General features: G+C 40.7%; 17 protein-coding genes across 26 annotated transcripts; 10 read left to right on the forward strand and 7 right to left on the reverse strand.

Moving 5' to 3' along the window:
* Positions 1–13,202: 13,202 nt before the first annotated feature.
* Positions 13,203–15,542, reverse strand: LOC114568910 (zinc-binding protein A33). The gene is made up of 6 exons (XM_028598568.1): positions 14,928–15,542; positions 14,572–14,667; positions 14,257–14,487; positions 14,149–14,171; positions 13,946–14,064; positions 13,203–13,836 (listed from the first exon to the last, which is right to left on the reverse strand). Exons 1-6 carry the CDS (start codon positions 15,312–15,314, stop codon positions 13,295–13,297), a joined length of 1,398 nt encoding a protein of 465 aa, XP_028454369.1. The 5' UTR covers positions 15,315–15,542; the 3' UTR covers positions 13,203–13,294.
* Positions 15,543–17,185: 1,643 nt separating this feature from the next.
* tubb4bl (tubulin, beta 4B class IVb-like) lies at positions 17,186–20,219 on the forward strand. Its single transcript, XM_028598569.1, has 4 exons — positions 17,186–17,399; positions 18,267–18,375; positions 18,570–18,680; positions 18,820–20,219. Exons 1-4 carry the CDS (start codon positions 17,343–17,345, stop codon positions 19,875–19,877), a joined length of 1,335 nt encoding a protein of 444 aa, XP_028454370.1. The 5' UTR covers positions 17,186–17,342; the 3' UTR covers positions 19,878–20,219.
* Positions 20,220–21,114: 895 nt separating this feature from the next.
* Positions 21,115–24,433, reverse strand: crb3a (crumbs homolog 3a). 3 transcript variants are annotated; one of them, XM_028598613.1, is made up of 5 exons: positions 24,270–24,433; positions 23,788–23,864; positions 23,291–23,535; positions 22,361–22,407; positions 21,115–22,272 (listed from the first exon to the last, which is right to left on the reverse strand). In XM_028598613.1, the coding sequence occupies exons 3-5, from the start codon at positions 23,460–23,462 to the stop codon at positions 22,063–22,065; spliced, it is 429 nt and encodes a 142-aa protein (XP_028454414.1). In that variant the 5' UTR covers positions 23,463–23,535; positions 23,788–23,864; positions 24,270–24,433; the 3' UTR covers positions 21,115–22,062. The 3 variants fall into 3 exon arrangements, with proteins under 3 accessions (XP_028454414.1, XP_028454413.1, XP_028454412.1); XM_028598612.1 differs by having other exon boundaries at positions 23,291–23,486; positions 24,078–24,433; XM_028598611.1 differs by having other exon boundaries at positions 24,078–24,433.
* Positions 24,434–26,096: 1,663 nt separating this feature from the next.
* On the forward strand, positions 26,097–33,087 carry asf1ba (anti-silencing function 1Ba histone chaperone). Its single transcript, XM_028598609.1, has 4 exons — positions 26,097–26,542; positions 27,889–28,004; positions 31,340–31,516; positions 32,523–33,087. The coding sequence occupies exons 1-4, from the start codon at positions 26,434–26,436 to the stop codon at positions 32,712–32,714; spliced, it is 594 nt and encodes a 197-aa protein (XP_028454410.1). The 5' UTR covers positions 26,097–26,433; the 3' UTR covers positions 32,715–33,087.
* Positions 33,088–33,936: 849 nt separating this feature from the next.
* Positions 33,937–52,371, forward strand: prkacaa (protein kinase, cAMP-dependent, catalytic, alpha, genome duplicate a). 2 transcript variants are annotated; one of them, XR_003694360.1, is made up of 11 exons: positions 33,937–34,743; positions 42,326–42,387; positions 42,892–43,020; positions 45,924–46,022; positions 46,115–46,197; positions 46,281–46,407; positions 46,520–46,615; positions 46,806–46,928; positions 48,558–48,722; positions 51,206–51,481; positions 51,589–52,371. XR_003694360.1 is itself a non-coding variant. In XM_028598594.1 (10 exons), exons 1-10 carry the CDS (start codon positions 34,698–34,700, stop codon positions 51,329–51,331), a joined length of 1,056 nt encoding a protein of 351 aa, XP_028454395.1. In that variant the 5' UTR covers positions 33,937–34,697; the 3' UTR covers positions 51,332–52,371. The 2 variants fall into 2 exon arrangements, 1 of the variants encoding a protein (XP_028454395.1); XM_028598594.1 differs by having other exon boundaries at positions 51,206–52,371.
* A 3,233-nt stretch (positions 52,372–55,604) lies between these two features.
* On the forward strand, positions 55,605–64,568 carry samd1a (sterile alpha motif domain containing 1a). Of its 3 annotated transcripts, none has more exons than XM_028598573.1 (7): positions 55,605–56,220; positions 58,752–59,094; positions 59,488–59,651; positions 59,765–59,825; positions 61,590–61,671; positions 61,938–62,052; positions 63,244–64,568. In XM_028598573.1, the coding sequence occupies exons 1-7, from the start codon at positions 55,858–55,860 to the stop codon at positions 63,388–63,390; spliced, it is 1,275 nt and encodes a 424-aa protein (XP_028454374.1). In that variant the 5' UTR covers positions 55,605–55,857; the 3' UTR covers positions 63,391–64,568. The 3 variants fall into 3 exon arrangements, with proteins under 3 accessions (XP_028454374.1, XP_028454375.1, XP_028454376.1); XM_028598574.1 differs by having other exon boundaries at positions 59,491–59,651; XM_028598575.1 differs by having other exon boundaries at positions 59,494–59,651.
* A 16-nt stretch (positions 64,569–64,584) lies between these two features.
* tecra (trans-2,3-enoyl-CoA reductase a) lies at positions 64,585–71,424 on the reverse strand. Its single transcript, XM_028598596.1, has 11 exons — positions 70,415–71,424; positions 69,588–69,639; positions 69,436–69,480; positions 69,199–69,302; positions 67,732–67,847; positions 67,413–67,518; positions 67,192–67,264; positions 67,055–67,098; positions 66,877–66,934; positions 66,698–66,786; positions 64,585–65,929 (listed from the first exon to the last, which is right to left on the reverse strand). Exons 1-11 carry the CDS (start codon positions 70,580–70,582, stop codon positions 65,756–65,758), a joined length of 1,029 nt encoding a protein of 342 aa, XP_028454397.1. The 5' UTR covers positions 70,583–71,424; the 3' UTR covers positions 64,585–65,755.
* Positions 71,425–73,069: 1,645 nt separating this feature from the next.
* dnajb1a (DnaJ heat shock protein family (Hsp40) member B1a) lies at positions 73,070–76,837 on the forward strand. Its single transcript, XM_028598595.1, has 3 exons — positions 73,070–73,709; positions 75,133–75,722; positions 75,857–76,837. The coding sequence occupies exons 1-3, from the start codon at positions 73,499–73,501 to the stop codon at positions 76,085–76,087; spliced, it is 1,032 nt and encodes a 343-aa protein (XP_028454396.1). The 5' UTR covers positions 73,070–73,498; the 3' UTR covers positions 76,088–76,837.
* A 2,794-nt stretch (positions 76,838–79,631) lies between these two features.
* gipc1 (GIPC PDZ domain containing family, member 1) lies at positions 79,632–83,746 on the forward strand. The gene is made up of 7 exons (XM_028598598.1): positions 79,632–79,896; positions 80,411–80,972; positions 81,054–81,239; positions 81,432–81,612; positions 82,278–82,390; positions 82,501–82,582; positions 82,684–83,746. The coding sequence occupies exons 2-7, from the start codon at positions 80,673–80,675 to the stop codon at positions 82,833–82,835; spliced, it is 1,014 nt and encodes a 337-aa protein (XP_028454399.1). The 5' UTR covers positions 79,632–79,896; positions 80,411–80,672; the 3' UTR covers positions 82,836–83,746.
* Positions 83,747–85,514: 1,768 nt separating this feature from the next.
* trim35-12 (tripartite motif containing 35-12) lies at positions 85,515–88,858 on the forward strand. The gene is made up of 6 exons (XM_028598565.1): positions 85,515–86,348; positions 86,568–86,663; positions 87,262–87,492; positions 87,577–87,599; positions 87,707–87,825; positions 88,152–88,858. The coding sequence occupies exons 1-6, from the start codon at positions 85,812–85,814 to the stop codon at positions 88,709–88,711; spliced, it is 1,566 nt and encodes a 521-aa protein (XP_028454366.1). The 5' UTR covers positions 85,515–85,811; the 3' UTR covers positions 88,712–88,858.
* LOC114568928 (C-factor) lies at positions 88,831–92,929 on the reverse strand. Its single transcript, XM_028598602.1, has 6 exons — positions 92,452–92,929; positions 92,226–92,280; positions 91,035–91,222; positions 90,782–90,943; positions 90,553–90,663; positions 88,831–89,022 (listed from the first exon to the last, which is right to left on the reverse strand). The coding sequence occupies exons 1-6, from the start codon at positions 92,638–92,640 to the stop codon at positions 88,909–88,911; spliced, it is 819 nt and encodes a 272-aa protein (XP_028454403.1). The 5' UTR covers positions 92,641–92,929; the 3' UTR covers positions 88,831–88,908.
* Positions 92,930–94,594: 1,665 nt separating this feature from the next.
* Positions 94,595–135,585, reverse strand: kcnt2b (potassium sodium-activated channel subfamily T member 2b). Its single transcript, XM_028598541.1, has 28 exons — positions 135,497–135,585; positions 122,838–122,917; positions 121,428–121,530; positions 120,011–120,059; positions 119,439–119,498; positions 118,562–118,636; positions 118,283–118,366; positions 117,746–117,840; positions 116,895–117,075; positions 114,321–114,485; positions 113,525–113,661; positions 112,767–112,830; positions 111,973–112,081; positions 103,805–103,913; positions 102,581–102,733; positions 102,242–102,495; positions 101,484–101,808; positions 101,296–101,401; positions 101,034–101,206; positions 100,404–100,475; positions 100,087–100,221; positions 99,862–99,973; positions 98,981–99,082; positions 98,801–98,884; positions 98,591–98,719; positions 96,421–96,766; positions 95,759–95,843; positions 94,595–95,648 (listed from the first exon to the last, which is right to left on the reverse strand). Exons 1-28 carry the CDS (start codon positions 135,583–135,585, stop codon positions 95,531–95,533), a joined length of 3,594 nt encoding a protein of 1,197 aa, XP_028454342.1. The 3' UTR covers positions 94,595–95,530.
* Positions 135,586–137,085: 1,500 nt separating this feature from the next.
* qtrt1 (queuine tRNA-ribosyltransferase 1) lies at positions 137,086–143,226 on the reverse strand. The gene is made up of 9 exons (XM_028598576.1): positions 142,896–143,226; positions 142,718–142,786; positions 142,461–142,599; positions 142,154–142,348; positions 140,700–140,838; positions 140,525–140,600; positions 140,314–140,423; positions 138,242–138,326; positions 137,086–137,753 (listed from the first exon to the last, which is right to left on the reverse strand). The coding sequence occupies exons 1-9, from the start codon at positions 143,178–143,180 to the stop codon at positions 137,601–137,603; spliced, it is 1,251 nt and encodes a 416-aa protein (XP_028454377.1). The 5' UTR covers positions 143,181–143,226; the 3' UTR covers positions 137,086–137,600.
* A 145-nt stretch (positions 143,227–143,371) lies between these two features.
* On the forward strand, positions 143,372–177,197 carry dnm2a (dynamin 2a). Of its 5 annotated transcripts, none has more exons than XM_028598547.1 (21): positions 143,372–143,874; positions 154,603–154,676; positions 154,911–155,060; positions 156,366–156,569; positions 157,302–157,400; positions 157,480–157,640; positions 157,728–157,870; positions 158,280–158,415; positions 158,522–158,589; positions 159,251–159,389; positions 161,870–161,956; positions 163,912–163,982; positions 165,210–165,261; positions 167,257–167,268; positions 169,510–169,620; positions 171,204–171,313; positions 171,447–171,558; positions 171,764–171,928; positions 173,571–173,794; positions 174,112–174,375; positions 174,693–177,197. In XM_028598547.1, the coding sequence occupies exons 1-21, from the start codon at positions 143,714–143,716 to the stop codon at positions 174,763–174,765; spliced, it is 2,616 nt and encodes an 871-aa protein (XP_028454348.1). In that variant the 5' UTR covers positions 143,372–143,713; the 3' UTR covers positions 174,766–177,197. The 5 variants fall into 5 exon arrangements, with proteins under 5 accessions (XP_028454348.1, XP_028454351.1, XP_028454349.1 ...); XM_028598550.1 differs by lacking the exon at positions 159,251–159,389 and adding an exon at positions 160,060–160,198; XM_028598548.1 differs by lacking the exon at positions 167,257–167,268.
* A 2,104-nt stretch (positions 177,198–179,301) lies between these two features.
* On the reverse strand, positions 179,302–181,196 carry tmed1a (transmembrane p24 trafficking protein 1a). The gene is made up of 4 exons (XM_028599261.1): positions 181,002–181,196; positions 180,149–180,246; positions 179,669–179,855; positions 179,302–179,520 (listed from the first exon to the last, which is right to left on the reverse strand). Exons 1-4 carry the CDS (start codon positions 181,194–181,196, stop codon positions 179,302–179,304), a joined length of 699 nt encoding a protein of 232 aa, XP_028455062.1.
* Positions 181,197–186,140: 4,944 nt separating this feature from the next.
* On the forward strand, positions 186,141–189,675 carry tnfsf14 (TNF superfamily member 14). The gene is made up of 5 exons (XM_028598607.1): positions 186,141–186,298; positions 186,451–186,731; positions 188,304–188,337; positions 188,426–188,497; positions 188,697–189,675. Exons 2-5 carry the CDS (start codon positions 186,537–186,539, stop codon positions 189,119–189,121), a joined length of 726 nt encoding a protein of 241 aa, XP_028454408.1. The 5' UTR covers positions 186,141–186,298; positions 186,451–186,536; the 3' UTR covers positions 189,122–189,675.
* An 11,497-nt stretch (positions 189,676–201,172) lies between these two features.
* ppap2d (phosphatidic acid phosphatase type 2D) lies at positions 201,173–217,072 on the forward strand. Its single transcript, XM_028598599.1, has 6 exons — positions 201,173–201,747; positions 212,978–213,135; positions 213,304–213,590; positions 213,723–213,780; positions 215,377–215,553; positions 215,779–217,072. Exons 1-6 carry the CDS (start codon positions 201,540–201,542, stop codon positions 215,881–215,883), a joined length of 993 nt encoding a protein of 330 aa, XP_028454400.1. The 5' UTR covers positions 201,173–201,539; the 3' UTR covers positions 215,884–217,072.
* Positions 217,073–219,715: the final 2,643 nt, after the last annotated feature.

The following is a 219,715-nucleotide window of genomic DNA, read 5'->3' on the forward strand; positions in this document are numbered from 1 at the left end:
TGCACTTATACATCATGTAGTTGTCCATGTGCACATCAGTAACATAATACTTTAAAGGAGAATTCCGGTTGATTTCAACACGTAGCTCTGTTGTTTGTAACCAAAATATGTATTAATTTAATAATTAAATAAGGTAGTGTCTCCAAACTTACCTCAATTATAACTTGTCTCCTGCTCATTGCACTACAGAACTTACTTTAAAAAAATAAGCATAAGCCTTTTTCTGAAAATATTTTTGTATCTCTTTTCGGTGTTGTAGACAGTCCCGAGGCACTCGTCTTGCCGTCTCAACACCGGAACTAAACAGAGCTGAATTAGCACAACTTTTATGCATTTCTTTCACATCTACTGCAGTCAGATTCACTGTGTTCACTCGGAAGGAATCACCTCACATGGGTGGGCACTTGTAATGACAAAATCAAACATGTTAAGAGACTAAAAGCACATTTAAAACTTGCCCTGTTTCAGCCGCCTAGGTGCAAACTGTAGCAGGAGGATAACTCGGTGTAGGCAGCACCAATTGTTTTCATTTTTCTCGCTACTGACAGCACTCCAAATTTACAAACAACAGAGTTACGTGTTGAAATCGACCGGAAATTCTCCTTTAACCCCTTAACACAGGAGGAGGTAAAATGGTTAAATCCCAACCCAGTCTCACATCAGTTCGTGATGGCATTACGAAATTAAATCTATTAGAACGTGATACCATTACGTTATTGTGAAGATTTACGTGTTGGGGTCACGTTTTTTAAACTAATGTATTTCAATGAGAAGCATCTTACGTAATCACATCACGAAACTTTCTGCCACTCGGCTGCAACAGAGAAGCTGGATACAGCTTTGATATTATTGGTATTTTTAGCCCAATAATCGCTGTTTTAATCAACATTTATTCACCAGATCTTATCACAGTTTATATGTATTTCTTTTAATGTTATTATTTCGGTCTATTTCGGCCAGGGAAGCTGGATTGCTTTGTTGTTTATTGCTATTTTTAAAACTATAACGCTACATCTTTCAACATGTATTTAGCTGTTATTATGGTATGCATTTCTTTATTTTAATAATATTATTTCGGTCTTATTACCGGTGAAATATTACAGTAAATAAGACAGTAAGCTACGATATGAGCCGAGCTGGGCGCATTCAAAGCCGATGTCCCACGATGCAATGCGGGCATTCATTCACAGAATCAGACAGCGACCAGCGTGTCTATAACGGCAGTATCGCTTCAATGTACGTAAGGGATCATTTAGAGCGTTGTTATAGCGACCACAACAACGACGGGGTGATCACATAGACAGTATATGGTGATCAGGACCCCGACGCCAATGTTCTTCTAGCGGATTTATTGATAGCTCTCCACCAGAGGGAACAGAACTGCGTCCATGGCAACGCTCTGCTATGCATGGCAACGGTGTGTTATATGTCAATGGTTATACTTAGCAACGGTCTGTTATCAAGAAAATAACAGACCGCATTCTACATTAGAATATCAGCAAGCCATGTAATAAATATATATATATATATATATATATATATATATATATATATATATATATATATATATATATATCATATCATATATATATCAGTAGTTTTGTCCCCAGCAACAACACGTTGCTCAGTTTTGTTCCAGTAAGTTATGCATCGTAATAACGTTTAAAAAAAATCAGCTGAAGACTCCGGAAGTGACGTCGTTTTAACGCTCGGCGGATAGAAAAGATACAAATACATAATATTCGTAATATTGATGTTGATATTGATGATGACGCCCAGCTCGGCTCATATCGTAGCTTACTGTTCTGTCTTATTTACTGTAATATTTCACCGGTAATAAGATAATATTATTAAAATAAAGAAATGCATACCATGATAACAGCTAAATACATGTTGAAAGATGTAGCGTTATAGTTTTAAAAATATCAATAAACAACAAAACAATCCAGCTTCCCTGGCCGAAATAGACCGAAATAATAACATTAAAAGAAATATATATAAACCGTGATAAGATCTGGTGAATAAATGTTGATTAAAACAGCGATTATTGGGCTAAAAATACTAATAATATCAAAGCTGTATCCAGCTTCTCTGCTGCAGCCGAGTGGCAGAAAGTTTCGTGATGTGATTACGTAAGATGCTTCTCATTGAAATACATTAGTCTAAAAAACGTGACCCCAACACGTAAATCTTCACAATAACGTAATGGTATCACGTTCTAATAGATTTAATTTCGTAATGCCACCACGAACTAACGTGAGACTGGGCTGTAAAATCCACATCAATAAACATTTTTAAAAGACCTCAAATGTTCTTACACCTACATTATAGTGTGTAATTCTATAATTAAAACATCAATAACAGGAAAAGGTTTTGTCTACGGTTCTTGGTAGCATTGTTGTCATGCGCTGACCATAACAACAAGAGGACACAGGGACCTCAGAAGACACTGCTTTGGTGTCTGTTGGGACTAACATAAGCTTCAGGCAAGTTTAAAGCCCCTTAAAACTTGGATTTAAACCCTACATTATCCTCTATAACATTAAATATTCATGACTAAATAAGCAACAATCAAAGAATTGAAATCTGCCATGTAGAAAAAACAAAACTGTTCCAACTTTGGCAAAAAAAAATTGTGTTCATGTAGGGCCGCATCGCTCACATCGGGGCCTTTAAAGTTCAATATAACCCACTTATCAGTGAAAAAATGTCACCTTTCCATTTCCATTTTAAGTTTACGTTGCATTGCAGGGCATCTTTGTGGAAATAGACTACATTTATTCATGGACACTAGAAGTTTGGTTTCTTTTCTGGATGACAGGGCAGCTCAAACAGTGTGTATAATTATTCTGAGAACAGCGACAGGTGTTTATTCCTGTAGACTATAGGAGATACAATAGAGCCCAGCAGCTCGTGTCACAGAGTTGGACCACGTCCCTGAGTGTAAAAATAGCCATTTGGCGCATGGCGTTATCTTATCTTTTACTCCCCCTTGTCTCTCCTTTGTGTTGTAAACTTAAAGCCATGCCAACTCTGTCTCTCTGACTTCCAGCATTGTTCACTTAACAGAAGAAGTCACAACTCTCATAAAAGACTTGAATTGTGGTTAAGTGGTTTATTAGTCTTCATTAAATATACAAACCAGACAAAAAAGCAGCCCAGCAGGATTTTCCCTCTGAAATTCATCCAAAAAGCTCTTCCTGCAGTCAGCTCCCATGATAAATTTTTTCAGTCTTACCAAAACGTCTCACAGTCCATTGCAGACAAGCTGCAAAGGAAGTATATATGCTAACAAATGATTTAGCAAAACATAAGTTAGGTTATGTAGTTTTGGAGAAACATTAACAGCCGCATAAAACTGCTGTATTCATGACTGGTTTGTGTTATAGTTGTATCTTAACTGAAGCTTTTGTATTCTGTTCAGAAGATCTCTGAGGTCCAAGCTCAAACCTTCAGTGGATCTGTTGCAGTGGGATAATGGAGACTAAAACAAATAATGTATGCATTTAAGTATAAAGTAAGCGAACCATACACAATATTTTAAAATAAACAATAACCCTATTGTTTCTTATTTCCAATCATTTATTCAGCAGTGTTTTCCACACAGCTCCAGCTGATGCAGTTACAAGATTCATCTAAAATATCTTAAAAACACATCAAGAGCCAAGGTCTTGTTACTCCTAAATGCTGACGTATTTGTGTAAATTCAACAGTGATAGAGAGTTGCACTGGTTGAACCTAGCCAAACAGCATAATTTTTCAAAAAGTATACACCTCTCATCTCAGCATTTTAAACATTGTTGACCCATTTGAATTAGTACAGAGATAAGCACATTTTCTTTCATTAAAGGTAATAATTCCTACCATGCTGTGCTGCTTAAACAATTCTGCCAACAGTTGCAAACAGCTGTTGTATACCCGTCATCACAGCAAAATGTACAACAATCAGATCCTCAATTAACGGTGGAAATTCTCTGTCAGCATGATTTGATTTTCTCCAACAGTTACAGTAAAAACAGCATTCAAAATGATTCAATAACTGCTGTATTGACTCAAATCATGAACATAGGCTCTGTTATTCTACACAAAGCTGTAAATCATCTTGAAATGGGTCTAGTGTTTTTTTCTATCTTGAAAATGTGCTTTTTTAAAACTGCTTGTCTGTATTCCTTTGACATGACTCAACAAACTGGATTAAGTTTTAATATTAACCCGTTATTATGACACAGTGGGTCAAATTTACAGTAGAAGCATATACTGTCGATTTGCTCTTAAAAGTGCTTAATCACATCTTGTTGTTTGATTCCATAATTAACTCCATTAAGAAGTGATTGCGAAATTAAACTGGGTTGTTTGTTTGTTTTTTGGTAAGCTGCCTCAAAACTAAAGGGCCATAACTATGGCGATTACGGCATATTTAGTGCCATAATTGTAATAATGGGTGGAAAGCTGGTGGGATGCCCATTCTTCCTATTTTGGCTACAGGCCATTCAGTTAGTTCCGCTGTATGTTCACGTCCAAATCCCATTAAGGAGTCAGCTCAATAGCTGCTCTCCCAACACAAACGTCTATTCATCCTCTGGAGCTCCGCAGCACATGCAGTAAATGCTGACATTCATATCAGCAAGAAAAAAAAAGAAAAGACAATCTTGAAAAAAAAAATTTAGACAATCTGTTGTAAATATGATGATGCAACATAAACTAAAACGTTAATGCTTTAATTGCTGCCCTGTGAACAATTGCTGTACATTAACATATATTATTTTAAAATAAATGTTTTCCTTTGTTTCTCTCTGTCGCTGTCTTTCTTTGCTTCTGCTTTCGACTTTCACGCAATTTTTGATTGATGACAGTTTCTCCAGGATGTGTGCTTTTACAAAAAACCTTCAGTCCTGTTTCTAATTCCAGCTCTCTTTCTCCCAGCTGCCATGACGTACATCGGTTTCTGTTATAACAAATTTCATCTCTCACAACCATTACAGAGAAGGGCAGAAAGGGAATAAAGAAACACAGAGGAGTTGTGTAACCATGTTTCATGTCTATATCCATATGAGATCATTTATCTCTCACATTTCTGTTGTTCTGTCTTTGGATTCCTTTTCACTTTCTGACATGTGATTTGATTAAACACTAGACAACAGATTTTTACCACCATGGGTGAGCCAAAGCTTCAGACTGTATTCACTGTCACTGATTTCGACCAAAGAAAAAGCCATGGTTGTGAATGTCATAAACACAACAATGATGTCATATGTAATGAGTATGCATAGGTGCATTACACCTGTGTGATGTTTACGATGTTTTCCCTCTTAGTTTAGCATGTTAGCATGCTAGAATTTGCGTACTATAGCGCCAAACATCGAGTTCAGCTGTTGTTGGGAATGTCATTTTTGCAGGTATTTGGTCATAAACCAAAGAAAAAGAAATACAATTTTGACCTGTAAAAAGTAAAGGGATCACCAGGTGATTACAGTTCATCCTTTAGTATATAGTTGCCAAGAAAATTCATTCAGAACCACAAATTTCAACGTCATGGTGGCACTAGAGGAAAAGTCTGGGGAACACATAAGTCAGTAGCATTCAGTAGGAACCATGTCTGTACGCACATTCATGGAAATGGATTTTAACTTGTAATCAGAGTGCCTCAGATGCTTTTTTTAGACTGTCAACCCACACCTTGGACTTCCCATAATGAGCTGGACAGTCAAATATTTTTATTCTTACTCGATGAAGTACTAATACTACTTTAGTTTGAAACATTGTCCAACGCAACATATGAAGCAATTTGCAAACATTTTTACAAATATTGTTGTGACATTTTAATTGCATTACAATATATGGTATTATTTCATGATATTCTTTTCGATGTTCGAACTAAAGATTTCATTATGTGGTGACCCAGTGTGTGCGGGTTGTCTCTGCATAGTGTCAACTACGACGCATATTATAATTTTGGTTTTGGCATCTTCTCCGCCCACAGGGGAATATATGCAAATGCAAGACCCTGACTGATACCACTGCCTGCTGCAGCAGTGCCCCTTTGCTAACATTAATATTTTGAAATAGGGAATAAGAGAAAGAGGGAGAGGGAGAAGCTTGCTAACAGCATGATTTTAGAATGTGTTTATGTAAGATGTGACTCAACTCTGTTACAATTACATGAACTGCTGGAGCAGGCCAGAATACACCCTGTGTGCCAGTGCCTTTCTACATAAATAGATTGTTCTTGATTAATTCCTAAAAAATGTCAAATTGAAGTAGATTAATGTTGTCTTGTTTATTTGATTCAAAACATATTCTACACTGGATATGTAATTATTTGATTTCAGACTGTGTTAGTTTTTGTATGTTCCCACCGTCTGTGATACTACATGAAGATTATGTTGAGTTATTTTAAATTAAAAGAGGCAGAGGTACCAACACACTAAGCAGAGGGAATATACATACATACATACAGGAGCATTTTAGGGAAATGTGCTAAATACAAAACAGAACCTAAAATAAGAGAGCAGAAAAGAGTGTAGTATACACAAAACTGCAGCTGGTAGCAGAGACCCACATGATATATCTGGTTGGCATTACTTAATATACTAAGTGTTTACTGACTGGGAGAAAGTAGACCTGACAGATCTCAAACTGTCCTGGGGAACTTAATATAATGTGAATATCATGTCATGTCTGCAAAAGCTTTAAGCTTTCTTAGTGAAACCCTGCTGTCCTCATCACGTAGTTATGGATGAAGTGCAGACCACTACTGCCCCCCAGGACCAAAAAAAGGTAAAGCAACCACATGAAACGATCCTCTTCTTTCAGTCTCTCTTTCTATCTGGTTGGATTCTGACATCAATTACACAGTGGATAAATGTGGGGTTTGTCTTTGTGTTCTCAAGGGAACAAAACAGCTTTTCAGGTATCAAACAAAAATCACTAACTAACAAAAATCATTAAATCACAAAAAATAAAGTGTCATCTCAAAGGTAAAACTTAAAATTTGCAAACAAAATAGCCTATTTGTGTAGTCATAAATTAAAGGGCTTTTATTTGTTTGATATGTCATTTTGTTTACAGTTCTCTCTGTTTCTTTCTCACTGATCAGTCATTTGCTCTATTTATCACGTTTGTAGTTACGCTCCCAGCTTTCTTGTTTGCAATTCCAGACTTATTTGCATTTCAGGCAAAAACCTCTCACGTGGGCGTGTCTTTTCAGGGGTCCTTGTGTCCCCATTGGCTAATAGGTAACACAGTCTGGAAGCGCAAACGAGAAAGCTGGGAGCTCAACTGCAAAAGAAAACAGTCCCTGTCTGTATTTTAGCTTACTTTATGTACAGTTAGGTAATTTAGCCGAGTGGTTCCCAACCAAAGGTTTGGGCCCCCTCCAGTAGGTCAGGGAAATAAATTCTAGGTTTATGAAATGAGTAATGGGGTAGGAAATAGGGAAACAACAACTTTGCTACACAAATTTGTATTCATTTTATTTAGGTCACTTTTCTCTAATCATTGGCCTTGGATCGGTTAAAGTATTAAAATGTAGTAGGCTATATTTTGCCCTTTTAAATGTAGTACAAGTATAAACTAGCAGAAATGGAATACTCAATTAAAGTACAAGAGCCTCAATATTTGACTACTAGATCTTAAGACATGCCCCCTTTGTTGTCAATATGGTTGCTGAGAACACTGAAATCAAGAACTCCAGGAGATCCTCCCCTCCGGGTCAACGTCAAAGTCACAACATTTCAGCAAACTAATAAATGAACAACTTAAACACACACAGATGTTTGACACACACTGCGTCATACTACAGCACAGAAGAATATTCTACGCTGGTGAGTAATAACAATACCATTTGAACTTCTAAAAAGCTCCATATGTCAATTAGATTCTGGAAAGTGGTTTTGTTTAATCAAATAATTTAAATCAATATATGGCCTTAAAAGAGGGATAGGACTGCCTAATTGTTGAATTTCAGTTGCATCAGTTTGCTATTATTTACTGAGATTAATACATACATATATCATATTAAGATTAATGTCAACCTAGAGAAATGGTTACCTCCATTTTGCAAATAATTGTGGATAAAACAATGTGGATGAATTGAGTTAACGGGTTTCCTCTCACCTCACGCTAGTGGCAACTTCAACATCAGGGATGGGGAATCGTTATACTCTCACTGATGAACAAACATCTTTATGCATGGAATAATTATACTCAATAGCAAATTAGAGTATGTAATGTGTCTTCAGCTGTTAAAGTGTTTTCCATTTTAAATCTTGAGTAAGAATATCTCTCTATCAAATCTGCAAATGTAGTTACACTGAATTTATCCTCATTGTTACTCAAACTGCAAATGCAAGAAACACAAAAACTGAAGAAAAAAACAGATAATAAAATAGTTATAAATCTTTTACTATAATTAATCAGTGTTAACTATTTCAAACGGTAACAATAAATGAAGAGAAAAAAAGTTTTAACAAAACAAGTCACATTTTCCAAATATAAACTGAAATATGGAATGAATACATTATACCATAGGGTATTTAATTTGGTTTTTAATAGATGTGTGCCTGAAGAAAAACACACTTGATTAAGTCTGCCATCTCCAGGGACCATCATCATCTTGACAAAGAGCGTCACTCCCCTGTCAGTGGGATTAGCCCCACAGGAGTGTGTGTGTGGCCTGAGGGGGAGCCAGCAGCAGAGAGAGGTGCACTGAGGGAGCAAGGGCAAGAAAGGTCCACATTAAACGAGAATAGGCCCCTTGATGGCTGTACAAGGAACGATCACAGCCTCTGGCTCCAATAGTCCATTCAGTGGGGGGGAGCTCAGGTGTACTGCATGTGAAGACTCATGTAAATCAGCCTTTCTCAGACCTTCTGTAAATAGTCCCGGAGTACAGAACAAAACTGGACATTTAGGGCATGTATTTAAAAAAAAGTCCTCCTGTAGGAGCCAAAGACAGAAACACTGAGCTCAAGGCCAAGGACACCTCTAATGGTTTCCTTCATGTCTGACTTCAGTTATTATTCCATCAATCCAGCCATTATTACATCTGTTTTCCAGGTTATCATATTCTGCTCAGAAATTAGCTTTAGGAATAGCTAAATGTCAGAAACAGGCTTTTAAGAGCTACAGGAAATTACCAAATTGCCGGTGCCCTTACTAACAACAGTCTTGAGCAATTGTTTACGTGCAGAATATGAACCTTGCCATTTTAATTTGGGAATAGCTGCCCTTTTATTCTGCTCTGAAAGGGTGGGGCTTTTAGTATGAGTCCCTTAAGTGAGTTAGATGTCCCTGTGTACGGAGGGTCACGCTTCCCAGAGGAAGATCCACACAGACACAATAACAAAAAAACAACCTGAGGAGAAGCCCTGACGCTGTTTGTAACGTGTTTTTGTTGCTGTCTCAGTTTCACTCTGCAGCTTATTTAACTCTACTGAGAATACAATTCTCAGCAGATTAGAAACAAGGATTCTAATGAATAACAGTATGTTTGACATGACACCGGCTGTATAATTTTTACTGAGCTAGAAAACAAGATGAAGTATGAGTCTCCTAGATAAACACCTGACTTTGATGGGCAATTGTATTGTGAGTGAGTGAGGGCTGTCTAGAAGATGGTAATCATGTTGAAAACCTCACCACGATCCTTATTTTTCTCCCACCAGAGTCCTTTTGCAGTTACAGAATCATGGAGAGAAATGTATCTTCACCACTGAACTTGACCTCTCTCCCGACTCAACTCCCTCTAAACACCACCACTGACATCAACGCCACAGCAAAACCCTTCAGTGTGTTTGACAACTGCGATCATCAGGTAGAAGGCATTCTCTTTGACCTGACCCTGCAGTGCATCAACGTAGTCGTGGGAATCCCGGCCAACATACTTGTCATTGCCATACTCATTCACAATCGTAAAGAACCCACCACTTCTGACATATTCTTGGGCTCCCTGGCTTTCATGGATGTCTACTTTAGTGCCATGACCCCTTTAATCTTCCTTAACTTATACTACTGGCAGAGCAAACAGATGTGGTCCGCCTTCAAGTTTTCCTACGGTGTGAAAGACACGAGCGGGCCATTGTTTCTCTCCTGTGTCTGCCTAGATCGCTTTGTGGCTGTGCTTTTTCCAGTTACGTTTGGGGAGTTTAAACACATTAAGTACAGGTTAAGCCTCTCAGTGCTGGTATTCTGCCTCACCTTTGCCTACTCTGCAGCCAAGGTTGTGGGAGGCATCCACGACTTTGAGAAGGTGTTCACCAGTGAGATCTTGGCAGCATTTACATGGATGGTCTTGAGTAATGTGTGCATCCTGTGGGCCCTGAAGAAGTCCCGCGGTGCAGGGAAAGATGAGATGCACCCCATGAAGAAGAAGGCCTTCAAGACGGTGCTGTCTATCCTTTGTATCATTGTGTTCAACTACCTGCCACCTGTGGCCCTGTTTCCTTTCGAAAACCACTACTCCCCTGATGTGTTTCGCTGCTACGTGCAGCCTGTGGGCTTCGGTTTCCTCAACATCAGCAGCACCATCCAGCCACTGGTCTATCTATCCCGTCTGGAGAAGGTGCCTTTCTTCTCAGACACCTGCGTTAAGAGGTGCTGCACCTGTGTCTCTGCAGAGAACAACAAACCCCCACCTGCTAATACACATGTTCAACCTCATGGATGCTCAGTTTAACATCTGTCTCTTAAGAAGAGCTGTGAACTGTGAGGGTGGTTTTGTAACTTGTCTTTAATTTGATTATTTTCTAAATATGTGTTTAACTGAATATATTTGAAGGGAAAGCAAACCCGAATATGCATCAGTGATGAAGTGGAAAATCTAAATTTTAATTTAATGTTTAATAAACTGATAATGTTGAGGAATATTCATCTCTAAAACCAGCACAAGGTTTTTGTTCGAAGTCTCCACTGTAATGAAATCCTCCAAAGTATTTGTTTGACTTTGGCGCCATCATGTGTACAAAAGAGACCAATAAACTGAATGTACAGTCTGACCCCTGTGTGTGAGTGTGTACCTGTTTTACTCTATTCGTGGGGTCCAAAAACCGGGGACTACAGTATCCTTGTGGGGTCTGCACAGCCTCGTGGGGACCAAAATGCTGGTCCCCACAACTTTAAAGGGCTGTTTGAGGGTTTAGACTTGGTTTTAGGATTAGGGTTAGAATTAGGTTATGGTTAGGGTGGGGGTAAGGGTTAAGGTTAGGCATTTAGTTGTGATGGTTAAGGTTAAGGTAAGGGGCTAGGGAATGCATTATGTCAATGACAAGTCCCCACAAAGATAGTGATACAGACACAGTGTGTGTGTGTGTGTGTGTGTGTGTGTGTGTGTGTGTGTGTGTGTGTGTGTGTGTGTGTGTGTGTGTTTCTTTGTGTCTGTGTGCATGCGTGTGTGGTGTGTATTTCTTAAAGTGCATGTTGCTGAATTAGAAACATCTTCCTTATCTGAGTGAAACATAATACAGTTATCATCAATAGAAGAATCATAGAACACCTGCACAGCAGCCTCATTCATTCGGGTGTAAGTCACGGGCAATTCAAAAGAACACTTTTGCCACACACCAAACCCAAGTTTACTAACATAAAACTTCTTTATATTTAATTAAACATTTTCATCAAATGCAAATTTCCTTCACCCTGTTCCACCACCAGTGTTGGGAAGGATACTTTCAAAAAGTATTTTGTTACAGAATACAGAATACATGCCCACAAATGTAATTTGTAACGTATTCCGTTACGTTACTCAATCTGAGTAACGTATTCTGAATACTTGGATTACTTCAGGATTACTTCCACATTGAATTGCGTTTTATAAGTGTAGGAATGCGGCTATCACATCCAGCTTACTGAACAGGCCTATAATGGTGTGTTCTTTTTATTCCAACTAGCTGAATGTGTACCTGAACAAGCAGATAGATTATGGTATTGGTAGTCCCGAACTGCATACTACAAAAATCTAACCGCGGTCTAAGCTACCACAAGCTAATTTTAGCTAAAGGTTGGTTAGCATGTCAAACGGTTCTAGTCAGTCTTTAAACGGCTCTGGAGCTAGTAAATCAGCACGTATACGTATAGGAGAATGTAAAGTCGCACGTCAATGTTAAAATAGCAAGGTGACCAGTAAAACTACAGCAGACGACTACCCTTTGCTAATTAAAAAAATAACTTACTTTAAGATGCTCCTTAAAGCTGCTGGCTGGTTGCTGGCAAGCAGAGGCTGCACGGCACAGTTAGCTGTATTTCATTCTCCCTGTTCGTTCTTTAATGCTGTTTGAATTTCCAAGATAGAAACTTATTGCTGCCCTGGCTCTGTCGTGCCCGTTCCGACTCTATTGTGACTGAACACGCAAATAGCTATTTTTTTCTATTTCATATCGGGGCTTCTGGAAAATGCATTAAGTTGCCTTAATTTATTCAGAGTGAATAAACTCGTGAAACAGAGAAGTATCGTCATGTAATCCATTGATTTTAACAATGTAACTGTATTCTAAATACCAACTATTTAAATTGTAACTGTAACGGAATACAGTTACTCATAATTTGTATTCTGAATACGTAACGCCGTTACATGTATTCCATTACTCCCCAACACTGTCCACCACAGTGAGCAATGTATATTTAGTCACGTTTATTAGCATTTTTCTTCAGTTAAAGGAATTTTCTTATTTGTTTTATATTAGATGTCAAGGCAATTCAATTAAAATTCACATATAAATTCACACTTGCCTCAAGGGGCTTCACAGTCTGTACAGGATACAAGACCATTGATGAGAACATTAATGCCATGTCAGTAAATATGTAGTTAGAGGCAGCAGCTGGTGAGCTTAACTTAGCACAAAGTGTGAAGACAAGGGGAAACCACTAGACTGGCTGTGTCTGAAGGTGTGACACCTACGCTTTGTATAGTTTAAACACACAATTAGTGAGTTTTGGAGGTGCTGGAAGAGCCAGACTAGCTTAGCTCACCGGCTATTGGCGGCAGCTTCATATTTGTCATACAGACATGTGAGTGGTATCAATCTTCTTATCTAGCTCTCAGCAAAAAGAGAGAATAAGGGTAGGCCTATTTCCCAAAATGTTGGACTATTCCTTTAAGGAGGAATAAGTAACAACAAAGGTGACAATGTGTTTTTGAAGCGGTGAAATTACTTAGATAAAGAGATACTTTGCATGCATTCATAAAGAGAAAATAACATTACAGCCAGTCAATCCACCAATCACATTTAATTATTTTATATTGATCTCATCCATCAAAACAGGTCTGGGATCATATTATCTTACAAAATTTATAAATCCTTCATCCTCGACGCAGCATTGTCACAAGTACTTTCTCTGGCATTATTCTCAATGGATGACTGCTCTGTGTATAAAAATATGGAAGTAAAGTTTCTGTGAACGTGTGTGTGAATACATAAATGAGTGTGTCATCAGCAGGGTCAAAGAAAGACATTGTCCCTTTGTTGTAATCCAGTTTTACTTTGACTTGTTTGGGCACTCTTGTAACTGTCAGTGGGGTGGGTGGTGAGGTCATTGCCCTGAACTCTCCATTCCTGAAACACAAAGTCCAGAAGCCGTTCTCAGGCCGAGCGGAGATCTCAGAGTTCCTAGGTACAGACAAAGAGGCCACGCCGAGGAGCCAGTCCTGATTACTTCCTGTTTCCACGACCCAGTGGTGGCTTCCTGAGCCCAGTGCGTCCATGCCTACCACTTCAGCGCTGATGTGGAAGCGCTCTGGGTTGTCAGGGCAACAGCTGTGGGTCTTTGAGTAGTGGAGGGAAGTGAGGTCGTCAGACAGGATGAGACAGGGGTGTGCTGTGTTTGGGTCCAAAGTCACAGGAGCTAAAAGACAGGATATTAGCAGAGAGATTGATATGTTAAACAGGGTTTGGGTTGTGCAATTCTACTCTTTTGGCCTCTGAACCTGAAGATAACAATAGCGTATACTCACTATAGTCAATATGGTCCAGTATTTTCTCCAAGACTTTATACTTGAGGTTGCAGAGATGCTTGGTCACATCAATCAATAACCCAGACATGTTGTCTGAATCAAGCGCTATGTTTTTTTCTCTGTGATAAAAAAATATATATACAGTATATCTTATATGTCATAGTCAACACAAAGAGTGTAAATCCATAAATTTGTTCACCTACCTGTCCTGAGTGGCTTTGAAATTCTGGAAAATAGAAACGTTAACAGTCAAGGTGGGAAGTTTTTGGGAACAATGATTTAAAAGTTGATGTATTATTGACTGTACGGACCTTCAACAACACCATATCATCTTCTTTCAGCTGCTCTTGTATGACTGAGATTGTCTCTGTGAGCAACAACACTTCTGCTGAAAGCTCTTTAAACTTATCCTTCATTCCTGCAATCTTGTCTTCTTCTTCTTTTTTCACAGCCGCTATTCTGGCCAACTCATCTTGGTAGAGGGCTTGATGTAGCTGCTCGAACTGTCTCTTGATCAATCTTTGTGTTTCTAGCGACTGACTCTGCAGGAGATTATTGGAAATTTTTGTTTATTTGACCAGATGTTTTTAGTCCAAATCAAATATCTGTCATCTAATCAAAGTTACCTTGATGTACTCAATCATGTCTGGAGAGGTCATGTGATTTCTTTTGAGGCGGTCAGCTTTATCTTGCAAATTCTTGAGGGATGAAGCAAGTTCATCCTGAAAATCAAGTAAACCTCAGTCAACAGATATCAGATATCTTAATACTATTTCAGTATTTTGAGTGCTTTTGGATATTTTAGGCCTGGAATATAAGATATATAAGAAAAGATAACAGCACGGCTCACAACAGGACAGACTTGTGGGGCTGCATTTTACCTTTAGGTGAGGCATTGAATACTTCAGGTTAACAAAAACAACAGTCTGTTTAGCAGGTTGCTTTTACAATGTAGTCGGGAAACAGTGATATATTCCCTTACCTTGCAGTCTAGTACTGCCTCTTCTATAGGTGAGCAGTTGTGACTCTTGTGCAGTTTGGAAGACTGGCACACCACACAGATGGGCTGTTTGTCAACCAGACAGAAGAGTTTTAACTTTTCCCCGTGCAGATTACAGTTCATCTTCTCCACCAGCACTGAACTCCTCCTAGCCTTCAAAAGAGCTTCACAGACATTTCTCAGTGCCAAATTGGTGGCAGGACTAGCCTTGGAGGCTCTTTTTCTGCATACTGGACACTCACGTAACCCTGTTTCCCAGTAGCACTTCAGACAGCTCCTGCAGAAGCTGTGGCTACATGACAGCAAAACAGGGTCCGTAAAGATGTCACAGCATATTGGGCATGTGAGATCCTCCTCTGGGAGTGACATGATTTTCAGCTTGTCATGTACAATACAGCAAATCCACAGTTCAAAACAGCATAAGTCCTCCGGTGTAAGTCCTTAACGATTCCTCTGTCAACAATAATAATTCTGCGTGCCGAGTTAAACTTGTCTCCTGAGAGCCTCAGAGCGCACTAACAGCCTATTGTTCTTGACATGAAGGAGCAAATGCTCTTGGTTTTCCTGTGCATGACTTATGTGGGAGTAACTCAAATCACGCAGCACTGTGAAACAACACTGTATGTAGCCAAGCTGGGAAACAGGAAACATAGCTCTACTGGCCAGTTGTTGGAAAATGGGTTGGTAACTGCATGTTTGGAATGTCACCATTCAGGATATGAATGTGAATGTTTCAGGGTTGACATCCATGTTATTAGCCCAAGGCGTCACAGCCAACATTTAAACCTAGTTATTAGTCTAACGTGTAGTTCGTTATTGACAATTTAAACTGGGAATGGTCAGGTAAAAACAATATACTGCAACTAATTTCATACCCAGACTGGCTTAACATGCTCAGAAAGAAACAGTCATTTACTTATTGTTATTAATGTACTGTATTCTAGTTTAGACAAGTTATTGATAATATTGGTTGTGATAGTTTTATGTCACTATATCTGCCTTATATGCATACTTGGTGTTTGTCTTGATGATTGCAATAACACAACATTTCTTCTGCAGACAATAGGGACCAGAGATTTTTGCTCCTCTTTCTACTGAATACAAGTAAGGCAGAATGTGTAATAGGTGGCAGCTAAAAATAGATTAAACAACATAGTGAATATCTTACCTGAAAACCTACTTTTACTGAAGAGGAGTAGTATTGCATTGACACATGTGGGTGCAGGTTGTTATTGAAAGTGACAGGTTTTTTAACATAAATTAAAAAAGATTTGGTGTCCTTGATTTTGAATGTAAAGACCTAACAATGTCTGCATTTTAGGCCTAACGAATATTCAGTGTCCACAAACAGTGTTGGTATTCCTGTCAGTTTGCTGTGATAACTTAGAAATAATACAAACTAAACTTCTTTAACTTTAAAAACTGACTGAACGACTTAAAGGATAAGTAAACAAGTATTGAAGTGTCTTCCTTGTTGAGCTGCAGTGTGTGTGTGTGTGTGTGTGTGTGTGTGTGTGTGTGTGTGTGTGTGTGTGTGTGTGTGTGTGTGTGTGTGTGTGTGTGTGTGTGTGTGTGTGTGTGTGTGTGTGTGTGTGTGTGTGTGTGTGTGTGTGTGTGTGTGTGTGTGTGTGTGTGTTTGGGAACAATGTTAGATTCAGACGAACTTTTGAAAACATTTTTGCACAAAAAAAGTAGTTTTAAAAGAAGTAGAGCACACATTTGATCAGGCCTTACATGGCTGCACATCCAGGGTATTTTTTTAATCATTTTACCTTGTTTGAACATGCAGACCTCATGGCACCAGAACATTCAGAATACTGTGGGATAATATCAAGTTGGTACTTTTCAGAAGTAGGCTATCAAGAAGTCCTCATAGGCTACTCCAGTTGATCATTGTATATGTTGCTGTCCTTGTCCTTTCATCCATGGCTGTTTGACGTCAAAATAATGAACTTGTGGTGATTTTGTCTATGGCTACACTGTTAAAACTGCACATCAACGGCCTTGATGACCTATCAAAGTGTGTATTAAACCTTCATCTGTATTTCTGTTGTGTGCGTGTCATAGTATAAAACTAGTGGGTGTGTATGTTTGGATGGGGTCTGAGTGCACTGAGTTCGTCAGAATAATAATAGGAATCTTATTGATGATGACTGATGCAGCTTCTCGCACCCTATCCGCGATTTACGGGTCTTTGTTCCCTCCCTCTCTCCTCCGGTCTTTGGTTACCATGGCGATGACGTCAAGTTGCACCACCAATTCAACCCAGTAGTAGGTCTTTATAGGCGGTACCAAAGACTCCCGGACGATCGACTGCAGGAATCACCATCCTGTGAATCTCTGCTGCTCTGATTCCTATCTCCTACTCGACCACCCTCGTATCCATCTGTTACAAAAATGCGCGAAATTGTGCATTTGCAAGCCGGTCAGTGCGGAAACCAGATCGGAGCCAAGGTATTCCTCTGATTTCCTTTTCTCTGTTTGGTTTGTCATTCATTAGACTAGTGCAGGCGAGAGGAGGCGTCTAATCCATCCTCCAAGAATTCTCTAGAATAAACCCAACGTGTCCTCTCTTGATTGAAGCGTCGTGCAATTAATACAAATTATAATACTAGACGTTTGGTCATTGATAGGCTATTCTCTGCAGGGTTTACATTGGGCTCAAGATTCGGCACGCGCTTATTTGCGTGGTTTAATAGTGTCTTCGATGCTAAAAGAACACACTGTACGATTGAAGGCCAACAAGCTTAACACTAGGCTACTAAATGTTAAAATGACAAAAATAACATCATGTAGGCCTAGGATATTGGTGCAAAATCAGACATTTTTCAACTAGAATTGGCTTGAAAAGAATTTGGTAAAAATAGGTCATGAAGGTGGAGGGGGAGGGGAGGCTGCTACTACAGTGACATGATTACATTACTACTACCAAATACTTCATATAAATTGCTTGCATGACTCGACAAAAAGGTACAGTCAAATGCTAATTTTGCATGCAATTATTAAAGCGAATTTGTTTGTCTTAATTATAGGATTATTGCCATCTGCTTGATTACTGTTGAGACACTGCAGCTCAACAGACTGCTCTTCTGAGCTGCATTCAGTTAGAGAATTAAAACAGTCATTGCAGCATTGCATGTTTAAATATAGGTTCCTATAAAGTAGCTTTATGCTATTTCAGGGAAATTATAGCCTACTGTTACCCATTTCAGTACATTAAATTAATTGTAGGTCTATTTATTTTTTATTTTATTTTTACCTTGGCCTATAATATCAACATCTGTCTCTTCCTCCTCTACTTCCATGTCTATTTTTTTTCAGTTCTGGGAGGTGATCAGTGATGAGCATGGCATTGATCCCACTGGTGCCTACCACGGAGACAGTGATCTGCAGCTAGACAGAATCAGCGTCTATTACAATGAGGCCACAGGTAAGCTACAGACTTAGCTATAATACAAAAGAGAGCAAATTCAACCATCTTTTTTCTTCCCTCACCTACCCAGCTCTCCAACTATGCAAAATGATTTGCATACACATTTGTGTTTTACATTAAACTCACCATGCTTCACAAGCTTGTAAGATTTACCAGGAATGACCTTGTCGATCTATTCGACCACATTTCAGGTGGAAAGTATGTGCCCCGAGCCATCCTGGTGGATCTGGAGCCTGGTACGATGGACTCAGTCAGGTCCGGTCCCTTTGGGCAGATCTTTAGACCCGACAACTTTGTCTTTGGTAAGCTGTGTGAATTTAGTGAAGATGCACTTACCTGTTGTCACATCCAAATTTGGTATGTTGACTTTTGCTATGGTCTCCAATAAGAACAGCTTCCTGTGTTTCCTACATAAATGAACTGTGGTACTCTTGACTACAGGTCAGAGTGGAGCTGGAAACAACTGGGCCAAGGGCCACTACACTGAGGGAGCCGAGCTGGTCGACTCTGTCCTGGATGTCGTGAGGAAAGAAGCCGAGAGCTGCGATTGCCTCCAGGGCTTCCAGCTTACTCACTCCCTAGGTGGCGGTACCGGCTCTGGCATGGGCACTCTTCTCATCAGCAAGATCCGCGAGGAGTACCCTGACCGCATCATGAACACCTTCAGCGTGGTGCCTTCTCCCAAGGTGTCGGACACTGTGGTGGAGCCCTACAACGCCACTCTCTCTGTCCACCAGCTGGTAGAGAACACAGATGAGACCTACTGCATTGACAATGAAGCTCTCTATGATATCTGCTTCCGCACACTTAAACTCACCACCCCCACCTATGGAGATCTAAACCATTTGGTGTCCGCCACCATGAGCGGGGTGACCACATGTCTTCGTTTCCCCGGCCAGCTCAACGCTGATCTCCGTAAACTGGCTGTGAACATGGTGCCCTTCCCCCGTCTGCACTTCTTCATGCCAGGCTTTGCCCCCCTGACCAGCAGGGGCAGCCAGCAGTATCGCGCCCTGTCTGTGCCCGAGCTCACCCAGCAGATGTTCGACGCCAAGAACATGATGGCTGCCTGCGACCCACGGCACGGCCGCTACCTCACCGTGGCTGCGGTGTTCAGGGGCCGCATGTCCATGAAGGAGGTGGATGAGCAGATGTTGAATGTGCAGAACAAGAACAGCAGCTACTTCGTTGAATGGATCCCGAACAATGTGAAGACCGCCGTCTGTGACATCCCACCCCGTGGCCTCAAAATGGCTGCCACTTTTATCGGCAACAGCACAGCAATACAGGAGCTGTTCAAGCGCATCTCCGAGCAGTTCACCGCCATGTTCCGCCGTAAGGCTTTCCTCCACTGGTACACTGGTGAGGGCATGGATGAGATGGAGTTCACAGAGGCAGAAAGCAACATGAATGACCTGGTGTCCGAGTATCAGCAGTACCAGGATGCCACCGCTGAGGAGGGCGAGTTTGAGGAAGAGGGAGAGGAGGAAGTTGCCTAAAACCTCAGCCTACCCAGCTGCCAAATCTCATTTTATCTCGCCCATCCCCCAATTCCATCCCTTTCATCCCTCTTCATCATAATTTGAATTGTCTGCCACACTCTGAAAAACTGTCAACATCTAGATGACTGTTGCTCTAATGTTAGACATTGATGTGTACTTATACTGGTGACGTTTTTGGTTCATTTGTTTCTTTTTATGTTGTGAATGCACTGAATTATTGGCATCCTTACATATGTCCTGTCACTGCCTTGTGGAAATTTAAAAGCAAGTGATTTTAACTGTAAAGCCTTGAATTTGTAGGATGAATAAAATGTGATTAAAAAGGCCACTTTTACTGTCTCTGAGTTTTTATTGATTCACTTAATGTGTGATGATCTGACATTATTACTGCACTTCAGTGTCTGTTCGGCAATGTGCCGACAAGGGAAGTAGTTCTGACCTTGAGGGTCAGGCCACAACGTGATTCATGGGGTCTGTAAGAACATGTTTTAGCTTTTCAAATGATTATTTTATTTAATACTTAATAGTTAGTAGCATGTTTGTAGTCAGTAAGATGCCAAGGGTACTAATCTACTGAATATCAAAATGGTCTAGCCATCTTTTCAGTCTCAATCCAGAACTCAAGTAAATCTGTATTCAATCCAGTATTATCAGTGTGGATAGGACAAAAAACAACTTTCATTTTCATATGTATACTTTTTTAGATGATGCCTTGATGTGTTGTCTAGTTTAAGAAAAAGGTAATTTCATAACTTCTGATCTTAAAATCAACTGGCATGAGGAATGCCTGGGGACCTTCCCATACTTCATTACCATTCCAAACCTAGTTAGACATCAGTGCTATTTAACATCCATCATAATGCTAATGACCCTACATGACTGTTCTGGAATCATTGAGAATACCAAAGTGTACTGTATATGTGTATAGTAAGTCAATGTAAAATTATATTGGCGACATTTCCTGAAGTTTCCAAATATTTTTGATTTAGAAAAGTATCTGTATATAAAAGGTTAGACTCTCTCTACAATTTTTTCATTACATTATAGATAACCTTTTTGTTCCAGAGAGACAAACAATGGCTTCAGTGTTTCAGAGACTTTCTTCGGTACAGTCTGACAGGTTGTTGCAGGAGCTGAACTTTTCACTCTCTGACTATCAGGACTTCTTATCTGCTCAGCTGTTTTTAAAGACTAAGCATACAAAGCTATGGACTCACATTTTCCCCAATGCATAGATTTTTTATGTCGTACATATACTGTACATTTTTATTAAATGTTTCCCTGCTTATGTTATTTTGACTAGGATTTGAATACTGCAGATATAATCATACCTTTAGAGTAACATCATGTATTTTTAAGGCAAATCATTAATTAGAACAGGATGTCCTCAGAGATGCTTTAAATGGTTTATATGCTTTGCAAAGTTTTCAACTATTCAACTATTTTACAAACATATATTTGAAAACATCATTAATAAAATGTAACATTGTAAAACATCTGCTTGATTATGATGCATTATGCACTGTATGGTTGATCTGATGAAATTAACTTTAAATAATGTGAATTCAAATTAGTTTAAAAAAATACTTGAATTGTAAACAATTGCTTGCTTTTACTCAATATATTTTCTCAGTATAACCTAATTTTTAACATACAGCTTCCTTTATAAAATCAATAGTTTTTGCATGTTTAATTACACTCATTATTGACTAAAAAACATCGGTCTTGATGCAATGGACTCAGCAAGACAAATAATTAGTTTGAGGTAAAAGATTGCTATAGATTTTTGCCAGTGACAGTATTTCATAATAGACTGAATCAAATCAAATACATGGTAAATGGCAACTAAAACAAGAAAAAACTTCTCTAACCAAAAATGATTAATGATGATAAAATACTGAAACTCTCGTGTAATTTGTGTGGAGGAATTGTTCAAAACCTCCTTGAAATGTCCAATTGTTCTTGAAATCAGCTAGATCCATCCAGGGGCATTTCTTCATAGTGCCATGCAGGAACCATTCAGTGCTTGTTGAAATGAAAGCTCAAACTTTGCAATATGTGCTCTCTTAAACCTGGAGAGATTTTTCTTTCATTAATCAGCTCAAAAGAGAGATCCTCGACACACAGGAACGCTGCTATGCAAATGTTTGCAGGACTTTGTAGAAACATAAAGCACAAAATGTCAAATGAGTCTTTCCTCTTTTGGTAACTTTAGTGCATCTGGTACTGCCACACCATGTGCACCAGACTGTTCCTCAGAACTGGGTCTATACGTCCCTTCAGTCTGTCTCTTCTTTTTCACCACGCAGAGGAGCCAGCCGAGAACAGCCAAGACTATGGCCAGAACACCCAGGGTGACCGTAGGGGCCACGATAGCTGCAATGTTGGGTCCCTGAAAATGGCAGGACAGTGATCAATCTAGTGACACTGGATACTTTCTAAAGTCAATTAGTGGTCATGATAAAGATTTTTTTACTCACAGCAGTGTTATTAGAACGTGTGGCACTTTCAACCATAGTATTATTCCCTGTGAAAAGAGATGAAACATAAGCATATTTCTCAAAATGTAAAATTTCATGCCCATAAGACAAACCTTTTTAGTTAAGAAACTAACAGGAGGCAGATCTAAACCTACTTTAAAGTAAAACCTCTATTTTACACAAGTAGAAAAAGAGGAAGCAACAGCAGAAGTTGCTTTTAGCCTTATGCACACTTTGAAGGTAACAACACAACACAAGACGCAGCATACCAGTCATCCCGCCAGCCATGTGATTACTCAGTGACATCGCAAAACTACTTAGTAACTACTTGACCAGGAGAGTGTATGAGGAGGAGGAGAAGCACAGGAATGCAGTGTAGTGCAGCTATAGTCTGATACTAAGTCAAACGACGCAGTTGTTTGAAATATGGAGAAAAAACATAAATCTATTTGTTTTGTTTGTTCGTTTTGAGTGTAACAGAGGTACTGAACACCATTTTATTAAGAATGTTTTGTTTTGGAAACTTAAAACCCCACCCTTACAATTTTCTGAGTCAATCATTCACTATTGCAAATAGTAAACTTTGCAGGGACACGAGTACAACTTGATAACAAGAAGAAGGGGTTACAAAAGGGAGCTATGTATTGTGAAATTGAATTCTTTTGATAAGATACAAGTGGATGTAAATATAGCTCTTTCTCATATGACAGTGTGTTTCTTTTTTCTTATTCTTTTCTTAATCCAATGTTCTTATAACATGCTGACAAGCCCGTGCATGTTTCAGATTTGCTCTGGAATGTCCCCTTTCTTTTTGTTTTTATGTATCATTGCAGGATATAATGGTGTGTATGTGGGTGTGTGTAGGCGTGGTGAGAAATATGTTTTATTTTTGTGGGAGTGTTGATGATGAAGGGATGGTTACTGACTCACCCCACACAGGCTTACTGCTCAGTGCAAGAAGAAGAACACTCCTGACCACAACTCCAGGCATGGCCAGCACATCCGGACACACTGCCATCTCTACCCGTGACCAGCAGGGCAAAGGGAGGGCAGACTGGGACTTTGGGGCATTAGCTCGGGTCCATTTCATTAGGGCCAACATTCACAGTGTGGATTTATCGCCCATCTTGAACAGCCAAAGACACTTTATTTCCAGTGATGTAAAGACAAATGCCCTTTTTTTTGACACAGAGACACCATACAAATACTGAGTCACACATTCAGCCTGCTGTTGAATCACCATAAACCTGCTCAGACCACAGGAAAATAATAGGCTAGACTATTAATAGCATATGTATTAATAACTGAATACAGCTTTAATGTTCAACCCCTTCTCATTTGCAGCAATATTATTATATTTACTACTTATAAAGAAGACAATGTGTTGTGTAAAGTTAATTTCCCATAAACTCTGTAGGAAAACATACCATTGATCCGGCTGTTTTCAGGTGATCGCAGTAAAACGGGAAACATCGAACAGGTTGATTCCTCGCTTCCGGCTCACCTTGTCAAAAATGAAACCGCAACAAAGGGTTTAGTCCAATGAAAATAAAAGTTAGGCTAACGTCTCAAGACAAAAACCGTGCTTCTGAAATACTTCTGAATGGGTCCAATACTGGACTACCTCGACTACCAGTCGGTGTTTTATGTAAAGCAGTTTTTTCGTCTACTCTTCAAATCGCCATTGGTCACATGGTTGAGTTTCGTGTTACATTACCTGAGCGCAGCTATCCACCTGCAGCAGAGGACAGATACTCCTTTGTATAAGGTCGGAGAAAAAAAACGCAGTTTACTGAAGCAGAGCAGACCCGATCTCCTCTGTTGCCATATAAAAACCTCCTCAAAATACACAACTAGGCTATATAAAGGATTACTTTAATCACATTCGTGTCACAGTATGCCTATTTACCTCCTGATACTTGAATTAAGATGAACTTCTCTTGTATGATGCCAGGTTGCTGTCACTTGCTCCAACCTGCTGGAGTGGCAATGTTTAACTGTGTCCTACCCTCCCCTCCCCGCACAGCTCCTACCTAGAACAACCTGGCTGATGGTGGTGACATGAAACAGCGCCTCCGTCAGGTCTTATGTTACCCAACATGAAAAAGCATATCAACATTCCTGAGATATTTTAAGGATGAATTCGGCGGCCAGCTGGTCCAATGGGCTCTAATCCTCACCTAATCTCCCATTCTCAGACTCAGAGGGGCAAAGAAAATGTAGGCTGCTTCAGGCCTAATCTGTGGTGGTCAAACTTTTGATTTGGACAGTGTGTGAGAGCAGTGAGGCGTTTTTGAAAAGCAGAGAACTGCTGTGGAAAATTACTCTTATATTACAGCAGTGAGTCAGTCTGAGAAAATGCCATACCATTTTTGTGTTGTTTTTTTTAGCCTACTGTTTTGTACAGTTGACCGGACCGGCCTATTTATTATTTTATTCACTAATTACAATTTTCTTTATTATTAACATTATTCTATTTATGAGAGTAGGTTATGAGTCATGCAGAAAAAGTCACCTAATTACATAACCTTTGTGTTGAAAAAGTGATGGTGTAACCTACACTATATTAATGCATGCGAAATGTGGTGGTGAGTGGTGGTAATATTGAGACTTGAAAATGCAGCCTGCTGAATTACATGAGTTAGGCTGTATTCAAATCATAGAATATCTGGTCATCGAATTCAATGACAATTCATTCAATTAAAACATGGAAATACTATTTAATTGCAAATAAGGCATGCCAACCCATGATCAATATTCTTTAATGTAGAAAAGCTATGAACAAGTTGTAGGCCTCTATCTTGTCATATTTTCTTTTTACATATTTATTTGTATGAACCAGTTTCCATGTAAAACCAATACATTTTTAGTCGTATGTTTGTCTTTCTTCTTCCTGGTATAGGCCTACATGATTGTCCTCTCATTTACACTAGAAAAAGCCTGTATCAGTCAGTTGTCCCATATACTGCAGGCATATGGTTTACAAAAGGTGTGGAAACATCACATGTAATAGTCTTTGCATTTTTTTTTTTGGTTCATTAAAGATATGTTTCAAGGATAATTTCCAAGGATGTATTGTGACATTGTTATATTTGATTGCATTAGGATATTGTTTATGTTACTTTTCCTCCCAACCCAAGGTAATTATGTTTAACTGTTCGTAACCAAAACAGTAGCAACATACTTGCAACATATGGACTGACTGGAGACAGATCAAAGGTTTATGCCAATACAATACACCTTCCAACCCGATTTAGTACTTTGGCCAGTCAGGAAAGGAATTATCTGTTTATTATCTGGTTACAAATAATGTCAATAAAAAATGTAAGCAATGTGCAATTAGATTTTGTAAGCTCACGTTTTGTTGCACGTTATACATAGCCTACTGTGAACTTTTGCAGATCCCCTGATAAATATTTCTGCACACCGTGCACTAAACCCTACAGCCTTCATTCTTTCCCTTTCTAAAACAGTTGCATTGTACAAATTTGTTTTAGTTATAGTGTATTTTTATTGCAATATATCTATTTTGTATATATGGTCTTGACTTTAGCAGTCATTTGCTTTATTGTATCCTTTTTTTTATATATTTTTATTGTATGTACCGGGGCAAATTCCTTGCAAGTGCAAACTTACTTTAATAAATCTGATGTTGATTCTGATGTACCCGTGCTACTAGCATGGATGTATTAAGAGACCACTAGGGGGCGATTGAGGCTCTTTGCCTTTCCTTTGATGGAAGCGGCTCCTCTTTCGCGCACGTACCGCTTGCCGTAGGCGCGGTGGAGGACAGTGGAAGCGGCGGGAGAGCGTTATTAGCATATCTCTCCTCAAATGTAATAACCGCTAACGTTAACGTTAGTTAAACATTGATTAAGTTAGCAGTGCGCATTTAGTCGTATCATTAGGGCTTAAGTTTGGTAAAACCAAAGGTGTTTGGCAGATAAGTATAATACTGGCGACCCTGTTACCGCTTCTGTCGTTGTAGCGTTGTTTTTTAAGCATTCCCCGGGAATCTGGTTTTGAACGTTTGTTTTTGGTTAGCTAGCCCGTTTAGCGCTGCACCAACAACAATGGCGAAGGTACAGGTGTTAAATGTGGCTGTCCTAGATAACCCGAGTCCCTTCGGAAACCCTTTTCAGTTTGAAATAACGTTTGAATGTATGGAGGACCTTCCCGAAGGTAGGTGCCATTGCAAAAAGCTGTCATATTGTGTGTCCGAAGCCAAAGCTTGAGCCTGTTGCTAACGTTAGGTTTATTCTGTCAGTAACGTTACTAGAGTTTGCTAACAGCTAACGCTAGGTTAGCTACAGTAGCTAACTTAAGTCAGAAAGATAAATATGTGAAAGGTAACATGACGTTACAAGGAAATAGCAAAGTAACGTTTCAAAGCTTGACTGAATAAGTTCCCTGTGGTGGACAGATTTCTCGCTATTTGTCTTGCATAGGTCAGATCCGTGAAACTTTATTTTATTTTTCGTTATCTTTTCGTAGGAATATTGAGTTTGCATTCCTCAAAACAATATAAACATATGCAAAACAGCAAGCCTATATTGACATTGCATGCAAATGCATACGTAAATTAAAATAGTAACGTTACATAATAAAAGTAAATATAATGTTACTTGAGGCAGGGCATTATCACCTTCCAGCAGTCAATATAACTGTGCTCATTTAGGTTTCTGCACACAACCAAATATATCACACATCATTTGTATTTTGAGACCCTATCAGTAAATCAGTAATTCTGTCCTAATCAAAACACCAAAATTGAGACAGAATGACATTTTTATATATATATATATATATATATATATATATATATATATATATATATATATATAAAAAAAGTGACATTTTTATAGTTACACTAACTATAAAAATGTCACTAATGATCTTGGGAGGATTGTAAATATGGACACAGCAGAGTTAAGTGTCTACTTTAGGGCTACAGCCACACTACTTTTTTCAAAGTCTACTTCTGCAGCGCGTAGTCCAAACGTTACAGTATAAAGTTAATGTATATATTGTTATTGGTATACCAACAACTTTGCTGCATTCTTTATTTTCTTATTGTAGTATGTGGATTATTATTCACGCATGGAATGGCTAATTTCTATTTGTATGTTACACAACAGTTTTGCACAGTAATACATTCCCTTACATTTTGATCTGTCTCTGTAAATGTGACTATTTGGACACATTTCTGAATATCAAGCTCTTGCTATGGAAAGTGAATGCAAAATCACATGAACTATGACTTTCAACAATGTGAAAATCAGAAAAGCATGTACTTAGTGGTTGTATTTGATAAGCTTTGTGGCGTTTAGTAATTTTACTAGATGAGGGAGAAATATAACAAAATAAGTTAGCAATAATAATAATAATGATGATTATAATTGGCATTTTCTGTTCAACATCTAATTGGTTAATGGAATAATTGTTTCAGTTCATTCACTACACACTACTATAACTTTGTGTTTTATTGTGAAAGATATCTTTATTTACTTTGTTTTGTTTTTTAATAGATCTGGAATGGAAGATCATCTATGTTGGCTCAGCAGAAAGTGAAGAGTATGACCAAGTCCTTGACTCCGTCTTGGTTGGCCCAGTACCTGCTGGGAGACATATGTTTGTGTTTCAGGTGTGTTTGGTTGGGGCAACCTACGGTAACTGAAAAAGTGCTTTGTGTTGCTTAGCCATATAGCATGCTGGGAACAGTCATTTCTAACTTGTTATATTACACCTTTCAAAATTGGCAAGTGCATCCTCCTCCTTGCATCATGCTTCCTTGCCTTTAACATTTTGAGCATGGGTAGGTGACCAAAATGTAGCCCCCCAATTGGTGTATATTAGGGGTGTGACGAGACACTTACTCCACGAGACGAGACACATCACGAGATTGGGTTCACGAGAACGAGACGAGACGAGATTTTAAAAATAAATTTGAAGAAATCCTCAATGATGAAATATATGAATGGAAAATGGTTTTTTTATTCAACTGACCTTGGCTTCTTTGTAGAGGTTTGGGACTACAGTGCGAGTTAAATGCGCGCGTGATGGGATGACGTACCTCGTTTCCAGTGTGTGGAGGAGTCGCCGAAATCCAACATTTTCCACCACAGAAAATGGCCTCATATCAGCTGCAATGAAAACGCCTATGTCCCTCGTTATTGCCGTGGCTCTTGCACTTACCGGTGGCAGAGATGCAAAGGCTTTTAGAGTTGTTTGCCCTTTTAATGTTTTCGTCATGGGTGCAGTAGTTAGTAGAGAGCTGTGGTGGTGCTGTAAGTGTTTTTGCATAGTGCTCGTGTTAGCCGCGGTATACGGCATTTTTTTTTCTTACAATGTTTACATATTGCGTTCGTCTTGTCTGTCACTCTTTCGCCGTTTATTATTTCCGCAGGAAAACCAAAATGTTGCCACACAAATGATTTAAAAGTGGCAGGGGGATCTTCAATAGTAATTTCACGCTCCATCACGCTGACATAACATCGCCTCACGAGACAACTTTTCACCTCGACGAGAAATCTCGTCACGTTTTAATCTCGCGAGATCTCGTAAAACGAGATCTCGTCACACCCTTAGTGTATATCATGTCACACTGTAGGTAGTTGTTTTTGATATAGGGAGTGCTTTGTTGTTGCACAAAACATTCAACTATTACACAAACTCCCGGGCAGTTCAGTGCTTGCGTTTCGGCTGACAAGTCTGAACTCCGGTTACATGATTGTCCACCGCAGCATGATGTCGGCAAAATGCACTGCCCCCATTCAAAACGAATGGAAATACCTGAATTTTCACAGACCGTCTGTCAGCCAACGCAGGCAATGTGAATGAGGCCTAATACTGGATGGGATGCTTTATGTGAAGAAAGTGGCTACTAGAGATCAATCGATAAATCAGCCGATTTTTTTTCCCAGCTATAGTATAATGTCCTGCCCAGTACATGTCTTGGTCGTAGTTGTTAAAAAAATCCACTGTAACCTATTGACATTTTTTTTATATATGTTATGGGTTGTCTAACGAAAATGGACAATGGCCGATATACCATTATTTTAAACTCTCAAAGATCAATATCAGAATTGGCTTCAATAAATCTTTATCAGTCCTGCTAAAGTAGCTACTCAACATCTTATTATAATAAGCTGACTAACAATGTGGACATTAAAACCTCAGCAAATAAGATTTCTTCAAAAGCCGTTTCAGTTCAGCAAAAAGTACTCATAATTCTCTTTGTTCGTAGCATACTAACAGAGGCCGGCTTCAGCAGTCTCTTGTTCTACATGCTCAGCAGGATCATCTCAAGTCTGTTTGGGGCTAAACATGCTCATAAACTAGAAACCTTTTATTGTGGAGCATCAGTTAGACATTATAAAAGGGTCTTAAATGTGACGTAAATGCATTTGCCTCAACTATATTTATAATTGTTAGTAAATATCAGCAAATATCAATTCCAAGTGGTGTGCATTCATTTAAAAAAAATCTACTGCAATGTAAAACTTTATTTCAACTATATGGCATTTTAACTTGGTACTGACTTAAGGTGAAACCAAGTTTATGCACTTGTCATACACATATCACATTTACATCTATCTTTAAGTAATCAGCATACTGAACCTTTATTTGCATTATGTTCTACTTGTTTCACTGCATTATCTGTAACTATTGATTCATCTGTAACAGTCCTTCCAAAAATCCATTTTTTTATGATGAGGGCAAAAATCCTTGATTATGCAGCACGTTTTCTTAAAAAATATTCATGCAATTTTATGTGATAAAATTGTGGGAACTTGCAAAAATTGCGGGAACTTGCAAAAACTGGTGATTCCCCCCAACACCCTGCTTTTCGATGATGTTCACGTCACGTAATTACTTCACTTCATATCGTTCCCATGGCAACGGGGAAATGGCTGCTCTTGTGTCAAGTAAACGCAACATTTTTCAACTTTCTGCTAAGATATGTGACTTTTTTGCAACGAAAATGCGGGGATTACAAACTCATGCAAGCCCCGCATATTTTGCGTGGAAATCGGCAACTTATGCGGTGAAAGTGCTGCGTATTTGAAAAAATGCTGCCCCCGCATAAATATAAAAAAAATAAAAAATAAATATGCGGCTGATTAATCGCGTTTTTCTGGAGGGACTGCTATAAGCGATATATAGCAGTACTATAAGGCCTTTTAAATAAACCATGTTATAATCCATTAATAGTCAAACTGACTGAATTTTTACAAGCCTGTATCTTTCATACAAACAGATTTTGATTAATCCCGTTATAGTCTCGCTTGACAGCACTGCAGAGTCAGGTCTGGCCCCTCCACACATACACTCCTGGATAGAAGATAAAAAATGGTCTGGGTTGTTTGCATTTCTTTAAACCAATCACAATCGGGTGACACTAAGCTCCGGTCGCAGCAACGGTAGATCTGCAAATTGGTCTCAGAAGGGAAAAATAGCACATACAATACTAAATGACGTTAACTGTTCACACAACACAGTAACCTGAGCTTGATAAATTAGCTGGATAGATGGTTAAACGTAATTTGTTCCTATCAGTGTGTATTTTTTTTACATAGCAAATCCCCGCCAACCGGTCCCAGTTAGATAGAAAATGTCATAAACATATTCTTTGTACATTATTACAGTCATTCCCCCAAAAGAACCAAGCAGGCCTTCTTTGTTGGACAATCCAAATAATCTTCAAAACTTGCTATTGTTAGCATGTAGCTTGCTAGCTCGGAAGTTTTTTGTTTTCTGAAACTACCGGAGTTTTGCAATGCGAGGGACATCCGGCGAAAGATCGGTTGCGCTGGATGTTCCAGCAATTATCAGCTAAATGTTGTAGATCCTGACTAATCTTATCCCAACATTGGTGCAATAATCCCCATTTGACCAGATACAGTTAAAATTCTGGAAATGTATCCAAAAAGTTGCTTTATATGTCCGCACATCTAAGTGTCGTGTTTCTTTTAACAGGCTGATGCCCCAAACACTGGATTGATTCCTGAAAGTGATGCTGTTGGTGTGACTGTAGTGCTGATTACCTGCACATACCGTGGCCAGGAGTTCATTCGCATTGGTTACTATGTGAACAATGAATACACAGAACCCGAGCTTCGTGAAAATCCACCGATCAAGCCAGACTACACCCAGGTCAGGCTAAAAGTTGATTTCTAGATAATCTGAGTTCTGATTATTTTTAAATTATGTTTTTAAATAAAACTTTGGATAATGATATTTCATGAACTTTAATGTATATTGTTCTGTCTGGTTGAAGATGAGTTTTTAAGGAATTTGTCAATAAAAATACACCATACAGACATTAGGTGAAATACATACACTACACAACCCTAAGAACATGCTTTTTGTTGTATTAACCGTTAAAATAGCAAAATCAATCAAGCTAAAGGTTTTCATCAAACAGCATGGTGTACTAGGCTAATACTTGCAGAATTGAAGCTTTTCTTTCTGTTGAGCCTGCACTTTGAAACAGATTATGTGATCCTTCAAAAATTACTAGTAATCCTATCAAATTCCCTTGGTTATATAACTAGTTCAGCAGAAATGTTACTTCTCTGTGAACAGTGTTTCAGATAGTAACTTCGGTAATAAGCCATTGTGAGTTTTGCTGTAATGAAAAAGGATTTTGTTTGTAACTTTTCACTCACATTAGCCACGTTGTAGTTTAATTTAGCTTATTATATAGTTGTTTATTTGATTATTAATTGTTGAATCAATGCCATTTGGCACCTTTTGTAACATTCTTATCTACAGGGTTCACATTTTCTTGCCCTAAACATAGCTGCCAATTGGAGTGGGATGTATTGCTTACTAGATAGTAGCAATATGCATATTAGCAAAAATCAGCTGCAATGGAAAATGAACCAGTCTTCTGGAGAAAGGTTTTCAAACATGTTCAGAGTGTTTCCATTTAGGTTGTAAAATATGTACACACTATGCAGACATTTCATGTTTATCTTAGTCACACCAGTAATGTGTAATTACTTTACTGTTGCTGGTGACCAAGTTTAGGCCAAGTTAAATTGTCTAAAATCTCATCAGATTTGTGTCAGTTACACTGAAAAGCCACATTAATATTCTGAAGTAATGGAAATATATGTACAAAGTATTTATATATATTCCTGCCTTCCTTTTTCAGCTACAGAGAAATATTCTGGCATCAAACCCACGTGTGACCAGATTCCATATAAACTGGGAAGGCAGCGCAGAGCGAATGGAGGACTGTGAAAATGTGGATCCCACGTCAAACTCCAAGCTCCCTCCATCCTGTCTCCCAGGAAAGGCCCCACCCTTAGGGATACTTCCAGATAACTCTATGGACTGCTTATAGAGACCACTCGAGCAACAAAGGTGATGGAGAATGCCTGTGGACATTATAGTGGATGTACAGACATCTTTGCCTTACAGCTGCCCTTATTTACCTGAAGATTGTCAAAAATGAACTCTCATCTTGGGCTTCAGATGACTGTTTGTTTCAAGGAAGATTATGAACATCTCACTGGTATAATCATTACTTACAGATGGGGATTTCCTTACCATGATGTTGAAAGCAATATTGAAGTAGTTTAACTCATGGGAGGGGGGAAAGGTAACTGAAATAATGCAGCTGAACTGAAACAGCACAGAAAGATGATTCACCTTCCTTCCTTTTGTTGGTGCAGAACTAATTTGTACCCATTTAAGAGGATTTCAGCACTGTAGCAATAGGCAACTAAATTGAAATATGTTGCTGTACAGACATTTGATAATCTGCCATTATATTTGTGTTGAAATGTATTTAGCACTTAAACCTTTTTCCCACCTAGATTGTTGAGTTTCGGATGAACTACATCACTTAATTCATGTTATTTTGTTTGCAACTTTTTGTTCCGAATAAAAAAAAAAAAAAAAAAACATTGTATTTGTTAAGATCGGTGTATGAAAGTTTCTGTGATAGTGAAAACTATGTTCCTTCTTATCACTAATCTTATATTCTTTACTTTTTGCAATTTTGATTACAGAAGCAGGAAAGCAAAATATAAACCACGTTTAATGCATCTTTGCTGAAAACATCTTTTCACACTTGTTCTTGTTAAAAATGTACAAACGGGTATTTTTCATTATAAGGTTAAACACAACAGAGTGCCAACTCTGTAACACAAATACCACTGTATGTATTTTCACATTTTACTAAAAATAGCCTGTGTTAACGTCATACCCAATCACAGATCAGTCGTTAAAGGGGTGGCTAGGCTACAGAACTGATACTGATCTGCAAATAGGATTATGCGACAGCGTTTGATTTGTGTCCTGCACTAAACTCAGTCTGATAAATACAAGCAGCTGATATTTTAAAGCAAAATGCTAAAATATACAGTTACAAATGTACAGTTACAGTTATGGGCGTATTGGCTACTAGAGAGTCCGGGAGGCGGGACTAAATAATTTGACAGACGAATCGCATCAACGCAATGATTGGATGAATTGATTCTTATCCAATCAGCACTTGAAATGCGACTTCTGTCACGTTTAGTATCTCTGTATGTAGCCAATCAGAGCGAGCCAGAGGCGGGACCCGGTGGATGGATGACTGGAGTTTCCCTTGCGGTCTGAAGATTAATGGAAGGGGTCTGTTGATCTTAGGAATCGACTGTCAGATGGTCGGTCCCAGGAAACCATTGCACTTGATGCCTGGTTTAGAAACGAATGGAGAGAGATCGATTTGAAATAACCATCAGCGGCAAAAACGAATAACCTGGACATCACTTTTGTTATCCAGGTCTCAACTGAAAAGGCCTGCCTACACAGATAGCACCTGGTTAGTTCAGGCCAGGATACGACTGCGAGGGACGCTAAAAGCTAACGCTAGCTTGCTCGTTAGATAGACGGAAAAACAGCTTTCGACGACCTGTCTAATGCTCTGGACTGGATTTTGGATAAAACAAATCGTCTCTGGAAATACAGGACAACCGAGTTCCATCTTGATTTGCCGGTGCTCGCTTGGAAAATTGACGAGCTAACATTACAAAGCTAACATCTACTGGTCATCTCTGCAAGAGTTAGCTAGCGTGCTAGCCTAGCTAACCAAAGCGTTAGTGTTAGCTGCAGACTTGGATATACACGCTTGGTTGGAGTTATCCGAACTCCCTAAGGAGAGGTGTTGGAGGAAACATATTAAACGTTACACACGGTAGTCAATAATGATAGCTGCTAGCTAGTAGCTAGCTGTCAGCGTCATTGAGACCAGCGACTGCGTTAGCGGTGTAGCATCATTCAACGACTTGTAAAGGAAAACTCAGTCCGAGCCCAGGTACTCCACCATCAGCCTGCCATCATGGGCAACACGCCCACCGCAAAGAAAGGCAATGAGATGGAAAGCGGTGAGTAACCTTAGCTAGCTAACGCTTATATCAAGCCGTCTATCGTTGCTGTTTTGCTATTTCCTGTTTCCCATAATAGCACTGAAATCAAAACTACAACTTATCACCTGTATAATTCATCAAGGCCCGGAGACTCTACAGTGTAGAGTCTACACACTGACACCATATTGCTTTCGACACCCTGTTATAATATGTAGAAGTGATGGAGCAGTATGCTAAACTCTCCTGGCTTGTCAACTTAAAATGAAAGATACCTGTGGCCATTCACATCTACATGTAAACTTCAAACAAGGTGTTATACTGTGGCACCATGTTGATCTCAACTCAACAGCAGAGGATGTTATTCATTCTCTCCGCTGATTCTTTGGGAAAGCTCGTGATTAAAAGCCCCAGGTTATATTCAAAGGAACCAGTGATGATGATGATGATGACCACAGCTAGCCTTATACAACAGTCATAGGTTTCTCTGTGGTTCACGTGTTTCAGATGGTTTCATTCCCTCTTCTCAAAAGGTTATGAAAGGCTGCAATAACATTGCAAACATAAGCCCTGGTGAGAAGTGTTCTGGTGCACTTTTAATAACGTAATTATATAACTACAAAGTATTCCTCTGTGTATACATACAATGATATGTTTTAAGAAACGCAGAGATCTGAAGCAAGAGTGGAGATGCACATATTTCGTGATGTTTATGTAAGTGATGGGTTGAATCTTAACGCAACGTCTTATCTAATGTGGACCTGAGCATTGAGTCCCAAAGCTCAATGCTCAATGCATTTGACAGTAAGCGAGTAGAGGGGAGTTAGTTGTTATCTGGGAAGGAAAAAGCCACCAGGACGAAGTCATATGATGCATGAAGGCGATCCTCTCCAGGCAGAAACTTTGGAGTTGAGGAGTCTCTTGAACATCATGTGATGAGCAGCATTTAAGAACAAGGACACTTGTACGTGTGTATGTGTGCATGCAAGACGGAGAGCAAAAGATGCTGTGCTTATGCCAGTTGTGTGGCCTGTTGCTCCCCATAACTTTTTATTTTTTTATTTTGGTAATGAGCTTCTGGAACATCAGATCAGTTTTTATTACTGTAACATTAAAGGGACTTTTGTAAAAGCTACCAAAATAAATGACACAGTATACAGTATGATCCTCAGAGTTTAACTACTAAATGAGGGAAACTAATTAAATTTCTTAATAAAACGCTTTATTCAAAGCATTTTGATTGAATTTTTTCCAGTTAGGATTACAAGACTTAGAAAAGGCCTGGGAGGACACCGCTTTATGTTTTTATCCCCAACACCATAAATAACGCTTAAGTGTGCAAAGTCTGAACAGGCATCTACAAAATGAGTGTCAGCTCCTTGTTGCTGGTAGAGACTATGTGTGAAGAATGGCCTCCGGTCCCTCTGTAACCCATCACTGGTAACCCCTGTAACATGGCCCAAGCCTTTCAGGTGTTATAGCAGTGTAATAGATTTATTTTTAATGCTCAATAAGTAATGTAAATAGGGGGATTCATAGGTTAGATGACAGAGGAAGCACTGCTGGTGGTAAATTTCATGTTCACATATCATGCTTCACATCCTTATCAACCTGATTACTGCGGGTCCACCCTGATCTCCAGAGACCGGTGCCAACCAAGGGTCCAGAGCCCACACCCAGGAGTGTAATTTTCCACAGAGCAGCTAGAAACGAAAGACAACGTGGCAGCCTATTATGGTTTCTGCAGAAAATAGTGTTGTGAGCTTGTTCTGGTGCGCAGGGTCTCTTTTCACTGACATTTCCAGGCTGGAGAAGACGAGCGCAGAGCCAATGCACTAGTGTACAAAGCTCATTTCTGGCCCCAAGGAGGAAGCAGGGCAGATAGACCCTGTGTGAACTGCAGCAGGAAGTGAAGGAGCAAGGAAAGTCCAGCCCAGGCGTTTCACAGTTGGTCACCGCCTCTACTGCTCTTTAAACTAAACACAGCTAGCCATGATAGCTTGGAAATTTTGGCCTGTAAGACGACATTGGTATCACATATTCTGGATTTCCCGTTAGAACTGCCGGACATACTGGAGTTTTGAGACTCTGCACTGGTTATCAGCTGGCTTCCTCCTGCCTTGTATGATGTCTGTTATTCACAGGCTGGCAGGAAGGCTGTTTCACCGAGCCGGGCCTGGTCCAGGGGACACAGGCAGTGGAGAAGGCAGACATGACCAACCACAGGAGGAGCTAGAGGCTTGCTGCTGGAGTGAGTTCATTCTGTAGCTTGACAGGAGCATAGGTTATGGATGGTGCTGTAGTCCATCCTATGTCCCACTAGCTTAGTCGGTCCCAGGCTAAGCTAAAACTTGTACATTTAACAGAGATAATCAAGCTGTTTTTTTTCTTGATAATGTTTGATACTAAATTCATATCATGACCTGGTGAGTTGAGCGACTATTGGCATTGGTGGAGTGGTCGTGTATACAAATAGACACACAGAGGAGCCTGTTGTTTGTCTGTGCTCTGTTGCCTATTGTTTCCAGTTACAGTTCAAAGGAAGGCATTTCTCGGTTACTGTGGAAGTGTCTGTCAGGCACCATTCTGCACAGCTTAACACTATCAGCCTTAAAGTGTTACGCAGTGTAACAGTGAACCTATTAAACACACATGTACTTTATTTTTTGTTATAAAGCTCTTCTTGTGTCATTATCCTCACTGGTAGGGCTCTCGTAAATCTGCCTGATTGAATGAGTGTTTGTTTGATAGCTTGGAGCTACTTTCCTCACCTTAAACCTCATGTTATGACATAAGGGATTGTTGTACTGAGTCTTTTGCATTTTAAATTGAACCTCATATAATGAGGTGGCACCCTGTCAAAGTGCAACTCCCTCTATATATAAATGTCTGTCAAAGTGCAACTCCCTCTATATATAAATGTCTGTGTGGTTCATGTCCTGCGCCAGCTTTGCACAGCTGGTTTGTGTAACGGGCAGGTTGGTGTTCGGATCACTCATCACTTCCTGTCTCCAGTTAAAGGGGCTTTGTTATAAGCCTGCACTGATTACCAGTGGACCTTACTGTTGAAATGCCAATCAGTCACCTCAGATAAGCTTTCAGCACTGAGTTGGCAAGTTGACATGCTGCCACTGAACAATCCTAAAATGCAAAATCCAGCAGCAAGCAAATCAAAATGCTGGATGGAGTTCAGTGATCTGAAAAGGAACCGCAGTTTTCCTTTTGGATTTTTCTCACAACACCACACAGGCATAGTGGTAATCCTTGTTGGTCTTGTAAAGCTGCATTTACATTTACAGGCAGTAATACTGAAAATACCACATAGCCTCTATACTGTATACATGTAGCTTATTAGCTTTTAGCTTCCCACCATTGAAATCTATTGGCAGGAAGTTTAAAAATAACCAACTAGATTTTGTAAAGCTAAAATAACAATGTAATAATAGGCTGTACGCTAAATACTAAACCTACTCAAGTTTAGTTTGGTACAACCATATACTGTAGCTTCACTTTTTTGTGTAATATAGGCTACCTACTATAAGTATAAAATACACTGTAACCTATACAGAAAAACCGTGTGACTCTGTTTGATTTTTCAGCCAAGGGGTCATGGTAATACTGCACAGCAACAACAAGTACACAATGAGACAGATGCACATGAATGGAGGTGAATGGAACATGAATGTGTGATGTGACCATTGATTCAGTTTGTCTGCTCCTGAATTGGTCAATAATTTAATGAGTGAATTCAATTCTTACAGTAGGATGTAAAGTAAATTCCCATTGGTGGTTTTGCTTTTGTTCCTCACCATTACACACATGAAAACACACTCCTAGTTTACATGCAGCCCTGTTAGCCCTCTCTCTGATTTATTTTGCACCACATGAACAAGGCCTGGTGTAGCCTGGGACCCAATTTGGCGCGCTTCACAGTTAAATGTCGGTCAGCTCGCACTAATATAACCCCTCTGTTCCTGCGTCAGAGTAGGCCAGTAAGGCCCCGGGGAGAGATGTAGGATTGATTTTTGGAGGATCAATTCAGCACTGGCACTACATACAGTGGACTATCTGGTGCATTTGGGCAGGGAGAAAAAGTTTCACTGTTTTCACGTTTCTGATTTGCTAGTGTCTCCTTGAGAGAGCCACTTTTATGTTTTTGAAAACATCCAGTTTTACTGCAGATGTGCCATCTGATTGGTTCTGCTAATTAGAGAAAGTTTCAAGACTCTAGATGTGTCTAGTTCATCTCAAGGGTCTTCACTTAGGCCTAGTTTTCCATAGGACTACCTCTCTAGGTTGGATAAATATACCAACTAGTGTTTTATGCCCCTCCCCCTGATGATTATGCCCCGGTTGTGTGTGTGTGTGGGGGGGGGGGAATGGCAAAGAGTACTTTGCGTACAGAATAAATATTGATACAAACCAAAGCAAGGGTCCAATTGATCTGTGTGAGCGTAACAGGAGCAACTGGTCTCCATGCTATGTTTAACGACACACTGGATGTGGCTGCTACTTTCTGATCTTGGTACCCGGCAAAGTGACAGTCACGGGAGGGACTGAAGACATCCTACTGGCAAGAATACTTGAATGGTTTCTGTGGATCTGACCACAGTGCTCTTAGAGGGGGAGGATAGGTCATGAATTAGTGACTGTGAGGAAGAGGCCAAGGAAGCAGAACAGGGGAGACTTTGCAGGGCTAATGTGTGACAGGAAGAGCTCCAGAAGGCATGCAGGAAAGAGGGAGTCATCATCACGCTCAAGTGAATCAGGGTCGCGCTCGGCAGATGCTGCAGCACCAGAGGTATCCATAGTCATCCCAGATGGTAAGGAATTTGGGGTTACAGGAGAGTTGAGGTGTTGAACCTTACTTTATCACCTGTAATTACCATGATGGTTATGGCAGCCAGGCCTCCGAACAGAAAGAGAATTCCTCACAGACAGCTGTTGATTTGGATATTTAGCTCCCAGCTACTTGTGCAGCAGCTGCGCCCACGTCTTTTCCCTGAGCAGCTCCCAAGTAATGACCGTAATATCCCTATTTATGGCTCTTTCTGGTTGGGAGTTGAGCAACTTTCACGGGAAATGTATTCTCCCTGTTGACCAGTCTGCCTCCAGTGCTCTCAACATGTTTATACGAACTTTGGTCTTTGCCGTTCTTGCTGGCTTTCTCCCATCCTTTGTTGGAGCTGTTGGTCTTTGGAGAATTTGCAGGAAATCACATTTGTGTGTGTGTGTGTGTGTGTGTGTGTGTGTGTGTGTGTGTGTTTTTTTCTTTGTAGATAGTTGCTATTTGTAACCTTTTCATAATATTTTCATATCAGTTTTATACTTTAAACCTATGTAAAAGTCCATTACTTTAACTATTAATTTCCAGAAGTTGGTGATTACATAATTTACTATGCACTTTCACTATTGACAGCTGACTGGCTTTATTTAAACTGTGACCTTGGCTTTTGTTTTTGCATCAATTAGGCTACCTAGGCAGATAGACATTCCACATTATCCTGAATAGCTTTTTAGTATTGATGTAATTATCCATTATATTTACTTTCATCTCAGTCCTATATTTATGAAATCTTGTGTCCAAAATGTTGAGCATAAAATGTAAAGCGTGCTTTTTTTTTTATGCTTTTGATTTATATTCCTTGACGTAAATAAAGACAAAATTAAAACTATTGTCTTTTTGTCGACAGATGTGCAATTACAACCTCAACCATCGTGTGTCCCAGGCTAACAGTAGAAAAAGCTGTCCTCCCTTACCTGCTAGGGCAGCTAGTGTCCTCAAAACTAGTACACGGATAGTAAGGAGGAATGAGGAAGGACTGGTTATCTACATGTTCCCACAGAGCACTGTGATTAGCCCCATAAAGATAACGGCAAGAAAAATGTATGGCTGCATATTACATTGTGTGCCAAGCTGTCAAACTCTTTCCACAGCGCTAAGTCTGTTGGTGTATAATAGTGGCATGTATGTGCGTATATGCACAGTGTTGCACATGTATTTTTTTAATTGCATGTCATAAACTGTTCACAATAACCAGATGTAGGGACTTCTAAAGGCATTGTAGCCTCATGTTAGACTGCACTCTTGGCATAGGATCAATTTATTATTCCAGATCAATTTATTTTTCCACCACAGTGGCATATTGGAGAACCCCTGACTTAAGTCTAAGGATCCACTTCTGAAGAAAAAGATTAAAAAAAAATCGTGATATCTGATTTTCTCCCTATTGCCTAGCCCTAACGTCCGCTATTGCTGTTTTCAACAAACCGTTGTGGCCGTCGCACACCTAAATCGGGCGCAGCTGCCTGTAGCCCCTTATCAGATGCTGATTGGTGCGGAAAGCTGGTAGTTCAGACAAAAACGCATCAGGTTGGAGCCTGACAAGATGGATTTTCGAGTGATACGTGATGCAGAGATTCTCGCGTGAACTTGTGATAACGCCAGAATCCAGCTGCTGCGCAAGGTAAATGGGCACCATGATTGATCAGCAAAGTCCTGTCTCAAACTCTAGATAGGATTAAGGTTTTGACTGTGGCTCAGCCACTTTTAGTCATTCTTGTGTCACTTTTGCGACACAATATTGGCTTGTTTGGGGTTGGTGTTTTGCTGCATTTATTTAACCATGTATTTTCACAATCCTTCCTGGTCCTGCTGCAGAGAAGCATCTCCACATCTAATGCTGGCAACACCATGAATCATATTGGGGATGATGAGGTGATGTCCAGTGTTTGGCTCACTGAACATAGCATTTAGTGTGATTGTTAGAAAGGCCAAATGTACTTTAAAATGACCATAGAACCTTTTTTCCACTTTCCCAGAGTCTCCCACATGCCTTCTGGCAAACACTATCTTGAGATATCACGCGTGTGGCTTTCTCTTCGCCACTCTCCCTTGTTGTACTCTGAGGGTGCCTTGGAGTTTTTTTTTTTTGTACCTTTCCCCTGGTTGGTACTTTAAAGTGAGCTTGTCATGAGTTGGTTTGGAATGTCCTTTTGTCTCCATTCATCATGGTTTTTACAAGGAAAATGACTCAACAGCAGTCCCAGGTGTATTTAACCTTTACTTGTCACACCTTGAAGGTGATCTCTAATCATCTTTTTATTGTGGCTTCCAAAAGCGTTTACTTGCACATGTTATGATTTAGGTGTGATATAATAACACCTAAATGCGAACCAATACTTTTTTGGACTATAAATACATTTGTAGTGAAGTGTTCTAATCTATGGGTAAAGTGGTGCATTATTAGCTTGAGCAGTATCCCTTTTAGATTATCATAAATGTTAGCATTAATTTAATTCTCAAATTCCTCCAAAATTACTTACTATTTATCTTGTGCACTTTCATGATTGGGGTAGAAGCAATTGTTTGGGACCCAATATCAAAGAAAGTAGCGAGTCTCAGCTGAGCAGACTGTCATGAGCTGGTCACGCAGACAGTATTTGTGTTAGTACACATAACCTGTATCATGCAGTATTGTGCTCTTCTCTGGGTCTTGGTAATTAGGTGTGATGACCTATTATACAAAATCCTGTAAGTCTGGACTCATGAAAACCGAGGAACTCTCTCTCTAATGAATATGCACTTTGTTCCTAATTACAGTGAAGGAGTTTCTTGCCAAAGCCAAAGAAGATTTCCTGAAAAAATGGGAGAATCCAGCACAGGTGAGAGAGTGAAAGAGAATGACTTGTCTCTCGGCTTAATCATCATTCGTTGCTGCTATGATTTTCTCATTCTTATTATTTTTGCAGTGTCATGGTACCTTTTGCTAATATTGTCTTTAGTTTTGTGTTAGACACCTTAGTTTTTTTTAACATACTTGTTCACTCTCAGGCAGACTCATGGAAATAGTCCTGCCTATTAACAAATTTAGTCCTATTTATTTGAGAGGAGTAGTGCACCCTCTGCTGGGCTAATGTTAAATACATAACTTTTTTTTCAGAATGAGAGCACCTCTAATGTAGACTCAATAAATAAAATCCAACATATCTTATTCACATCAAAACAATATAAATTATTTTATACAAATAAATACTGGTTATTGATGCACTTTCTTAAAGGTATTATTCAGGGAAAAACTGTGAACTAAATTAGGGCTTTTTATGGTATATTGCTGGCAAGTTGTTATTCACCCTTTCCTCTTACTGACAACCTCTTCTCCCCCTCAGCAAACTGCAGCATTGGACCACTTTGAGCGTTTGAAGACCTTAGGCACTGGTTCGTTTGGTCGAGTCATGCTGGTTAAACACAAAGATTCGGGCCAGCATTTTGCCATGAAAATACTTGACAAACAGAAGGTACAGTACTTAAAGACATGACTTTCAAGAGAAATACTACTTGGTAAATAAATGTGAATGCTTGACTTGGATGCTCCAGCTTGTATTTCTGAGATGATGATAATGTCTCTTTTTTTTTTTTTTTTTTTTTTTTTTGTAGAAATTGTATTTGTAAGTATGCCAAGACTTGGACCGTCTTAATGAGTGTTCATATGAGCATTTTCCTATTCAAACTTTAAACCAGAGAGCCAGGAATAATCCATACCTACTAACAAGTATACAGCCTGGAGTTGAACACAACTGTAGTCAGAAGTTTGTAGGAGAAGAGTATATTTATTTAACCTTCTGATCTTACAAATTGTAGTTCATCACCAGTGTTTGGCAAGTTACTTTCAAAATGTAATACATTAGAGATTTCTAGTTACTGTCATTAGTTGTATTGCAATATTACTGTCTCTGAATTGTAATGCTTTACACTACTTTTGAGGTATTTTCTCCAAAGTAACCACAGAAGTATGACTTGGCAGGTAGCTTGTGAATTTCACCACAGGATCAATAAAGTCTCATCTTCATCCAATTTAATACATCATAATTTATTTAGTCATAAAATGTTGTATTATTAATCTGAATCTGCAAAGTAACTAAAGTTATATAATAAATAGTGAAGTAAAAAATACAATACTTGTCTCTGAATTGTAGTGTAGTAGAAGTATATAGTAGGAGTAAATGGAGATACTCCATTAAAAGTACTATGGCTGGGACGATATGCGTTTTGTCCCGATTCGATTCTTTCACGATACGTGGGTGCTCATTCGATTTTGTATTGCAATTTTCATTTATTGCGATTCGATAGTATTGAGTATTGCGATTTTCTTTTCCTCCTTTTAACAAAAACAAAAGTAGAATAATACACTTCTAGAGACAATATATCATGAGACATTTCTAAAAACTAATTGTTTTCTAAGAAGAATGCACATCACATGTCAGTCAGTCAGTCAGTCTGACATGTATTTCATTTGTAACATAACGTGGATTTTCTGCCTTCTCTCTGTTTTTCTGGAAAATAATATGATGTAGTCGCTGTCAGTGGTACCATATAAACAGAAAATATTTAGGTGAATCATTGGTTAAATAAATAAATGAAAAATATTGATTCTAGGGAAAGAATTCATTTTAGAAAAAAAAGGTTGCAAAAAAATCACTATACATAGGATTTTTCGATTTATTTTTTTCCCCACTCCTACAAAGTACATTACAAATGTGGTGAAGTACAGTATAGTTACTTTCCACTGCTGATAAAATGTAATATTATCTAATATTTATGTGTAGCAAGCCTAAACGTTAAATCCCGACATATCTGTCAGTTGCTCGGACACACGGCCGTCTGCGCCGACGTTGGGAGACAGATGTTGTCTGTACATTTCTGGTTCTGGCTCTGACCACGGGAACAGCGACGGGACGGCACCTTGTTTCAGCGCAACGTTATAACTCCTGAAAATCATGGGAGTATGTCTCGCAAATGTAGAATCAGTCTCTGTAGTCATCTCAACCATCAAATTCCATCAACAGGAAATCACCTTGCTCTTTTACTCCGATTTTAAAAGATTTTTCCTCTGGTGCCGAAATGTTTCACTGTGTTGGTGAATAATTAAAAAAACAAAACGCCACTTAATTTGGGGTTAAAATGCGTTGTAACTCGCTTTACTGAGATTGTAACGGGTATAATGTTACCGAAATGTTATTAGTAATGTCTTATATTACTGCGTTACAGCAAAAAGTAATACATTACTGTAATTGCATTACTTTTGTAACTGGTCATCCCCAGTGTCATTTCACAGTTATCTCTGTGTATGAAGCCTCGCTGCTTAGCAGCTCCATGGAGAAAAGAGAAGCAACTGTTAGAAACTTTTTTGTAGCACTACAAGTGCATCTTCTGATCTTTATTGGCATAGAGATCACTGTTGTAAAAGTTCAAATGTCTTACAGTGCCATTAACCTACTCGTAAATGAGATACTACATCTCAAAGGCTATGCTTTCAAAAATTCTCTTTAGTGTATTGTCACTAGAAATACGCAGATCAGCTGATCATCAGCTGATGAAGATGCACTTGTAGTGCTACAAAAAAGTAGCTTCTCTTTTCTCCATGGAGCTGCTAAGCAGCGAGGCTTCATACACAGAGATAACTGTGAAATGACACTGGGGATGACCAGTTACAAAAGTAACGCAATTACAGTAATGTATTGCTTTTTGCCGTAACGCAGTAATATAAGATATTACTAATAACATTTCGGTAACATTATACCCGTTACAATCTCAGTAAAGCGAGTTACAACGCATTTTAACCCCAAATTAAGTGGCGTTTTTTTTAATTTTTAATTATTCACCAACACAGTGAAACATTTCTGCACCAGACGTCATCTAAATCCAATTTAGAGACCCGCACCCGCATGGGCCCTCCACCTCCACCAGTCCCTTTGGGATATATGTAGTCTGCTAATTTGTGCTTGATGAAAAATAAAGCTTAAAGTATGTTCACATTTTAGGGAATGTGATTCATATTTTTTCTCATTGATTATCCCACCCACTCTCAACCTATCCACTATTAATCAGAAATGTTCATTTGTATGACCAGGCACCGCGTGCGAACTGGTATAGCTGCAATCTGCACATCACTAATTATCACTGAAAGAGTTCCTGGCTTCACAACATGTTGATGTTACAGATTATGTCTGACTTAAAACTTGTGTGGAGATGGGAGGAATTCATGGTAATACTAAGAATAACATAAAAGACTATTTGCACAAGTAGTGAGCCTCTTTGTTTTTGTTTTTTTATTTTATTTTTGTCTATAATGATGATGTATGATGAGCCATTTTGGCACCCTATTTTGCCTGAAATAAGCCTCCATCCTGATCCCTTCTAGGTAGTGAAGCTGAAGCAGATAGAACACACACTGAACGAGAAACGTATCCTGCAAGCTGTGAGCTTTCCTTTTCTGGTGCGACTGGAGCACTCTTTTAAGGTGTGCATTAAATACTTCCTCTCTAAGCATGTTCACCTAATTTTTGTATGCGTTTTGCTTGTCAAAGTAAGACTTTGCTCATCGCTCTACAGGACTACAGTAATCTCTATATGATAATGGAGTATGTACCTGGCGGCGAAATGTTCTCACACTTAAGGAGAATCGGTAGATTCAGGTGAGTTGACTTTTAGGTAACTCGTAAATATTTCCGTGCACCACTGGGTTGACTGTAAATATTGTGCCTGATCTGTTTTGCAGTGAACCACACGCCCGCTTCTACGCAGCCCAGATTGTACTGACCTTTGAATACCTTCACTCGCTGGATCTCATCTACCGAGATCTTAAGCCAGAGAATCTGCTCATTGACCAGCAAGGTTACATCCAGGCAAGGATTGCATGTTTGTTTCATTAGACATCAACAATAATTAGGTTTCATTGGTCTCTATGCTCTTGCAAGTGTGTGGTCTGTTCTCAGAGCTGTACTCTTTGTTCCCCAGGTAACAGATTTTGGATTTGCGAAAAGGGTGAAGGGCCGAACCTGGACGCTTTGCGGGACCCCAGAGTACCTGGCGCCAGAGATCATCCTCAGTAAGGTAAGTGCTCAGCTGGGCCATTCATTCATTCATTAAACATGGGAATTAATTTAGGAAACCATTTCATTGTCGCCAAACATCAACTTCTGGACTGCAGTACAATTTACTGTCTATCGTTAACACTCTAATTAGGGGGAGTTTTTGTTTGAGGACATATCTGACCACCCTTTATTTCCTGTGGGTTTTCCAGGGTTACAATAAAGCAGTGGACTGGTGGGCTCTGGGAGTGCTGATATATGAGATGGCTGCTGGTTACCCCCCCTTCTTTGCTGACCAGCCTATTCAGATTTACGAGAAGATTGTATCAGGGAAGGTGAGTTTAGAGAAGCCTACCTATATAATCCATTTTTTATTGTTATAAGTAGTTTGATTGGCCCAGCACAACACAGTGCACTGTCCCTTAACAGAGGAAGTATAATTATATAAAGAGGATTGTGGTGGTTGTGTAGAACATTTGCAGCCAAAGTGCAAAAGTTAAAGGTTAATTGTCCAACAAAGAAACCTTTGCTTCCTGTATTCTCCCTAAGAAAGTACATATTTATTTTATTGTAAATAACATTCTCAAATACCTTTTTTTTTTTTTTTTTTTTTTTTTTTTTTTTTTTTTTAACCTTCAAATCACTCAATTTATAGACTAGTGAGTTGTCTTATTTTATTATGGAGCAATTCAGTTCGATTCAATGTTGAAACGATTCGGTGCGATTTGATCAGATACGATTCAATCAGAAAAATCCACTTAATATTTGTTTAATGTTAAAGCAAAGCTTCAGACCCCCGATTCGTAACATTAGAACGGGGCCATCGGTCGAATCTCGTGTATCGATGTAATCGTATCTGGGATAATACAACCGGATACCGATTCGTATCGCTGACTCTTTACACCCTTAAAAATGATATTCATGCACATTTCCAGAAATAAAGCAGATGATATAGGATTGTATTTTGAGATTGTAACAGTATGAAAAAGCAAAATGAACAAATTTCCAAATGAAGTAAATAAATGGTTAAATTACAATTGACAAAAATAAAATAAATGTGTTTTATACTAAATAAAAGCGACAAAATAAATCTCAATCTAAGAATAGGAACATAGCTCAGATAACGCAGTCTCGTAACATTGGTTTCCTACCTTTTATCTTCCCCCTTAGAAAGAGAAATTTGACTTTTGGCTTGTTTGTTGTAAATATGTTTTATTTTTAGAAGATAGAAATTCCATTAAGGATACAAAACATGGTACCATTAAGTTCTATGCATTTCTAATAAAGTACCTGGGTGTTTGTCTTGGGGGACATTGACCTAGAAATAACTGCAAACATGTAGCATGTGTCCTGGTGAACTGACAGCACATGTACAGCAGCACAGAGTCACGGATTTGTTTCACAGTTTATTAGGTACATACAGCAACACCCTTTCAGATTTTACATTCCAGCGAGTCATTTGTCATACAATGAATGGTATGAATAAGCCAGATAGCATTCCTCGCATCAGTTAGTGTTCATCAGAGCATTGGAGCTAACAAGTGTCCTCGGTGACGTTGAAAATGGTATCATAGTTAATGCTAGGTAGGCCCTTTTTAGCATCTCCCAATTGGCTGTCATCTCTGGCTTTTGTGCGTGGTCGTAACTCAACAGTGGTGAGAAAAGCAAAAGCTACTAGTGGTAAGCAACCCTGTGGACAAAAAGGGCTAACGCATCAGAGGGGTCAAAGGAAAGTGGAGCAGTGCAAAGAAGCAGACATGCCACAACCGGCTAAACCAGATCCAAATTCAACAAGAAAGGGTACAATGTCATTTTAGACCACTCCTAGCACAACGCACCACTCATAGGCTTGCACTTAAATTCAGGTGTTGGCCAGAGTCCTGCAGTGTATTTAAAAACAATAGCGTGATGTATAACACGCTGGGCTTGAGAACCCACTCTGACACTGCTTTTACTGCTTGCAGGTTCGCTTTCCCTCCCACTTCAGCTCAGACCTGAAGGATTTGTTGAGAAATTTGCTGCAGGTGGACCTGACCAAGCGCTTTGGCAACCTCAGGAATGGAGTCAACGATATCAAGGGCCACAAGTGGTTTGCCACCACTGATTGGATCGCCATCTACCAGAGGAAGGTGAGAGGGCCAGCCTTTGTACAGTAGTAATGTGTACAAACGGAGCCCACCTCCCATTTTGAAATCGGAAGAGCAGAAGAAAAGTGGTGCTGACAAAGGAAGATGGCTTTAATGAGCATTTGGTCAGTGGAAGTGTCTTTAGTCTACATATGCAGCTACGGGTAATTTCACACCATCTGTGCTTCCTCTGCACAGGCAATATTACATCGGAGACTAATGGGAAAATGTCTGAAACACACAAAACAAGCATTCCAGTTTTTTTTTTTTTTTTTTTTTAACAAAAAAAGCTGGTGGATTCAGTAGGATTACAGCAGCACAGCAGCATACCAGAAGTGGAACCAAGTCCTTCTCCATTTGACATTATAATGGCTATGTTCAGACTGCAGGCAAAAGTGGCCTTTTTTGGGGTCGAGTGACCAGGTCAGACTTCTTCAGAAGTAGTGTGAACACTCAAATCTAGCCCAGATCCGATTTTTTTTTTTTTTTTTTTAAATCAGATTCAGGCCACTTCCAAATGTGGTGCTGAATCAGACCCAGATCCGATTTTTTTTTTTTCCAATGCGGCTGCAGTGTGAACAACCAAGGCAGATTTAATGCGACTTTTACATTAATAACCCTCGCTGCGCCCTCTCTCTCCATGCGGAGGGGCTGGACGGGCCCCCTGCTCCCGGGGCGGACTATCCCCAACCGTGTTGCGTCGCCAGGGCGGGAACTGGCTCACGTAAAAGGTGTCAGGGGTCTGCGGCGATGTCGGCAACCCACCCGACCCATCTTGAAACACGGACCAAGGAGTCTAACGCACGCGCGTCACAGGAAAAGTGAGGGCCGGCGTGCGCCGGCTGAGGGGAAATCCCGGTCGGGCGCACCACCGGCCCGTCTCGCCCGCACCGTTGGGGAGGTGGAGCATGAGCGCGTGCGATAGGACCCGAAAGCTGGTGAACTATGCCTGGGCAGGGCAGACCTGTGTAGTAAATTTGCAGCTATAACCCCGCAAAAGGCCAAAATAGCCAATTTGTCTCTCTTTCTCTTCATTCTTCTCCTCCTCAGCACCTGCTCATTAATGTTTTGGCTGCCATTACACAAACATTTTGAAATAAAAGCGAAAATGCTTACTTCCTCCATAACGTCCCTAACTTTAGTGCAACAGCGTGCTGCGTCTGATGTCTTGTTATTGTTCTTTCGCGCATGCGAGTCAGTTCAAAACCGCAAACAGTTCACACTGGAATCTGATATAGGCCACATTGTAAAAGGTAATGTGAACAGCCCAAAAAAAAAAAATCTGATCTGAGCAAAAGATCCAAATTAGGCATTAAGACTTGTAGTAAATATGTATACAAACAGAACCACATTTTTTTTTTGGTCCACATAAACTTAGGTTTATTTGTATGAAGTCTCAATCACAGTTTTCAAAGGGCTTCACAAATTGAACATACTAAAAAAGGAACATGTTGAAATGCCCCCTTACTGACCTTGGACTCAGCAGGAAAAGCTGGGAAAATGCTGCACAGAGAGGGATCCCCCTGTCAGGGCAGTCAGGCATGTAATGAGTGCTGACAGTGTGCAAACATTAAATGTTGATAACACTACAGACTATTATCAATACACAGAATAAACACTATGAGAACATGCGATTAAAAACATTTCTTCTTTTTTTTTATTTTAGCAGGAAAAAAAATCCTTAAATATTACTTTCTCTGCCTGCACATAATACAAATAAATCCAGCAAGTTCATTCGTTTTCATACATTTTGAAATTCATTCTGGGAAATCTAGGAAACTACCAGCTGACTTAGGGAATGACAACACATGATGGGTGGAAATCACCAGAGGCCCCACAATACAATTTTATCAGAATACTTATGCCACAGTACAATATTATTGCCATTTTAAACACATTGCGATATCCTGCAATATATTGAAATGTATTACCTTTTTTCCAATTTCAAATCATGTCCCTACACAAAAACTTTGTCATTTGTTTTCATCTTGTTTCATCATCTGTTTTATCTAAAAAGATACGTTTCTCACTAGAAAAAGAAACTCAACTGCACCATCTAGTGGACTGAAAAAGCAATTGATTTTATTATTTTAGTACTGAAAATGTGAATTCTCATGTGCAATTTATATAATAAAAAAATCAATACCTGGAGTCTGGGTATCGTTGCAGTATTGCCATGGAAAATATTGTGATATTATGTTGTATCGATTTTCCCCCCAGCCCAACAACATGACAAAATGAGTCCTGAAATGTGTCTTCTAAGCATGCTTTCTTGATTGCATAATGCATTTTACTCCCGTTGTAATCAGTTTTTATGTTGCTGTGTGCAACTATAAATGAATATAAATCTGTTTTTAATTGTTTCACTATCTCCTGAGACCTATTCCAATGTCATCCAGTAGTTTATTGTCCCTGCTATGGCTGTGGTTCTCTCTATTAGACAACACTGCAACATTCTGATGATTTGATTCTCCTGTGTGTTCCAGGTGGAAGCTCCCTTTATTCCTAAGTGCAAAGGCCCTGGTGACACAAGCAACTTTGATGACTACGAGGAAGAGGAAATCAGAGTCTCCTTCACAGAGAAGTGTGCAAAGGAGTTTTCTGAGTTCTAGATTCCAACCATGAGAAGCAGAGAGAGAGAGAGAGAGAGAGACAGGGATTTAGAAAGTAAAAGGGGGTCGGGAGGAAGGAAGCGCTAGGGTGGACTGCTAACTTGCTTATTTGTTATGACGACAACAATGTAAAACCCCTCCAATGGAAAGGTAGGCAAAGTGAAGAAAGATCCAACAGAACCAGCAGTGTTGCCTTTTCTGATTGTTTCTCAACTGTTATCTATTCATTTTATTTATCCCTCTTGTGTTTGTGACAGGGGCTCGAGGAGATCAGGCATAGGTTGTGGCTGTCCAGCTATACTTGTATCTTTCTAATGGTGTAATGACATGTTTTTAGTCTGCAGGTTGAGGCATTGATTTTCTGTTAAGGTACTGAATCTGCTAGGCTCCCTTTTTGAATGGGCCCTCTCTACAAGCTTCTCAAAGAGTGATTGTTGTATCTTGTCACCCTGGTTCCCCCTCCATCTCTCCACCCTGAATCTGTCCAAGCAATACCAAGTCCAACAGATGTGCCTATCATAATGCCAACTGGTTGGAAAACTGTGTCGAAAGCATTGGTGCAGAGCTTTGGCTATGGTGGCATCAACCTTTTGTGTCCGTTTGGTTTAAAGCTTGAAAACTCTGCACCTACCTTTGTCTGCTAAATGTGGCATGATTATTGGGTAGTTGATGCACTCACTGTTTGCAGCTGAAAAGTGGTGACCTCTTTGATCAGAGTCAAAATGATTTCTCACAGTAAACTTCATCTAGGTCTTACTCCTTTTGGGGACCTGTGAGAAATGGTAATCATGGGGTTTGCATTTAAGTCTGTCTTTCTCTTAGCTGAATTTATTAGAGCATTTTAAGAATCCTATTGGTGATCATGTTGTCCTTTTTATGTCAATCTCTGTGCTTGTGTGTTATTTAGTGCTCAAGGGTGGGTTAAAAAGCTGTGGTTTCTCAGCAACTAACATTGTGGTCACACTCCTGACTATTGTTTATTTAATTCATAGTACATTTATACATGTATATCGAGATAGGAGATATATATATATATATATATATATATATATATATATATATATATATATATATATATATATATATATATATATATATATATATATATATATATATATATATATATAAAAAAAACCTGAAATATCCATCTTTTTCAACATTGTCTAATAGCTGTGAAAGTGAAATTAAGATTTCATAAATAAACAAATATAAATTCTGCCAAATTTGCAAATTGAGAACATTGCAAAGTTTTCTGTATGTAACTGATGGTGGTGGATTTTAATACGCAAAAAAGTAGCATAACGTTTCAACAAAATGTGCATGTTATTTTTGTACAATATCACTTTTAAAGAAAGATGGCAGAGCATTATGCTTTATTTGTGCTGAGGTACATGAGATTGTGGATAACATGCTTAACTATTAAAATGGACTCTCGGCTTCTCTATTTTGAAGATGGAACAAGACTCAGTTCAATGTGTCCAAAAGTTCTTCTGGGCTTTGTTCATTATTCAGTTATAGGGCAAAAGTTTGCTGATAATTGTCACTGATGCTTCTCCTTGATAATTTTTTTTTCTTCCTTCCCCATTTCTCTTGTGTATATACAGTACATGTAACACCTTCAGATAGATTTGCAGTCCAACTAAATTTTTGGGACTGTTGAGATTGGAGTGTTTTCTTTCCATTTTTCAGCTTTCTATGTAACAAATTAAACTAAGGAAGCTATCCTAAAGCTGTCCCCTTTTGCAAAGTTTATTTCTGTGGATGCAAGACAATCGCAGACCAAATCTTACTGCTGGTTTGTTGACTGAACACTTGGTTTGTTGAAGGATGTTCACCCCCCCCCCCATAGGCCCTAGGTGCTAGACTTTGTCCATCTCACTGAAAAGCTTCTGTGAATTGTTAGATGTGCATCAATTTGTCATAAAGTCTTGTAACATGACATTTTTGAGAATGTTTTTCAACTCTAAAGGATTTCTGTAGGCTTGAGTAATTATTTCCGCAGTCTCTTAATGTAATTGAGATCAAACAGGATACCTTTTTGAATGTCTTGAATTGTCTGATGGAGATGGTTCAATACTGTTTGGAAACGTGTGTATTTTTTAATAATACATGTGTCTCTGGTGAGCTTGGTTTTTCTTGCATGTGGTAAATCAACCCAACGTCAGGACATCTCCTGGACCTGAAACTTGTTGAGAAGTCATTGTTTCCACAGCCGACAGTCTTCTACGCTGTTTAACCTTTTGATTTGTTTAAGCATCACATTGAACAATGCAGTGGATCACCAACCAACTTGTCCAGTCTTTTGCAAATACTGAAGCACATGCTACGTCCTTTCAGATCTCCTATTTAATTGATTTGTGCTAATTATTTGAAAGACATTATGTAATCCTTTGAAGAGAGCACATGTAATATCTTTGGTATTTATGTTCTGACAAGTGACTAAATCAGAGTTGGTGGGTGGAAGGCAAGGCCATTTGATCCACTTCAGACACTGAGGCCATCACAATGCTTTAAAAGAATGTTTGTCTCCCATACAAAACTTCTTGTCAATTGTCTTTAATTATCTTCTATCAGCTAAACACTATCAACTGCTCTGTGCTAATTTTGAGTTTTTCTCCTGTTTGCCTTCTATTTTCATCAAGTTTCCACACACTTCATTCAAACATAACACTTTTTACATCTGAGATGTTTTGCGTTCATATTTTCTAGTTGTATTTTCAAAAAAAAGAAGCAAAAAAAAAAAAAAAAAAACAGATCATTAATCCTTTCCTCATGACCTGGGTACAGTGATTGTGTAGTCTATTGTACCTTTTGGGAAACAATACTGTATATCCTTGCCTTTGACAGTCTTAACTATCTTACCCTCTGGAGAACTTGACAGATACCCTTAGAACACAATGAGTATGTTAAAAAAATATACATAAAGTAATATTTTGCAAAATGTATCATTCCAATAAACTTTTACTTGTTAAGACTAATATGTCTGGGTTATGTGTAAGCTCTCTTCATCATGCACAATGTCACACTGAATTAGGCTATCACATTTAAAAAATAAAAAAAACCATTTACATGCAAATCTCTAGGAAGGTATTCACAGCTTCATGCTGCTCGTGGCTGGATCAGAGGAGCATACTTGTTGGTAGGTGAGAGGACAAATTATTTATAATTGTCCTGTCAGTTATTGTGAATGTTTTAAGAGGCTGGCAGGTGTGATTGAATAATGCAGTGTTGTGTTCATCCTGTCACAGTAACAGGATCAGTTACCTGCCAGCTTTCAGCAACCCTCTCTAAATGTATTCCCACCCTCAGTGCACTCTGTAGTATTATCTATTGCATCAGTTATATGTGAAGGGGCCCAGAGAGCCTTCCAACTGATTAGTAAGCCATTAAGATGCCGCAAATGACCTCATAATTTGCCAATTCGTCAAAGAATGGAAAGTTATGAAAGTTATTGATATTTGGACAATAATGACACATTGAATGGGCTACAAATGAGTAAGTCAATCCATGATAAATGTAATGAAATCTAGATCTACATAATTAAAATGCAACAATTAGGACAAATACTTAAAAAACAGTAATTTTTACCCTACATAAATTACAGGTATGTTTACAAACACAATTGAAAGGTGCAGATTTATCATTTTGTGAATTTCTTATCCAATCATTATTGATATTTGTTCATTTAACACTTAGAATGGGCAGTCATCAACTGTCCCAGAGTTAGATAGATAGCTAAATTCCATCAGTAAATTTCAGTAGAGACCTACAGTATTTACTGTGTTTACAAATAGTAAGGTAATAAAACCATTAACAGCATCATAAACTAATTTTCATACAGAATAGTAGTAATAGTGTCCATGTAGCCTGGGAGACAGACTGTTCCAATGTAGGGTTTTGGATTACCTTTTAACTATGGGGAAGGGGTGATTGTGTTTTCAATTACAATTTTGAAAAAGTTTAAATCAATCACTTTTTATTGGATTCAATAAAGCAGTATTTTGCATACTGATTTGTTAAAGTGTTAGATTTTATTATCACATCTCTTTTTTTTGTCTACTTAATTCTGCCATAGTTTGATCTCAAAATAGGGCAAAACATGAAACCCCAAAACTTCCTAGCTACGCCTCTGGTGTTTTCAATTGATCTTGTGAAGTTAAGTGAAACATGGACCACATGTAGCTTCAGTTACTACATCAGACGCTGTATCACACTTGACAACTCTTGAAATAAATGGCCACCGTTTGCATGCATTATGGCGCACATGGGCCCGAGTGCGTGCGCTCGTCCCTGTCCAGGTCTGCAAATTCCACCTTAAAACTCCTCTCGAGTGAAACTTTTCGCTGCAACTCCGTCGGTCCACCTTAAGCGCACACGCAAACGCAGGAGGCGTACAGTGAGGTTTCCGCTTCTCAGTTGGGCTCGGACCGCGGCTCACGAAAAACACCGTGTGTAACGTACAAGGTTGACGCACTAAGGTAGAAAAAAAGGCAAGAAAAAAAAAGCGAATCAACCGAGCAAAAAAGATGTCTGAATCTAAGTACCGCGAGTGGATCCTGGACACTATCGACTCGCTGCGGTCGCGAAAAGCCCGGCCGGACTTGGAGAGAATTTGCCGAATGGTCCGGAGACGACACGGGTCCGAGCCCGACCGAACCTGCGCAGAACTGGAGAAACTGATTCAAGAACAAACCGTGCTGAAAGTTAACTACAAGGGCTCTATTTCATACCGAAACGCCGCCAAGGTTCAGCGGAGAAGCAGAAAAAAAGACGATGTAACGTTAACGACGGCTGCGAGAAGGAGCGCGGTGGAAGAAGCTAGTCATTCTGACTTGAGCAACGGGGACAGCGCTTTCGGTCCTGTTGACCAGGACGAGGAGGATTTGGAGGTATGTTGAGGTTAATGCGAGGAGGCATGTTTAACGAGCTCCCATCTCATTGTCATATCACATCTTACCCAATTAACAGGTGGAGGTAAAAGCTAGGCACGGATAATGTGTGGTTTGCAGAAAAACACGTATTTGTTGTCTCTACACGGGGAGTGGTGAGGGGAGTGATTTGCAAGTGCACCCAACACTGCCGCAGACGGGGAGCGGCAGTTGGACCTCACTCGAGCGCTGCCGAGGTGGAGACGAAAAAAAAAAAAAAATCAGAAGGTGCGTGTAGCTAGTGAGACTGTGAGAGTGTGGCATATTTTACACAACGCCGGTTGAAAAGCACTTTTAACGGGTTATTCAAACGCACAAATGGAAGACATGAAAAGTTGCACCGTCCTGCCCGTCCTCAACAACCCGAGCCACCATTATCGGCAGCAGAAAGCGCTTTTCGAGCCCCAAACTCAGCGTTGAGCGAAGGGGAGGAGGACTCTGCCAAGCTAGCAAGAGATGAGCAGACGTATCCCGGAACTTGAACAAATGCCCTTTCACAATAATAGCGACAAATTACTCGCTTGCTAGTTAGGGTTTTATTTTGAAAGCACGGGCTGGAAATATATGTTTTCATTCTCATTGGCTTGTATGTGGGAGTGGGTGAAGGAAAAAAAAGTCTCAAACACCGCGGATGTAGGAGCCTGATGGGGGACGTGACACATTGTTGGGTTGTTGACGAGGACAGCCATCCCAGGCAAAACACCAAATATCACCAGAGCCCAGTCCTGATACGTATTATGTCTGCCCATGACGACGTCACCCCTTTCGTCTGGACTTTAAGATATGCCCATCATCACTATGTGTTGTCCCGTTAAACAGCTACCAAATCCATTACTATCGGTGCCAAAATACTCCAAATAGGGTTATATTCAGTTAGTTTATGCAAACTGCGTCTGTTTTTCGAGTGATGGACGATTGTCGACGCAGTGCATAAAGTCGAACCCCTAGATCCATTGTCGGACACGCAGCCAATCCCAGTCACGTCTGTGTTGTCTGTTGATATGGCCTTTCACGTCCCGTACAGCAGTGGCATCACTTCTCCGTGTCTGTCAACTATTTGTTGAGAGTATTTTAAGATGAGACACATCACTGCAGAGTAATGAAATATGAAGGAGCCGGTATGTGAGACCTGAACTAACGTGAACCGGCTGCAAACTGTTCCTCCGGCGCTAGCTGGCGCGGATGCCCTATCTATCCGATTTGGGTTAAGCTGAGATCAAATTTACTCTGTTCTCTGAAAGACGTGTGTGTTGCTAGAAAAACGAATACGTGTTTTTACTTTGAACAGGCTGCGTCGCAGGGCTGTTATCCAGGTTTCGCTTGAATACGAGGGTCAGATGAAGCCAGTAGACCGTGTCCGACAGCGGACTCATTTGCGTTACTCTTTTCTTTTTTGTTCGGTACTGTAAATCTTGACCCGCGGTGCAAAGTCAAAGTAGACTGGTAAACGAGGCGACTGATGCTCGCTGTGATCGAAGTGCTGCGTTGATCTGCCCGTCGAGTTAAAGCTCGTTTTTTTTATTTTAATCTCTGGTCTGCTTTGCCGTGGCTCGGCCCCGGGAAGCGCTCCGTAATGATCACAGACACAATGGCGAGGTCTTTACCGCGGCTCCCAACTCCATGCGCACTTTGGGGGAAATTTGAGGAAAGCCTGAAACGCCTCCCATCGGCCCTTTCTGTACTCCCGTGTGTTAGTGTTATCAATCAAGAAGGCCTCTAAAGATCGGGACGCACCGAGGACATCGGCTGAGCCGAGATGAAAATCGTGCTGGATTGATCCTCGCGGGCATGGTGTTTTTGTGACCGTGCCTCGGCGAAAGTTATGTGAAATGCAGCGCGATGGGTGAATGCCATACAAGCGGCTCTTTTTTCAGGAGCGGGGCGGGCTTTTTTAGTGCGCTCTTGTGCTCGACTACTGGGTCTTGGACACGCAGTCGCACAAAAGGTAATTTTTTACTCAGGGCGCCGTCGACAAAAAAAAAAAAAAAAAAAAAAAAACCAACGAAAGGAATGAGTGCGTTATGTTAAAACTAATTACAAGTATGCAGTCACATAAGATTACATTCAAGTGTTTAATTGCGTGGAAACACGTTTGTGGTTGAAGGGCTTACTGTCTGCGGAGTGAACACTGCGGAAAGGGACGAAAGCATTCATAGGCAATAATTTACCACCACAGCGGTCACATTGCGACATCTGTATGAGCGTGTTTTCATGTGACACGCTCAGCCTACATAACAGCAATCCCTTGTAGCATTGCAGCCTTACCAGCTTTTTAAGTTGTTGTTAAATAATTAACTTAATTGTTGATAATGGCTTTTCTTCTACTGAGTTAAATGTTTCTAATCCCCTCAGTCTGATTGTCCCCATTTGTTCAATTCTGCACTCACCCTAGATTGTATAAATATTATATAATGCAGTCATCTTTTGGGATCACAGTTATAAAATACAATGACATGGAAATTATATAGTGCACCTATGCTTCTGTTTTGTAGGCTGACACATCTCTGGCAATGGACACAGACAGTAATGCAGATGAGGAGGGGGCTGATGAGAGCCGGGATGGGCAGGACAGACCCTCTCCTGGCCGCACATATAAAGATGCCGCCGTGCACTGTGCCTCTGTGCGAGCCGCCTCTGCCCCCTGCTCCCCCTCTGGCACTCGCCCTGGCCCCGGCCCTGCCTCCGGTCTGGACTGTGCCTCTTTCCAGAAGGCTGGTGAGAGGCCCAGCTCCTTGCCCCCCTCCAGCCCCAGGGCCCTCACACACAATGACTGGGCCTATCATTCTGCTGTCTGCCCAGCAGAGCGCCAGCACCCAGGAATGCAGAGAGACAAAGGTATTCACACTGCTCGACACAGTTTAATATGCACACCCGACATTATGGAGCACTCAAATATTGTTTCATGTGCAATATTTATGCTTAGTTATGCATTGGACATGAAATAGGTGTGGGAGCTGGATGGGTGACATGGTTGTTGACAGTATCAGTGCCTCAGTTAATGTAAACTAGATTGCAGGAGAAAATAATACATTTTCATGGTGTAGCAATTTCTTCCTGCATTAAGAATTGCAGTCATCCATCGGCTTGTTTGTACCAGTTATTCAGGTTTAATGAAGAGAAATTTTGAGCTGCATTAGTTTTTGATTAGCACTGGAATTTGCCAAGAATAAAGTCAGGTGGGATTGTATGGATTATATCAGCATGTAATGTAAATGGTTCACTCTCTGTTAGCAGCAGCAGCAGCAGCAGCAGCAGCCATGAAGCCAGCAATCCACTCTGCAACTACCAGCCCCTGCGCTTTAAAGAACAACGTGAAGAAGGAAGATGAAGGCAAGGCGGTGGATAGTGGCCTTTCGTCTGACCAGTTAGTACCGGACTATGCAGCAGGGCTGGTAATTGTAACCCTTTTGTGACAAAGAACAACACCTGAAGGTCTCCTGCTTCTTTGATCTCTCTGCTTCACACCTGACATTTTCATGTTTCATTTCTATTGTTTGGCCAACAGGATGAGACCAGGAATGTATCTGATGGAAGACCACAGGCACTTTCTTTGCCATCTGACAACTGTGAGTAACATAGTGTCTCATTTGTGTGTTTGTTTTTGTAGCGGCTGTGTAACCTGCATCTGTTTTGCTGAGAACAAATTGATCACTTGTCCACTCTCTCATTTTGGGAAATGGTTTCTAACAAAACACACCTGTTAAAGGAATTAGGTAATGACATCTTACAGTATTTTTCTGGCTGTTTGGCCATTTGACCTTTTTAAAGATTATTTTTTTGGGCTTTCTGCCTTTATTTGATAGGACAGCTAGGTGAGAAAGGGGAGAGAGAGGGGGAAGACATGCAGGAAATCGTCACAGGTCACACTGACCTTTTTGACTAGTGCTTGCCTTAAGGCTTGTTCAAGATTTTTTGAATGCTTCACAAACTTGTCCCGCTAACTTCCAATCCAGGTGGTGCTCCCTTTGAATGTTAAAGGTTTTTGCTCAGAACCTGCTGCCCTTCTGCAATTCTGCACTATTAACAACTTGGCTTGTCGAGGTTGAAATCTGTTAACAGTTGTGATATTGATGCATGATAATTTTCAGTCAAGAAAAATCACCACATGACTATGTAAAAAGCATACAGCTGCAGAAGGTTTCTAAAAGCTGTCTAAATATGGCTTTAAATAGCTGTTTGGTAGATAACGTGTGCTTACAGATGGCTCTTAATAATTCCGAATAGATTCATATTTTATGGTATATATGTGTTTGTCAATAAGCAAGGAAACATAAAAAATATTTTCGTATGGAAAAGATACTAGGGCAGAGTTCCCATCCGCCACCTCAGAAACACACACAGTTTGATTCCCGGTAGAGGCTCCTTCATCTTGCTTGTGTATACCAACAAGCACAATTTGTTGTGTTTGCAGTGGTATGCCCAGAGTTGTTATTTTTTGAATATCTGAATTGGGACTTTCTGGCTTTGAATGCAAGAGAAGTGGTTATAGATTTTCCCTCCTTAGACATTAACTAACATGGCATAACAGAAATAAACACTAAAATGTTTTTTTTACCACTGCATAAGTACCATACCACAGTATACTGTACTTGGATATGATTTGGCTAGAAGGAGAAGTACTCACCTAAAAATGAGGGCATCGTCCCTGTCATGCATCACATGCATGAAGACAGTCCTGCCAGCATCTTGTGACAGTGGGCTGGTACTGTATAGTAACGGTGCTTTATCAACACTTTTTCATTGTACCCTAACCATACTGAACAGTGCACAAACTCTAATGGAAACACTGTGTCGTGACAGTAGAGGCTTCAGTGTGGCATACTAGTACCATTCATCAAAACTCTGCTGCTGTTGGGTCAACAGTTCACACCACTGAAAGATGTAAACCTGCAATTTTCAAACAAAGACAAATTATCATTTTTAACTACATTTTATTGACATTTTATTTTACACATTGTTTGCAGAATTGAAAAAAGGTTAGAACGATGGTTCTTATATGAACCCTTTTCTTTGCTCCCACAGTGAGTCATATGAATTGAGCTCCGCTTTAATTGGCCATTTCCCATTGCTGTGCATTGCATATTGCACGTCAACATAGCAAGAAATAAGAGGCCTGATGGCTTTTGATGTAAAATGAACATGCACAGATTATTTTGACTCAAAGAAAATGTTATTAATGTTGGTTGGCAAATCAACTCTGCATTGTGTTGTAGTGATCATTAAAGAAACATGCAGTCAAGGCTTCTCCCAGAGCATGTCATGATATCCATTACATCTGCGTTTCATTGTGGTAATATTTTGGAATAATACTGCTTTCATTTTGTTCACAGGTACATTAAAGAACAAGATAGATATACCCTCCATCACAGCAGCTGAAGACAGTCTTCTGAATGGTGGTAAAGGGGATGAAGTGTGAGTATCCTGTTAGTAAGCAAGTCATTGCATTCTCCACAAGAAATGCATTTTAGCATCCCCTCTCTTTCTAAAATGGTTTTATACACTTTACTTTGTCAGCTATTGTTTTGAATAACTAATGTACGTACGTATGTCTGTGGCAAAAACTCATGTGAATAATTACTGACCACACAGAAGTTTGGCTAAAGGCTTGAAAAAACAACAACAACAAAGTGAGACATTACCTGCTGAAAAAAGGTGAAATGTTATGTCTCTCCCTCCAGCTTTGTGAAGAAGGAGACGATGAGCCAGAACTTAATGCAGTGGACTGTGGCAGATGTGGCCAGTTACTTCTCAGCGGCGGGCTTTCCAGATCAGGCTGTGGCGTTTCGAACACAGGTCAGTACACCACCGCAAAACTGCCACAGAGGGCACTATATGTACACTGAAAACCACACATATTCCATCACCCAGTGCACTTTTAGAGTCAGTTAATATTAAAGGATAACTACCATTTTTTTTTCAAGCAGGACCCTATTTTCCTATGTTTTTGTGTCTAAGTCACCGATGGGAACAACAATCTTTGAAATTGGTCCAGTATTAAGCAAGAACGCTGCAGTCAGCGGCAAAACAAGCTACAATGTAATGTGACTGTTAATAGGGTAATTGTCCAGCTTGTATTTACCTTCACAAAAGTGCTCGTTTTCCCACTGACCGGCTCAGATTAATATTCTAAGTGTCTGGCAACATTATGGAAAGGACTTCTAAGGAGGTCCACCTTTCTGTTAAAGAGTAAGATCCTTTTTTTAAACATGAAAATATCCGCGAAATCGCGTTCGCTAAACCCACCAGACTCCATGTAAATAAACAGTCATTTTAGCATCGTTAAATACACCATTCAAAGTTGACAGAAACAAAATAAAACTATGAAAAGCCGTTTTGAGTCGTCTTTCCACTTTTCCAACCATCATAACTCTAGTTTTGGTTGAAATACACAAATTGTTTACCGATTTACATGTGAAAATATGTTGGCTCTATACACGCTAAAAGCATTGCTTTTTTAAATGGAGTCTGGTGGTTTTAACAATAGTGACTTCAGAGCTGTTTCTGGTTAAACAGAAAGGTCAGTGGCAAAAGGAGCACTTTTGTGAAGGTAAATACAAGCTGGACAATTGCCCTATAAATGACTGCAGCGATCTTGCTACATACTGGACCAATGTCAAAGATTGTTGTTCCCATCAGTCACTTAGACACAAAAACATAGGAAAATAGGTTGAAAAAAACCAGTAGTTACCCTTTAAGTGTGTTGAGCAGTCCAAAAGTAGTTGATGCTGTGATGACCAGTATCACTTTATTTGTGTACACCAAGCTGTATTGTAAAGGCTTTTAGTAAAGACAACTGGCTGTCTTGAGGTGTCTAGGAAAAAATCCCATAATTTTAGGTTTTCAATATCTAATTGAACTTAATACACAATGCATCCTGGTGGCCATTTAAAAATGACATTACATGAGTTACATTAAAAGATGTTAAGCATTCAGAAAATACCTTCAGAACCCTATGGGTGATGCTAACTTAGCTCTCCCCCACAGGAGATTGACGGGAAGTCCCTTCTTCTAATGCAGCGCAGTGACGTCTTGACTGGTTTGTCTATCAGACTCGGCCCTGCACTCAAAATCTACGAGCGCCATGTAAAGGTGCTGCAGAGGACCCACTTCTTGGAATATGAAGACCTCTGAAGTGGTGCTTCACATGACAGACAGACAATTCTGCATTGACCCAAACGTGAATGCAGTGCCCTCTCCCATCTAGGTCCTGCCACCCACCTTCATATACACAATATGTAGAGGGTGAGTGGGGGGAAAGGCTGCGGTGGAATTAACTTTCACTGTGAGAATGACCAGAAACTGAAAGACAGTCATCCTACCTCTCATTATGATCTTTGGTTTTCAAATTGTTTTCGATTTACCCATGTGACCGTTCAATTGCATTGTCAAGGGAATAGACTGGTACGTTCAGTATGTTTGAAAGTGGAGTTGCAATGACCTTGCTGCAAGAGTAAAAGATGGATAAGCAGCCATTGAAGGGGACTGAGCCTTGCACCAAGTGGACTACCTATGGGTTAATTTACCCACAGAGACATGTTGCACTGCATAGTGCTGCGAGCAAAGCGTTGTCACAGTTTTGGGTCCACAAGAGAATGTTGGTTTGGCAGTGGCTCTAAAATTTCAACCTGCATCCTCGCTCGATCTGTTATGGTACCTTTTGTTACTCCAGAAAGTCTTTGTAAGTCACACAGATAAACATAAAGCTTTCCTTTTGATTCCGTTAAATGAAATGTAATCAAAGTGCTGGGGAAGTCAGATGCCTGACCCATCATGCCACCAATAGCTGCTGATGTTGGATTATGTCTTCAGTGTCTCTGTAACACAGAGATATAACCAATATGATATACTACAACTTGCTGGTAAGGCAATATGTTTTGTGTGTGTGTGTGTGTTTTTTTCTTTTTCTATCTTATCTAGATCTGACTGTGGTCCAATTTAATACAGTTGCATTTTGGGGAACAATTGCAGATAGATGTAACCAGGAAATGTGCAAACCAATGGGATTTGTTTTCATACATAAGCAAAATAAAGTAATAAACTAGGAAATGTTATTGAAATACTGACTATTGTTTTAAATTTAATACAGCTGGTCAGTGCCTGTTTACAGAGCAACTATCGTGATCAAATGCAATATTTTGTTATCCATTTATAATTTGTCCAGTGTCTCTGTGTTTTAATGTAAGCCAACCTTTTGAATTGTAACATTCCATATGATGTAGTCTACATCTCTAATGTATCTCCTACCCTTTTTATCTGTAATATTGACACTTCTTCCAGAGTCACAAATAAAGCTTGTGTCCATCTCTTCAGTTACTTATTTTCTGATTTTTTTTTTTTTACCCATTACCCTATTACACTCGTTTATAGTTTGCCTAAAAACAATTGATTCAGTGGGTCAGCGTTGCCTTAAGAGGGTATGAAGGCCCCTCTACAGTCTCAATCAAATATTGCAAACAAACATTCCACTTTAGATAAAAGTCCTGCTCAACACTGAATGGTCTCTTCACGCAGAAGTTCCTCATCTCATTTAAAAGGTTCAGTCGATGCAGCATTCTGTGAAATGCACATTCAGTGAAAATGGAATAGCAAAGAATAAACTATTTTGCAAGTTTTTCCCACATCCTTATCCAATCCTGGAAAGCACCACCAGATAAAGTCTCAGTCTGTGTTTGTAGCTGCACAACTCTTCAGAATAGTACAAAAATAAAAGATCGCCACAGCGCCGACAATGCAGAGCAACATAATACTAAATGTTATAAATATGTGCATATAATACTATGACAATGGTTTGATGACTAAAATCTTTTTTTTTTTACTTCTTCAATTGAACACTTTCTGCACTATAATCATGTGTAAGTAAGGTATATTTTAAAGGATGTGCGTGTTAATGCTGTCAGCAGTGTTTTTCTCTCCATTATTTTAGATATACAAGAAAAACACTTTCCCACCCATTCAATTTCTAACCCAGATAGCACTAGCACTATCATGGTGTAAATGTCACTTCAGTAGAACACTGCAGGAGGCCACAAAGTTCTCAGCTCCAGGCTGCACTCTAATTGGACACTGCAGATTAGCCTCTTGGTGGGAAACGTCACTGATCAGGTTGCCAAAATCTATGAAAACAATGTGATTTTTAAAAAAACTAAACAGCACTCTCACTCAAACATGTTACAACTTACCAAAGTAGCAAAATATTTTTTTCATCCTCTTGCTCTTCAATAGCACATACAACTTTAAATTAAGACTTTGCTGCATTTACCTCTGATGGCTTCCTTTGCCTCTAACAGTCCTGCATTCACCGGTCCAACACTCAGAGTAACCGTAATAGCTAATCCTTCTTATGGATTGACATGTAAGAAAATGTTACATGGAGTCCATATGACCAAAATCCATCCATGCTGTTGACCTCAGCACACACTTTCTGACATCCAGTGGATGGAGAGGCCCTTAAAAAGAACCGGCTGTGTGTAGTGACCGTTGTTTTCTGTGCCCAGCTCTACAGGATGAAGGGGAGTATGGAGGAGCGCAGGGTCGGATAATCTCTGAACTCCTTTAAGTAGCCGCAGTGTTTGCCTTTGGCCCACACAGTCATCTGAATGAAGGCCACGAGAGTGAAGAAAGCCACAGGCACACACTGGGTCATCACTGTGAAGCCAATCCAGGTGCCCATCTGTGAGCAACACACACACACGCACACACACACACACACACACACACACACACACACACACACACACACACACACACACACACACACACACACACACACACACACACACACACACACACACACACACACACAGTGTATCGAGATTTATGATGCATGTGTAGGACATAACCAGTAGATGGCAGCAAGAGTGCATTTTATGTTGCAAGAATGAAATACAAGTACTGGATACTATTGCTACTGGGTTGCATAGACATGCATACAACAGTTGTCTTCAGTATTTCCATGTTGAAATGTGGAACGTTACTTGCTGCAAAACACAACTAATAACCAAACTAAAATGAGACAAAAAATCCCTTGAATGACATATTGTTACTAAACAGATTCTTGGTCACGAAGAAGTAGAAAAACAAAACCAAAAAACATGATTTAACATTAAAGGATAAGTTCCCAATTTGTCTAGTCTATCTTAAGACAATAGTCTATGGCCCAGGTTTAGCTTGCTTTAATCATTCCTCCTGTTTATACTGGTGTGTAAAATATCCTTTCCTAATGCACTTCCAACACAAGAGATAGGGGGGCAAAATTCACAGGCCTCATTCTGTGCAAATATTTGTTTATCTAAAGCTACTGTGAGACTTCAGCAGTCTGAGCTTGTCAAATTAAGTGGATATCTATCAAAGTTATAGTCTTTTTAGTATACCGTTTCCTTTTTGTGTTTTCCAGACAGTATTTTCTTGTCCTGTTTCTGGTAAGAGTGGACTTAATTACCTCATATGTGTAGTTCGGACAAGAGACCAGCCAAAACATCCATGTGAAGGGATTTTTCGTTGGGTAAGGAATCTTCTTAATTTTTGAACCTGAGATGGGTAAAAACAAATAAAACATTGTATTGCTCCATACTGTTGGCTGCTTTAAAAACACTATGTGCCTCGTTAGAGAATGCTCACCTGGTGGTTTGAGGTTACGAAGAGCAACATGGATGGAAAAATTCCCTACTTGACAGAACTGTGGGAATAAAGACATCCAAAGATGACAATCTACAAAATAGTTTTTTTTCCCATTTAATGTCTGGGAGATTCCTTTACTGAGCTGTGAATATACAACTTAAAGAGATCTCAAACTTACCAAGAAAATATAAAGTCCTGTATTCACCTGCTGCTGCCCGTAATCTGTCGATGTGTCACAGAAAAATGGATTACGATCAAAGTCAACTTTGACTGATGAGTTAACGTGAGAAGAGAATTACAGTGGTCTGCACTTACAGGGTGTGGTGTAGAGAGGGTGGTTAATGTAGTACGCCATCCAAGCTGCAGTGCACCAGTAATAGCCACAGTTCTGGAATACAGGAAGAGACTATAATAAGTCATACTGTCAAGATAAGGCTCCACATACATTTTGGTTCAGATTTCTGAGAATAACACAGCACAACATAATAATATACTGTATATCACATTCAAAAGTCAAAATTATGCAGCTCACTTACCTTAAATATGTTTCTGAGAGGCATGGTCCCATGGGAGATACGGTGGACAAACAGTGTCTCCAGGATCCTCTTGATGTAGTGGAAGGAGTGACACATGCAGGCCAAGCTGCAACAGGACACACACACTTACATATTTAGCTGTGATTAATATGTGGCCTCACTGCAGTCCACCATTACACTTGGCCCTGACTCAGTGTCACCATATGCTTCACTAGTGTTTGTCGTGTTAAGGTGGCATCTGTGCAAAGCCTGGGATTGTGTGATACACAGCAGCAACATTGCAACAGATCCCCGAAAACATGAGAAAGTTGACACTCACTGTACGACCCAGTGCTTGCTGCTGGTGAAGTCATATTTCGGAGAGTAGATAAAGGGAAGGTGGAAGTAGAACATTAAGTATATGACCAGTGGACCAACACACTCTGCTAGGAACACCTGAAGTGATCAAAGAAAAGACAGTTATGCTTTCATTTTGGTTTTTCTTGGTTTGCGACCAGATGAGAAGAAGTGCAGAAATATGCAAAACAGCACAAAACAAAGAAGCAATGAATGAATACATGAACAGCACTGCAATTAACAGCTCTAACGATTAACTTCTCTAATATAATAGAGAATACACTAACCAGTGAAATTAAAATATTTTCTCCCTGTTAGATCAGCCCAGTCTAAACCATCTGCCAAATCGTGCAACTGACACCAGTATGGCTCTGGCTTCTCTAACAACCCACTTGTCTAATCCATTTTTAAACAAAAACCATCCATCTACTTCTATAACCATTCAGTGTAGCAATAATAGTATTCATTATGCCCATGGAGCAAATAAGACACTAAGGCAGCTTGTAATACCAGCTTTCCACAAATGATATGATCAAGCGCAACAGCACAGCTGGCAGTGAATTTGACCCACTGAATCAGCACCTTGAGCAGAGCCCTGGCTAAGAGTGCCTGACCAATAGCTACTGGTAATCTCTGCTGGGGCAGTTCATTCTCCTTCCCCGCCCACAGTGGCACCAGTCTGCAGCCTGGCAGGGTGCTGGGAGGTTATGTCAGGGTGGGTTAGGACAGGAAATGTAGAGACTGGGTGGGCAAGGGTGAGTCAAGAGGCGCAGTGAAAGGCAAGTGAGAGGTCAGGGAGATAAACACCTTTGGAAAAAATGGGGCCGTGAGATTATATGTCCTAGGACAGAGAACAGGCGGTGCAGGAGGTGAGAGAAAAATGAACCACAGCAAATCACCTCTATCTGTCTCTGTGGGTTGATATTTATATTCAAGAGTTACTGAGTGGGTGAGAGAGTGTCTGTATATATTTAAAGTACAAGAATCCTAAAAGGCCATACCAGTGGTTTTGCATGTTTCAGCCTATTAAGTACAAATGGTGTATACTTTGCAAAGCCTCTTTCCCTGATGGCCAGCTGATGAAAAACGTTGCATTCATGCAGCCACACACACAAACAATCATATCCAGAAGTGAAGCATACAAGACCGTAAAAGGACCATGTGAATGTAATCATTTCTTGCATTTAAAAGGTTGCTGTTCAGAGGATCATATCTTGAATGCTTGAGCATCCTTGAAATCAGCCACAGGCAGATTTTTTTCAAAACATACTCAAAACTGAACCCTCAAATCTTGGCAAGTTGAATTTCACCAAAGGAAGGTGGAAATCAATCTAAACACATGTTATAAAGTGTACTTTAGGAAATAGCTTACAGTAATGTAAAACATGCATAACATGCAGCACCTCTGTATGGTCCTATGTAGTGTGTGTCTGTGCACGTGTGGACTCACAGTTCCCCATGTGAGCTGAGGTCCTAGGTCACTGAAGTAAAAGCTGGCTGTGGTTCCCACAGGAAGTGTCTGCAGAATTTCCTCATCCCTGAGACATCTGGCCTCTGAAAAACATGACAGCCGAGATAAGACCAGACAGCATCCCAATAACATTCAACTTCAACACCCATCCATCAACTGAGTTGTATAAATGCAGAATTTTTTGTAAAAAACAAACAAAAACAAAAGCAGACGCACTTGGATCCAAACGAAGGGACTGTCTGGCTGGATACCACTTTGGATCTGTTGAAATGGAGAGGAACTTAACTTTTGGCATGCTCGAGAGATTAGGCCTATCTATGTAAAAATGAAGATAGGGATAAATAGAAAATGCATTTTCTTAAACTTACATGATTTTTGAAACAAAGCTTTGATGTCGAAAACAGTGGCAGTTGGTTCCACCTGCAATTGAAATGTAAAAATGAACCATATTTAAGATTATCAGCAACATTAGTGTGCAGACTGCCATGTTAACATTTACAAATCAATTTACAAGACATGGAGTACAAACAATATAAAAGTATCTGTATTACTGTCTTTTGGAATTTGTCACGCTTGCATTTTTTTTACATTTTCAATGCAATGTGATCCCTCACGTTTTCTGACAAGGCTCATTTATGCAAGCACATTTATACAAGCTGCTAATCATGTGTGCGTGCCTGCCTGCTGGCCCAGTTCAGTAACGGCATGTGCTGTAGCTGCAACAGAAATTTCCTGTCAGATGAAGAGGGAATTCTCACCTCCTAACTGCAACCCTTGCTCAATTGAAACGTAACTGATAATGGCTGCAACTTGACCGGGCCGCCTATGAAGTAGATGATTATCTGTAAAATTAGCAGTCTACTCACAATGCTGACCCTGCAGTTCTTGAGCTAAAACAAACATGTTTTCCTCGGACTTCCCTGCAAAGTGATCACAGTTTCTGCGTGTGCTACTTTTAGAACAGACATGTTCATGTTTCAATCATGAAACTTTAAAAGGATTGCACTGGGAGGTGATAAACTGTAGTAATTTACCATACAATCTATGGCAATCAAGTCTATGGCAATCTATGGCAAGTTCTCAAGCACTCTTTGCGCCTTTTGTATAGGATTTAAACATCTGTTATTAAGCACCAGTTAAAGCAAGTATAAGTAAATCATTATGCTCAATATAAAAGGTGAGTGTAATCAGAAACCTTGTCCAGCAGCAGCAGTTTCTCTTTAGTCTTGGAGTCCACGATCTCCACCTCAAAGTAAACAATCCTTTTGGCCTTTTTAGGAGGTTTCGGTTTTGGCCTTGATGAAGACTTCTTTTCAGCATCTGCTCCATTTACACTCTTTGCCTCTAAAGCGAGTACATCCATGATACTGTTTAATCCCAAATCTCAGTAGCCTGTTGATGAAATAATCTGTGATATGTCCAATCACACTTGTTGTCCTCTCCTGGTATGGGAAGCAACTCCCTGCTCACCCCTCAACGCAACTGTCAGTCCAACTCAAGCGTGTCTTCTTTGGTGCCTTTTGGACGCTCTGAATAGCCCCCCACCTCCAGAAGAAGTATGTGAGACCATAAACACTTTGATACGAGTGTATAGATGAGAGAGTGGAGGGAAAGTGAGCAGGGAAGAAAGGGAGAAGAAGTGGAAGAAGAGCTGGTCTAAGAATATGAAGTGAACCTGCTCCTCACCTGAATAACAGCCTCTTCATGATCCACAGCCCCCCTTCATGCTACAAAACGCACTGAAGACGAAACTGGAGAGCCCCAAGACATAATCCATAGCGCGCCATTTGCAAGGCTAAATATAAGTTGCCTGATTTGCTCTACACCAGCTTGGTAACCTTGGGCAGCCACATACAGCCCAACCCAGTGACACATGCCAATGTGCTCTCATTAGACCTATCTTATAGGCTATAAGACACATCTCCTGTCTGTTCTGCTCCTCGCTTGTTACACAGTGACGAGCCCCATTAAAAGCCTGATCCATGGGATGTCAGACCTCCACATGCCTTCCCCTCCCCCTGACCACCTGTGTGGCTGGTATTCTTTTCTCTCCATGGCAAAGACAGACAGGTTTATTTCAGGGCCTGTGTGGCGCAAGCTTTGTGTGTTGAATAAACAACATGGTTTCTAAAATCCACTTCAAGGAGATTCGTGGTGGGAGGACGGCGTAGAAAATGCTGATTGGGAGAAGATCAAAAGATGCTTTTCGTCGCACACGGTCAACTGATCGTCGCACATAGCCAACTGCATATCTATATTCTGTGGTCTATTTATAACCAGCAGGAGCAGTGCAAGCAAGCAGCGGTATCACTGTTTGCATTCCAAGATCAATTTTAAGTCTTGTATCAGAAAAATCTCTGTGCTAAACATAATCCTTTTTTTACACTCATGATCAGAAAGACACCAATGTATGGAAAAACAATCATTTCAAATATATGCTGAACTAGACCTACTTGTTTTTCAAAGGTGGTAACATTTAGATCTGACGTAATAGGAATGCTGTGACATGGGACTCCATGAGTTCACTTATCCAGAGTGTCAGTCATTTTTATTCTCTTGTAGATACACTGTCACATTCACATTATTCAAAATACCCCCTTATCCCTAATGTGATTGAAGATTTGACATTAAAAGAAGAGATAAGTGTAATGTAAGAGCTTTTAAATGGATGTTTTAAATGTTGTAAATGTATTAGGCTATCCTCGGATTCTAATCTCCCCTAATTTGCTTTGGGAATTCTTTTTTTTGCCTGGCAAATACTGTAACTTCATTAATTTCACTGAGATTTCCCTTCTGTGAACTGCAGCTGGTGGACAAAGAAACAGCAACGCTTGTTCAATATAAACACAATGGTCCTACAAAAGATATTACCTCTGTAAAGCTTTTTGTTGAAACTCTGTCAGGAAGCTTTTGATTTTACCATATGCAAATTTGAGGAGTCTGTAGTTCTGATTAAAGAGAAGATAATTGATGCAAGCCTACACCTCCTGAGTCAGGACCTGCTGGGAAACTGGGTAAGTCATTGCTGAACGCTCACACTCTGTACATAACTTATTTCAACATGCCCCCTCTGGTGGGTACTACACAGAGCACTTTACAACCAGTAATACCACAAACCAACACACACACACACACACACACACACACACACACACACACAACAAACAGTTAATTTAGCCACCTTAGGTCTCAGAGCAATCCTGTGCACTTGTGTCAACATACAAACATTTGTCAGAGGTGTTGTATGTAATATTGTGTCCAGGGGAGACTATAATAACAATACAACCTTCATGAAGGTAGGATTTATTGCAGAGCTGTTGTGTTGGAATGCAATAATTTTAGCTAGGTGTACCTAATAAACTGGCATATTATTATTATTATTATTATTATTATTATTATTATTATTATTATTATTATTATTATTATATTCATTTATTCTCATCATACCTACAGTATATACTTATTTCCAGTATGCCAAAAGTAAAAAGACTTAATATGCAGTATGGCAAATTTCAGAAGCGTATATATTATAATACTGGATTTTAGTGATGCATTATTGTGTACATGTATGTTGCAGCTGGTAAAGATAGGGCTAATTGTAAACACAGTATCTATAATAATATATAATTATCAATAGGCGAATCTGCAAAGTAAGCTGTCAAAGAGCGAGAAAGAACGGAAGAACCTGCGCATGCGTACTGGATTTAAAATATTATTAAAAGGGGCAATGGCTGATGGATAAAGCAATTAATTTACTCCAGACACCCAAACAAGACCAGTTTTATTCTGAAGAGCTGCTAATACGTAGCTATATCGTTTTCAGGGTTTTAATTTAAAGACAGATATGGACACTTCTTAAATGTGGTTTAAACGAAACCGGAAGTTGTTGGCAGTAAATCCTCTCGGCTCGGTAGTGATGACACACATCAGCAGCATCAGCTTCTTCCAGAAGTTTCCTCGCACTGTTTTTCAGCTCGGCGACAACACACGGACAGTCCTGTATGACCACATTGTTTTATTTTGTGCGGTTTAAGTTAACTGACATTCTTTCTCCTCGTCTCAGTTGTCTACGGACTGTGATAAGTGAGGGAAGCTAACCTTGACCGTTAGCTAACCAGCTACTGTCCGCAGCAGTGACAGCTGAGGCGGCGGCGGCGGTGGTGGTGGAGCCAGCTAACCCGGCCCACAAACGGGACATCCTGATGCACTCAACAGAAACTGAAGCATCTGTGCTGAAAATGTCTTTATGAAGTCGAAGAAGAAGTGATCGGTTATTGACATGGGTAAAGATTACTACAAAGTGCTAGGAATAGCCAAAGGTGCCTCTGAAGATGAGATTAAAAAGGCGTACAGAAAACAGGCCCTGCGCTATCATCCCGATAAAAACAAGTCTCCCGGATCAGAAGATAAATTCAAGGAGATTGCTGAAGCCTACGATGTCCTCAGTGATGCCAAGAAAAAGGACATTTATGATCGCTTTGGAGAAGAAGGTAACTGAACACTTCTCCCCACAACTTGCATGTGGTGTAGTTTGTACCACCAACGTTACTTTACTTCTCTTCACTTTAGCCTTTAACTAGCTATGACTTTCCCATACAGGCCTGGATCTCCTTTATTGCACCTTGCTTTGCGCTTATGCACTGCTGCACTTCTTTTATCATGTCGTATTTTACTAGATTTTATGCATTCTATGTATTCTATTTTTTTTTAACTTTATTTATATTATTATCGTTCAGTGGGTTTTAATTGTCATCTTATTTTCCATTAATTATGTCTGTCTATTTTCATGTAAGGCACTCATGTAATGTTGATTGTAATTTATTTATTGTAAAGCACTTTTAATATACATTTCTTGTATGAAAGGTGCTATACAAATACAGTTACATTATTACATTTTCATACAACTTGTGATGTTAATCTTCAGCAAACTTCAGTAACCTGCTTGTTCCATTAATGCATCCTCCTAATCGGTTATTGCTGTTTCTGGCATCTTTCTACACCAGTAACCACACTGTGTGTGTGTGTGTGTGTGTGTGTGTGTGTGTGTGTGTGTGTGTGTGTGTGTGTGTGTGTGTGTGTGTGTGTGTGTGTGTGTGTGTGTGTGTGTGTGTGTGTGTGTGTGTGTGTGTGTGTGTGTGTGTGTGTGTGTGTGTGTGTGTGTGTGTGTGTGTGTGTGTGTGTGTGTGTGTGTGTGTGTGTGTGTGTGTGTGTGTGTGTGTGTGTGTGTGTGTGTGTGTGTGTGTGTACACAATAGGTGTAACTGGAGAACCTACTGGAAACAACTAGTTCTTGCCTGTCAGTCTGTCACTGTAATAATAATTCTGATTCAACCAGCTCAAAAGTGCACTGATTTGTGTCTTTTGGCAGGGTTACTGTCTATATTCTTATGTGCAGGAATAGAGACCGCGATTAAAAAGTAACTTTCATTGCTAGCATCATGATTATTAGTATTCTTGCAACTAATTTATATTTTCTTCATCGGTTTATACATTGGATTTTTGTTGGGATTAAAAATTTACTGGTTAAAATTGAAAACATGCTCATAATTAGCATTTGTTAAATTCTAACTTAAATCCAGCAATATCTTGTATTTTTTACTAGATTGCTGACAACATAGTACAGTTTCATTGGTTTATTCACAAAAGCTTTAGCAATTAGGATAATTCCATTTCTGCAGATACTTTCCTACTAGAGCCTGACCAATACTGGGTTTATTGAAGCAAATTCACATTTTAAAAGTTTAAAAAGTCTTATAACTTTATGCCATCCGATAATACTTTTTAAACATAAGCACAATCAAACACACACACACTTCTAACATGCAATTTATTGTTACCTATTAGCTGACATTAGCTGAATATATTTGCCATTCTTGTATAGCGTGTAAGCTCTATTTCCTTCTGTTTGCCTCAGGATTAAAGGGTTCTGCTGGCGGTGGAGGTGGAGGTGGAGGACACAGTGGTCAAAGCTACAACTACACCTTCCACGGAGACCCCCATGCAATGTTTACTGAGTTCTTCGGTGGCCGCAGCCCTTTCGATCATTTCTTCGCACAAAATGGGGAGGATGACATGGACATCAACAATCCCTTTGCACCGTTTGGCATGGGAAGAATGCGTGGCATGGACGGGTTTCAAAGATCCTTTAAATCCCACCCAGGAGGCCTTCGCAGACCGCACGAGAAGAAGAAGGACCCGTCTGTGATGCACGAGCTGAAGGTGAGCCTGGAGGAGGTCTTCTCGGGCTGCACCAAAAAAATGAAGATTTCCCGCAAGAGACTCAACCCAGACGGCTGCACAGTGCGCAACGAAGACAAGATCTTAACGGTCGACATCAAGCGCGGCTGGAAGGAGGGGACGAAAATCACCTTTCCCAAGGAGGGCGATGAAACTCCCAGCAACATTCCTTCAGACGTGGTGTTTGTAGTTAAAGATAAACCCCACCCGGTGTTCAGAAGAGAGGGCTCGGATATAATCTATCCTGCAAAAATATCACTCCGAGAAGTAAGTGAAAACCCGTGTCCGTAAATATCACTCAGACATTCATTTTTCGTTTGATGTACACAAAAAATATAGCTTGTTTCAATAATATTTTGCCTAAAGATGTTTATTATCCTTCTCTCTTGGTCTTACTCCAGGCGTTGTGCGGATGCACAGTCAACGCCCCGACACTAGACGGCCGGACCATCACTGTGACCTCCAGAGATGTTGTCAAACCTGGAATGAAAAAGCGAATCGCTGGAGAAGGGCTCCCTCTATCCAAGTGCCCCGAGAAGAGGGGCGACATGATCCTGGACTTTACAGTGACATTTCCCGACAAACTGGGCCAAAGCACACGAGATGCACTCAAGCAGATCCTTCCACCATGACATGAAATGATAGAAGTTTGCCCCAAAAATCCAGCAACACAGTCCCCTCTGCAGTTTAGTTTGGACGATTGAGGCTCAGGGCAGATTTGGTATTCAGCTGTTTAATTTTACCGTCTGAATACCAAATCCGTTTTCTTACCCAGCATCCAGTCAGTTTATTGAGTGTCTTAAGACTCGGAAACTTGACAGAGCAGCTTACTTTACGTTTTGTGTGTGTGTGTTTAGCGGAGTAACCGTGTTAAGTAATAGCCTGCTACAATGTCAGATTCAGGCATGAAAAGTATATAGTGTGTATACAGATATTGATACGAGTTGTCATGTTATAGGTGATGGTTTGGCTGCAAGGAGTCAAGTGTATTTTAAGTTCACTTGGGAATGTAATAAACTAACTGAGGATTTGTTTTCACAGCAGCAGATTTTGGGAGTGCTTAAAGGGAGCATGCAGCCAGCTAATTAACAATCCTCAGGTAGTTTGAACTACATTACTCAACAGGACAGTATTTTTAGTTGCTTTTAGATAACGTTAAGGCAGTGTGGATCCTAAAGGCCTTTCTATGGTTGTGCGTAGAATCGACAGTGTACCCCTGCAGACCCCTATGCGTCTACGCCGGACCCTACGCCGTAGCCTGACGTGCACCTTTCGAAAAATTTTACTACACGTCGCAGCGCACGTCACTCGGCCGTGGCTTGGTAGCGTTGCATTTCCCCCCGACTCATTTCCTGGTTCTCCTTCTCCATAAACAACATGAAATCAAGGAGAGGGTTAACTTTTCCTGCTACAGATTTCCCACCTTGGTCAGAAAATCGCCGTCACTCTCTCACTTCTCCCTTGCTCTATCACCCACTCCCCACACACAGACACATGCCGGCTCGACACACACACACACACCAGCGCACAAGTATAAACATCAGGCCACTTACGTAGGCTACGGCGAAAGCTCTGCGCGGAGCCTCCGCACAACTGTAAAACAGGTTTAAGAGGTAATCTGATCCTTTGTATTGGCATCAATACTGACTTTCTGAAGAGGAGCAGTATCAGCCAGATGTGACCGATCAACGTTAAATATACTTTTCTTGTCAACTCAGTGTTTCAGTCATCTACACTCAGTCACAGCTGGCTGCCAGTTTTCAGAGCCACAATCTCATAAACTGACTAGAAGAATATCATTTCAATATGCACAAGCCTAAAAATAATGACAATGTATTAATAGATGTCTCCAGTTATAATTAAGAACAGATATTAACTTACATTTATGTAACCTTACGTACGATAATTCATACGAGTTACAGATTTTAAATTTAGGAAAGAAAGCACTGATGAGATATGCATCATCAGATTTCTGAGTTTAGGTATCAAATTGCTATTGGGAGAGTGGTAAGACTTTTTGTGCCAAATAAGTGTGTGTGTGTGTGTGTGTGTGTGTGTGTGTGTGTGTGTGTGTGTGTGTGTGTGTGTGTGTGTGTGTGTGTGTGTGTGTGTGTGTGTGTGTGTGTGTGTGTGTGTGTGTGTGTGTGTGTGTGTGTGTGTGTGTGTGTGTGTGTGTGTGTGTGTGTGTGTGTGTGTGTCAAACTACCAAAAGCTATTTACTGCATCTGTACCCTTTGCATACAGTATGTACCATGTTTCTGCCAGTGAGTTTATTTCTTCTTCTTTTTGACCCAACATGGCATCAGTCTGATCCCTGCTAAATATTGCAGAGACTGAGATATGAAAATAAGTTTAAATGCCTGCAGAATATATTTTTGTTGAATTATTTTGTCTTATATGCTCTCGTACCTGAGAGCATCCGCTCCAAGATGTACAGAATCTGGAAATATCGAATTTAAAAGTTCATTAGGAATCTTAAGAAAATATATTGAACTCAGTGGCATATTTAGCCCTGTGCACCTTGACTGTAGTGATGATGGATGTTAGTAAATCAGTTGGTTTATTTTCGCATTTTTAAGTATTTTTAAGTTTGACTGCCCCTGCTGGAGTTTTAAGTTTCTAACGTGGTTTAACATGAATGTAGAGATGTGTAATCTCTGTAATGTGTACGTTTTTCTTGCAAACATTTTCCTTTTTTAAGGGAAAAAGGTGTACTCATCTTGTTTTATCTCTGGTTTATGTAGTTTTGAAATGTCTCAGGTTGGCATTCAAGATATTTTGATTTTTAACAACCAAGCTTTTACGAATTGATAGCGGGGTGGACATCTTTAACAGACCCTCCCTATGCTGTGATGATTTGCATTTCCACATTAAAAGAGACCGGCAAATATCTAATCAATTATGGCCTACGTGTTTGAGTTATTGAGGACATTTTAGCGATTAAAGCATTGAAAGCTAATTTCATGGTAGTCAACATATTACTGTTTAATATCTTGTGAACAGATTTATTTATTTATTTATTTATTTATTTATGAACCTTTATTAGAGGATCAACCCCATGAGATGCAGCATCTCGTTTTCATGGGGGTCTTCAGGATCACGTCCAAACAACAGAATAGCAGAACAACAGAGTATATACAATCAAATAAAAAATAAATAAAAAAAGAATCATAACAATAATAAAAAACACACATGCCCGCATGTACACACACAAGCTCTCACTATCCCTACCCCCATCCCCATCACATGTAAAATGTTTGAGATTTGACACTTAAAGATTCAAGAAAAGTTTTCCTTTCCAATGTATGCAGTGCTTTTTATTTATTTAATACAAAAATTTTAATTGCACAAAAAGGTGAGATTCAAAGTTAATGTCTGTGTTGTATGCAACATGGTCTTGTAAAAAACAACATTCTTCTAGTTACTGTAGTGTACTGTACGCTCAGCATCTATTATTATTATCATTATTTTACTTTACCAAATAAATCTTAAAATTGATATGTGAGCTTCACAAGCCTAGTTGGTTTTGATTAAAACAGTCATGTGTATACAGTGGGGGAAATAAGTATTTGACCCCTTGCTGATTTTGCAGGTTTGCCCACTTACAAAGAATGCAAAAATCTACAATTTTAATCATATGTACATTCTAACAGTGAAAGACAGAATCCCAAAGAAAATTCCAGAAAATCACATCATATGAATTTATTAAAATTGATAACCATCTGATGAGGAAAAACAAGTATTTGAACCCCTGGACAAACAGCATGTTAATATTTTGTAGAAAAGCCATTATTGGCCAGCACAGATGTCAAACAGTTTTTATAGTTGGTGACAAGGTTTGTGCACATTTCGGCAGGGATGTTGGCCCACTCCTCCCTGCAGACAGCCTCCAAATCATTCATATTTTTGCTTTTCCGTTTTTGGTTTGAAACCAAAAACGAAACATCGACCCGTTATTTTGTTTTTTTTATTTTTGGTTTAAAACGAAAAAAAAAGAAATGAACCCAACATAAGTGTATAAGTGTGGGGAAGTGAACAAGGCTGATCAGGAAGATGCTTGATCAGCTTCCCAACAGGTCTGAGTAAACTAACTCCAGAAGATGGCAGTAGTGCTACATTAAGGATCCAAGCTGCCGTTAAATCTCAAAGAAGAAGAAGAAGAAGAAGAAACACTGGAAAGTGAAATGGGGTTTAGGGGTTTACGAGGAAACCTGAACGCATCAGTGTTTCACCCCTGCTGGGCATAAATCAACAGCAGACAGAGACGGGATTTACCTACAATCTGCCCAGGCCAAGTCGACCTGTCAGGAGCAGCAAAACATATTGGACTTTCGCTGCAAGCGCATATTTTTTGGCAACTCACAGCAGCACCGTTAGCAGGCTAAGCTAGCAGGAAGAGCTGCCGGTAGTTGGCTAAAACTTAACGTTAACGTTACTCCGGGTAAGAATAACTGGCCTTCCATACTCCCTTCTGTTCACATTTAGCGACCATAGTTGAGCTAACGTCAGCTAGCTAACTAACCTCAGCTGTTCAAGGCTCTTGAAATAGTCACTCTTATAATTTCGGGATTAACAGTCACTGATTTAACTATCTTCCGTTTGTAGAAGGTACATGCTTAGCTAGGTGTCAGTGTTTGTGTTGCTAGAAGAAGTGAAAGATGTGTGGAAAATGTGCTTCACAGCTAGCTAGCAGCTAACATGAGCTCTAACGTTATCTGATGTCCTGACTCCACGCTAAGGTTTTGTTTGTTTGTTTGTATGTTTGTTTTATACTCCACGCTAAGGTATAGTTAATGTATCGTTCAAGAAGAGCTAATCAGGCAGTGCTAATGGAAACCAACATGATGTACTATTTCGAGGAGACGTAATGATAAAGCATGTTTAAACTGCTGGTATAACCGAGATGTCACTGCTTTGGTAAATGTATGACAAAGGGTTTGTGTCTCTATTTACAGCTGGAGACCACCCACTGCAGGCTGCTGGACTTGACAGATCCAGCTATGTAAGCTGCTCTGATGTGTGGATTTCACATCCATTCAGCGCCTGGTTGAGACAGCTTTCAAACTGGTCTGGAGGACCACACTATAACTCTGACATAAACATCCAACAGACCTGCAGCTCATTTTGCTGAACAGGTGTATGTTGGACTGGATTGTAGCATAACTCCCCAGAGCAGCCTCCTCCCTCCCTTCCCTTTGCTCTCCCTCTAGCACTACTATGCCTCTGGGTTTGGGAAGAAGGAAGAAGGCGTCCCCGTTAGTGGAGAACGAGGAAGCGGAGCCTATCCGAGCAGGTCTCAATGTGCCAGGTATGGATGGCCTAGATGGAGGTGTTGTCGGGCTGGGAGAAAGTGCCACCTCTGAAGGTCTGCCGCCTCCACCCAGCAGCATGCGACCTCGCCTCATCTTCCACACTCAGCTTGCTCATGGCAGCCCCACAGGCCGCATAGAGGGCTTCAGTAATGTGCGGGAGCTCTATGCCAAAATTGGTGAGGCTTTTGGAATACCGCCATCTGAGGTGAGGCACTCTACTGATTGTGTACAGTGTGAATAGAAAGTATACTGGTAAATCTTAATGGTTTGTTGTCTCCCTCCACAGGTTATGTTTTGCACACTGAACACTCACAAGGTGGACATGGATAAGCTGTTGGGAGGCCAGATTGGGCTAGAGGACTTTATTTTTGCCCACATTAAAGGACAGCGAAAGGAAATAGAGGTGTTCAAAGGAGAGGATGCACTGGGTTTGACGATCACTGATAATGGAGCTGGCTATGCTTTCATCAAGGTGAGAATTGTTGTAATAGAGTAGAACATTGATTTCTTTTGACTCAAAGATCCACAGGGGAAGGCGGGACCCTGGACTATATTAGGAAATAATTTCTGCACTGAATATTAAATGTGAATAGATTGCACGTGACTGGGAGAGAGCGATGAACTGGATAGTGGTTTATATATTTTGAGTTTTGCTGTTTTTTAGAGAATCCGCGAGGGGAGCGTCATCCACCAGATCCAGGTCATCAACGTGGGTGATATGATCGAGTCGATCAACGGCCATCGCCTGATTGGGTGTCGACACTATGAGGTGGCCAAGATGCTAAAGGAGCTGCCTAAAGGGAAGGAGTTCACGATCAAGCTGGTGGAGCCTCTCAAGGCCTTTGGTAGGTCTGGGAGGAGGAGTCATCTGAGACAGGCTTAATCGTGATATTAGTTTTTTCCGCTCCACAATCTCCAGCGTGATATGACAGCACAACATGCTCCTCAACTTCTGTCATCTGCTCTCTCTGGACAATCTCTCAGCACACTCTGTGCATGTGGCTATGAAAGCAGTATTTAAGTCTAGATCTCATTGTGTTTTAGTCGCCATGCTACATGTTCTTTACACCTACTTTTGATTTTTTTAGTTCTGCTCCCTGATTTATAATTGGTGAAATTTTATTGCGTAAAACTAATGGAATAAGTGCCCTTGAGGCACATATAAATTACATGTCATTTAGCGAACACTTTTATCCAAAGCGAAATACAATTACTATATATGTGAGAGGCCTCTGGAACTCTTTCTCAGGGACACATTGGCTGATGTATTGCAGTGGGAATCGAACCCAAGCCTCCCACACCGTAGGCATGTGTCGTATCCACTGTACCACCCCCATACACAACATACATAGACAACACAGTATGGCATTAAGTAATGTAGGGATTGAGTTTAAAGAGGTTTGGGGGGCATGATGTGCAGCACTACGAAAGCTGGAGAATAACCGGAGGAAATCAGATTTGTACGACTGTACAAAGTGTTTAGGGATCTTTGTTTGACCATTGTACGTAGATATGATCGGCCAGCGGTCTGGAGGCTCCAGGTCAGCATCAGGGGTTCAGCTGGGGACCGGCAGAGGAACTCTACGGCTGCGCTCTAAAGGTCCTGCTACTGTGGAGGAGCTGGTGAGTGTTTTTACAACATCTGTGGACTAATAACGGGCCTCTCTATTGTTTAGAAAACATAATGTTGTTGCGTTGCCTGAGTCTGTGCGTTGGATTTTTTTTCACTCCAGCCCTCTGCATTTGAGGAAAAGGCCATTGAGAAGGTGGACGACCTGCTTGAGAGCTACATGGGAATCCGAGACAGCGAGCTAGGTAAGTGCATGTTTGTTGGCTCTACAGGTGTCAGAATTGGTTGGTACAACTAGCTGTTTCGTGTTGACTAAATATTCTCTACTCTCTCTTCGTCTCCTCAGCGGCTACCATGGTGGAGCTGGGAAAGGACAAAAAGAACCCTGATGAGTTTGCCGAGGCTTTAGATGAAACCCTCGGGGACTTTGCCTTCCCAGACGAATTTGTTTTTGACGTCTGGGGTGCCATCGGCGATGCTAAGGTTGGCCGAGTGTAACCACAAAAAGTAACCGCGCAGACCAACTGTTTGCGTGACCCCCCACAACATTCAGCACTACTAGGAAACACAACACTACCGTCATGAGTTTGTTTTAATTCCAGTGTATACTGCTATTATTTTTAATTTAGAGTGTACCCTTTTGGGAGACTGCGTAGGCAAAGAGAATAATGGCAGTTAGTGGAAGAAGAAGGTGACTCTGATGACTTCCCAAGTGCTTTTATTTATCTTCCAGCTTTTTTTTTTTCTTCCCAGAAACTACAAGCACGCTGATGAGCATTCCCTTTGACCTGCATGTCATTGTTGTAATTGCTGGCAGTGGAACAAATACAGCACAAGTCTCTAATATGGGAGAAAAGAAAGACAACTGCTAACACAAAGTAAATCTTTGATACTTAGCAAACAAAATGTGATATTTCTTTTTTTTTTTTTTTTTTTTCCACATTGCACTGTGTTGCACTGCGCTGTAAACCAACAACAGACGTGAACAGAGATTGCGCTGTACCTCACCCGGTGAGCGGCACAGTGATTGCACAGTACAAGGCATCGGCCTCCCTGAGTTACAGTCTTGTCCTGAACCACTCGCTGTTACAGTTATGGATCCGTTTAACAAGCATGTGCTGTTCTATTCTTTATCTGCTTAATGATTTCTGCTGTTTTTTTTTTTTAGTCTTTGTTATTTTGGGTGAAAGAAACAATTGTAGTTGCTAAAGGGTCATAGTAACATGTAGCTTGCTGACTAAACGATCATTGGTGTTCGTTCACCTTTTAACACACTCCATACTGTAATGAAGTTACCGGCAGCACATTCCATTCTTACTTTCGTACATTTGAAAGTGTTTCAGAGAATTGGTGACAATTGACCTTTTTTCATTGAAGGTGGGGATGAGAAGCAGATGGGGTTGTGGGTTGTGTTGTCTTTTTTATATATATATATATATATATATATATATATATATATATATATATATATATATATATATATATATATATATATATATATATATATATTTTTTTTTTTTTTTTATATCACTAGTGTTTTTATATAAAGTGATGTCTATTTTAAAACAGGGTTTGTGTAATGGATGATTTTGATCTTGTGTTGCAACTACTTTATTTTGAAGAATTACAGAAGACAGTATTAAACAAGAGAAAGTCATGAGATGGAGTAGTTGTGTAAAAAGGAAAAGGAATCTGTTGAGAACAAAATGCCTTCATTTCTTCTCATTTCATGCATTTTATACATTTTTGTTAGAAGTATGCATTCTGGTGCTGAAAAATCAAGTATCCTGTCATTGGCGCAAATACCAAACTACTTCCTTCACGTATCACAGTGACTTGTGTTCATAGAGAGAAAACGGGCAATGCTGCACCAACTACTCTGCTGAGGTAAACGCGTCTTAAAAAAAAATGTTTTGGTGTTAACCTTTTCAGTATATCCAAATGTATGAAGCTATTTTGTAGTTTTGTTTCATTCTTCAGAGTTAATGAATATCTAAATGTAATGAAACTGATGCTAGAACACTGTAACACTGAGAAGAACACATTATTTTGATGGCTTTGTATTACACTGTTGTCAATGTCCTATTATATTGCAATAATAACATTGACATGGCAGTCCTTCCTGTTTGGTCTTTCCTAACACAACACAATTCTCTGCAGTTTTAAAGGTCCCATGTCACTTTATGAGTTTTTTTTAACATTAATATGAGTTCCCCCAGCCTGCCTATGGTCTCCCAGTGGCTAGAAATGGCGATAGGTGTAAACCGAGCCCTGGGTATCCTGCTCTGCCTTTGAGAAAATGAAAGCTCAGATGGGCCGATCTGGAATCTTCTCCTTATGAGGTCATAAGGAGCAAGGTTACCTCCCCTTCCTCCTCCACCCATGAGAGATGGACATCATGGCTTTCAAATGAGCAAAGTGGCGGTTGGTCAAGGACACACCCCCACTCTCCACCTTGCCCCCCCCCCCCTCTCTCTCCTCCTCAATAGCTACAGATACAGAAATGACACATACTAAGGAAATCTCATGGCTCTAGTGGCTGTAATTCTGCACCAAGGCTGAATTTCGGGAAAGAGACTTCAGATACAGTATTAGAGGACCACTAAGGCCTTTATAAAAGCATCCAAAGAGCACCATGTCATGGGACCTTTTAAGATGGGATTACATTCAAACATAACACTGGTTTGGTGTGTCAAAATATGTATTTAGATCAGATGATTTAACACTTGTTAGCTGCTTTGTGTGTGTGTTTAAAAAGGGAGAGACAATGTTGTGATCCGCTGGAGTGTTTTCCAACATTCACAGAAACCACACCTGACTGTTTGTGTTTCTTCTCACGCCTGTGTCCTGAAATATATATGACATTTAATGAGAAATCACTTTGACTGTCAGCAGGCCATCAAGAGGTAATGTAAATAATAGATACACCTCAGTAAACTTGATAGTGCTAGTCAAGCTCAGCGGGGTCACCTCCAGGCCTTTGTCCCAGTTCAACACTGAATTCCTTTTGCAGTAGGTTTAGGTTACGAATGTCGCCAGGAAGTCTTTGCAGCTGTTTTTGAGTTCTGTTTACCTTCTTCCATCACCTGTGTCTTACAACCGTACTTCATATGTTTGTTCTTTTCACTCAAAAATAGGCCAAAAACTGCCAGAGCACTTTCAGCAACATTCTTGTTTTGTATTATAAAGAAGAAAAACGTTGCCTTTTTGGCTCCGCTGGAGTCTTCCCTGTTTCACAGAGCCTTATTGTGGCTGACAGATGAGGGGTAATGACATGTCCTTTATTTACTTCAAGTGAGGTAAACCTGTTCTTCAAGTCCCTGTTGATGTATAACCCTGGTTGCTTATTAAGTGTCCAGATTACTCTGTGGACTCACTGCAGTCAGACAGGAGCACCTTTTCCAAACCGTGTACTTTCTGCAACAAACAACCACAGCTATAAAAGCAGACCCCCTGCCAACACAGGAACCAGCCATGGCGTCGCGCCCACGTGCTTCCTCTCAGCCGGGAAAACCTTGCTTCCTTCTTCCCAAGGTGGCTTCAGGCTCTCGACCGCGGGCTGTTTCCTCACGCTCTGGCTCCATGCTGGAAGAGGAACTGTCTTGTTCTGTATGCTGTGAGATCTTCAAGGACCCCGTGGTGCTTAAGTGCAGCCACAGCTTCTGCCGAGCCTGTCTGCAGCAGTTCTGGAACAAGAAGAAGGCCAGACGCGAGTGTCCCATCTGCAGGAGAAAGTGTTCCCTGACAGAGCCCACGGTCAGCCTGGCACTGAAGAACGTGGCCGACACCTTCCTGAGGGAGCAGGATCTCAGGGCGGCGGGAAAAGGGGAGGGAGCCCACAGGCCAGGGGAGCAGGGAGGTATAGTGGAGGTGAAGTGCATCACACACGGGGAAGTTCTCAAGCTCTTATGTCTGGATGACTTTGAACCCCTCTGCTGTGTGTGTCACACTTCCAAGAAGCACCAGGGACACCGAGTGTGCCCCTTGGAAGAGGGAGCGCAGGACCTCAAGGTAATGTATTCTTGTTTAGCTGCAGTTTAAACCGACTACATGTTTTCAATCATTGGTGGAAATGCAACGAAGTGTTTTAGCACCACTGCAGTGAAATTAAGAAAAATGGTTATTCCTGACATCAGAAACATATCCCATTTTAGGCTTTCTGTCAAAATTGTTTTCATCTCCTAAATGTGATTGTACCCTGCATGTTTTGGCACTTTTCCCCCCCATTAGGCAGAGCTGAAAACAGATCTGATTCCTCTGAAGAAAAACCTGCGTAGCCTGTATGAAGCCAAACAGGAGTGTGATGACACAACTGTGCACATCAAGGTATCAATAAACACAGAGCTCCACGAAAGACACGAGGACCAGCGTGACCGCTGACGTGACCATGGCTTAGGTTGAGCCACGCACTGTTAGTGTGTAAACATGTCAGCCAAATTATTTAAATAATCCACAGAGTTTGCTTTTAGGGTGCAAGTTCTCAGAATGGTTTTTATTTCTATAGCTACAGTATTTGTTTGCCTAAAAAACAAGAACACAAGGTTACCGATTTTGTTGGTTTTTGAATCAGGATTGCTTGCTGAACTCAGAATTAGAGCAGCCCTTTCGTTATATAGTATAATGTATATTTTATAGGATTACTGTGACAAAACTAGGAAAAAGATTCTCATGCTATTGCTGATGCTGTGTCATAATAGGGTTTTATGGTGGTTTTCTTTTTGTTTTACGGCCAGGGAAATAACTTAATGTACAAAATATTAAGGACTTACTTTTCAAGATGTACATAGATGAGTTAAATCAAAGTAATTTATTTTGTAGATATGTAGCTAAACAGAGACCAGCATAGATTGGTAGACCATGACTCAGTATCGGTCACATTATTGTACTGTATTTCTGTGTTGAGCCTTATTTCCATGTGTGCCAGGACCAGACTGAGGCCACAGAAAAGCAGATGAAAAAGGAGTTTGAGCAGCTGCGGGAGTTCCTGAAGAAGGAAGAGGCCGCTCGACTGGCTGCCCTGCAGCAGGAGGCCGAGGAGAAGAAAGAGCTGGTGAAGAGAAAGTCAGAGAGCATCACCAGAAGTATCCTCATCTTCTCTCACGCTGTCATTGCCATTGAGAATGAGATTGCCTCCAGTGACGCTCTCTTTGTTAAGGTAAGCGCTTGTAAATTCTTTCTCTCTGAATTCATCAGACCATGCAAACGGTTTGTAATATGGTCTTTTTCCTCTTGATTTCAGAATTACAGCAACACAAAGAAAAGGTAACAGTTTTATTCTCTTCTGCATCTGTTCTGTATTCCAGATCCAGCTTACTAGTTGTTCAGTATTAATAGGTTCCTGCGTTTGATTTTTGTTTTCTTCCTCACAGAGCACAGATCCCACCGAATGATCCAGAAAAAGTGTCAGGTGCTCTTATAAATGTGGCCAAGCATGTCAGTTCCCTCAAGTACCATGTGTGGGAGAAGATGGCGGAGCTGGTTCAGTACAGTAAGCACTCACTTGAGTCTGTGTGTGATGTTTGTCAACTTTGCAAAGTGGAATTTTGTGAACTAAATCAGTATAGTGGTTTTGGAGTAGGTGTTAATCAATAGTTTGACCTTGAGGAAGACCAGGATGCAGTCAATATGAGCTGGCCTTTTTTTTTTAACCAATGTGGGCTCGTCAGTGAAGGCTTTTGAAAATGTTTTGTATTCAAACAAAGCAGTGCGCCTTGAATTTAGAGAGGAATTAATTCCCTGTTTGTTCTTTTAAAAATAAATTAAAAAAAAAAAAAAAAAAAAAAAAAAAAGTCTGTTTTTGTCTTTCCCTTTCAGCACCCATCACCCTGGACCCCAACACTGCCTACCCCTGGTTGTCCCTGTCCCCAGACCTCACCAGTGTCACCAACAGTGGATGCCTCCAGAAGCTCCCGGACAATCCTGAACGTTTCGGCCACTTTGTGTTCCTGCTGGGCTCGGAAGGCTTCACTTCGGGCCGCCACGCCTGGGAGGTGGACGTGGGAGACAAGGCAGACTGGATGCTCGGGGTGGTCAAGGAGTCCATCGACAGGAAAGGCCACATCTCGGGCTGTCCCGAGGGCGGTTTTTGGATGATCTCGCACTGCGATGGCGACTATTTGGCAATGACGAGGCCCAGCAACCCGCTGCATCTGCAGGGAGAGCTGACCCGAGTCAGGGTGCAGTTGGACTACGACTCCGGAGAGGTGACCTTCTCCAACCCTATCAGCATGCTGCCCATCTACACCTTCACCGACTTCTTCACTGAGAAGATATACCCCTTCTTCTGCCCTGGAGCAAACATCAATGGGAATAATCCCAAACCGCTTAAGATCTGCCCCGCCAATGTGGCTGTGTGGAACAGTGCCACGTGGTGATTTTAAGAAAAACAAAAAGAAGACATAAGTGCATTTCAAATTTAATAAAAACAATCCAATTGTGTATCAAATCATTTAAGTGTGTGTTTATGTGTAAAATAAGAAGGGTACAAGCAAAGTCATTAAAACAAGTATTGGTTTATTTCACTTGGGTTCATTTACTGAATGACTGCAGTTTTTGGAGTGGTTGTTTGAAGCTACCAGGGGATGGATTGGCCCTTATAATCCAGGAAGGCTCCGTTTTGCTTCTCAGTCAGGGAGGCCATCACGCTAAGCATCCCCTGCACGCTCTCCCGAGCATCAATGTCCGCCTGGTGGTTGGAAACGCACAGGTAACACGAAGGCTCGCACAGGAGGTTAATTCTTAAGAATCTAATGTTTTAACCCACAAACCAAGTATAGACTCTACAGCTACATTCACACTGAAAGCGATATAAGTGGTTCATATCACCCATATCAGTTGTTTGTAATAATCAGCTTAAGTATGCAGTGCACAGATCAGGTCTGGGCAGTGAGACACTGTTGCATATACACAGTATGAGAAGTAAAAACCTTTCCTGGGTGGAACTTACCATGCAGTTCAAAACATTGGAAAATGTCAATGTTGAATGTGTATTGTTATTCTTCCGGTTTTATTTATGAGCAGATGTATTGAATGCATTGCAAGACAGGCTGTCATAAAGGAAAATAAACAATTTTTATATGAAAGAATTAAGTCTAATAGCGATTAGTTGCCTAATGTTTTATATTTTTTGTTTCTTTGCATGCATGCTTATTTTAGACAACATGACTCCAGAAAAAAAAAAATTGTTTACTAATGATTTTTAGTATGGACTACTAATGTAAACTTGATTTGTATTTAGCACCAACTTACTGCTCTGTGTTAATACAACTTAACCTGTTGAGTTTTACCTTGTGTAAAAACTGACGGTTTAAGGCAACGGGTTTCCATGCAAATTTCTAGTAAAGTCAACTAATTCGGGATAACAGTGTAAACAATAAATAAAAAAATAAATAAAAAATCTTCCATTTTCAGTCCTGACCTGCACTTTCATAATTCTGTAGTTCAGTCTATATCGGATTTGTGGCAATATGACTGCAGTCGCAGTCTCAACAGTCTCTTCAGAAATGTGATATGTCACTCTATGTTGGCAAGTGAAGGCATGGTAGGACAGCTGCAATCATGGGGGTTCACATGCATCAATACAAAGCTATGGCTATGGCTATGCAGGGTCACAGGAAAATTGTGATTGCAAAGCATTTGCAACACTTAAAGGCTTAAAACTAACTTTAAAGATATGATATGCCTGAATAAAACAAGCCAATGCTGCGTTACATGTCCATTGTTAGAGGGATCAATATTCTAATGCAGTTATCCATCCTATGAAACAAATGTAATCAAAGCGGCCTACCTTCATGTGTATACTTCTGCATAAGCACACCTCAATGTTACTTCATAAAGCAGCATAAGCAAGTTAGAAGATACTGCTTGTTCAGACTGGTATCAGATATTTGACACATTGGACGTTTACACATTTTAAAAATCAGTTCTGAGTAACAAAATCCTGCAATATGAATGAAGCATAGTTTGTAAAACAATCTGTCACCATGAGAGTTGCTTAGCTTTCTTAGTTTGATTTGTATTGTATTGATTCACCAAAAAAAAAAAAAAAAAAATAACTACTGTAGTAGAAACAGCACAATGCACAACACAACAGCACAACATTCAAACTCAAAAATGTGTGTGAAATATGAAATCATACATCATGGTGTTAATATTGTGCTTCTCAATCAACTAAACTATAATTCAGAGCTGACGGTTATGAAAACTGCTGACTCACCTCCTCTCCACCCATGTCAGTGCGCACCCAGCCAGGGTGCAGCAGAGAGAAGAGGATATCATCCTTCTTCAGCTCCTCTGCAGCACACACTGTCAGCATGTTCAAACCTGCCTGAGGAGAGAGGAGCGGGTAGACAGAAATTTAGGTGATAGGTGAACAGCTCTACTTTAAAAAAAGTAACACAAAGCCTTTGAGTAGCTGGTCACAGGGTTAGCAGGTTGTCACTCACCTTGCTGATGCGGTAGGATACGACTGGGCAGAAGGCATACGACTGCTTCAAAGCTTCCATTGAACCCAAAAGTGAGGAGATGTTGACGACGGCTGCTTTGCTGATGGACATCCCAGGCATTCCACTGGCCTTCACTGCGTCACGCAGGTGAGGCAGGAACTCCTAGAGATGACCGCCAGGAAGAAAGTCAGCAAGAGGAAACCTTCAATGTACAGTGTTGAAGTTCTGTGTTTCAGATCTTCCTGTCCCTTACTTTAATCATGTTCATAGGGCCCATGACATTGGTGTTGAAGGTATGTTGCATGTCCTCAGGACTGGCTTCCTGCACAGTGCCTTTGGCCATGACGCCTGCGTTGTTAATCAGCAGGTTGAGACCTCCCGTCCCCACCACAGAGCCCACCTGCTGGGCGCACAGTTTTATGCTACAAAGGTCAGTGGCGTCTGACAGACAGAGAGAGAGAGAAAAAAAAATTGGAGCCTTAACAGTGGTCAATAGGAGACAGTTAAATAAATATCAGAGCCCTGGGCTATTTATTTATAGATTGGAGGCCAGTGCCTGGCCATGGAAGCAGGACAGAGTTTACAGTTTCTTTCCCCCAGTTGCTAACACACTAAAATGACATGCTTAGCACATTTTTTTAAACTGACACACAGAGAGCAAAACCTCTTTTCAAGGCTCCAAAAGTCTAAACACATTTTCTGCTTTACACACATTTTGCAATTCAAAGTGGCACTTTTTAAATGCACTGAACATGGTTCTCTGAATAAGACACAACAATCTGACATAAAGTCACATGTTTGCCATTTAAACACTGCCATTCAATCATCACCTCAGTGGTTAATTGTTACCACTTCAATCAGTAAGTAAGCACTATGAAAAGACCACAGCTGAGCACTTTTTTTTTTCTTGCCTCTTTTTTTTTTCTATAGAATTTTTTCTATATTTTATTTACTGTATTTTTCTGCAATTTTCTTTTTCAGTTTACTGTTATTGTGAGCATATTTTTGTTCAATGTAAATATATCTGCTGTGCATATGTTGCACAGACTAAAAAAATAAATGTTTCAACAGCATGTGTGTGTATCTGCAAATATGCATGTGCATGTGAACACTGAAGAATTTGAACTATTTTAGTATTATGGCAAGACATACTAAAGATGAAAGTGCTTTTCATTATGTCCAACAGTGTGTTGTTGGTTGGACAAAAATCTGGTAATATGAATGAAGTGTGTGCCATTTTCTGCAAAAATTTGATTTTGATAATGCTATATGTAGTTGGTTGCAGTGCTTCATTTTGCAGGATATATGTGGTATTTTGTAGTTTGGGTGTGTGGTTTTGTGAATTGTGTTAAGTATTTTGATAAAACCAGCCTAGTTTGCAAAATTGTGTTTAGCTATTGGAAAAAAAAACTGTAACAGAATATAAGAGAGAGAGAGCTCGTACCCAGACGGACAACAGAAATGATGTTAGGATTCTTCTTTGCCAGTGTTTGCAAGGCCTGTAAATACACAGAGAGAAACGTTTGTAATTCAGCAAAGATTCACACACACACACCGTTGATCTCTTGTACTCACTTTTATCGAGCTGTGTAAACTACAGTAAGTACATTGACTCAAGAGTTATAAGTTAAGCTACCCAACAGAGTGACAAGAGAAGGTAATAGTCTTACCTCAACTCTGGGTCCATCTGGGTCCCTGCAACAGGCGAATAGCTTTGTCACTGGACGGGGGCCCTCCACCATTTGCTTAACCATCTCCAGGCCCAGGCCTCTGTTGGCTCCTGTGATAAGCACGCTGACTGGTTGAGCTGCCATTTCCTCTGTCTCTGTTAGCACAATTCTCTGTCTGAGCTCTTGCATAAAGCCCTTGCTGAATGTTTCATGTTTGGCCTTAAGCTTGGCCACACCCACATTCTCATATCACAGTGTGTGTGTGTTTATCCAATCCTACAGCCCCATTTAAAAAGTGGGCAGGTCACAGTGATAAATCAGGCCTGTACAGCTCACATACTGAGAGGTTGTAGCCTTGCCATAAATTAAAGAAAATAAACCAGCTGGCAATAACATATTCAAAGAAAGAAGCAAATATGGTGATGGTGCTAATGTTAAAAAGTGCTAGATGACGCAAAGGAGTGTAGTTCACGTTGGCTTTTCAAAGTTCAGAGAACAATAGTGCAAGGCAACACAAACAGCAAAGGACTTCCTGATGACAAACATAAAGGAAAAGTCCAGTGAGCTGGTCCAAAGAGCTGGTGGTGGACTACCAGAGGATCAGGAGGCTCACTGTCCTGGTTATCATCCAGGGAGAGGAAGTGGAGAGGGTGGACTCATACAAGTACCTTGGGGTCCAAATCTATTAAAAGAAAACTGGATACACTGACACCCTCTTCAGGAAGGGACAGCGCACACTCTCCCTGAGGAGACTTGGATCCTCCTGCAGATCTTTTACCAGTCTGTAGTAGCCAGTACACTGGTCTTTGCTGTGGTGGTGGTGGCATCAAGGCTGGTGAGTCCGGCAGACTTAAGAGGCTGGTTAGGAAGGCCAGCTCTGTGGTCGGCGCGAACTGGACAGTCTTGAGGTAGTGGCGGAGAGGATGAAGGACAAGATCAAAGCCATCCTGGATAACCCCTCTGGCCCTCTTTACGATGAGCTGTTGCAGATGGGCGGGTCATTCAGCCACTGGATCATCCCACCCAGATGCAAAGCAGAGCACTTCAGGGCTCATTTGTGCCCACTGCCATCAGACTGCACAATTAGCAGCAGAGACCACAGCCTATGTTCCACACTTGTATAGTTTTTATTTTTTACCTGTATTCTTATTTTTGGTTTTATATACCTCTTATTATTTTGAATGTGTTTGTTTGTTTTTCTTTATTTTATTTCTAACCTCGTGCTGCTGCAACAACCCCTCTGAGGATCAATTAAGGCTTATCTTATGTTGCAGTATTGTGTGGTCTTTGTTGAGCTTGGGGACATTACAGTGTAAATTAAAGCCATTCAGTGCGAGTCATAAACAGTGTTGATGTATCGAAGCAAAAATAGCTCAGAAATGTGAGCTTGGCAAACCACAGAAAAGACATACTGTGTCAGACAATCAAGTGATTCATTTAGAAATAAAAATAGTGTGACTACTTTGATGTTAAAGCTGCACAAATTGACACCAGAACAGCAATAAAGCAATGGCAAGCTATAATGACTGACTTTAATATATACATATTTTCATCTGTAATAATGGCACTAAAGCTACAGCAGTGGTGTTGGCAGGGATGCAGTTTAGCATTCCCACCACATGGCTGCACTGTTTCTGTGTGAAACAGCACATTTGGAATATCTGACAAAAGATTTACAGAGGCTTGAAAATCCTTAGTAAACAAACGGCATACAGTACATGTCCACCCTAACAAGTAATGTACTTTAATATAACAAATTCAAACCTCAGGTTTCTGAAAACAACTGAAAATCTATGAAAAAAAGGTAAACTAGGCTGATAAACAAGCAGAATAATCTTACTCTACTGGCACATTTTTCACTTGAAATTCAATTCGTTTTCTTTCTGAAAACCAAATTATATTATATATTTTGATTCTTAATTAGCAAACAAATTACTTGTTAAAGTGGATATTTATCATGCAATAAATACAGCAACTATGAATTGTAAAGCTTATAAATCGGCTTTAAAACCGACAGCTGAATCAACACCTCTCTGACAGGTCTCTAAACTGTTGCATTATGAGCTTCACAAAGGTAGTTTTCATTGCAGGGCTGTTGCACTGGATGGCATTATGTTATGGTATATGGTCCTGTTATTTTGTCAATCCCCTGCATACTGCATCTAACATGCATGTCAGAAAAAACAAGTTGGTGGCAGGACGGCTCACACTGACTGACAGAAGCAGAGAGGGCGGGACTTTAAGAAACAACAGGCAAACCATAAAATCAGGAACAGATTTGTTCTAGGAGGACTCACATAGCTGAAGACAATAACATACTTCAGACAGCAATGTGACTGAATGCCCTGCAATGACGATGCATGCTGTCTGTCAATTATTGAGACCGATGCTCTTTGGATTCCTCCGCTGCTGGTGAGCGTAAAACAAATGTGTGCGTTTGACTGTTTAAGCAACAGGTAAAAAGTTTCAAAAAGACTTTATGAAGACCAAAAAGAAATGGGTGTGCACTGTAGTGTCACTTTCAAATACTTCAAACATTAAGTCTGACAAAACACACCTACGACACAAAAATACATCCCTTCCCTTTCATTTGGCAGCAGATTCCTTTTGCTGTCCTGATCAAATTGGCAGTGTCTTACTCTTGTTTCTATTCACACACGCGCACACCCATGCACGCGCGCGCGCACACACACACACACACACACACACACACACACACACACACACACACACACACAAACAAACACACACACACAGTAGTGTGCAGTACTTAACATGCACAGATATGATAAATACATACGTTTTTCATTAAATGCACTTCTGTGTCCACAGCTTTCCACTTTGAAAATAGAAAGGTGCATAAATAAAACATTCCCATCGTTATAGAAAAGGTCCATGCAAGAACGGCACCTATCAGTTCCCCGAGACTGAATGTGGAGAAAATACTGTATGAGGGAGACGTGCCTTCTAGCTGCATCCATTTGCAGCCCACCATTTCTTGATTTCTGTTGTTGTTGTTGTTGTTTCTGTTGCTGTGTCTCCTCTCTCTGGCAGTGTTCTGACAGTATATTTGTCCCTCTCACAGATGGGTGCTGTCCTGCGTATCAAACCTGTGACTCTCTGAGATCCCGGCGCTGCACTTCCTGCTGTTACCCTGATTGGGTACCAGAGAGAGGGGGTCTGGTCTGATCAGGTATCTGTAGATGTGGCACAGATAAGACAGGAGTGGCAAATAGAATCATGTGATAGTTTTCATGCTGTGTTCATTTTACAGTGCTATCAATTACATTTGGCATTGTGTACTCACACAACATCGTGCAGCTCCAGTCTGGTGTCTGGAGAAGGGTTGATGAGGATATAAGACAGTCTGTTCCCTTGGTCTGTCATCCCATCTGACACAGGAAGAATAGAGGTGAGTGATGCAGGAAATAAAATAGGCACAGGATATACAGCAGGCTGTGCAACATCCGTACACACAGAATAGAGGCTTTGTTACTGTGAGACAGGAAGAAAAATTTAGATGAAAATGGACACAAACAACAACAACAACTGAGGTGGAACAAGTACTCAGATCATTTCCTTAAGTAAAAGTACCAATACAGTAATGTAAAATTAATTTATTACAGAAAAAAGTCATAAATTCAAATTATTTTTAATGGAAAGTACAGTACAGCACAGTAAAATGACAGTAGAGCAACTATTATCGGCAAAGTGTATTTCATTTTATATACATCATTTGTTGTCAAGTTACTATTATAGCTGTCAAATAAATGTAGTGGAGTAAAAATCACATTTACTTCTAAAATGTAGAATTATAAAGTAGTATAAACTGGAAATACTTAAATAAAAACGTGGAAATCAACCTCAAAGATGTACTGAAGTACAGCATTTGAGTAAATATACTTAGTTACATTCCCCCACTAGTAAACTTGAGATCAGGAGCACAATACAAACTACATACAGACTTACTAAATCCAGTTGAAGAAAGGCCCAGATGTTTCATCCTCGTTTTCACCAGGGCGTTGAGTTCCTGCCTCTCCGAGCGCCTGAACAGGGTCAGTCTCTGCTGGTTGATCCTCTCTGCCGCGCTGCCTGCACCCCCCTTAGCCCCACTGGAGCCCCGACCTCCCTTCCTGCTCAGCCGCCGGGCCCACTGCATGCTTTTTCTCCTGAGCAGTGGGTGGTCTGAGGAGTGGGAGGAGGTGGAGACGGGCTCCGAGGAGGTGGAGTTACGGTGAGCACCGCTCCGGGACAAAAGGGGCTCTCTGGGTTCTCTGGTGTCCTCGTAGTCCTCCACTGTGATGGATACCTTGGACTGTCACAAGAAGAGGGATTAATACGTTATCATTCTATAAGTAAATGATGAACAAGATGCACTCTGTTGCATGTAATGAATACTACACATTAAGCATCTTTGGTGTAACGAAAAAATCTGTTGCTGCCCTAATTTCTCTTTAAAAAATGAATAACAGTTCCCACATTGGCAAAAATGTTAATTGTCACGGCATCATGTCGAATATGTAGATTTCATTCTGACTATGCAAAGTGGGTTTTTGTTACTTTTATATGTCCGTCTCACGTGACGGATACACATGTCAAAACTAAGATCTGACTGTCTCCATATCGGAATGTGTCTCCATAACTCTGCATCTACTGTACTTGTTGACAAAACATATACACATTGAATTACTGTAGCATTTGGATAGATTTGTTTAAATAACTCTTAAAGGGAAATGCTTCACCAAGTGCATGCTCTTGGGGGATATTGTTGGGTCTCTGTTAGTCTATATCCACGACGTTCCACTTCCGTGATTGTTCAGGTGCCACCGGAAATTTTGCCGGATGTTCTTCTTTTTAGGCCGGATGTCTCACACCTTCTGCTTTCTTTGTGTTGGCATTTTAAAATCCGGTTGATTTATGACGACTCTGGTTAACTGCTCCCCAGATATCTGCAGGGTAAATCCAGACAGCTAACTAGACTATCTGTTAAATCTGAGTTTTCTGTTGCACGACTAAAACAACTTTTGAATGATCATGTTCCACCAAAACAAGTTCCCTCCCGAGGCTATTTTGCAGAGGCACTGTCATTGTGTCCGGGGCTTAGCGCCGCTCAAGACAATTATGATTGGTTTTAAAGAAATTCCAATAAACCACTAGCCAGACCCTCCCCTTCGCAGCGCTGTGGAGGAAGGTCTGGCAATGCGAGATTAGGTCACTGTAAACTATGTGTGGTCTTGACTTAATCTATCTGTAAAGTGTCCTGAGCTAACTTCTGTTATTATTTGACACTAGAATAACATTTTATTTAAAGGGTGAGTTTTTACAGTCGAGAAAATCTTTAGAAAGTTTGTACTTTAAAAAAGCCAGCTTTATGTATAGTATCTCATTATCCATGAGATTTTGTATGGGGAATTGAATGAATCTTGTGACAGCTCCTCTCTTTGTAGTCTTAGCCCTGCTACAGGTTTTGTTTGTTCCTCCAACTCTTTGTATTGTGGGGATTAAAGGTCCCATGGCATGAAAATTTCACTTTATGAGTTTTTTTTTAACATTAATATGCGTTCCCCCAGCCTGCCTATGGTCCCCCAGTGACTAGAAATGGCAACAGGTGTAAACCGAGCCCTGGGTATCCTGCTCTGCCTTTGAGAAAATGAAAGCTCAGATGGGCCGATCCTATTTCTCTGCTTTAACCCATGGACGTATTAAGGGAATTTGGACCGCCCATGAGAAAGAGAGAGACATCATGGCTTGCAAATGAGCAAAGTGGCAGTTGGTCAAGGCCACACACCCCCCTCTCCTCCTCAATAGCTACAGACACAGAAATGGCACATACTAAGGAAAGCTCATTGTGGGACTGGCTCTAGTGGCTGTAATTCTGCACCAAGGCTGAATTTCGGGTAACAGATTTCAGATACAGTGTTAGGGGACCACTAAGGTCTATATAAAAGCATTCAAAGAGCACAATGTCATTAGCCTGGTGCGTCTAGATTTCTAGGCTACCATGTCATGGGACCTTTAATGAACATAACGGCCTGTAGAGGGTGCTAGCTCTGCTAGCGAGTTAAGGCTTGCTCAATTGTCCCAGCCAGTCCAGTGACTTTAACCAGTGGCCACAAAACTAGTAACAGCAGCAGCTAACCTCAGAGACTGGAAGCTTTTGTGCTTCTGTCCGGTAGATGCCGATGGGAATGTCTCCAGTGGAGCAGCACAGTTTCTGGTAGAGCCTGCCGTAGGTGCGGATCCACAGGTCATCCTCTGTGATTTTCATCTTGAAAACAAACAATAAATCAGCCTCAGAGCTGCTTCACAGTCTAAACAGACTGGATTGAAGCCAAGGCCGGGTACTTACAGCACAAAGGAAACCTGAGCCAGGCATGGAGTCTAAACCCAGCAGCAGCCTGGTGATGGAGATCATGTAGTCCTTCACAAATGACTGGCAGGAAAACATGGCATATGAGTCAACAGAAATAGATCATATTTGGCAACATTTTGTTTTTCAGTCAGAGTGAAGAGATTTTGTTTGAGATACCTGGTAGAGGAGAGTGTCTAGCATGCTGACACTGAACACCTTCCCTGCAGAGAAGGGCAGGCGGAACATAAACACCAGGTTGGACCCCTTCTCCCTTTCCTTCTACAGATCAAACACACACACACACACACACACACACACACACACACACACACACACACACACACACACACACACACACACACACACACACACACACACACACACACACACACACACACACACACATTTTTTCCACGATTACACTAGTCTTGGAAGACATGAGATGATGTGATGGAAGTTTCTCAAATCCAAATGTAAACATCACTGTAAGACCTGCACCCATGAAACCTTTTTTCTTCTTCTTTTTCTTATCTTTGTTATTTCTTTGACTGAGTCAAGCAGGCAATGCAACACTCAGGGCTAACGTTTTCTACTTGCAGAAAGAAAACACACACAAATATGCATTGCCCAAACAAAGAAAAACCTGAAAAGCCACTAGAGCTCCTTCCAGCTGAGAGGCAACACTGCTAGAAATTTCAAAAGCAATTATCTCATAATAATGTTATGAAATTCATTTTAATATGTGACGTCAAGCAGTGACTACCGGGAATTTACTTATTTGTTGATACATGTTATTGAGGCCCAAGGGGGGAATTCATTAACTTAACATTACAGTAACAACGACAGGAATTAAAAAAGGCTATTATCAGTTATAAATGTTCACGGCAGAACTTTACAGTGGATGCATTTCTAAAATCACAAAGAATACTAAATAAAAGATGCAAAACATTCTGCCCTGTTTGTTCTTATTTTCATTATGACCTCTGAAGGTGGAGGAAAGATTAAGAAAAGGTTGAAAGAGAAAGAAAGTAGGGGATTTGAGGGAATGAAGCTTTTACCTTTTCCAGTTTGGACAGAGCCAGAGAGTAGTGGTCTTTGACCTTAAACTGCATAAAGCGCATGTTGGCTGGGTGGGTGAGCTCTGTGATGATACTTAGAGCTGGGAACAGTCTGGGAGGAAGAAGCAAAGAGAAAGAGAGAATAAGGGGTAAACAATAATAAGAAAAAATGACTCACTTTAAGATAGTGTGTGAGATTGCAGAGCAAGTTTGGGCAAAGCAGACCTGAAGAGAGTCTGCACATTGACGATGGTCTTTGCGTCGGCCATGTAGTCCTCCTCTGCAATCATGGAGCTCTCTTTGTCAACCACCACCATGGTGTCGGCAAAAGTGACTCCACATCGCAGCAAACTGTCTAGACTGTGGAGAGCGTGAGAAAGAAGGGCGAGTGGGGAATGATAAAGAAGAATAAGTGTTGAAGGGCAGCATGAAAAAATCAAAGAGTAATTTAAGTCAATTGAGAGGTGCAGAAGCACATGCATTAATTAGGAAATTAAATTAGGATACATGAAGAAATCAGCATGGTATTTGGTCTGTCTTACTTGTCGATGGAGCCCACTGTGTAGAACACCATGGGGAACCAACAGATTGCCTCCAGGAAGTCTGCTTCAGGTCTGAACCAATCAAAACACAAATAGACTTAAGATTTCCTACCAGAAGAGATTTGTATGTGCCATGATAAAGAGCGAACGTCCCCTCAGAGACAAACTCCCGTCACTCAGCCTGAGAAATACAACACAGCCAAAACTGCCTGCAGAGAAAGCTGAAAATACCAGCACTACCCTGGAGTGACTCAGCATTTTATTGCCTTTTTATTGGATTCCACTCTCATTTGGCTGACTGCGTTTGTGTACCGGCCACAATACACGACACAGGATTGTGCAGCGCATTGTCCTGAAAGCATTCCACAAATCATGTTTACGGTGATCTTGAATAGCTCCGTTTTTATCCTCCACTGACTATTAAAGGAGGAACCCTTTTGACCATCCTGCATAACCTAGATTTGTAGCATAGCTGTTGAGCTCACAGCAACAATTTTGGGCAACACTAGTGTGGAGATAGGTCTGGCTAGGGGGGCTAGGGCAACACTAACATGGAATCTATTCCAGTTTGAAGCTGTGTTTTCAAGCATGGCCAGCACATTTCATCAAATAACGTAGATGTATCCTTACACACTCTCCAGCAGCAGCACGATGGGGTTGAGTTCTTTTCTGGGTCTGTAGTAGGCCCGTAGAGGCACAATGAAGTTGTACAGACCGTTTCCTGCACTCTCCGCGGACACAATGATCAATTTGTTTTTGAAGCCGTAGGAGCGGGCATCCTCAAAAGAGGTGTGGTGACAAGCCTAGGAGAGAAATAGAGTGGTCACTGAGGATGACTATGACAATGTGAACTTGTAAAATGATAAGATAGGGAGCCATTTAAATTCCATACCTTGTCCATACGTAGGCAGCAAAAAGGCATCTTTTCTTGAAGAAGGTGGCACAGCGCAGGCGAGCTGCCGATGTATGGAGAGTTCAGCGGGTATCCCTTCACCCACCTGTAGCACAAGCCAACAGGTACCTCTGTATAAGTTCACATTTCAATTTAACAAAAATTTAAACGGCGTCTTTATGACTTACTCGCAGTGTCGACCCCACCAGTGGGCACTCTCATCTCTGTCACTGTCCTCTTTGCCCTCTTCTCCTCCCTCGTCCTCCGATTGGTCTCCGAGCAGGTCAAAGGCGGGGTTGTTGACACCGTCTACCAGCTCCAGGACAGGGGCGATGCTGTGCCGCCTCTCCTCTGCAGACTCTCCCATGGCAGGCAGGGCCAAAGTGTTAGTGCCACTCATCTCTGTCCGGGAGCTGCTCCTGCTTTCTCTTCTGCTGCCCAGCACGGTGCTCCCTGGGTCCTGGCCTTCTGGGCTGCTGTCACTGGAGTCCTGCAGGTCAATGGCCACTGTGCCTGTAACATCCACACACAGCCACAGTGATCAAGCTAAAGGTTTAAACACTATATGTGATGTGTTTGCACGGATCCCACATAACATACAATAGTGAGAGCATTGAAAAATAGTGAGCTGTACATTCACTGTTGACCACCAGGTGGTGGTGTTTGTAAAACATTCATATCCAACATTTCAGTTCATTTGGCAGTTGCTCTTATCAAACTGGACTTATAATCAGATTCATGTTAATTCCTTGAAAAAGCTTTGCATATTTTTAAACCACCCAGATAGTTTTCAAATGTGAGAACTGCATAGTTCTGACAGCTGTGACTGTGCTGCTGTCTAAGACAGTTTAATGAGATTGCCAACACAGAAACAACACAGACACTGCAAAAAGAAGGTCAGTGTGTAAATGTCACACAGTCATTGTGCCGTGCACATCTGACTGACCCATGCTTGCGATGATACTGTGGACTGGCAGGCGGGTGAGTCCATGGTAGATGGTTTGGTGCACTCCCCTGGTATTTCCTCCCGTGCCGCCCCATGATGGCTCGCTGTGGCCCCTGACAAATGCCGAGTTCTCCTCTTTGGAGATGTTGATGTAATAGCATGTGTCAGAGGCCCCCATGATGTGGCAGGGACCAGGGTTCAGTAGGATGTTGGTGGTGTCCAATCTGCGTATTCCAATCAAACATACTCCATACCTGCAGCCGCAAAGACAAGGTCAGCTCTGAACAGTGCAGTTTGGTGTGTGTTCTCATTTCTTGGCTTTTTCACATTATGACATACTTTTTGTGAGCATGAAAGGAGGCAAAGGTGAAACTCTTGCCCTGGTATTCCCCGAAGAATTTACTTTCTTCTAGCCGGATGTGATGCACCTCATTGGCTGAGCAGCGGCGGTAGGTTCGGTGCCACTGGTCTGCTGAACATGCACCACCCTCCCTGAGACAGAAAAGGAGGGATTGATCGGCCATGTGGGGAAAGATCTTTAAAACACGTAACATAAAGCATCCAGCTCAGCAACAGGGCCACACCAGAAGATTTTCCACTCAAGGTTTCAGAGGTAACATCCTACAGCTCCTTTCAGAGCTGCTGATCAATACTTCAATCAGCACAAAGATGTGCACAAAGACACTCAGTCTGTCTTAAAAATACATAGGTCCCAGATGTAAACATTCACACAGTTAAGTGGACAACATTTTTCTCTGGGGGATATGGCTTTAAACGCAGAGGCTAAAGAGGTGATAGCATGAAGCAAGGGTGTGGGGGCAGTTTGAAAGTGGGTGGCCTGCGACAAAGACTGCATTATAGAAACAGGTGTTATAGCGAATTTTGCAGTTTACAGGAACAAAGTGTAAGACTGGAGAGGAGGAGGACAAATCCTAGTCATGTAACATCGTCACAGCCAATAAACTAAATGGCATCATGTCCAGATATAGAAGCATACTTGTGAAACACACTGCTTTGGAATGCTGAACTCATCAGACACAAGCTATAGCGTACATCAATTAGCAGTTCTTTAACATATAAACACATGTATATTCAAACTCAATTAAAGAGTTTGTCACATTCTCGCCTATTTATAATTTTGTGTAGATACGCTATTGTTTATGTTGGGATCACAAATTGGGGCTTTAAGATGAGAGTTCCAATTTCAAGATGTGATCCAAAGAAAAGTTACAGGAAAAAAATAAGTATTGGTTTTGGAGGACTCTACTGTCAACTTTTTAACCGCAACAACAAAAATCCTATTTAAATTTATTCCATTTTAATCACTGGTATAGTTCTGCTATCATGCCATGATGATAAAAATGATCCTACCTGTTTAGAGCTTGAAATGCTCCTACACGCTGCTTGAAGGCCTCTTGGGGTGCCATTCTGTGAAAAAAAAAAGTGAAAGTTAGGTGATAAAAAGAAACTCACTATTTACTTTATCTACTGTATATTTGACTGTCAAGACCGTACTGTGAACAATCAAATAGAAAGAGGCATAAACAAAGGAAGTGAACTCACTGTCCTCTGGAGGAGTGGATCAATAGAGTGATGAGTGTCGAGGTACCAGGGCACACACAGTTTAAAGCCAGCATGGCATACTTAAACTCTTCTTCACAAACCACATGATCTGCACACACAGGAAAACAAGAAGGGCAAAGTGACCAAGATCAACACAAACACTCACATTCTACTCCATAAAAGTTTCAACTCTGAGCACAACAACACCGCAGTGAATACAAATGTGCTCCTGGAAAAGACTCTCCTGGCCATCGTCAGTGTGTATGAGTGAGAGAGAAAGGTGGTTTCATCCCCCAAATCCAGGTGTAACATAAATGGGTCACAAATGATCTAACCTAATCCCTGGTGGAGGCCATGCTGATTGCAGTTTTATCTGCTAAGGTTTGGAGATAGACATTTCTGAAGGTTATGCTTCCACACAAGAGAGTGAATACAATTGTATTAATGGTGCTTACAGAAGGGCTAATCTATTATTTAAAAAAATAATAAGGGCTAATCTATTATTTAAAAAGATAATAAGGGCTAATCTATTATTTAAAAAAATAATAATGATTTGGTCAATTAAATGTGAAACTTTCCCATCACGTTTCAAGCACCCAAGGTGATATCTCCAAAATGCTTGTTTTGTTCGTACATTTTTTGTTTATTTATTTATACTGATATAAAACAAACACATTTGAGAAGCAACATAAACACCAGCAACATTTGAGAAGCTGGAACCAGCGAGTGGTTAAACTGTAATTATTTAAATTGTTATTGGTTCATTTTCATTACCTCAAAGAACTAAAATACAACACTTTAAAGCTATGGTGCGTAGTTTCTGTCTCCCCCATGAGGAATTCTAAATAATGACAACACCACTGTCGGCGCGTCCACATGATACAGCCTTCCGTGATCGCGCCCGAGCCCCCACCCCTCCTCGATGCAGTTGCTAGTAACCAAGGAGGACGCGGAGAATTAAAAAAAAAACATGATGGACTCTTCAGAAGAGGTAATTATCTTCACTTGAATTTCTGCGAGGGAAAATCACCGAATGACACATTCTTCTGAACATAGCATCTTGCCACTAAAAGTGTACATACACACATACTCAAATATGTCACTATTTTATGCTGGAAAATATGTAACTTGATGTTTGTCTACCAGAAATGAGTCAAGCAGACTGCCGTGTCGTTGAAGACTTAGCAACGAGCTAGTGATTCAGTGTCAGCCTTTTTAAACTGCCTTTCAGTCACATCACCAGAGACTTAACAAAGCCCCACCTGTGAGCCAACCAAACCGAACTGAACAATAGAGCTATTAATGTTTATAGTAAGCCAATCAGTGAATCCGGCCCTGGGAGAATCCTTTTTCCCTGCTGTGTAATTCTAGATTGCATTATCTTCAGAGGTGAGCACACAGGCATAACAGGGCTGTCTTGTTTATCAACAATGTTGAGCTTGGTCCTAAAAGCACAATATGTGCAGGAAATAATTGGTGATTACCGTCAGAGCCTGACATGAAGCATCAGACTCAATCAGCTGCCAGTCTGAGTAACAGGAGATTCAGCTGAGATGTAAATGCACTTTTTAATAAATTAGTCAGGTCTGTGTGTGTGTGCCTGAAGCTGCTGGTGGGAGGCACAACAATTAAAACGCTAATTGTGGATTTTCTGTTGAAGTAACAATGTTCTTTTAGCTCAGAACAGTACATCATAATGCAGCGCACACACAAACACAAAGAGTAGCCTCTTGCTATTCAGCCTATGAATCTGCTTCAAAGTAGAAGCTTTTACAGAGCAAGGGTCATCTGAAAGTCTGCAGAGTAAAAGACAAAAACATTGATGTTGCATCTGTGGAGCAACAGCAATCATACACACACTCTCATTCTCTCTGTCTGTGTCGTACACACCAGCACACACAAATCTCTAACTCCCAAAGCACAGACACAATAGTCACACACCAAGTCGACACCAAGTTTTTTTTTCCAATTTCCAACATCCTTCTTGCACTTGTTTTTACTACTGTAATCCCTTCACTTCCCATCGTCTTATCTGCTTACTGTTCACCATAGCCCTCCATCCTGCAGGTGCCTGGACCCAGACCAGGAGGGAAACCAATTACAGACCATGACACTCTGTGCATACACAGACAATCTCTCGCTCTCTTTCTCTCTATCACAGACTGGTATTAAAGATCTGTGCGGATATGTGTGTGTATGTGTGCGCAAATGTGGTTATCTGCACCCTCTGCAGGAGTGCAATTACAACTTAACCACAGGTCCACTGGTTAAGCTAATTAAATCAGTAGGCTGTTATTGTTTGTGTGAGTGAACTGCACACCATGCAGCTAGAATGAGCCAAACTCAGGAGGGCGACTGGCTTTTGTCATTCAAAACATAAACTGTGGAGATAATCAATTGACACTCTGAACCCAGTTCTGTGTGGTTACTCAAAAGCCTCAGGGTGTCCTGCCTTGCCGCAGCATCATACCGACAGATCCTTTCTAATGAACGATGAACTGTTTTTAAGCTATTCCTGTGGATCAAATTAAATCCTGTATCTCTTGCTCATTAATGCCTCCCACACTAGCACTTAGTGGGCATATTCCAAGTGGTTCCAAAACATGACATCTGCACTTACAGTAATGTCCTTGTGCCTGCATACTGATTTGTTCCCTGAGTCTGGTGAAATACATATATATATATATATATATATATATAATATATATGTTCTTCAAGGGTACTTTACTTCTCACTATAGTCCTGCAGGAAATGTATTATTCTGTAACGAAAGGCTGTCGTGTCAACAAGGGCATGACTACTGTCTATTCCATAAGAAACAATATTATTTTTTTTTTTATTGAATGAGGTTCTATTTCCTATAGGCTTTGCCCTCTAAGAGCTGTTTCTATTGGGTTTATCCCTCACGCATGCAGCGTCGTGAAGATTTCTTGTGTGCCCTTGTGCCCTGCACGGGCTTCTCTTAAGTCCGCAGATACTGTATATTACAGCTGCAAGACCAGAGATCTGCTCCCTATTTTTCTTCAGTGACAAGCAGTTTGAAGACTTCAAAGAACAGAGGTGTCCGCCTGTGGATGCTGAGTAGGCTTTCTCCGGACCGGGGAGACTGACGGCACCAGTGTCCCACTATGCACCGTTCAACAGGGTCCAAGGCGACAAGGAAACAGGGTTATCCCAGCAGTCTTGCCACTGTGGCAGAGCCTGGCCTCCATCCTGCTTCCGAAGGCCACTTTCTTTGTCCGAAGGAAGCCTACACCGCCGTCTCCACGGGACCAGGTCCATTCCCGCCTCACCGACTGCGCGCACCTGTTTGCTGCTTAGGTGACCGTGGCACGGAACAACATTGCTCTGCTGTCTCCGCCATGACCGCTAAAGGTGATTTGCCAATGCACCCTGTTGCGGCATGGATTAAAATATAGTATGTGTCCATTGTCAGTGTCATTTCCCCACTTCCCATTCATTTCTATGGAAGCAGCCGTGCAATGCATCATGGGCATAAGCCCCTGCAGGCAGCATCCACCTGGTCCAATCCACCCCTGAGCCGCTTCGCTAACAACGTTGTCAGTGGCAGTGACGGGCCATGGGGAACGCATGTCTCACTCCAGCTGAGAGTCGGAAACACAACTGCCCTATTAAGGGACACAGAGTTCCCCTTAAAGAGGAGTTTCCTCTCAGTCAGCCCGCTTTTGTTCCTGCTGAGCATCTTGCGGCCACTGAGACACACGTTCCCCTCAAACACACAGACAGGCTCGCCGCCACGCTCACATGCACAAGAACTAAGAAAAAAGATCATATTTCTCCTGTACTAGCTTCTCTGCATTGGCTTCCTGTAAAATCCTTCTCCTGACCTACAAAGCTCTAACTGGTCAAGCACCATCATATCTAGAAGAGCTCTTAGTACCTTATTGTCCCACTAGAGCACTGTGCTCCCAGAATGTAGAGCTACTTGTGGTTCCTAGAGTCTCTAAAAGTAGAATGGGAGCCGGAGCCTTCAGCTACCAGACTCCTCTCCTGTGGAACCAGCTCCCAATCTGGGTTCGGGGGTCAGACACCATCACCACATTTAAGAATAAACTGAAAACACTCCTCTTTGATAAAGCTTATACAGTGGTGTGAAAAAGTGTTTGCCCCCTTCCTCATTTCCTGTTCCTTTGCATGTGTGTCACACTTAAGTGTTTCGGAACATCAAACCAATTTAAACAAAAGTCAAGGACAACACAAGTAAACACAAAATGCAATTTGTAAATGAAGGTGTTTATTATTAAAGGAGAAAAAAAATCCAAACCATCATGGCCCTGTGTGAAAAAGTGATTGCCCCCCTTGTTAAAACATACTATAACTGTGGTTGTCCACACCTGAGTTCAATTTCTCTAGCCACACCCAGGCCTGATTATTGCCACACCTGTTCACAATCAAGGCATCACTTAAATAGGAGCTGCTTGACACAGTAAGGTCCACCAGAAGATCCTTAAAAGCTACACATCATGCCGAGACCCAAAGAAATTCAGGAACAATTGAGAAAGAAAGTAATTGAGATCTATCAGTCTGGAAAGGGTTATAAAGCCATTTCCAAAGCTTTGGGAATCCAGCGAACCACAGTGAGAGCCATTATCCACAAATGGCGAAGACATGGAACAGTGGTGAACCTTCCCAGGAGTGGCCGGCCGCCCAAAATTACCCCAAGAGCGCAGCGACGACTCATCAAGAGGTCACAAAAGACCCCACAACAACGTCCAAAGAACTGCAGGCCTCACTTGCCTCAGTTAAGGTCAGCGTTCATGCCTCCACCATCAGGAAAAGACTGGGCAAAAATGGCCTGCATGGCAGAGTTCCAAGGAGAAAACCACTGCTGAGCAAAAAGAACATCAAAGCTCGTCTCAATTTCTCCAGAACACATCTTGATGATCCCCAAGACTTTTGGGACAACATTCTGTGGACCGATGAGACAAAAGTGGAACTCTTTGGAAGGTGTGTGTCCAAGTATATCTGGCGTAGAAGGAACACTGCATTTCATAAAAAGAACATTATACCAACTGTAAAATATGGTGGTGGCAGTGTGATGGTCTGGGGCTGTTTTGCTGCTTCAGGACCTGGAAGACTTGCCGTGATAAAAGGAACTATGAATTCTGCTGTCTACCAAGAGATCCTGAAGGAGAATGTCCGACCATCTGTTCGTGTACTCAAGCTGAAACGAACTTGGGTTCTGCAGCAGGACAATGATCCTAAACACACCAGCAAGTCCACCACCGAATGGCTGAAGAAAAACAAAATGAAGACTTTGGAGTGGCCTAGCCAAAGTCCTGACCTGAATCCTATTGAGATGTTGTGGTATGACCTTAAAAAGGCCGTTCATGCTCGAAAACCCTCTAATGTAACTGAATTAGGACAATTCTGCAAAGATGAGTGGGCCAAAATTCCTCCAGGACGCTGTAAAAGCCTCATTGCACGTTATCGCAAACGCTTGGTTGCAGTTGTTGCTGCTAAGGGTGGCCCAACCAGTTATTAGGTTTAGGGGGCAATCACTTTTTCACACAGGGCCATGATGGTTTGGATTTTTTTTCTCCTTTAATGATAAACACCTTCATTTACAAATTGCATTTTGTGTTTACTTGTGTTGTCCTTGACTATTGTTTAAATTGGTTTGATGTTCCGAAACACTTAAGTGTGACAAACATGCAAAGGAACAGGAAATGAGGAAGGGGGCAAACACTTTTTCACACCACTGTAGTTAAGGAGTGAGGAGTTGCAGCGTACGCCTAGACTGGCGGGGCAGGGTGTATAGCTACAGACACAGCACCCCTGTTTATCTCTGCTGCTCTTCATAGTCATAAGATTAATCTATCATATAATTAATAATATATTGAGAATAGAGGGAGGCAGGCCAGTACAGCCCGATCCGGTTGGGGAGAGTTCTTTCCCGACCAGGCTCCTCTCCTTAACCTGCCTCTCTTAGTTATGCTGTTATAATTCTAGACTGCCGGGGAAATTCCTTCCTTCCTGTGACACACTGAGCTGCTCTCTCCTCTTTCTTTTCATTGTTTACTTTAGTGTGCATCCTTGTCCCAGAAATGCTTGTTACTAACCTAGCTCTGGGGAGTTTACTCCCTGGAGTCCATTTGTTTCTTTTTCGCCCAGAATATTTCCATGGCACCAAGATCTGGGTCCTGGATGCAGCTGTTGCTGTGGTCCTGCTACACCCTGCTACGCGCTGCGATGCCCTGCTGTGCTATGTTCATCACACCCCCAAACGGCCCCGTCAGACACCGCCTACCAAGAGTCTGGGTCTGCCGAGGTTTCTTCCTAAAAGGGAGTTTTTCCTCGTCACTGTTGCAACAGCCACTGCTAATGCTTGCTCTTGATGGAATTACTGGAATTGTTGGGGCTTTGTAAATTATAGATATAGTGTGGTCTAGACCTACTCTATCTGTAAAGTGTCTCGAGATAACTCTTGTTATGATTTGATACTATAAATAAAATTGAAATGAAACTGAATTGCAGTACCGCAGGCAAAGTGCAGGAGAAGCCCAGTTACTGTGTGTCAGAATCAACAGGAGTAAACACCCACTCAAAGTGCGTGTTGATACAGTTATTCTCAACCTCCCAGCTGATTAAGCGGGTTGGTGAGCATCCCCCCTATCAGGCTTTTTTCAGTCCTATGATCTGAATACACATTTTGGTCGCTGACCCCGCCATGCATCCCAAACATAGCGGCCAGCAGACCTACCACGGCTTGTGAGAAACTAACAATCACTTCACACAGTTGCGGGGAGTGCACAATGCTTACTGCTATGTAAATAATATCAATTTTGATACATAAAAACCTGTACAGTGTGAGTAGAAAGCGGAGCTAGTCTATGCTATCTGCTTGTGGATTTTGGTGTCACAGGTGGCATTGACTACATCAGCTTCGCCCTTAACCCAATAGCAACAGCTCTTAGAGGGCGAAGTCTATACGAAATAGAACAATAGTTATGTATGGTATTCCTAAATTCTATGAGTAATAGGCATAGCCCTCTAAGATCCAGGCCACCTGCTTCACTAACATTGACTGAAGAAAAATGCTGATGTTGGGAGCATATCTCTGGTCTTGCAGCTGTAATATACAGTAACTGCAGACAGAAGAGAGGCCCGTGCAGGGCGCGAAAGAAATCTTCATGACTGCGCATGCAATAGAAACAGCTCTTAGAGGGCTATGCCTATGCCTATACTCATAGAATCTGGAGTTACATTACGTAACTATCGATATTTGTCCAACACTATGCAAATGTTACATATACATGTTACAGCTGCCTGACTCCCAGCACAGTAGCAGGAGTTTCAACCCACAGTGCTAACTGATAATGAAAGCACATGAATTTATCTTTCTACCTAACAATTCCTGCCCGACTTACAACAAAGGCCTCAGTCTGGCTATGGCAGTGACGTATTTAAACAGCACTGCAGGGGCAAAGGAGGATTGCCTGCGGGGAAAACTCATCTGCCAGATTAGCACAGCACCAGAACTCCTCAAAGGCGATTTTCTTTGCCAAGGTAGCAAAGTCAAACGTTCATCATTGATAGAGACAGCTGGGATGAGGGCGGCAAGCTAGAATTGAGTTTTCCAGGGCTGTAGGCAGAGAGATATGTGAGAGAGAGGAAAGCGTGAGAGAGAGTTTATCTTCTTTTACTTGCAGACGATTGACTGGCATCTTCTGTTGAGCAGGAAGGGAAGAGACGCTCTCCAAAAGGCAATGTAAAAAAACACAAAAACCCTCAGAGGGCTTCAAGCCAAGCCGATCTGTCCAGTACTTCCTCATAGCTGGGAGGACAGAGAGCTGTGTATGGCAAAGCCATGCTGATAGAAAATACAATTCTCCGACTTACAAATCAAGCTGACAAACTCAGGTAGAAAATGGGACAGGAAAATTAAACAGACAGGACAGCTCAGTTTCCCATGTCATAACAAGGCAACCCTGCAGAAGCAAAATAATCACCAATCTTCACACCTACAGTCACAAACTGAGAAAAATCACCTTTTGAACCGGGCCAGGACATTTTTTAGAAGGTGTCATCCCATTATTATCTGCATTCTGATCAAATAACAGTAGATGCATGCAAACAAGAACAAACAAACACACACAACTCAGCTGTCACTGTCAGTGTATTCGATTTCACACTCCCCTGCCCACCTGCAAATTTGACGTGGAACTTGTTCTCTGGCTTGAGAATCTGGACGTAGAGGGGGCAATTTGGAGCGAAGTCTTTCACTGCCCAGGCTCGGAGGATGGTCTGATGATCCTGAGAAAATTGGAGACAGAGGGGAGTGAGATGGATGGAGTGAAAAGAAGGGAGAGAGAGAGAAAGAGAGAGAGAGAGAGAGAGAGAGAGAGAGAGAGAGAGAAAGAGGTAGAAACCCACCGTTAGGAGAATCAGATTGTAGCTCTTCTGTAATAACCCTCTTAAACTTTAGAGTTGTAATGCAATTTTGACATCTTTCTACAAAGAAGTATTCAAGGCTGGTATTTGAACAATCAAATGAAAATTGCGACCTGATGATGATAAAATGAAGTAATTACAATTCAGCTGCCAAATCATTCAGTGTGAAAACCAGGGTGTAGATTAAGCAGTGTTATCATGGCATGCAGTGATGTGTAACACCACACCTATAGAGTACATTGTTGTTTTTTTGCACGTGTAGTTTAAATTTTTGTGTCAGGCCTGTGTTTCTTTTACTCTCAGCTTTAGTCGTTTTTACTGTGTGATTTACGTTTTGTTTGAAAAATATCATGAAACAACAAGCACAAAACTTCAGCCAATGCAGTGAGCTAAATCAAAGCTGCTCCAGAAAAATATTAAACGCAACATGAAATGACATGAAATTATTTTTTTGTTGAAAAACTACATTTTAAGGCAAATAGACTTAATATGGATGTTTTGCAGTGTGAGTAGTCATGGCGATACAGGGAAGCAGTAAGGAACGTACAGCAGCAATACGATCCACTTCAAACCGGTTACTGAGGATAAAGCAGGCCTCAGCATCGTCCATCCTGCAGGCAGTTAGTAGAGCATGTGGCCATGGGAGCGAGGGAGATAGATAAACAGAGGGAGAGAGAGAATTGGGGAAGCAATGAGGAGAGAAGACACGGGGAGGAGGGTGTTGTCATGTTATTGAGGGAGAGGACAAAAGAGAAAAAAGCAGGACAATAGAACAACAATCAAACCAATGTGTCTTTAAGCCCACACTATTTAGGGTTGAGATAGTCGGAGGCGAGGAGACAAGTAGATAAAAAAAACAAACAGGCTTTTGCTCCTTTTCTTTCCCTGTGACAAAGCCAGCTAAGGTGCTGCAGCTGTATTATCAACAGCCAGGGGGTAAACAATAAGCAATATGACTCAAACTGTAATTACAGCCGTTACCTCAAGGCTGTAGGTGCTTTAGGTATTAATTGTGAGCTCAAGCTTCTATATGAGGCTTTTCGTTTCAAGGTGTCTTCTTAACTCAGGTCTATTCTAGGCGGCTCGACTTTTGAATTATTTTGGGATAATAATGCTTCTAATGGGTTTGTAGAGACAGATGATAGATAGATAGATAGATAGATAGATAGATAGATAGATAGATAGATAGATAGATAGATAGATAGATAGATAGATAGATAGATAGATAGATAGATAGATATTAAACTAAATACATCTATAAAATCAGACTCTTGATTGTTGTTGTTTTTAGTCACAGTGACTCACTTGGCCCTCATCAGGTCTTGGTCTTTAAGGGCGGAACCCTGCAGGTAGATGACTCTCTGGGCCCACAGAGGAACGTGTAGGACTCTCCGAACCTGGACATCCATCTCTGCTGGGCAAAGGATCACCACGTAGTAGTCCTACACACACATACACACATACAATTTGCATTGTGGTTGAAGAGTATTTAACCCCAACAAAATACAGTCACAGATTGTATTTTTGTTTCCTTGCCAATCTTTAGGAGAAAGGGTAGAGGGGAGACTCTAGAGGGGAAGGTAGAAACCACTTGAGAGTGGCATACCGCAGAGGATAGCAAAGGGAAAAGTCACTGTGCACTGGAGGTTTCACTTATGTAAATTGCATCCTGGACCACTGCTTGGCTTCCAAACTTATTGTGATGTCACAAAATTCTGCTTTAATAACCAGGTCCAATTTAAAGTAAGCACAGGGAAGATTTTCCCCTTGAGCATATTAATATGAGACAGTCTTCTGGTATCAAACTGAGTAACAATATGCAAAACACTCTCTTCTTTACCCTATAAGCTAGCCATTTGCACTATCCAATTGCAGTAGTGAGGACCAATCAAATCAGAACAAACACAGAGAGCTATGCACACATGGATGCACCCTGAAATAAACACACACATCTGCTCCAACATGAATAAGACAGCAGTTTGATCTGTGCTATTGGTGAATTAATGCTCAGCTGTTAGGGCTACTGAAGAGGATTACAGACAACAAACACAAGAACCCCCCCTAACACCCTCTTGTCCTACTTAAAACCATTTAGAGAGACCTGTAGTCGGGGGTGAGCGAAGAACTCATTGAGGAAGTCCATGAGGAGGTCGATCTTGAGAAAGCTGACGCACAGCACCACGTGTTTCTCCGTCTGTGCCCTGTAGCGGCTGTAGTTCCCCCCGGACTTCTGCCGCTCCATCCACAGAAAGGCCAGCTGCTCGAACTATTCAGGGTGACATCCATCACATTCAACAGATGGAAATTGGATTAAGTTAGCTGGAATACAGGGAGGAGCCTGGTGGCTTAAGAAAAGAAAACAATGCCTTAGAGTAGTGCTTATTTTGATTAGTTAGAGTGTTTGGGGGAATTAAGAAAAGTGGAGATGTGGTTCAGGATGGTGGCCGAATGGAACATGAAAGCAGACATTAATAGAGGAAGGTATGTTACAGAACAGTATAGGCCTGAGCAAAATTGCGCTGATTCTTTTTTATATGTGTGGAGGGACATGTGGGAAGATGGTCAAGAGTCAAGAGACTATTTTCTTTTTTTTTTTTTTACAGATGTCCTTTAAAATACCCAAATATTTTACAGTGAGCACATTGGCTTTAACTCATTCATGGCACAGCTTACTGGGCTACAAAAAGATGCTGATCACTGTAGTTTGCAGTAAATGATTTCTTCTTCCAACAGAGCACAGAAAATGTTTTAATACTAGCACAATACTTTTAAAATAATGGTACTTTAAACTCAAACATCAGATTTTAAATCAGAAATATGTGCCATTTTTTTTAAAGTTCTGGATTAATAACAAAATACCAATAAAAACAATCAGCTCTCTAGTTATAGTTAAAACTTCAGTTAGTGGCAGAGACAACTCATCATTTACTCTCTGAAAGCCCTTTACCTGTTAGAATCTTAATTTTTTTGTGACATGAAGCCGATAATAAACAGGTGACGAGTTGATGTATTGAACCCTCTGCCAACTGTAATGGAGGCCCTCAGCTCTTGAGCAGCAAAAGTCGCAATGAACGTCTGAAAATGTTTCTAAACATACACCTTAGCCACGTCAACACAATTCAATCGACAGAGTTCATTAGTGTGCAGTTTTTTCTCTGGGAGGTCATCATTTTGCACCAGATAAATGTGATCGATATTGAGCTGAATTTTTGTTTAAGTTGGAAAACCCCATCAGGCCACACACATCCATATGACAATAGCATCATATTCAGCCATCTTTCGTGTACAGCCAGTTCTGGATGACACCAACTGTGGCAAATTTGGGACGTAACAATCAAGCCGTGATTTGTTTAAAGGAAAGTCTCCAAACTGGTGAAACAAAATTTGGCTGGCTTTTTATCTTATTTTGAATCCATATCCTTTAAAGACTCAAAATTACATGAAATTACTTGTCAAGAGGTACATTTTCTGTGGTGTGTTGTGGACAGGTCAGGGAAACCAATAGAGGCAGCAATAAGAAAAAGACAGCAGCTGAATTCTGATGTGCTCTGTGGCTTCCCTGCAGCTGTGTCATGGCAGGACTCAGAGTCTGACAGGCTCACGCACGCACGCGCGTGTGCGCGCGCACACACAAACACACACACACACACACACACACACAGGGGGGTGGTTGCGGTCAAAGGGGGGCCAGTTTCTAAATGTCAAGGGGTATTTATGGATGAAAGATGCATGGGAAAGGGAGAGTGGGAGGGTGACATGGCATCCATGTTGGGGATGCACAGATCATGCAAGTTAAGTGAAAGTATTTTTGATAGCCGTAATGCATCGGTAGGATGCAGCCCTACTCTTACTGCTTACGTGATATGATTAAAAAATGAAAAGCTATTAAAGACGTGTAGCGTCATCACAAAAGAAATCCAATTTGCAACAAAATGAAAATGTCAGTAAACCAAATCATTTGTGAATTGTTTATCAGTAGTATGTGAGTGTGATTTCCTGCCCTGAGAGGCCTTCCTCTAACTGCAGGCACAGTAAACAAAATTCATCCCATTACCACTTTTACATCTTTGGGGAAACACACAGGTACGCCAGCTACCTCAGGGATAAAATGTTTACACATATACTGTATGAGGAACAGCCATTTGTGCAACTGTTTGTCAAGGTGTTTTTTTGTATCAGTCCCTGTGTGTGTGTGTGTGTGTGTGTAATCGTTTCCTTTAGTTCTCCGCAATGAAGCTCCCTCTGTGGAGCAGGAGAAGGATTTGGGGATTGAGCGAGTAAGGAAGACGGCACTGTTCTCTGAGTAAAAATAGTGGTGTAAATCTACGTAGGATGCAATGAGTCATCACATTATTGTGCAAGGGGGGAAAGCTATCTCATATGTTAACCTCAGCAATGATTTTAAGATTATTTGATCACTTTAAAGGCACGTCTGTGTTTACTTAAGATCTTTCTACCTGCATATTACCGGGAGGACAGCTCGCCCTGTTGGCTGCTCCAAAAGTTAAATTGAAAATAAAATATGTGAAAGGGTGAGATGGGTTTTTGCCAGGGCTCTTCAACACATCAAATCAATCACTTTTAAAGCTTTCTGTTATATTTCTTCTTCTAATCACATCTTTTTGTTTATCTACTGCCTGTGGTTGTGTTAGAGATTTTCAACGTTGTTTCTCACCTGGATGGGAAGCACGATGAGTGCCACAAAGATCATGATGACCACCAGGAGCTGCGAGGGCCAGATTTGGGGGGTGACATCTCCAAAGCCCACCGTGGAGAAGGTGACCACACAGAAGTAGAGCGAGTCGAACAGGGTCAGGTTGTTGCCCGCTCGTTCGAGGTGTTGGATGCCGCAGATGCTAATGGAGGGCGGCAGGGTGGGAAAAATGGAGAAAGTATGAAGAGGAAGTAAGCATCATATCAGACTTCAGATGCTGGGTGAAGTATAGGCGCCTATGGGTGGCATTATACATGGAGAGCACTCTTTCACGCCTGTGTGTACGTGTGACTATGGGGGTGGATGCATGCTTGAGCGCCTTTGTGGGACACTGTATATTTGTGTTTATAGGTGTGCGAATGCAAGCTGCGCTTATTATTGTGTTCTTTAAGGGATAGATGAGTCAACAGGCAAATGTCAACCCTGAAATGGTCGGGAAGCTTAATGTGTGTAGGATCTTATGGATTAGCTTAGGCTTTCACACCAGATATGCAGCGAGCTGACACATCCTCCACTACACAGAAGCAATTGCCAGTTGTCATTTCAGAGCACTATATCTCACTCTCACAGTTACCAATTACCTCTCTGTCTTTTCCTCAGTTAGCTCGAGCATTTTTTATTGTCCAATATCAATTTCTTTCTACATGTATCACATTATTGCTTTGCTTCTCTTGTCCATCTCAGCCTCTTTCTGCTCCTGTCCTGACCCTGTCCACAACTATGACACCTTTCATTGCCTGTCTAACCTCCATTTAAGTCTTTCTTTTCCTTCCTTGTGCTTTCAGTTCAGTGTCAGCAGTGAGGGTACCCACCACGTAAACATGAGGCAGACCAGCGTGCTGATTAGTATCACCACCTGGTTAAACATGGCTGAGTGCGTCCGCTGGATCGCCCTATGGAGATCATTCTGCAGAGAGACAGACATAGATGTGGCTTAACATATGGAAACCACAACAGCACAAGAGCTGCATTTTTAAAGTGTGAAATCAGGTTAAAATACGGTTGGTGGATAAAAAGAATAAGACAACAAAACATGATGGATTAAATATAAAAATGCACTTAAAAAGGAGATGAAATTAAAGTGTTGGAATATGTGGAGCAGAGTGGGAGACAAATGGGAAGCAAGCTTGGACGACATAGGACAGATGGAGGCAGGGAATGTGAAAAATGTCAATACCAAGCCAAAGTTTAAATATTTTGTGACGGTTCTTCCCTTCATGGCAGAAAGAGCTGGTGAGCTGAAATGGCACAGACAGAGAGGGCCAATCGCATGCCAACAAAAAAACATAACAGAGATGTTGAGATGAAAGTAATGACAAAATTGGATAGGGAGATAATGCTTCACTCACTATCATGTTCTCCAGAGCGTGTTTTGCCAGCCAGCAATTGAGAAATACAGGGATGAAGAGATTTCTGAAGGAGGGCAAAATCACCTGTCGAGTAGAGAAAGCGTCAGTATTGGCTGTTTTATCACGTTTTTTCACATGTTGTACACAGTCACAGGGTCTCTCGAGAGGGGAGGGTTTGTGTGAACAATGTGCATGTTGTGATAACATTTCTGTATTAAGTGTTAGACATGTGGTGTGTGTGTTCTGTTATGCTTGAGTGCTGTGAGTCCTTTCACTCACAGTGATCATGAAAGGAATGGCGCTGATCATCTCCAGAATGAAGGGGACACGTAACACTTGCTCCCAAACGTTGCCCTGGAAACATAAACCACACACAGGGGTCAGGAAACTCCATTGTCATGGCGACCTTCCGTAATTACCACATAACAGGTTCGATTACGGAGAGTGGAAGAGACGAATTGACCGGCTTTTGCACCATAGAATTAATTGGGATGTATAAGGGTTATTATACAACTCCCTTGTGCCCCTTGAGAAAATAAACAGCATTACTAGGTTTCTTCTAAGCTTTACCGTTCAATTAGGATGTCAGCCATGGCTGTTTTTATGTGTCTGCCACCTGCATATGGCTGTGCTAAATCTGACTAGTGTAGGTGGACAGGCACAGGGTATGTCCACAGGAATCAGCCAGCTCTAAATGCTAAGGTCTCTAGCCTCCAGAGTAATCTGCAGAGTGAGCCCTTTATTGGCTTATAGTGTCAGGTACATCAAAAGTAGGGAAACCCATTGGTGAATCGGCTCCCCGCTAGAGCAACACAGGGGCCTCCCCTAAAGTCTGTCTGATGTGTCAATAACAGGATGGTTGCTGAGGCCGGAGTGGTTACATTTGGAATGCCGCTGAGGGGCTTTCCAAATGCAAGAGTATAGGAGGAGCATCAGGGGAGAAAGGAAAACTTTAGTTTAGTAGAGTGAACACAGAGTAGTGCAAAGTGGACAAACCACCCTCAAGCATATTGCATGTATGCATGCACAGTCAAACACAAACACACACACACACACACACACACACACACACACACACACACACCACACACATGTAGACACCATAGCCGCAGACATCACAAAAGACTTTAAATTGGCTGTTGCCTTTGTAACTCACCTTGTAGCTGAGATACACGAGCAACATTGTTTCTGAAAAGCTGATGAAAACCACAAGCACCTGAAAAGAGAGAGAGAGTTATAGAGATATTGAGAGAGAGATGCAGACAGAGAGAGGAGTCGGAAAAAGACCAGAGCAGAGATAAATTAGGAGTCACAGAGATGGAAAAGAAGAACGTGGGTGGAATCAGTAGGCGTGCTGATGATTGAGCTTCAGAGGGAACAGATTTAAGAGAAGCAGTCTGGTGTCTGATTGTGTACGTGTGTGTGTGTGTGTGTGTGTGTGTGTGTGTGTGTGTGTGTGTGTGTGTGTGTGTGTGTGTGTGTGAGATCACTCTGAAAGTGTAAATGCGTGTCAGATAAAATGATCTGAAATTAAATGCTGATAAAAACAATAAAAAAGAAATGGTGAAATTATGACATGCACCTGTGTGTGTGTGTGTGTGTGTGTGTGTGTGTGTGTGTGTGTGTGTGTGTGTGTGTGTGTGTGTGTGTGAGAGTGTGTTCATGTATGCAGATGTGTGTAAACAGACTGAGGCCTTGTTTTCACAGGATTGTAGTGATATATCTGACCTGCAGTGCCCACAGCGGTAGAGGTCTATCCACCCAGATGATCAGTTTCCTACACAGCGGACGAAAAGGAAAGAATAGAGAGGAGAGAGACGTGTCAAGACAAAAATTAGACGAAGGCCTCTAAAATGGACAAAATATTGAAATGATTTTCTGCCCAACACAATGACACAGGGACCATGAACACAACTCATGTCACTACGTTACATTTATTTATGCTATTTACAACTGAACAGTGGAGTGCCCATCTGCCAATGTGCTCGTACTGTTGGAGAAGAGAAATCACGCAGCCAAAAAATGTACAGCTTCATTGTGAGAGAAAGGACATTTTTTGCCGCCCAAAGACACCCTTGGGCTTATCATGGCTGCTTGCCGGCCTGCGCCCTGATTTGCTCCTAGGCGTCTGCTGCCTGGAAGAGGAGGCGGCCCATCCCTTTCCTGAGCTCACCCTGTCAGGCTCCTTATTCATTTGGAGCCAGAGCTTAGCCAGTATCACCAGCCACCAATTAGATCAATAGGTCCCTGAGCAGGAGACATGGCACAGCCTCAGGTCCATGCACACTTCCTGGTTTCTCTCCCTCTCTTTGCTGTTGTATATTACATGCTTTATCTTCACTAGATCATTGTTGATTAGACTGCACAGGCACTACGTACATATTATGTTGACAGGTAATCCACATAGTTGGATTGTGACAAATGACTGTGGATCCACAATGCTCAATATCAGCATCAGTAAAGTGATTGCGTTATATAACGTTTCCGACCAGTGGGCCGGGGTTGGGGGATGCTGGTCCTTCAGGGTGTGCGGTTTCATGGTCCTTGTCTGCAGGCCGAAGCCATCACTCCTAATTAGAGACTTGCATGCTTACCAGTCAAATTCACTCCAGGGACGCGATGTTGTGTTTTGTTTGCTGCAGTTTACTCCGTTCACGCTGCAGGGAAGAAAAAAAAGGCAATGAAAGTACCTCCTTGTACAGCTTTTCTTATTTCTCTGGGCATTTTTAGACCTTTATTTGACAGGTCAGCTGAACACATGAAAGGGGAGAGAGAGAGAGAGGAGGAATGACATGCAGCAAAGGGATGCAGGTCGGAGTAGAACCCTCGATCGCTGCATCGAGGAGTAAACCTCAACATATGGGCGCCCGCTCTAACAACTGAGCCATCCAGACGCCCTTCTTGTACAGCTTTTCTCACCAAAACGGGACCCTCAGCTCAATTCAAATATCAGTTTACTTTCCTGATTGCATCTTCACCCCCTCTTCTATCACCATCACATCACATCCAATCCTTTTACAGGATACTCTATACAGACTATTTTCTCTTCTATTGACCTGGTGCACTTGTTCCTGCTATCAGGCCTCCACACTCACAAATACTTTGTTTCACCTCATTAATCCTCTGTTAGCAACATTTCTCTTACCAGTCTTGTCTTCCGTCTTGCGGGTTGTCCAATAGGACTCTGACAATGTAGAGGAGGCAGCTCAGCACTTTCAGAGAAAAGTTAAACATTCGCACTCGCAGACCTGCAATGGAAAAAGCAGCAGCTCAATTTATAGACACATTTTATTTAACTTTTAAAATTATTACAAATGGTTTATTATATATATATATATATATATATATATATATATATATATATATATATATATATATATATATATATATATATATATATATATTCTTCCTGCATGATTTTAAAATATGACACTGAATAAAGCTTGGTACAATGTTTTGGTCTATACTCTATGCACCTAAAGATACAAATAAAGGTATAAAAAGACACAACACAGATAAAATAAAACAGAACCAAGAGCAGCTCATAAGTCATTTATCATCACTGCCAAAAAGCTCAAATTGTTTTTTAAAACACAACTTATCACATCCTTTCAATAAATCATGTGCAGTCATGATTGATAATGGTTGGCTTAATGTAGCAGAAAATGTATTTTATCATGTGTGCTGAAAGTTGATCTTGTATCCCTTACACCTCAGACACAGTTAATACACAGTTTATATATAACAGTGTGGAATTTAAGCACCAATTAAAGCAAGACACTACAGGTGAATAGGGTTCAACTAATAGATATCACCATGAAACTTATCCAGTTGATAACTTACATTAAGACAATTCTTTTTTGTATTACAGGTTTTCGGAAATGTTATGTTTAAATTAGCAAATTAGGCATTTTCTACTTAAATTTGATTTAATGCTGCCTGAAGTGGTTGTTTATTTCTAACACTGCACTGTAACTTTTATTCTTGTATATGCATATATATATATATATATATATATATATATATATATATATATTCCTAGGGGTATAGGATTCAAGTATATATATATATATATATATATACTTGAATCCTATACCCCTAGGAAAAATCAACAGACACAAATAGACAAAGTGAACTAAACACCTTAATGTGTATTTTGGTTGTTTTATTTTCACTAGTCTGAAAAAAGACATGCTATAAAAGCAAAATCGCTTAAAATCTTAAAATTGACCAGTGCATTAAAAAACTGTTTTTTCCCCTGTCATGTTTGATGAAAGCTAAAATTATTTGTTAACGTTTAACTACTTAGGTGCAAGATAGACTATACACCTGTTTCTACTTCAAGTTACGGTTTTATGAATATAAATGTTTAATGACTTTATGCATGCAGGAAAATCTCACTACACTGACATGTAAAACAGTCACAAAGAGTGGACAAGTTGAACAACTGGTGATGAAATGCAGAGCAAGAATGAAAGCACAAAATGACATTTCTTCAATCAAAAAATAAGAGCAACAGACAGGGAAAGTGTGATCCCAAACACAGTCAACTCACTGGATCTTTGGTTTTTGATGAAGAACAGCTTGAGGCGCTCCTTGAAAGTGTTCTCATTCACATAGAACTCTACTTGCACCCTAAGAGAGGGAGAGGTAGGCAGAGACAAAGATAGGGAGGGTGAAGAGAAAAAAAAGGTGATTGAAGGGATAAAATACTTCTTTTATGGAGTCAAGTCAAAAGACAGAAGAGAAGAAACAAGTGGAGAGCTGGGAGATAAAAGGGAATAGCATAAAAGGTGAGAAAGAAAGAGTGAACAATTCAGCAAATTGGAGATAGAAAGGGCGATAATGATTATTTGAACACTGAAAAGAATGGAAATAAGACACTATGGCTGGCTGCATTAAAGACTAATGGGATTTGGATGAAATGGTGTCCGCCTGCCCATAGGCCCAGACAGCTGCAGTCAGTCTCGTTATCTCCACTGATTAAATATAGAGCAACAAATTACTTCCCTCTGATGTTTCTGCTGAACATGGGAGGCCATAATTACTGCTCTTTCTCCCTTTCCATTCTGGCACCCTCCTGTTACAGGGACACACACATTTACTGTACACACACACAAGCCTAAAATACACACACCTGTAACAGGGTCATTGGAAGTATTAGACCATCCTGACATAGACGCTGATGTAGAGACATGATTACAATGACAAAGAGACACTTTTCAGACAGCTCTTTCATGTGATGCAGGTACATAACCAGCAGACAGACTGACGGTGACTGTATTTCCTGTCTGACCACCTCAGGGGAGAATTCTCAGTAGCTCTCCTTTCATCCTATGAGGGGAAGAGTGGATGACTCAGGTGGAGGATGAAAAACGCCAGGCCCGGCTCGCTGGTGGTCTCCTCACAATACACAGACAGATGAAAGTGAGGCAGAACAACTGCAATCTATTATGTCTGCAGGAAGAGATGGGTAGGGGGTTCCTCCCAGGGTTCCAGAGTGACGCTACTAGCACCCCACATAGTCAGACACACACGAACCAAAACCAACGCCAGCAACTTTCCTCTGTGTTGCTATGGAAACACAGGATTCGTTGTCTTTTCCCTCACTTTCACATGAGCAGATGTGAGCAAACACATACTTGTGAAGCGTATCAGAGCCGATAGTCCGCTTCAACATGTTATCGGCTCCCTTCATTCTCAGCAGCCTGCTGACAATAAGGCTTTTGCACACATGATGGAAAACAGAAGAACATGCAGATTTGCACAGCTCCTGCTGGTTAGGGGTACACATTTGGGATGATGAGACACTCTGCAGTGTTTATCTTAGACAGTCAAGTAAGGAAATATTTTGTGTGTGTGTGTGTGTGTGGGGGGGGGGGTACACAATGCTTCAAGACTAAGTACAGCAAGTAAAACAGTTTTTCCATGCTGCAGAATATTTTCTGCATCCTGTGAACAACAAAGCTAAAACGTTAAGGCAGGCAGAAGTGGTAAGGATATTGTTTTCTCCTTAGATAAGATAAGATAAGATAAGATATGTATGTGGTTGGATATTCAACAAGAATAAACCTATTGGTAGATGATTCTTTATGCAATGCAAGGCCAGACTACAGTGAAAACCCTGGACTAATTTAGCACTTAACCACAACACAAATCATTCTGAACACATTTATTAAAAGGTAATCAAAAAGTATCAAATATACACAAACTAGGTTTATTCCAACGATGATGTATTTAAGATGATTGAATTACTTAACACAATGTAAGGAGGGTAAATGGTAATCTGTAACGCATTAAGATTTCTAAAGCAACCTTCCATCTATAAACCGTCCCTAAAGAACTAATGCCATCCTGTGTTCAAACACACATTCGAAATGGGGCATTATGAATAGAAATGTGTTAGGTTTCCCACAGCAATATAAGATCATTGCCCATGTGTTGCAGGTCTTCTTAAGAGTCCGCTGTGTTAAGTTTTGGATAAGATCCTCATAAGAAACCAAAATGGTAAAATCTTTAATGTACACTTTCACTCCTGCGTCATCTTTTACAACCAAATCGATCAGGCACTGCACCTCCACGCCTGGCCATGAGACAATGTTTTTATTATTTGCTAAATCTCTAGTTTGTTATTGCCTGTTTGTTATTGCTTTACAACACTTAAACTGACATACGCCAGCCATCTGTGCATTTAATCATTGATCAAAGTCCTTAAAGCCTCTTTGAACTATGTAAGAATAAGTTATGATAGCTTCCCAGAGGATGAGGATAATTTCAGAGGTCATTTTGCCTTTGATGTGTTTCTCTGAGCAAAAGCTTTTCCACTTGAGTGTACAACAGAGGATGAAAAGTAAAGTGGAAATATAGGCCAATAAACAGTTGTGCTGTGGTATAGATTGAGAGTCTCGATCTTTAATCTAAGGAGAGGATGGGGGGGGGGACACATTAAAAACTCATAAAAAGAATTATTTCAAAACAAAAGACACACAAGCACATCACAGTGGCACTTCTGGGCAATATTCACGTATCAGCCCCCCAAAGCCCTCCAAAAAGCACAGGGAAAATAAATGATTAGTTGAGAAAAACTGCTTTGGGACACATTTGTGTGAAAAAAAAACATGTGTCGCTGGATTAAGGAACAACAATTTGAGTGTGTCATGTAAGATTCATCAGGCGACAATAACCCCCAAAGAGATCCTGCTCTTTTTCTCGCTGCTCTGCTCCACATTCAAAATATAGGTTTATCAAACTAATTATTCAGTCAGGCATCTGAGATCATCTCATGGGCTCTAATAAAGCAAGAACAGCAGCTTTAACAGCTGGAAACAAGAGAACACAAGAAAATGGCATGGCATAAACCTGAGCCTTGGGAGAGAATTTGCATTTCTGCATTTGCATGTAGACTCTAAGAGTTGAAGTGTGAAAGACAGAGAGAAAAGAAAGAGGGAGAGAAAGAGAGAGAGAGGGAGACAAAATTACAGACAGATAAATAGACACAGACAGATGGACAGAAAGACAGAGGGGGACATGCGGAGGAGGATCTTTGAGAGAGCGATGGAGCTAAACCTTGTTCTCCTGCTGCTTCTACCCATGCCTGTGCTCCATAATGACACAGCACAGGCAATCTAATGACACAGTGGAAGAGACTAAAGAAACCCAAATGTATGTGTGTAAACAGCTCATCATTGGCTCATCAAAACCTCCAAACACAACTCAGAAATAGTATTCATACCAGTGAAGTAGAAGAAAAAAACAAACAAGATATAGGGAAACCAAGTGAAAAATTCTAATTAAGAAAAAGGGAAATTGATATTTCGAGCACGCCTTTGAAAAACCTAATCCAGAATACACATTAAAACATGCTGTAAGGGAAAAGAAAGGATGAATCTGAATGTCCAGAAAAATCAATCACACATATGATTAGGTAAAGGCTGCCTGCAAGGTCTGTCACTGCTGTGATATAAAAACGAGGACAATTTATAAGATCTACAGATTAGAAAAGGTAAGGGTTCAGAAGAAGAAGCTGTTCCCGTTGACTGGAAGAAACATGTAGCGTCTGGAGAACCATTCTATGGAGAAATTCTGATGGCCATAAACCAGTTTATTACTCAGCATACTGTATTGCTTAAGATGTAAGTGTGAATAGGGGATCCTTTAAGAAACGAGGGCACAGCTACAAGAGTGAAGACTGGAAAAAGGACACAAAGGCACAAAATAATATGTATAGACTCCAAATGAGGGCAGGAGAAATTCAATGGGATGACAATTTAGGCGCCTTCATCCAACCAATGGTTGACAGGGCAGCTTGTCCCTGACCCAGATACACAACCGTCACACACATTAGACTGTCCTAATGACAGGTGGAGAAAAATAAAAGGGAAAAATAAATAATAAATGAAAATAAATGTACAAATCCCCCGCCTTTCTTGTGGTAAAAAGGCACATTTTTCTTTTAACACTGACAATGCACAAGATTATGCTGACTGAAGAGACAGATGAAAATAATGTTTCATAATAACTTAATTATGACAATGAATCCTTGTCTGGAGAAAATCAACTGGTTTATGTTGTGACCGATCTATCTATTATTCAATCCACTGTGCGTAATTACATATATCTATAGCCTCCAACAATCACTCTTTCTACCCCACCAGCTGGGGAAAGCACAGCAGGAAAACGACAGCCTTCATTTAAAACAAATGCGTAATGTATATTGATAGTAAGTAAGCGTGCACTGCAGCCATTTCCCCCCTTCCCTGTGACGTAAACCATGCAGCCTTGCCTCCTCCTTTCCTGAAATGATAATTTACTATTTATTGCTTAAAGAAGGATCTGTTCTGTTGACACATCTCCTTTGTTGACCTGAAGGACAAACAGAACACAACAGTTCAGTGTTAAATTCACAGAAAAGCCTAACTTAAATCTGTGATGTGCTGACAAAAGAAAAAAATGCTGCAATCATTTGTCTATTGAGAAACTAAATGTGGCTTAAAGTGATGCACAACTCTATCAAAAGCCATCCAATGACATTCTATCCCTTCAGATTACATTAGCCTCGGATGATGCACAGACATTTAACATTTGATCAAATCAACGTGAGATATCAATCCGCTCTAAAGTCGTCTTTAAATCACTGCTTTGGTGATTACATAAGTGACGCAAAAGGAGTGCAACTTGAGAGGTATCATTTATATTGCCTGTTCCTGTTGTCTCTGTGGTGTATTAAGCTAACACAGTTTGGGAATAGGGGAGCTGCGATCAGTGGACAACTGTGTTTGTGATCCCCAACAACAGCGTGGCACAGCAGCTCCCTGACCCCACTCTGATGCCACAGGGCCTTACAGCAACATCGAACACACCGCTAGAGCCCAGAAGTGCTCAGACACATGCTAGTCAGCCCAATGGCTGTGTTAGTATCCACAGCAGGAAGGCTCTTAAGTGTTGACAGTTCCCATCTAACCGAAAGGCTGGTTAGGGAATTCAATATCTAGCTTAGGTACACCAGGGACACACCCTGCACTGTTCTTTCTACAGCCTTGGGCTATTGCCAATCAATGATAACAATGAAAAATAATTCAGCTTTAATATAATATATTATATATATGTATCTTTTACTATATATATATATATATATATATATATATATATACACATAACCACAGCTGGAATATAAGGAACAATAAACTCTAATTGTACAACCAAACTGAAGTGTCTCTCATTCTGCCTTCAATGTCTCTCACAAAGAGAGTGGTGGCTCATGTTCACCAGGCATTATGTGCACAGTATTCTTTGCAGCAGGGTCACGCTCAGAGACTGTATATGAGCCCTCAGCCCTCCATCCTCCCACCGTGCCCTGTCATTTGTTCTCAAGACGGATCTACTATATTTAATGTTCAGGCCTACTGGAAACCTTTCCTCCTCGCCAGTATTAATTAAGATGTTGTTTTAAGACACTTTTGTTTAATTAATAGCAATGGACATTCGTCAGACCTAAAACTTTGATTTTATTAGCCTACCCCACTCTCAGCCTCCAGCTTTCAATCAACTATGCAGAGCTCCCATTTGATTTCCATTAGCAACTGGGTGTTTTTAAGTTAACTTCACTTTAGATGTTTACCAGCAGATCTGCCTGCTCCCTCCCTACATCACCCCTTCTCTCTCATCCAGCTGGTAAAAAAAAAATCACCTTTTCTCAGAGTGACTCTTCTCATCATACAACCCATTTTTTGCTAATAACTTCCCTTTATTCCAGCTCTACCGGCAAAACCCTTGACAGAGTTGGCTATCATATTTCTAAACTGCCTTATAAATGATATAACTGAAATTTACATGAGCTCTGAGAGGCTCACTAAAGGACTCCAGCGTCCATAGAGAAGTCAAAGCATAGCAAAACTGGTATGAATGTTGACAATATTGATGGATTAGATTGACTAGATTAGGTTTGACTGGAAGAATTAAGAAGGAGGCAAAGGGAGTTGGAGCATTGGGATATAAAATGGCAGAGAGACTGAGACAGAGATTAAGCGAGAGAAGATGTGGAGGTGACAGCCAATAAGAAATTGTTTTAACGACAAAGGGCTGTCATTTGTATGCTAATCCTGGACTCTGAGGATGAGTCCCACTGAGGCTTTCTATTGTAGAGCAATGGAGACTGTTGAACTCCATTTGTAAAACATTAGGCATACAAGTTGAGCTAGGAGTCACGTGTGTGTTTCTAGTACATAAGCCAGAAAATGTATTATTTTGAGAATTCTATATACTGTACATATAATGTACACAAACAAGTTCATTTGTCAATGGAAAGTGCTGAGAATAGGAAGGTGGGTGCATTTGAGTGAAAGACTGATACAGAAAGCTAGCTTACTTTACAGATTTAACCAGACTGTGATAAAATTACTGTGAAAAAATAGACTATTGCTAATATCAACAACCACCCACTTTAGGTTTTGATATCATGTTCATTTTAGGCAAAAACCACAAAAATAAACAATTAACATTATCATGACATTTTCCAATCACGGTCAAGGAAAAGTGATTAGGAAAAGACAAGACTTTTTTGACTATTCGACCGCAGCCCAGGATTTAATTGCTAAGTCATCTGGCTTTTCCTCTGAACATAAGCCTCTGACTCACTGCCAGAAAATATAAATGGTGTCGGTGTAACCAGAACATTATCACTTAAATGTTCCTACTTCTCTCTCCTTGAAGCATTCCTGTAGCAGTAGGACACACATTCACTTACTGATACATTTTCAAGTGCAACCATGATTAAAGGGGTGATAGAATGCAAAACCGATTTTACCCTGTCATAGTTGAATAACGACAGTTTGGTGGGTAAATAGGACATACATAGAAGCTCAAAGTCCCACTGATACCCCTTTACTATGAAAATTTCATATTTTGAAACTGCCGCTGAAAACTTTTTTATGCGAGAAATCAACTATGTAAGGCTCAAATATGGGCCGTTTTACGAAAATTGATGGCTAATTGCAAATTTTGTCCGACTGTGTGTCGGAGTTCAGCGCCGGTGCTGCCTGTGTTGTTGCCTCGCTGCCTGGCCTGCCTTCCTTTACACACCCCGGCCTGCTCTGAGGTACTTGGAGCTCCGTCACGACTGGCAGCACACAGCACTCCATACCCGCTCAAAGTCACCGGTTTTAGGATAATGGACTACTAAACGCTAGTGCTCTGACAGAGCTCCAGGGCCTGCAGCTCCCCTCTTCCTGCTAGCTAAATGCCCGGTGTGTGTGAGTGAGAGCACGGTCAGCGAGCTTGTTACGCCAGCAATCTGTTACCACAGGTTCCAGTTAATCTTTTAATGTGTGTAATTATAATGTGTTGAGTTATTTAAACAAACGATTGGGGAAATTAACGCCGCTTGTCCGCGAGCCTCATTGATAGAGCCTGCGGCTGGATGTAGCTCTATCAATGAGAGCTAGCTCCTCCTAGAATTCCTCTGAAATTCACAAATATTCATTAACTTGAAATCGGACACCGTGTTAGCTTTATAAGACATTTAGGGAGATCTTGTATAAGTGGCGTGATGAAATTCAAACTGTAAATATACAGAAATTACGCCAAAAATGAAGCTAACTATCCGTGATTTGTAGCTAGCTACACATAGCTAGGATTGAAGGGACAGTCATAGCTAACGAAACCCCCACTGTTGGACACTGTTGTTAGCTTTATAAGACCTTTAGGGAGATCTTGTATAAGTGGCGTGACAAAATTCAAACTGTAAATATAGCTAGTTATGCTGACAGCCAGCCAAGATTAACTGGAACTGTTGTAAGAGATTGCTGGTGTAACAAGCTCGCTGACCGTGCTATCACTCTCACACATGGGCCATTTAGCTAGCAGGAAGAGGGGAGCTGCAGGCCGGGGTCTGTGGAGGAAGGCAGGCCGTGCAGCGAGGCAGCAACACCGGCAGCTGAACTCCCTAAAACGTCCCATATTTGAGCTTCATATAGTTGATTTCTCGCTTAAAAAAGTCTCAGAAGTGAATTTAATAACGTAATAGCCCTACAAACAATGTATAACTTTGCAATGAGACCTGCTGTCGAGTCTCCCATGTGTTTCTATGTAGTTTGCTCAAACCAATCAGCGTGTAGCTCATTCTGAATATTCATGAGCATACCATATTTGGAAGAAAAGCTCTTGTTCCAAATAGAGCCATATTCACAGGGTAGTTAAGGGCCTAATAAAATAGCATTCGGGTAATTTTCCGCCTAACCAATGTTACATACCCCATTAGGAGACCTAAAGGAACAGTGTAAAATACCCTATATAATCATTCTATCACCCCTTTAAGGTTATGGGTTATGGGGACTACACAGATAGAGATATTGGTTGTGACCGAACTTTCAGCAAGAACACTATTCAAGTGTTGTCTGTGAGAAAAGGCTTGTTTCTGTCAAGGACACTGGTCCACTAAAAAATAGAAACACTGGCAGAGGTAGAAAAAAGAGGCCTAAGATAGTAATAACACAATCAGGAGAATAAGAGATCCCTGTGTGTAAAATACATTTTTAAATCAATTCCCATCTTTAAAAGTCTGTGCTGAAAATTGCCTCCCCGGAGAGACGTTCAATAGCTACAGCAGGGGAGGAGTGGTGGTGGATGTTAAAACAGGGTGAGGTATGGACACATACCCAGAGAGATGCAAGCTGAGAGGAGAGGACGACAGAAAGAATGCCCACAGAGGATGACAGAAGAGGGATTATATGGCTCAGTAATGTATGTTTTCCCAGAGCAGAGTGCAACCATATGTGTCAAGGAGATAAGTTATGCGTACACATGTTGCCATTTCAATGTGTGAGAGCTTCTGTGCGGGGACGCATCAATACTGTATGGAGCTATTCTGTGCACCTGAGCCCTTTGGGACCGTCTGGGTCTTTGAGGATGTTAGTTAAAGCTACCCCTGGATTAATGGACATAACAAACTCTGTGTGATTCAGCTGTATAATTAAGCATTCTGTCACTATCAATCACAGCTTCCGCTTTCCTTCTAATCACTCCGTTTTATAGCCACTAATAATCCCTGGACATCTCAATTGCTTTCTCACTCTCTCAAGTGTCATTTATTCCGCAACGCCCTGCTGTGATGTTCCTATGCACAGAGTAGTCAGGATCCGGTATAGGAGACTGCACTACTCAGTATGACACGATGTGCCCTGCTATGACATGAACTTCCACGATAACCTTCGAAGTCACTGTGACTTCTAATGTGACTGTTATCACCACTGTTCATCACGCCCCCAACCGGCCCGTCAGACACCGCCTACCAAGAGTCTGGGTCTGCCGAGGTTTCTTCCTAAAAGGGAGTTTTTTCTTGCCACTGTTGCAATAGCCACTGCTAATGCTTGCTCTTGAGGGAATTACTGTAATTGTTGGGGTTTTGGAATTTATAGAGTGTGGTCTAGACCTACTCTATCTGTAAAGTGTCTCGAGATAACTTTTGTTATGATTTGATACTATAAATAAAATTGAATTGAATTGAATTGAATTGAATATTTATGAAATGCTCAGACACACACACACACACACACACACACACACACACACACACACACACACACACACACACACACACACACACACACACACACACACACACACACACACACACACACACACACACACACACAGCATGTGTGCACTGGACATCACAGCTCTGCAATATGACAAAATAAATGTAGCATACACAGCCCACACATGTTTAATTCATACCATAGTACCTTCTAGTGCCCTTAAAGTGTTCAAAACCCCCGAAAACACTCGTCCACATCATGTGTTTAGAGGGTATTACAGCACATATGTGGCACTGACACACAAACAGTCCTCTCAAACTGTCTCAGTAGTCTGGAAACCAACCAAATTGATTACAACCACACTGTCACTATACCCCTATTTTGTTTCTGAAATTATTCATGCTGTTGTCAACTGTCTATTGTCTTGCCTCTTTTAGAGGATGAGAAGCCTGGACTATAAAAAGTCCTGTCCTTTTGTCTCATGCTTCCAAGAAACAAGCAGCAACCCCGCTCCTACTGAACCTCTGTAATCAAGTGACTGAGGTCACACTGCACTCAGGATCGGAAACATTAGTCCTTGGGCAATAGCCGGAAAATTACAGAAGGCCAAGAAGAGCACGGCCAGAGTAAGCAGGACTAAACTTTAGCTGTGCAAACTGTGACCCTTTCTGAGGTCAGGGATACAGTAGGTATACAAATACACAGTAGCCTTTAATGGTATGATTTATTATTATGATTATTAATATAATAATAATTATTGACATCAGGCCTCTATGGTAGCATGCAGCAGTGTTTCTGTAGTGAAACCAGGCAATGTCTGAACCCGGATTGATTTCTTCCATGCTCTCAATAGTAAGTTTCCCCAATGATCTAATTCGCAACACCCACTCAAGTCCACAAGCAAGTGTCTTGGTCCTCATTTCCACCTAGCAACAAGAGACACCAAGCGTGAAATTGAGGTTATGGTTTTCCATTAGACAGCATTATGAAATAGCCGAAATTAAGCAATGCATATCCTATAGCATTTCAAATCTTCTGCCCTGCAAATGGAGAGTAAGCAAAGGTTAATTGCCGGTAACTATGCACCCACTTAAAATCGCCTGTGGCAGATGGGTCTCTGCATATCACAGACATTATGGCATGAGGAGAACATAAATAGGGTAACACACTATAGGTCTACCCTTTAAATTTGAATTTTGCACAATAAAATCAAGACAACAATAACACACAAAAAAATAAAGATTGTGCAGGTGAGATTAAGAAAACCCCTAGGGGCTTATAGAAGGAGTCTCACCAAAGGGAGAGAGGAATAATATAGATAATGAACAATTAATCAGACAGGTCTTAAGCCTCTTTTTATAATTATTGACAGAAGTTGACTGAAATGCAGTGTTAATATACCTGTTCCATAGCTGAGCGCCCCTGTATCTAATAGAGAATTGGCAGAGCCAAGTACGGAACATTGGAAGCTGTAAATATTTGGCATGTCTTGTATTACAACCGTGTGCGTCAGCATTAGACTGACGCAAAAAAAAATAAAATACTACGCAAGGCTTTGGAATGGAAGCTGGCTGGTGCAAAATTTTGAAAATAAAACACAAGTATTATTTATGTTAAAGATTGATATAATCTTGAGCTCTTTAAAGAGAGGGGCTGAATGATCAGTCCAGCTGCTAAATGTGGCAATTCTGCAAAATTTCTTTTGCAAAGTAAATAACTTATCAAGGTAAGTAGGATAAGTAGCTCCCCAAATAATATTGCAATACATGAGGTATGGATGAATTACTATGATGAATATTAATGCTGTAATAAAGAGTAGGTAAACATTTCTGATTAACCAAACTTCAAAATTTGCCAATGATGCCAATGGATTTAGAAATCTTACTGCAAACAAAATGAATATGCTTCTTCCAGCTTAGACTATAATCTATCAGAATTCCAAGGAAACTTGTAGATGAAACCTGGGTAATTGAATTATTTCCAATGTAAAGACAATAATTATATTTGCAATACTTTTTAAGTTAGGTTTTGTAAGATTAAGGGATAATTTGTTTAACTGAAACCATTTGGACATGTTTACTAAATCACAATTTGCTTTGGCCATGAGAATCAAAAATTCTGAATGGGAAAAAAATAAATTGGTATCATCAGCAAAAATGATTGGAAACAAGGAGGATAATGCTGCAGACAAGTCATTTATATAAATAAGGAAAATAAGTGGTCCTAGTATAGATCCCTGTGGGACCCCGCATGTTATAATGGCTCTATTAGATGTCCATCCATTGATATTAACAAACTGTTGGCGATTATGAATATAGTTGCAAAACCATGTAAGGGATTCCAGCACATTCATAGTGTAATAGTTTTTGGAGTAAGGTATCATGATTAACTGTGTTAAAAGCTTTGGATAAATCAAGAAATATTCCTAAGGCATATTTGTTGTTATTTAATGCAGTATGAATTTTATCATCAGTTGAAGCACAGCCATTTCTGTTGAATGATTTCTCCTAAATCCATATACGTAGATGTTCATACAGAATGTTCCACTTCTGCAGATGTTTCATCATTCTATTATAAACCAACTTTTCCAAAATCTTAGAGAGTCATGGAAGTACAGAAATAGAACAGTAATTATTAAATGAACTTCGGTCTTCAGATTTAAATACAGGAACTACTTTTGCAATTTTCAATACATTTGGGGTTAGTTCAGTTTCCAAAGATTTATTGAAAATAATCAGCTAGTTGATTCCCTTACTGGTGAATGCCATCAAAGGATTTTTGTTTCAAATAGATGCGCCACTTGCATTATATAAAAATGAATGAACTGTATATTGCTGAATGAATTAATCTCTGATTCTCTTTGGAGTATTTTTTCTTGTATTGTTTAATTAGTATATTGCTTTTGGTGGGATAATATTCAACTAGCAGCATTAGCAACAATCGTGTCCGCGCACACAGGGGACGGAGTATCCTAAACCTGTTGCAGCACCCATAACAACAGCGCTGCACAGCTGGAAGTAGAATACTCCAAGACATTCATACACCTGAATTAACGAGATCACAGGGAGAAAATGCAAACGCATAACAAATTAGTACTTTATAGACAATATATGATTCTCTCGTGGCACACGATGCGCAACGGATTCAGTGCGCCGTGCGTAAACGATGCAAGTTGCATTCTTACCTGTCGTCGGTCTGCCAGTCACCGAGCAACAGGTCTCGGAACCGGTACCGAGGGGGCAGAGGGAGCACCTCCTTTTCCAGTTCGACCATGGTCCTCCTCCTCACGGCCCAGAGATAGAGACAGACAGATATCACCGCAAACTGCACCTCCACAGCGAGGTGGACCCCCCAAAACCAACCCCGCTCCTCTTCCTTCTGCTATTCAAAACGTAGATTAATAACGAACACATTGATACACCTCATGGCATCGTCTTCGACCTCCCTTCAAAACAGAAAAAAGGCATCTGTCACAACGCAGCTCTACTTTTCTTCCCACCGAGGCAACAGGTCGAGGATGTTCATCCGTCGGTGCGTAGGGGAGGCTCCACTTTTACTGTGACAGCTGGACAGCAACTGGTTGTCTCTCAACAGCAGCATCCTCCCTGCCTGAGCTCCGCATGGACGCACTGACAGCAAATGTGCAACCAGCCGTTGGGGACTAATGTTCTGCTGCGACGCCTTTTCATTTCAGGCATAACAAAAAAAGGAACAAATAGAACAATAGTACTCACAAAGAAATCTAGAATATTGTACAATAAGCGTTCTCCATCATTGCGCTAAATTATCAGCATACTTCCCTGTGTAATCCTGAATGATAACACAACTGTCACACACATATACGTGATAGCCAGAAATGTCTTTGATACTTCTGTGAAGAGACTTGTCTTGCTGAAAAAGGCATGAAGACACATCCAATTTATTTAGTACAAGCTTTATAACCTAGCTCTGAGCTGTTGCTCTCTCATTAAGCATACATATAATCTAATACACAGTCGAAAAAGACGATATATCCCTTCTCATGAAAAATATACCATAATCCTGCAAAATATAAAAAAAAACAAATATGTTCAAAAGTAGATGTTCTTCTGAATGTGGGCTATTACAACATAAAATGACAAGCTCTCTATTATCATATGCACATTTCCCCCTATAAATATTTCAGTTAGCTCTTATTCTCTGTGTAAATAATTAAACACTTGTAAACTACTCTTATTATGCACCAAACCCATAATTTATTTTGTAGTAGCTACCACACTGTTAATAGTTTGCCTGCTACTCATTACATGTCACAGGTTTAATCTTGTTGGGACTTGTGGTCATAACAGAAGCCATAATGAAATTCAAATGTGGTGCTTAAGGGGCAACTGTTGACTCAAAGCCACAGACAACAGGTGTTATTCAAATGAACTTCCAATGATTAATATTAATCAGCCAGAACAGAGCCTTGACACAGCACCATAAAGCAGATCCAAACAAAACCTTCATTCAAGAGGGTCAAAAAGAATTTTTGCCCATTGAAGAGATGAAAAAAAATGAAGAATAACACTGGATAAACATGTTTTTGATTATTTAGATGGATGCTGAGATTAGTTTGTGAGTAATTTGAGCGCATATGCCTAAACGTACTGTGTTATTTTTACTAACAGACAAACGTCTTTTAACCCTATTAGGAAACTTACATTGCATACCATTCAGTTTTACAGTCACTTTGATATGGTTTTGTCTATTTTGCCCTCTGGTGGTCATCATGACACAAGCACGCAATTTGTATTGAGCTAGATTCATTTATCTGTTCAAACGGTTATCTGACAAGTAATAGTCTGTTAGGATGTAGGTTAAAACACCAGAATACATATGCATTTGTTAATCTTGTGCCTTTGGCAACAAGGAAATACCAGGTTGACAGGAAGCCAAAACATTTCATTTCAAGTGGGTGGGCCTTGCTCTGTAGCCATGGTAACAACAAAAAGTGTCTGAGCATAACAGAGGAGATACTTCATGTGTTTCAAACCTCATATAAACCCCATTCAGTCTCACATTATCATAATGTGTACTCTCTCTGAGGACAATTTGCAGAGGCAAAAGAGTCAAGCAAAAGACAATCAGGCTTTATTCTTTTAGATCTAGAGCCATTTTCCTCATTGCTCACAAAACTGGAAATTCAAATACAAATATAAACAAAGAGTAAAAAACAATCATCCATAGAAAAGTCATATAAAAAGATAGTAATCTATCAGTCACTATTTGACATCCTCATTTAGAGCATTCCAGTTGCCTTCCAAGTTCTATTCCAGTGTAACGTTGACGGAGGCTAGAGCATCAACAGCCCAGCTGGGGTAGTGGTCAGGAGAGGGGAACATTCGCTTCATGAACGTCCGTATAAACTCAGGGAAGCGGCCTTCCACAATGCTCTGTCTCACAGAGCGCATCAGGGTGAGCTGCAAAGAGAGATGTTTGATGATTTGAAGGAAATAAATGTGATTATTGATCTCCAGTGAGAAATAATTTTGTCTTCTGCAACTATAGAGTATGGGAGTGCTACATGTAAGCATCATCAGAGTTTACAGTAATTAAAAAATATATATATATTTTTTTAAACCTCAGTAAAAAAAAAAAAAAAAAAAAAGTTAAATGGGTTGATAGTGTGCCTAACAAACATTTCACACTACATGTTTTTGCTTGAATGTCATACACACATGAATTGAGCAGCATTTTGGGATTCACTTATTCTAGAAAATACATCTACACGAACACACACACACACAAGTCATGTTTATACAGTAGCCCAAACCCTTACCGCTAGATGCCACTAAACCCTACACATCGGTCCTTTAAGGGAATGTTTTTTGTTAAATGGTAAAAAGTTTGTGGTTAAATCTTGATTTAATCTTGAGTTTTGATGTTAAGAGACATTTCCAATACTGACCTGGTAGGCAATGTTGTGGATGGTGATGTGATGCATGGCTGCAGTGTCACTCTTAAACAGAGCATGGAGGTAAGCCCGACTATGTCTGAAATAAAAAAACAGTAATCATTCTTCCAGTAATACAGTTTTACAACATAAATGAGTAACAACATGTCTACACCATCCAAAAACACAAATTGCCTGAAAATTGTGAGCCAAGTGAGATCAAAGTAACCATTTTGGAAACTGTAAATCCATTCTGGTGTTTTATCGCTGGGAAATTACATCATGAAAATACATAAAATGTGAATTAAAAACAAATTTAGACTTTGAGTTAATCTTCTTTGGCCAACAAATCCTTCCAAAAAAAACAAAAACTAAGTAATTGACAAACAAGTCAAACCAAGGTCTTCTTGGGCACTTCAGTGCTTTATAAACTGTCAAAATCAAAAATAGCCCTCAGTATCTGGTGTGGCCACCAGCTGCATTAAGTACTGCAGTGCATCTCCTCCTAATGTACTGCACCAGACTGGGCAGTTCTTGCGGTTGTTGTCATCCTGTACCTGTCCTGCAGGTGTGATATTTGGATGGACCGATCCTGTGCAGGGGTTGTTACACGTGGTCTGCCACTGCGAGGACAATCAGCTGTGCTTCCCGTCTCCCTGTAGCGCTGTCTTAGGCGTCTCACAGTAGGGACATTGCAATGTATTGCCCTGGCCACATCTGCTGTCCTCATGCCTCCTTGCACCATGCCTAAGGCACGTTCACACAGATTACCAGGGACCCTGGGCGTCTTTCTTTTGGTGTTTTTCAGAGTCAGTCGAAAGGACTCTTTGCTTTCCTAATTTTCTTTTAACTTTGACCTTAATTGCCTACCGCCCTTAAGCAGTTATTGTCTTTTCGACTGTTCAACAGGTGCATGTTCATTAATTGTTTATGGTTCACTGAACAAGCATGGAAAACATTGTTTAAACCCTTTACAATGAAGATCTCTAAATTTATTTAGATTTTTACACACGTATCTTGAAAATACAGCGTCCTGAAAAAGGGGCGTTCCTTTTTTTGCTGAGTTTATAAAGTGCTGCACATTGTGTGTTTCTAAAGTGGACCAATGCACCTTGAATTGTTTTAGTTGATACATTTTTTTGTATTCTTTAACAATAAAGGATTCAATAAATTGGCATTCTTAGCACACAATTTGTGTTGTCCAGTAAACTGGGACTATAATTTGGGAGGATTGTACAATTTTAAGAACATATCCTAATTGTACAATCCTGCCAAATTATAGTCTTAGTTCACTGAACCAATAACTATCTAGTGTAGACTACTGTACATTCATGTAACAACACGGAGAGGACACCTCAATGGTTTTTGACCTTATATTTTGCGGGGGGTGGGTGGGGGAATAACTGATGAATATCACTCTGTTACATTCATGTTTACAGTGTGCATTCTATTTATCACTTAACTATCTTTATAGTTTGTCTTCAGTGTCTTTCTTTTCTATATCCATATATACAAGGGAGAAAATCATATAATATGTAAAGAAGGAAACTCATCCTCTAAAAAAAATAAAATAAAAAAACGGTGAGAAAAAGCATGGCAGATGATAGCGGACCGACTGAATGAGCTAGTCTAAAAATATACATTTACGAACTACTGCTCTTAACTTAAACCATTCAATGAGTCAAACGTCATTTGCAAAAACGAACAGTTGTACACTTACACAAAACTACATCTTTTTTACAAATAATGTGTTTCACGTTATCATACTTCCACAACAAGCTGCTGCTCACTCTGTATGAAGTATAAACAATGCATATTCTCCATTTTAGCATCAGTAAATCGATTATCGACTCACGGTCGGTTAAGGAAAGCCGTGAACGCGCATCTATCCAAAATATTTCAGCCTGGCTCGACCTAGTCGCTCCTGCTCAGCCTGGCTTGGCCTTCGTGAAACGCACAAAGCCAGGCTGCACAGATTAGATTAGGTCAATCCTCGCTTTATCGGTTATCCTGGATTTATAAATTCTGCTTTTGTGAAACAGCCCCCAGGCTTACAACATTATGTTATTGTTTTTTTCTTGACTTACCTCTTGCAGGTGGGGCACTGACAGTCTGGGTCTATGGGCTGGAAGTCCTTGGCATACTGCTTATGTTTAACCTGAAGAGATCCCCAAGGCACCAAGGCAGAGCCAAACCTCTGAGGAAAAAGAAACAGTTAGACTGTCTGAAACACAACTGAAATCAGTTTAAATGACAATTTAAAAGTGATTATCAGTGTGTGAGGTAAAGAGAGCTTACTGCTGTGCGGGTGGGGAACACGCAGTCAAACATGTCACATCCCAGAGCTACACACACCACCAAATCCACAGCATACCTGCCACATGAGGTACACTCTTAAGTTAATTAAAAAAAAAAAAAAAAAAAAACATAAACACAACAGTTCAAGCTATTTTAAGCATACGGGCAAACGTACCCCACACCCATGAGGTATCGAGGCTTTTGTCGCGGCAGGTGGTCAGTGCTGAGGGTGACCATCCGCCAGAAGTCATTCTTCTCCTCTCCTCCACTCAGGCCTCCGATGGCAAAACCAGGAACATCACGTTGAGTCATTTCTAAAAGAACGGGATTAAATATCAAAAACACAAGTTTGATCATAATATCTGTCATCTTTGCCAAAATGCAGATTGCTGCCAAAATCTTTGTACAAGATTTTTGGTCTTTAAATTTGACAGTAAATATCTTGATTCCTCTTCACATCGTCAACATTTGAGACACTCTTACTATCCAGACTGCCTGCCACCTGTTTGATTCACACATACTTTCTCATCTGATCATTATGTAAAAGCTTATTTACATTTATGGATAGGAAAGGAGAGAAACATGACAGGTTATGATAATTTCACCGCTTTACCTTGCAGCCCTTTCCACAGGAGTTGCAGGTCTACTGCTGCATTAATCAGTTAGTTACTTTATATTATTGTGACTTTGGTGTTAAAAGGGTTAGTTCAGATTCATCAAAGTTACACAATAACTCAAAGAAACTAACTGATCGAAGCAGCGCTAGACCAGCAACTCCGGTGTTCTGTGAGGTAACATTTTACAGTTTTTGTCAAAGGAGTCTGGTGGCTTTAAAGACAGCGATATAACCGCTTCAGTTTCCTGTCGGGAAGTCTGTCTGACGGCAAGGTAAAGTGGTAGCCTGGAAATCCAGACCCAAATCCAAAAGATTAAGGGTCTGGCACTGAGTAATGAAAATGGTCAAACTCAAGGGGCGGCACCAAGAATGCATTTGAAAATCTCACTGCATTTAATTAGATAACACTACGACCAATCACAACAATACACAGGGTGACGTATCCAGAGCCCCATACGCTTAGCTACCAGCGGAGCTAACTGGTAGATTAAACTGTGGTCATCGGTTTAGCTCGCCTCTGGCCCGCCTATATCAGATACACCGATGTGATTGGTGCGCCACGGCTACATGGGCATAGTTAATGAGCATCATTACTGAATGCCAGAGTGACTCGCTGAGCAAATTCAAATTGTGCTCTCGCGAGAACTCTGTATTTCCAGGGTAGTAAAGCAGTGAAAATATTCTAAATATAGTGTACACTTAAATGGAAAATAGATTTTTTTTAGGTGGGCCAAAATAGTGAGGAAATTTAGTGAAGGTAAAATACGGTTTTGTAATACATAGACTATGGATTAGTACCTCAACCTCATTTCAAAATATCCAAACTATCCCTTCATTTTGGCACCTCTCCAAATTTAAATAATAGGATTTTTAAAGGCATTTAAAAATTTTCTTAGGCTCCATCCGTGTATGATCCAATCCTACTGCATGCTTGTCAACCCCGGTATACAGGGACAGAGGCAGGTAATCAAAAATAGAAAAAGGATCTCCACAGAGCATGTTTTAGTTTTTACCATCTAGACAGGCCTTGCGCAGCTCTGCATTCAGCCCTCCCTGGATGATGGCAAAAAGGTTCTGTTTGTCTGGATTTTTATTGGCTGCAATGCAGCGGTCCAGCCAGCGAATGGATCTGTGCATTGCCTCCTCCACCCGGGGTCCTGTCACGGTACTGCTGACCACATCATCCAGCTGCATCATGATGTCTGACCCTGGAAGAACACAGAGAAACACAGAAAGGCTGTTGTTTAGCCACTGGGAAACTGAGGGGAAGGTCTTTGTTATTTAATAATAATAATTCAAATGATTTTACTCCTTGCAGACCCAGACTGTTCTGTATGCTGATGGATTTCTCAGGACTTAGGAGGATCTCTTTGCCATCATAGGGCGACTTGAACTTTACCCCTTCCTCAGTGACCTCCGAGAGCTCAACAAGAGACACCATCTGAAACCCCCCGCTGTCCTGTTAAGCAGAGGAAAGTGAACCACAATATTTTAACAGAGCTCAACACCTATCTCTTGTACTTTTGTGATTATGTATTCATATGATTGACTGATTCATTTACGAAAGCTAAACTCACAGTTAAAAGATTTCTCTTCCAGTTCATGAACCCATGTAAACCACTGGCTTTCTCGATCAAATCAGGCCCCTAGAGTTGCAATTGAAAAGACATTAACAAAAGCTAATTCATATAGCCACTATTAAAGTCTACTGAATCATAAGAAAAACATAAGTACTATTATTGCAGTGTTGCCTACCGGTCTCATGCCCAGGTGGTATGTGTTTCCAAGACAAATCTGACAGCCAAGACCCTCCAGCTGATCCACAGTGATTCCCTTCAGAGTGCCCTGAGTGCCGACAGGCATGAAAACCGGGGCACTCACGGCACAGTGAGGCAGTATTAGATCACAAGCTCTTGCTTTTGTCACTGGGCATTCAGCAACGATACGCAGCGTGAGGGGAGAAGCTGCAGACAGAGCTTTCTTCAGGGACATGTTCTCTGAAGTACTTGCATCAGCTCCACACTCTGTGGTGGCAGCCATGTTGCAGTGAACTTGTGACGTGGATCAACTGCAAATTGATAATCAAGTTGACCAATCAGAAATTAGCAATTTGTTTCTGACGAAGAGCAACGCCTTTTAAATATCCAATCAGAATGTTGGCTTGATGGAGGAGCAGCAAAATTATCCAATAGACTGCCTGGTTTCGCAGCGAAGAGGCGTGGGTATATTCACCGGTTTCGATCGGATGTCATCTCTCAAAACCGGATGGTGTTCTTGTAGAGGAAGTTTTGTTTTGCGAGTTTTCCGTCCGTTTCGACTGACTGGGAATTCAGTTACTGCGCTTCAAAGAACACGAAATGATACAATTGTGAATTGCATTTCCTGTAAATGCTCAATTGTTCAAGGAGAGAATAAAACCCTGAGCTGTTTGAAGCGGCGGAACTCTAACGTTACACTTCAGAGTAACCGGAGAGCACCTTCCTGCTAAGCTAACGTTACCTAGCTAGTTAGCGCGGCTAGCTTTAGGCTCTGGTTTACGTTGTGTTGAAGGGGCTCTCCGAGCTAACGAAGCCATGGGGAACCGGGGCATGGAAGACCTGATTCCCCTGATCAACAAGCTTCAAGACGCGTTCAGCTCCATTGGCCAGAGTTGCAATTTAGACCTTCCTCAGATTGCAGTGGTCGGTGGACAGAGCGCTGGAAAAAGCTCAGTCTTGGAAAATTTTGTTGGCAGGTAAGTGATTGTGGTTAATTAATTTAGAATTTTCAATTATCACAGTTTACATTGTTTCTTGCGTGGTCTAGTAACATTGTCATTTTAAAATACAATTTACCGTAAAGCTAACGTTACCAGTATGTAAAGTCAATATTAAGTTACGCACTTGTCGTAAAACTGCCTTGAAAGTGTGAAAGTGGCTGCAGTTTAAACAACTTGACGTAACGTTAGCCTATATACGTCCTTTACGTGGCAAACCAGTGGGCCTGTGGAAAACTTGCTTTTACAAAGTTTTGTGTACCAAGGGTGTGTGTACCTTAAGTGCAGGTTTTCCTAGTTTTAACAAGATAATGTTTAAATTATGAGTAAGACACAACATGCTCTTTGCTCCAGTGAGCTCTCAGGTTGTTCCTCTGATCATTGCCAATACTTTACCCATATTTATACCCTCTAAAACGGTTTGTATTTTACCTGTTTCCCTCTTTACACCTTGACATTTTAAGAAGCAACAAACTAACTACCTTTAGACACACTTAAGATCTCTATGAAAAAAATGACCACTGTTTGTCTGTAAAGTACATATTGTGGCACTTCATTTTCATTCACAGTGCAGATTATCTTGTTTTGCCATCTGTCTATTCAGCCTTAGTTCTGAATGAGAACTTTTTCTTGTGGTTCTATTTATGTTTACATGCCACACCCAGAATGTCCCATGGTACTTGCATTTACCAATTGTTATTTGGTCTGTAGCTCAGAGCTGTTATTGTGTCACATAACAGTTTGTTGTTAGATTAGTATGTTTATGATGTGGATATGGAAGTACAAACATGTTATTGGAAAAGCTCAGCGCAGTGGAGGTGAGCGAACCACATTCTTTCCTTAGGGATGTGGGGTTTTGCAGCAGAATCTATATCCAGTGTATGTTATATAATAACATTATATATAACAATAATAAGTTATGTTTGTAATAATAATATAACGAGGGAAGTTTGGTGTCCCCTACTGGAGCTGCTGCCCAAGCGGTTGAAGATGCATGGATGGTTATATAATGCGGTACAAAATTAGCTCTAGCCGAAATGCTGGTAAAATATTAAAATTGGCTGGTAGATTTGCTTCAAACACCAGTCAAAAAAACATTAGCGAGCAGCTGGCAAAATTTGACTAACAATTTGGCCAGTGTTAAAATCTAAAAAGTTTAAATTGTTTTGACCCTGAATGCATGGCTTCTGCACAAACAGCACAAACTCACATCTGTAGCAGACACAACTTCCCTTACCATCTTCCTCTTTTGTTACTGTTTTTGGCAAAACTTTAGAAATGAAGGATACGCTTGACGTCTCCGTTCTCTGTGGTGTAAAGGTTAAGTTACAGAGCTCCTCAACAGGCTGGTCCTGTTGTCCTCTCCCATAACAGCAATTAGTGAGATCACACTACAGATAAATAAACAAAACAAGCAAGTAAAGCAGGTTGTTTAGCAGGTTTTCAACCCCATAGAGAGAGAGAGAGAGAGAGAGAGAGGAAGTACATTGTCTGTTAAGATGGCATGCAGACAGGCCTTTGGTTATAAACACACTGGCGAGAGTATGTCGTAACTGCTCTCAGTCAAGCACACACGCACACACACACACACACACACACACACACACACACACACACACACACACACCGATCAGGCTAGTGCTCAGTGCACATTCATTCAGATGAGTGGGACTTTGCATTGGGAGAGCACTTGACACATATCAGCTGTAATTAACATGAGACATTTCATCGTGACCTCCATTTCGCAGGACTAACACAAGCACTTTGCAGTTGTGCTATGGCATGCACACTTGTACATGGTCATCCTTTTTTTTTTTTTTTTTTTTTTGACAAATGTGAACGGTGCACTTTTCGTGTTTACCATCTTTTTTACCATCTTTTTATCCAAACAATAAAATAGTGCTGCTGCTTCTACTCTTAATGCATGTTGCTGCTGGGAGGGTGAACTTGAGGGCAGTCAAGGTGGAACAGTCGATGTTAAACTCATAACTACAAGGTCAAGTCTGGCTTCAACCTGGAAGCACTTGGGAGGTGCTGCATATCACTATAGCAACAGGCGTGTTAATGTGAAGGTGACTCATTGTTGATCTAAGGGCTTATTTTAGCTTAGGAACAGCAATACCTAATCCTTATCATGTTCAGTCATTTGTTGCACAAAATTATGAGTGTTTATTGTTGTAGGATTAGGATAATTGATTTGCAGATTCTCTGTGGTGACAACAGTCTTTAACCATGAGCACTGAGTTGCTGTTACTGCCAGTATTTGTTGCTCTATTGTTTCCTTAATGTTCCTCCTTTTCTGTCTCCCACCTGAACTCCATGCTGATGTCATGATCAGATGGAGTAGGGAAAACTGGAGCTAGACCATGTTAGCTGTGTAGTTTCTGTATCTCAGAAGTCCTGATTTTCCACCCAGCCAAGTCAGGTGGGATAGAGATTGGTCGCTGTGCTGTATGATCCATCTTGTTGATGTGATTTGGGCCTCTGCTCCCTCCAAGTTTGTTAGTGGAGACCAGAACACATTGGCTGGCTGTGGTCTGCATACTTTGCTGGGCAGAAGCTAATCAAATCTCTCTGGCTCAACAGCCTCATGTGTTTGTGAATGTTTCTGTCTTTTGGTTGGTGTATGTGTGTTATGTGATGTTATCTTGTTTTGGTTTGCATCAAGGCAACCTTTTGAGGGACCTTAAGTTTTGGTGATACAATGAACCTACTCTAAGTAAGGGATAATGTAGAGCGAGGCGGTTGTTATAGCGAATACAACCCCGACAGCGTGATCAGGACCCTGACATGAAGCGGAGGGGTCTTGAATCAGCACTTCACTGCTGCTACTTGTGTTCACACTGTAACTTATTTATGTTAACACTACTTCAATAGCATTTACAATCAATTATATAGCAACTTCATATTTTTAACCTAATCTTACTTTACCTATACTTAAGTTTTATGTATTGCTCTTAAGCTATGTTACTTTAATCACTTATTGACTATTATTTTCTTATTTTTTTTGCCTTAAATTTGACTGTTAGCAACTTAAACATGTCCCTGAGGGGATCAATAAAGGATTCTGATTATAGTAGAAAACAATAAGCTTTAGTGATTGAGACCTAATACACCTTTCTCATGACAGATGTGTATTAAAAATAATAATGGCTGCATTCCATCCAGGTATGGCAGTCAGTGTCATGTCCCTAAAACTGGGCATGCTGCTTCACTGGCATGTCTTACTGACAAAACTAAATACATATATAATATGTACATTTGATAATTCATGCTGAATTATATTTAGCTGAACTTGTGAGTGATATTTTTCTGGCTTGTCTATGGTTTAATGCATGTGTTATTGCATCATAATTAACTCAGTTTACAGATAATTATCAGGACTGTGTCTCAATGTTTGGCTGTGTTGTGTGATGTCATTGTCACAGTAGGGTGTAAAAACGTCATATCTAACACAGGAAGCTGGCCTGGGTGGAGGTTGTTGTCAGATCTTTGGCAAGTAGACTACTGAGCAACCAGGAGCTTTTAAAGCATTGAAACAGGTGTTCTAAGTTTAAAGCTGTACTAGATCTTTTAAAAAATAAATTGTCCGTAAAAATATATGTGGCTGTCTTTCTGTGCCACCATTACCAAAATATAACCATATATGGTAGCGATGGAGTTTTTCACATTATTGTCATGGCTGAGCCGGCAAAAGCTAGGAAAGCATTGTCGGAGGAACCGAGAAAGAGGAAACGGCAGACTGACCGAGCGAGGAGTCAGACACAAGTAAACATAGGAGCTGCCAAATATCTATTCCAAAGCTGTAGAGGGAGCTCTATAGAGAAAACGGCAAAGAAATGGCCAAAACTGCATAGTGCCTCTTTAAGAGCAACAGACAACCCAACTGTGAAAAACTTCTCATTGTTGGTGTCTCAATAATGCACAATTGTGCCAATTGCATTTGTCCTTGTTTGTTTACTGTCATATCATGGTTTGTGCGATACAGATAACTCCATTAGATTTTCATAACATGGACATTTGTCTTTGGCACTTGCATATAAGAAAACACACACCATATGAAACATTGCATAGACTACACAGCAATTCACAGCAATTGTGCATCAATGCAATGCATTACCTTGTGCATGAGTTTGGTTGAGAAGTTGCACATAGCAACACAATGTCAAGTGTCAGGCCTGAGGCTAGTGTGGTTAAGGCGTTATCGTGGGTGGTATATTCATTCTGTCTATCTATCTATCTATCTATCTATCTATCTATCTATCTATCCTTTTAGAACACCCCAATTTTTCCAGGTTTTTATTGAAATTCATGCAGTTCAATTTCTTTTTGTACTCTGAAATGAAAGAATAGAACAAATGAACAATGTAAGTTAAAAAATAAATCATAGAATAAATTTATAAACCAAAATGTATTCTAAATTTTTGACTCATCGAAGTAGCCCCCTTTGGCAGATATAACAGCTGAACACACTCGTGGCATTCTTTCTACAATGGAAATCAAATATTCTTCAGAAGGTTCTTCCCAACTCTGTTGCAGAAGTTCCCATAAATGTGTGGCACTTGTAGGTTGCTTTGCTTTCACTTTTCTGTCCAGTTCATCCCAAACCAGCTCAATGGAGTTTAAGTCTGGTGACTGTGCTGGCCACTCCATGTTTTTAAGCTTACCATCTTGTTCTTTTTTCCTAAGGTAGTTCTGGCATAGCTTGGACTTATGTTTTGGGTCATTATCTTGCTGTAGGATGAACCCCTGACCAACTAGGCGCATACCAGAGGGTACTGCATGGCACTGCCAAATGCTGTGGTAGTCGTTTTGGTGTTTGGGTGCCTTTCACTCTGTACAAATCACTGACCCTGGATCCAGCAAAACAGCCCCAGACCATCATGCTTCCTCCTCCATGTTTGACAGTTGATGTTACACACTGAGGAACCATCCTTTTGCCTACTCAACGGCGTATAAAAAATCCTGTGTGATGAACCGAAGATTTCAAATTTTGATTCCTCAGTCCATAACACCTTCTTCCAGTCTTCAGTAGTCCATTGGCCGTGTTTCTTGGCCCAGGCAAGCCTCTTTTTCTTATTCTGACGTCTAAGCAATGGCTTTCTTGCTGCAACTCGACCTATCAGACCTGCAGCTCCAAGTCTTCTCTTTACAGTTGAAACTGAGACTTGCTTATTACGACCACTATTAAGCTGTGCTTGAAGCTGTTGTCCTATGAGCTGCCTATCACGCAAGCTGTTGACTCTCAGAAACTTGTCTTCTGATTCTGTTGTGGCTTTGGGTCTGCCAGACCTCTTCCTGTCAGAGTTTCTAAGTGCCTTTTGATGGTGAAGAATACTGTACTCTCTGACACCTTGACTTTCTTTGCAATTTCTCTGTAGGAAAGATCAACATAAGTGTTATGATGGTCTGTCTCACTTCCATTGTTAATTGCCTTTTTCCCGCCATTTTTATAGCAACACACTACTTTCTGCAGTACAATACTGTTCAAATAATGTTCACGAGGGTACGGTACCACAGTGTGTTCCAACAATACTTTTATACAAACCGAGGGGGTTGTAAGTAATCCAGACAAGTTGGAACACCTGTGGGAATTGTTAGCACCAACTTTCAAAGCTTGATCAACCTCCATTGCTACAGAACAGCTTTACATTGTTTACCCATTTCTTGTTCCCTGAAAAAGGCCTTTTTGTAAAATTCTGAAATGTACATTATTTTTCAGTTCTGGGTAACCTTACTGTTTTTTTTAACCTCAGGCAGTTCACCACTTTCCTTTGTACCATTTCAAGCCAGTCATTGGACTTGAACTGCTAAAATTTCAATAAAAAACTAAAAGAATTGGGGTGTTCTAAAACTTTTGACCAGAAGTGTATATACACATACATACTCACTCAATACCGGTCAAAAGATTGGGGTCACTTTGACATTTCCATTCCACTCCATAATAGACAGAATACCATCTGAGATCAGTTGCATTGTTTTTTTTTTTTTTAACCAGGGCAGCAGTTTTCAGATTACATTATGTGCTTACATAATTGAAAAAGGGTTCTCCAATGTTTTCTCAGTTAGCCTTTTAAAATATTATCAGATTAGTAAACAGAATGTGCCTTTGGAACATTGGATGAATGGTTGCTGATAGTGGGCAATGTAGATATTGCATTAAAGATCAGCCACTTTTTTTCTACAACCGTCAAGAACCCTTTTGCAGTTATGTAAGCACATAATATAATCTGAAAACTGCTGCCCTGATTTAAAAAACAATTCAACTGATCTCAGCTGGTATTCTGTCTGTAATGGAGTGGAATGGAAATTTCTAAGTGACCCCAAACTTTTGACTGTGTGTATGTGTGTACATATAAATATGAATAAAGGATTTGAACATAAATGTCTGAATGCCTGTGTGCCATATTTATATGGCACACAGGCATGTATGCCAAAGGGATTTTTCCAACATGAAGTTGAATTGTGATAGTGGTTGAAAAGTCTTTGCTGCCTAGTAATGCTCCTTGGTACCCACAGTGACCGACTGTGGTGCGGGAATGTGAGTAGCCATAATTATACATCCATTGCCACACCAGAGACCCATGGCATAAGTCCTACCAAACCACAAACACGTTTTTGTGTACTCCGCCCTCCCGTTAGAGCGTACTATGACCTCAGAGTTTCACACACCGGTTCCATGTCTGTAGACTCGAGGAAAATGAGGATCAGCTGTGGGCTATGGCTCCTCAGAGTTGCTCTGCCAGAGGCAGTGGCTGTCGGGGCAGGCAGGCAGGGGGAGGGGAGTTGGCTCTCCTGGTCTCTCCCTGCCCAAGTCTCTCTTGCTTTCTCTTGTGGTAAAGGGAGGGAGGCTCACAGACTGATGCTCTTTGCTTAGCCATCAATAATACATGAAATGATACACAATATGCTCAGCCTCGTTTATCATTTACAGCGCATCAATAATGGAATCCTGGCCTCTTGCTTCTTTTCAATATGTCACTGCTATGTCTTCTCCGAAAAGCATTTGTAAACAAACAATTTATTTGTGAGTCTTTTCATGTAATTTTAGTGACTCTTTATTTTAATTAGAGATGTACCGATACCAGTATCTGTATCGGCTCCGATACTGCCTAAAACGCTGGTATCGGGAAGTACTGGAGTTTATGCACCGATCCGATACCACGTAATAAAGCCCTAAAGAAAATCTACATTAGAGTAGTTTATTTATGTTCTTTTTCCGTTATAACTGACTGTCAAACTGGAGAATAAAAGAGAGTTCTGGGGCATTGTTTGTGTTTGTTCATGTTTCACAAAGAGTTTAACCTGAGCCAGACCGACAACAAAGATAGAAATCATATCACATCCATACAGGGATAGTAGTATACAGCTGTTAAAACATAATGAAATGTATGACACTCTGGTATCGGATCGGTACTCGGTATCGGCCGATACGCAAGTTCAGGTATCGGAATTGGTATCGGGAAGCAAAAAAGTGGTATCGGGCCGTCTCTAATTTTAATGCTGTGAATCTTTGACCAGTGGTCACTTGTTGAGCCAATAAGACGGCGTTTGACTGCTGAAGATCCAGTGAGAGTCGCCTGGCTGTAACTGGAGCGATGCATCAACACGTTAGCGGTTTCTTGAAGAGGTCATTCTTGCTGTGACCTCTCAGCAGCATCTTACCACCATTCTCCACATCCAGTCTGTTTAGTATATTATTTCCATTAGCCTATAGTTGCTTTGTTCTTTATCTCCCTCCCTCCCTTGCTCCCATTCCTTATCCAGGGCTTTCTATAGTGTCCGCTGTGTGAACAAATGCCTGCATGCTCTACATTATGTGCATGACACAGCACCAGTGTTGAACCACGGACCTCTGGATTTTTGCTGAGGTAAGGAACATCCAGAATGTTCCCCACTGTTTCGCCACAGGACTACAGTCTGGGAATAGCAGGCAGTATGTCGTATGGTAGCTCCTCTCTTTTCTCCTGTCCCGTGGCTTTACACAATGCTTACGGTCTGAAGTCAGCAGGCAGGCTGAACACCGCCATAGTCCCCTCAGGCCGGTAGGTCTGGCAGTAGGCAGGGAAAGGAGAATGTGGGTTAGTGACATGATCAGCTCTGCTATGATTGTTCCAGGACTGGGGCTGGTGATTACCACCAGATGTAGTATGTTTTCAGAGCAGCAGAATTGGGCGGGGAGTGCAGAAGACTGTGTAGGAGCCTTATCTGAGGGCTGACTAGGCATCTTTGGCCGTGTGGTTAAAGTTCTTCAGGTTCCAAGCCAACTGTGAAAAAGTTCTCATTGATGGTGTCTCAATAATGCACAGTTGTTTGTTTACGGTCCTATCATGCTTTGTGCAATACAGATAACTTTATTGTCCATTAGATTTGCATAACATGGACATTTGTCTTTGGCACTTGCATATAAGACAACACACTCCATATGAAACAGTGCATAGACTACACAGCAATTCACAGCAATTGTGCATCAATGCAATACATTACCTTGTGCTTTGCACGTAGCAAGACAATGTCAAGTGTCTAGCCCGAGGCTAGTGTGGTTAAGGCATTATCGTGGGTGATATATCTTGTATTGCCACAGCCTGAGCACACACAAAAGCTAATAGCGGCGAGCTGAAATCATGGGCTTTATTTGTCCTTTTTAAAAAGGCAGTAAATTGAGCAGCAGGAAACAAGTTCATCAATGGAAAAATGCCACATTACAAAATCTCAACCACAAAGGGAAAATCCACCCTAAAACAGAATCTATATTTAGCTTTTCTAATAATTTTGATCAGTAAAGTCAGTTTTTACAAATGTAAATAACATTCTCCCTAAATTGGAAATTAGGGTTTCCAGGTTGTTTTTATAGACCTCTGTTGGTCTGTCTGTATTACACCTGAACATCATGAAATTGGCAAAATCTCTGTTTCTTCGCCCTCTTTTCAGTTGGCAAACAGCTCAACACTGCCAACATCTGGTAAAAATTGGGACAGACAGCCCAGCTGACCAAATCATCAAATAATGGTTGGAACGTTGTATGACAAAATCAACATATATTAAAGGTCAATGAAAACAGCTATGCTGTCTGTATGATTGGCTTTATCAACGATTAAATGTGATTCAGAGTAAGTTCAGAAAGACACAGCCGGTTGAACATGTCCGTTCAGTGTCTTCTTGCTCTCTCTGGTCACCTATACTTTGTTTTAATGCAGCCAAATGTATGACAATGTAGTTGTTGTCATTAAGATATTTTTTCGGTTTCTGTTGTCCGACGACTTCACTATTATGAAATAGTTATTTATTTGCAGTCTATAAACACTACATGTTAACCAGTCATTCCCGAGCTGCTGCGCTGCAGCGACAGAATCCTTATTTTGTGATAGCAACATTGTCTGACAAAATCAACATAAATCCAAGTTTATGACAACAAATTTAACCAGCTTAATGTGGACATACTCTAAGTCTGTGGTCAAAATGAGTTTCATTTGAATATCAATCAAAAAATGTAGGCTATTCGTAATATCACCACAGATGCTGTCATAGTACCGTAGTCTGTGGAGCAGCTTTGAGATTTGTGCTTAGATGACAGTATCATAGTCTGCTTAGGTCACTGTTGGGAGAGAATTGTTTAAATTCATATACTGAAGTGTTGAGTATTGTAAATTAAGCTGCATGGTGGCCCAATGGTTAGCACTGTGGCCTCACAGCAAGAAGGGTTTTGGTTCGAATCCAGGTCGTTCCGGGCCTTTCTGTTTGGAGTTTGCATGTTCTCCCCATGTTTGCGTGCATTTCCTCCGGGTGCTCCGGTTTCCCCCACCATCAAAAACATGTACTAGTACTATGTTCTCCAGTCAGTGATCAAGGCACTGGCTTGGATTCTGGAGTTGGTCCCCTGGCACTGTGATTGGCTGCCAACTGCTCCCTTGAGGGATGGGTTAAATGCAGAGTTTCTGAATTTCGCTACATGTATGTGTATGTGACAATAAAGTACCCTTACCTTACCTTAAAAAAGAAAGTAATTTGAATTAAAAAATGGAATCGCACTCAGCTTGAGCGAAGAGGTAAAAAAACAGGAGTGAGCCTGTTCATTCTCCCGGTTCAGTGACACTACTCGGATTAATTAACTGGCTCTTCGGTCAGTTCGTCAACAGTCGCTGCAAGTCCATCAACCTCCTCCAATTTAGCTACAGCCAGTCAAAAGATAGCATGGCAACTGCAGATGCAGGAGACCCATTGACAGAACCGATCAAAAAAAATTATGTAAAAATCGAATTGAATCGAACCGTGACCTTAGAATCGAAAATGTAATCGAATCGAGGATTTGGAGAATTGTGACACCCCTATTGTCAATATAGCACCTGTGAATTCTATTTTAGGGTGGATTTTCCCCACATTGAGAGTGGGTGTGAATGAATTTATCTCTTAAGCTCTAATGATGAGAGAAAATTACTTTGTCAAGTTTAATTTGTTGTGAAACAAGTTGGAGGCGTGAAATTCCCCCTTGCCCATCAATTTACCAGCGGCCTCGCTTTGAGCACATGGACAATCGAATGTGAGTGTAATGAATAATTGAACTTTTTTTCTGTCTCTTTTTTTTTTTTTTTTTTTTTTTTTTTTTTTGAACATGCCCTCATCCGGTTTTGATTTCCTTCCTTTTCATCCTTTCTACTCTGTACAATTCTGATGTGTATGTTTCTTCTTCTGTCTGTCTCTCTCCCTCAGGGACTTTCTTCCACGTGGATCAGGCATCGTTACCCGTAGACCTCTCATTTTGCAGCTGGTCAACAATAAAGCAGGTGAGTGTTACCAGTCCTGTGCACAGCCACATTCCCCATCTCCTTTCATCGCTGCCCTGCACATGGCCTCTCTGTCACAGTGCCTCAAGCTAAGCTCACTGTCTGCTATTTGCTGCCTTTGTCTCTTTAATTTAATATTCTCTTTTTCTCTCTCTCCCCTGCTCTGTCTTTCTCTTTGTCCTTTTCTCTTCCTCCACCCACCCCTTGTGTACATCACTTTGCCCCTGTGTTTAGAATATGCTGAATTCCTGCACTGCAAAGGAAAGAAGTTTGTGGATTTTGATGAAGTGCGGGCGGAAATTGAGTCAGAGACAGACAGGATAACAGGCTCCAACAAAGGCATCTCTTCCATCCCAATTAACCTGAGGGTCTACTCCCCAAACGGTAACGGAACACATTCAGTAAAACACAGTCTTACTGAAAAACACACATACCGTTAACACTTTTTGCTCTTTGGATTACGAGTAAGTACATTTGCATGTTATATGATAAGATATACCATATTGTAATGTTCTAATGTGTTTTTTACTCCATGACTTAATAACTGTCACAAACTATTTTGTTTATCTCCTTGTTCGAGCCGTTGCGGGAATTCACAGTCAAATTTGACATTTTCATGTTTATTTCTTTCAGTAAATGTAACGCTTGTAAGTATTGTGGCACCGGTTCCTAAACGGCCGGCATCTACTGGACCGAATGACGACGCAGATTTCGGTGCCTTATTTCGATTCCACTTAAATGCCTGCGCTGCTCTCTAGTTCTTCAAAACAGCAGTAACAGGCAACATTAGCCTTACATCCGCTAGTAGCTGGCTCAAACATGGTTAAAATGCACGTGGCTGTATTTCACTCGAAAGGATTCTAACACAGGGACGTACAACAGTCTACAGCTAAAGACAGAGTAGACGGGATTTAATTGTGCGTTCAGTTGCAACTCGTGAGCTCATAGTGCATTCAGTGTAGTTGTAAAGAACCCTTCTGCCATCTAGTGGTTCTTCTTTTTGTTTAACAGCAATTGACAGGTGATATAAGCTTATTAAAATAAACATTTTAAATATATAATTTAAATTTAACAATATTGCCTTAGGAATAAACAAGCCATTCTTTAATGTCACCAACTGTCGTTTTGTTTGCTTCAGGTACTGTTTAGGCACCAGCACTGTTTTAAAAGTCGTTATCGGAAAAAACCTAAATGATACCCAGCCCTTTTCAAGTGTCTTGTGCACAAGATAAAGCCTTCCCCGACCACCACAGACACCCATTGATATGCTAGATTAGTCTGTTTTTATGAGAAGGGAGGAGAATTAGGTTTTACAAAAAGCACAGGACTATTTATCTTGTTATGTAAAAGAACAAATTAACAACACTATCATTACGGTGATTGCTCTTTTACTGAGAATGCTATTGATTAATCAAGAATTTGTTTGTTTGCATCCCTTTAGTAGTAGGTTTCCAGTCAAATCCAGTATTAAGTTAATGTGTCAAATCAAACTAAATATACTGCTTTAATCAAAAAAGGATGATTATGGAAATGTATTACTTGAGTTAATGATGCTTTATTATTAAGATGTAGACTTGTTTTATAATGCAACTACATTCTGCACTTAGATTTATTAATGATTTATAATTATTTATGGTAAAGCATTATTTGCTTTTCTAATTGTTAATGACTTCTGCCAATGTGACTCAGTGCTGAACCTGACCCTGATCGACCTTCCGGGAATGACTAAAGTTGCCGTCGGAGACCAGCCCGTAGACATCGAGCACCAGATCAGGGACATGCTGCTGCAGTTCATCACCAAGGAGAGCTGTCTGATCCTGGCCGTCACTCCTGCCAACACTGACCTGGCCAACTCCGACGCTCTGAAGATCGCCAAGGAAGTGGACCCACAGGGTAAGCATGTAGTAATTCAGAAGTCAAAGAGCAGGTCTGTGAACACAATGTAACACACACATAAACCTCCAAAGATTTTTTTCTTATGTTGAAACAGAAAAATTTTAAACATTGCATATTATGTTATTGCTTTTATATTTCAGTTTCTTAAGAAAGGGTCAAAGATAGAGATGGCCTGATAACATTTTTTGCTTCCCGATACCTGAACTTGCGTATCGGCCGATACCGAGTACCGATCCGATACCAGTGTGTCATATATTTTATTATATTTTAACAACTGTATACTACTATCCCTGTATGGATGTGATATTATTTCTATCTTTGTTGTCTGTCTGGCTCAGGTTAAACTCTTTGTGAAACATGAACAAACACAAACAATGAATGCCACAGAACTTTCTTTTATTATGAAGTTTGACAGTCAGTTATAACGGAAAAAGAACATAAATAAACTATTTTAATGTAGATTTTCTTCAGGGCTTTATTACGTGGTATCGGATCGGTGCATAAACTCCAGTACTTCCCGATACAGATACCAGCGTTTTAGGCAGTATTGGAGCCAATACCGATACTGGTATCCGTATTTGAACATCTCTAGTCAAAGACACTGACATAATGATTCTGTGTATCAGCATTTTTCCTCTATTATCCTGTAAGAAATGTAGAAGGAAACAAAATAGTGAAAGGTAACAATCTGTTTGAATTGATCTAGTGACACTTTTTTATTTTGTGCAGGTCTGCGTACCATTGGTGTTATAACAAAACTGGACCTGATGGACGAAGGGACGGATGCAAAGGACATCCTAGAAAATAAACTCCTGCCACTGCGTAGAGGTGAGGATTATACACACAAAAACACATTGACAGACTTTGTTTCTGACTCAAGAGTGACTATTTGTGTTGTTGTTTGCAGGCTACATTGGTGTGGTGAATCGCAGTCAGAAAGACATTGATGGGAAGAAGGACATTCGCGCTGCTCTGGCTGCAGAGAGGAAGTTCTTTCTGTCCCACCCTGGCTACAGACATATGGCAGAGCGTATGGGCACACCACATCTACAAAAGACACTTAACCAGGTCTGCTATCAATTATTTGTTTTTAAATTGAAAAATATAATGTCATTAATTCTCTAAAATAACAGTAGTACCTCTGTCTGTATCTAGCAATTGACCAACCACATCAGGGACACTCTGCCTGGTCTGCGCAGTAAGCTGCAGAGTCAGCTCCTCTCACTGGAGAAGGAGGTGGAGGAGTATAAGAACTTCAGTCCAGATGACCCAACACGCAAGACCAAGGCCTTGTTGCAGTGAGTGCATCTGAATATTTCTGCTCATAACAATGCAGAAATTATGGTATGGAGGATAACTGCGCTGAAACATGTCAGTCCTGTTTAAATAAGTCCCCCACGTGAAAAAGTTCAGTCTGCTCTGATTGGTCAGTGTTTTCGGGTCTTGCACATCTTCACGGCGCTCCTGGAGTCTCTGCAATGCCATTGCAGCCAGGGAATGACTGTAGCATAGTATAGTTGTGACATCACAACAACCATATGGAAGTCATGAGGGCTCATACTCAGACTTTATAACATGGAAATCTCACTTTTTACCAAAATGGGAGTTTAAGGAACAGTCATTTTTGCAGTGAATCTCCAGTAAGCCTGTAGTTGCAACAAGATCATTAACACCGGCCCTATGTCTTTTGTGCTTGACCCTTATCAGGATGGTCCAGCAGTTTGGTGTGGACTTTGAGAAGTGCATTGAGGGCTCTGGGGACCAGGTGGACACCAATGAGCTGTCGGGTGGCGCCAAGATCAACCGCCTATTCCATGAACGCTTCCCCTTCGAACTGGTCAAGGTAGGTGTGCCATAAAGTACAGTTATTATTATTCTTGTGCTTTGGTCTTCACAAAGATTGAATTGTTGTTAGAACATATCATTTGCCCCTTATCCCCATCTCCCAGATTGTGTTTGATGAGAAAGAGCTTCGGCGAGAAATCAGTCACGCAATCAAGAACGTCCATGGTGTCAGGCAAGTGGAATGGAAATAAATAAAAAACCTGCCGGACTTCAAAGTAGCCACCCACAGAGCGGTGACCAACCATTTTTTTACATGAAATACTGCTGTACCCACATGCTTTGCTTTTCTCCCTTCATGAAAGCTGCTGTTCTCCTATAATTCAAGTTTTAATAATCAAGCCTTGACATTGCAGACTAAAAGTACCAATTAAAACAGTGTTTTTTGTTGTTGTATGTGACATGTATTTCTTCTATTTTACTTTCCCTCACCGTTTTTCCAATTCCCCTTATCTCCCCACTGCAACACCACCCACTCCCTTTCTGTTTCTGTCTGCTAAGGCATTCAGTTATCATGAGGTTTTATGTTAAATGTATCTTAGTCCACTGTGCTAATGTTGTCATGTGTTCTTCACTGATACTCTCCTTTAGGTCATATCTCATTTGTGGTTGTTTGCTTACACCTGGCCTTCTTTGGCATTTTATCTTTCCTCCCCCTGTTGAGGCTGTCAGTATGTTAGTTTTCTGTTTCTTTCTCTTTGTCTATAACCTCAGATCTCTTTAGTCACCTTTTGTGTACCTAATCATCTGTCTATTCATTTGTTTTGTTGGCCTACGTGTCCGTTAACTGTCCCATCGGTTTGCCACTGTGCCTCTGTCTCTCTGTACATCCTCAGAACGGGGCTGTTCACTCCAGACCTGGCGTTTGAGGTCATCGTGAAAAAGCAGATCGTTAAGCTGAAAACGCCCTGTCTCAAATGTATCGATCTGGTCATTCAGGAGCTCATCAACACAGTCAGGCAGTGCACCAACAAGGTACTGCAGGTGTCCAGCATCTCCCGACCCAGCCAAGACATAGGGCAGGGCCAACCAGGGGTGAGGCAGAGGGTTTGCTGACGCAGAACATTAGCCAAAAGCTTCTTACACTATCCATAAAAAAGTTCAGTTCAGTTCTTGTACTTTATTAAAGAAATGTTCTGTGCGGTTCATCCTAAGCCCAGCCCAGCCCAGCCTAGCCCGATTAGCCCTGTGTGCAGGCAGCGCTGTCGTGTTGTGGAGTGTTGTGACGGGTGACGTGTCGTCGTGGATATGAGATGTTTCAGGGACTCAACCTGTCTGAGCATCTATGGTCTCTCCTGGACAAGCTGCAGGTTTCATAGCTCAGCACACATAGCCAGCAAAACATGAAATTGTCTTAATAAGCTGTAATTTGGCATTAACTTGGAGGTGACAAGTTCATCTCTACCACATTGACCTAGGTTTAGAAGAACTGGCTTGTCAGGGAAGATGATGTGAAAGACCTGTGGCTTGTCCTCCACTGCTTGATTTGTCTGTCAACAACTAGAAATGACTAACTGAACAAAGACTTGTTCTCTTTTTATTTCTTCTCTTTCCTGGCTGTCCTCTTTTTCTCTTTACTTAATTTCTGCCTATCCCTTTCTCTCACTATTACAACAACACGCAATCTGACCCCATGACCTTTCAGAACGGGGCTCTTCACCCCTGACCTGGCTTTCGAGGCGATAGTCAAAAAGCAGATCCTCAAACTCAAAGAGCCCAGCCTCAAATGTGTGGACCTTGTGGTGTCCGAGCTCACCGCACTCGTCATGAAGTGTGCCGTTAAGGTAACCAGGGACACACCTGCTGAGATGATGGCATGAAAAGAGAAGGGATTTCTTTCCTCTCTAAATGTCTATCTCTGTCATATCGGTAAAATGGTCACCCCAGTAAAATCAGTCCCATCTCCACCCTTGCCATCTGTGCCCTGTGCTTTAAATGTGTGTATCGTCCCATTCCTAAACTGTCTCCCACCAAAGGAAATCTCCATACCATTCAGATTGAGAATTAACTTAGAAATCACATCTGAAACTCCCAGTTTACCTCAGCATCAGCTGAAGTAATAATTTTTTCTCTCTGCCCATGGCCCTGGTCTGTCAGTCTGGGCAGAGCAGAGCATGGCTACGCTCCCTCGCTGACCCACATGGCAGACTGACATTCCGCTTTGTGCTGAACCAGATGGAAAGGGAGTAATGTGAGGGCAGAGATGATACTTATGGCGTTTTTCCATTACATGGTACCTGCTCGCCTCGCCTTTTTTTTTGGTTTTCCATTATGAAAAAAAGACCCTGGTACCTGCCAACGCGACTTTTTTTTTTTTTTGTATTACCTCCGTCAAGGTTCCAAGCGAGCTGAGACGACGCCAAAAGGTGACGTGAAAACCTGCAGACTACTGATTGGTCGGAGAGAATCATCACTAATCACTGCATCATCATTGCTAGCAACTGATGGTTACCTGAACAAACCCGCCATTTTTAAATAGTTTAGCCAGCGTTTTTTTTATTTATTTTTTTTGGCTGCCTCCAGCTTCTTTTGAAACAAAATGTATCTTCTGGCTGTGGCAACAGCCACTTACCGAGAATCAAAAACGACACACCTTCGACGTTCTGTGTGTGTCTGTTGCGTTAAGTCACGGCAGTTTCCTGCGGCGTCGCTATGATGACCAGCCACGCTCGCCTCACGCATGAGGCGGTACTAAATCTGCAGTGGAAAAAGGAGGACGGGGCACCGCGGCCGAGCCGAGCTGGTACTAGCAGTGGGTGAGCGCCATAATAGTCTGTGGGCGCTGGGTCATGGATGTGTTGGTCCACTGGCAGCTTGAATGGAGTGTTTCCGAAGCAACGGTGCTCCACTGCCATCTTGTGGACAGAGGAAGGCTCTGCACACCGTTAAATTATTCAACAAACACACAGTAACCCAGCCATCCTTCCCCTCTGTCTCTGGGGTGTACCACTGCCTCACCCCATTCTGTCACTTTCTCTTCTCATCCAGTCTTCACTAACATTAATACTATCAAAACTCAGCTAGAAATGACAGTTTTAAATGTATTGTAAGTTTGGACATTGCCTGGTTAGTTTAAAACATATAACTGGTCTTTTTATTCTAAAAAACAAACAAAAAAACCTGCATGATAAAGGCAATGGCAAATGCAAAGCATTACCACATTGATTCTTAATTCATGATATCATCCATGGCTGATAGTAAATATCACATTGTAGAACAATCGTTTTTATGTGTGTGTTGGTTTGTGGTTGTTTGGATATGTGTGACACTAAAATGTCACTTGACTACCTCTTTCCCTTTGTTCTCCTACTTATTCTCTTCTCACTCCTGTTTCTCTCTGACACTTACTGGTAAGTCTTACTAAGCTCAAGCTCACATGTAAGTGTGTGTGTGTGTGTGTGTGTGTGTGTCTCTCTCCGTTCAATGCTACAGCTGTGTGTTGTGTTGTCTTTCAGCTAAGTTCCTACCCCAGGCTGAGAGAGGAGACTGAGAGGATTGTCACAACTCATGTCCGAGAAAGAGAAGGGAAGACCAAGGACCAGGTAATTTGCTAGGATGTTGATTTAATAGACTAGTGGCCCTCAAGCCCACCAAGTGCGCTCAGGTCAGCCTTTGATGTTTATCGTTTTGATATGCAGAAAAAAAATACAGTAAGAGCTGCAATCTGCAATTCATATGTAGCCCCACTGCAGTATTATGTTGAGATGCTGGTGGAATGAAGTGACACCCCTCAAGTTATCGTATAAATGGGGGAAGGGGAATGCGACCAGATGTAGCATGAGGTGAAGTAGTCAACTGATGCCTGAACAGTCACCGTTAGCTGTAATAATGTGTCATCTGGCATTGTCAATCTCTGCATCTGTTGATCCTCCAGCTGCAGCATAAGGACAAAATTGCATTGTGTGACCCTTCCAGGCATCAGATATGTTTTGCTTTAACATTTGTCAAATGGAGAAAAGTAAAAGCATATAAGGGCCTTTCCATTGCTGGAAATGGTAGCTTGCCAGCAGAACATGTAGAATGTTTTCCTTCTAGTGTGTGTATGTTTGCAGTCCATTTATCCCAGCTGCAGTTTAGTGCACAAAACACAAATTAAGCACCAATTGCATATTATAAGCTCTATTGAATTGTACTGCATCAGCTTAGTTTGTTTGCATCTTCCAAGGTTCTATAGACTCAAAACTATTTAAATCTCTAGAACACAAGTATATCATTAGGGCTTAGTTCTGGCCGAAAAGTAGTTTGATTAAATAACTTTAAACAGTTTTGGTTAGATTCTTTTCTGTCTATACTGAGAAAAAAAAAAGATTGATCAACCACAGATGCAACACACACATTTTCCAACTTCACTTGTTTTGTTTAGCCATTGTTATAGTTATATCACAGCTACGCACCATTCTTTATCATGGTGGAAAATCTGTTATTGTAAAATTTGTTTCAGTTGACAGTATTAGTCAGTATTACCTTGATTGGCACCACTTTCCTTAAATCAACACCGTGAAATCCTGTGATAGACATGTGACAAAACAGCAATGTGCAGAAAATGTAATTGGAGATCACTCAATTATTTCAAGACCTCACAAGAAAAGAAATTAACGAGATGCCATTACTGTCTTCCAAAAACGGAAGTGTTGTTGTCAGAACTTTATTCTTGCCTTAGAACAGCGTTAACTTCATTAAAAAAACAAGACTGAGAGTTTTAGGTTTGGCAGGTTGAATTGTAGTGTTTATAAACTGAAACTTTTGAGTAAAGCATATTCTCAATTCCACCACATCAGCAATTTGCATCATGGATAATATCAGTCTGACTATATTGGTATAGCTATTTATAAATCTAGCTGTAGATGTAATCTGTCTTGTTTTTCGTAGTTCACAAGTGTGAAGTTTCAGAAGTGAGACCTAGCACTTAATCATTTGTGTCTTCTTAAAGAGCTCATATTATGCTTTTTGGCTTTTTCCCTTTTTTTTTATTGTTAAATATCTTTTTTTGTGCATGTAATAGGTTTACAAAGTGAAAACACCCAAAGTCTACACCAAAGGGAGTTACCATCTCCAACAGAAAACACTGTTCACAAACTCCTTGAAACCGCTCTATTGTAGTCCAGCCTTTACTTCTGTGACAAACGTGCGTCATTTTGCGTCACTTTGTAACACATGTTATAATGCTTGCATAGCTGCTAGTGTGGCACGCCCTCAAACCAAGCTAGTTAGAGCGGAGGCCCAAAGATACTACGTACTGCACATGTGCGACTCCCAACAAAGATGGAACAGAAGTGAGATGCCTCACTCAAACAGAGCGCTCAACACACAGGGTGAAAAAAGAAGCTGCAGTACGACAAATGTATGGTGTTTTTTGGAAATGAAACCATGTAAACCTATTCTGGTACAACCTCTAAATACAATTATGAACCTGAAAATGAGCATAATGTGAGCTCTTTAAAGGAGTGTTTAATTGAGACATATCCATCCTAATCATCATGTTCTGCCTCTAATCTAGGTTCTGCTGCTGATTGACATTGAGCTGTCCTACATCAACACCAATCATGAGGACTTCATAGGCTTTGCTAAGTATGTACCCCTCCTCCCCCTCCACCTTTTCTAGCCCAACTTACAGCTTGTTGCCGGTGACCCCAGTCTCAGCACAGGCGTTGCGATACCGATTAACTACATGTTGCCCGTTGTCTGAGGTGCACTGGTAATTCCGTAGATTAGAAGTAATCTTGTAACTCTCGGCCACCACTACACGTGGAACCCAGTTGATGTTTCAGAAACTTAACAGAATCACCACCACTGAAAAAGTGTTGCTTATAACTAGCCACATTAAAAAAGCCAAGTAAACTGCGGTGCCTCAGTGTGATGAAGCATACCAATTAGTGATCAGCCACATCAGAGCATGTGTCTCCCTGTGGAGGAGGCGGTTGCCACAATGATTAAGGTACCCCCCCCCTTTTCCCACTTTGCATGCAACAATACTACTCTCCCTCTAAACGATGTCAATCAAGCATGCTTGATTGCTTGACAGATACACTTCCTGTCTGCTGCAGGCTGTTTGACTGTCACTTCAAAGAATGCCTACTGTACCAGTGGATGGAGCAGTGTTGATTTTTACTGCATTTGCTTGTAGTTGCTGTTGTGCACTGGAAACTCATTTGCACACTGCACTTTTTGTGGTGCATCTCTAAGTGGTGTATAGTGTGTAGTTGAATTCACAACGCAGCAGTTGCAGTAGCATGTAGATGTGGAGCTCCCCTCCTCTGTGTGGGTTGCGCTGTTGACCGAGTAACAAAGCAAGCCTGAGTGTGTGAGGGTTCATGCCTAGCCCTTTGCATGGCAAGTGGATTGCTGTAATGTGTCAGAGGTCAGCTAGGGCTGTTTAACAGTTCTCATGACGTCACTTTCAGCCTTGACTACAGAAGGCTCGATGATGGTAGCCCCCCAGGGTACGGCAACAACAGGTGGGCCAACAGAAGGATGTAGGGTTGTGTGTACAGTATGTGTGCAAGAGACAGTTTGACCCTCCATGTTGTCCAAATTCATCCACAAGCCACTCTCATCTTCATGTATACTAGTACCGGTATTTTTCTTTGTAACAATAACATCAAAACCTTGGATTTCCACTTAAACCAGAAAGTTGATTTACACAAGAGACAAACGGCTATAAAACATATATACAATATTGTAAATGAATAGAATAGTGACACATGAATATTTAGTGAGTGTATATTTTAAACAGGTTGTGTTTGGTGTGGTGTCATCAGTGTTTATTTTCTTTTCTGTCCATCTGTGTAATGACAGTGCCCAGCAGAGGAACACAGCTGCAAACAAAAAGAGGGCCATACCCAACCAGGTACGTTCTCTTATCTCTCAGCTCTGACCTTTTCACCAATTCCAGATTTAATCTCCCTTGACTGATGTCTCCCATTACCAGCCTATTAAGGTGCTGACACACCAAGGAGATCGTCGGTCCAAGTTGGGCCGACATTGAGCGTCCTTCGCCCTAGTTTTGCAGTGTGTCAAGTACCGTTGTCCCTATTCGGCTTTTTTTCGGCCAATTTAACATATTGAATCGTTGTTGGTGAGAGGAATCCATGTGATTGGCTATTCAGCTTAGGCGAATTAGTGCACAAGAAGAAAAATGGTAGTGAGGAAAGCAAACAACTGTTTAGAGGTCACACGCAGAAGTCTCTTCTCATTTTTCATCTGATCTGATCCATCAAATTCACATAGGGTTGTCTCTTCCTCTCCCTCTGCACCGCAATTGGTGCTAGACTGAGAACTGAGCCCCCTAGGTACTACACTAGCCAGCTGGCTGACCACTATATTAGTAAAATGTAACAACTTAATGTTTCATTCACACACCCTTGTCACAGTGTAGGAAAGCCCATTGCTATGGGCAGATGATTGACAGCTTTGTTTGGCTCATTTTCTTGAGCCATTGCAAGCTAAGCTAACTAGCCAGCTGCCACAGCGGACTGTTCGCTCCCTCGGCTTCCCCACCGCAGGGAGACTTATTTAGAGAACGGATGACAGCCCGTGAGATGGACAATCTGGTTAGCCATTTCCAGGTGTCCGCTGTCATTCGGTGGGGAGTGAAGCAGAAGGACTCTAGGCTCTGTGCCGCCGCTGGCTGATTCAGGCAAACACTGTTTTGTTGTATGTATCATAACAACGGTTTATACATCCGGTTTCCCTTTCTGAATGACAAATAGATTATTGTCCACCTGCTGGCATGGAGAGTTATTTCCTCTCACGCAGGCGCAGAACGTCCATGCTAGTTGGCCGTTGACTGTAGTCTTTGTGGCGTGTTTGCCAAGACACAGGCGACGTGAGAGGCAATGCCACTGTCGGCCCTCGTTGCCACTAGTTGTTTGCCGTCTGCTTGGTGTGTCTGCACCTTTTAGTCAACTATGTGAATATATCTCATTCCAGCAATGATTTAGCCCATAGCCATTAATACAGTATATCTCGACCTATCTACTGATAACTACTGTTCACAATTCCGTCCCTGTACATCATTTTAACTACTGACTGTAACCAGTCCCATTGATTTCTAATCTTCATATTGAACTGGCTTTGTCCACAATGTTGTGAAGCTAGTACTTCTCCTATCATTTTTTGTGCAGACTGATATTTAGCCAAGTATGGTGTGTATTTGTAAGATTCTGAAACATGATTATAATGCTGATAATCAGCGTTAGAGATTGCAGTTTCAGTGAGGGGGAACTTAAAGAAGACTCCACATCCCTGCTTTTCTGAAACAAGAATCTGTTTCCACGGCTATTATTAATTGCTGTTTGCATGTGACCCAGGCATGTTGATCTACAGCGAAGCAACAATTAATCTCAAAATTCTGTTGGTTGTTCTGTTGCCTTTGCATTAACTCACAAGCATCCTTTTTGTATTGCAATTCAGAATGTGCATGGACCTTGCACCTATCAACTGAGCAACAAATATGACATAACCAAATTGTTGTATACTTGAAGTAATTCTAATTGCATGTAACTTTCTTGCTCTGTCTCTCTCTTTCTCCTTTCTCTCACTCTCTCTTTCTCTCTCTCTGTCTTTCTCTGTGTGTATCATGGATTATTTCCTCCTGTTTTTTCTCCCTTCAAACTTGTCACCTTTTTTTTTTTTTTTTTTTTCAACATTTTCTTGAACTTTCATTCTCGACTGTCTCTTATTTAATTCCTATTCTCTCCTTCCAACTTTCCACTTGCTACCCCTTTCCCTCTCCCCTCATCTGTCCCTCATCTTTGCTTGCTTGCTTTCTCATTTCTTTGGGCTTTGGTTTTATACTGCCCCCCCTTTGCTTTAATTTCCCCTCCCCTTCTTATTACTGCAGGGTGAGATTCTGGTAAGTACCCCAAAGATTTAAACCGCACCCTGCCAGGGGGCAGCAGGGGTAGGCCATGCAGAAGGACTGAGGCCATCATACACAGGTCAGCCAATATGGTTGGGTGGAAAAGACAGAATGCTGTGAGAAAACAACAGTTTCCTACAAATACAGGAGTTTCTACCTCACCATAATGAGTTGTTCTACCCCTGTGCAGCTTGGCGGACTGGGAGAGGTCCACGAGGAGAAGGTAGAGTCTCCAGACTGATCAAATTGATCTCAATTACAATTCTTGCATTAGCACGCAGTTACCTGTAATTTGGAACTGACTTAACAGTAACACACCGCAAGTTTGCTCTCGTAATTCTTTGTTTCATTTTAATAGGACAATAATTGTCTTTAATTGCATACAGATGATCTGGGTCGCTACTAACATTTTACTTTTTCCTCCACCAAATATTTAAAACGACACATAAATTATTTTACTCCCACAAAAGAATGTTCTCTATTAGGGACCACAGAAAGAGAAGGGGGGGAATCTTTGACCACTGACCATGGAATGGCATCAGTTCTCATGTCATTGAGTTTATACCTCTGCTGCTGCCTCATGCATGGGGACTCAACAGTTTGCCTTGTTGTGAGAATCGCCCTAAACATTGCTAGGAGACAAAACGGGGAGGGATGGACTGCATGTGAGGAGCGACTAAATCAGCAGCATAGTAAACATTGTGATTATTTAACATTTTCTTTTGCATTCTTTTCTGGTGACTTCTTTTTTTTTTTTCCTACTGAAAGTACGTACATATCCAAAAACCCACCTGTCTCCAAGTGTTTGTTATTTCTGTATTAAGAGCTGAACAAAAAAAAATGGTCTAGTTATTTTGTATGGTGACTGGTCATGGCTTTGGGATGTATTTAAATGATTTAGTCACAAGTCCTTGGTAAGATCTCTTTATTTTCAAAACCTACTGACTATCCTAATTCATTTAAATTGGCATGTTTCATTCTAATCATTTTAAAAATATATATATATATATATGTTTTTGAATCCTTGGAGTTAATCTCAGATGTAATTGTACATCTTTTAATTATCCACTTGCAACACTTGCATTAACAGAACTGTATTGAACATGTCTTGACAGTTTACTACTGAAACTAAAGCCTCTCATCTGTAAAACCCTCACACCTCATTTTCTCTTAATGTCAACTTGGTTATAACATTTCCAACTGACTTTAATTAGAGGATTTAAAACTCCTTGTTTTCTTAGAAGTTTAAGTTTTTTCCTCACCAAGGCAAACTAAAAGTTTAGCTCCTATGTAATTGCCTCCTCTCCCATGTTTATGTTGGCAGTTTTGAACTAATGAACCCTTCCCTCCCCCATACTTTACTCCAGTCCTCTGTGGGATGGAGGAGTGCAGAAGAGAGGTCTAAAGCAGACTTTGAAATTTCCCCTTAGCTTTACTTAGCCATAAGAGCACACTTTTCACAGATAGCTTTCCCCCATTGCGTGGACAACAATGGAGAGACATAGGTAAGAGGGTTCCTCCAAAAAGCTTATTTTTCATGGCTTATGGTTCACTTAACTCGGCCTCTCAGTCAGATTTATTTCCTCCCTCTCCATCTCTCCACACTAGATTTTTAGTTTGCTGTTTAGATTTCTGTCCCTCTTTGAACTCTAGATCAGTGAACAAGCCATTGCAATTATTTGCAATTATGCTTTATTTAATTTTTAACTACTAGTACATAGGCTAGCTTTTACTGACCCACTGACACTAACATACCGTCGTCGACCTTTGGTCTTTGACTCTGTGTCAGGGCTGGTCCTGTTTGTTGTTTTAAGGATTTATTTTCTGTTGAGTGGAAAAAGAACAAGGACTACATCCCCTTTCAGTGTTTTCAACTTAACAATTTGATGATTTTTTATACGTTTAGCCATATTACACAATAAGTATTACTGTCCTTTGTTCACTCCATGCTGTTCACTTAATACGTTTCACATTTAATCCATACTTCTATGTTGTAGTGCATATTTAAGTAATATTAGTCTCATAAACACAAATGTTGAATATCGAGCTAAAAAGGGGACATTGACCTAGTAGAGGTAAGCAGGTAAGATATTATTAGTGTCAGTCACATCCCAGTAACCCTTATGGGGCCCTCTTGTCACCAGTGCATAAGCCCGACTGTTTTCGTCCGTCCTCCTGGTACCCCTCTCTCCCTACCACCCTTTCTCTCCCCCACATCTTCTCCTCACTGTGTAGGTGATCAGGAAAGGCTGGCTAACCATCAACATCAGCATCATGAAAGGAGGCTCCAAGGAGTACTGGTTTATCCTGACTGCGGAGTCCCTGTCCTGGTACAAAGATGAGGAGGTGAGAAGAATTTCTGTTCCAGTGCTGTATTTCACTGGGCACTAGGGATATGGATAGCTAAGATAAGATGACACAGCACCACAGGAATGCATAAAGATGAAGATAATGCATTTGGCACTGTTGCCATCAACACATCCCAAGTGGAGATTTGGTATCATCACCAGCGGTGTCTGGAGGTGTGTGCGTCCCAGCCCAGCCTAACCAATGTGCAGACTACTGTTCAGCTGTAGCCGGATGAACAGGTAGTCTGAACACTGGGCAGGCGGGGGGGTGAGGAGGACTCTGACGGGAGGAAGAACCCTGAGGTCATTGCGGCTGCAGGTCGCTACCCTAGGACAGTAGGACAGAGGGCACAGAGAGCAAACATTACCTCAGTGAAACATTTGCACATATAAAAAAAAAAAAAAAAATAAGCCACATACATGGAAATGGCTAATATATCAGGCCCTATACTGCTGAAAAGCCACTATGTTTTATCTTATTAAACAAATATTATTTCAAATAGAGATTAATATGAAAAATCTAACCCCTTATATCATTGCTTTCAACCGATTCAAACATTCCCTTTTGGCTAAATATCTACAGATGTGCAAACTCTGCTCTACAGTTTATATTATAGACCTTTTCAAATGTATTCAAAGACTTGGAGAGTAACTTTCATGTTAGTGCACTGTAATAGTCTAGTTTCACTGATCATTTGATTTTAGATTTTAGACTTTATTTAAATGGCTTTAAGTGCAAATAGCCTCGTACTTGCTTTACTCACCGCTTGATCTTCTTTCCAAGGCCCAAGTCAAATTCATTCTTCCAGCGAAATAAAAAAGATCCCTTAAAGATACCACTGCTAAAGATGATCTCCAGTCCAGTGGCCTCAATGTGTCCAAACACCGACTGGAAGCGGTGCATTTTTATGTTGCTCGCCTTTTGCGAGAAAGAGATTGTGAGCGGGTGGATGGTGGAGGCAAACTGACGTGGCAGGCGGGCTGAAATGTTCCAGCCGGGATCTGACTTTGGAATTTGCAGGAAATCGTACTGGGTTACGGGGGTGGGGGGCGGTGGGGGTGTGGGTGTGGGGTGTGTGTGTGTGTGTGTGTGTGTGTGTGTGTGTGTGTGTGTGTGTGTGTGTGTGTGTGTGTGTGTGTGTGTGTGTGTGTGTGTGTGTGTGTGTGTGTGTGTGTGTGTGTGTGTGTGTGTGTGTGTGTGTGTGTGTGTGTGTGTGTGTGTGTGTGTGTCTTAGTGTGATGTAACGGTTGGGCCTGCGCCGCTCTCTGTGTTAGTGCAGACATAAATGCTTCCAGATGTCTCTGCTCAACAGTGAAAGCTGGCACCCCATCCCCCCCAGAACTCCCTCATGCTCCTCCTTTTCTTCCTCTCATCCTCTTCTGCCCCATCATGTATTTCTCCATCTCGCCAGCCTGGTGGTGGTCCACACAGAGAAAATGGATTGTCATGGCTACTCATTGGTGGAGAATGGTTTTCATCTCCATTACTAAAATATATACAATTACTCACTTCTTTGTGTTGTATTTTCCAGGTTTCTGTTCTGCTGTTAATACACATTTCTTCTGTCTGCATCATGCTAGGAGAAAGAAAAGAAGTATATGCTACCCCTGGATAACCTGAAGATCAGAGACGTGGAGAAAGGCTTTATGTCCACAAAGCACATCTTCGCAATCTTCAACACCGAACAGAGGTCAGATTTATCTTTTTAAGTGAATACTGTATGTATGAACGCACATGTACCTTACCTATTTGGTGTGCACACATGTCCTTGTGTACTGGCTAATCCTACACACTCACTGTTTGTTTTTGGTTTATCTGTACAGGAACGTTTACAAGGATCTTCGCCAAGTAGAACTGACTTGTGATTCTCAAGAGGATGTGGACAGCTGGAAAGCATCCTTCCTCAGGGCAGGAGTTTATCCGGAGAAGGACCAGGTATGTGGGTGGTTGGGAGGGGCTTTTTGTCTCTAGAAATACATTAGTTAATATCACATTGGTCATTAACACCTGCACCTCTGTATTTCTCTGTGTGCACTTTTGGGACAGTTGTCATAATTTATACTTCTACAGAGAGAAACTACGAAGATGTATTTATGATATGTTAATACTTCATCTTTGTTGTGTGTGTTGTTGTCGTCAGACGGAGAATGAAGACGCTGCCCCTGCAGACACATTCTCTATGGACCCTCAGTTGGAGCGACAGGTGGAAACCATCCGCAACCTGGTGGATTCGTACATCGGCATCATCAACAAAACCACCAGAGACCTCGTTCCCAAGACCATCATGCATCTCATGATCAACAGTGTGAGTCCCACCCGTCCTCAGCAGCATACACAAGCCATTAACCGACACAAGCCATTAACAGAGAAAGTGTCTGCAGATCTGGATACGCAATGAAAGAGATCGGAGTCTGTTACCTTAACACTGTGCACTGTAGTGTTTCACTTATGGATACTTTACAGAAAAGAAGGCTATTAATCTATGACCACCACTTTGTAGTGCTGGACTAGCTGTGTAAGTGTATTCTCCCACACCTAAGGCTGTGTGCTATGCTAAATGCTGGCAGTAGTTGGATCTCTACCTAACGGTGTAAATGTGAACAGCAGTGCACTGCAGGCCAAAATAGTGCATATTGTAAATTTGCATGGTGCCCATTAGAGCCTGACGGATATATCGGCAGGCTGATATTATTGGCCGATATTAGGCATTTTCCAAACTATCGGTATATGCATTTATAATGGCCGATAAATGAACATTTAAAAATTAAAATAAAAACGGACGATACACCCTTCAACCATGTTATGAGTGTTGGCGTTGCCCAGTTTGTCCACCAGAGGGGACTCTACAATGTCCCTTTTGGCAACACTCTTTGATTTTTCTTGGTGTTATTGTGTTTTTGTTCAAAGGACTTTAAGTTTCATATCTTAAGTTTGTATTTTTATACATTTTATTTATCAGAACTTTAATATATTTTGATGTTCCTCTGTTCTATTGTGACAATAAAACAAACAAGTTTATTTTTAAACTGCATTACTTTAGTGAGGACTACAAATAACTAATGTTAGGGAAATCTTTTTTTTGTTACGCATTTTTTGATTTTTTTTTTTTTTCGGCTGATATATCAGATTTTTAAATCCCCAAATATTTGTATTGATATTGGCCTTAAAAATCCTTTATCGGTCGGGCTCTAATGCCCATCCTACATACCAAATAAACATTTTTGTACAAACCATGTAGACCTTTATGCATACATGAATGTATTATTTCAGTAGCTGATATGCAGACAGTTATGTTGCCATTATTCAGCAAATGTATCATCCTACACTACTATATTCTTTATACATGTAATCAAGATACCTGATAAACCAGTGAGCTGAGCTGAGATCAAATAAAATGCTATTTAATAAGGTCTAAATGTCATCGCACCATGGAGGTGTGCATAGTAGCATTTCTTTTTCTTGTTCATTTTAGTAGCAACAGTGGTCATGTATTTCATGTTCACACAAGGTCAACAACTTAAAGACACTAATTAACAGGATTTATGGTGCATGCTCACATTGACTTATCCACTGTCCATTTATTAGGTTTTATTGTGGTGATCTCACTTAATGGCATCTCACACACACACACACACACACACACACACACACACACACACACACACACACCAACACTCGCTCCATTGTCCACTAGGCAGCTCCTTTTCCATGGTTTTCTAATATTTATATATTATTATTATATATTTTGTTCTCTAATCAATACATTGTTTTTTGGACTTGTGGTTAGATAGTCCCATCCTTTCTTAGCAATGGTCTTTTACTTCTTTCAACCACATTTTCCAATTCATTAACCTTCCTGATCATTTCACTTTTGCTCGTTTTTTAGCGATGCAAGTTGCCATACTGTGTTTTAACACTGTGTTTTAATACTATTAACTTCCATTCAGGCAAAGGATTTCATCCACTCAGAGCTGCTGGCCTATCTCTACTCGTCTGGGGACCAGAACAGCCTCATGGAGGAATCCCAGGATCAGGCCCAGCGTAGAGACGAAATGTTGCGCATGTATCATGCACTCAAGGAGGCGCTGCTCATTATTGGCGACATCAGCGCCAACACGATCACCACCCCAGTACCCCCGCCCATAAATAACACCTGGATCCAAGAAGCCAGGTGAGATCAGGGTTAACTAGCATTAAGTTGAGCTTCAGGTAAAACTGCTGAACAATACAGTATCTAATAACAGTTTTAAACTGTGAGCAAGTTTAAATGGATGAGATATGGAACAGTGAGGGAAAAAAAGACAAATTGTTTACCTTTTTAGTATTATGCTTGCCTTCCTGAATTTGAAAAATTTTACAATCCCACAAAAAAGAGCATCACACACCTCCGATAAAATGCCCTCACCTCTAGCTCTACAGGAGAATTAATGGGATCTTTTTAGGTGATTATCACAATGTCAGTTTCATTTAATCATATCCCCCTCTCAGCCCCACCCCTCAGCGCAGGCCAACTCCTACAGCTACCGCGGCCCCCAGCCGCCCGCCTGCTGTTCGGGGCCCAACACCAGGACCACCCATGAACCCTTCCCCTGCCTTCGGAGCTCCGCTCAACCCCTCTCCCGCCTTCGGTGCACCACCAATCCCGTCTCGCCCAGGCCCACCCATCAACGCTTTCAACAGCCACCAGGATCCCTTCAGCGCACCCCCACAGATCCCCTCCCGGCCTGCCCGTGTCCCACCCGGTGTACCCAGGTAGGACTTCGTATTATGATGAGATTACCAATACTTTGTGTGTATCTTATGCAATTTTTGTTGCACTGTATTTGTAATGTTATCTCACTAACTTCTCATCATCTTCTGTCTTTTAAGAGTCACAGGCATGGTTAGTCATTTCTCATTCTCACCAGTTATCCCATCTTAGTATTTAATATTTTGGCATTCCTTCTCCTCACACTCTCCCTCTGTCCTCCCCTTCCCTCTCTTCTCTCTGTCGGGTTGTTTTGGTTTCTCCACTGTCTCTTTGTGAGTACGTCTCACTCCTTGTTCTGTTTCTTCTCTCCCTGTTGTAGCCGAAGACCCCCTGGTGCTCCTTCTCATCGGCCCACCATTATCCGCCCTGCTGAGCCCTCCCTGCTAGACTAGACCTGTCGAATAGCCCACCTAAGTGTGTGTGTTCTTGTGTGGATGTGTGTATCTGCACACTAAAGGCCAGGGGCGGGGGCTCAAGGGGAGGGGCTGACTGATTGCGATGCTAATTTGCATCGTCCAGCCACATTAATATGTCTCTCTTCAAGCAATGTAATAAGCTGCTAATGCCATCTTTATCAGTGCACATGGATGTCAGGAAGCCCTTAACCACTTAAATATTACATTTGACTGCTGTGGAAATTGTGTAATACAAAATAAAACCCAGCTGATCTGTGGGATGCATTTAGCTTCTATATGTAGGAGATGAAGTATCAAATTCAGTTAGAGCTCTTTTTATTATAAAAACTGGTTTATTTCTTCTGACAAGGTTTCCAGCAGAAGCTCATTGAATAACTTACTGACTGTTGGGTTTCCTCTCCCCTCCCTCCACCTTTTTAGAATGGCTGTGGTTAGATATGTGTAATATACACACTTAACCTGTTGTTAATGTTTTACTGGGTTTTCATTTCCTAACAGATTTCATACCTAAAACAATAGTTAATTATAACTGTTGTTATTTTGGTGGTGTTGTTGTGTTCCGTTGCGTTTTTTAATTTGAGTGACTTTGTCCTTTTTAATGACCGTCATAAATGTAGCTTTAAAAATGAAATCCTAATCGCAGGAAAAGCCAAGCATAAAAAGACACAGGGCAGGGTTGCATGAGAGAGTAGCTTCAGCCCCCCTTCTGTGAATTGTCCTTCCACAATAAAAAGATGTCAGCCAGATTGGCCATTTTAATCCAAGCACTTCTAGCCATGTAGCCTTACCACAAGCCACTCATAACAGGGAGGATGTAGTCCATTACCAAAACACTATGCACAAAAACCGGAGAGCCGGAGAGGGACAGGCTGAAGCTTGTCTGAGTTTTGTGAGATGCTTTCTCTCCAATAATTCTGAGTTTTTAAAGCCTTCATTTATAATCCCTTTACTCTCAGTTGAACCCCAATGAGACGTTCAGCCTTCGGGTAGATTTAGTTCATTCCTGGATTAACTGATTCATATAGAGCCGAGCACAAAGTTCTGTTTCCTCTCAGAGGATAACTCGGTCGGGCGTGTAGAAGATGATGTGATTTTAGAGTATAAAGATGGTATTAAGCATTTAGGAGTTGGCACATCTCTTTCTGAGCTTAGTTGTTAAAGACATGTATTATTGCTATGACTCCTGCGTCCGTGCATTAAAAATATTGTATATAGCTGGCCTATAATGTGGAGTTAGCACTTGTATCTCATTTAATTGCAGGGTTGATGACAGAAATATTTTATTGATTCTAATCAAAGCAAAGACATGTTAAAACCTAGTCATCCTATTAAAGGAAGCACTAACATTGTCATTTCATAGTAATCTAATAGTAATTCTTGCATGTAGGGAAAAAGAGATTGGTCATCTCCTGATGCACTATTTATAACCTGGGCATTTGTCATTGCTTTTGATATTTTTGGTTGCAATTGTATCAGCTGTACATCTCAGCTCCCCGGCTTCCCCTGGACTTTTATTTGGGGTTCTGCTACAGAGATTAGCTGTCTAAATGTGTCATATGTTGGAAGGGCACCTGGGGCTGGACATCGTCTACACAGCTGTGATTATTTAAATAAATATGTTGATTGCTCCTTGAGGGTATTTGACCATTTAAAACCAATTTAGGGGGAAACTGGTCAAGTGGGGAGTGATGTTGGGCTAGTAGAATGTTTTCTGTTTTAGGTTTGATCAGTAGTGTGGTGAGCAGGTAGTGGTGGGAGTTGTGGTGTATGAAAGCACACTCTGTCTAAAGAAGCGGTCTAGACTTTTCTCTGTTCTCAGCACAGAGCATAGACACTTAATTAGCCAACAAGACAAAGAAACTAAAGAATTCAAATTGTCCCAAACAATGGACTCATGAGACAGAGTGTACTTTTTCTTCCCCTGTATTTCTCTACAGGTCTGGCTTTCAATGACAGTGCCACAAGGATTAAAATAAGCTTCTAAAGCTGCCAAATCTTCTAGATTGCAGGCCCTTCACATGGTATCTTACCCGAACCCCTGCTACACAAAAATTAGCTCATGTGATAAAAGTTCTTATTGGCCATACGTTTCTTGAAGTCTCCTTGTCCCTTCAGCCTGCCCTTGAGAAGCCCAGACTGTAATACTCTGTAATACATTAGGTTGTGGTAATACTGCCTTCTTCCTAATGGATGTGCCCTGCCTCCTTCCTCTTTTCCTCCCCTCCCCAGTCTAGGTCTGGTGGGAGGGGTTGGAAACCAACCTGTAAAAATCACTTTTCTTTTTGTTTTGCAAACCCGTGTCAAGTGCCTCTGTAGCAATGAATTGATTTTAATAAACAACATGGACTGATTTAGGATGGAGAGTAAATAAAGAGGTGTTATGTACAATAAAGGGACTGGCTCTGGTGGTTGGTGTCTCCTTGTGTCTTGTGTGATCCACTTTCTCTTCTCTCTCTCGCAGACAACGTAGCTCCATTCACCTCCCTTTTTTATGTTTTGCCTTTGCACAGCATTGAGTCAAAGTAGATTTAATGTGACACTGATCAACAGGAAGAGACCCTTTGAAGTGGAAGATCTACTTTAATTCTCTGTTGTAAGACAACAAGACTTCCAAGGGGATGAGAATGTTTTTTATAGGCACAATATATATCGAATTTAACCCAAATGCATAGAAAGCCCCCATTAAGATTTTTTTGTCTTGAAAACTGTTGTGTTCTAAATCTGCTCAAATATGTTGTAGAGGTAATCTCTTCTTTTTTTATATATATAAATGTTACGTTTTTGATCTTCAACGTTACTTATTCAATCCAGGTTTATGTGTTTATCATCCTCCAATGAGAGTTGTGGATGATCTCTCGCTAACAGATTGCCTCATTACAAATGCCCTTGCTGTTCCAGTGACTGCTCCTGCAGTATTACCTGTCAAAGTGCATGTCACAAGGTTAAGAGATTAATGTTGGTTGATTGTTCCTGAACAGGCGCCCGGCTCCCCGTCGAAACCAGTGGTGACTTTGACCAGCCTGAAGTGGACATGAAGTGCCTTCAATCCATGACAGCAGGACTACAGAAGAACTACATATCTTATTTTCAGTTCACTCAAACAGAAAAGCTGCCTGTTACTGGCTCCACATAAGTAATTGAACAGTCTGTAAAATATAGTTATCGTTTCTATAGTCAATGTTGTTTAAAAAGGTTCTGAGCACTAAAATGTATTAGCATTTCCACAGAACCAAGGTGTAATAGTGGGGAATCTAATTTAACACAAATCTAATACGAATCTGTTCCGTCTCCTACTTTTTGCCACACAATCAATTTATCTGAACAAAAAATAATTTGAGATACAGTATTGAACTCACCAGATAAAGACTTGGTGCTGTTTTTATTGTTATTGTATGTCTCTCTTCTTTGATGACAACGGAAAATACCTTTTAGTGGTGTAGCATGGCCATTGAATATCAAAATGTTAATGATGCTGTGCAGTCCCAGGAAGTTTCAACACCGTGAGAAAATATAATGGTAGTGATTGAAATGCACAATAAGTACAGCCTTATGTACAGTATGTTTTACCCCTTAGTGCAATTGTATGAACCAAATGACTGCATCTCCAGATGTAGAAAATGATCAGGGAGAGTGACTGTGTAAATACTTGTTTTTTTTATCACAATAAATAATTTAGATTTGATCTTTCTAAACAGCCACAGGCTTAGTTAAATAAAAAAGAAGTACACTTAGTAGGTGAGTTTTCTGATATTTTGTTTGTTTTGGTTTGATAAAATATAGTCTAGAAAAATGTCCTGCAAAATGTAGTCTGAAACTCAATAAAACAAGATTCCAGTCAGAACAGCTGTGGTTTTCTAGCTTCCCCAGTGACATTAATAGATATCAGTGCTGCAAGTAGTGGGAAATGCATATGCATTTTTTAAGGAAATGGACAACAAGCCTATTTGAAGAACGATAAATTGCCTGACATGTAGATACATAACAGTAAATTAACGTTGTGGAACTCAAAATTGTAATTGTATCGGTATTAGTCTGCACATCAGATAATTAGTAACAACTGTAAAATACAAATCAAAGTATATCAGTATGCAATTCCTTAACTCTTATATAGACATTATTTTCAACCAGCCTTATCAGCATAATAGAATTCCTGAAATTCAGGCTTTTGGTTTTGGTGTGCCACCCCAGTTTTTTCAGTGGCCCCATCTGGCCACCCCTTTGAAAATATTCTGTGGGTGCCACTGGCTGAAAGTATTTGTGTGTGTATTTATGTAAGTTTAATGTATGCACAGTATGTGCTTCTGTGTGTGCATATGGCAGTACTGTATATATAATTACCATGTGACTGAAATTAAAAACATCAATGAAAAAGCACAAAAGTGTGAACTATCCCTTTAAATTAGGTTCCCAGTGCACAGGTCAGTTAGGGTATAGACTGTAAAAGGTTTTGGGTCAAATGTTCAAGTTGTGCAGGTGCTGCACTCTCTTGGCTGGAGGTAGTTTTTGTTGTGACTATGTGCAGACCCGCTTGGTGTCATCGAAGAGGCGTTGCAGGGTGTAGATTTGAGTGACAGCGACGGTGAGCATGACAAGCAGGTTGAGGCAGGACCAGAAGGACACCTGCCACAGGTTGTCCTCCAGAAGGTAGCGGTCCCTCGCCTCTAAGGCCCGCAGCACAGTGAGGACCTGACGGCTCCTGTCCAGGCGCTGGTACACAGAGTCCATCCTCGTCTGGAAGAGGATGAACAGCAGACAGGAGGAGATGGGAGTCAGTGCTGAGACGTTAAAAAGAATGACATCAGATAATTCAAGTGTTCTCTGAAGGAGAATCATAGACACAGCAGATGCAATAGCTCTTTGTTTTTCCCCTCTCACTCACCCTAATGTCCTCCAGTTTATACTCCAACATGCTCTCTGTCGTGGCCACGTCCGCCCACTCATTTTGACCTCCGCCTGCACTGCTCTGACCATTAATAATCACCTCAAAGAACACCATCTTCTCTGAGAGTTTACTAAAGCTGTTGTCGAAACATAACCGGTAGTCTCCAACCTCTGTGAGGTCCACCCTGCAGAAAATAATAAGGAAACAGCAGGGGACATTTTCTCTCAACAATATCATGGTTGAAACTATTAACTGTAATGGCAAAAAAAAATGGTAGTCATTTGTTTTGTTTGTCTTTATCTGTGGGTGAAAATGCATAGCACAGCGTAGTTTTAAAATTTATTTTTTTAGAAAAGGAGGAAATCAAGTCTTGTTTTTATGAGTTTGGGCACATCAACTCTTGACTGAAAGAGTATTACAGGGATTGAGCATCACATCAGAAGCATGAGGTTTTTGGAGAGCATGTAAGTGACCTACATGTGAATGCCATCAGATCTCCTGAAGTCAGAGACCAGCCGGTGTCCGCTGGGTGAAATGAGGGCAAAGCCAACATCCAGACCTGACCCAGCTATCACCTGTAAAAGAGCAGTTAAGGTCAGTAATGCAGCATATCCAGACAAGCCACAGCCAGAACTGCTATCTGATATTCAAATTAAAACCCTCATAGTGCACTGGCTCACATAATATGCCACAGTGATAATAAATTTGTGTAGGGAAATTCTCTCTTTCGCTAACTAGTACTGCCTGCTCTTTGCCCTCTAGTAAAAGGAAAACTCAAGGTAAGACACAGTTCAACAGTTCTGATATGGAATCATTAACCTTCTTAAGGTTTTGGTTGTTGTGTCAGAAAGTACAGCTCAGAACGGAGAAATACTTTGCACATCTATTAGATGAGGAAGGTCAAAAGTTGCAAAGAAACTCCTGCACACTGTCTAGCTTCCAGAGGGTGCAGTAGTAGTAGTATGATGACTGTGTTGTAAAGCAATGCAAAGGTCATGGCCATAAAATGACTGAGCTTGGCAACAATTGTACTTTTGAATTTGTAGCAACAATATGTATTTGTATTTTGTATTTGAAATTAAGTAAACTTAGTAAGTAAAATGAAGTACTTTTGCAACATGTTTTTGCAGAATCTATAGCATCAGGATAAGTGTCTTCAACAACAGTAGGTTTTTCTTATCTCTCTGCATGCAAGACCAAAGTCCAAAGCCCGTTCACTCATTTTTCAGTTAGACATAAAGTGATTCAACACTTTAAACCCATTATACTGTCACTGTACCTGACAGACACAGAGACAATAAGATAGAGAGAAAAATTATACAGTATTTACCTGGTATTCAACTTCCATGCTGTCGTTCTTTGCTGTAGTTTGGTAAAAACACTCTGTGCTGCCAGCAGATAATAGAAATGTGAACTCCATGTCTTTCTTTGGCCCTAAACCCAAAGTCAAGTCCACAGTCAGAATTAAACATGCCAGCAAACAGAGCTCAGCAGACACACTTATCATCCTCCACTCGCAGTGCATAGTCCATGTAATCCACTTTCACCAACTATGAGCAACTTTGTTCTATGTTACACATGCACGATAAAGCAAGTTTACTGTATATCTGTAATTGCTGACTCTCATACTCCGACGGTTGGAAAATAACCTCACAGTAAAGTTCCTTGATCAGAGCTGAATAATTGGAGCGCACTATCTGCGCAGACCATTAGCGTTCTGCAGTCTGAACTTCAACCACATGCAAAACTGAGGTGGGGTGACAAGGTGCAATGCACTACATGATGAGCTTGATGATGCATGACTGTGCCTGGTGTATATGACTTCCTGTAAAATTAGTGTAAGTAAAAGTTTTTTTTTTTAATTACTTATCATACTTTTTGTACTGATCTTTACTTGCAAAATATTATTTTCAAAGATTAATTCCTTCTAACAAATGTTGTACTTGTCATGTGCTCTTCCATTCTGTAGGGGGGGCTGTGGGTAAAACCAGACAAAAAGCCTGGGCCTACAGCATGGACATTAAGGATGTTTTAAGAATAACTTGATATTGTTAAGTGAAAAACTTACAGAAATTCTGATACACAGGGTACAACACACATGCTGAACTGATGATTCATGATGATGTAATGCCTGAATTAATGTAGAATCAGGAATTCCACTTGCTCACTAAAAAATGATCAAGTCACTGAGTTTGTAGTTAGTGCTGTATAGTTTTTAACTCACATTTTCCTCATACATTAATTTATACGCCACCAAATTAGGCAGATGTGTGGTGAGCGTTCTGGCGTCTGGCGTCGTAAGGCGTTGTATGGCTGCCTTGCATCACCCAGGTGGGTGCTACACATTAGTGGTGTTAGAGAGCAGTCCCCACCCCCCCTCCCCCCAAATGCGCTTTGAGTGTCTATGATAAAGCGCTATATAAATGTAATAATAAAATAAAAATATAAACATTACACATATTGCTGCATGACAAAATGGTCCTTATAACCTTTTTTTAACAAGTTTTATTTAGTTTAATTAATATATTTTGTAATTGTTTAAAAAAGTGAAGTGTAGCACAGAAGAGTTATGAAGTAAGTTAAAAGTTAATGTTAATTAATGATATAGTGCAAATTCATAGTGACTTGATCATTTCTTAATGGTGAGTAGCAGGAATTCATGATACATCCTGAATTATAATGCAATGTTATCATCAATAATGCATTATACTTCCTTCCTTTGACACACTGAGCTGCTCTCTCCTCTTCCTTTCCATTTGTGTGCATCCCGTCCCAGAAATGCTTGTTACTAACCTAGCTCTGAGGAGTTTACTCCCCAGAGTCCTTATGTTTTTTTTTTCACCCAGTATAGTTCCTTGGAGAACGTTGGCACCAAGATCTTGGTTGCAGCTGTTGCCGTGGTCCTGCTGCACTCCCTGCTAAGCTCTGCGGTGCCCTGCAATGTCATGCTGCGTCCTGCTGAACCCTGCTACTTCCTGCTACGTCCATCCATGCTCTGCTGTGCCACGCTACATCCTGTAACGCCCTGCAGCGCCCTGATATGACATGAACTACTACAACTACCATTTGAAGTCACTGTTCTATTATCTTTAATGGGACTATTATTGCTACTGTTCATCACAGCCCCAACCGGCACTGTCAGACACCGCCTACCAAGAGCCTGGGTCTGTCCGAGTCTGTCTCACTGCTTGCTCTTGGGGGAATTATTAGAATTGTTGGGGCTTTGTAAATTATAGTGTGGTCTAGACCTACTCTATCTCTAAAGTGTCTCATGATAACTCTAGTTATGATTTGATACTAAAAATAAAATTGAATTGAAAATAAAATAACATTGAATTATAGTTATACATTACTTAAAGGGATAGAATTTGAATTTTTTAAAGTGGGGTTGTATGAGGTACTTCATCCATAGTCAGTGTAGAACCTACAGTTACAAGTGGTCGGTAAGCTCCTGATTTGGAGAAGCAGGCAGGAGGACAGTCACAGATGCTAAGCCATGTATGCTGTGGACGGGGGCAGCAGCAAAACATATTTTAGCCACCTAAAAAAGGCCCACCTAAATAAAATCAATGTCAGTTTAAGTGTACGCTGTATTTAGAATTTTTCCACCGCTTTACCTTGCCGTCAGACAGTCCTGTTTAAAGCAATACTAACTTTTCCCACTTTGGTCCCCCTATAGGTTGTCTCATTGGTACTACAGCCGCACGAGCTGTGGTTCCAATGAGACAACCTGAACCGAAGAGGGAAAAGTTACATAGTGTTTCTCGTCAACGCCACCAGACTCCTTAGATTTATATATATATAGATAGATAGATATAGATATTAAACCTAATAGATGTGCTTGGATATAAAATTTGGATCTGGATATAAAATCAATGCCTCAAACTCATAAATGATGTTAATGAATTGTTACATCCAAACATTGCTATGTTTTAAAATTACAGCCTTGAAGATCTCCATTTCGTTCTCTGCGGCAGCACTTATGGCGATAAACGGTAATTACAGGTGTGTTTTTGGACAGTGTGGCCTGTGTAATATTTACTCACAACGCTAGCAGAGTTTGGAAAAAAACACTGCTTCACTTAACAAGTGAGTTGAAGAGCGAGTCTGTTGTGTTACCTCCGCTTACCCTCTATGGCGGACCAAACTCTTTTGGGTTACCTCATTAGGCGATAGATAGTTACTGTAACAGACATTAATTTAATGAAAATCTTTGAGATGATTACTTTAAGCCTTCTGAGAATGTCACTTATCTGGGTATTAAACATGTCTCTCAATTAGATAAAATAGTACAGTGCAATTATAAACCTATAATTGAATTGAATTGAATCAGTTTTAAAATCTATAAAATGATGCATATATCTCTTAATTGGCAGGTTAAATGTATTGAAAATGAATATTCTGACTAAATTTTTATTATTATATAATTGATTGCAGAGTATTCCCTTAGCACCAGCAACAGGACTGTTTAAGAGAATAAGAAAAATATTTAGCAAATTTGTATGGAATATATATGACATCCCTGACTTCTGGAAATTCCACCGAATGCATGTCTTTTCCTGCCGCTTTCTTTGTGTTAGAATTCCGGTTGATTTATGAGGACTATGGCTAACTGCTCCACAGATCTCTGCAGGGTAAATTGAGACAGCTAGCTAGTCTCTTTAATCTGAGTTTTCTCTCGCACGACTAAAACAACTTTTGAACGTACACGTTCTACCAAAACAAGTTCCCCCTGAGGCAATTTTGCAGCGGCTCCGTGCAAAGCTTAGCGCCGCCCAAGAAGATTGTGATTGGTTAAAAGAAATGCCAATAAACCAAACATTTTTCTCCCATCCCTGAATGCTATGTGGACTAGCCAGTGTTGCCAACTTGGGGACTTTGTCGCTAGATTTAGCAGCTTTTCAGACCCCCTTAGCAACTTTTTTTCAAAAAAGCGGCTAGCGACTTTTTGTGGTGTTATTGGAGACTTTTGGAGACTTGTTCTTACTATTCTCAACAAGCAGCGGGTGCTGCCATGGGCCCCTCGCCCATCTGAAAGCACTCACAAGTGGTCCAGTCCTCGCACAGCAGTTCCTCCCAGCTGCAGTCAGAGCAGGAGATGTTGACCCCTCCGCGTCTAGACTGAAAATGAATCACGCATGCGCTTGCGGGAAGCCCTGCTGGCTTTTCCCGCCCAAAATGTAAATGTTCTTTGTCTAAAATAAAAAACTGCTGAGCTGGCCTGGTCCTGGGCAAGCCAGCTTTCTATGAGAATTCTTTAGAATTTCTTTTTTTACTTCAAAGATAGGCTACCTAAGTAATAATTATCAGGTAAAATAAATTCCTGTATTGAATTTGTGATTATTTGGCTAAATATTTCTATTTCTTTCTATTTACCTTGCCGACACAACCACTAAGCTTTATGCAAATGATTGCGTAATGACGGCACGAATATGCAAATGAGCGTATGACGTCATCTAGCTACTTTTAGCGAGTTTTGGAGCTAGTGCTAGCTACTTTCATTGAAAAAGAGTTGGCAACACTGGGATTAGCCAGACTCTCCTCCGCAGACTATATATTTGTAAGATGTGTTAGAGCAGTATCAGTGACAGGGTTTAACCAGAATGGGATTCTTTGTTTATCTCTGCAGAAAAAAATCTACTAGAAGGTCAGAAGTCAGGAAAGGAGCAGAGCAGCACCACCCCGCTGCTTGGATGTCTTTCCATCTCTGTACATCACATCATGCTTGTCAGGTTTTTTAATTCAGTTTATATTCGGCCTTGTGCCCTCCTGCCCCTTCGTTGGTCATTGTGAGAAACATTCTTAACAAAGGTCATACATTACATTATTACTAAAGTCTGCAGTATTTTGTACTTTAACATGTAAGCCCACCCTCTTTCAAAGCCTTCACTTCATTCCTGCTAAAAGGCTGTGGCTACCATTGGCGCCCCCTACAAATGATAATAATAAAAAACAATTAATTTTTTTTAGTGCTTCAAGTGAGAGTTTGCGAACTTGTCTGTTAGTGACAGAGGACAAACAATTACAGGTTCAAAGGTCTGATCCTAGAATCGCCCCTGGTAGCTACCATTTTTTCCCCCTCATGTTCACTTCCATCTATCACACAAAGACAATTCTTTTGGGAGGTGAATAAACTATCACATAGGTGTGATCCAGAGAAAAAGTGTATAGCATTTAAACCACTAAAATGCATACACGGTCTAAACTTGTCACTTTGCCTCACCCTACCCCGGCTGAGTTTGGTTGCTTCAGTATTTTTATTTTCTAATATGCTTATGCCTCGCAACTCTGTTCTGTTCTCTGCAACAACGCACAAAGGTTTAACATCTTAAACTCCATTTATGTCAGTATCTGTTGCTGTCAGACTTTAAGCCAGAGAGAGAATATCGGCGAGAGAGGAAGTGTGAATAGAGCTATTTCAACATTGCTTCAACAGTGAAGTGGGAGGGTGTGAAGGGAAGGTAGAAATACATTTTGCTTGGTCTTCCACTTAGTGATTGTCGTCTTCTACCTTGGTTGTAAGGTTTTGCAGCTGCATTGGAAAAAACATTGCATCAAGGACAGTATCATTTTGATGTTTGGAGTTTTGTGCAGACAGGTGCATCTCAGCTTTAAGAAGGTGCTCTGGTGATACATCTCAATATTACTGTATCTGAGTTGCTCTATGTTCTAATCTGACTACTTGTGAGCCATCTCCACTTGAACCAACCACAAGGAAGCCCACCCATTTTGCTGCTGTTTCACCCAGCTCTGAATCTCAAGTCTATTTTTCTCTGCAGTCCCTTTGAAGCAACACCCTCTGCCAACGTCTGGAGGATATTACCAAGCAGAATTGGTTTTCAGTTACAGAGAGAGCCCCGTAGGTATGTCCAAGGATGGATACCCCTCTGTGTATGTGGTGGACACCCATGCCACCCGGCCTCCACTGCCACCCAGGCTGAACCAGGTGCGACAGCGTGCCGGGGTGGCACAGACCCTGCTAATCCTGCTGGTGAGCGTGGCGTTGTGCGGCATGGCCATAGAAGCCTGCTTCATCTACCGTCTCTACCAACCTAATTCTGTGAGTATCAACCCCATCTCTGAGTCGGCCCCTGCTTACAATACGCAAATACACGTAATCCTGTGATTTCTTATTAACGGAATGTCACAGTATCTCTGTTTTTGATTAATTTCATTTCCTTTTAAATCCCTTTGAATCTCACTTTACTCATAAGATCTTATTCAGCTTTAACGCCTTATTCTCACTTTCACTTTTCTTGTTTTCTAACAGTTTTCTCTTACTTGTTTTCTGTCACCGTCAACCTAAAACTCGTCAATAACACCTTTAGTTTTCTAGTTGTAAGTATTCATAATGGGACTTCTGCTTTTCTCAGAAACATCTTGATTTTCTTTAAACACTTCAGTCTTACGTATTTATACTTTAATATTTTTATGCATAAATGGAATTACATATGAATCGAATACATATTGATACTATTAAGGTCAACGTTTTTAGACAAAGATAGCAAACTACAAAAATGAATGACCTCGGAACATAAAACGGCATCGTGAAGATTACGTTATCTGTGTTTTAAGCCCCCAATGTCCTTCCAGGCAATGCTGGAGACATTGGGGGCTTAAAACACCATCAAGCGAAATATTATGAAAGCAGCAAACTTTCATGTGTTGGAGACGAGAAAGTCACTTCAGAACTGTAAAATTTCAACATTGTGAGTTTTAATTCAATTTACAATACAAAGTACAAGGTGCAAGGACAATTACCATTGTTCACATAACTACACGCATATCACAGAGTCACATGCTACCTGTGGGAAACTGCCTGTTATAATCAATGTAGAAACTGTTTAAGTTTGAGTCTATTTGTGGTTACAGATGTTCCCATCGTGTCATGATGGAGTTATGGTGTGATTTAAAAAAAAAAACATTAGAATATTTACACTTTATACAACACTTGGAGATCTTGTTCGAAGCAAAGGAATCTCGTGATAGGAACAAAACTGACATTTACTCCAATCAAATTTTTTTTCTCCAAAAACTGCTGACGGTGAAATAATATCACTGTTATGGGGAAGAGAGTAGAGATGGAGAAGTGTGGCCTATTTGTGAGAAATCTCCTCTGACGTACCCCGGGTGGTAGGGGCAGGCAGACTTGATAATCCATGATGGTGAGTGGCCAGTGAGTTCACTGTATTTCTGTGACTCAGTTTCCTGTCCTCATCTGATGTTCTGTGTCAGGGCAGCACTCATGGGGTAGGGGGAGAGGGAGGTGGCTTGCTTGTTTTCACACTGTTTGGCACACAAGGTATACACACGGTACAAACAAGGGACGGTGGAGAAAAGGAAGTGGTCTATTTCCTGTAGCATGATTGTGATCTGCTTTTTGCTGATTACCGGAAAGATAGACCTGTTATACTTTGTTCCACAGAAAGATAACATCATAGAAAAACCAAAAGGGGTCCTTCAAACAAAATTCCGATTTTATAATTTAGCGAGATCGTCGTTTTTTTACATCTTATTTTCACAACTTGGTCAGTATCCAGCAATGGTGATTGCACCTACTTTTACATTTGCATGCTCACAAACAAAAACAAATATACAACTGAGAGGTAAACAATTTTTTCCCCCATTGCAGGCCCCCTCAGCATCGTCCTCTAAGCAAATCGCAGGTATGTCTCAGCACAATTTACTCAACCGATAAATGTTACTTCACTTACTTAATCAACATCAGTGACAATTTGTCTGGTCCTCACACAGGTCAAGTCATTACTCATCCCACTAAAAGTCCCGGTGTTATTCATCCTTCCAAACCGGTTGCACATCTGACAGGTGAGACCAGTGTTGTTGTTCCTCCATTAACATAGTGTTCAATTTATTACCAAGGCAGAAAATAAATGACATATATTGTTGTAGCCTTTGCTCTTTATAATGTATTAGTCATTTTAAACTCCCTGTTTAATGTGACAAATGCATTATGTGAATATAATGAAGAATCTTCACATTGGTGCTGTTCCCCCCCCCCCCACAGATGGACAAGATGTAAATGTAGATCATGAAAATCCTATCATGGCATGGAGCATGATTGCAGGCCCTCTCCTCCATGGCATGGACTACAAAGACAGAGGTCTCGTCATTCAGAAGGAGGGTTATTACTATGTCTATTCCAAGGTTTCCTTCTATTCCACTGATCATTTTAACCACACTGTTAATCGGATCACTGACCGGTACTCTGGGGGAGAGATTCCCCTCCTGATGTCCAGATACTCTTCCAGGGAAACGCGATCCAACAATAGGGAAACGCGATCCAACAGTAGGGAAACACGATCCAACAGTTACCTGGGTGGAGTGTTTCACCTCACAAAAGATGATGTCCTTTTTGTAAAAGTGAGCAATACCTCAAACATTCTGCGACACAAGTCCTTTGAGAACATCTTCGGTGCATATATGATATAAATATCACATTGATGTTTCACAATGGATTCAAACGCTCGGAAAAGAGTAAATAAAAGTTGAAAATAAATGCTATAGAATCTTCTCGAGAATGATTCATTCTCTTTGAAGAAAAAGTAGGTCCATAACCGGAAAGATGAAGGTTTGAAAACCTCTTTGTGCCTCTTTGAGTATTGTGAAGGTTAGGACCGTGCTGGAGGCTTTTTTTATTGGGGGGTGAACTCCCTACTTTTTTGAGTATGTGTATTTAAAAACTTTTCTCATCAGGGAATTTTTATATGCTTTTTTTATACTTTAAACATAATCGTCTGAATGTTACAAAATGAGTCATTATAGATAAAAACTTTCATACATTGTTCAGTTTTTTTAGTATAAGCGTATGTGTCATATTCATGCTAAAATTAAAAACATACAAACTGTCTCCTTATACATTTCTTTTCATTCTTGCTGTGACACATACTGCACACTATTTATGTATTCCTCCAGTGGTAGAATGAATGATATAACCACTTTAATTCTGCTGTATGTATGTACAATATTGTATACAGCATACTGAAATAAACACATGATTCAAAACTCCTGTTTGTTGGTTTTCTCAAGCTTTTTATTGAGGCCGTCATGTAGCTGAATTAAACTCACTTCCTGCTGTGACAGATGAGGCCGTGCAAAAGTCTTTGCTAAGTGGTCGCAGTAGCATCAGTTTCACCCACTCAGTCCAACCACACAACTCACACTGTAGAGAAATGTTTTTTTAAATAACACAGTGACACGTAACAAAGTGTCAATAAGTAAACCACCTTCAACCAGCATGTGTTGGTGCCGTATACACAGTATAACTTATATGACAAATGTACTTGAGTTTAAGGGGTTCAGAGGGACAGTAGCTGCAATAAGTGTATTCCACTGTTCCACACATTTAGATCGTATCTAATATATTATATTATCTACTATAATGCTATATAGATAAAGACATGCTTTCATCACCGTGGTGACAAGCATGCTGACACTCAAAAAGCTTCATCACGGTTGGAAGCTTCTTCTTTTTTTCCCTCTTTTGTTCATCTCTCATACAGTCACTGTTACACTTTCCCCTTCAGCTGTGCCTGTTCGAAGAAGCTGCTCTTGAAAACACCCACAGAATTGTATATTTGTAAACTGTAGAGGAAATGGTAGTGGGGGCTGCAGTGGGGGGGGGTTGGGTGGTGGGGTTTCAGCCAAAGATTGCCTGACTCACTTTTATTTCCAACCCCAGACCCGGAGAGCAGAAGATGGTGAACATGAAGTGTGTGTGTGTGTGTGTGTGTGTGTGTGTGTGTGTACTAGTTTTGTTTTAATTGGTAAAACACTAATTACAGATCAGACTTTTGCTATATATAGTCTGAACTCATAAGTAAACATGTTATCTATCAAATCATGGGTGGCCTTATTATCTCAGACATTTTATAGTCTCCTCTCATGAGTCATTATCTTCCAGCGCTGGCTGGCCTGTGAGGTGTGAGAGACTGTAGTAGCAAAGGAGGGGGAGCTGTATCAGGTGTGGTTGGGATTCCTGCAGTTTAGTTTCCTCTAATGATTAAACATAGTTCTAGACATGACTTGTACAGAGAATTTGTGTGGGATGACAGTACTCATTATTTGTCTATGATCTCAATCTAATTATTCACACTTTCCTGTATGAAACAAAACCAAAACATATTTTTCCATTGATAAAGCATTGTGATGTAAGATAAAAATCTGATGAGAAACTGTCAAAAATGTTCTCAATAACTTTGGAAAGAAGCCTTTCTACAATGAACCACGTGCGGCACCTAGAGCAACATTGTTCTGTAAAGCAAAACTGAAAGGTGGTCATGCAACACTCCACACAGAGCACAGCTGAATACTGTCCCCTTGTGTTGGTCTCTAGATAAGGTGGAGAACAGTACAGAAGAGTGCTGGCATTAATTAAGCAGAGCTTCCAGAGGGTCCACTTTGCTGCTGAGTTTACTAAAAACATCTTTAACAAAAGAAACTCACACCTTTTGTTTATACATTATGTGCTTGATAGTTGTTCTCTCTCAAAAATCACCTCACATATCTTGAATTCTGACAAATATTGTTTTATAATGTGTGTCATTTTTTACTAGCAGTTGCTGATGAGCGAAAGAGCATGTTATTCACTGATTGCACATTGAAAACATGATTTTTCTTTAGCCTATATTTAACGAGGTTAGCAGTCTCATTGAGGTAAAGGATCTCTTTTACAACGGAGACCAGGCCAAGAAAAAAGCAGTGACACATAACAGGCAAAACACATACTGTACAAACACATGGATTTGTCTGACACCCCACACAAGCTTTCTCAGTGTCGTTTGGGTGAAAATGATGGAAATTAGGGTTTTTCACAGACATCCTTAGGCAGATACACAACTCTTGTAACGTCTGCCTCGACAGTGGCAGTGGAAAGCAAAGGTGGGGACAAACCAACCCATGCGGATGCCTCTAATACATGAGACGAGAGTGGGTGGTAAATGGGTCTTGGGTGCATTCGAATTCAACATCTTGGACCTCTCCTCAGGAAGTGGTGGTGGCAACAGCTAATAGAGACATAGGCCTCTGTGGCTGACGTTTGGAAAAGAAACCTCAGTAACTTGGTAAATGTGTTGTCTTGGCAGTGATGACTAACACCACGTTCCAATGACCGTTTGTGTACAGTATCTCTATTGGTGTGATGTAGGTCAGATATAATAATAATAATAATAATAATAATAATAATAATAATAATAATAATAATAAATAATACATTTTATTTATATAGCGCTTTACATGGTACTCAAAGACACTTTACAGTAAAACCAGCACGTATAGCACATTAAAAACAGATAAGCAATAAAGCCAACACGTAAATCAAGCATATTAAAAGCAATTAAAAACAATAAAACCAGTCAGGTGAGAAATGTAAGACTATTGTAATATATCATGTTGGATGTTTGTGTAAGATGATGATTTTATTTTGCTTTGTCAGTCTGGAGAAAATATTCTTCGACAGCATACGGCACGGAAGCTCCCCCCGTATCTTTCTATTAGTGACTCATTATCTGCGGGGTCCCACTGTTAACTTATGACCTCTCACTTTCACCTCATATCCAGGGTCTCAAAATGACTCACAGTCAAAAGCACCAATTGATCTTTGTAATTTCATTGCTTTGTTTAGCTCTATATTGGGTCTTTTAAACGCATCAAATATTTGACAAAATATAGTTTTTAATTAGAAAAATGGCAGCAGTTACAGTATGTCGATGTAGTCAGATGTAAAAATGTTCCCAGAACAAATGCTTTTATGAATGCATAATCACACTAACGTACACAAATCATCAGGGGTGCGAGCAGTTCCGTGATGCATTAAAAACAATAGAAAATCATTGACAAAACCAAATATTTCTCTCAACCTCTCTTAGCACATGAAACTTTCCGCATAAACCACCATGAGTTGTGATTTCACTTTTCATAATGTGTGATACAGGTAGGGAACGAAATTTGTAGGTTAGTTCTGTCAAGTCTTTTTCACTTTTCTTTTTTCACACTAGTAGTTTTTAATGAAAGGATTTCAGAAGAAATTGTTTTTACACCAGACCTTTGTCATCATTACTTTCATATATATATATTTTTACAAATATGTTAAGTATAAACTGTACAGAAGAATGAAAAGTACTAAGCAAAATAAAACATACATGCAAAAATAACTTGAAAATTGAATAAACAAGCAAACAATACACAAGAAAAGTCTTTTCACTTTTCATTTTAAATTTAGATTATGAAAATGGAAATTATAATGTATGGAAATGTGGTTCTTGTTTTTACATAATTAACAAACATTTCTTAAAATCATTACAGACAGTAAAACGACCATAATATTCCATCATACCATGTCTTAACAAATACATAATATCTTTATTTACCTACGTACAGTTACCAACCATGTTGTCTGTAGTTTGTATAATTTTAGCTTCATATTATTACAATAATTAATCAAGAAAACAGTACGAACCTACATTCCAGTGACTCACTAACAATATACGGTATGTTTGCCATACAATGACATACATTGTCACACAGTGACATTCATTAATTGGTAATTCACTGGCCTGCCCATGGAATGTTGTTAAATACAATCTGTATACGGTATATATTATAAGTACAAACAATAAATAAATATGACATAAATATATAATTCCTACAGTTCAAAATAATAAATCAGCGAGTAGCAAAAAAAGATGTGGTGCAAATAACACAGTTCTGACAGTAGATATGGCACTTCAGATAATACATTCTCTCAGTACTACAATTACACATTGTAATTGTAAGAAACTCCAACAGGGGAAAAAAACAATCAAGTACAATGGTTCACTCTGAATACCTGCTTTGCTGACTACAAATGTGCTCCTGATCACAGCTATTTTTGAAGCAATGACAATTTTGCTTTTCTAATCCATGCAAAAATACAGTATACTTGTTATTACAGTATTTCACAGTTTTAAAGTTTGAATTTGAAAATGTCTTCCCTTAAGCACAACAGCAAAGAAGCAGATTTGTAGTGATGATGTAATCCTTAGACCAATCCTGGAGCTACTATATAGTATATTTTACTTTACTGGCCAAAATAATTGGACACATTCTGTTTTAGGTGGATTTTTCTTTTTAGTAGACCAGAATTTAAAGTGGTGAGGTTTCTACAGAGCCTGCGGGTAAAAGACGATGTCCAATGTTGAATCCAGCCCATTCATGCATTATCTGTGACTGCAGATAAACAGTTAAGTGATTTGCTGATCTGGTAATCCAAATTCCAAAGACAGAGGTCTGTTTGGTAACAAGTGAACAATAAGTGCATCTGAGCAGGTCCCAGAGCTGGGCGGGTGCCCTGGAATATGCCAAGGATTTAGAATATAGATATGTATTGAATTAAAGCTGCATCTAAGGCTTGCTCATGTAGATAATATCCAACTGAGAATTATCTTCATCAATTTGATCATTGGCTGGCAGGTTGACCTCCAGGGTGTCTCCAGCAGTAAGCACCTCTACCTTGCTGAGGAGGCCGGTGCAGGATGTGTTTTTGTTAATCCCACCCCTCAGGATATCTTTGCCCTTCATCTTCAGACTGACTGTGTACTGTGATTGCCATGTATCGTTACATGATAACAGTGTCACCCGAAGATTTAGAAAGAAATATCCGTCCATCTTTATTTTCAGAAATGTTCCTCCTTCTTCTGAGATCAGGCCTGGATGTGGATTCTTTGCTACCAATTTCATGTTCCCGTTGACTGTGGATGACAGAAAAGTTTCCATTAGCTGTGAGTTTGTTTTCTTAGAACTGTACAGAATATACTGTGTTGAGACGATTTCACATGAAGCAAAGTATATTAACTGCTGCTGTGCTGTAATTAGTGACTAAATTACATCTAATGGAATTACATATTTCCTCTGACCAGAACATTATCTGTATTTCCAACAGCTTGTAAATGGTGACCTGACTCATTGTGTACACATTTTTACAGCCTTGGTCATACAGCTGAGTATAGAAATTCTTAAAATAGCTTTACCTTCAGTAATCTTAAAGATCAGCATTAAGCCTTTGCCCAAGGGAAGCCCATGGTCGGAGACGGGCTGTTGAAAGATGAAGAGATCCATAAATCTCTAAGTGTGGTGCCTACTGCCTACATGGCCCCAACACAGACACACAGACCAGCTACACAGAAGTTACTTTTGTTTTTCTTTAAACGGTGGTGATAAGACTATTACCTCTATCTTAAAAGTGAGAACATAATAGATCATACACTATCTTCAGAAGGAAAATGAAGAGACAGTAGTTTAGTGGCATTTCCCCGAATGTGGTAATGACGTCACTGTGCTTCCTCCAAGAAGTGAGGAGAGCGGTTAGACTATCTGACGTAAATATCTAAGTAACTCAAGAAGAAAAGTAATTTGAGACACAGCTGCCTTGTCAAGATTTGTGTGCCTGGAATAGTGGGATTGAAAAACTAATCAAAAACTAATAACAGTAACATGATTCTTAATCACCAAGAACATGTGTGTTGAGATTGTAAGAATATTTAACACAACACAGAGAGGTCAACAGGAGAAGCACAAACTCTGAAGCTGCGGTTTTCTTACCGAAGGCGTAATGTTTGCCTGGATTTGCGTTCCGGTCTTTGGTGTTACAGCGTCACTGTTCTGATACTGGAGAAGGAAACAGACGCACAAAATATGCTCATAATAATAAATAATTAATGACAAATGTTAAAAGAAGGTTTTGATGACACAAATGTGCCAGTGATGAAGGTTGACCCATCTGTAGCTGCAATAAACATTCAAATTCTCTAAATGGCATTGCTAAATTTGACAATGCTAAATCAAAATTTTAAATGCAAAGCAGTGTTTATCAAAAGCATATTCCTTTCAAATATTTACTCCAAACTCTAACAATCAACACCTTTGCTTAGGTATTCAACCATAATGCTAGACTTTAAATTATACCAGTTATGCTCAACTAGGGTTGTATTTGTTGTGCTGCTTTGTTTTTCTCTCTGGGTTATGATGGTGTATGGGGGTTTTCATCTGAACATCATGCCAATGCTACCACTGTTTGAGTCATAATAGAGGTCTATGTAACTATCTGCAGACCACAGGCAGTCTTTCTCACTGGCTATGCTACTACCTAAACCACAAGAAAGAACAGCTGCACTGCACAGGTGTTTAAACACAACATGCATCCTAAACTTTATCAATTAATTCAAATGTGATGTGGCTATGGTAAAACTGATTGACAAGTTTACAATGTCAAGTTTGTATGTCATCATTAACGCCCATGAGATACTGTAACATTCTGTAAATTCAATCTGAGGATATTTTAAGAGGTCTCACCAGGTCATGATGTCCAGCTGTGAAGAAGAGGACGATAAACACAACCTGGACAATGGAAAGGATGGTGATCCACAACAGGAGGATGTGGATTAGGGAATGCTGAGTATGCTGTGGCATCGTCAGTCCGACGGCAGAGCTTAGAGCGGCTTGAGGAAGACAGATATTAAGAACTGACGACTGAACAGGTCCTGAGTTTCCTCTGCTCTACACCAAAGCAGTGTGTGGGTTCGCTTCCTGAGCTCAGTGTGTGCATGTGATGAGGACGTTCTTGATGTCTGACTTTGTTCTGCTGTGCCCTGAGTATCTGTACAACAAAGAGGAATCCAGATGGTACTTCCCCCTGTGTGTTGCTGCAGGCAAACACAGAAGGCCCATGTTGTATGTGCATTTTGGGGCTGGCCCTTTACTCCTACTCACTACGACTCACACAAAAAGGAGGAACGCTCAGTACCAGGAGCAGAAGGAAGCAGCAAAGAACTTTAACATAAATTCATTCCAAAATGAATCATTCAGTTCCTTTTTTAATGACGAGACTTTATGAAGAGTGTTTGAATGGTGGTGGTGGTGTCATCCTTTTTTACATTGGTGTCTGGCCAACAATGAAAGTCATTGCCTTGCTGATATTGCTCCATATTTTCCCTTTTTTTTTACTCTATGTGTCTCGATAATAAACAAGGTATAATAACAGTTTTTAACACACTTGAAACTACTTTAGAAAAGGATAATGCGCAGAATTTGAGTAAGGGTTAATTAGAACAAGTAAACAAGGATCCAATGTATTAATCAGCATTGGTAGCTTATCTCTGTACATTTTCATTATTATTAGTATTATTTTCATTAAAATATGTGGGTAAAAGGCTAAGACCAGGAAATTGCAGAGATAAAATCTTTTTTTACTTGATAAATTGAATACAAAGTATACACAAATAAACTAGAGTGAAACGTATGGGCAAGCATACATTTGATACAATATTGCATACCAGGAGGAAATGACATCCTTACTGAGTAAAAGCTAAGACCTTTCAAATACTATTATTTACGTCCACATCCCACTCTGGGTACAAAAATATACTTCCTTAACTTTCAAAAATATATGGTTAATAATGTCAAACAAATGTCATAGTGGAAATGTCATGATAGGTTGTTTACTATTTGCACTTATTGAAAATTCCCACCTCTACATAGATTCAGGTTGAGGTCAGTAAATGTGGTTTCACTTTCCCTGTTAGCACTTTGCTTGGGGAAAGTTTCATAGCAGCAAAACAGGATGGGGCTTTGGTTCAGGTATGTGTCATTAGACCAAAAAGAGGACTCAAAGACTAAATACCTGTGGTAGGGGACCTTTATGACTGACAATGGTCAAGTGACACAGTAACAGATAACATGCCCAGACTTATCACTGACTTCAATTCACAGTGGTTGAAGGAATGTATTTTCACTGCAGAATAGTAGGATTGTACTTTGGTGGTGGGGTGGTGATGGCGCAGTGGATATGACATGTGCCTTTGGTGTGGGAGATCCGGGTTTGATTCCCACTGCGATACATCAACCAATGTGTCCCTTAACCCCAAGACACTTAACCCCTAGTTGCTCCAGAGGCGTGCGACTGCTGATATATAGAGCAATTGTAAGTCACTTTGGATAAAAGCATCAGCTACATGACATGACATGTAATTTTAGGTGAATGAGTTGGAAAACAATTGCATTTTTGGGAGTCAGCAGTATTGAGTCATGTGCACATTTGAAAAACATGGGTGTTTTGAGTGTGGCCTGTGACAAACATGATAGAAATGGAGAAGGAAATCTGATTGTTTCAGCAATGTTTGTATCATCACTTTGAATTGTGGTTGATTAAAACACTTTTGGTAAAAAAAGCCAGACCAAATGGCTTAGCACTGAATGAATCATAGTTTCATTTGAGAGGAACAGAGGAAAGACGGTGCAATTAATCATTCAAAATGAAATTTCATCCAACATTATCGGAGTGGTTGAGGATGGATACCTGTGGTAATGGGCTAAATTAATTGTGGAAACAGTGACGCATAATGTCAAAGTAGGATGGAAAATCAGCTCAGATACGACTGATGGCAATGACACCAACATGTAGATTGTCATAGACTGACAGTGACTGCAATACATGTAAACACATGGTGGAGATATCTAAAACATTACTACACCATATGTTAAAATCCTTAATTTGACATCCCTAAATAACATCAAATCAGTAGAGGAGACATCATTGTGACCCCAGCCATTTTAGATCCACTCCTCAGTGACTACTGTTGATATACAGTACAGTACATTTACTTCCTCTGATGTCCTAAATGATGATGATTTACAGCCATCTAGTGGATGTAAATTAATAATGCACCACACAGACAGACAGACAAAGAAGAATAGAAAATGTAAGGCTATAAAACTAATTATAATATGCTTTATGCTGCCCTACAGTCAGTGGTGGCAGAAGTATTCAGATCCTTTACTTGAGTAAAATTACTAATACCACACTGTAAAAATACTCTGTTACAAGTACATTTCCTGCATTCAAAATGTAGAAAAGTATGTAAGTATCATCAGGAAAATGTACTTAAAGTATAAAAAGTAAAAGTAAATTTTGGAAACTGGAAATGATCAAAACAGTTCTGTGTTTGAACGGCTTATCATTTCAGCTGGACTTGTAGGCCGTCTTATTGTTGGGTGGTTTAATTTATAATGAAACACTGTATTTTATGCTACATGTGTTTTGTGTAACTAATAACTAAAGCTGTCTGATTATTGTTGTGGCATAAAAAGTACAATATTTCTCTCTGAAATGAGTAGAAGTAGAATGTGACACGAAAAGAAAAGAATCAAGTAAAGTACAAGTACCTCAAATTTGTACTTAAGTACAGTACTTAAGTACATGTACTTAGTTACATTCCACCACTGCCTACAGTAAATGTAAAACCTGAACTCTGATCCTAAACCACATGTGTGTCATCAGTGAGGGGTTTCCCAAAGACACGCCACACGTTAATAAATACAGCAGTGGTGAAGACATGTTTACAAAGGTGCTTCGAAGTACATGAAAATATGATATATGAAATACTTTATATGTGGACCGTCATCCCATTTGTCACTGTTAGAAATGACATTATAAATGTATCTTTAGTGTATCTAAAACTGCAATAGAGAATGGGGGAAAACATTACCTCTGTTCACTTCCCTTTTTCCTTTTTCTTTTCCATCTGTCAGCAAGGGCTCATCAGCTGGTAGATTTGAACATGTTTGGTGTGTTCTATTTTTGCTTGCACATTAGCATTAGCAATGACAGTATACATTTCGCAAGGAAAGGATGGACTTTATAGTTTTGGAATACTCACAAACTGAACATTAGTTGTATTGGTTTTGCCTTATGGGCCGGCTGCACCTTCTATTTTACACACAGCTCAGGAAACGAAAGAAGCAGATGAGAAAATAGAAAATTGAGGGAGAAAACAAATGCTTTTTTTAAATTTCAGTTTCTTACACACAAGTTTTTTTTTTTGCCAGTTTCTATTTGAAATGTTTAATTCACTTTTAATTCTCATTTAATATTGCCATTTAATAACAATTGTTTGCCACTCCAATATCAAATGTTCTTTTAAATTTTTCTAGGCATTTTATAATAGCCAAACTATAGTGGCAGTAAAATAAATAATCTATTTTCTGTGTATCTCTTCATATTTGGGGATAAAGCAGTGTTAAATTGCACTCCATAACACTGGACAAGTATGTTTTCTTGTCTTCTGCCATTTAATAGACCAAACAATAAATTGATCATTAACCATCAAAATAATCGTAAATTGCAGCCCTAATTTAGATGTGACAAACCAAGACAGCCAGAGTGTTTCAAAATGCTATGAAACCTCAAAAAGCTGAAGCAGCTGTGCTTCTGTCTTTACACCAGGGGGCAGGAAACCTTTTACACACAGTCAGTGAGCAAGGCATTACTAATAACATGACCGCAGTGAAGTTAGTCTTAACTTGGATATTCGACAGACATTCACTCTGGACCCAGATTTAGTACCAAAATGTATAAATAGACTGACACACAGAACACACCCTTATGAAAGTTATTGAATGAAATCACAAATTCCCCCATAAGAATATTTAGCAAAGAAAAATCGCCTAAAAGTCCTAGCCTATATGAAGAGGTTTGTCCTGTGTGTCAAGTGTAGTGATACATTTTGATATTAAATGTGAGTCGATGGGTCACATCACATGGAAGTTATTGAACACACTGTCATAATGTTCTATTCAAATATGTATGTAAAATAAATGAATAAGGCTACACATTAGTAATGAAAATGTGCTGGGACTAATTTAGTATCATTTTAATAATACTTTTCAGTAATATAAGCAAGTCAGCCCAGGAAAAACATTGTTTTGTTTTATTTAAACAGTAATACATTAATGTCAATGTCACCCCCCAGTTCAGATTGTGGTTTGTCTGTCTATTTATCTTTCTAGTGCAGAGGCAGACAGTCAAACAGTAGTCAATATTATGGAAAAATCCAATTGTCAGACAGACTTGTATGTAGGCTATAGGGCACAGATGGTGCAATTGCCTATCCAAAATTTTTAACTAACTATTTTGTCGACCTAAACTACAGTGAGGCCACCACTGAGTAGCTGGCTACATTTGTTACGGTTATCGATATTAGGAGAATCAGCCTATTGAAAAGTATTGCTTATAGGGCCGTTTCTTTTTTTAATTTTTTCAAAAAATTAAAAAAAAAAATTAAAATCTCCCAATGCCTGCATTATTAATCTGTAGAAAGTCAGAAGCTGTAGCCTAGGCTATGTGCATGGGTGGGACAGTTCGATAGGATAGTGGACATCTCAGTGAAAAGGACCAGTCATTGCACAGCTGTCAGGTCAGCTGGAACGAACATGTGAGCACCAGCCTCATCGTTAAACATTGATTCTGTTGGTTTTTACCGCGGACTTTTATTGCGTCAAGTCAAACTGAATAACCGGAAATGACAAGATTTTTCAACCAAAATAAACGTTTCACAGACTCGACCAACGGCGATGCCCACATTCATCAATAAAAGACTTTATTTTGAAAGTTCAAACTAAAAGTTTTGTTTTACATGCATGTTTGACATTTAGAGTGAATGCTGGTCTGTTCAGACCGTTTTTGGAGAGCAGAGAGTAGGCACGCGCTCACACTCAGAAGAAGTTTGTTGAGAGGTGTAACTGAGTTAGGCCAAATGTTTACTCGGATGTTTGCGTTCCCTCTTATTTTCGATTAGCGTCCATCTTTCTGTTCCTCTGCAAATTAGCTTTTTTTTTTAAGACAAACGCGTAAACTAGCAGTCGGTTGGTTATCAGGGTCTGCTGCTGTCAAACTTTCATTGACATGGATTCGTTGCACCGACGACGGACGGACTGAAACGTTTGGGAATTCCCACCATTCAGCGAGTTACGACAAAACAACAACAACAATTGCAAATACATTTTAAACAAGTTGTCATTAAATTTTATTTAAGCTAAAGACATGCAGAAGTTCAATTCCACCGTTACCCACGGCAACACGCTGTCCCGGGACGCGGAGCTCCAGCTGCGGTTAGCTGACACCGGAGGAGCCGGGGACGGGAAGGAGAACGGTGGTGGGAAGCATTTTGTTTCTCAACCTGAGGAGGAAACCTCGTTTTGCACCAAAAGGAAGATGCTTGTCGGTTTGGATTTAATATGCCTTTGTGTCGGTAAGAATCTGTGTTTACTTATTTTAAATGAATGGTTTTGACCTTAGGGTTGTTGGTGTTTTGTGTTATTACAGGATGAATGCAGCTGTTTTACTAGCTAGCTTTTGAATTTACAATTATAGGTCTAATTAACTTTGAATATTTTTAAAGGACCCACACACGCAAGTGTCAACACGATCTTTTAGATCATATTTTAATCTTCAGGGGTAAGGAGGTTAAATGAAGTTGGCTTTGAGTAGAAAAAAAACATTGCAAGGGGATTTGTTAAAGTTAACGAAGCTGCAAAGCATTTTTCCAGAAGTCAAATGGAAACTGTTCAAACGGTCTGAAAACTTTCAGCTCGTTCCCCTCGGTGCACGTAGGGGCAGGAGGGAGGGGATGGGGGGCTCAGCTGGCAGGAGCAGAGTTGTGCGGGAATTCATCCGTTCCCATGGCAACTCCCAAAGTTCCCGAGAGAAGAACGTGGGAATTGGGATCAAAACATGTAATGCTTGTGTTCTCGTGCCGAAAGTTACCGCTGTTCACTGAGCTCTTTCGCCTCTCTCACTGCAGCAAGAATGGCAGCCACACATCATTTACAATGCTCAGCTGGAACCATTCAATAACATTCACCACCAGTTTTCACAAGGATAATTAGAAACATCAGTAACAACATGTGGACAACAACTCAGAGGCCACTGACATACCATAATAATAATAAAGGAGTGGTCAAAATACGTTTCTCTAATAACATTGAAATGACTAATGGATTCCACTTGATAGTGGATTTGAAGACCTAATTTTGACAAGTAGCCTAATAATAGTTTTGTCAGTAATCCATGAATCTTATATTTTTTATTTTTATTATTTTTTACATTTTGTCTACTTTTAAAATGTTGAAACTAAATACTTTTTTGTGCAAAGCAGAAGTCACTAAACTCAAATATCTTTAACTTATAATAGACGAAAACAAGTTTTCAAATGTTTTGTATTTTTACTTGATGAATGGCCAGCAATATATAGATGATACAGATTGCCAAATGAATCATAATCAGCACTGCCCATCAAATGGACACATAATAACAGAGACCTCTGTGTGATAAGATTTGGTCAAACTGTGTTTTGATTCAATATAGAGCAGCACAATTGTCATTATGTTAGGTAGGATTACCACAGTTATAGAAGTTGAGACTTGATTACACATTAACTCATTGTGCCTTTGTAGTTAATACATAACAGTAATAGTGAGATTGAACTTTCCATTTAGAGGAAAAAGTATCCAAATCCTTTAGTTACATAAATGTGGCAAGACCCAAATTAGGAATTATTAGCAGTAACATGTTCTTAAATTAATTATATTCTTTGCATCAACATGAAGACAGTATGTTAATGGTGTACTGTGGTTTGTTCATGCCGTGCCTGGTATAACATGTGTGTAGTGGTTTAAACTACAGCATTGCATTATATTAAAGATTTTCTTGACATCAATCTGGCAAGAATCTAGTGACTGAAGCTGTCAGAGAAATGTAGGGGAGGAAAAAGAACTGTCCTAAATGTTGCAGAAATGTCTGACAAAATGGGAATACTCCAGTAAAATGCCATTACCTCAGAATTGTACTGGATCCCTACAGAACTTAAGTAAAAGTAAAAAGTACTGTATCACTTTACTCCTCTGTACAGTCTAGTTTGGGAAATATCTGAAATCCTCTGAAAGCTTGCCTATGGACCTGCTCTACTGGACTGTGATATTCGGTATATAGTGAGATTGTATAATTTCATCAGTTTTATGTCGTCATCTCACACGACTATGTTAGGGAAGCAGATCAGTGTTATTCATGAGTGGTTATTCGGACCGGCTGCAAACACTAGAGAGGCAGAACCCGTCCAGGCAGATTGACAGGTCTCAGCCTCATTGGCAGTTAAAGCATAGGAAGTAAGCCGGCAGACAAAACAACAGTGTGAGGCAGTCAGTTTCATTGCCGTGTTATTCTTAACCCCTGCAGGTATGCTATTAGCTGTTCACTCTGCACACTTCTCAGCAGCTTTGTTTTGGTGTTTAGGAAGTGGCTAGCGACTCAGCATCAGTCAGCACAACGGAGGAAATAGTCTCTTTCAGTTCTCCTCGTAAGACGCACGCCACTTGCTTTCTCACAAAATTGCGTGTCCCTCTTATCCCCCTCTGACTAGATTACAACACAGTCTGAATACCTGAGCCTCAAGCTGGTCACAGCTGAGAGGATTTAGAGAGTCAGTTAGTCTTGTGACTTTTGTAAAGTTTAAGGAGTTCACCTTCTTGCTATGGAAGTAACAATTGCAAAGGTCTTGTTTGGTTTGATAGGTTGGTACATTTCCATTTTCAGTTGATGATTTTCAACATTATAAAAGTACAAGGTTTAAGAGGTCGAGATGAAAATGTAGTTTTTCTCTGCAGCAAAAATAAAAACAAAACATAAACAGTGCTTTATAGTTTTATCGAGAACAATCAGATGAGCTGACAAAAAAGACTTATCATCTTAGATCAATAGTTGCAAAACTTTTTGTTAAACATCACACGGTAAATTGTGCGCTACACTATACTGAAATGAGAGAATAATATTTAATGATATAGTTTTATACCAGATCTAAGTACTATTAGATGACATGCAGATCTCCGGCTGTTTGACGGCATCCTGCCTGTCTCTGCCCTGTTAACCATCATGTCAGTTATCAGCAGACTTTGACTCATTTGTGGGCATTCGGCAGTGAATGCCATCACTTAGTGGAGATGAATTAGGCCCTTCATTGAGCTAAACCCTCTTATCTCTGACTAACCCAATTTTCCCTTAAAAATGCCATCATCAGATTCCCTCAGACGGTTGACCTGACAGCATTATTCATCCTGTTAAAGGGGCTCATTCACTGTGTAACTGTGGAATTTTACCCTGAAGCATCCCATCCTCATTATGTTATCAGCTGAAGAGGGATTCCAGTGATCACAGCCTCTCCATGTGGTTCAGTATTTACTGAACATGTGGCGACATAAAGTTAGTATGGTGCGGCATTATAAATGAACTTTAATTTAAAAAAAGGAATGCTGGGATATTGAGGACATTAACCAAGGCTTTGACTCAGGTTACCTGATCATAGTCTTACTCAACACCGGGCTTGCCTAACACTGTTGCACTCCAGAATGCAAGTGTGTGCTTGTGTACACGTCTGTGTGCATGCATTCCTGGTGGGACTGGGTTTAATCGGGACAGACTTGACAGAATCTGCGCTCTGTGGCTCCATCTAAGATCCAGCGTCCAGCCACCCAGAGGTCAGGAGGTGTCGGGTGTTTGTCATATTTGCAGAGCATGCAGGGACAGGCCTCCCACCCTGAACTGCTGTTTCCCTCCTGCACAGGTGGTCTTTACTCTGTCATCACTCCAATAAAGCCAGTTATTGCCTCTCTTAAGAGTAATTGGGAAATGATTGGAAGTGGCACTTGAAAACCCTATATTAGCTTTTACAGCGTAGAGGAACATTATGACAGCCACTAGGCTTGACCTTCTTGTAAAGGTTAATTGTGAAATAGTTTCATACTTGATATGAACAAGATGGTAGGCTGTGGTAAAATAATACAAAAGAGAAAAATGATTCACACTGTTGATAAACTGCATGGATTTGTCTAGCTTTCATTTCATTCCATAGTAAAAACAAAACTATTTTTTGGTAGTATAGAAAGAGAAAGCTGGAATCAGTTGGTCGCTGTTATGTGCAAGTGTGTGTTTTTGTTCTAGACGTGAAGCAGCATGCCGGGACGAGAGGGCCGGTATCTACCTGAATGATCTAAATTCTAAAAGGACTCCCTCTTTCCAGCTTATGTCTGCTTTTGCACCCTTCTCTTTTTCTCCTCTTTTCATCAGACAAACTCTATTTTGAGACTGAAGGTGTTTCAACAATGTAGCGAGGTGTGTGAGTGTGTGTGTTTTACGTCTGCATGTGTGTTTTGGGCGGGTGGCGGGTTTATGTTTGAGGATTCCTGGTTCTGTTCTTTTGGCAGAGAAAGCTGCCAAGTGAGTGAGACAGCAAGAAGCCAACACGTCACAGCATGTCGGTGTGAATAGGGCCAGGAATATTAAATTGTCTCCTATGTGTGTGTGTGTGTGTGTGTGTGTGTGTGTGTGTGTGTGTGTGTGTGTGTGTGTGCATGTTTATGAATAAAAGTGTGGGCGTTTGTGTTTGCGTCACCGTGGCTTCTAATACGGGCACCCTACTACAGCTGCCATGTGTGTGTGCTGTTTGTTGACAAATTTGCCGGTCCTGTTTTGCTGCGCGTTTTAGGCCCTGATCAAACACGCTCCGGAGTTATGGAACCCACTGGCGTCACTCTGTGGTAGGCAGATGGAGAGCCATTAAAAATGGCTCAGTTAAATCATTAGTCGGTGGAAGAAGTGATTTTGCTTACTCTCTCTCTCGTTAGTGTACTAATGCATCTCCTTCCCATTTGACAGCAGACGTTCGGGAATCCATTAGCTGCACCTTTCCTTAGACAGACTATATGGGCACTCTGCTGTCAATGCATATTCCTTTACCCATCAGCACACCAGAGCCTGTTCAGTTTCCTGGAGGCTGAGGGGCAAGTAAGAGCCTGAATGAGTGAACAGCCCCAGGGTGGGAGAGTAGGTAGAGGCGTGGAAGGGGTTGAGGATCTACAGTAGGGGTCAGATGTCAGACCCAGGGGCGACTGAGGAATCTTATCTACAGCTGTCCTATCGAGGAAGTAGCAAGGATATACTGTTCAGACAGCAAATAGCTTCAAATGTACTTTTAATGAGGCAGGCAGTTGAAATCTTTTCCTCGATAACGATTCCATAAGTGCCCAGGGTGGTCCATAGGTATTAGCCGTAACGAGTGAACAAAGATGTGTATAGTACTCCAATCCTCAATGCTCATTAGCTAGAATGGGTTTGGAGAGGCTTATCATCGAAGTATCTACCTGAATCTCAATACAGCCTGTTGCCCCGCCTTTGTGTCTGTCAGAACTAATGACTCGTCCTCATCTGTCTGTCCCCCTATAAGGAGACTTGTGCAGCCCCCCTTGGCGCCATGGCATCGCTACCCATCATTGGGACCATTTTATCATTGTGTCACATCTCACCTGCTGGAGCCTTCCCTCCTTCATCCCCTCAAGCTCTGGTCTGAAGTTGTTCCAGCTGCATGTTCCCCCTGCAAACCAAAACACTCTAACACAACAGCCCCACAGCCCTCAACTCTTGCCATACACAGTACTACCACAATTAGGCTGCTCCATGCCAAATACCTCCCCTGCAGTCTCAACCACAACCCTGTGCCGTTCTCACATTACAGACTGCCAGCCCTCACCACACTGCGCACAACCTTACCTTCCCACCACAAAAACCACCATAGAGCCCCTTTAAAGTTTCCAAGGTACATACCAGAGTGGCGGGTCCTTTATGTTCCTGCTGAATCAGACAGGCAGACAGACAGCCCACTTCAGACCTCACCACTCTTGCCCTGAACTCCAGAGTCGGGCTCCAGGAAGCAGGTCAGTGAAGTGTGGGGAGAACAGAAGCAGCTGCGGGACGCATGTCTCCACTGGCCAGCTGTAACAGTAACAGTCTAAGGGGGCAAGAAAGAGCTGTCCTGGTGCGCTGGTGGAAGGTAAAGCCACATTAAGGCAGTTGAAAATGCCACTGTATGCGGATACAATGAAACATATGTCTTAAAGTAGAACAAACCTGCGAGCCTGGATCACTTGAATTTGAGATAAACAGCTGACTTTAGCTGAATGTTGGAAGGGCTGGGTATGATAAATGAAGCAGTGGGCATCTACTTAAAGGCGGTCCAGCAGCAGTAGATGCTGATGATAGTAGGCTAGATGGTTAACAAAGATCCAAGACTGTTTTGGCTCCTCTTTGTTCTTTACTGAGTCTTTTTTGTGCTACCATCAGGGTAGACAAAATAGATTCAGTCTCTCAGAACAATCCAGCCAATTATGGAAAAGAAATGTGTGTGTGTGTGTGTGTGTCAGTGCAGGGGCCACCACTAACCCTTATCCCATCTCTCCACTACCTAGATTGGGCCACCAATAGTCTATATCCACAACGTTCCACTTCCTTTTCGGCTGGATATCCATTACCTTCTGCTTTCTTTGTGATGGAATTTTAAACTCAGATCGATTTATGAGCACTATGGTTTACTGCTCCTCAGATCTCTGCAGGGTAAATCTGTCCAATCTGAGTTGCACAATTAAAAAGTACATATGTTCCACCAAAACAAGTTCCTTCCTGAGGTTATTTTGCAGCTGCACGGTGGCTCCGTCTGGAGCTTAGCGCCGCCCAAGACGATTGTGATTGGTTTAAAGAAATGCTAATAAACCAGAGCACGTTTTTTTTCCATGCAGGAAAGCGGCGTGGACTAGCCAGACCCTCCTCTGCAGCGCTGTGGAGATAGGTCTGGCAATGCGAGACTGGGCCACCAAGGATGAACAGGATAAACCACCTTCTAGGACACTTGCATACACGCACAGTTCTTACTTTAATTAAGTCTGTGGCAGTTTATGGTTGCCAATTATAATCACAGCCTTAGTGTGGATGACTTCACCTCCTGTTCAAGTGTTACCTTCCTGACAGTACAACAGTCTCTCTCTGTGTCTTTCTGTGCGTGTCTTTCTGTGTTCTTTTGTGTGCATGTGCCTGTGTGATGGCACATGCATACAGTCTCTACCCGGCCACCTCTTCAAACAAATACTATTTTATATCAGGTGAAACATAAAAGACTTGGCTTTTCCCTTTAAGTACATGTCTCAAACTGAATAGTGATTAAATGAAAGAACAGATCAAGGCTAGTTCATGGAGACAGCTTTGTGCAGTTAAAGTCATTATTGCACAAATAATTGTACAAGCCCACCCAGCCCAACTGGAGACTGCTATTTATGAGCATGTTAGGCAGGCCGTTACACTGCTTCTTGTAATGTCGTTACCAGGGATTATCTTGCCCGCAAATTCAAATTCTGACACTTCAGGGTAGAGTTCACCAGCTCACTATTTTTTTTTTTACAAGGTTGACTTGTAGGTAAACAAGCAGCTCAAACTTTTGCTGGGAAATATTGGCACATGCAAGATGGTGAGGGGCCCAGCAAGGGTGGACCACCCCTGAAGGGTGCAGCAGCAAGCTGGGCCGCAGGCCAGGCTCAGCCTAGTCCTAAACTGCAGGCCAAATGGACCAGTGTTGACAGGTCACTGTCCTCCAGTTTTATCAAAGGGCAAATGCAGAACGAGGCCTGCACAGTCAAACATTATTGAGCGTGATGAAGCAGATGGTCATTACTGTGGCTCAGATATAGCTGTAGGCAGAGTGTCATGCTAATCTATGAGGATGCACAGGCTGTTTGTCCAACAACAGCATCCACAGCAGTTCATTTAGGTGTGTGATAGTGAGGCTGTTTACCTCAATCCATATCTCTAGGATTGTTTGGCTCGTGTGTGGTTTATTTGGTTGGTTAGTTTTTTTTCTAGGAACTAGTGGGTTCGTTGGTGGTTTGTTTGGTTGTCTGTTAGTCTATGCGGCTGTGGGTTTGGTTTTTTTGTATCCTCGTGTGGTTTTTCTGTATGTGTGTTGTGGATATTCTGCTGGTTGACGTGGGGTCGTGTTTACAGAGCGGGTCCCAGCAGAGCCCAGATCTCTGACCCTCACATTCCAGAACCACCACTAATCACCTCCGTCTGCTGTTCTCTGTAGAGAAACCCTTGCCGCATCTCTCTTGGCTCCATCTCTCCAGTTTTCTCTCACCCCAGTATTATCACCCTCACCCCCATTTGTCAATTTTAGAGTCTTCTGGCCATGCATTTTAGCCTAGTTTTTAGTTTGACCATAAAGCATGCCGATGAATAACTGCCATCTGCCCTATTTTTTTAGCACTCTGTCTTTAATCACTTTCCCCATAGTTTTTTTTTTTTTTTTTTTATTTCTTGCTTTTGGTTGTTGTTCTCCTCTCACAGTGAGCTCATTCTGGGCTGTGGTCATAGATGTGTAAATTAGAACCAGAACAGTTTTTCAGAGGCACATATCCCCTCTGCTCTCATTCCTCCTCTTTTCTTCCCTCCCTCCTTCTCTTCTTTCCCCCCTTCTTTCTTTCTGTCCCTTTTGACTATTTGAAAGCATTCCTGCTTTGAGTGTCAGGCCCAACGAGCAGCACATTTTGGCCTGGCTGTGTGAGCCGACCCACTCCTCCGCCTCCTTTTGGGTCCCCTCGCAGGTCTTCCTGGTCTGGCTCTCTGTTGAGCATGTCTTGGCCAGGTGCAGAGGTTCACTCACAGCTGCCTGACAGATGATGTGAGGGTCTCTGGAGTGTTTTCATGTCTTGTTGGGAAAACTGTTTTAATGTAGTTGTAAAGCCTAGAGGTTGACTGTGACACAGGAGCTTGTAATTTGTGTAGTCCTGATTCTACAGATACTGAATAGATTTCCAAGTGTTTCTAGCACTATCAATTTGTTTTTTATTAATTGTACACAGCACTGAGAATTTGTTATACAACTGAGATTGAGGTGTATTTTATTTTATTCAGAAGCTTTGCAAACAGCTTTGCCACAGTGGAGTGATCTTTGGTTCATGGCCATTAGTGCCGAGTCTGTCCATGGACTTTCTGCAATAATGGGAAAACAGCACAAGCCATCAGCACAGGTCTAAGGTCATAAAATATGCTGCAATTTGGCTCAGCACTTCATGGTTTCCATTATACCTCCATATGTATTGAAAATGATCCCTTAAAAAGTCCATGCTCCTACTGTAACCGCAGAGTGTTTAGTCCTTAATGGAGAATCTGTCCATTAACTCCCTGCAAGTGCAGCAAAATATTGATTATTGAGAGAGGATATTGTGGAATAGGATGAGGCCACAGAGAGAGTCTGTTAATGGATGGTATATAAAGCAAAACATTTCTCTATTTGACACAGAATTGACCTGATTACACACGCAGGCAGAGTAAATGTCCAATGCTGTACTTTATGTTGCAACATTTGAGTACACAAAGGACACCCCAAAATGTCATCAAAAACCCATTCTGATATACTCACATAGTATGAACACGTAGCCTACTCACACACATCCACACCCACTCAATTTGAACCAGACAGGAACCAGAACATAGCTCTGCAGGTCTCTGCCAAGGTATGATACACACAGATAAGAGGATTATGATTAGGAGATTAAGAGATGGCTGTGCATTTTATGCAGGCGGCAGAAGGGAACCAGGAAACCCTCATACAGGTATTCCTTTTTAAATTGACAAGAAAGAAAAGACTTTATCTAATACTCAACAATCTTAGCTAATATAAACTAAATGTAATCAGAATACTTGAAGTCGTTTTCTGTAATATAACTGTTCCTAAAGGAATGTAATATACACACCACTCAACATTATAAGAATCTTACAATATAAGAGTTGACTACAGAATTCATGGATTGCATTAGATGATGCCCCTAATAAACCCATAGTAATAAAGCCAATGGTTTGACAACATTCAACTGGGATTTTTTTATAAAGGCAGTAATTCTGATCAGAAAACACAAGAATTTCAAAATAAATAATGATTTACCGGTAGATCCATTATAATAAATTCCTCTGTCTAAAAAAACAGATAGCACCTGTATGTGACCTGTGTGTGTTGCATGAGGTATATTTATGTAAGTGATGTAGGTATGTGTGAGGAAAGGCCTGTAGACGTGGCGCCTGGAGATGAGCGAGAGATCGGGGTCAGATGAGAGGTGTCGCCTATCTCTCTTTCTCTCTTTGTTGACGTCACAGCCTCTGCTATCTGCCTGCAATGTGTTTCCCTTCCTCACTTTCTTACTAAGGCCCCTCTTAAATGAAATAGAAGTGGGCTGGCTTTTATCTATGTTTTGTCTTTCTGTTAGGGCAGCATGACTTTGAGTACAGAGGTCACTACCACACACTTATGACTACAGTATAACATTCTTAATCAGCTATACTGTCACACAGCTGGTAAGAGTTGCCTCCTCATGTGTTTTCTGTGCTGATAGCCTCAAGCCTATAGATCATTTCCTTGTTATCCTTTATCAGTTCAGTGAGGCTGAATGAGTGGTATGACTGTATGGTTGGGATAACAAACACACAAAATAATACAACTAAACCAAAGCCAATGTGGACAAATGTTAATAGTATAGTAGGTTAGGTATTCATTTCCTGGCCTTTGTCAGTTAGTAATTGTTGATTTACCATGCTTAAAGACATGTTTGCGTGCCATTGTTTGAGTGTGTATTTGTGTGTTGTTCCTTTTGGCCTGATTTTGAGTTTATGTCTTGTGCACTACACAGTCACGTAGTCTGAGAGATTCCCTGGCTAGAGCAGAGTTTTGGCCTGGGTGCGTTCCAGCCAACCGGCACAGAGGTTAATGATTAGTCCCATGTTCTCGCTGCATTCCATGGGGTGACAAGGGGACATGGGATACAGGACAGAGAAATGGAGCAGGCCGGGCAGGCTCTTACAGGGCTATTGGTGATTAGTTTGAAGCACACAATTAAAGCTGTGCTGCTCAGCTCTAGGTCCTGGGAATACAAACACACCTCCCTTTTTGTAGTCATTGAAATGTTGCACAACTTTTACTCAATGAACTTTCCCCATCAGGTTTGTTTGCTGAAGCGTGCCAGACCTTGACTCACTTTCACCTGAAACAAAGTTCTTATAATAAGTGACCAGCCAGGAAACAAAGTGAACACACGTAAGACAATTGTTAATGTAAGATAGATGGATCTAAAAGTCATTGCTTTCCACTGGAACAAAGCGTCATTGTTAAACAATACCTTGCTTTTCCTACAGTGGGTTTATTGTTCTCTTTTGGCACACTGAAATGTTCTGTGTAACACGCCCTCTCATCTTCTTCCTCCTTTCTCATCTTAATTCTCCACTGCAATGCCCATCTCCCCATCTGTCTGTCTTTCTGTGTCTGTCATCTCTCCTTCTCCCTGCTCCTCTGATGGAAGCAGCTATGTGTAGAATGCTTGATCCCCGAGGAATCTGGAAATCATGTCACCAGATGACTGATGTTATTTAAAGCTGCTCCCATCCTGTGAGACAAGAGAAGGCCACCTTTATGTTAGCTGACTGTACCAACTATCTCTGTATCTTTCTCTGCCTCGGTGATCGTTGTTGCACTGACCACATGCTCACAGACATTCATCAAGCCGTCTTTTTTTTTTTTTTTTTTTGTCTGCCTACCCTCCATTTTCTTTCCCACATCTCAACAGCCTCGATCCCGTTCTTTGCGTGTGAGTTGAAGGCAGTGACTCCGTACAAGCGAGGCTTCTTCTGTGGAGACTCCTCCATCACCTATCCTTACCTGGAGAGAGAGGCCATCCCTGACAGCCTGCTCGTTGCTGGTGGTATAGCCATCACTGGCCTAACAGTAAGACAATAATAGATGTGGCACAGTGAGTTGTCATCACTTTAATATGGTGTCTTTGAGCATGTGTTTGTTTTAAGACTAAAACAAATATATACACTGTTTCATTATTTGTGCAGCTCTACTTTATGACTTATGTAACCAGTTTCTCTTGTCTTATTTCCATCTCAGATTGCACTGGGTGAATGCTACCGGGTGCGTTTCCGAGGTGCACACTCGCGGGCTTTTGTCCGAAACTGCTATGTGTCGTGCCTGTATAAGGAGCTGGGAAGCTTCCTGTTTGGTTGCTGTGTGGGTCAGTCACTCACCAATATGGCCAAGCTAAGTGTGGGACGCCTGCGACCCAACTTCCTGTCTGTCTGTAACATCACCTATGCGTCCATCAACTGCACTCCGGGCAGCTATGTTTCCCAGATCAACTGCAGGCAGCCTAATCTGAAGATGGTGGAGGAAGCAAGGTGTGTGGTGTGTGCGCATGAGTGTTTTTGCTTGGAAATTATTTGGTTTGTTTATTAAAGGTAGGATATAGAATCATGAGTCATGCAGTTAATGTGTAACATTTGGCATGTTTTATTGATCTTCTCCTTCAGGAAGTCTTTTTTCTCCGGTCATGCTTCCTTCGCAATGTACACCATGCTCTACTTGGCAGTAAGTCACATCTGCTTTTGAATACACACACACAAACACATCTGGAATGTGACCTGGATGTCACATTTACCGTAGCTTGTGTTTATATACAGTAATATTTGGTACTGTGTTTACAATGTTGGGGGAATATTATGTGTTATGAATAACTGTCACTTTAATTTCAGTTAGTAGAGACAAAACCAGTCCAGAGAGGCCAAGAACACTGTGTGCAACTATTAACTAGATAAGCTATTTAAACATGCACAAACACACACCAGCACAAGTGCTGCTAAATATATTCACACTTCTTGATTGTGAGGGAGGAGATCTTTGAGAGCAGTAATTCTCCAAAGGCATCCTGCTCCAAGCTGAAAGAGCGGAGGGGGGGTTAGAGAATGAGGAAGAATGTTTTTCTACAGGGAACATGAATAGATGAAGAGGCTACACAGACAGAGGAGGCCTTGTTGTGGGTTTCATTTAGAGGAGGGGGTGGAGGGCTGAATATGCCTGCTGAGAGATCGACAGGCTTCTTTCAGCAAGAGACACCCTCTCAACCCCCCCCCATCTCTTCATCTTTCTCTCACACTGCACTGCCCAGTAGTCATGGGTGCATTGTGGGAGAGAAACAACGGTTAGAAAGAGACAAAAGCACATTATTAACCATAAAATGTCCACATTCCTCATGTATTCCCCCTCATTAACCCTTAAATCATAGTTTATGGTGACTTAAATATCATATCGTGTATATCTAAAATGAATGAAATGAAGTGAGGATGTCGCTGTACAAAATTAAAGAGAGGAGAAAAGAAAATCACTGCCTCCTCTATTTGCACTTGTACACCATAGTCCAACTGAAAGCAGCTCCTCTCTGAACAGAAAGAGACAAGGATGAGTAGGGGGAGACTGAATCAGAGGAATAAAGGGTAAATTACTATGGGGAAGAAGTGGTGTGAGAAAAACAAGGGCACATCTCACTGTGTTGTTTCTCCACACATACTGCACACTGCAGGCCCACACTCACAGCACAGCCTTGCATGCGAGTTTGCTGCTAGCAGACTGTAGACAACCTGGAGAGAATGTTTCAAACCTGTAGCTACATGCCACCCGGACCGTGGCCAGCTGTGCTGGTGTTTGAGGCAGGAACAGTGACACCTGCTCTGAGTTGCGATAGGAGAAGGAGAGAAGGACCCGGTGAGGGTCGGCCTCACCGCAGGAATGTAGGCCACGTGCTCCCCAGTAGTTGACGGGTCCAGACAGACCTCGGGCCTCCGCATAAAACTAGCCCTGCATCTGCAGTGACCCCGTGACCCCGTTTTTTACATTCTGTACTGCAGCACTGAAGCAGGAGATGAGGGGATGAACAAAAGGAGGAAATGGGGTTCAGATAGTGTTAATGGACTTGTGCCAAGCTAATCTTTCCCCTCTGGGTAGCAGACTGAGTGGATGTCCATGTTTCACTTTAAGGTCTTTGCCTGTGTTTTTACAACTTAAATTATGAGACGTAATTATCAGTTTATGTTTGCGGGGCATACATTAACACATGCATGTTTTCCCTTTTCTGTAGTAATTATATAGTCAGTAACATTATAATAACAATGTTTATCTCCTTTCTTGCAGTTCTACCTGCAGGCGCGGTTGTCGTGGCGAGGAGCCCGGCTGTTGCGCCCACTATTACAGTTCCTCTTAGTGATGATCGCCATCTACACTGGCCTGAGCCGCATCTCCGACTACCGTCACCACCCCAGTGACGTCATCACAGGCTTCATCCAAGGAGGACTCACTGCATACTGGGTGGTATGTCGAAAATCACTGTTGTCTAAATAGTCTAGAGTAACAGTTATCTCTGTCTTCACAGGATTGGTTTCTCTCTGCTCTCTGTTAAATGAGTTGGCTTAAACAATAGGCTCTCTCCCTCATTTCCCTCACTCTGATCTCTCACGGTGTTTATAAACAGTGAATGATTGACAGCGTGTGTGGTCTGTGTATATTTCCTGACATGTTTTGTGTCTGTGTCTGCAGGCCTTCTACATCTCCTCCATGTTTAAGCCCTGCGCCCATCCAGACCTGTCTCCCACGTGCATGTCCCTGGAGAGTCCACTGTCCAGCCAGCAAACTGTCTGTTAGCAGGCACATGCAATTGTCCAGGAATCAGAAGATAAAAGAAGATGGACTACAGAAAGACAGGGAGAATGTCAGATCTGTGCTATCTGAGGAGCAGAGAGAATTTTTTTTTTTTTTAAAGAAAGTGAATCATTCTAAGAGAAGAATATGATTAAAGAGTACAATCTAACACACACTTGCTCTTTGGGGCACACTGATACACATTCAAACAGTAATCTAATATTCTCACACACACACACACACACACACACACACACACACACACACACACACACACACACACACACACACACACACACGTGAAATACAAGAAGCACATTTGACTGTCCAGTCAAACCCGTCCAGTGGAAAAAAAAAACTGCATAGTAATATTACAGATATTTTTTTATATATGAAAAAAATAAAAATGTCTATTTTTCAAGAGGACTTTTTAGAAGCTGCTAATGTTGATAGTTTTCTTCTGAGATGGAGGCATTTGGTCAGTGCAGTTAGTTAGCTTTCAAAGCAGAACTTGTTTGGTCTTGGGTGAGAAAGGAGAAAATGCCACCTCTTTGTTTTTGATCTTCTGCTCAGCTTGAAAAACATCACCCAGCAGCTGTGAACTGAGACCATTAGACCTCTGATGTAAGTACAGCTCTGTACCAAGTGATAAGGAACCAAGCACTGGCTTCAACTTCAACCATCTTTACCTTCTGATGTGCCACTGCTTTAATCAGACTGCCCTACATTGATATGACAAAACAGAAACCTGTACGTAAGGAAAGAAAAAAATAACAGTATTTGAGGTGTAATACAACATTATCTTTCTTTTTGTGTAACCAAGGTAGTGGTATGGAGGAATCTGACCAGGTAACTTCCCTTCCACAACCACTACCACATTTCTGTACTAACCACTTTGACTGTGTCTCAGAGGTGGAGGTTTGACTGAATTTTGTAACCTTTGACCTTTGCCCCCGGACTCCAATCTCTGAGCTGCACCTTGATTTATGCCACTCTGACAGGAGAGCCAATATGGCTAAAAACCCCAGCGGCCCTCCTGTGCATCTATATTAATAGCACTTGAACGTACATAATGGAACCTTTTAATTATAATCAATATGATATATTTTATCACAAGTTTGAATAATCAGTGTTTATTTTGTCAAACTCATACACTATATTTGTTTTTGTTTTTCGTTACATGATAATTATTCAAATTGAATGTAAATAGCTATGTCATTTTATGAACCACACAGAATTTCAAAAGTATTATTTCCAGTTTTTACATGGTTAATAAGTGTTTGTATTTACGTTTGCGTCAATCAGGTACGGAGAGTTACTGTTGTATCTGTTGTAACTACTAGACTGAGCCACAGATATTATCAGAAAGCTATATTTTTTGTGTTCCCAGTTATTGTTATATGTTTTGTCTGTGAATGCCAGAAAGGCAGAAATAACCACTGTACTCAAAAAAACCAAACCAATAAAATGAATGTTTAATGTTTTTAACTTCTTCTGTCCTCTCTTATTTTTAGTGTTAGCAAAATGAAAAGTAATGCACTCTCATGCCCACCAGACACTTAATGTCACAATATTTATGTCATCTCGGTTGTCTCTGGCTGCTCACACACAGCAGAGTTGGTAAAATAAGCCATTTAGCCATTTCTAAGTCAGTCAGCATACAGCCATTCTTTTTTTTAGAAACAGGATACCAGACTCTGTAAGGAGGTCAGGAAATCTGGGCTGAAACAGAACGTAAACTCTGAAATGATAAGTGATTTAACCTCTTGTGTTGTTTGGAGGCTTCCACTCCAGTGCTCTCCTAGTTTCTTTCACTGCAGCTCTCTCTCTCTCTCGCTCTCTCTTCACCCCCCCCCCTCACACCCTTCCTCGTCTTGCCCCTTCCCTGCTTTCAGTCCTTTTTGAGTGCAGTGGAGCATGATGGGCTGTTTCAGGGGGTTATGCTACCATGGAGATGCTTAGCCAGATACAGGCTGGGGCATCTGAGGCAGTTTCTTTCATTTCTTTATTTCTCTCTCAGATCCACTTCCATGCTGAGGGAGGAGAATAAAAAGCAGCCCAGATCAAACAGAGAAGGCAAAGACAAAGAGGGAGAGCTTAAGTAATGGGTTTGTGCATAATGCTGAGGTAAGGGGGACAGACGAGCAGGAAAACTGGTCCAGTAATGAAGAGAAGGAGTAATGGAGCAGTTGGCAGAACTGATGGGGCGGTAGATAGGAGAGGGAGGGTGATGGGCGTGGGGTGTCAGGGTGGGAAGGAATGTGATCGCAATTTTCAGGCCTGTTTTGTTTCATAATACTGTCACTAAGGAGACACGTTTCATTCCTGAGCAACGTATATGCCTGTGCTTGCGTGACAGGTTCTTGTCTACCTGTGTCTGCCGCATTCCTTATTACTGTGTTTAGGTGTGTGATTGAGCTGAGTGAGAGATACGCAGCTCCACTGAGCTGAGCTTACACACCCTGTCAAACATGACATCTCGTTTACACTGGGACTGGCATCCTCCTCACTAACCCTTTGGCCCGGATAGAAATGAATAGGGTCGACAAGCAGAGGCACATTCTGTATGTTCAGATTACTGAGGTCTAGGCAGAAGGGCCTCACTATTTACACTGCTGTGACTGTGCACACGGTAGGAACAGTAGCCCGGCACTGTGGTCATTTAGAATGGGGGGTATTTGAACTCTTATCTCAACAGGTGAAAGCCATTACTGTCCACATGCTTCACTGTAAAGGATAACTAAACCCACTTTCTCTCACTTCCTCATACTTAACTTTGGAGAATTCCTTGATAAGATTATGATTTTTGTGAAATTGGACAGGTGCAAAAATAGCAGGGTGGATGCTCGGGAGTGCTGATCCAAATCGGGACACAGATAAGTGTGCGGCGGAAGGCACGTAGCTTACCTGCGTATCTCTTCATGACTACGGAAAGGACACTTGTATCACACGTTTGTTGGCATTGATCATCAAGGCCTTTGCAGCTCAGCCAAATTCCATTTGCGAAACTCTGCCCCTGTTTGAAGTGATAAAGTAGTCCTTTTGATGGAGATGTAAACCATACCTCTTTGTCATCACAAAATTGACCCTATCTTTGTTTACCACCAAGTAAAAGCTGCTTAAGGCTGAGAATTGATTCAACTGCGAAGAGGAAAAGAAATTTCCTTGCAAATGATTTTTTGTTAAGTAAGAGCTTTTCGCTGAGGGTCTCCAAGGCATTACAGACGTAGTCTCTGGAACTCTGCTGGCCTCTTATCCAGCTGTAGTCCAATTCTTAATAGAATTAAAAAGGATTAATGGGCTCTTTAGTATGCTCAAATTCAGGCTTGCTCCCCCAGCCTGAACTGCTTTGCATATTTCTGAATCTCCCATAGTAATTGCTCAGTAAATACGCTAGCTGCAGCCATTAGGACTGCACTTGGGTCTGTGAAAGGCATTAGTTTGCATGTTCCTGGTTAGATAAATCTTCTTGCGTCCCCTTTCTTCTTTCTCTGCTCTTCAGGGATTAGGATGTTTCAATAAGCCAGGTTAGCTCATTGAATAAGAAGAGATCAACCCCCAAAGACTGATGTACAAAGAACTGACAGGAACTACAGGTTACATAGCAAGGTCACAATCACTGCCAAATGTAGTTGTTGTGTGTTTGTGTAGGTGTGTGCTGTTTGTACATTTCCTCACATATAGTACAAAACAGTAAATACATACCTGATTAATCATTCCTGCACATATGGTATGTACAGATGAGATATAAACATACAATCTGATGAGGACAGTGTCATTGTGCTATCTGATGATGATCAGTATCACTGAGGCTGCATAGTATGTTTAAGTATTA

The sequence above is a fragment of the Perca flavescens genome, chromosome 15, assembly GCF_004354835.1.
Source record: "Perca flavescens isolate YP-PL-M2 chromosome 15, PFLA_1.0, whole genome shotgun sequence".
In the NCBI taxonomy this organism is placed as follows: Eukaryota; Metazoa; Chordata; class Actinopteri; order Perciformes; family Percidae; genus Perca; species Perca flavescens.

What these genes read in the sequence shown, in the direction of transcription:
- crb3a (XM_028598613.1), bottom strand. Translation starts at nt 23,462, where the DNA reads ATGTTGGCCCTAATGAAATGGACCCGAGCTAATGCCCCAAAGTCCCAG. An exon ending in GAGCAGTAAGCCTGTGTGGG is followed by an intron (nt 22,408 to 23,290) that starts GTGAGTCAGTAA and finishes CTCTTTTCACAG; the next exon opens with GGAATAATACTATGGTTGAA. An exon ending in CACGTTCTAATAACACTGCT is followed by an intron (nt 22,273 to 22,360) that starts GTGAGTAAAAAA and finishes TGCCATTTTCAG; the next exon opens with GGACCCAACATTGCAGCTAT.
- asf1ba (XM_028598609.1), top strand. Translation starts at nt 26,434, where the DNA reads ATGGCGAAGGTACAGGTGTTAAATGTGGCTGTCCTAGATAACCCGAGT. An exon ending in GACATATGTTTGTGTTTCAG is followed by an intron (nt 28,005 to 31,339) that starts GTGTGTTTGGTT and finishes TTCTTTTAACAG; the next exon opens with GCTGATGCCCCAAACACTGG. An exon ending in TCAAGCCAGACTACACCCAG is followed by an intron (nt 31,517 to 32,522) that starts GTCAGGCTAAAA and finishes TTCCTTTTTCAG; the next exon opens with CTACAGAGAAATATTCTGGC.
- ppap2d (XM_028598599.1), top strand. Translation starts at nt 201,540, where the DNA reads ATGCAGAAGTTCAATTCCACCGTTACCCACGGCAACACGCTGTCCCGG. An exon ending in AAGATGGTGGAGGAAGCAAG is followed by an intron (nt 213,591 to 213,722) that starts GTGTGTGGTGTG and finishes CTTCTCCTTCAG; the next exon opens with GAAGTCTTTTTTCTCCGGTC. An exon ending in GACTCACTGCATACTGGGTG is followed by an intron (nt 215,554 to 215,778) that starts GTATGTCGAAAA and finishes CTGTGTCTGCAG; the next exon opens with GCCTTCTACATCTCCTCCAT.
- gipc1 (XM_028598598.1), top strand. Translation starts at nt 80,673, where the DNA reads ATGCCTCTGGGTTTGGGAAGAAGGAAGAAGGCGTCCCCGTTAGTGGAG. An exon ending in TTGGAATACCGCCATCTGAG is followed by an intron (nt 80,973 to 81,053) that starts GTGAGGCACTCT and finishes CTCCCTCCACAG; the next exon opens with GTTATGTTTTGCACACTGAA. An exon ending in GGAGCCTCTCAAGGCCTTTG is followed by an intron (nt 81,613 to 82,277) that starts GTAGGTCTGGGA and finishes CATTGTACGTAG; the next exon opens with ATATGATCGGCCAGCGGTCT.
- dnm2a (XM_028598547.1), top strand. Translation starts at nt 143,714, where the DNA reads ATGGGGAACCGGGGCATGGAAGACCTGATTCCCCTGATCAACAAGCTT. An exon ending in ACTCCTGCCACTGCGTAGAG is followed by an intron (nt 157,401 to 157,479) that starts GTGAGGATTATA and finishes TGTTGTTTGCAG; the next exon opens with GCTACATTGGTGTGGTGAAT. An exon ending in CCTGGTACAAAGATGAGGAG is followed by an intron (nt 169,621 to 171,203) that starts GTGAGAAGAATT and finishes GCATCATGCTAG; the next exon opens with GAGAAAGAAAAGAAGTATAT.
- tnfsf14 (XM_028598607.1), top strand. Translation starts at nt 186,537, where the DNA reads ATGTCCAAGGATGGATACCCCTCTGTGTATGTGGTGGACACCCATGCC. An exon ending in GTCTCTACCAACCTAATTCT is followed by an intron (nt 186,732 to 188,303) that starts GTGAGTATCAAC and finishes CCCCCATTGCAG; the next exon opens with GCCCCCTCAGCATCGTCCTC. An exon ending in GTCCTCTAAGCAAATCGCAG is followed by an intron (nt 188,338 to 188,425) that starts GTATGTCTCAGC and finishes GTCCTCACACAG; the next exon opens with GTCAAGTCATTACTCATCCC.
- LOC114568928 (XM_028598602.1), bottom strand. Translation starts at nt 92,640, where the DNA reads ATGCAAGAGCTCAGACAGAGAATTGTGCTAACAGAGACAGAGGAAATG. An exon ending in CATTTCTGTTGTCCGTCTGG is followed by an intron (nt 91,223 to 92,225) that starts GTACGAGCTCTC and finishes TCTGTCTGTCAG; the next exon opens with ACGCCACTGACCTTTGTAGC. An exon ending in TATCCTACCGCATCAGCAAG is followed by an intron (nt 90,664 to 90,781) that starts GTGAGTGACAAC and finishes CTCTCTCCTCAG; the next exon opens with GCAGGTTTGAACATGCTGAC.
- prkacaa (XM_028598594.1), top strand. Translation starts at nt 34,698, where the DNA reads ATGGGCAACACGCCCACCGCAAAGAAAGGCAATGAGATGGAAAGCG. An exon ending in AGGCAATGAGATGGAAAGCG is followed by an intron (nt 34,744 to 42,325) that starts GTGAGTAACCTT and finishes TCCTAATTACAG; the next exon opens with TGAAGGAGTTTCTTGCCAAA. An exon ending in GACTGGAGCACTCTTTTAAG is followed by an intron (nt 46,023 to 46,114) that starts GTGTGCATTAAA and finishes ATCGCTCTACAG; the next exon opens with GACTACAGTAATCTCTATAT.
- tmed1a (XM_028599261.1), bottom strand. Translation starts at nt 181,196, where the DNA reads ATGCACTGCGAGTGGAGGATGATAAGTGTGTCTGCTGAGCTCTGTTTG. An exon ending in AGATCTGATGGCATTCACAT is followed by an intron (nt 179,856 to 180,148) that starts GTAGGTCACTTA and finishes TATTTTCTGCAG; the next exon opens with GGTGGACCTCACAGAGGTTG. An exon ending in ATAAACTGGAGGACATTAGG is followed by an intron (nt 179,521 to 179,668) that starts GTGAGTGAGAGG and finishes ATCCTCTTCCAG; the next exon opens with ACGAGGATGGACTCTGTGTA.
- samd1a (XM_028598573.1), top strand. Translation starts at nt 55,858, where the DNA reads ATGTCTGAATCTAAGTACCGCGAGTGGATCCTGGACACTATCGACTCG. An exon ending in AGGACGAGGAGGATTTGGAG is followed by an intron (nt 56,221 to 58,751) that starts GTATGTTGAGGT and finishes TCTGTTTTGTAG; the next exon opens with GCTGACACATCTCTGGCAAT. An exon ending in TTCTTTGCCATCTGACAACT is followed by an intron (nt 59,826 to 61,589) that starts GTGAGTAACATA and finishes TTTTGTTCACAG; the next exon opens with GTACATTAAAGAACAAGATA.
- LOC114568910 (XM_028598568.1), bottom strand. Translation starts at nt 15,314, where the DNA reads ATGTCACTCCCAGAGGAGGATCTCACATGCCCAATATGCTGTGACATC. An exon ending in ATGATATGGTGTTGTTGAAG is followed by an intron (nt 14,172 to 14,256) that starts GTCCGTACAGTC and finishes TCTATTTTCCAG; the next exon opens with AATTTCAAAGCCACTCAGGA. An exon ending in TTCAAAGCCACTCAGGACAG is followed by an intron (nt 14,065 to 14,148) that starts GTAGGTGAACAA and finishes TTTTTATCACAG; the next exon opens with AGAAAAAAACATAGCGCTTG.
- dnajb1a (XM_028598595.1), top strand. Translation starts at nt 73,499, where the DNA reads ATGGGTAAAGATTACTACAAAGTGCTAGGAATAGCCAAAGGTGCCTCT. An exon ending in TGATCGCTTTGGAGAAGAAG is followed by an intron (nt 73,710 to 75,132) that starts GTAACTGAACAC and finishes TGTTTGCCTCAG; the next exon opens with GATTAAAGGGTTCTGCTGGC. An exon ending in CAAAAATATCACTCCGAGAA is followed by an intron (nt 75,723 to 75,856) that starts GTAAGTGAAAAC and finishes GTCTTACTCCAG; the next exon opens with GCGTTGTGCGGATGCACAGT.
- qtrt1 (XM_028598576.1), bottom strand. Translation starts at nt 143,180, where the DNA reads ATGGCTGCCACCACAGAGTGTGGAGCTGATGCAAGTACTTCAGAGAAC. An exon ending in CAGCATACAGAACAGTCTGG is followed by an intron (nt 142,349 to 142,460) that starts GTCTGCAAGGAG and finishes GTGTTCTTCCAG; the next exon opens with GGTCAGACATCATGATGCAG. An exon ending in CGATACCTCATGGGTGTGGG is followed by an intron (nt 140,601 to 140,699) that starts GTACGTTTGCCC and finishes CTCATGTGGCAG; the next exon opens with GTATGCTGTGGATTTGGTGG.
- kcnt2b (XM_028598541.1), bottom strand. Translation starts at nt 135,585, where the DNA reads ATGGTCGAACTGGAAAAGGAGGTGCTCCCTCTGCCCCCTCGGTACCGG. An exon ending in CATCAAAAACCAAAGATCCA is followed by an intron (nt 121,531 to 122,837) that starts GTGAGTTGACTG and finishes TTTCCATTGCAG; the next exon opens with GTCTGCGAGTGCGAATGTTT. An exon ending in TCATCGTGCTTCCCATCCAG is followed by an intron (nt 114,486 to 116,894) that starts GTGAGAAACAAC and finishes CACCCTGAATAG; the next exon opens with TTCGAGCAGCTGGCCTTTCT.
- tecra (XM_028598596.1), bottom strand. Translation starts at nt 70,582, where the DNA reads ATGGATGTACTCGCTTTAGAGGCAAAGAGTGTAAATGGAGCAGATGCT. An exon ending in AGCTTTGTTTCAAAAATCAT is followed by an intron (nt 69,481 to 69,587) that starts GTAAGTTTAAGA and finishes CCATTTCAACAG; the next exon opens with ATCCAAAGTGGTATCCAGCC. An exon ending in CAGGACTTTATATTTTCTTG is followed by an intron (nt 66,935 to 67,054) that starts GTAAGTTTGAGA and finishes TTATTCCCACAG; the next exon opens with TTCTGTCAAGTAGGGAATTT.
- trim35-12 (XM_028598565.1), top strand. Translation starts at nt 85,812, where the DNA reads ATGGCGTCGCGCCCACGTGCTTCCTCTCAGCCGGGAAAACCTTGCTTC. An exon ending in GTGACGCTCTCTTTGTTAAG is followed by an intron (nt 87,493 to 87,576) that starts GTAAGCGCTTGT and finishes TCTTGATTTCAG; the next exon opens with AATTACAGCAACACAAAGAA. An exon ending in GGCGGAGCTGGTTCAGTACA is followed by an intron (nt 87,826 to 88,151) that starts GTAAGCACTCAC and finishes TTTCCCTTTCAG; the next exon opens with CACCCATCACCCTGGACCCC.
- tubb4bl (XM_028598569.1), top strand. Translation starts at nt 17,343, where the DNA reads ATGCGCGAAATTGTGCATTTGCAAGCCGGTCAGTGCGGAAACCAGATC. An exon ending in GAAACCAGATCGGAGCCAAG is followed by an intron (nt 17,400 to 18,266) that starts GTATTCCTCTGA and finishes ATTTTTTTTCAG; the next exon opens with TTCTGGGAGGTGATCAGTGA. An exon ending in ACCCGACAACTTTGTCTTTG is followed by an intron (nt 18,681 to 18,819) that starts GTAAGCTGTGTG and finishes TCTTGACTACAG; the next exon opens with GTCAGAGTGGAGCTGGAAAC.